This window comes from Trachypithecus francoisi, unplaced genomic scaffold, assembly GCF_009764315.1.
Source record: "Trachypithecus francoisi isolate TF-2019V2 unplaced genomic scaffold, Tfra_2.0 Lachesis_group11, whole genome shotgun sequence".
In the NCBI taxonomy this organism is placed as follows: Eukaryota; Metazoa; Chordata; class Mammalia; order Primates; family Cercopithecidae; genus Trachypithecus; species Trachypithecus francoisi.
In genome coordinates, this window is record NW_022681456.1 from 21,046,502 (window position 1) to 21,333,657 (window position 287,156).

Sequence of the window (287,156 nt, forward strand, 5' to 3'; positions counted from 1 at the left end):
GGAAAGCTTTGTAATTTTGAGTTGGTTTGGTCATAATTTCCAGGCCTTCTCCCTGTAACCGGTTGCAGAAATAAAAACTCGCTTCCTCTCCAGTTCATCTGCATCGCCTTACTGGACCACAAGAAATAGCAGCTCAACCCTCAGTTTGGTCCAGGAACAGGTGGTGGAGGGCTCTCGAGTTTTTTTTTTCTTTGAGACGGAGTCTCGCTCTGTTGCCCAGGCTGCAGTGCAGCAGCGGGATCTTGACTCACTGCAAGCCCCACCTCCTGGGTCCACGCCATTCTCCTGGACTCAGCCTCCCGAGCAGTTGGGACTACAGGCGCCCGCCACCATGCCCAGCTAATTTTTTGTATTTTTAGCAGAGATGGGGTTGCACCGTGTTAGCCAGGATGGTCTGGATCTCCTGACCTTGTGATCCGCCCGCCTGGGCCTACCAAAGTGCTGGTATTACAGACATGAGCCACCGCGCCCGGCTCTCTCGAACTTTTTTGGCAGATTTTTGCTGATCATCAGCCCCACTTCCCCAGCTTTCCCTTGGGTCTCTCTCCGCCAGGAGTTTCTGGTTCCTCTGCAATTAATCACAGCCAAATCTAGCTGGTTCTTCAAGACAAAGAATAAATACGATAAACAGGAGCAGCCGAACCCTAACTTTGAGAGCTTTTTCCCCTCCTTTCCTCACTTCCCAGTCAGTGACTCGGAGGATTTTAACAGCAACAGCTGCCTTCTCTTTGCCAGCTTCATCCCACCTGCGAAGTGAAGGACCAGCGTTTAAAGAAGGGGCAATGGGCAAGGATGAAGGCTTCCTTTTCCGCGCAGGCGCGTTCAGTCGCAGCACCGCGACTATCGCGATAAACAAGCGAGATCGACGCTGGCCCTTTAATAGCCCCTTCCCGGGGTCCTGCCCCGCGCGTGCGCACTGTGGTTCTGCGCTTGTCATCATGGCGACGCGGGGCCATGTGCAGGACCCTAACGACAGGCGCCTCCGGCCGATTTACGGTGAGTGTCTCCGGCCAGCCAGCTCACCAGCCCGACGCGCCGAGGGCTGCCGAGGCTGGGGCGAAAGCCCAGGATGGGTGCTGAGGGCCGGCGCGCGGGCCGGGCAGGCGCAGGGGGCGGGCCGCGCGGGCCACTAGGCCGCAGCCGCGGGCCTCGCGTAGGGGCCGGCCCAGCCTTCCTCAGCTCTGAGGTGGTAGCGGCGCGGTCTGGGCAGCAGCTAGTCGGCAGAGCTGGCCTGCCTGGCAGGCCCCGTGGGACGCGTGGTTCTGCAGACACCTGCGCTACCCGCAGGCTGCGTTGTTACCGCCGCTCCTAGGGAGACCGGAGATCTCCCGGAAGGTGGAAGCCGGCTCCGGCACGCGTGTGGGACGCCCTGCCTGAGGGAAGATTCCCTACCAGACATATATACATACATATATATATATATATATATATATATTTTTTTTTTTTTTTTTTTTTTTTTTTGCGGGAATTGGGCCTGGAGGGTTGTCTGACTAGGTGGGCTTCGGTGCACAGGAGAAACCGAGGTCTAGAGTGGGGAAGGGGCTGACGCAAGGTCACCCACATCGAGTCGGGAGCAGGCCCGAGATTCCAGGCTCCCAATCCAGAGCTGTTTGGTGGAGAAGCAGCTGCTCTGGTCACACGTGGGAGGCGGGGGGAGGGGGTCTTGGGCCCAAAATAGCGGTGAAGAGGTTGTGATAGCTCGTGTCAGAGGGGCATGCAGAGCTACTGGAGGGCTTCTCCTTTCTGCAGCTTCTCTGTGGTTTTCTCTGCAGCTTTCCTTCCCTATTCTAAGCAGATCCCTCTCCACCACTCTTACCTCAACCCGCAGGCTTGAAGACTTTGGTGTCATCCAGTTATCCTGGTAGTGAAAAATCACAGATTTGAGTTTGGGAAACCCTTTTCCAATAACCGAGATGTTGTGTAATTGGATTGGTCCTTCTTGCATTTCCTTTCCTGTTAGATGGTTTTATGGTCTTGGTCTATCGCACTTAATGGTGAGGAAGCTTCAAGGTCAGTGGTTTTTACAAAAGTAGACATCGTGTTTATAGACGTCGTGTGGAGGCTTCTTCCCATGGCGGGAATGGTTTTGGGAGTAGGGAGCGGTGGTTAACTTTGTTTCTGGCCACAGTTACTCCTGCTTTTATTTCATAATTTGTGTGATTTTTTACTCTCACATCTCATTTGATTTTAGCAACAATCCTATAGCTAAAGTTTATAGACGACTCATTATGACAGTCACTGGCCTTGGCCTTTTATATGGGTTATCTAATGTAATCTTCACCCATTCTCAAGAGGTGGGTACTGTTTTTTCATGGCCCTGAACCCTTTAACAACAACAACAACAACAACAAAAACCAGATGAGGAAACTGAGGCTTTATTGATGTTGTATGATTTGTCTAAGGCCACTCAGCTAGTATTTCTTGGAGCTAGAATTTGAACCCCTGTGGACTGTTTCAGGCTCACCTTTTTTTTTTTGAGATGAGTCTCACTCTTTCGCCCAGGTTGGAGTACAGTGACACAGTCTCAGCTCACTGCACCCTCTGGCTCCCGGGTTCAAGTGATTCTGCCTCAGCCTCCTGAGTAGCTAAGATTGTAGGTGCACGCCACCAGGCCCAGCGAACTTTCATGTTTTTAGTAGAGACAGGATTTTACTATGTTGGCCAAACTCTTGACCTCAAGTAATCTGTCCTACTCAGCCTCCCAAAGTGCTGGGATTATAGGTGTGAGCCACCATGCCTGGCTCCAGGCTCACCTTTTTTTTTCTTTTTTGGAGACAGTCTCGTTTTGTCGTCCAGACTAGAGTGCAGTTGCACAATCATAGCGCACTGCAACCAACCTCCGCCTCCTGGGTTCAAGTGATTCTCCTGCCTCAGCCTCCTGAGTAGCTGGGATTACAGGTGCCCACTACTATGCCGGCTAATTTTTGTATATATTGTAGAGAATGGGTTTCTCTGTGTTGCTCAGTCTAGTCTAAAACTCCTGAGCTCAAGCAGTCCTCCTGCCTTGGCCTCCCAGAGTGCTGAGATTACAGGCATAAGCCACTGCGCCTGGTCCAGGCTCACCTTCTTAACCACCGTGCTAGAAACCACATCACTTTGAGCTGAAGACACTAATTTGCCTGAGGTCACGCAGATGGTAAGTGGCAGAGAAAGAACTCTGATTTCCTGTTTCCCCGGGCCTGCATATTCTCATGCCCTTGCCCTCCAGTGTATATTTTCAGAGGGCAGAGGTATGTATACAAGGTGGGTGATGGAAGGTGAGAACTGAGTCCAGAGTTCATAGTTTGTGACTCATTACAGCTTTGTGCAGAGCTGCCTGCAGACTTTTTTTTTTTTTTTTTTTTAACTAAAAAGACTCAGTACTTTCAAGAATAATTTGATTTTTAAAATTGTTCTCGAGGACCACAGAGAATTTCTTTGGTCTCATAGTTATTTATAATTAATAGTGTTTTCACTGTCCAGTGGGAAACACGATGTCCATTTCGTATCACTAAGCATCAGGATATATTAACAAGTTATACTCTCAAAACTGAAGTCAGAGTTATGTAGTTTTTGTTATATGTACATGGGAAGAGGATTAGAAGAGGCTTTCTGCAGGAATTCTAAGGCGATTAGTATAAACTGGCAGGTCTAGGAAAAGAACGGTACAGACTGTCCGTGAATTCAGCACTTTAGCACATTTGACTTTTGAACTCCACACTTTTGTTGTTTAAATACATTAGTACCCCCAAACAACTATGGTTCCTTGAATTCAGACATTCTGACAAATGAACGAACTCATCTATGGTGGTACTTGCCCACCAGCCAAAAAGTCAACAACTATCAGCATTTTTTTTTTTTTTTTTTTTTTTTTTTTTTGTTGAGACGGAGTCTCGCTGTGTCGTCCAGGCTGGAGTGCAGTGGCCGGATCTCAGCTCACTGCAAGCTCCGCCTCCCGGTTTACGCCATTCTCTCGCCTCAGCCTCCCGAGTAGCTGGGACTACAGGCGCCCGCCATCTCGCCCGGCTAATTTTTTGTATTTTTTTAGTAGAGACGGGGTTTCACCGTGTTAGCCAGGATGGTCCGATCTCCTGACCTCGTGATCCGCCCGTCTCGGCCTCCCAAAGTGCTGGATTACAGGCTTGAGCCACCGCGCCCGGCCAACTATCAGCATTAATTAGTGTTTCCTGGTGGGCTGACATCCCTACTAGGTAGGTAAGATTATTGTGATCAAACTGAAGCCTAGAGATTAACTTGCTCAAGGTTGTAGCTACCAAGTTCTAGAGCTGGGATTCGAACATAAGGCATTCTCATTGAGAGCTCAGCTCTTCACCAAGTTCAGATTCAGTAGCACCACTGTCTTTGTACAACAGTATTTGTACTGCCAAGATTTCAGGATTTGTTTTACAACTGTGTTGGAAACCTTGCTTGGGGCCTCAGCTCTTGCTGGAATTCATTGAGGGCTACGTGGACAGGGCTATGAGGTGGTAAATTGTGGGTTTAAATTTTACTGGTGGTGTCTGGGGTTTGAATAGCTTTTCTGTGTACATAGATTTGAAACATCTCCATAGTGCGTCTCACATTACTAATAAGTTTGGGTATTGTATTTTTCGTTTTTGAAAACCTCCACCCATGACCTTACTAGAACCCATACTTGATTATTTGGTCTCCTTTTGCTAAAATTATTCTCTTTTGCTATGTAGTTCTCAGCAGATTTTGTACTCTTGTGTGACATGGTAAGCCCCAGTGCCTTCTTTCATTATTCTTTTTTTGAGACAGGATCTGGCACTGTCACCCAGGCTGGAGTGTCTTGGCTCACTGTAACCTCCACTTCCCAGGCTCAAGTCATCCATCCACCTCAGCCTCCTGAGTACTGGGATTACAGGCGGGTACCACCACACCTGGCTACTTTTTGTATTTTTTGTAGAGACAGTATTTCACCATGTTGTTCAGGCTGGTCTCGAACTCCTGAGCTCAAGCAGTCTGCCTCCTTCAGCCTCCCAAAGTGCTGGGGTTACAGGCGTGAGTCACCGCGCCCTGCCCATTATTTATGTATGTATTTATTTGAGAAGGAGTCTTGCTCTGTCACCCAGGCTGGAGTGCAGTGGCGCAATCTTGGAGCACTGCAACCCCCGCCTCCTGGGTTCAAGCAATTCTCTGCCTCAACCCCCTGAGTAGCTGGGATTACAGGTGCCCACCACCATGCCCGGCTAATTTTTGTAGTTTTTTTTTTTTTTAGATGGAGTCTCACTCTGTCCCCCAGGCTGGAGTGCAGTGGTGCGATCTCCGTTCACTGCAAGCTCCATCTCCCAGGTTCACACCATTTTTCTGCCTCAGCCTCCCGAGTAGCTGGGAATACAGGCACCCGCCACCACGCCTGGCTAATTTTTTTTTTTTTTTTTTTTTTTGAGACGGAGTCTCGCTCTGTCGCCCAGGCTGGAGTGCAGTGGCCGGATCTCAGCTCACTGCAAGCTCCGCCTCCCGGGTTTACGCCATTCTCTCGCCTCAGCCTCCCGAGTAGCTGGGACTACAGGCGCCCGCCGTCTCGTCCGGCTAATTTTTTGTATATTTTAGTAGAGACGGGGTTTCACTGTGTTAGCCAGGATGGTCTCGATCTCCTGACCTTGTGATCCGCCCGTCTCGGCCTCCCAAAGTGCTGGGATTACAGGCTTGAGCCACCGCGCCCGGCCTTTTTTTTTTTTTTGAGACGGAGTCTTGCTCTGCCACCCAGGCTGGAGTGCAGTGGCCGGATCTCAGCTCACTGCAAGCTCCGCCTCCCGGGTTTATGCCATTCTCCTGCCTCAGCCTCCCGAGTAGCTGGAACTACAGGCGCCCGCCTCGTCGCCCGGCTAGTTTTTTGTATTTGTAAGTAGAGACAGGGTTTCACCGTATTAGCCAGGATGGTCCCGATCTCCTGACCTCGTGATCCGCCTGTCTCGGCCTCCCAAAGTGCTGGGATTACAGGCTTGAGCCACCGCGCCCGGCCGCCTGGCTAATTTTTTGTATTTTTAGTAGAGATGAGGTTTCACCATGTTGGCCAGGCTGGTCTTGAACTCCTGACCTCGTGATTCACCCGCCTCAGCCTCCCAAAGTGCTGGGATTACAGGCGTGAGCCACTGCTCCTGGCCCCATTATTCTTAATTTTAAAATGTTTTCAGTGGTTATGGATTAGGGAAGGGAAGGGATGGAGGGAGATAATAAATATTTGACTCTGTTTTGTTATGCAGCCTCCTCTACACCATACTTTATTTATTTATTTATTTATTTATTTTAGTTTCACCCTCATATTTTTAAGTAATTGAAAGTGGAATTGATGGTCAGGTATGGCACTTAATAAATTTGTATAGAATATGGGAATTTCTAGGTCAGCAAATTGCGTAATAGAAATAGAGAAAGTTCAAAGTAGAAAAAATGTTTGCACAGTCTTTAGAATATACACACATACACAGGCATGAGATCCCTTGTTTTAATATGTCGTACTGACCTGCAGTCTTGGATTAGCCTGAATCAGGTGTAAGATATTTTCCAGTGTGCCTCCCCAGTGGCAATGACTTCTTTGCTGAGTTAGAACACTTCTCTTGGGTGCCTGGCTCAGTTAATTATTCTACTACAGTTCATAGTTTAGGAGTTCCTGACCCCGGGATGGTGGACTGATACTGGTCTGTGGCCTGTTAGGAACTGGGACGCACAGCAGGAGGTGAGCAGCAGGGTGTTGTAGGGGAGAGCATTACTGCCTGAGCTCTGCCTCCTGTCAGATCAGCTCTTAGGAGTAGGAGCACAAACCCTATTGTGAACTGTGCATGTGAGGGATCCAGGTTGGCACTCCTTATGAGAATCTAATGCCTGATATCTGAGGTGGAATAGTTTTATCCTGAAACCATCCCTCCCTGCCATCTGTGGAAAAATTGCCTTTCATTAAATCGGTCCCTGGTGCAAGAGGTTGGGGACCACTGCTCTAGTTCATAAATGAAAACTTGTAGGTCCTCAATCAAAAGTGATATTTATTCTGACCTCCCCTTGGACAGTGTGGTAGCTTTGCGAATCTGGTCCTGTTTTGCCTCAGAAGTGACAGGGTACCTTGGTGAGTGAAGACTATCTTGCCTTTCTGTAGAAAAGTCACTTGGCACAATCTATTTTTTTCTGTTCTGAAAATATGACCATTTAAAAAGCCCTGACTTACTAGAACTTGTCTCAATGAATCTAAAACTTCCATTGCCATTGGATGGCTGAGACCACCTCTGAGACTCACCTTGCTCATAACCAAAACAGTCCCTGTTGGTCCTTTGCCCTGGACCTGTGACATTCTGGACTATTTTTGTGTTCAATTTTGGCCAAGTGTAACAAGAATACAAGGCTGGGCACAGTGGTTTGGCTGGGTGAGGTGGCTCATTCTTATAATCCCAGCTCTTTGGGAGGCCGAGGTGGGTGGGTTTCCTGAGGCCAGGAGGTCGAGACTAGTCTGGCCAAAATGGCAAAACCCCATCTCTACTAAAAATACAAAAATTAGCCAGGCGCGGTGGCAGGCGCCTGTAACCCCAGCTACTCAGGAGGCTGAAGCAGGAGAATCACTTGAACCCGGGAGGTGGAGGCTGCAGTGAGCTGAGATTGTGTTACCGTACTCCAGCCTGGGGGACAGAGCGAGACTTCATCTCAAAAAAATAAAAAATAGGGCCGAGCACAGTGGCTCAACGCCTGTAATCCTAGCACTTTGGGAAGCCAAGGTGGGCGGATCATGAGGTCAAGAGTTCGAGACCAGTCTCGCCAACATAGTGAAACTCCATCTCTACTAAAAATATACAAAAAATTAGCCGGGTGTGGTAGCGTGCACCTGTAATCCCAGCTACTTGGAAGGCTGAGGCAAGAGAATTGCGTGAACCCATGAGGTGGAGGTTGCAGTGAGCCAAGATTGCGCTGTTGCACTCCAGCCTGGGCGACAGTGTGAGACTACATCGCGGGGAGGTGGGGGACGAGGGGAGCCAGTGTGGTGGTACATGCTTGAAACCAGGAAGTCCAAGCTGTAGTGAGCTGAGATTGTGCCACTGCACTCCAGCCTGGGCGACAGAGCAAGATGCTGTGTCAAAATACATGAACAAAAAAAAACTCTTCTGCTATCTTAGCTAAAGAATTAAAAACAACAAAAAACCCTGACATTTTAGACTTAAAATGAAGATTTTAATGCACAAAAATACTGTTACATAGATTAGAGGGTAGTTGTTGAAACATAGGGCAAGATGAAGAGATTAGTACATTTCTTTTCTTTCTGTTTTTGGAGACGAGGTCTTGCTGTGTTGTCCAGGCTTCAGTGCAGTGATGTGAACATGGTTCACTGCAGCTTCGACCTCCTGGGCTCAAGCGATCCTCCCATCTCAGCCTCTGGAGTAGCTGGCACTACAGGCACAGGCCACCATGCCTGGCTAGTTTTTTAAATTTTTATTTTATTTTTTTTTTGAGATGGAGTTTCACTCTTGTTGCCCAGGCTGGAGCGCAATGATGCGATCTTGGCTGGCTGCAACCTCTGCCTCCTTGGGGGGATCTCTTGAGGCCAGGAGTTTCAGACCAGCCTGGCCAACATGGTGAAACCCCATCTCTACTAAAAATACAAAAAAATTAGCTGGGCATGGTGATACGCACCAGTAATCCTAGCTACTCAGGAGGCTGAGGCAGGAGAATACCTTGAACCCAGGAGGTGGAGGATGCGATGAGCTGGGATTGCACCACTGCACTGCAGCCTGGGCGACAAAGCTAGACTCTGTCTCAAAAAAAAAAAAAGTTGAAAGGATTTGGAAAAAATCTAATTTAATAGGTGGTAGCCATCACTAGTCATTGATTCTTTGAACTTCCTTTGGTTCTTTGATCACTTTGTATGTATTATCTTTTTTTTTTTTTAAATGGATTTTTTGAGATGCAGTCTCCCTCTGTCACCTGGGCTGGAGTGCAATGGCGTGATCTCCGCTCACTGCAACCTCCATCTCCCAGGTTCAAGTGATTCTCCTGCCTCAACCTCCCAAGTAGTTGGGATTACAGGTGCCTGCCACCATACCCGGCTAATTTTTGTATTGTTAGTGGAGACAGGATTTCACCTAGTTGGTGAGGCTGGTCTTGAACTCATGACCTCAAGCAATCCACCTTCCTTGGCCTCCTAAACTGCTGGGATTATAGGCATGAGCCACCGCATCCGGCCTGTATTATCTTATATATATATATCATATATATATCTTTCATTTTCCTAACAGACTACCCTTTTTTTTCCATACCATTTGTTCGTTTATGCATTCCTTCATTCAACATTTATTCAGGGCCTGATATGTGTTAGACACAATATAGATGCAGGGAATGTACTAAACAATGCAGGGAATGAGTACTAAACAACACAGACATAGTTTCTGCTTTCAAGGAGCTTATCTCCTTGAAATGACAGTACACATCACCATTACAGTTGTGTTAAGGGATTTGAAGGAATAGGACAGTTTGCCATGAGAGCATACAATATGGGCATTTGGGATGTTGGGGTCAGGTCAAGAAAATGTTTCCTGTGGAAATGATATTTTACTTTGGACATGAAAGGAGAACCAGGGTTAGGCAAAGAGATGGGGAGAGGGTGGTGAAGACCCTGAGAAAAGGAGCTTGGTCCACTTGAGGATGTAAACAAAGGCTTGTGTAGTTGGAATGAAGAGATAAGTGAGGAAGTGAGATGAGGCTAGGGGTGGGCAGCGACTCAGCTTTGTAATCCATTTTAAGGATACTGAAATTTGTTTTAAAGACAGAGGAATCATACCTGTGAAAAGAAAGAAAGACAGTGGATGACGTTGAAAGGATTTAACCAGAAGAGTAGAGTGACAAGGTGTGCATGTAAAAAAGATAGCTATGAATACTGTGTGGGAAATAAACCTTTAAACTAAAAGGGAAGCAAGGCCAGGTGCGGTGGCTCACGCCTGTAATCCAAGCACTTTGGGAGGCCGAAGCGGGAGGATCACGAGGTCAGGAGATCGAGACCATCCTGGCCAACATGGTGAAACCCTGTCTCTACTAAAATACAAAAAAATTAGCTGGGTGTGGTGGCGCGTGCCTGTAGTCCCAGCTACTCAGGAGGCTGAGGCAGGAGAATCACTTGAACCCGGGAGGTGGAGGTTGCAGTGAGCAGAGATCGCACTACTGCACTCCAGCCTGGTGATGGAGCAAGACTCCATCATAAGTAAATAAATAAATGGGAGGCAAATGTAGGATGGGTTGGTCATTATTCATTTTTAGGTTCATCCTTGTCCCTTGCAGTCTTGCACGTGGTAGGTATTTAACAAAGGCTTTGCTGACTGAAGGAATGTTTCTTCTGTAATTTGTATTCATGGTAAAAGCAAGGCTCCTATTCTCCAACTTTTAGGGTTTTTAAGTAAAGGATATTGTGTTTAAAGATGGAGCTCTCTTCTATTTTTGTTTTTCTAAGTTGGGGCAATATCTTTAATAGTGTCTGAAATTCTTTTTTTTTTTTTATTATTAAGTTCTAGGGTACATGTGCATAACATGCAGGTTTGTTACATATGTATACTTGTGCCATGTTGGTGTGCTGCACCCATCTGAAATTCTTGTAGTAAGTAGAAACGAGCATATTATTTCAGCTGCTAAGGAGACCATTCATGACAGCTGCAAGAACATGCAGATTAAAAACTTTCCTTTTTATTTGCAAAATTGATACTTTTCCTACTGTCAGTATCCATCCCTCAGTAAGATTGGATGAACAAATCCCAGGACCTCTTCTCCAGGGTATGTGGACAGCAGGCCTGCATGTGTCCAGGCCTGCTGCTGCCTGCATCTTCAAGGACTAGTAACTTCTTTGGGAAGTGTTACCTCCGGAGTGCAGCTTGTGTATTCATTCAACACATTTTGATAGTGTCTTGCCAATGATTTATCCCTGTCCTTCCCAAATTTCTATCGTTCTTTTACTAATCTCATTATTTTAGCTGCATTATAGTATTATCTGTACTATTACTTAATATTTTTCTCCAAGGTGACTTTTACAATTAAATTTATTTTACAATAATCTATATTATTGCTATGAGTGGAAAACCTGTATCACTTGCTCTAGGAAAATAAAACTATAAAAGTAAAGTATAATGAAAACTAAACAATGTTATTAAATTAACCAGATTCTGATACTTGTAAAACTCCAGGACCTATTCCTTCCTTCTGGAAAAAAAAAAAAAGGCCGAGTGCGATGGCTCATGTCTATAATTTCAGCACTTTGGGAGGCCGAGGCGGACAGATTACGAGGTCAAGAGATTGGGACCATCCTGGCCAACATGGTGAAACCCCGTCTCTAGTAAAAATACAAAAAAATTAGCTGGGTGTGGTGGTGCGTGCCTGTAGTCCCAGCTACTCAGGAGGCTGAGGCAGGAGAATCGCTTGAGTCTAGGAGGTGGAGGTTACAGTGAGTCGAGATCACGCCACTGCACTTCAGCCTGGCGACGGAGTGAGACCCCGTCTCCAAAAAAAAAAAGATATTAGCAATTATTAGAGAAATAGTAGGCTAGCACCAAACTGACACTTTCTCCTTAATGTAAAGGAAGTATTAGAAAAGAGATTAGGGCCAGGTGTGGTGACTCACGCCTGTAATCCCAGCACAATCCCAGTTGAACCCAGAGGCGGAGGCTGCAGTGAGCTGAGATGGTGCCACTGCATTCTAGCCTCGGCAACAGAGCGAGACTCCATCTCAAAAAAAAAAAAAAGAGATCGACTCTTCACTGTGAGTGTTATCTAGGGCTGTCTGCAAGGACTAAAAGCATTTCATTTGGAATGACACTCACCCATGCTTTGGAAAATATTGCTTTAACCAGTACATTTTATTGTTTCCATTGCCTGATTTGTGGATGGCTGATTTTGACTGACTCCTGTTATTAAGGGAACAGCACCATTCCTCATGGCCAAACTACAATTCCCCTTGAGTAACTTTTTAAAAAGGCTTACTAAGAAGGCAGACTTAGGATATCGTTTTTATTGGCCTGTTTTCTCCAAGGACTACTTAACTTGTATTACAGATTTAGTAATGTAAAATGAAAATAAACTTTCCCAAGAGACTTAGCAGCCAATTAATCACACTCTCCTAGGTGTCCAGGAAAGGGGAGCCTGATACCTGGCTGAATGCAGTGAAGTGTTTTAAACTCAGGTGAAGAAACAATCTCATTGATACCAGCGCAAGTAAAGAGGGTTACTGTAAATCTTGCCAAGGCAAGAGTGTAGTGCCCCAGGACCTGATGGAAATGAGAAAGTTGTCAGGACCTGAAGTTTCTTTCTCAGTTGCTCATCTCTGCTTTTCTCTGTGTCTGTTTTTTTCTCTTCTTGGTTCTTTTTTGTTGTTGTTGTTTTTTGAGATGGAGTCTTGCTGTGTCGCCCAGGCTGGATTGCAGTGGTGCAATCTCAGCTCACTGCAACCTCCGCCTCCTGGGTTCAAGTGATTCTCATGCCTCAATCTTCCAAGTAGCTGGGATTACAGGCGTGTACCACCACGCCCAGCTAATTTTTGTACTTTTTTTTTTTTTTTGAGACAGAGTCTCGCTCTGTCACCCAGGCTGGAGTGCAGTGGCCGGCTCTCAGCTCACTGCAAGCTCCGCCTCCCGGGTTTACGCCATTCTGCCTCAGCCTCCCGAGTAGCTGGGACTACAGGTGCCCGCCACCTTGCCCAGCTAGTTTTTTGTATTTTTTAGTAGAGATGGGGTTTCACCGTGTTGGCCAGGCTGGTCTTGATCTCCTGACCTCAAGGGATCCGCCCGCCCCTGCCTCCCAAAGTGCTGGAATTACAGGCATGAGCCACTGCGCCCAGACTGCTTGGTTCTTCAGACTGTTTTTTCCTGCTTACTCATCAACTTACCCGAACCCAACATGTTAACTTCTGTAGCCACACCAAGCTGTGGCTGGAGAAGGGAGGGTTCATTAGCCTCACCCCATAAGCTTAATCTCTCTAGATTTCCCAATAAAGGTAATTGACATTTTTCATTTTTATATAAATGCTATGTGAATAAAGAGTCAAGAGGCAACTCTTTTTCTTTGCTCCACATCAGTCAAGTTGCATCCCCGAAAGTGCCTTCAAAATAGAAATTCTGGAGCTGCCACTGGTAAACTCAGACTTAAAATTTTTAAGATTTTCCAACTGAGGTTCCTTGTAGCTTACTGACTCTGGCTTTCAGTGTTATAGTTACAGAGTACCAGGAAGAAACCTGATTTACCCAGCTTGGATCAAATGTCCAACCTGGGGCAGGCTGCAGTTACATGGTCTAGACATGGTCATCTAGTCCTACCCCTTATTAAGCAGGGATACTCAAAACCGTTCCCAGACAAGAGGGCATGGGCAAGTAGGTACATTATATCAGAACCTCGTCAACTACAGAGGGGAAGGGAAAAATACCCTGGTAGTCCTAACCTCTGTTCTGATCCATTTATGGGCAGACCTTCAGAGATGGGTCTCATCAAAGATGTTTACCCTTTGAGAAGGCTTCAGGATAGGTTCTATGAACCTGGAACCTTGCAGGACCACTGAGTCAGCAGTGACTTAGAACTGACTCAGAATGAGGTAGGCATCAAGTTATGAGGAAGAGAGGGTATCGTTTATTGAGCTGGTTTATCTTTGTCAGATAGTTTGTAAGGACATACGATGGCCTGTCAGCTGAGCTAAGGATTTAAGAAAACTGATATTAGATATTTAGGTATTTAGGCCAAGATTATGTTCTTTTAGATTTCGGTGATTTTCCAATGTCTCTCCAGAATATTAGGTCTTTGGCCTTCCTCTCTAAATTGTGGTTCCCTACAGAGTAAGGCTTCTTATCTTTTTACCTAGCATTATTGGTGCTCATCAATATTAAGTGCATTGAACTCATGCATTCATGTGACTAAGTTTTAGGTAAGTGTTCATTGCAGAAAAATTTAAACCATATAGTAAAATGACAGTTTATTTCTGTTCTTTGGGACACTCTGAGCCACCAGGGTCATAGATTATTTTAAGTTGTCTGTGCCTTTGCTGATATGGGACCTTGATGAGCAAAGAGGAACCTGGTAGTGGTGAGGATTGTGAACTGGCCTGTGTTCAGTCATCTTTGTATATTTAGAATTGACAGCTACTGTACTGTTTCCCATTTATAACACTTCTCATTTTTCTTCTCTGGAAATGAATCTTTGCTTTTGTTAGCCTTTTTTTTTTTTCTTTTTTTGACACGGAGTCTTGCTCAGTTGCCTGGACTGGAGTGCAGTGGCGTGATCTCGGCTCACTGCAAGCTCCGTCTCCCCGGTTCATGCCATTCTCCTGCCTCAGCCTCCCGAGTAGCTGGGACTACAGGCACCCACCACCATGCCCAGCTAATTTTTTTTTGTATTTTTTAGTAGAGACGGGGTTTTACCGTGTTAGCCAGGATGGTCTCGATCTCCTGACTTCGTGATTCACCCACCTCAGCCTCCCAAAGTGCTGGGATTACAGGCATGAGCCACTGTGCCCGGCCCTGTTAGACTTTTAAAAATAATTAATAGACTTTTTAGAGCATAAAACTGCTTTATGGTTTACAGAAAAATGAGTAGAAAGTACAGAGTTCCCAACTACTCCCTCTTCCCAACCCCATGGTTTCCCTTGTTGTTAACAACTTGGATTCGTACGCATTTGTTACCATTGCTGAGCCAACATGATACTTAATCGTTAAGTAAAATCCATAAATAGTTTAGGCTTCACTCTTTGTGTTGTGTATTCTGTGGGTTTGACAAATGTATGAAGACATATATCCACCATTACAGTATTATACAGAATGTTTCAATGCCCTAAAAATCCCCTGTGCTCCACCTATCCATCCCAGCCTCCATCCTGTGTCAACCACTGATTATTTTACTATCTCTAGTTTTTCACCTTTTCCAGAATGCCAGGTAGAAGTTATGTGTATATATAACTTTTCAGATTGGCTTATTTTCCCTTAGCAATATGGGTATAAGTTTCCTCCATGTCTTTCTCTTTCTCTCTGTCTTTTGTGCTTGATAGCTCATTCTTTTTTTTTTTTTTTTTTTTTGAGACAAGGTCTTGCTCTGTCACCCAGGCTGGAGTGCAGTAGTGCAGGCATAACTCATTGCAGCCTCTACCTCTTGAGCTCTAGCAAACCTCCCAAGTAGCTGGGACTATAGGCATGCGCCACCATACCTGACATTTTTTTTTTTTCTTTGAGACGGAGTTTTGCTCTGTCACCCATGCTGGAGTGCAGTGGCGCGATCTCAGCTCACTGCAAGCTCCGCCTCCCGGATTCACGCCATTCTCCTTCCTCAGCCTCCCGAGTAGCTGGGACTACAGGCATCTGCCACCACACCCGGCTAATTTTTTGTATTTTTAATAGAGACGGGGTTTCCCCCTATTAACCAGGATGGTCTCGATCTCCTGACCTCGTGATCCGCCCGCCTTGGTCTCCCAAAGTGCTGGGATTACAGATGTGAGCCACTGCGCCTGGCCATACCTGACACATTTTTAAATTTTTTTTTTTTTTTTGCGACGGAGTCTCGTCTGTTACCCGGGCTGGAGTGCAGTGGTGCAATATCGGCTCACTGCAAGCTCCGCCTCCTGGGTTCACGCCATTCTCCTGCCTCAGCCTCCCGAGTAGGTGGGACTACAGGTGCCCGCCACCACATCTGGCTAATTTTTTGTATTTTTAGTAGAGATGGGGTTTCACCATGTTAGCCAGGATGGTCTTGATCTCCTGACCTCGTGATCCGCCTTCCTCGGCCTCCCAAAGTGCTGGGATTACAGGCGTGAACCATCGCACCCGGCCAAATTTTTAAATTTTTTGTAGAGGTGGAGTCTTGCTGTGTTGTCTGGGCTGGTCTTGTACTTCTGGCCTCAAGTGATCCTCCCACTTCAGCCTTCCTAAGTGCTGGGAATGCAAGCGTGAGCCACTGCACTCGGCCTAACACAATTTTGTGATGGGTCTCCATATTCCTTAAAATTAGAAATATATCAGCTGGGCATGGTGGCTCACGCCTGAAATCCCAGCACTTAGGGAGGCTGAGGTGGTAATATCACTTGAGGTCATGAGTTCGAGACTAGCCTGGCCAACATAGTGAAACCTTGTCTCTACTGAAAATATAAAATTTAGCTGGGCATGGTGGTGCACACCTGTGATCCCAGCTACTTGGGAGGCTGAAGCAGGAGAATTGCTTGAACTCGGGAGGCAGAGGTTGCAGTGAGTCAAGATCGCACCATTGTACTCCAGCTTGGGCGACTGAGCAAGACCGTGTCTCAAAAAAAAGTACTATTTTCCCTACATCCTTGCCTACTCCTGCTATTATTGGAATTCATTCCCTACCTCCCAATCTTATGGGTAAAACTTTCTCTTATTTTTTTCTTCAGCAAATTAAACTTAACTCTGTGGCAAAGTCAGTACTCATTAAATATATTTTATTGAAGGAACATAGTCCACTTGGTAGATTTGAGGCTTGAATACTAGAAAGGCTTCTTTTTTGGTTTTTAATTTTAAAAAGATTTTAAGGTTTTGGTGACTAAACTCAATTATCTATAGATAAAAATATTAATGTCATCTTATCTAAATATGTATAGTCTTGAATCTTCCCTAAGGACTATATATTGTGATTATATTACTTGTAGATGAGAGATGACTATAGGCGAGTAAGTTTGTATTCTTTTTTTTGAGACAGAGTCTCACTCTGTTGTCTAGGCTGGAGTGCAGTGGCACCATCTCGGCTCACTGAGCTCCGCCTCCTGGGTTCACGCCATTCTCCTGTCTCAGCCTCCCAAGTAGCTGGGATTACAGGAGCCCGCCACCACGCTTGGCTAATTTTTTGTATTTTTTAGTAGAGATGGGATTTTACCATGTTAGCCAGGATGGTCTCAATCTTCTGACCTCATGATCCACCCGCCTCGGCCTCCCAAAGTGCTGGGATAAGTTTGTATTCTTGACCGTCCTAGCCATTTATAGTTAAAATTAGACCCATAATGTTTTTATTTAAAATTCAAAAAGTTTTTTAAATTAAAAAAAAAAAGTATTTTTGAATCGGGGTCTCACTCTGTTGCCCAAACTGGAGTGCAGTGGCACTCCTGTGGCTCATACTGTAGCCTCAACTTCCCAGGCTCAAATGATCACCCCACCTCAGCCTCCTGAGTAGCTGGGATTACAGGTGCATGGCAACATGCCTGGCTAATTTTTATATTTTTTCTAGAGATAAGGTCTCACTAAGTTGCCAGAGCTGGTCTCGAATTGCTGGGCTCAAGTGATTCACCCGCCTTAGCCTCCCAAAGTACTGGGATTACAGGTGTGAGACACTGCACTGTGCCCATGATGTTTTTATTATTTTGTTTTATTATTATTATTTTATGTTAATGCTTTTTTTCTGAGACAGAGTCTCACTGTTTTGCCCAGGCTGGAGTGCAGTAGCATGATCTCAGGTCACTACAACCTCTACCTCCCAGGTTCAAGCGATTCTCATGCCTCAGCCTCCTGAGTACCTGGGAATATAGGTGTGCATCACCACTGCCTGGCTAATTTTTGTAGTTTTAGTGGAGACAGGGTTTATCCATGTTGGCCAGGCTGGTCTTGAACTCCTGACCTCAAGTGATCCACCTGCCTTGGCCTCCCAAGGTGCTGGGATTACAGGCGTGAGCCACTGTTTCCTGCCTCCATGATGTTTTACATAGCAGATTAAGATACTTTCCAAAACATCTCATACCAGTTGGTGCATTTTTTATGCTTGTTGTTGAAGGAGTGTAATAACTGTCACATAATTTGTTTTTTCATAGATTATCTTGACAATGGTAATAATAAAATGGCAATTCAGCAAGCAGATAAATTGTTGAAGAAACATAAGGATCTTCATTGTGCTAAGGTAACTTCATTTGCCCTTCAGTTACTTACCTGTGGTGGGTTATATTTGTAATTCCTTACCTTAAAGAGAAAGGAGGGCTGGGCACTGTGGCTCACACCTGTAATCCTAGCACTTTGGGAGGCCAAGGCGGGGGCAGATCACGAGGTCAGGAGTTCGAGACCAGCCTGACCAACATGTTGAAAACCCGTCTCTACTAAAAATACAAAAATTAGTCTGGCTTAGTGGCGTGCGCCTGTAATCCCAGCTACTCAGTAGGCTGAGGCAGCAGAATCACTGGAACCCGGGAGGTGGAGGTTGCAGTGAGTGGAGATCGCGCCATTGCATTGCGGCCCGGGCGACAGAGTGAGACTCTGTCTCAAAAAAAAAGAGAATGGATGGCTAGTAGTGTTTTTTGTTTTTGAGACGGAGTTTCACTCTTGTTGCCCAGGCTAGAGTGCAATGGCTTGATCTCAGCTACCATAGCCTCTGCCTCCCAGGTTCAAGCGATTCTCCTGCTTTAGCCTCTCACATAGTTGGGATTACAGGCATGCACCACCACGCCCAGCTAATTTTGTATATTTTTTAGTAGAGATGGGGTTTCCCCATGTTGGTCAGGCTGGTCTCAAACTGCCGACCTCAGGTGATCTGCCTGCCTCAGCCTCCCAGAGTGCTGGGGTTACAGGCGTGAGCCACTGGACCCAGCTGACTATTTGTGTTTTTTCTCAGTACTTTATAGGTCATTTATTTCCATAGTCACTTACATGCCACAAGTGATATTTCTCTCTTTTTTTTTTTTTGTGATGGAGTCTTGCTCTGTCACCCAGGCTGGAGTGCAGTGGCACAATATCAGCTCACTGCAACCTCTGCTTCCTGGGTTCAAACGATTCTCCTGCCTAAGCCTCCCAAGTAGCTGGGACTACAGACGTGTCCTACCACGCCCAGCTAATTTTTTTGTATTTTTAATAGAGACGGTGTTTTACGGTGTTAGCCAGGATGGTCTTGTTCTGCTGACCTCCTGATCTGCCTGCCTCGGCCTCCCAAAGTGCTGGGATTGATTATAGGCGTGAGCCACTGTGCCTGGCTGTGATATTTCAATAAAAGCTAACTGTTTATTTATCCTTTGCATATTGCTTACCTAATTTATTTTATTTTCACAGAATCCTTTTATGCAATATTGTGCACTTTTTTTTTTTTTTTTTTTGAGACAAGGTCTCTATTAGCCAGATGAGTGCAGTAGCACAATCGTGACTCACTACAGCCTTGGTCTTCTGATCTCAAATGATCCTCTCATCTCAGCCTCCTGCATAGCTGGGACTACAGGGTGTACCACCATGCCTGGCTATTTTTTTTTTTTTTTTTGGAGATAGGGTCTCTCTCACTCTGCTGCCTAGGCTGGACTGCAGTGACATGATCACAGCTCATTGCAGCTTTGACATCCCGGACTCAAGTGATCCTCCTACCTCAACCTCTCGAGTAGCCGGGACCACAGATGTGCACCACCACACCTGGCTAATTTTTAAACTTTTTGTAAAAATGGGGTCTCACTATGTTGCCTAGGCCAGTCTTGAACTTGCGGGCTCAAGTAATCCTCCCGCCTCGGCCTTCCAAAGTGCTGGGGTTACATTCCTGAGCCATCGAACCTGGCCTATTGTTTTCCTTCAAATTTTTTCTAGGGATGAGGTCTCATTGTGTTTCCTAGGCTGGTCTCAAAGTCCTGGGCTCAAGTGATCCTCCTGCCTTAGTCTCCCAAAGTGTTATAGACATGAGTGCACCATACCAGTCCTATTGTTCACTTTTTTTTTCTGAGACAGGTTCCCGTTCTGTCGCCCACGCTGGAGTGCCATGACGTGATCAACCTCCCAAGCTCAAGCAGTCCTCCCATCTCAACCAGTCAAGTAGCTGGGTGTACGCCACCACACCCAGCTAATTTTTTATTATTTTTTGTAGAGATGGAGTCTCACCACGTTGCCCAGGCTGGTCTTGAACTCCTGGGCTCCAGTGATGTGCCCGTCTTGGCCTCCCAGAGTGCCGGGATTACAGACATGAGCCACCGCACCCAGCCTGAAACTAATATATCAGCAACTTAGGCATACCTTAATACTTGTTCTTTCAGATCAGCTTTCTTTGGTTCATATTTCCTTTTCTGTCCTTTTAAAAACTGATTTTTCTTTTGTTACTATCAGGTTTTAAAGGCAATTGGTTTACAGAGAACTGGAAAGCAAGAGGAGGCCTTTACTCTTGCACAGGAGGTGGCAGCCCTTGAACCCACAGATGACAACTCACTGCAGGCACTGACTATCCTTTACCGAGAGATGCACCGACGTATGTTTCTTTCTTTTCATTGTTTTTAAACTTGAGCTGAAAATTTTGGATATTTCTAACTATCTGTTTGCCCTTGTCTGATTTGTCATTCATGATTTGAATGGATGACAGTAGGTAGAATAACACATTAACCAGGGTTTGTGAGAACTGTAGATAGAAAGGATAGTTTACATGCATTAGGATCCTTGAATTGGAATGAGGATTAAAGTGACTTCATTTGTAATATTTTGATTTGCTAAATGGAGGCTTCACCCTTATTTTCACTTTTTAATATGGAAAATTTCAAGCAGACAAAAATAGAATAGAATAATAAACCCCGTTGTTCAGCAATTAACACATGGCCCGTTTTATTTTGTTTATACCCTTTCCCCTGGCAGATTATTTCAGAGCATATCCTAAGTAGTCCATCGTTTCTTCTGAAATAAAGGTTTTTATTGTTAATTTCTTTTTTTTTTTTTTTTTTTTTGAGACGGAGTCTCGCTCTGTCGCCCGGGCTGGAGTGCAGTGGCTGGTTCTCAGCTCACTGCACGCTCCGCTTCCCGGGTTCATGCCATTCTCCTGCCTCAGCCTCCTAGTAGCTGGGACTACAGGCGCCCGCCACCTCGCCCGGCTAGTTTTTTGTAATTTTTAGTAGAGACGGGGTTTCACCGTGTTAGCCAGGATGGTCTCGATCTCCTGACCTCGTGATCCGCCCGTCTCGGCCTCCCAAAGTGCTGGGATTACAGGCTTGAGCCACCGCGCCCGGCTAGTCTCAAACTCCTGACCTCAAAGTGATCCACTTGCCTTGGCCTCCGAAAGTGCTGGGATTACAGCCGTGAGCCAAGTGCACCTGGCCTCCTCAATCAATCTTAATTCTCCTTTTACCTATCAAGAGTTACTTGCTATTCTGAATATTTTTTATTCTCTTGCTTTTCTTTAAATGTTTATTACATTTATTTCTCTTAGTAATACATTATTAGTTTTGCTTAATTTTAAACTGTTGTTAGTGTATCTGTACTGTATATGTTCTGTGACTTGCATTTGTCATCTAGTAGCCAAGTGGCTATAGTTAATCCATTTTCACTACCACAAAATATTTCACTGGGTAACTACATTACAATATCTAGGAGTGGAATTTTCAAGTCATGGGGTAAGTGTATGTTTAGCGTAAAGCAAGATAATGTCAACTTCTTTTATAAATAGAATAGCAGTTTTTGAGTTCTGATTGCTTACATGCTTGTCAACACTTGGTATTCTTTTTCTCTTCATTCATTCAAATAGCTCAGATTGTAACATTTGGTATTTGTAACCTTAAACATTTTTGCCAATTTCTTTTGAGACGGGGTTTTGCTGTGTTGCCCAGGCTAGTTTTGAACTCTTTAGGCTCAAGCCATCTGCCTGCCTTAGCCTCCCAAAGTGCTGGGATTATAGGCACAAGGCACTGTGCTCAGCTTCAATTTTGTTTTCAATTTTTACAAAAGATAAAACTTAAAGAGTTGAGGTATTATATCTCAATATTTACAGATTATGTTGATTTAGGGATATGGATTCTTCTCCAGTGTTTTAAAAAAATCATTTACTCCACAGATATTGGTGGCATGTTTCTCTATGACTGCTATTCTATCAGAGTCAAAGATAAAAAATGCACTTTCAGCTGGGCGCGGTGGCTCACACCTATAATCCCAGTACTTTGGGAGGCTGAGATGGGCGGATCACCTGAGGTCGGGAGTTTGAGACCAGCCTGACCAACATGGAGAAACCCTGTCTCTACTAAAAATACAAAATTAGCCGGGCATGGTGATGCATACCTGTAATCCCAGTTACTTGGGAGGCTGAGGCAGGAGAATCACTTGAACCTGAGAGGCGGAGGTTGCGGTGAGCCGAGATTGCGCCATTACACTCCAGCCTGGGTAACGAGCAAAACTCCATCTCAAAAAAAAAAAAAAGCACTTTCTGCTGTCATGTCACTCATTGTCTATAAGGGGAAATAGATCACTAGACAGTATACTACATTATGTGTTAATAAATGCTACAGTACAGCCTGGGAAACATGGCGAAACACTGTCTCTACAAAAAATAAGTCAGTTGTGGTGGTATGTGCCTTCAGAACCAGCTATTGGGAGGCTGAGGTTGGGGAATCACCTGAGCTTCAAAGGTCGAGGCTGCAGTGAGCCGCAATTGTGCCATTGCATTCCAGCCTGGGCAACAGAGTGAGACCCTGTTACCAAAAAAAAAAAAAAAGCTACAATATACTTATTTATATAAGATTCCAAGATGGCAGAGGGAGGCAGTAGTCAAATTGCAGTGGAGGAGCAGAGATGGTGTTCAGAGAGAGTCTTACAGTTCAGCTTACATTTGAATTGGGTCTTGACTGATATTCACTAAAATAAAGGAGGAAAGGAGAATTCAGGCAGAGTGTAGAGGCATAAAGGTATGCATGATACATCCCAGAGAATCTGGTGGAACTACAAATAGTTTGTGGCTACATGATAAAGTGCTGAGGGAAAGAGGAGACAGAGGCCAGATCCTATAAGATCTTATATGTTGTAAATGCTATGAGGAGACTTGACCTATTCCATGCTTCATTTAAACACCACCTAACCAAGAGATGAATGTTGATTGGATGAGGCCAAGCAGATACTTCTATAATGATAGGAGACATCTATTTCTGCCAGATAGGAAGAACATTAAATGCCATTAGAATTTTCTTGAAGTATAACTTAAATCTTATTTCTCTTTATCTTAGCGGAGTTAGTTACAAAACTTTATGAGGCAGCTGTGAAGAAAGTTCCCAATAGTGAGGAGTATCACTCTCACCTCTTCATGGCCTATGCCAGAGTGGGTGAATACAAGAAAATGCAACAGGTAATTTGATCCCCAAACCTACTGGGCTATGGGATTTACTATTAGAAATAAAAGTCTCTTTCGTGTGAGTTAACTGCGCTGGGTGTGTGTGTGTAGAATTGAATTTATGGATTTTTTTTGTGTGGAGGTCAGTCAGTTGTTTTCCTTATGTGTTTAAAGTTGAACTATTTTTCAAGATCTTTAAATGTTTTATTTGGGAATAAGTTGATTGTTCTTTTGTGGCCTGATGTTACATTTTGTTTGGTTTTGGTAATTCAGCTTCAGATTGTCCCACTGCATCAGATTGCTGTTAAATTTTTAGAAAATGGGCAGATATACCAGAGCAAAAAATGAACAACTATGGAAAGAATAAATTTAAAGGTTACATCTACTTTGCAAATTTAAAGTGTTGATAGCCTGCTAAGATTTTTAAATCCACCAGGGGAAAAATCCCTGTTGCCTGACATGTTTCTTTTTAAATTTATTTTTTGTTTTTTTGTTTTTGGTTTAAGGCAGCTTATTTGGCAGCTACCATATTTTAGGTATTCTTTACATACATCTGAAGGAGCCTCATTTGAACACATTTAAATTAGGTTGCGGGTAAAGCTAACATCTCAGAGAAATGAAGTTAGCACTATTAAGTCCATAAATGGCTATGATGTCAGGCTAGTATTTTTCTTTTTCTTTTTTAGAGATGGGATTTTGCTGTTGTTACCCAGGCTGGAGTGCAATGGTGCGATCTTGGCTCACCGCAACCTCTGCCTCCTGGGTTCAAGCGATTCTCCTGCCTCAGCCTCCTCAGTAGCTGGGATTACATGCATGCGACACCACTCCCGGCTAATTTTGTATTTTTAGTAGAGACAGGGTTTCTCCATGTTGGTCAGGCTGGTCTCGAACTCCCAACCTCAGGTGATCTGCCCGCCTTGGCCTCTCAAAGTGGTGGGATTACAGGCGTGAGCCACCACACCCAGCCCAAGCTAGTACTTTTTTAGAAATGCTTTCTTTGTGGGTATAATATCTTCTGAAGGCAAAATGTTTTGTGTTTCCATCTTATTCTTTACATTAAATATTAAGTTGCAACAATAGATAATTTGGGCAGGGTGGCAGATACTATATTAATATAAATATAAATTCTTAAAATCAGTCTCTGTATTTTAAGTTTATGCAAGTTTTAACATTGGAGAATTTTTTTTTTTTCTGTCTTGTGATGGAGTCTTGCTCTGTTGCCCAGGCTGGAGTACAGTGGCACGATCTTGGCTCGCTGCAACTTCTGCCTCCCAGGTTCAAGCGATTCTCCTGCCTGAGCCTCCCAAGTAGCTGGGATTACAGGTGCACACCACCACACCTGGCTAATTTTTGTGTTTTTAGTAGAGGCGAGGTTTCACCATGTTGGCCAGGTTGGTCTCAAACTCCTCACCTCAAGTGATCCGCCCACCTTGGCCTCCCAAAGTGCTGGGATTACAGACATGAGCCAGTGCGCTCAACTGGAGAATTTTTTTGAGAGATCCCAATGTAATTATTAACATTTTATTAATTTATTTATGGAAAGGTATTTAGACATAATTTTAAAAAATGTAAAATGGCTATGGGTGTGTGTGTGTGTGTGTGTATATATATATATATATATTTTTTTTTTTTTTTTTTTTTTTTTTTGAGACAGTCTGGCTCTGTCATCCAGGCTGGAATCCAGTGATACGATCTCGTCTCACTGCAACCTTCATCTCCTGGGTTCAAGCGATTCTTCTGCCTCAGCCTCCCGAGTACGGGGACTACGGGTGCACGTCACCATGCCCGGCTAATTTTTGTATTTTTAATAGAGATGGGGTTTCACCATATTGGCCAGGCTGGTCTCGAACTCATGACCTCATGATCTGCCCAACTCAGCCTCCCAAAGTGCTGGGATTACAGGCGTGAGCCACCATGCCCGGCCATAAAATGGGTATATTTTTTAAAATTGGCAATGCTAACATATATACATATAAATCCTTAATATCATTTTTATTTGTAAGATTATGTTTTAAACAAAGTGTATTAAATATTCATTCAGAAGGACAGAGTAAGAGAAGTTATAGTTCATCCCTGTGGTACATAAAATGCATTCCCCCATCTCTCCAAATAATACTGGGTGTCTTTATATGGTTGACATAGAAAGATGTTCCCAGTATATGTTAATTGAGACAAGCAATGGCCTCTTCCCATTCTTCTCATGTTGTCCTCAGAAAGGATATACTTCTTTCTTTTTCTTTTTTTGAGATAGACTCTCTCTGTCGCCTAGGCTGGAGTGCTGTGGTGTAATCTCAGCTTAACTGCAAACTCTGCCTCCTGGGTTCAAGCGATTCTCCCTCCTCTGCCTCCCAAGTAGCTGGGATTACAGGTGCCTGCCACCACACCTGGCTAATTTTTTTTTTTTTTTTTTTTGAGATGAAGCCTCACTCTCTGTTGCCCAGGCTGGAGTGCAGTGGCGTGATCTTGGCTCACTACAACCTCCGCCTCCCGGGTTCAAGCGATTCTCCTGCCTCACCCTCCTGAGTAGCTGGGATTGCAGGTGCACACCGCCATGCCCAGCTAATTTTTGTATTTTTAGTAGAGACAGAGTTTCACCATATTGGTCAGGCTGGTCTCGAACTCCTGACCTCATGACCCACCTGCCTCAGCCTCCCAAAGTGGTGGGATTACAGGCGTGAGCCACTGCACTCGACTAACTTTTGCATTTTTAACAGAGACGGGCTTTCACCATGTTGGCTGGGCTGGTCTCAAACTCCTGACGTCGAGTGATCTACCTGCCTCGGCTTCCCAAAAGTATTGGGATTACAGGCGTAAGCCACCGCACCCGGCTAAGTTTTATTTATTTATTTACTTACTGAGTCTCGCTCTGTCTCCAGGCTGGAGTGCAGTGGCGCGATCTTGGCTCACTGCAACCTCTGCCTCCTGGGTTCGAGAGATCCTCCTGTCTCAGCTTCCTGAGTAGCTGGGACTACAGGTGCGCGCCACTATGCCCAACTAATTTTTTGTATTTTTAGTAGAGACAGGGTTTCACCATGCTGGCCATCCTGGTCTCCGTCTCTTGACCTCATGATCCGCCCACCTTGGCCTCTCAAAGTGCTGGGATTACAGGCGTGAGCCACTACACCCTGCCTGCGCCTGGCTAATTTTTATACTGTTGCTGCTTAAGGAAGTTACAGTTTCTTAGCTTAAGTATGTTTATTTTGAGTGTGGAATGTCAGTCTGAGGTATTTCACAAATTTAATGTCATGTTTCACATGGATAAAGGTTTTTGTTTGATTTGCTGATTGTTGATTTTCCATTGCCTAGAATAGCATCTGCACATTAATTTGTTAAGCAAATACAGTTTGTATAAACTGGTGGAGGTAGGAGGGAGGGAAACTTAAGAGCTTCTGCTGCCCCAAATAACATTTCTGGCTGGTGATTCTGAAACCACCATAAATGAAGAGTAGCTAGTTTTTCATATGGTGATAAGGTTTTTCTTTTCCTGTAAATGACATTCTCATTCTGCTTCACCAACTTAGATTCATGTTTTTAAACTTGTCTGTCATCAAAAATTTTGTTTTAGCAGATTATCAGAGCCTGCAAGATCATAGGGTATGGACATGAAATTTTTGCCTTGCATTTTATATTAATTCATATTCTAATGTTACATATTTTTATCTCTGTATGTCATTATAAAAATGTTTTCCCATATTCTCAAGTAAAATGGATTTCTTAACTTTTATTTATTTTTAAAAATTTATTTATTTTTTGTAGAGATGAGATTTCACTATGTTTCCCAGACTGGTCTTGAACTGCTGGGTTCAAGCAATCCTCCTGCCCTGGCTTCCCAAAGTGCAGGGATTACAGGCATGAGCCACTGTACCCAGCTAGTTTTCTAACTCAAAGAAAAAATTATTATTTTTTATTTTGATTGTAAAGTCTTCCCAGGGATCAGTTGAATTTCCTAACATTTTTCATTCTATACCTGTGGAGTATATGTACCCCAGTGTTAGAAGCAGGAGCCTCAAGCCATCTTAGACTCTCCTATCCTTTATGTCCTTGTTGTCTCTAGATCATCTTCATTCTACTGCTGCTGTATTTTTTTTTTTTTTTTTTTTAACATGGGGTTTCACTCTTGTCGCCCAAGCTGGAGTGCAGTGGTGCAATTCCGGCCTACTACAACCTCCACCTCCTGGGTTCAAGCGATTCTCCTGCCTCAGCCCCCTGAGCAGCTGAGATTACAGGCACCCACCACCACGCCCAGCTAATTTTCATGTTTTTAGTAGAGACAGAGTTTCACCATCACTTTTATCTTTTACCTTAACTTTATGGGCCAAGCTGGTCTCGAACTCCTGACCTCAGGTAATCCTCCTGCCTTGGCCTCCCAAAGTGTTGGGATTATAGGTGTGAGCTATGGTGCCCGGCCTCTGCTGTATCTTTCCAGGTTTCTTTTCTATTTGATCTACCCCATCCTGGTTTTGTGCCTCATCACCTCACCTTTTCTTTCTTCCTACTTTGTCTCTTCACAGTACTGCTAAGATGCTATTCCTAGAAGAGTATAGATTTATATATATCACTTCTCTATTCTGTATAGGCTCCTTTTTTAACACCTTACAACAAAAGTACCTTGGCCTACCTTTCAACACTTTTCCTACTACTCTGAATTGTTTTAGCCAGATATCCTCCTTGTTTTTATCAGCATATATCCCTTAACTTTCTTGAATGTTTTTTGTTCAGACTCATTTTTCTCCTACTTTGAGTTGATTCATTTATCCATTCACTGCAAATATTTGTAGTTGTATATGTATCGTTACCACACCCCCGCACTGCCCCGCACTCTGCTGCCATGTTCTGTTTGACCTTCAAAGTCATCTGAAAGATGGCTACTTTGGAGAGGCTTTAATTATAACGTTCTCCTCTCTACTTTCCCTTAAGGAAAGAAGAGGTAAGAAAATGAACAACTTTGCCTTCCTTGGAAAAATCATAGCATGGTATTTTATATAGGACATTTATTTTTATATTTAGTTTTATCATTTTGATTTTGAGACAGAGTCTCTGTTGCCCTCGCTGGAGAGCAGTGGTGTGATCACAGCTCACTGTAGCCTCGATGTCCCTGGGCTCAGGTGATCTTCCCACCTTAGCCCCTCACCAGTAGCTGGGACCACAGGTGCTTGCCACCACCCTGGTTAACGTATATATATATATCTGTGTGTGTGTGTGTGTGTATAAGATTTTACAATATTGCCTGGGCTATTCTCAAACTCCTTGAGCTCAAATGATCCTCCTGTCTCAACCTCCCAAAATGTTGAGATTATAGGCATGAGTCATCACGGCTGGCCTAGGACATTTATTTATTATTATTATTTATTTATTTTTTGGAGACAGAGTCTCACTCTGTTGCCCAGGCTAGAGTGTAGTGGCGCAATCTCTGGTCACTGCAACCTCCACCTCCCGAGTTCAAATGATTCTCTGTCTTAGCCTCCCGAGTAGCTTGGATTACAGGTCCCTGCTGCCACATCCAGCTAATTTTTGTATTTTTAGTAGAGATGGAGTTTCTCCATGTTGGCTCGGCTGGTCTCAAACTCCTTACCTCAGGTGATCTGCCAGCCTCGGCCTCCCAAAGTGCTGGGATTACAGGCATGAGCCACTGTGCCTGGCCCAGGACATTTATTTTTATTGCTAAATACATTTCAGTCATTTATGTGTTTGTTTTCTCCCTCGCTTTTAAATGGCTTTGGGACAGGGACTCGATCTTTGAATCTTTGTCGGGAATGGATAGTTTCTTCTACTTCATAGGAGCTCCATTAGATTGGCAGTAATTTTGGAACTAGATTGGCAGTAGGCAAAAGATTAAAAAACATGAAAATTACCTGATGGAGTTTTTAGCATCAATTACTGGTTGGCTAATTATGGATAGAGTCTAAATTATGCTTGAATAGGTCTATTCTTTTTTAAAAGCATGTTCCTGCTTTTAAGTATTTGCATATTATACATTTTATAATGAAAGATTTCAGTTCTAATTATTGGAATCTTGAAGTAACCATATTATTTTCCTAACCTAAGAAGAATTTTTGAATTATCTTTTAGTAATCTTTTCTGATATTGAAGTTTAAGTGTATTCTCTGGGCTTGTTTATTTGTTTTTACTAATAACTGGTTAGTATGGTATCTTCAGTAAAGTTTATTGATGTACACTTACAAGCCAAATATTGTGTTTGCTTTGTAGTTTGCTAGAACTATATTGGATTGCAGTGTATTCTGGAAATATCGGACTTTAATTTTAGAAAATTCTGGTTCAGAAATAGAAGTGTCACTCATAACATGAATACTCACCTTTGTGATTACTACTATTGCTATAGCCATCAAGTCACTAGGCATTTACTAACTGGGATATGTAAATATATTGCTGTTCTCCCAAGAAATTTTTTGTCATGTGTCTAGATCATTAATCCCCCTCCGTATGGTGTTTCTAAATAAAATATTTATGGTTCTCTTTTAGGCTGGCATGGCTCTATATAAGATTGTCCCCAAAAATCCCTACTACTTTTGGTCTGTGATGAGCTTAATTATGCAAGTGAGTATGGCATTCAGAATGGGATTGAGGTTTGGTTTTATTTTTTATATAGTCATTGTCCTCAGTGTGTCTTCCGAACTTTTTTTTTTTTGAGACAGGGTCACGCTGTTACCCAGGCAGGAGTGCAGTGGTGCAATCAATCATAGCTCACTGCTGCCTTGACCTCCTAGGCTCAAACAGTCCCTCTACCTCAACCTCCCAAGTAGCTGGGACTACAGGTGCATACCACCTTGCCTGGCTAATTAAAACAAAATTTTTTTTTGGTCAGGTGTGATGGGTCACGCCTGTAATCCCAGAACTTTGGGAGGCCGAGGTGGGTGGATCACGAGGTCAGGAAATCGAGACCATCCTGACCAACATGGTGAAACCCCATCTCTACTAAAAATATAAAAATTAGCTGGGCGTGGTGGCACATGCCTGTAATCCCAGCTACTCTGGAGGCTGAGGCAGAAGGATCACTTGAACTTGGGAGGTGGAGGTTGCAGTGAGATGAGATTGTACCACTGCATTCCAGCCTGGGCGACAGAGTGAGACTGTTCAAGACCAGGCTGGTCGTGAACTCCTGGCCTCAAGCAATCAATCCTCCTGCCTCAGCCTCCCAAAGTGCTGGGATTACAGGCATCAGCCTCTGCATCTGACTGTGAACATTTTGTGTAATCTGTTGCAGCATGTCAGACAGGGAGTTTGTGTTGTCAGTTGACTTAAGTTAGGGATTTTGAGTATTCTTTATGAGTTGGTGTATCAGTTTATTTGTGGGTAGCATGGACTATATTTCCCCTGAATCTCTGATCTATTGCTGGGTTGCTTGATCAAGCATGAGCCTTGAAATGTTTGATATTACAACTTGGTGTTTGCCTTTAAGACAACATTGCTGGTTAGTTAATGGCTCATTGAACTGGGTGGCCTTCTTTTATCACTTCTCCTTTCTGAGCCTCAGTTTGCTCTTTTGCAGAAAGGAGACACTTCTCTCCCAGGGACCAAAGTGAGATTCTGTATAGGAGAGGATGGGGAGGAAGGATTTAAAAGTAGTGATTAAGAACAGATGTTATGGGGTCAGACAGGTCTGCCTTCATACATTAGCTTTACCACATGTCTGGTAAAGCTGTTTGGGAAATCTCTTAACCTTAATTTTTTTTTTTTTCTGTTGTCCAAACTGGAGTGCAGTGGCACAATGCACCTCCTAGGTTCAAGTGATTCTCATGCCTCAGCCTCCCGAGTAGCTAGGATTACAATCATGCACCACCACACACACCCAGCTAATTTTTTAATGTTTTTTCAGCAGAGATGGGGGTTTCGCCATGTTGGCCAGGCTGATCTCAAAATTTCTGGCCTCAAGGGATCCACCTGTCTCAGCCTCCCAGAGTGTTAAGTTTACAGTCATGAGCCACCACGCCTGGCCTAACCTTAGTTTCTTTGTAAAATAAGCATAACATCTACTTTGAAAGGTTGTTTACAAGGGTTAAGTGAGCTGTGAGCAGATTCTGGCGTTATTAACTTTATGAATTTCATGTGTTAATTTTTGTTACCAATTTAAGGTAACTAGCTACTAGTAAACTGTGTAATGAAAGGAATTGGCATTTCTCTTCCAGTATGTGAACATCTCAAAGATACCTGGAAGACTTTCCTCTTCAAATACCTGATAATACTCATAAATAATAAACAGTATAGGCATGCTGCCTCTTTACGTTCTTTTAGAAAAATGTATAAATAACCGAATTAAATGCTAGGTTGTATTGTGGAAGCTCAGTATTTCAAGAACACATAGGATAATGAATCTTTAGCAGAGAAATCTTTTGTAAAACAAACCACTCTGTAATGTGCCTCCTTGGCAGGGAGTTCATATTAAATAGGTCTGATATTTGACATGATGGATTGATAATTATGTGCCCAATTAACGGTAATGTTACTATCAATAGTGCAAGCAGGGGAGAAATTAGAATGAAACGTTATTTTTCTTCTTTCAGTCTATATCGGCACAGGATGAAAACCTCTCAAAAACAATGTTTCTGCCCCTTGCTGAGAGAATGGTAGAAAAAATGGTGAAAGAGGACAAGATAGAAGCTGAGGCTGAAGTGAGTATTTTAAGCCCACTTTTGTGTTTTCATTTTTTTGCTGGTGCTACAGTATTATGTTATAATACTATAAACTTGTTTTGTTCCAGTTTGATAGCTGAGTCCTCACTCTTGGCCTTTGGGTAAATATGAAGCCCTCAGCTTAGGTCTAATCACTGAGCTGTTTCTAGCAAGTACTCTAGGCTGAGATGTATGTAGATGGAAGAGATATAGATGGAGAAGATCCTGTTACCTTTTTCTTACTGTCAGTTTCATCTCATTTGAAGACATGCTCTATTAAATAACTTTTTAAAAACCTATAAATGACTATCTTTTTATTATTGAAAAGTTTCAGAGGTTGCACTTCTTGTTTTTTTTTCTGTAAGGTTGAACTTTATTATATGATCCTGGAACGTTTGGGAAAGTACCAGGAGGCCTTGGATGTCATCAGAGGGAAATTAGGAGGTAATTTTTTAAAATTTTCTTAAAGCTTTTATTTTTCTATTTAAAAATGAAAAATGTTTATCATAGAAAATTTCCACATAAGGATATAAAGACATAAACACTTCTGATCATTTTGTTATATTCTTCCAGACTTTTCTGTATGTTGTAAATTTCTTTTTTAAAATGTTTTTATTTGAAAATAACAGATTCAGAAACTTCAAGGAATGTGAAAGGTTATGCTTCAGATCTCTAGCCCTCTTCCCTTAGGTTTTCCTCCAGTTATACTTTATATTCTTCGAAAGATTCATCTTCTCCACTTTTTTTTTTTTTCTTAAAACACGAATGAAAACATAGTATGCTTGGCTCATAGAATAATCTTATTCAGTTAGCACAATGTTTTTATTAAAAAATTTTTTTCTTTAAAAATTTTAAATTAATTAATGCCCCTCTAGTTAGGATTTGTACTGTGTAGATACCACAAACATTCCTTCTTTATTTACATTTTTGTCCTATGAAGGCATTTGAGTTTGTGAACTCTGCTCTGCATACTGTTATACGCATTATTTATTTTTATTATTTATTTATTTATTTTAAAGAGATGAGGGCTCACTGTGTTGCCCAGGCTGGACTTGAACTCCTGGGCTCAAGCAATTCTCCCATCTCAGCCTCCCAAGTAGCTAGGACTAGGGGCACACACCACCACACTGGGCTCCATTGTTCTTTTTTTTTTTGGAGGCAGAGTCTCGCTCTGTGGCCAGGCTGGAGTGCAGTGGCGTAATCTTGGGTCACTGCAACCTCCGCCTCCTGGGTTTAAGCGATTCTCCTGTCTCAGCCTCCTGGGTAGCTGGGATTACAGGCATGCACCACCACGCCCAGCTAATTTTTGTATTTTTAGTAGAGACAGGGTTTCACAATGTTGACCAGGCTGGTCTCAAACTCCTGATCTCAAATGATCTGCCTGCCTCGGCCTCCCAAAGTGCTGGGATTATAGGTATGAGCCACCACGCCTGGCCTCCATTATTTTTTTATTATTTTAACTAAATTGTATTTCCTAGAGATAAAAGTTTACTGCCTCACTCTCTTTAATGACTGTCCATTGTTCCACAGTGTGAATATAGAAATTTACTTAACCAGTTTTTGGTGCATATTTAGGCTACTCACAAGAAACTTCTTCTTTTTTTTTTTTTTTTTTGGAGACAGGGCCTTGCTCTGTTAGCCAGGCTAGAATGCAGTAACACCATCACAGCTCACTACAGCCTTGACCTTCAGGGTTTAAGTTATCCTCTCACTACAGCCTCCTAAATTGTTAGGACTCCAGGCGTATGCCACTAAATCTGGCCAATTTTTATATTTTTTGTAGAGGCAGGGTCTCACTATGTTGCCCAGGTTGGTCTTGAACTCCTGGGCTCAAGTGATCTGCCTGCTTCAGCCTCCCAAAGTGCTGCGATTACTACAGGTGTAACCTGTCATGCCTGATCTTTTTTTTTTTCTTTTTTTTAAACTAGATTATAGTTCTATGGATAGTTAAAATTTAGACTCTCAACAGGAAATTCATAATGTAATTTTTGGTATCCTTAATCTACTAAACAGTTGGGCAAATCTAATTTGGTCAGAACTATCATCCTAGTTTTTTTGTTTTCAGTTGTTTGGAAAGAGTTTGATTCATCTCCACTCTTTTTTTGTGTTCTTTCAGCATCTCCTCTTTCCTACCTCACGTCAGCCCAGCCCTATTTGATGTTTTGGAACTGTATGGATGGGCAGCCTGTCTGTGGACTAAATTTACTAGTCCCTAGATGCTGTTGGGATTTTATAACTATATCCCATGTACTATTAATAGATCTTCAACCCAATACATTGTGGAACCTATCATTTTACAAAGAAAATGATTATAAAAATTTACTGTCAGTAATGTACTTTTTTCTTTGAAGTAAAATAATCTTTGATAATCAGATAGTAGTAGTTTGTATGTAATAGTGGTCCCATTTTGTAAGAGAGTGAATTAAAAAATGTGACATTTAGGCTGGGCCCGGTAGCTCACAGCAGTAATCCCAGCACTTTAGGAGGCTGAGATGGGTGGATCACCTGAGGTCAGGAGTTTTTTTTTTTTTTTTTTTTTGAGATGGAGTCTCACTCTGTCATCCAGGCTGGAGTGCAGTAGCCGGATCTCAGCTCGCTGCAAGCTCCGCCTCCCGGGTTTACGCCATTCTCCTGTCTCAGCCTCCCGAGTAGCTGGGACTACAGGCGCCCGCCACCTCGCCCAGCTAGTTTTTTTTTTTTTGTATTTTTTTTAGTAGAGACGGGGTTTCACCATGTTAGCCAGGATGGTCTCGATCTCCTGACCTCGTGATCCGCCCGTCTCGGCCTCCCCAAGTGCTGGGATTACAGGCTTGAGCCACTGCGCCCGGCCGAGGTCAGGAGTTTAAGACCAGCCTGGCCAACATGGTGAAACCCTATCTCTACTAAAAAATACAAAAATTAGCCAGGCATGGTGGCAGGTGCCTGTAATCCCAGCCACTTGGGAGGCTGAGACAGGAGAATCGCTTGAACCCAGGAGGTGGAGGTTGCAGTGAGCCAAGATCATGCCATTGCACTCCAGCCTGGGTGACAAGAGTGAAACTCCATCTCAAAAAAAAAAAAAAAAAGGAAGAAAAGAAAATGTGACATTTTCCTTCTTGTGGTTGGACTCTATCTGATTATTGAGCAGAAATGAAACCAGCTTACCAACTTTTACGACTTTTGATTTTAGAGAAGTTGACAAGTGAGATTCAGAGTCGGGAAAATAAATGCATGGCTATGTACAAGAAGCTGAGCAGGTGGCCAGAGTGCAATGCCCTTTCCCGGCGCCTCTTACTAAAAAAGTAAGTAAAAGCTTTCTTTGTACCATTTGACTGTAGTGAGGCTTTAAGATCTCACTACTGATTTTCTTGGTGTCTTGTGTTTTAAAGTTTCTGGGCATAAAGTTTTCTTATAGTAGTTGTCTCCTGCATGTTTCTAAAAGTTTGTAAGGAGCCTTCATCTTTCCGTAGAGTATTATAATGGTACTTGTAGTCTGGGCGTGGTGGCTCATGCCTATAATCCCAGCACTTTGGGAGGCCAAGGCGGGCAGATCACTTGAGGTCAGGAGTTTGAGACCAGCCTGGCCAACACGGCAAAACCCTGTCTTTACTAAAAGTAAAAAAATTAGCTAGTCGTGGTGGTGCGTGCCTGTAGTCCCAGCTCCTTGGGAGGCTTAGGCGCAAGAATCGCTTGAACCCAGGAGGTGGAGGTTGCAGTGAGCTGAGATCGTGCCACTGCACTCCAGCCTGGGTGACAGAGTAAGACTCCATCTCAAAAAGAAAAAAAAGATACTTGTGACCATGGTGCTGAATTCTAGTTAAGGTTTAAGAATGAACACTGAAAATCATTAATTTCTCAAATTCAATATTCCCCTGAAAGAGAGAGCCTTCATTCTTTGCTACAGCACTTCTCTCCCCTTCCCTCCATTTTGGAAGTGCTTATGTGGAGACTTTTCTGTTATGAATACTAGTTTTCTAGACCTGGTCATTTTATTGAGGGAAAGAGTAGCTTACTAGTCTTTACAAATACAAAGTAGTATTACTTTGAAAATGCCTCTGGAATGCCTTTTAGAGTTGCAAAGGAAACATGGAGTGGGTGGGGGTGAGCCAACCTACTACGTACTAAAATATAACTTACAAAATAAATTGAATATCATGGTTCCTAAAGCAGATCTGTCACAACTTGAGTTTAATCCTGTGTGCATCATTCAATCTGATTTTAGCTCAGATGACTGGCAGTTCTATCTGACTTATTTCGATTCTGTCTTTCGACTGATTGAAGAGGCCTGGACTCCTCCTGCTGAAGGTGAACAGTAAGTTGTCTTCTTTCCTGAATTACAATGGTGCTTTTTAATATAGTGTAGTGAAAGGATTTCATTATAAGCCAATTGAATTCTCTTTTCCTGTCTCAATAAAGTATTCCTTTCAAAGTAAGAGATTTTTTCCTATTTTTTAAAGTATAAAATACACAAGTTCATTCTAAAAATCACGTTAGTGCCGAAATATGTGGTGTGCTAATTTCCACTTATCCTACCATTCCAGAAATAACTATTTTTAACGGTTTGGTGCCTTTCTGCCAGATTTATTTTCATGTTTATGCTAAGATAATTATTCTTTTTCTTTTTCTCTCTTTTTTTTTTGAGATGGAGATTGGCTCTTATCACCCAGGCTGGAGTGCAATGGCATGATCTTGGCGCACTGCAACCTCCGCCTCCCAGATTCAAGTAATTCTCCTGCCTCAGCCTCCCGAATAGCTGGGACTACAGGTGCCTGTCGCCATGCCCAGCGAATTTTTGTATTTTTGGTAGAGATGGGGTTTCACTGTGTTGGCCAGGATGGTCTCGAACTCCTGACCTCAGGTGATCCACCCACCACAGCCTCCCAAACTGCTGGGATTACAGGCGTGAGCCGTTGCGCCCAGTTTAATTATCCTTATATTTAATATAAAAATGGGATTGAGGCCGGGCGCGGTGGCTCAAGCCTGTAATCCCAGCACTTTGGGAGGCCGAGATGGGCGGATCACGAGGTCAGGAGATCGAGACCATCCTGGCTAACACTGTGAAACCCCGTCTCTACTAAAAAATACAGAAAACTAGCCAGGCGAGGTGGCGGGCGCCTGTAGTCCCAGCTACTCCGGAGGCTGAGGCAGGAGAATGGCCTAAACCCGGGAGGCGGAGCTTGCAGTGAGCTGAGATCCGGCCACTGCACTCCAGTCCGGGCGACAGAGCGAGACTCTGTCTCAAAAAAAAAAAAAAGGATTGTATTAGACATGATTTGCAACCTGTTATTTTCCGCCTTAAAATATTTCTTGAACATCTTTCATTTCTGGTGCATGTAGATCTCTTTCATTTTTTTTTTTTTTTCCCCAGCAGTTTAGGAGTACTCCAGATGTACCATAATTCATTTAGCCTTTTCCCTATTGATGATACTTGGATTTTTGAAGATCTCTTTTTTTTTCCTTTGTCCTTTTGTTATTGGCTATTGTAGGCAGTACTGCAATAAAATTTTTTTTCCTTTTTTTTTTTTTTTTTTTTTTGAGACGGAGTCTCGCTCTGTCACCCAGGCTGGAGTGCTGTGGCCAGATCTCAGATCTCAGCTCACTGCAAACTCCACCTCCCGGGTTCACGCCATTCTCCTGCCTCAGCCTCCCGGGTAGCTGGGACTACAGGTGCCGCCACCTCGCCCAGCTAGTTTTTTGTAGTTTTTTTTTTTTTTTTAGTAGAGACAGGGTTTCACTGTGTTAGCCAGGATGGTCTTGATCTCCTGACCTCGTGATCCGCCTGTCTTGGCCTCCCAAAGTGCTGGGATTACAGGCTTGAGCCACCGCGCCCAGCCTTTTTTTTTCCTTTTTATAGGCATCTAGAGGTAAATGAATAAATGATATCTTTTAAAAAATCAATACAGGCCGGGCACGGTGGCTCAAGCCTGTAATCCCAGCACTTTGGGAGGCCGAGACGGGCGGATCACGAGGTCAGGAGATTGAGACCATCCTGGCTAACACGGTGAAACCCCGTCTCTACTAAAAAATACAAAAACTAGCCGGGCGAGGTGGCAGGCGCCTGTAGTCCCAGCTACTCGGGAGGCTGAGGCAGGAGAATGGTGTGAACCTGGGAGGTGGAGCTTGCAGTGAGCTGAGATCCGGCCACAGTACTCTAGCCCAGGCGACAGAGCGAGACTCCATCTCAAAAAAAAAAAAAAAAAAAAAATCAATACAGAAGTAAGATTCAAGATGACAGTTATGAGCTGATGCTTGCTTCATAATATTAACTACATTATGTAATTTTTCTCAGCTTTCATTCTTTTTTTTTTTTTTTTTTGAGACGGAGTCTCTCTCTGTTGCCCAGGCTGGAGTGCAGTGGTGTAGTCTCGGCTCACTGCAACCTCTGCCTGCCAGGTTCAAACAATTCTCCTGCCTTAGCCTCCCAAGTAGCTGGGACTACAGGCGCTCCCCACCACACCCGGCTAATTTTTTTTGTACTTTTAGTAGAGACTGGTTTCACCAAGCTAGCCAGGCTGGTCTTGAACTCCTGACCTCGTGATCCGCCCGCCTCGGCCTCCCAAAGTGCTGGGATTACAGGCGTGAGCCACCGCACCCCACTTCAGCTTTCATTCTTTTTTTTTTTTTTTTTTTTTTTTTTTGAGATGGAGTCTCGCTCTGTCGCCCGGGCTGGAGTGCAGTGGCCGGATCTCAGCTCACTGCAAGCTCCGCCTCCCGGGTTTACACCATTCTCCCGCCTCAGCCTCCCGAGTAGCTGGGACTACAGGCACCCGCCACCATGCCCGGCTAGTTTTTTGTATTTTTTAGTAGAGACGAGGTTTCACCGTGTTAGCCAGGAGGGTCTCGATCTCCTGACCTCGTGATCCACCTGTCTCGGCCTCCCAAAGTGCTGGGATTACAGGCTTGAGCCACCGCGCCCGGCCCAGCTTTCATTCTTAAAGCAGTAAAATGTACAAGACCCCATCTCAAAAATATATATGTGTGTATGTGTGTATTTAATTTTTAATTTTTGTTTTTTTTGAGACAGAGTCTCACTCTGTCACCTAGACTGGAGTGCAGTGGTGTGATCTTGGCTCACTGCAACCTCTGACTCCTGGGCTCAAGTGATCCTTTTGCCTCAGTCCCCAAAGTAGCTGGGACTACAGGCATGAACCACCACACCTGCCTAATTTTTGTATTGTTTTAGAGATGGGGTTTCACCATGTTGCCCAGGCTGATCTTGAACTCGTGAGCTCAAGTGAGCCACCCTCCTTGGCCTCCCATACAGGTGTGAGCCACCATGCCTGGCCTTTTTTTTTTTTTTTTTGAGATGGGATCTTGCTCTGACACCCAGTCTGGAGTGCAGCGGTGTGATATTGCCTTCCACTGTAATCTCTGCCTCCCAGACACAAGTGATCACCCCACAGCAGCCTTCCAAGTAGCTGAGACTGCAGGTGTGCACCACCACAATTGGCTAAGTTTAAAATTTTTTGTAGAGATGGGGTCTCCATGCATTGCCTAGGCTGGTCTCAAACTCATGAGCCCAAGCAGTCTTCCCACCTCAGCATCCCAAAGTGCTGGAATTTCAAGTGTGAGCCACCACACCCAGCCTTATATTTTTATTAGGCAATATTTTTTCTTTTTTCTTTTTTGTTTTGAGAGGGAGTCTTGCTCTATCATCTAGGCTGGAGTGCATTAGCATGATCTTGGCTCACTGCAACTTCTCCCTCCCGGGTTCAAGTGATTCTCCTGCCTCACCCTTCTGAGTAGCTAGGACTACAGGTGCATGCCACCACGCCCGGCTAATTTTTTGTACTTTTAGTAGAGATGGGGTTTCACCATGTTGGCCAGGCTGGTCTCGAACTCCTGACCTCAAGTGATCTGCCCACCTTGGGCTCCCAAAGTGCTGGGATTACAGGTGTGAGCCACCACGCCCGGCCAGGCAGTATTTCATATAGACAAAATTATTCATTCTTTTTTAAAAAAGGTTAAGTTATGCTGCAGTAATCAAATGTCAAAATTGAAAGTAATCTTATAACATGTTATCTGTTAGAATATGTTCGTAGTTCTCTTTTATTCCTTTTTCTATTATTTTATAATTATCAAAGTCTTTTTTTTTTTTTTTAATGAGTTTGGCTTGACTTTAAGCTTTGGGAAGAATGATGGAGGCAATAAAATACCTTTTTCACATGCTTCTCCTCAGCTCTCTAGAAGGAGAAGTACATTATTCTGCAGAAGAAGCTGTGAAGTTTATAGAAGATCGGATAACGGAAGAATCTAAAAGTTCTCGCCATCTCCGAGGACCACATCTAGCTAAATTGGAGCTGATTAGGCGTTTACGAAGTCAAGGTTGTAACGATGAGTACAAACTGGGTAAGAAACCATATGATATCTGGGAAGCCTGGAGAATGCCCTTAATACCCAAGTGCTATATTCGTTATTTGAGATCTACACTGGATAGAGTCATGTTTGGGAAGCAGATGTCTTCATAGCCTGAAAATATTTGCTAATGAATGGATCACTTATAAAATTAGTCCTTTATCATATATTCATCTTGGCTTAACATTAACTTATCTGCCTGTTCTGTCAGAGTCTTTGTCAGGCATTCTGTTGCTGACCCAACAATAAAGTCAAAATCAGCTGGTTGCAGTGGCTCACGCCTATAATCCCAGCACTTTGAGAGGCTGTTGTGGGTGGATTGCTTGAGCTCAGGAGTTGGAGATCAGCTGGGGCAACATGGTGAAACCCCGTCTACAAAAAATACAAAAAAATTAGTTGGGCATAGTGGCGCACATCTGTAGTCCTAGCTACTCAGGAGGCTGAGGCAGGAGAATCTCTTGAGCCCAGGAGGCAGAGGTTATAGTGATCTGAGATCGCGCCTTCACTCCAGCCTGGGTGACACAGCCAGAAACTGTCTCAAAAATTTAGTTACAAAAATTAAAAAATGAAAAAACCTGGCTGGGTGCAGTGGCTCACACCTGTAATCCTAGCACATTGGGAGGCCAAGGTGGGCGGAACACTTGAGCTCAGGAGTTCGAGACCAGCCTGGGCAACATGGCTGTAACCCTGTTTCTGCTAAAAATACAAAAACTTGGCCGGGCGCGGTGGCTCATGCCTGTAATCCCAGCACTTTGGGAGGCCGAGGCGAGTGGATCACCTGAGGTCAGGTGTTCAAGACCAGCCTGGCCAACTTGGTGAAACACTGTCTGTACTAAAAATACAAAAATTAGCCAGGCGTGGTGGCACACGCCTGTAGTTACAGCTACTTGGGAGGCTGAGGCAGGAGAATTGCTTGAACCTGGGAGGTGGAGGTTGTGAGCTGAGATCGTGCTGCTGTGCTCCAGCCTGGGTGACAGTGAGAGTCCGCCTCAAAAAACAAACAAAAAACCAAAAAGTTATCTGGGCGTGTTGGCACGTGCCTGTGTCCCAGCTACTTGGGAGGTTGAGACACGAGAATTGCTTGAACCAAGAGATGGAGGTTGTAGTTAGCCAAGATCGTGCCACTGCACTCCAACTTCAGCCTGGGTGACACAGCGAGACTCTGTCTTAAAACAAAAAAAAAAAAAATTAAAAACCCTCAAAAACAATAAAGTCAAAATCAATTTCAAAGTAAAATTGCCAGTTTTGGAAAAGTTTCGTGAAGTGGATGAAAGATTTCTTGAAAATCTGCTCGAAGCACTCAAAAAACTATTAACAAAAGAATATTTGATCCCAGCACTTTGGGAGGCCGAGACGGGCGGATCACGAGGTCAGGAGATCGAGACCATCCTGGCTAATACGGTGAAACCCTGTCTCTACTTAAAAATACAAAAAACTAGCCGGGCGACGAGGCGGGCGCCTGTAGTCCCAGCTACTCGGGAGGCTGAGGCAGGAGAATGGCGTAAACCGGAGAGGCGGAGCTTGCAGTGAGCTGAGATCCGGCCACTGCACTCCAGCCTGGGTGGCAGAGCAAGACTCCGTCTCAAAAAAAAAAAAAAAAGAATATTTGGTGGAATTAGCAATTTGTAACTGAAGAGAAAATTTACTTGGATAATGACAAGATAGCGGAAAAGAATGATGTGGATAGTAAAGCATTGAGAGAATCCTTCAGGAAATTTGATGAAGCCCTTAGATCTTTTTATAAAATGATTCTTTATGATCTTATTGCTCAATAAGTAAAGGATGTCATCATTGTACTAGTTCACAATTTTGCTGGAAAAATTACCATGTCCCTAAAGGAAAGCAGTAATTTTTTGCTCATACTACGAGTTTGCTTACAGGTTTTTATTTTATAATTTTTTTTTTGAGACAATGTCTCCCTTTGTTGCCCAGGTTGGAGTGTAGTGGTGCAATCTCCACTCACTGCAACCTCTGCCTCCTGAGTTCAAGTGATTCTCCTGCCTCAGCCTCCCAAGTAGCTGGAACTACAGGCAAGCGCCATCACATCTGGCTAATTTTTGTATTTTCAGTAGAGATGGGGTTTTGCCATGTTGCCCAGGCTGGTCTCAAACTCCTGGCCTCAAGTGATCTCCCCACCTTGGCCTCCCAAAGTGCTGGGATTACAGGCATGAGCAACTGCACCCGGCCTAGCTTAGAGTTTTTTTTTTTTTTTTGAGATGGAGTCTGTCTCTGTTGCCCAGGCTGCGGTGCAGTGGTGCAGTCTCGGCTCACTGCAACTTCCGCCTCCCAGGTTCAAACGATTCTCCTGCCTCAGCCTCCCAAGTAGCTGGGATTACAGGTGCGTACCACCACACCCAGCTAATTTTATATTTTTTAGTTGAGACGAGTTTCTCCATGTTGGCCAGGCTGGTCGCAATGATCTGCCCTCAGGTGATCCTGACCTCAGGTGATTTGCCCACCTTGGCCTCCCAAAGTGCTGGGATTATAGGCATGAGCCACTGCGCCCAGCCTATTTTATAATCTTTATTTTAATTTAAATTTTGAATGGAGTCTTGCTCTGTTGCCCAGGCTGGAATGCAGTGGCATGATCTTGGCTCACTGGAATCTCCACCTTCTGGGTTCAGGTGATCCTTTGCCTTATCCTCTCGAGCAGCTGGGATTACAAGCATGCACTATCACACCCGGCCAATTTTTGTACTTTTAGTAGAAATGGGGTTTCACCATGTTGCCAGGCTGGTCTTGAACTCCTGACTTCAAGGGATTGCCCGCCTTGGTCTTCCAAAGTGTGGGATTACATGTGTGAGCCACTGCATCCAGCCCATGTTTTTATTTTTTAAAGACTAGTCAGGTGCAGTGGTGAAAAGGGGGAAAGAGTAGGACAGTGAGTTCAGTCTGTAACTGAACAAGCAGTTGAGATAACCCACTATCTTGGGACCAGCCTCAAGCAAAATTTTGTTTTGATTGAGTGTTTTCAAACTAGATTCTCACTTAAATAGAAATTGCTTCTGTTCATGAGTAATAAAGTGATTTTGTTTCCCGCTCCCCAGGTGATCCAGAAGAATTAATGTTCCAATATTTTAAAAAGTTTGGCGATAAACCTTGTTGTTTTACAGACCTTAAGGTGTTTGTTGACCTCTTACCTGCTACACAGTGTACAAAAGTAAGTACTATACAGTTTAGAAGTTTGTTGGGTGCCTCTATTTGTTGAAACACAGAGGTTAAATATTTGGGTTTCTTTTCTAAAATGTGTGGAACTCATAATCATGAGATACAGTGATAACTGCCCTGTCAAGCTAAGTACTCTATGTGTTACAACATTGAAGGCATAATTTCTGGTTAAGTCACAATGGGAGTAAAGCCCTAACAGATGGTGGATTTTTATTTTGAGATAATTAAGGATTTACATGTAGTTGGAAGAAATAACACTTCTCATATATCCTTTATCTGTTTTGTCCCAATGGCAATATCTTGCACAATTATAGTGTAATATAATTAGGAAATTGACATTGCTCTCTTCTGTTGAACTTACTCAGTTTTTGCCAGTTTTGCATGCACTGATTTTTATGTGTTTGGGTGTTATGTGTGGATTTAGTGCAGTATGTGGTACATATGGGTGTGTGTGACTACTACCATAGTCAAGATACAGAACAGTCCCACCACCACCAGAATCCCATATGCTACAGTTTAATAACAATAGCCACCCCCCCATCTCTGGGCAGCTACTATGTTTTCTGTCTTTATAATTTTGTCATTTTATGAATATAAAGTACAGCCAGGTACGGTGGCACGTGCCTATAGTCCCCAGCTATTTGGGAGACTGAGGCAGCAGGATTGCTTGAGCACAGGAGTTTGAGGCTGCAGTGAGCTGTAGTCATGCCACTGCACTCCAACCTGAGCGACAGAGTGAGACTCTGTCTCTTAAAAAAAGAAAGAAAGAGGCTGGGTGCAGTGGCTTACGCCTGTAATCCCAGCACTTTGGGAGACTGAGGTGTGTGGATCACCTGAGGTCAGGAGTTCGAGACCAGCCTGGCCAATAATGGTGAAACCTTCTCTCTACTAAAAAATACAAAAAATTAGCCAGGTGTGGTGATGAGCACCTGTAGACCCAGCTACTTGGGAGGCTGAGGCAGGAGAATCGCTTGAACCCAGAAGGCAGAGGTTGCAGTGATCTGAGATCACAGCAACCACATGGTTGACTCTCCAGGAATTTATGCTGAGTGAAATAAGCCAATCTCAGAAGTTACTCATAGTATGATTCCGTTTATTTAATTTTTGTTTTTTGTTTTTGAGACAGGGTCTCACTCTGTGGCCCAGGCTCATTGCAACCTCCGCCTCCTGGGTTCCAGTGAATCTCATGCCTCAGCCTCCTAAGTAGCTGGGACTACAGGCACATGCCACCATGCCTGGCTAATTTTTGTAGTTTTAGTTAGAGACAGGGTTTTGCCATGTTTGCCAGGCTGGTCTCAAACTCCCGACCTCAAGTGATCCACCCGCCTCAGCCTTTCAAATTGCTGATAGTATGGATGTGAGCCACTGTGCCTGGATTTTTTTTTTTTTTTTTTTTAACTTTTGAGAATTGGGCAACACTTTATTCTATAAAATAGAACAAGTGTTCCCTACTGTTGAGTTTGCAGAGTTCTTTATATATCCTAGATACAAGTTCTTTGTCGGATATGTGGTTTCAGATGTATTCATCATCTTCATGAAATTCTGCAGCACAGAGTTTGCATTTTGAAGTCTAGTGGGCTCTCCTTTAAATGTCTTCTTTGTTTCTTTCTTTTTTTTTTTTTTTTTTGAGACGGATTCTTGCTCTCACTCTGTCGCCCAGGGTGGAGTGTTGTGGCACGATCTCTGCTCACTGCAACCTCTGCCTCCTGGTTCAAGGGATTCTCCTGCCTCAGCCTTCCAAGTAGCTGGGATTACTGGTGTGCTACCACGCCTGGATGATTTTTGTATTTTTGGTAGAGATGGAGTTTCACCATGTTGGCCAGGCTGGGAAGATTGGAAGTCTTTCTGTGACAGGGCTGCCACCATCAGTTCTCCCAGAAAACTTTCTGTTGTCCCCATGTGGAATGAATGAAGTGCACTGGAAGCACGGTGGATATAATTAGAGTATTTTTTTAGTGACCACATTTTTAGTCCATGAAGGTTCAATCCTTTGGCAGACCTGGGGTTACACATTTGGGGCAGATAGAGCAGTGCATTCCTCAACTGATAAGTAACCAGTGGTCTTGGGTTCTGAAATGACTGCTGCCATTCACATTGGTTTAGTAAAGCTCTGTTTGAGTTGTTGTGGTTGTAGGGCTCAGGCCAAGCCTGGAAGTTTCTGGATAAATTGTAACACATTCGGAAAGGAGAGTTATGGGTTATAGGAGGATTTAAAAGCATATAAGAGGGAAAAAATGGTTGAGTGGAGGAGAGGTTTGGTCTGTCAAGGACAGAGTGATACTGCCGTTCACTTATTTGAAAAGCTGTATTTAGAAGAGGGAGGAGAACAGGGACCAGCAAGAAGTTCTACAGGGAGCTCAGAATTTGGCTCACTGAGAAAAAGTTCTTTCTTAGTAGTGAGAATTCTCTCGAATACTGTGTAGGAGCTTCATGTGACTGGAGGGATTGAAGCGGAATGTAGATAAACCATGTGGGAGGGATTCATTCAGTAAGTGTCGAGCATATTGTGTGATAAGTCCTAAGATAAGGAATAACTGATCTTGTCTTACAGTGCTTATTGTCTTGCTAGTTGAAGCATCAAATGGTGGGGCTGCATTAGAGGAACACTTGCTGCTTTTAGCTGCGATTCATAAAGGTTTGCTACCATGAATCTAGTGCCAGTAACCTTTTCTGTACAGCTCTACTTCATTGGTATGTTTGAGAATCTTAGGTCATCTCATGTGATCCCACATAGTTAGAATCATCTATTCAGATGACCCTTACTAGAATGCTAGCAGTGATAAGCTGTAGTCACTATTCTGTGAGAATAAGGATTTAAAGCTGTTACATTGAGTTTATAGTCCTAGTCTATGTAAATTTTACTTGAGAGGTAATTTTGCTGCCACTTTTTGACTGTAGGATGACTTCAGTAGGTAAATATCCTGCCACTCAGCAAGTATGTTTGTCAGAGGATTACGAACTGTCCAAGTCAAGCTGAGAATTGTTGTCCTAATGAATTATGAACCAAATCTTTTTAAAGTCTGACTAGCCCCTAAGAGTGAGCCAGTGAGTTCAGTTATCCTGAAGTGGCTCACCCTGGATATGTTGTAATCTTTGTTTTGGGGTTTTAGCTAAACAATAAAATGATTCTGGTGTTTTTTTTTTTTTTTTTTTTTTTGAGACAGAGTCTCGCTCTGTTGCCCAGGATGGAGTGCAGTGGCATGATCTTGGCTCACTGCAACCTCCACCTCCTGGGCTCAAGTGATTCTCCTGCCTCAGCCTCCCCAGTAGCTGGAATTATAGATGTCCATCACCATGCCTGGCTAATTTTTTTTTTTTTTTTTTTTTTTTGAGACAGTTTCGCTCTTGTCGCCCAGGCTGGAGTGCAATGGTGCAGTCTTAACTCACTGTAACCTCCGCCTCCTGGGTTCCAGTGATTCTCCTGCCTCAGCCTCCCGAGTAACTGGGATTACAGGCACCCGCCATCATGTCCAGCTAATTTTTTTTGTATTTTTAGTAGAGATGGGCTTTCATCATGTTGGCCAGGCTGGTCTTGAACTCCTGGCCTCAAGTGATTTGCCCGCCTTGGCCTCCCAAAGTGCTGGGATTGCAGACCTGAGCCACTGCACCCAGCCTAATTTTTGTGTTTTTAGTAGCGATGGGGTTTCACCATATTGGCCATACTGGTCTCGAACTCTTGAGCTCAGGTGATCCACCCACCTCGGCCTCCCAAAGTGTTGGGGTTACAGGCATGAGCCACCGCGACCAACTAATTCTAGTTTTTATTTTTTATTTTATTTTATTTTTTGAGACAAGTTTCGCTCTTGTTGCCCAGGCTAGGGTGCAATGGTACCATCTCGGCTCACTGCAAGCTCTGCCTCCCAGGTTCAAGCAGTTCTCCTGCCTAAGCTGCCCGAGTAGCTGGGATTACAGGCATGCACCACCATGCCTGGCTAATTTTGTATTTTTAGTAGAGACGGGGTTTCTCCATGTTGGTGAGGCTGGTCTCGAACGCCCAACCTCAAGTGATCCACCCGCCTTAGCCTCCCAATGCTGGGATTACAGGCGTGAGCCACTGTGCCTGGCCTCAGCGATTCTAGTTTTAAAGGAAATTTTTTGCACAGCAGTAAAACTGTACAGACTAAAGAATGAGCAGATTGTTTTGTAACAAAACCTTGTCAGGAAGATTTTTCTTTAGCATCCACTAAAGAAGGCCACAATAAACCTAACTAATACATAAAATGGCTTGCAAGGTTAGAAGAACTGGCAGTAGAAACTATACAAGCATTTAATCAAAAACATGAAAATAATGGCTAGGCATGGTGGCTCATGTCTGCAATCCCAGCACTTTGGGAGGCTGAGACGGGTGACTTGAGTTCAGGAGTTTGAGACCAGCCTGGCCAACATGGCAAAGCCCCGTGGCTACTAAAAATACAAAAATTAGCCGGGTGTGGTGGTGCATACCTATAGTCCCAGCTACTCTGATGGCTGAAGCAAGAGAATCGCTTGAACCCGGGAGGCAGAGGTTGCAGTGAGCCGGGATTGCACCACTGTACTCCAGCCTGGGCAACAGAGTGAGACTCCATCTCAAAAACAACAACAACAAAAACATGAAAATCAGTGCTGCAGTTTGTTAAAAGTATGGAATATATATATCTGATCATAATGATTAAAATTAATAGAATTATAGGGAAATTGAAGCAAATTCATTACAGATGTGAAACTGCAGGATGAGTGGGATTTTGTTTTAATTTTTTTTTTTTCATTTGTATCAAAAAATTACATGTACTGGAGCTGGGGACAGTGGCACGCACCTATCGTCACAGCTACTCAGGAGGCTGAAGCAGGAGGATTGCTTGAGTCCAGGAATTCGAGTCCAGCCTGGACAACATAGTGAGACCCCTTCCCAAAAAAGGAAGAAGAAATACATGTACTGTATAAAATTGAAAAAGTCAGATAGTATCACAAGGCTTATGTTGAGAGGCAGTAGTCACTCTTTATGTTCCAGCTCAACAGATGCAAATCACTTTCAACTAAATTCTTTTGTTATTTTCCTCCATATTTCGAGATTATTTTCATATTTCCTCCATATTTCTATATTATTTCAATTTATTTTTATAGTTATAGTCTTAACCTATTGGTGCCCTTCTGTGGAAGGTGATTAGTTGTTTATAACAAATCAATTGCCCTCTTATATACTTAGGATAAAACATAAGATTCTGTTCTCTCTACCCTTCTCTTCACCAATGTAAGAAATGCTTTCCATTCCAAAATGCCTGTTTGCTACTATCTGTTTAGGAACTTACATATTTGTCTGATAGCATTCTGGGATATGGTTGGGAGTACGGGGTGGGAGCCTGAAATTATCACTGAATAAGCAAATTTCACTTTATTCCTGTGTTTTCAGCTATGACTGCTGTCTCTGACTCTTTCTCTGGTTCAGCGCATTATGGCTATAAAACCGAGGCTATTCTACTCACACTTAGAAATTCCATCTGTGAACTTTGGGAGGGGCCTAACTTCTTAGAAATTTATATATTCTATTTTAGTCCCATCAGCACTTTAGCCTTTAGGGGCACCTGGTGCCCTTAGTCTCTGAGTCTTCCAAGATTCTGTAACTAGAGTGCGCTTCCTGCTTATTGGGGTCTGCCTCATTGCATGCTGTTAGATTTCGGTATTCTTGGCAACTTAAGTTATTACTTACCACCTGTTCTTGTATCTTTTGAATCTTGATGATTTTTATTTGCTGTCGTCTCTCATTTCTTCACATATTCTTTTTTTCTTCTTTTTTTTGAGACAGGGTCTCGCTGTGTCACCCAGGCTGGAGTGGAATGGTGGGACGATGGCTCACTGGAGGTTCAAACTCCTGGGCTCAAGCCATCCTCTTGCCTCAGCCTCTTGAGTAGGTGGAACTACAGGCGTGCACCACTATGCCTGGCTATGTGTTTTTTTATTTTATATTTTTAGTAGAGATGAGATCTCACTGTGTGCCCAGGCTGATCTTGAACTCTTGAGCTCAAGTGATTCTCCCATCTCTGCCTCCCAAAGTGCTGGGCTTATAGGTGTGAGCCGCAGCTCCCAGCCTCTTCACATATTCTTGATCTTTGTGGGTTTATTCTTTTTTTTTTTTTTTTTTAATATGGAGTTTCACTCTTGTTGCCCAGGCTGGAGTGCAGTGGCGCGATCTTGGCTTACTGCAACCACCGCCTCCTGGGTTCAAGCGATTCTCCTTCCTGCCTCAGCATCCTGAGTAGCAGGGATTACAGGTGTGTGCCAGCATACCATGCCTGGCTAATTGTTTTGTGTATTTTTAGTAGAGATGGGGTTTCACCATGTTAGCCCAGCGGGTCTTGAACTCCTGGCCTGAAGTGATCTGCCCGCCTTCTCCTTCCAAAGTGCTGTGATTACAGACCTGAGCCACTGCACCTGACCTCTTCTTTTTATTCCTTACTGACATCTTAATAGGATTTTAGAATTGAGAGGAAATAAGCATGTATTTAATAAATAAATGACTAGAACTGGTATGTGGGTTTTATTTTGTAATTTTAATCCAAATTTAAAGGATGAAAAACATTTTAAGGCAAGATGTAACCATTGGGAGAAAACTGGATGAATGGTACATGGGATCTCTGTTATTTCTCATAGTTGAGTATGAATCTATAATTATAATAAGTTCAATTAAGAAAAATGTAGGGTCACTGACATGAGGTAAACAGTATCTTTCCATGTATAACCTTTCCTTTCAGAATTTGTCAGCATAATTACAGATTAAAATTTTTAAAATTTTTTGGTAATCTGCTCTTTTCTATAGTCTTCCTAATGTTTTCATTGCTGTAATATATATTATGTTAATATGCTATAAGTTATGGAACATTTTCAGAATTATAAAAATCTTTCACTGCCTGTAGTACATGGTATTGACGAATACTTTTGGCCAGTAATGAATGAGTGTGCCAGTTTCATTGGAGCTTCACCAGTGTTGTGTGCTGTCACAACTTTTTTTCGTTTTAGCTATTTTGGTAGATAGAAAATGGTATATGAAAGGAATTTTAGTTTTTGGTTTTTTTTCTTGATGTCTTTTTCTAGACCATTTCAATTTCTGTTAATTATGGCCTACTGAAGACTAGTTGTGTTTTGAGACCTTTGCTCCTTTTTTCCCCACTTTGCAGTTTATTAATCAGTTACTTGGAGTTGTTCCTTTGTCGACACCAACAGAGGATAAGCTGGCACTGCCTGCTGACATCAGAGCTCTGCAGCAACATTTGTGTGTGGTGCAGCTGACGAGGTTACTTGGCTTGTACCACACCATGGATAAAAATCAGAAATTGAGTGTGGTCAGAGAATTGATGTTAAGGTACCAGCATGGACTGGAATTTGGTGAGCAACCATTCAAAATGTGCAGTAGTTCCCTGATCTACGCTAAGACTTAGAAGTCAGTTTTTTAAGCACCTGTAGCATCCTGTTTTAATGAGTTTTGTAAGGAGACTGTTTTGTCTGGGAAGACCATCTAAGTAATATGATGTAAAGCCTTTCTTAAGCCTGGAGTTTTAAATAATTCGGATTGGCTTTCAGTTGTCTATGTTCTTGATCTGATGAGCTAACTTTTTATTAGATTGGGGCTCATATAGATTGCATAGTTTATGATAATTATGACATTTTCTGCTTGTAGGCCTAAGTATTCTTAATATACAGACTGTAAGTGAACAAAAGGAATATTGTAAATTGTAAGATAAATATTTAGTTTAGAAATAGATGATCTTCAGATAGGTGTGGCCTTTGCTAGACATATGTGATAGACATATAATTGTCTCACTATAAGATGTCAGTATTTATCTGTAATCTAAAGAATTAGATGAAGTCAGGAGCATATTGTGAATTTAGTTATACATGGCACTTGGCTTATGTTCTTTTCTTCACTTCAACCTCCTTCAAATCTTCCTTTTCTCCCTTTGGGAACATCATGGATACCACCTCTGCTCTGGAACCCTACCTTCTGTTCCAGCTGAGTGTGGTCTCACCTTCTTTTGAACCCTTTGATTCATGGTTCATATTTTTCTCCTGATACTTATCTTATTCTTAATTTTCTTTTACTTTTCCTCTTCTCCCCCCTGTCACTTTCCTGCTTTTAAAAACTCCTATGGGGTCAGTAATAGTTGAACAAACGTTAAAATAGATATGATTTTTTTCCCCCGTAGGGAAAACCTGTTTGAAAACAGAATTGCAATTTTCTGACTATTACTGTCTCCTTGCTGTACATGTGCTTATTGATGTATGGAGGGAAACAGGTAAGTAGCAGTGATTTCAGTTCAACTTTACTTTTTGCTTTTATTGATTATAAGTCCTGCATTATTTTGTTAGACTAATTATACAATCCACAAATTTTATTTATGCTTTTAGGTTCTGCTTTTCTTGATATTTCTAGGGTGCTTCCAGAAAAACCTGTTTTGGCCAGGTGCGATGACTCATGCCTATAATCCTAGCACTTTGGGAGGCTGAGGCGGGTGGATCACCTCAGGTCAGGAGTTCAAGACTAGCCTGGCCAACATGACAAAACTTTGTCTCTACCAAAAATGCAAAAATTAGCTGGGCATTTTGGCACATGCCTGTAGTCCCTGCTACTTGGAAGGCTGAGGCAGGAGAATTGCTTGAGCTTGGGAGGCGGAGGTTGCAGTGAGCCGAGACCGTGCTGCTGCATTCCAGCCTGGGAAACAGAGCAAGACACCGTCTCACAACAACAACAACAAAAACTATCTCCAATTTATCCCCTTGTAACCAGGATAATGTTAAATGAATGGATATCTGTTCTGTTTTTAAGTGTTTGTGAATAATAAGTAGTGACTATAAAAAAAAAAACTATGACAAAGCTACAAAAATTAAAATACAATGAAAGTGACTAAGAAATACATGCACAGGCCTGTGGAACAGAATATCTTTCTGGATAAAGAAAGATAAAGAAAAATGCATTCTTTCTGGAATATAGTTTGTCTCATTTAAGATAAAAATATAAGACGTGGTAAAGGAAGCATCGTGAGTGATTGGGGAAGAAAAGAATGATGCAGGAAATGGTATTGGGTTGCCTTTTCTTTAGGTCCCACACCCTGACATATTCTCTTATTAGCAGTTTTGGAGAAAAAATAACTTTAGGTGCTTATTGCATATTATTCATGAGAATTAAACTATAGAAGAAACAAAGGGCTAAAGAGGCAATGGTAAGCAAGATAAACACAACCCCTGCCCTCATGGATCATTTCACAGAGCTCTCAGTTTTGCTTGTTGTTGAGATGGAGTTTTGCTCTTGTTGCCCAGGCTGGAGTGCAGTGGCGTGATCTCAGCTCACTGCAACCTCCGCCTCCTGGGTTCAAGCGATTCTCGTGCCTTAGCCTCAGAGTAGCTGGGATTACAGGCATGTGCCACCACGCCCAGCTAGTTATTGTTTTGTTTGTTTGTTTGTTTTGAGATGAGTCTCGCTCTGTCACCCAGGCTGGAATGCAGTGGTGCCATCTCAGCTCACTGCAAGCTCCGCCTCCTGGGTTCATGCCATTCTCTTGCCTCAGCCTCCCAAGTAGCTGGGACTACAGGTGCCCGCCACCACGCCCGGCTAATTTTTTGTATTTTTAGTAGAGAGGGGGTTTCACCATGTTAGCCAGGATGGTCTCAATCTCCTGACCTCATGATCCGCCCACCTTGGCCTCCCAAAGTGCTGGGATTACAGGCGTGAGCCACCGCGCCCGGCCAGGTTTTGTATTTTAAATAGAGACGAGGTTTTGCCATGTTGGCCAGGCTGGTCTCGAACTCCTGACCTCAGGTGATCCGCCCACCTCAGCCTCCCAGAGTGCTGGGATTCAGGCGTGAGCCACCGCACCCGGCCTTATCATGCCATTCTTAAAATCCTTCAGACCTCAGGAAGCTGAGGCTTGAGCCCAGTAGTTCAAGGCTGCAGTGAGCTATGATCACACCATTACCTGGGTGACACAGCAGGACCCTGTCTCTAAAAAATTTAAAAAGAAAAAAAATCCTTCGGAGGTACCCTGTTTTCCTGAAGATAAACGTCAGATGTTTTAGGATATTTTATAATGCTATTTATAATCTGGCCTGTGTCCACACCTCCAGATTCTTAGGTATTTATGCTCTTGAATATGCTTTAAAATTTTTTTGCAGCTATCACTTAACATCATGTTGCCTGTCTTTGAAATAACTTTCTTACCTCCCTCATCTAACTTTTACTCAAATGGTGCCTTTAACGAAGCCTGTCTTGGTTTTAACTCCTTCACCACTGGGGATTTTATGTTCCTCTGAACTTCTGTAGAACATGGTATGTAACCACATGGTAGTGTTTTGTTTTGTTTTTTTGAGACGGAGTCTCGCTCTGTCGCCCAGGCTGGAGTGCAGTGGCCAGATCTCAGCTCACTGCAAGCTCCACCTCCCGGGTTTATGCCATTCTCCTGCCTCAGCCTCCCGAGTAGCTGGGACTACAGGCGCCCGCCACTACGCCCGGCTAGTTTTTTTTGTATTTTTTAAGTAGAGACGGGATTTCACTGTGTTAGCCGGGATGGTCTTGATCTCCTGACCTCGTGATCCGCCCGTCTCGGCCTCCCACAGTGCTGGGATTACAGGCTTGAGCCACCGCGCCTGGCCGGTAGTGTTTTTTTTTTTTAGTTTGTTTTGAGATGGAGTCTCGCTCTGTTGCCCAGGCTGGAGTGTAATGGCACGATGTTGGCTCACCGCAACATCGTCCTCCCGGGTTCAAGCAATTCTCCTGTCTCAGCCGCCCAAGTAGCTGTGATTATAGCACTTGCCACTATGCCTGGGTAATTTTTGTTTTTGTTTTTTGTTTTTGAGACAAAGTCTCGCTCTGTCACCAGGCTGGAGTGCAGTGGCGCAATCTCGACTCACTGCAACCTCTCCTTCCTGGGTTCAAGTGATTCTCCTGCCTCAGCCTCCCGAGTAGCTGGGACTACAGGCGCCCGTCGCCACACCCGGCTAATTTTTTGTATTTTTAGCAGAGACGGAGTTTCACCGTGTTGGCCAGGATGGCCTCCATCTCTTGACCTCGTGATCCACCCACCTTGGCCTCCCAAAGTGCTGGAATTACAGGCGTGAGCCACTGTGCCTGGCCTGATTTTTGTATTTTTAGTAGAGATGGGGTTTCACCATGTTACTCAGACTGGTCTCAAACTCCTAACTTCAGGTGATCTGTCCGCCTCGCCTCCTAAAATGCTGGGATTACAGGCGTGAACCACCGAGTCCGGCCCATGGTACTTGTTACACTGTATTGTACCAAGGATGACAGTGAAATCCTTGTCGTCAGGTAACTTGTTATTTGAGCCCCTAGATTCATGAGGCTACATAGGGCAGCAAGTCATTTTTTACATGAAAACATTAATGAACTGCTCACGTAGTAATTTGATCCCCACACAGATAGCCTTTCTTACTTATGCCTAGCATCTGTTCTCACCAATAGTGACTATGGCTTTGCTAGTCTCTTATATTAATATTTTGAGCAAGATTATATGGCCATATGATAATAGTAACAACTGACAGTTGATTAGCAGGCATGTGAAAGTACTTTACACAAATTAAACAATTTTAGTTTAGTTTAGTTTAGTTTAGTTTTTTGAGATGGAGTCTCAGTCTGTCGCCTGGGCTAGCGTGCAATGATGCAGTCTTGGGTCACTGCAACCTCCGCCTCCCAGGTTCAAGCGATTCTCCTGCCTCAGCCTCCTGACTAGCTGGGATGACAGGTGCGCACCACCACACTTGGTTAATTTTTGTATTTTTAATAGAGACAGGGTTTCACCATGTTGGACAGGTTGGTCTTGGACTCCTGACCTCGTGATCCGTCTGCCTCGGCCTCCCAAAGTGCTGGCATTACATGCATGAGCCACTGCGCCCGGCCAATTTAAACATTTTAATAATATAGTTACTATCACAGTTTTATAGATGAGAGAAGTGGAGGGCAGAGAGAAAAAAGGTAAATTGTCCAAAATCCTGCAGTGCAGACAAATACATGGGAATCATTTGCAAAATGAAATTGTAGATCTTGTAAAGATGCAGGGCTTCTTAAAGTCAGTGAAACGGATGATGAAAGTACTCCAGTCACAGTCATAATCATTGTTCAAGGTGCACCTGGCAGAACTTAGAAATCAATAGAAAGTTGATTAGAGCATTTAAAGAGATTCATTTGAATTCAAAAGGATTGAGTGCTTCAGGAAGTTGATGTTCTCAAATATTTTTTTCTGAAAGGCTTTTCTTTTTAAGACAGGATTTCACACTGTAATCCAGGCTGGAGTGCAGTGGCACCATAGTAGCGCTCTGTAGCCTCAACCTCCTGGGCTCAAGGGATCCTCCCACTTCAGTCTCCTGGGTAACTGGGAGTATAGGCACATGCCACCATGCCTGACTAGTTTTTGTATTATTTATTTATTTAGTTAATTTTAAATGTTTTTAAATTTATTTTTTATTTATTATTAAATTTTATTTTTATTTTGAGATGGAGTCTTACTCCGTCACCCAGGCTGGAGTGCTGTGGTGTGATCTCGGCTCACTGCAACCTGTGTCTCCTGGGTTCCATCAATTCTCCTGCCTCAGCCTCCTGAGTAGTTGGAATTATCCACCACGCCTGGCTAATTTTTGTATTTTTAGTAGAGAAGAGGTTTTACCATGTTGGCCAGGCTGGTCTCGAATTCCTGACCTGAGGTGATCCGCTTCCCTGCCCTCCCAGAGTCCTGGGATTACAGGTGTGAGCCACTGCGCCCAGCCAGTTTTTGTATTTTTTGTAGAGATGGGGTTTTGCCGTGTTTCCCAGGCTGGTTTGAAACTCCTGGGCTCAAGCCATTTCCCTGCCTTGTCCTCCCAAACTGCTGGGATTACGGGCATGAGCTACTGTGCCCGGCCTATCTTTCTTTTCTTTTGGAAAACAGCATATAGAATATTAACTTAAAATCTTACTGTATGGTGCTTTCATTTTTGCTGTTGTTACTGACTGTAAAAGTAGCTTGTTCAAATTTTGGAAAGCAGTTTACTTAAAATCTCACTTTTTTGGACCTCAAAAGCACTCTATCACTTTTGCATTTTTTCTTTTTTTTCTTTTCTTTTCTTGAGACAAAGTTGCACTCTGCTGCCAAAGTTGGAGTGCGGCGGCATGATCACAGCGCATTGCAGCCTCAACCTCCTAGGGTGAAGCAATCCTCCCAACCTCAGCCTCCTGAGTAGCTGGAACCATAGGCAGTGTGCACCACCACATCTGGCTAATTTTTTCAAAAATGTTTTTAGTAGAGACAAGGTCTAGCTATGTTGTTCAGGCTGATCTCAAACTTGTGGGCTCAAGTGATCCTCCCATCTCAGCTTCCCAAAGTGCTGGGAATATAGGCATGAGCCACCATGTCCAGCTAACATTTTTTTTGTGTGTTTTTCTTCTCTCTCTCTCTGTGCGTATTTTAAGAGTTGAGATCAACTCTTTGTACTAACTTGAATTTTCTCTCTCTATGTGTGTTTTACTGAACATTCTTGCACAAACATTTTCCTTTGTAATTAAAAAGTCTTCATTACTGTCAAGTAGTTATATGATGTTTCCATGTATGGAAGTCACCATAATTTACCTAATCAGCCTCCCATCATTATATCACTAGATAGTACGATAACTATTTTTATATATAAAGCTTTATCTGTAATTCATAGTATTTTCTTTAGATGGATCCTAAAGAATAAGTTACTTAATCTTGAAGCCTACAGATACATGTACCTTTTGAAATTTCATAGACCAAAAAAAAAAATTTAGTTTGATTATTGAGTAAATATTTTCAAACATCCTATTTGCCATTCTGTTAGTAGAGTTACATATGGAAGAAAAATGATGTCTATAGAGAACATCTGTCTGGGGTTTCATAAAGGAAATCCTACAGGGGCAAGATGCTGAGCTCCAGTTTTCCTTCAAAGTCCATCTCTTCCCAGAGTCTGAGATTCTGTAACTTCCCCCCATAAGACCTGGCCACTTAAATTCTGCATCATTTTTGCCGCGGGCATGTTTAAGAATAGACTTGACTATTGAGGGACTCTCTATTTAGGCGAAATTCTCTATTTTGGTTATAGATGTATATCTAAAATTTGTTCTCTGTCATTTAACTTCATTTATAGAGTGGGGGTGATGATGTCAATAAGGTTTTGTTTTTTGTTTTTGGGAAGCTTTCATTTGCTGTCAAGATCAGTGGATAATGTTGTATTTTGGTTCTAGGTGACGAGACTGCTGTGTGGCAGGCCCTGACTTTGCTGGAAGAGGGATTAACCCATAGCCCTTCCAATGCTCAGTTCAAATTGCTGCTTGTTCGAATCTACTGTATGCTGGGTGCATTTGAACCAGTGGTGGATCTTTACTCCAGCCTTGATGCTAAGCATATCCAGCATGATACCATTGGGTTGGTAGTATATACTCTGAATAATGAGCAGCCAGCTACACCAGTGTGGGGTATACAGGACTTTAAATTAGATTTTAAAGTTGATCCTGACATTAAGCCTTTTTGATTAAATAATAATCTGTTATGATTCATTGCAAAGCAGAAAGATTTTTATATTTCCCAGCATTTTGTAGTAATTTGAAAATTTGCACAATTTAGAAATGTAAGAGAGTTTTCCTCAGAGATAGCAAACATATATATATATATATACACACACACACACTTTGAACCCTTATTCTTAGCACACATTATTTTGAAGTGTTCATTTCCGCTTTGCAGTTGAAGTTGACACATATACTTTATTGACCTCAACAAAGTTTGAATTTGTATTTTGGATTTGTATTTAGACTACTCTTTATTATTATGCTATTATCACTTAATGGCATTTTCTCTGTTGTCTATGGTGCTGTTTTAGGAAGACAGCATTATGTTCTCTTAGAACTTTTATGTACCATTAATCATCAGAGTGTAAGAAAGCCTAGTATAGAACTTTAGGTCTCCCACAAAACTGAGTTAACTTTTTGCTTTTTTTTAAATTTTAACTTGTGAATTAGATCATTTCTGTGGGAGTATGTTTTAGTGTTTTCTTATGCCTAGCTATTTTTTTGCCACGTAATTTGAAGTGTAATATTTGTTACTTGAGGTAGGTAAGTAAGTATAACATGTCTTTTTTTTTTCCTTCTTTCCTTCTGATCTAGTTATCTTTTGACCCGATATGCTGAATCTCTAGGTCAGTATGCTGCTGCGTCCCAATCCTGTAACTTCGCACTCAGGTTTTTTCACTCCAACCAGAAAGATGTAAGTGAAAAACTATTTTTTAACGTGATCTTGCCTGCTGACTGTACACTGTTGAGGAGCGCGTCACCTCATGTCACAAGTACACGTGTTAAGGTGCACTATGCTGAACTAGCAAGTACCCTTAGACCACAGCTTACTGTCCAAGGCTGGTAGGGAGAGGTAGAGAGTTATTTATGTTTGTTAGAATGGGTGTGTTTGATAGACTCTTTGGAAAGTTGCATTTAAAACTGATATTTACTGAATGGGAAGTGTTATTCATCTTAGACCTGTCTTTTGATCTCTAAGAGACTTTTCCAAGGGTAAAAGAAACAGCCCATAAGCATTCATAGCCTGGGATGCCATTTAACATTCTGCAGTAGCAGCTGCTCTCTGTTACTTTTATTTAACTCTGAAATGTATGTCCATTGTGCTGTTTGCCAACAGTGAATGTACTTGTATTTTCTTAGAAAATTAAAAGGCATTCCAAGAAACTTAGGTGAATAATATGTTTTTTAAAGTAGAAATAAATAAAATAGAGCTTCTCTGTGCCATAATGAAAGGATGGGATTTGCACCATATTTTTCACTGTAAGCAGACTTGGGCTCTACTTGTTGGTTAAGCAGAAGTTTTTGTAAGAAAACCATATGGTCTGTACTCAGTCGACCAATTGTGAAAGACTGCCCAACAATGAATGTGGAGAAAAGGAATGTCTCCAGGGTGGTCACTGCCTACTTGGTTTTCACAGACTTCTAAGCCTCATCGCTTGAAGTTGGCTGTGCCAGCTATCTGCCCATAGCCTTCCGTTCTCATGGTCTACCAGCAATTAAGGAACTAGCAAGGAAGCTAGTTTCTGGGGTTCTTCTTGGCAAACACTCATGAGGATTTATTTTAAACCCTTTCGTTTTAGTATAATAGGTTGACTAATCTGTCTTCCATCTAATTCTTTAAGGGTGTATTGTATTAAATAGAAGCGTTTCTGAACACGGGATATAGGTTTGTTCTCAGTTTATGATAATTACGTTCTGACCAGTTTCAGGGAATGGCCTAGAGGGCTGGAGTAGCAAAAGGACAGCTCTGAGCAGGTGGAAAGCAGCCTCTTGTGCTTAGATAATGAGCTGTGTACCATCAGTTGGTTCTTAGTCCTGTATCCCCTCCCCAAAGTGGTCCTCCTACCCCCCTCCCAGTGATTGGTATCTCTGTTCAGACCTCATTTTGTGGCATGCCTCTGATCAGGGAGAGAAGAAAATGAGTATTAGTATCTGAGAATGTTGCTCAGAAGGTGTGCTGGCCTGGCTTACTGGTCAGAAGGTCATCTCTAGGATGTTGGGTTTCTAAAATCTAGCATGGATGAACTATAAACCTATGAATTTTCATTGTGTGTTCAATTATCTGTACTTGACCTCCTGTTTTCAAGAAGTTTCATTTAAAAAAAAAATAGAAAGGATTGGTTTCCTCATCTCATTTATGCCCTCATTTCTGTATTTATAAGAGAGATTAAAGAAACATTTGATTTACTGAAGATTCCTTTTCAAAGGTTTGTTTCTCAAATAGCTTTGAGGTAGTGGGAGCAAATAAGGGATTAATTCCAGCCTGGTGGCTTTTCCTCTAGCTTTCAATCATCCAGCATTCTAGAAGAACTGTATTACTTATGAAGATGTGGTCAATAAAGACACATTACTTTATATACATCAGACTTAGGCTTTAATTTTTTTTTCCCACAAATATTGTGTCTGAAGAGTTTTTTTGAAAGACAACTCCAAAAATAAAATTACAGAAGTATTGTAATATAGGCAAAGAAGACCCCTGGGAGCAATTTGTGGGGATGTGTCATCCTCAGTGGTTTTTTTTGTATCTTTGTTTGATGTTTTACTGATGGTTGTGTGTGTGGCAAAAGTGACTAATTCATCTGAATGTATGTGATGTTGAACCTGATAAAATCATAGCATTTTATTGATCAGAGACTAGGACACTTCAAATATATTTTGATTACTGCTAAGAAGATGGAGCTTATTTAATCTGCTGAAAGGAGAAAATCTTGAGGAGTCCTAGAGGCAAAAGAAAAATATGGTACAGGCTGGGCACAGTGGCTCACGCCTGTAATCCAAGCACTGGGAGGCTGAGGCAGGTGAATCACCTGAGGTCAGGAGTTCAAGACCAGCCTGGCCAACGTGGTGAAACCCCATCTCTACTAAAAATACAAAAATTAGCCGGGCATAGTGGCAGGTGCCTGTAATCCCAGCTACTCGGCAGGCTGAGGCAGGAGAATTGCTTGATCTGGGAGGTGGAGGTTGCAGTGAGCTGATACTGTACCATTATACAGGCTGGAGCCTGGGTGACCAGAGAGAGACTCTGCCCCGCCCCCCCCCCCCCCCCCCCCACCAAAAAAGAAAAATATGGTATAGCTAGGAACATGTAGCTTGACCTTAATGTTGAGTGCCAGATAGAGACTGTGGTGTGAGCTGTTTCCTAAAGAAATCTAAGGCTAAGAAAGATTATGATTATAGTGTCTTACTGTGTGTGTTCAACTTTGTGCTTAGAGTATTAGAAATATCTCTCTTCAAATCCAGAGTTCTGTACTCTGCATCTTCTATTCTTGGTAGTTTTTGGGATCCCCGGATGCTTTTTCCTTGGGTGACTGATGCATTTCAATTCCCACCTAGCTCTTTGACAGGACACTTTTACTTAAATGGAAAATCTAGTGTTCTGCTTAGTAACATTTTGTGCTATGGGATTGAAAGTTGTATTTGGAAGGTCTGCACAGGGATTTTCTTTCTAGAAAGGTTATTTTCTGTTGTCATCTTACTTTGGAATTGATTTTTTAAAAAATACGAGAATGAGCACTAGATTTTCATATCTTAAAAGTCACTTATGTGTTTTTACTTCTTTAAAATTTCACTTGAAAATCTCTATTTTACACAAAAATTAGCTGGGTGTGTTGGCAAGTGCCTGTAATTCCAGCTACTTAGGAGGCTGACTCAGGAGACTTGCTTGAATCTGGGAGTTGGAGGTCGCAGTGAGCTGAGATCATGCCACTGCACTCCAGCTGTCACTCTTGGGTGACAGAGTGAGACTCTGTCTCAAAAAAAAAAAAAGTAAATAAAGAAAATCAAATCTCTATTTTAAGTATTCACAAAGATCATTATTCAGGGGTTTTATGTCCATATATTTCACTAATTTTTACAGTGACCAGGGTTCATTTCAGGAATCCATTCGGGATCTAAATAGCCTCATTGGTGCATAAATTAGTAGAAATAGGTACGGACAACATACTGTGATATTCAAAAGTCTTTAAAGTGCCTGTGGCTTTCAGTTTTGCCTGCAGTTCCAGTGCGGGGTTGTTTCTTCACATAGTACTACTTCCATAGCCTTGGTCCTACTGGTTGCATCCCAGGCCCTTGTCTAGCTCTGCAGTGGTACTTTACTGCAGTGTTACAGAAGGACTATCTAAAAAAGATAAGCCAGAGAACTGTGACTACCTTCTTAGTTTGTTAAAGACTATACTCTCTTTGTTACCCCTTATTTTTCTCTTTGAAAAGCCATTGCCTTTTTTTTTTTTTAAATAAAGTGGTGTTCCACAGACCACTTAGAAATTAAAACTGCCTCTACACTTGGTAAGGCTGGGTTGCCTCCTTAAATCGTAGCATACTTTGGAACTGTAATTATAACTTTGATTGGAATTACTAAAGTCATATTTTCTTTTTGATTGCTGAATCATGTGTTCCTAACCAGCTGTTTTTTTTTCCCCCGCCCCAGCTGTAAGTTCCTATTACAAGAGCTGATAGTAAACCTTGCTGTGTTTTCTAAGCCAAGGGGCCATAGGATAGGCACATGTGTTTAGAGTATCCTGGCCTCCTCTTGATAGGGTGTATCACTGTCCTTTAATCAAGCTAGAAGGTATACTCGAGCTTTTTCAGGTAGTCCTTCTTGAAACCTGCAGGATCACAAGTAATCTTTTTAATTTTCTTGTGTCCGTCCGTCTTTAATTTCTCCAGATACTGCAGGCAAACAGCTCGCCGAGGTGTCCCATGGGGGTTTAAAAGCCGCATCGAATGCAGTTGAATTAGCGCCCGTGGCGCAATCCCGCGGCCTGAAATGAACCCTGCAAGGCTGTATATCAGAGGGTATGTTGTTGACTATTGGCCTATTTTCCTACTGGGCAAATTATTCAGACATAATGGAGATGGGGGCAGAGCTGATTAACTGAGGCTGTGTAAAAAGACTGTTTTTTCTAGAAAGGATCTTTTTTTGGGGCAGACATCAGCTTTGAACATAATAGTTTCCTTGGTCCAAAGGGGTAATCTCCTATCTTCTGATCCTGATGGCATAGACCCACACCCATGAAATGTTCTTTCCTGAGATTTTCTTCTATTGTGCCAGAATTTCTGCTTAGAATTCTTTATCTTGCCTCTGTTCTGTAATGTTTAATCTCTGTATATGTATTAAGCTACAATTAAAGCACACGTGGTGAATGTTCCCTTCACATACTTGTTTAAGGAAATTTCCAGCAGAGGTCTTATGTAATGTAGATGGACAAGAAACTTGGTTCTTGAAGTCTTTGTCCTCAGAATACATTATGACATGAATTTTTATAGGTCTTTTGTTTGGTGTCTTCTATCCTGACGTAATGCTCATATGCCCTGTGTTTCTAATACAGTATTCAGAGATAAGCAAAACCAAGGAGTAGCCTGTCTTTTTCTGAAGGAGAGTGGTTTCTATTTGGGCTGGGGGGGCAGGTGTTTCTATTATTCTGGTGCTTTTGGAACCTTTGTATGAAACACAGTTTATCTTAGATGCAGAAAAACATGGGGTAACATCCCTTCCAGAATGGCACTAACCAAATTTTTGACTGATGCGGCAAAACAAAACCTTAGTTCCTATTGAATTGAAAGACATGATTGCCAAGAGAAGGCTTATGTGATGATGGCAGAAGCTAATTATTACAATTAGTAGTATTAGTAAAGGAGACGTTTGTCTAAAGTATAAGAAGGAAGAAAAACAACATTTTAAAAAGCTAATATTCTAGTTGGTGACCAAGACCTTTAAAGATTAGATTTAAAACTTAATTTTAGTTTGAGTGTTTTGTTTTGACTGGCAAGGTTTGCTTACATTGCCTGACTTGTGAACTATTTATACCAAGGTGATATCTTTCCTTCTCAGACCTCAGAATATATTATTCAAGCTTACAAATATGGTGCATTTGAGAAGATCCCAGAGTTTATCGCTTTTAGGAACAGGCTGAATAATTCTCTTCATTTTGCACAAGTCCGTACTGAACGGATGCTGTTAGACCTTCTACTTGAAGCAAATATGTAAGTATTGCATGAGAGCTCTAAAGCAGCTAAGGGATTAGATCAGTTGTTAAGAGCCGTTAATGGGCTCATGGGTGTTATTAGCAGGCTTAAGGTAAAATACAGGGAAAAAAAGGGAGAGAGACAGTGGGGAAACAGAACTTAGTACATGTCACAGGAAATGATAGAATACTGCCAGCAACATCTTGGGACCATTACAGAAGCCATTTAGGTCATGGTCATCAACCCCTGGTCCCTACTGTGCTTACAAAGGTTCCTCCTTCCCTACAAATCAAGAAATTTCAGAAATTAATGCTGATCCCCTTTGTTTTGTGTGGGCTTCCAGAAGCCTTTTTCTTGCCATGTAGCAAGCCAGTTTGATCTGTGCTTGGTTCTATTTCACCTTATATGAGCCCTTCCTTCCTCTTTCCCTTCCTGTCTAGTAAAACAGGAAGTCCTGATTAATAATATTTTCTGGCTATTTTACTATTAAAATAATATATGAATTTTATTATTATTATTATTTTTTGTATCACAGATCAACCAGTTTAGCAGAAAGTATAAAGTCAATGAACCTTAGGCCAGAAGAAGATGACATTCCATGGGAAGATTTGCGAGACAACAGAGACTTAAATGTTTTTTTCAGCTGGGATCCAAAAGACAGGTAACTGGAATTTAACCCCAGTTTTTTGAGACAGAGTCTCGCTCTGTCGCCCAGGCTGGAGTGCAGTGGCCGGATCTCAGCTCACTACAAGCTCCGCCTCCTGGGTTTACGGCATTCTCCTGCCTCAGCCTCCCGAGTAGCTGGGACTACAGGCGCCCGCCACCTCGCCCGGCTAGTTTTTTGTATTTTTTAGTAGAGACGGGGTTTCACCGTATTAGCCAGGATGGTCTCGATCTCCTGACCTCGTGATCCGCCCGTCTCGGCCTCCCAAAGTGCTGGGATTACAGGCTTGAGCCACCACGCCCAGCCAATTTTTAAAGTTTTTTTTCTTTCTTTCTTTTTTTTTTTTTTTTTTTTTAAGAGACAAGGCGTTTAAAGAGACCAAAATAATAGCTCACTGCAGCTTTGAACTCCTGGGTGAAGCAATTTATTTTTAAAGAATTAGGATGGGCCAGGCGTCGTGGCTCAGGCCTTTAATCACAGCACTTTGGGAGGCCGAGGCGGGTGGATCACTTGAGGTCTGGAGTTCGAGACCAGCCTGGCCAACATGGTGAAACCCTGTCTCTACTAAAAATACAAAAATTAGTTGGACATGGTGGCTTGTGCCTGTAATCCCAGCTATTCAGGAGGCTGAGGCAGGAGAATTGCTTGAACCCAGGGAATGGAGGTTGCAGTGAGCCAAGGTAGCACCATTGCACTCCAGCCTGGGCAACAAGAGCAAAACTCCATCTCAAAAAAAAAAAAAAAAAAAAAAAAAAGGTGAATCTAAAGTTAAAAAAAAACAAACTCCACTTTACACAAATATAAAATAATGTGTTTGTTGTAGTGATCAGAAAATATAGGTAAGCCAAATGAAGAAAGTGTAGCTCACCCCTATGCTGGGACTGCCGGATAATCTAAAAGTTAGATCTACTTCACAGCATATATGAGAATTCCAGACGGATTAAAGACTGTGCTAAATTTTAGATTCCTTAGAAATTGTAGAAGAAAATATAGAAAATATTTTTAAATAGGCGAGGAAAGCCTTTCTTAGCATTATACCAAATCTGGAAACATAAAGAATTTAACTTCTGTAAATAGAAATAATAAATTTGTTAAGTTCTAAAAGTTTGTAGTAAATTTCTTCATATAAATATCCTTCATATATAGAGAGAACTCTTAATAGTCAATAAGAAAACACGAAATTGGGCAAAGGGCTTAAGAAGAAGTTCAAAGAAGCACATCTTACAGCAATAAAGATTTTGTTTCTAGCAAAAAAAGATGAATACTTGTGGTCAGCAAGGCTGTGTGGAAAATACTCATTATGCATTTATACAGGGATAAATTTTATACAATCTTCCTATAGGGAATTGTAGTGATCTGTACCAAGATTTAAAATGCCACACACCATTTAATTTGGCAGATCTGCTTGTAGGAAAATAGAACCTACAGAAATAAATGCAGAAACATGCTAAGATGTATATATGAGGTAGTTCTGAAAATTCTGTGATTTGTGGGTTGCCAAGGCCACATTCAGTGATTTAGAATTTTTGAGTCCCAGAAGGACTCACAGGGCTGAGCATATAGTTGCACTCAACGGCTAAGGCTTATTATAGTGAAAGGACACATGACAGAATCTGGAAGGGAAAAAGGAACAGGCAGAGTCTGGAGAACTCAGACTTCCAGTGTTTTCTCCCTCCTCTGAGGGGAAACACTGAATGTGCTCCTTTCTCTAGCAGGGAAAAATGCAGTAACACAGGTGGAATGTTCCTGCCCAGGGAAACCCAGTAGAGACTTGGTGCTTAAGGTTTCATTGTTATGTAGGTACACTCTGTCTATCCTGAGTGGAAAGAAAGCAGGTATTCACCATAAACAACATGGTTTATATAAACAGTCTAGGCACAGGGAGCCACTCTTATTTTAGGGAACAGTTGGAGTGCAGAGTTCCCAGATATCAGCCAAGGGCCAACCTTGCAAGTAGGCCCTTCTAATGATAATAGCTGCAGGCCTGCTATGTTAACTGTTTTCTGCACACACTGTCATAAAAAGATGAAGTTTGCAAAATAGTGTAAATATTCTAACCAGTTTGTTTAAAATTAAGTTGTATACATACTATTTTTAGTTACTTTTTTTTTAGATGGAGCCTGTTGCGTACTGTAACCAATTTGTTTAAAATTATTAAGTTGTATAAGTATTATTTTTAGTTGCTTTTTATTTTTGAGACCTAGTCTCTCTCTGTTGCCCAGGCTAGAATGCAGTGGCGTGATCTCGGCTCACTGCAACCCCCACCTCCTGGGTTCAAGCGATTCTCCTGCCTCAGCCTCCCAGGTAGCTGGGATTACCGGTCCCCACCAGCACACCTGGCTAATTTTTGTATTTTTAGTAGAGACGGGGTTTTGCCATGTTGACCAGGCTGTTCTCAAACTCCTGACCTCAGGCAATCCCCCGATCTGGGCCTCCCAAAGTGCTGGAATTACAGGTGTGAGCTATCTCACGCAGCTCCTATTTTTTTTTGGGACAGAATCTCACTCTGTCATCCAGACTGGAGTGCGGTGGCGTGATATAGGCTCACTGCAGCCTCCACCTCCCGGGCTTAAGCAATTCTCCTGCCTTAGCTTCAGCTGGGACTACAGGCGTGTGCCACCCCAGCTGCCTAATTTTTTTTGTATTTTTAATAGAGATGGGGTTTTACCGTGTTAGCCAGGATGGTCTCGATCTCCTGACCTCATGATCTGCCTGCCTCAGCCTCCCAAAGTGCTGAGATTACAGGTATTAGCCACTGCACCCAGCCACAGCCCCTATTTTTAGTTAGATTTTTATACATCCGCATTACAAAAGTCTAAAAAGATCTATACCAAACTTGATAATACTGTGGATATTGGTTATCAGGGCAGCTTTTCTACCTTTTACATTTTTCTGTCATTTGAATTTTTTATATCATGTATTATTATTTTTATTAGAGACAGGATCTTGCCCAGGCTGGAGTACAGTGGCGTGACCATATCTCACTGCAGCCTTGAACTCCTGGGCTCAAGCAATCCTCCAATCTCAGCCTCCCTAGTATCTGGGACTATAGGTGTGTGCCACCACGTCCAGCTAATTTTTTGTATTTTTTTTGTAGAGACTGGGTCTTTCTATGTTTACCAGGCTGTTCTCCAACTCCTGGCCTCAAGCGATCCCTTACCTTAGCTTCCCAAAGTGCTGAGATTACAGGTGTGAGCCACCACACCTGTCCTCATGTATTATTTTTATAATCAGAGAACAAAGGGTCGTTTATAGGGAAAATGACCTCTTTTTTTTTTGAGACGAAGTCTCTCTCTGTCGCCCAGGCTGGAATGCAGTGGTGCAATCTCGGCTTACTGCAAGTTCCTCCTCCCTGATTCACGTCATTCTCCTGTCTCAGCCTCCCGAGTAGCTGGGACTATAGGTGCCCGCCACCATGCCCAGCTAATGTTTTTGTATTTTTAGTAGAGACGGCGTTTCACCTTATTAGCCAGGATGGTCTCGATCTCCTGACCTTGTGATGCGCCCACCTTGGCCTCCCAAAGTGCTGGGATAACAGGCGTGAGCCACTGCGCCCGGCCGAAAATGACCTGTTGAATAGGTTATCATTCCCATTTTATTGATAAGGAAATGGTGTTTGAGAACATTTTGGCTTGTCTTAGGTCATTCAGCTAGTAAATGAAAGCTGGAACCATTCAAAGGCATCTTAACTGGTGAAAGTTAACTTTTAAAAGATTTGAGGCCAGGCGCGGTGGCTCACGCCTGTAATCGCAGCACTTTGGGAGGCCGAAGTGGGCAGATCATGAGGTCAGGAGATCAAGACCATCTAACACGGTGAAACTTCCAAGCTGTTGGAAGTCTCTACTAAAAATACAAAAAAAAATTAGCTGGGCGTGGTGGCGGGTGCCTGTAGTCCCAGCTACTCGGGAGGCTGAGGCAGGAGAATGGCGTGAACCCAGGAGGCAGAGCTTACAGTGAGCTGAGATGGTGCCACTGCACTCCAGCCTGGGTGACAGAGCAAGACTCCGTCTCAAAAAAAAAAAGATTTGAAAGCAATGAATTGAATAAGTTAGATAATTTGGGGATGTTTCTGTTTAAGGGACGTTTCTGAAGAACATAAGAAACTTTCCTTAGAGGAGGAGACCTTGTGGTTAAGAATCCGATCCTTAACATTGAGGCTGATCAGTGGACTTCCAAGTCTCAACCACCCTGTGGAGCCAAAGAACTCGGAGAAGACTGCCGAGAATGGGGTATCCTCCCGGATTGATATTCTTCGTTTGCTCCTTCAACAGCTGGAGGCAGCCCTGGAGACAGGAAAGCGATTTATTGAGAAGGATATTCAGGTACCATCAATATGTATTTACCATCAAAGTTGCAATAATTACATTTATGACTGTTTTATAAACAGGAGTTTGGGGTGAGTGAGTAGTAAGGAATTGTTTTGTCCCAGTTTATGGCTTCTGTAGGAGAAAGAGGAATATTTTAGACTCAGAGGGAATTGCAGAGGCTTCCTCAATATCCAGACTAGTGAGGGAGAAAGCAAAATAACTTTTTGTGATGGTAAGTTTTTAATAGCTAGCAACAAATTAATATAGATGTTCTGTTTTTACTGTAATGATTCAGTTTATTAGTTTGCTGATTAGTGGCTTTTAGCTGAGACAGGTTTTTATTCACTAGTTACCTGATTTTTTTATTTTGTATGCATTTAGATGGATCTAGAAGAGCATTATTTTTCTCCCTTTTTTCCAGTATCCTTTCCTTGGTCCTGTACCTACCAGAATGGGTGGATTCTTTAATTCTGGCTGTTCTCAGTGCCAGATAAGCTCCTTTTATCTTGTCAGTGATATTTATGAGCTGGATACCAGTGGTTTAGGTAAGTGCACTGTGTGTTTACAGGGTCTTTGTCATAGAAAATGTAGTACACGTAATAAGATGTCTATAACCTCACATTTGGAAAATTTTAGAATATATGGCAGCTGGAAGCTGTTCTGGAAATGTCTGGTTTAGTATACGAGAGGGTACAGTCATAGGTTACAAAGTAATGTTTTAGATGCTTAAGTCCATTCCATATTTAAAATCACTTGTTAGGTCCAGAAGTTGAAGAAATTCTTCATTTATTGAAAGGCTGTTGGATTTTAAAAATGAAGCAGTAGGCTGGGTGCAGTGGCTCACGCCTGTAATCCCAGCACTTTGGGTGGCTGAGGCGGGCTGATCACCTGAGTTCAGGAGTTCGAGACCAGCCTGGCCAGCATGGCAAAACCCCCTGTCTATTAAAAATACAAAAATTAGCCAGGCATGGTGGCGGGTGCCTGTAGTCTCAGCTACTCCGGTGGCTGAGGCAGGAGAATCGCTTGAACCTGGGAGGCAAAGGTTGCAGTGAGCCAAGGTAGCACCACTGTGCTCCAGCCTGGACGATAGAGTGAGACTTTGTCTCAAAACAAAAAAAAAAACAAAAAAAAAAAAGGAAAAGAAGCACTAAACTTTGTAGAGAAGAGATTTTTTTTTGTAAGCTCTCAACCCATGAAAATCACAAATACTCTATAGACTTTTCCTTTTATATATCTGTTTTTTTAAATCATAAGGTTAGTAGATCCTACCATTTAGAGTGTTTGAAGCACATAGATTTTAAGCCCTGTTAAAGAATTTTAGGTAGTACCTTTGGCAGAAAGGTAATTAGTGCCTTTCCTTTTATTCTTCCTTTTCCTTTCATTATCTTTTTCTCGTCTCAAAATAATGAAAAATGCATAAAGGTCTGTAGAGAAAAGAAAATGTCCTTGTCCATGAACTTCTTGCAGGTATTTATCTTGCTTCTTTATCTTACTAAAAATGGAATTGAAAGTTTTTCATTTTTTGTTTTTCAATTTTAGAGGATACGATGGAGATCCAGGAACGAATAGAAAATAGTTTTAAGTCTTTACTAGACCAGTTAAAAGGTAAGTTTTCCTACTGTAGATTCCTGTATTTGTATCTGGTTGTATGGCAATAGCTTGGAAGTTCTTTCCCCCATTCCCAAACCCAATCACCCAGAGAGAAGTAAGTAGTGTTAACACTTTGGAGTCAATACTCGTAGATGCCACCTAAGCACTTATATGTGTGTGAATGAAAATACAGATAAAAAATAATTTTTAAACATAGAAAATGGTGTAATACATGCTTTTTTGACTTTAATTTTTTTTTGTTATTTTGGATACCTTTCCATGTTAGTTATATATACTCCATTTATTTTCAAGACTGCATAATATTCTATAGTATTGTATTAACATTTTTTATGTTCTCCCCAATTGGTGACATCTTATGTATATGAGTTATTTCTTCTACCAGTGCTGAAATGAATATCTTGAGACAAATTGTTAGGGTATTATTTGAGTCCTTCCTTGGGATTAAATTCCCAAGAATTTAATAGAATTATTAAATTGTTAAATTCCCAGTAATTTAATAGAATTGTTAAAGGGCACATATATGCATCTTATATCTATAAGAGTCTTTCTGGCCGGGCGTGGTGCCTCACACCTATAATCCTAGCACTTTGGGAGGCTGAGGTGGGTGGATCACAAGGTCAGGAGATCGAGACCATCCTGGTGAACACGGTGAAAACCCGTCTCTACTAAAAATACAAAAACATTAGCCGGGCATGGTGTAGTCTCAGCTACTCAGGAGGCTGAGGCAGGAAAATGGCGTGAACCCAGGAGGTGGAGCTTGCAGTAAGCCGAGATAGTGCTACTGCACTTCAGCCTAGGTGACAGAGTGAGACTCCGTCTCAAAAAAAAAAAGGAGTCTTTCTTTTTAGGACCCTAAATGATTTTTTTTTTTTTTTTTAAAAGAGATGAGATCTTGTTATGTTGCCCAGGATGGACTCTAACTCCTGGACTGAAGCAGTCCTTCTGCCTTAGCCTCCTGAGTAGCTGGGACTACTGGTGTGCACCACCGAGCCTGTCTTGGTCTTATATTTTATTGCCCAGATGAAGAATGTCTGAAAACTTAATGATTAAGATTGATAATAAAATTTATTATCTGTTATGAAGATGCATTTCTACAATGTACCTTTTTGGTCTTTATGAAGATGCATTTCTACAATGTACCTTTTTGGTTTTTCAGTTCATAATGGCACAAGTCCTCTGAATCATTCACTTAGAGTCTTAGTCTTATTGTGCTCATGATCTGTCTGAAAAGGCTTCGCTGGTGTTTAGACCGTAGAATATATAATTTTTAAGGCTACCTTTTATATTTTGAAGACTATAGAGCAATAGCATGGCTTTTTAAAGAACTTAAAATGGATAGTCTGTTCTTTGGAGTTTGGTTCATTATGGAAAATGAAAGAAAGTTGCTTTCTAAATTAAGTTTTTATTTGCTTATTCTTTATTTGTGTGTTGTGTTCCTTAAAATAGCATTGAAATAAAAGCTGAATAAAACTAAACTGTTTTTTGTTTTCAGATGTCTTCAGTAAATGTAAAGGTGACCTCTTAGAAGTTAAAGACGGTAACTTGAAAACACATCCTACTCTTTTAGAAAATCTAGTTTTCTTTGTTGAGGTAAGTTTTTGTTCTCTTCCTACAAGACATTGTTGTTCTTAATGGTCTACAGGATTCATTTTTCAACAGTGAACAGGTAATAGGCACCTTATACCTGCAACTTAACCCTCCATCCCTGTTTTTGTTAATTGAAAAGCAAATTTAAATCATTTTCTAAACCAATTCCTTCCAAGAATTCTAAGATGATTTCATTCCTAATACTTAGGTAAAACTTCTTGAAATTTGCTATACTCATCTCTAAACCTCTCCAGATTCACCCCAAATCTAGCTGTTTTCGTTCTCCTTTCTGACTCACTCTTTATTATGTAGTTTAATTCTTCCAGCTTCTTTTATTTGTTGTTGTCATTTATTAATTGCTGAGATATGCATTATGACAGCATCCAACAACTGATACAGCAAAACTCCCTCTTCTTTTTTTGCCAGAGAGAAAAGAAGGAGGATTGCAAACACTCATAATCTATTATCTTTTATTCCTGTCACATATTTGTTAACCGTTCTCCCCTTACTGCTCTGTATGGGGAGTGTACACTGTTCTGGTGATTGGCAAATTGTAAGTGCCTAAGAGATTTTTATTAAATGAATAATAAGCGGACATATATGTACATGCACACATTGTAGTATAGATGAAGACATATAAACAGCTAATTTGATACAATGCAGGATATGTGCTGATCAATTGGGTAGATTTCTCCATACATATGTAAGTTAAGATTTGCAGGTAGGGTGGTATCTTACCTGCTTGGAGAGATGTGAGGGGAGAGGCATATTGTAAAGAACCTTTGGATTCCATGCCTAGGAATTTGGACTCTTCCCTGAGTGAAAAGGATGTTAATCAGTTCCCACTTCTCCAGGGAAGTGACAGAAAATTGGAGTGAAGTGGAGGATGGATTTTGAGCTAGGAGAGCCATAAGAAAGGCTGAAGAGTTAGGTCATTGTAGTATTCTGAGCAGGAGATGATGAAGGCTTGTATCAGTAGATCAGTAGAGTGATTGCAGAAACTAGAGTGGAAATTCACATGAGAAATTGAAGGGATTTACATAGAAGAACTGCGTTAGAATTTGTTGAATCCATTGCCTCTAGTTTCCTGATAGATATTTGTAGTGTAATCCTTATTGGTGAATTTGCAATTTTTCCTTTCAGACTATTTCTGTTATCCTTTGGGTATCCAGTTACTGTGAGAGTGTCCTGCGACCATACAAACTAAATTTACAGAAAAAGAAAAGGAAGAAAAAAGAAACCAGCATCATCATGGTAATAACAGTAACACAAGTGATATACAACTAACAATCTGACCACATGCTACTTTTTCTTTTCACTAATTTCCTCCATGTTGAGTCCTTAGGATCCTATATGCCAAGCTTCTCCAACCCGCGGCTTTGAATGCATCCCAAACCCGTAAACTTTCTTAACACGTTTTGAGATTTTTTTAGTTTATTATTATTTTTTTAAGCTCATCAGCTATTGTTAGTGTTTTGTTTTGTTTTGGTTTGAGATGGAGTCTTACTCTATTGCCCAGGCTGGAGTTCAGTGGCACTATCTTGGCTTACTGCAACCTCTGCCTCCTGGGTTCGAGCGATTCTCCTGCCTCAGCTTCCCGAGTAGCTGGGATTACAGGCGCCCGCCACCACACCTGGCTAATTTTTGTATTTTAGTAGAGATGGAATTTCTCCCTGTTGGCCAGGCTGGTCTCGAGCTCCTGACCTTAGGTGATCTGCCCACCTCGGCCTCCCAAAGCGCTGAGATTACAGGTGTGAGCCACTGCGCCTGTCCAACATTAGTGTATTTTATGTGTGGCCCAAGATAGTTCTTCCAGTGTGGCCCAGGGAAGCCAAAAGATTGGACATCCCTGCATATGCATTGTTTTTCTCCCCTAACCTTAAAAAAAATTTAAATTACACACCTACAGAAAAGTTGAAAGATTAATATGACACCCATAAAGATCTTTACCTAGATTATCAACTTTTAACCATTTATCACATTTACTTTATCTCATTTGTTGAACCATGTAAAAGGAAAGTACAGACTTGTGACATGTAACATTAGGATAGAACAAGGACAGGTCTCTGCAAAACCATAATACTCAAGAAAATTTCAAACTCAAGAAACTTAGCATTGATACAATAATATTATCTAATAAAGTCCATATTCAGGCCGGGTGCGGTGGCTCACGCCTGTAATCCCAGCACTTTGGGAGGCCGAGACAGGCAGATCACTTGAGGTCAGGAGTTCAAGATCAGCCTGACCAACATGGTCAAACCCCGTCTCTACTAAAAGTACAAAAATTAGTCGGGCATGGTGGTGAGTGCCTGTAATCCCAGCTACTTGGGAGACTGAGGTACAAGAATTCCTTGAACCCAGGAGGCAGAGGTTGCAGCGAGCCAGGATAGTGCCATTGCACTCCAGTCTAGACGACAGAGCGAGACTCCGTCTGAAAAAAAAACAAAAAGCAAATCAGTATTCAAAGTTTTCCACTTATTCCAGTTATGTCTTTTATATCCTTTTCCAGAATACTAGAATGCCATCAGGGATCTGACATGACCTTTAGTTGTCATGTCTGTTTACCCTTCTTTAATCTAGAACGCTTCCTTAACCTTTTGCTTTTTTTTTTTTATTGTTGAAGACACTAGCTAGCTTTTTGGTAGAATGTCCCACAATCTGGATTTAGATAATTGCTAAATGTAAGCTGATTGCTTATATTGAAGTTAAATATAGACACGTTGTCCGTTTTAGTGAGTTAAATCAGGAGTCACTAATGTTGTTGTGTCCCATTATTAAATAATGAAATCTGAAATCACCAATAACGGGACACTAATGTGATTTCATGTTGTTGTGTCCCATTATTGGTGATTTCAGATTTCATTATATGATTAAGGACATATCTACCAGATTTCTTCATTATAAAGGTGCCTTTTTCTCTCTGTAATAAGTAAGGTATGGGATAATGCTTGAGTCTTTGAAAATCCTATTTCCCAATGGCCCTTCACCCACTGGTTTTAGCATCCATTCTTAGTTCAGTGACTGAATTAGTTATTACGTTGATGTATCCCAAATGATGATTTTTAAAAATTCTGTATTTTATCATTTATCAGCTGCTGTTATTTTGTAAAATAAGAGATGTCCCAACCCCTTCATATGTATTTGAATATATTCCAATTTGAATATATATATATTTTTAAATGTCACTATTTGAGTATCACCATGGACTCTTTTTTAAAAAATTCACTTTATTATAATCCATTATCATCATTTTTGTTTGGATGCTCAAATTGTGCCAAATTTGTTTAGCTCCTTTAATCTAGTTTCTGTCCTTTAACATTCCTCATCAGTTTTGGGGCCCTTTCTGGAACAGCATAAATGCTCCACATACTTGGTATTTTCTCACTGAACTGAAATCAGACATTTTTTCAAGAGCACTGGTTCCTTTATGGGCAATGAATTTCAAAACCAAGATCTAGGTGTTAGTGTGCTCGTTGCTATTGCGGTTTCATTGCTTCTAGTTTATTTCTGTGATGAGACCTTAGGCGGTGTTTTTATGCACGTGCGTACACACACACACACACACATGCACACACACAGTTTTACGTAATTTTTTTTTTTTTTGAGATGGAGTCTTGTTCTGTTGCCCGGGCTGGAGTGCAATGGCCTGATCACTGCAACCTCCACTTTCCGGGTTCAAGTGCTTCTCCTGCCTCAGCCTCCTGAGTAGCTGGGATTACAGGCAGGTGCCACTTTCCCAGTTAATATTTGTATTTTTAGTAAAGATGGGGTTTCACTATGTTGCCCAGGCTGGTCTTGAACTCCTGACCTCAGGTGATCCACCTGCCTTGGCCTCTCAAAGTGCTGGGATTATAGGCATGAGCCACCATGCCCGGCCTACAAAAATAATTTTTAGTGATACTTTTAAGCCAGCATTTTAGTGATACTTTCAGTTTCAAGAGTTCTTTCCACTCTTTCCCTCATTCCCTTTTTGTAGCTTCCTTTTCTCAGAGTGAGAACCCTGCATCCAAATATCATCAATATATTTATTTGTTGTTTCACAATAAATACTAAATAGTTTTGGGAATTCATACATCAGTTCCACTACTAGTTCCAGTAAACTCATTAAAGTTCAAATGTTTTGCCATTCTTTTTGTCCTTAGAATATGTTCCAGTGAGTGTAGATAGTTAAGATACTCTGTAAAAACACTGGAATTAAAAACTGAGATTACTTTTTATTAATATGATATAAAGTTTATTTCCATTTGTATTCAGTTTAAGGGTTCCCCTATCTTTATTGATTTAATTTTTGAATGTGAAAAACAGTAACATAATTTTTTTCCATTTCACAGGAAAATAATTTAGTGCTCATTACAGCTCATGATGTGCTGTTTTATTAAAGTTTGAGTTTATGTTGGATTTTTGTTCACTATAGCATTATAATAATCATTATCATTTGAAAATGTTGGTTGGGTGCTGTGGTTCACACCTATAATCCCAGCACTTGGGGAGGCCAAGGTGGGGAGATTGCTTGAGCCCAGGAGTTTTGAGACCAGTCTGGGCAGCATAATGAGACCCCATCTAAACAAAAAAAATTTTTTTAATTAGGTGGGCATGGTGGCACATGCTCATAGTCAGTCTTAGCTACTCAGGAGGCTGAGGCAGGAGGATCACTAGAGCCTGGGAAATTGAGGCTGCTATGAGCTGTGATCGCACCACTGCATAAGGCTGGATGACAAAGCAAGACACTGTCTCAAAAAAAAAAAGAAAAGAAAGTTGATGTTTCAGTTGTAAATTGACTTTCTGAACAATTCAGTTAAATCCAGGAGTTCCTTAGAGTGGATGCGCTGCTGAGTGTTGCTGTTCATTCAAAAACAAAGGATATTTAGATATGAATGAGGGCGCTTCGAAACTTTACTGTATTCACGAGAATTAAACAACAAGAACAGAGACAAAGATAATTTAACTGATCAAGAGTACAAAGTTCCAGGCTGGGCACTGGTAATCCCATGCTTGTAATCCCAACACTTAAGGAGGCAGAGGCGAGAGAATAGCTTGAGCTCAGGAGTTCAAGACCAGGCTGGGCAACATAGCAACACCTCGTTCTCAACAAAAAGGAAAAAAAAAAAGAGGGCAAAGTTTGAAAGTATAGGTCAGACTGGCTTTGTTGCTCTCCTTCTAATGAAAGCTTACAACCCTAGAACATGTCAGATAGCTTTTTGGGAATTGCCTTTTGTAGCGTTTTTTTGTTGTTTTTCTGGTTTTTAAAAGTGAGAATGGTTTTTCTGATATCAGAGTAACCCATAAAGGTGTGATTAAAGTGAAGATCATTTATATACCCACCAGTCAGTAATACCCACTGCGAAAATTTTCATGGTAAACAAACCTGCTATCCAGAAGTTTCTGTAACTTGCCTTTTTGTTTTCATATAACAGGATATCTGGGACATCTTTTCATGTTAGTAAATATAGATACATCTCATTACTTTTAATGGTTATATATTGTCCTGTTATATTAATATGCTATAACTTATATTGATGAATTGTTGGTTCTAATTTTTTGACTATTATAAATATGCTGCTATTGAGATACAGACAGAGCCACAAAGATACATTTATAATATAATTTTTCTTTTTTGAGACAGAATCTCGCTCTGTCACCCAGACTGAAGTCCAATGGTGTGGTCTTGGCTCACTGCAACTTCCACCTCCCAGGTTCAAGTGATTCTCCTGCCTCAGCCTCAGGAGTAAGCTGGGATTGCAGGCGCCTGCCACCATACCCAGCTAGCTTTTGTATTTTTAGTAGAGATAGGGTTTTACCATGTTGGCCAGGGTGGTCTCGAACTCCTGACCTCAGGTGATCCGCCCGCCTTAGCCTCCCAAAGTGCTGGGATTACAGGCATGAACCACTGTGCCTGGCCATATTTTTAGTAGAGATGGTGTTTCACTATGTTGGCCAGTCTGGTCTTGAACTCCTGACCTCAAGTGATCCACCCACCTCAGCCTCCCAAAGTGCTGGCATTACAGGCGTGAGCCACCACGCCTGGCATATAATATAGTTTCTTTAGGGTAGCTCTTAGATCTGAAATTAACTGTATATATATATTTATACAGTTAATAAATGTATATACATATATACATTTGTACTAATCCCCAACAGTGCTGAATGTGTCTGTATCCTTAACCATCTGGTAGGTGAATATTGGTATCTCCTTTTTCTAATACTGATTTTTAAATTTTTGTTGATATTGAACTGTCCAAGAATACTTTGAGTGAAAAGCTAGCCTTATTGATGGATTGGCTAGGTTTTTTAGTTGTATCACATGTTTCTTGGATTTCTTTGATATGTTTTCTATTCTTTGTCCAAGTTTCTTATTGTAGTAGTAATATTTTTCCTATTATGTGTTGAGCTACTGGGTTCTTAACATAATAATGTTACTAATCCCCTGTCATAGGTGATGCAGTTTTTTTTGTTTGCTATTTGTCTTTTAACTTGAGTGATTTTTTTTGTCAATGTAGTAATATTTTTAAAAACAAGGATAATCTTTTTAATGGTTTTTAGCTTACTCTGATGTTTAGAAAGGTTTTTTCATCAGCAGTGTCATGATTGCAGAAGTTGTTACCTAATTTTCTTCCAGTGCTTTGTTGGATTTTTTAATTTAAGTATTTAAGTATTTAATCTATCTGAAATTTATTTTAATATACTGTGTGTTATTTTGTATCTCCCAATGTCTGTCTAGCTGGTTATTTTAGTACCATTCATTCACTCGAAACCACTGGTTTGAAATGCCACTATTTAAATTCCCTCATATCTTTCAGTAGCTTTTGTGATGTAGATATGGGTAATACGTTTGATAATGTTTCAACTCTTTTTTAATCTTTTTCCCAGCCACCTGTCTTTACCAGTTTCCAAGACTATGTTACTGGGCTCCAGATTTTAATTTCCAATGTTGTGGATCATATTAAAGGGCTTGAAACACATCTAATTGCACTTAAACTTGAAGAACTTATTTTAGAAGACACTTCTCTCTCACTGGTAAGAGATTGTAGGCAATCAACAATGTTTTCTACACAACACACACACAGACACACTCTCTCTCTCTCTCTCTCTCATCTTTATCACAAGGATAAGTTAAAGTTCAGTTTATCATTTCCCTCTTTATAAGACTTATGACTAGAAGGTGCTTGGCAGTAGTTTCTTGTTGTGTTCGTGGTGGTAGGTTTTTTTCCCCTCTTCATTTTTTCCCATACCTCCTCCTTTCTATACATTTTTGGGGTTGTTCTTTTACTATGAAAACTAATGCCAGCATTTTGAGGAACCAGCCATATTTTGAAATCCAGGGACAATCTTGTTGAGTAGAATTTACCTGCTGCTGAGTTAGCTGTCTTCCTTGCCACCCAGTTATCACCTAAGAAAGGAGAAATGCTGGACATCAGAGGTAATTATGTCAGTAATAATTAGGCTAGAGCAAGCCAACCAAAAAGGGAATGAAACCAAGTATGGAATCAAACGTACCACCATCAAATGTCTTCTGATATTATTTTAGGTCTTTTCAAATTCTAGTAGTTAGCAAAATCTTCATAAAGCCTTTTGCCTTAAAATAACAATTCTTTTTTGTAAATGTGAATTCATCGGCCTGGAGTAGATTTAGGATTTTGATAGGGGCCAGAAGGACAGTGGTGGAGTCATCTGATGTTTCTAGTCTGTTGCTCCAGGCTGATTTTTAAATTTTTGTTGATATTGAAACTGATATTAAGAAAATGCTTCCCTCCAGGAGTTCGTCTGAGCTAAACTGCTGAGCTAAACTGCTGATGAGGGAATTCATCCAGTAACCTGAGGGCAGCCATCATCATAGCCCCAGACCTTCATAGGAAAGGGAATGAATAGAATTTTCCTTCTTAGCACACCAGCCTTAAGAGATTGTAAGCCCCTCTTTTGTAAAGCTTAAAAACGTTAGACTTTGAACAAGGTGTTTACTGTGGGAAAGAGCTCAGAGCAGTTCATATTACCAAAGATTGATTTAAAAAAGCAGACATGGGTTGGGCGCGGTGGCTCACGCCTATAATCCCAGCACTTTGGGAGGCTTAGGCAGGCGGATCATGAGGTCAGGTGAAACCCTGTCTCTACTAAAAAAATACAAAAAAATTAGCCAGGCGTGGTGGTGGGCGCCTCTAGTCCCAGCTACTCGGGAGGCTGAGGCAGGGGAATGGCATGAACCCCAGAGGCAGAGCTTGCAGTGAGCTGAGATCGCGCCACTGCACTCCAGTCTGGGTGACAGAGTGAGACTCCATCCCCCCTACCCAAAAAAAAAGCAGACATGTTCATATTGAACTGGATGAGTGAAAAAAATCACTCCTTTCAAAATGAACATGTCTGCTTTCTTTAATCAAGAGTGGGGACATTTGAGAAAGATTAATTGGTTTTCACCAGGTAGAAAGAAATGTAGGAAAAGGATCCCAAGCTGAAGGAGGCACAGATAAAAGCACAGGGCCAGGAAAGTGAATTCTGTGGTGCAGTGTGACACAGTTGGCAGGGCCAGAGCTTATGGTGTACGGGAAGGATACCATAGATATACTGTTAGATATGAAGGTGACAGGCACAATAGCCCTGTTTTGACTATCAAGTGGTTGTTTATGTTAAAAGATCTTTCTGCATCCTGAAATGATGAGCAAGAGTTATTTTCAGAGTTCTAGAGATTATCCTTAACTTGGCCATGCTCTACATTTTTTAAGCCCTAGCTTCTGTTCTTGTCTTTTGACCTTGGGAAAGTTATTTAACCTCTCTAGGCTTCAATCTCTTTACCTGTAAATGGGAATGATAATAATGCCTACTTCATAGGATTATAGCAAGGATTAAACAAAGCAGTAATCGGCCTTATATTGCCTGCTAGCAGTACCAAATACCTGATGCATATGGTGCTGGCTACTTGTCTTTTAAAGGTAAAAATCTCTTCAATTCAGTTTCCATTAGGCTCCTCTGCTTTCTTTCCTCCCTTTCTTTCTAAACTTGAAACACTGTGAATAAGGCCTCTGGACTATGACCTCTAGTCCTGATTCCCTTTCTTCCTATGGGGTATCCCAGTGAAACTGGTTGTGTGTTAGGACCTTTTTGTGTGTATTTATATTCATAGAGAAAATATACAGTATTTTATTATTTTGTACTTTAAAAAATGTAAATTTGGCCAGGTGTAGTGGCTCATGCCTGTAATCCCAGCACTTTGGGAGGCCCAAGGCTGGAGGATTATTTGAGCTCAGGAGTTCAAGACCAGCCTGGGCAACTTAGTGAGTCCTGCCTCTTGAAAAAAAAAGTTTTTTAAAATCAGTTTTATATTCAAGAGATCTGTTCAAGCTAATGCCTATGGATCAATCTTGTTCATTAAACAGCTGCAGAATATAAATGTACCACTGCTGCTGGATATTTTAGGTTGTTTCTTTATATTTGCTTTTACATATGTTACCGAGTGAAATGTGCACACCCTTCTATGCACATTTGTATTTCTAAGGAAAATTAGACCTGAAGTACTAGTATTGCTGGGTCAGAAAGTATGTTCCCTGTTTCTTCTACAGTTCTGGGCTCTGCAGCACTCAAGTTCATGTAAACCTAATCAGTCTTCAGCCAGCCTCCTTTCTCTGTGAGAACTCACTCCTTCCCCTTTGTTTTTTGTGATCTCCCCAAACATTTGTCAGCCAATAATAACTCATATTGAAGAATATATATTTAGTCTCTTGAACTCAGGGGCTTTGTCAATATGGAGGGAGTTTTTTTTTTTTTTTTTGGAGACGGAGTCTCGCTCTGTCACCCAGGCTGGAGTGCAGTGGCCGGATCTCAGCTCACTGCAAGCTCTGCCTCCTGGGTTCACGCCATTCTCCTGCCTCAGCCTCCCGAGTAGCTGGGACTACAGGCGCCGCCACGTCGCCCGGCTAGTTTTTTGTAGTTTTTTTAGTAGAGACGGGGTTTCACCGTGTTAGCCAGGATGGTCTCGATCTCCTGACCTCGTGATTCGCCCGTCTCGGCCTCCCAAAGTGCTGGGATTACAGGCTTGAGCCACTGCGCCCGGCTGGGAGATTTGTTAATATTGTAACTGGAAATGATGGAGTTGGTAAAGTTGAGGCCATTATTAAAAGTGGCTGTGATGATGTACAAATTAGTAATAAATTTCTACTTTTTTCTGATGAAAACAATCAGAAATCTCAAATTTTCCACTTTGTACAGCTTATAACAAAATAGCAGGGATTTTATGTCCAAACTAGTCATAATTTTCTGTTTTTATTGATTAAAAAGTAGTAATCAGAAAACTCAGTTTTTCATCTTTTTTTTTTTTTTGAGACAGCTTCACTCTGTCGCCCAGGCTGGTGTGTAGTGGCACGATCTCAGCTCACTAATACCTCTACCTCTCGAGTTCAGGCAATTCTCGTGCCTCAGCTTTCCGAGTAGCTGGGATTACAGGTGTGTACCACCATGCCTGGCTAATTTTTGTATTTTTAGTAGAGATGGGGTTTCACCATGTTGACCAGGCCGATTTCAGACTCCTGGGCTCAAGTGATCCACCTGCCTGGGCCTCCCAAAGTGTTGGGATTACAAGCGTGAGCCAGTATGCCTGGCCCAGTTTTTCTACCTTATATAATTTACAACAAAGGGTACTTGAAAGAGTAATGATGCTAAAGCAATAGGGTTTCCATGAAGAATCACATGGAAAAATACCCATTTGTGATGGCCTTTTGCCTTCTTTGCATTTTATGCAATTGAAAATGACCCACTGTGTTCTGATGGAGCTTGCGATGAGACCAAAGGTAATGGCAGCTTTAACTTTTATCTGAGAAGTAGAATCTGGGGGGATGGTTTTTAAACAAGATTAATTATTCCTGTCTCCTCCTTTATAGGAAGAGAGAAAATTTTCAAAGACTGTGCAAGGGAAGGTGCAGAGCAGTTATCTGCACTCACTTCTGGAAATGGGGGAGCTGCTGAAAAAAAGACTTGAGACCACAAAGAAACTAAAAATTTAAGAAAGTATCAACCACGGGCACTGATGACTCTGCAACAGAAAATGACACCATCTTCCCAGGCAAAAGCAACATCTGGTTGACCATGATTTTAATCCAGAACTTCCTCATAAAATGCATGAAGGACTTTGATCGTGAATTTTTTTAGGTGTTAAATATATACAACTGATTAAATTATTGTATATAAACCAGAAGCAGGACCCTCATCTGGGTTTGACCACTTTTTATACATGTTCATATGCATATGGCAGCAACAAGAGAACCCTACTTTTCTTCTTCCCATCACCAGAAACATCTTTTCAGGAAAGCGGGGGGTCTATAAAAACAGCAATAGAAATTAAACATAAAGCATCAACCTCGTAGCAACTGAGTAGCCCTTCCATTATAAATAACCATGAGAGTATTTGGTCTGGTCCTTGAGCCACAAGTCATGGAAAGGAGACCATGCCTGCGAACAGGACCCCTTTCCACAGCAGTAAGTTTGTTTTGAGGTTTGCTCAGCTACTTGGCTCCCACAGAACCCAAGGCAGTTACACAAAGGACCTTAGATGAGATCTGGCATATGCACCCGTCATAGAAGGACACCACTTGGATGACCACAGGCACTCACTTTTTGGCTTAGTTTTTGTCTGATAGTTAAGACATCCCCATCCTAGCTTCTGTGAGAGTTAAAATCTCAGGTAGGAAGGCAAGGAAGGCTCTGTTAATTTATAGCTGTTTAGAGGGGAAAGCAGTGCAGACCACTTATTAAGCCCGCTGAGGACTAGCTTTCTGTCTTTCATACATTTGGGAAAGATGGGAATGACTGTTTCAAAGAAGAGAGGTGTACATAATTTATGCAGGCAAGTCTGATACTTATTTCATTGGTTTTGTGAATCATATATATGATGAAAATTAAGATTTAATACTTTAAGTGGGGGGTTTGGGAAGGAAGGACTGTAATATTATGGATTTAACCTTAGACTTTAAGTTTTAGGCTGGCAAAAGAAATGTTATTCAGTGGGTTTGAGGTTTGAACTACTTTCTTCAAACTTAGAGAATTGTTAACAGGATGGTGTTTACTTTGTTCGCCTGGATGTCCCCAAGACTATAGCTTCTTCTATCAGAGGTTGGTCTGATAGAAGAGGTAAAAGTTGCTCTTGAAAATGTCATACAATTTATACAGTTTCTTTGATAATATTTTTCTGCTTGAATCCCTGCTTCTGTTTTTGTTCTGTTACCTAAATATAGTTAAAGTTTAATTCTGTAAGAGCAAAGAAATGAATTTGATGAGGAAATTAAGCATCCAATGGAGGATTGGTCTTGAAGACCTTAAAGGTGCTTTCCAACCTGCACTGCTCCAGTGAAGTGTGATACTTTTTTCTTTTAAAAGCAATCAAGACAGCTGGCAATATCTGTGTATTCATAGTAATTGCATTTTGTCCCTTCATTTTGACTTTCTTAGATTCATAATTTGATATAGTGCTTAAACTTCCAAGGAAAATTTAAACAGTTACTGCATTACCTGTTCAAAATAAGGCTTGTTGGAAATCCTAGTCCATCAAGTAATTTCAAAAATTTATTTTTGATATGAGTAGCCACAGCTGTCATATACCCCATCCCAAAAGGAAGAACTGTCTTAAACAAGATGAATGGAAAAGTCTGGTTAATTCTGAATTTCATGTAATGACAACATATTCTTTCATAAAACTGTGGCCTGTTTAAGATGGAACTTTGCGTGTGTCTGCTGGGGAGGGTGGGGTACGTGTGTATGGCACGTGTTCTTGAAATGATGTCTCTCTGAATATCCAAACAAGTACTGTACTGTAGAAATGCTCTTTGAAAAAGTCTGTCAACTGACCATGATCATTCTAGCATATATATATATGTTCAGTGGGCTGGCCTTGGTCCTCAGGGACAGTGTGTGACTCTAGTGGTCTTCCTAACCAGTCTCTTGCCTGAAGATATCTGGGACCTCTACTGGCTTTAATGACGAGTAATGTTATGTTGAGGTTATGCTTCCTTTGTTATTTGCTGATTTTCCTACTAAATGTAGCATTTCAATTAGATCCAGCTTTCACATTTTGAGATAATTGTAAAAAGAATGAAATTATGCAGAAATGGCCAATATCTCTTATCAATTTGTTCTTTTGGAAACCCTCATGCACTATAAATTGTGTACAGTTAAAAAAAATATATATATACATATATATATTCTTACATGAGTAAAAAGCACCCTCTCCCAGCCAATCGTATGTCATTGGTATTTGAAGAGAATTCCCAAATAACTCATTGCTGCTGCTGCTGTTTTTGATTTGTATGGGTTTTTTTGTTTTGTTTGTTTTTGTGTGGTAAATTGATATTTAAAAAAGGAAAGGAGAAAAGTCACGACTACTGTTTACAGACTGAAAAATTATTGCTTTTTATACTACTGAGATACTAAGTTAAGACTCTCCAAAGCAAACATTTGGTTTAAATCATTTATCTGATGTGGATAAAAGGTAGAGAAACTTGTAGTGTTCTCCACATAACGGAAAATGTAAAAATGCCTAGTTGTGTTGCCCATCAATTTTGTATATTTTCATAATTTCAATTGTTCAAAATTGCATTATATTTTGCAATCACTATGTTCAATCTGGATTTGTCTTTCATTTTAACTTTTAATATAAAAAGGGGTTTCAATGTATCTACAGGCTTGTTATTGAAACTTCCTACTTATTTGATGTGATTTATTAATATGGGAAGTATATATTCTTCCTTCTTAAGTAAGTGAAGCATAGCAAATCTACTTTAAACTGGATGGGTTAATTTATATAAACATTTTCATTTTAAGTTGGCATTTCTGCCTGGTTCCTTTTTGTTCAGATTCTTAGAAGCCACAACCTTCTAAATGGTGTAATTCATCTCAATTGTGAATTTTGTGCTATATCCCAGCATATTTTTAGTATTTGAGAATGTAGAATTTTTATTTGAAGTCAACTAGTCCTTTTGGTTCAAAAGTTAGTACCTTCTGCCGGGCGCGGTGGCTCAAGCCTGTAATCCCAGCACTTTGGGAGGCCGAGACGGGCGGATCACGAGGTCAGGAGATCGAGACCATCCTGGCTAACACGGTGAAACCCCGTCTCTACTAAAAAATACAAAAAACTAGCCGGGCGAGGTGGCAGGCGCATGTAGTCCCAGCTACTTGGGAGGCTGAGGCAGGAGAATGGCGTGAACCCGGGAGGCGGAGCTTGCAGTGAGCCGAGATCCGGCCACAGCACTCCAGCCTGGGCGACAGAGCAAGACTCCGTCTCAAAAAAAAAAAAAGTACCTTCTATACTTGCAGTTATTAATTCAACATATATGTATTGAACACTTAATTAGCATATAGCAGATTCCACTTTAGGCTCTGCTGAGATGCTGTGTCCTAGTTAGTAAATGAGTAACGTATATCCTAGTTAGTGGCTGTGAGATGAGGAAGAGGCAATAAAAATAATAGTTTGTAATTACGTTTTGCTTAATAATGTAAATCACAGTATGTGAACTGAGTGTGTCTAGATGGTCACTTCAGACTGGATCACAGGAGGACCTCCCAAGTGGTGACCTCTGATTTGAATGATGGAAGTCTCAGGAAAAAAGCAACACATATGCAAATGCCCCAAGGCAGGAGACTGCTGAGCCAGTTCCAGGAAGTGAAAAAATGTTCAAGTGGCTGGGACTTAATGAAAGGGGTAGGATTGAGATAGAAAGTTGAGCAGGGATGAGATCCGTCAGGACTTTGTAGTCTGGGGAAGGAATGAGATTTTATTCTAAATTTAGTGGGAAGTTACCGGAGGATATCAGGCAGGCTGATGACATGATTTATCCAAGGGTACTCAAACCCACAAGCTGGAATTCAGAACTTAATTCAGGTACATTGACAACACAGTAGAAGTAGGAACTTTTTCTCTTTTTTACTTTCTGTCTTGTGATATTGTCCCCTTGTATGAGCCCCAAAGAGTCAGTGTTTGCCTCTTTCTTCAGTTATGAATTAACTCCATCCCAAGGTTTTTCTTTTTTTTTTTTTGAGACAGAGTCTTGCTCTGTCACCAGGCTAGAGTGCAGTGGGGAGTCTTGCTCTGTCACCAGGCTAGAGTGCAGTGGCATGATCTTGGTTCACCACAGTCTCCACCTCCCAGGTCCAAGTGATTCTCCTGCCTCAGCCTCCTGAGTAGCTGGGATTATAGGCGTGTGCCACCACACCCAGCTAATTTTTGTATTTTTAGTAGAGACGGGGTTTCACCATGTTGGCCAGGCTGGTCTTGAACTCCTGACCTCAAGTGATTAACCCGCCTTGGCCTCCCAAAGTGCTGGGATCACAGGCGTGAGCCACCACACCGGCCCAGACACTGTACTATTTTACAAATCAGAGTAATAGTTGTCGCAGGTAAGACTACTATTTAATATTGAAATTATTGAATTCTCCTGCAAACGATTCAAACTCCCTTAAGCTTTGAGGAAATGAGCTAAAATCCAGATCCCCCTCACCATCTCTCTCACATTCTTTTTTTTTTTTTTTTTTTTTTTTTGAGACGGAGTCTCGCTCTGTCACCCAGGCTGGAGTGCTGTGGCCGGATCTCAGCTCACTGCAAGCTCCGCCTCCCGGGTTTAGGCCATTCTCCTGCCTCAGCCTCCCGAGTAGCTGGGACTACAGGCGCCCGCCACCTCACCCGGCTAATTTTTTGTATTTTTAGTAGAGACGGGGTTTCACCGTGTTAGCCAGGATGGTCTCGATCTCCTGACCTCGTGATCCGCCCGTCTCGGCCTCCCAAAGTGCTGGGATTACAGGCTTGAGCCACCGCGCCCGGCCCTCTCTCACATTCTTAAGTCTTGTTGGCCATGTTCATATTCCCAGATTAGTTCCCTATGTATAATCTCTGCTGATGCAATTCCAACTCCAACATTTTTTTTGTGGTGCCAATTACCAAGAACTATTTGTAAATTACTCTTGGCACCATTTGAGATAACCTGTAAGTTCCTTAAACACAATTCATGTTGGATCCAGTGTCTGCTTTGCTTCAGGTTATCAGGAAATTCCCTTAAAATTGAAAATACTTAACCAGGTGTGGTGGCATGCACCTGTACTCCCCAGTACTCAGCAGGCTGAGGTGGGAGGATCGCTTTAGCCTAGGAATTCAAGTCTAGCCTGGGCAACATAGTAAGATGCCCATCTCTTTTTAAAAAAAAAAAAAACTATAAATAGTTGATTGATTCTGGGATTCCAGTCCATAGTCTTCATTAGAATCTGAATAGCAGTACTTGAGCCACAGGATTAGTAAATGCTAACAGGTAGAGGAAGAAAGGAATCCATTTGACTTGGGTCAGGGAAGACTGGATTTTATGCGACATATGCAAATCACAACACTCTAGAAAGAGGGCTCATCTTTAATGAAAACTATTGGCTAACAAACAAAGGGCCTCTGACATACGATAATGTAGTTCTGCCCAATAGCTCGGGTTTCTTCAACTCAAGGCCCTGGGGTTGTAAAGAACCATACCCAGCCAGAACGCATCCAGTGCTGTGCCCATGGAGGTACTGTCACATTCCTGCTTCTTACAATTGAGAATCAAGATTAGTCTTTATTCATGGACTCTGGATGCATTTAATATTAGAGTCCTAATTTCCATAAAACAGTGAATACTTTGCTCTTTGGAAGTGATCCTGTTTACGTGGTACACACTAGAACAGCCAAAGCAAATTTACCAGTTAGAAGTGTCCAAAAAGATCTTCCAAAAGTTTCAGTGAGAACTAAAGTGATGAGAAGGGAAAATGTAGAAATTATTACTCTTTCATAATATGTAGAGTACGTAAGCTGTCAGCAGGTGGATGTTTAGGTTTAAACATCTTTTACCTACTTGGTTTGAAGTTAGCCTAAGCTATCACAATTTTTTGCCCCATCCAATTCAACACATGGAATTTCCTCTATTTTTTGTTTCCAGTAACTAAATATACCAACCTGGATAAAATGGAGGAAAATAATTCAAGGTCTTATTTGCCAACTCCATTCTTTGTGTGGGTGCAATTAGACATACTTCAGGAGCTGTGGTCTGATAAATAGTTAAATATGAAAGTAGGGCTGTCGTGAAGCTCACTATTGCAGATAACTGCTTCTGAGTCTGAGGAAAAGATGTGAATGTTGGCACAAGTGCTCTTTAGTCTGCTTTCTAGAAGTTAGTATTTATTTAGTGACAGTAATTTAGATGGAAAATATTTTTTAATTTTCAGATTGGACTGGGCTATATCATTTAGCTGTGTAAATCCAAGTCACAGAATATATCAGTAAAACTAAGAATTTGCTATGTGTACCTCACAGAGCATGGAAAATAATCACACCATGGTCCATCAATGTTGGTTCAATGTATTCATCAATACTGCTATTGAGTTTTAAGGACTGGAAAATGGACAACACACTTTACCATTAACAGTCAATCCACGTCAGTCTGAATATCACTGGAAAATAACAAAGGTATGCCAGTTTTCGCAGTGTTACGAGGATAGTTTATTACCCTGGGAAAGTGGAGTCCATACCAGCTTAGATTCAAAGAGGAAAGCAGGTCATAGACCAAAGTATAATTTGAAAAGACAACAGAATGGCTTCAGGTCCACTTAACCAAAACACTGAAACTTTAATTGAATGAGAATTACACCTGTCAAAGAACTGGGCGGTACACTCCTCTCTCCTCTATAGCACTAATTCCTTCTGAGGGGTCATTTCACCAGCCACCTGAGTAAGTGCTCCAGCTATCCCCAGACCAGCTAGAGACATCCCAAGCATGGTCACATCAGCATCAATGTCCAGGCATACTCAGGGCTCGGAATCGTGGGTTAGTACCACTTTTCCCACTATCCCCTTATATTCCACAAGGGACTCACAGCCAGCAGGTTAACTCTCCCCTCCCTACCCCCACCAAACCCTGGAAAACCACAGACAGCCTTTTAAAGCTCCTCTTTCTCGGCCCCCTTCTTCTGGAAGGCAGTCAGGATGTTTAAGCTCTTCTGGAGCTCCTCCTTCTTCCCATCACTCATCTTGTTCTTCTCAATCAGCCTGGCAATCCGTGTCATCTCTGATGCTGGGAAGTCCTCCCCTTGGTCTAAGATCTTCCCCATGATTTTCAGGTATTGCTCGGCCCACTTCTTCTCAGTCTCCTTCACACTTGAGAGGTTGTCCTGCCCCTGCTTCAAGAGGGCCTGGCGGGCTTCCACACCAGAGGCCCTGATGAACTCCCCAGCGAGAGCGTCGTATACAGGCAGGCAACCAGGCATACCTAGGTAGACCCCTTGCCCCTTCAGCCAGCGCTGGATGGCTCCAACCTTAACTGCCCCAGTGTATGGGACTGGGTTCTCAAAGTCCCCATCCCGGAAGAGGTAGAAGACTGGGTAGCTCTCTTTGTCCAGCTTGTATTTCTCACTCAGTTCCATGTTCAGTTTGTCACCATAATCTGTGAGCAGAAACCAGACACAAAAAGCAAGACCATGAGGAACTCAGGGCAGAAAATTGCTATGGGACCTAGCTGCACTGAGGGGAAGAAGAATTTTCTTGGCCATGTAATGGTTCAAAGTGAGGAGCAACCATACAGACCTGGGTTTGAATTCCTCTTCTGCCACTTCCTAGCCATGTAGCACTAGGCAAATAATTAAACTCTGAACTGTTAGATGAAAAAATGGAGATTCTTCTGAATATTTATTATATGCCCACTATGTGTCAGATGCTGTTCTAGGTGCTGAGGGTCTAGTTGTGATTAAGGGTATTAAGCTCGGCCGGATGCGGTGGCTCATGCCTGTAATCCCAGCACTTTGGGAGGCCAAGGCGGGCAGATCACAAGGTCAGAAGTTAAAGACAAGCCTGGCCAACATAGTGAAACCACCATCTCTGCTAAAAATACAAAAAAAATAGCAGGGCATGGTGGCACGTGCCTGTAGTCCCAGCTACTCGGGAGACTGAGGCAGGAGAATCGCTTGAACCCAGGAGGTGGAGGTTGCAGTGATCTGAGATCGCATCACTGCACTCCAGCTTGGGCAACAGAGTGAGACTTTGTCTCAAAAAAAAAAAAAAAAAAAAAAAAGAAAAAAGACTATTAAGCTCATATTCTTCTAAGCGAGAGAAGAGACATAACAAACACATAAACATAGGTGATGAGTGGCATAGGGAAAACAAAACAGTGTGATGTGACAAAGTGACTGGGTAAGAAAGCCCACTTTGGGTGGTCATGGAAGGCCTCCCTGTGAAGGTGACATCCGCTAAAGGACCTGAATGTCCTGGAGCCAGCCACGCGAAGATCTGGGAAGAGTATCTCAGGCAGAAAGGACTGCAAGTGCAAAAGCTCTGAGGCAGGACTAAGCTCAGGAAATTTCAGGATTACAAAGGCCAGTCTGGCTGGAGTTGGGTGAGAAAGGGGAGCATGTGGAAGGGAAGGAACACAGTCCCTGCCACATGGGGGCTGTTGGGAGGACCGGATGAGGGAATATGTGCATACTTGGCCGGGTTAAATGCTTAATATGTGGTAGCTGCTGTTAGTATCTGCAAAACATCCTTCCTAACGGGCAGTAGCAGCCCCAAGGGCTGATGCTGTGACAACTGGTTTCTTACACTTTGCCAAGAAACGGCTAAGACCAACTACTAGTAGTGGTAGTATTGGATGCCTAGGGTTCCAAACCTAGTTCTGCCACTTAACAATTCCACATTCTTGAGCAAGTTACTCTAAGCATCCATTTCTTCATTTGAAACAATGGAGGTAATAGTACCACATGGGACCTCCTTCATAGAGCTCTTGCAAAGATGAAACACATGTAAAACACTCAACACAGTGGCCTGGCACACAGTAAACATCTGATAAATGTTAACTATTATTATTTTTCTAATAAAAGCACCAAGGGAGTTACCTAAAGTTGAGTCAAATCTGACTGACTGTCCTGGAGAGGTGTGCCAGCTATCTCTATCTACCCAGGACCAGACTCTACTAAGTTCCCAGCTTACTACGGAATGGAGGCATCCATGCTGGGAGGGAAGTGAGACAAGTAAGTCCCTGCATGGGACTAAACACTTAGGTGGAGCTCTGGATGAGCCACTCCATAGCCCACAGTCCTTTAAGCTTTGAGCTTCCGTTTTTTTTCTTGAAGTATAACATGGAGATAATACATCTTGCTTCTCAGGCAGAGTTCAAGTGAAGATTTAAAATGCAATGGGGGGGCGCAGATCTTTACCCTGTCGACCACTAAATGCTGGCGACTACTGAAGCTATCACTGTGGTTGGGAGGTGCCCTTGGATTAGTGATGGCATCAGTGCATTTGAGCTAAAGCCAAAACCAAACAGTTTTGGTACAGAAGCTGAAATGAAGACAGAACTGACTATGCAGTCCCCTAGGGGACACAGCACCCCCTCTGCCCAGTGTTCCCTGCAAGGAGAGCTCAAAGTTCTCACAGTTTAATGTCAGAGAGGGGTGGAATATGAAGGAAGAGGGGTTCCCTTCCCTTCAGGCACCTGCACGGCTGAGCTGAGATTCCATGGTCCCAGAATCTGCTCAGGTTAAGCCTGCTATGGGCACCAGATTCCTTTAGAGGCCATGAACCTGTTTACTTATACTCCTTGAGGGTGGCTCAGAAGGAAAGATGCTGGGTCGATTTCTAGCTTCCTCCCTCTCTGCCCTCCCCAGCCATCCTGGACTTGTCCATACCTGAGATCCCCACCTCTGCCACCAAGAGATCATCGCTGGAAGCCGAGTTTTCAGCAAGACGCTTGAACTCATCCTGCTTCTCACCGTAGGGGTACTGGGTGTCGAACTTCACCAAGACGAACTTGCTTTTGGTAATGACCTGAGGGCGTATAGAGCTGAGCAAGTGGGTGTTCCAGGGACTTTTGGGGCTAATTCCCCTTCCCAAGGGGCCCCTGTTTAAGAAATAGAATGGAAACAAGCCCACAAGGGAGGCAAGCTCTCACAAATTAATATTTCTTCGTTCACCCATTGACTCATTTAACAATTTAGTGAGTGCCAGCAATGTGCAGGGCACCCCATTAGTCCCTGTTCACACTAATCAAAGATATACACAACCCTGTCCAGAATAAACAAGGCTGCAGACATAATAAGGCCTTCTCCTGCAGGGTTCCTTTCAGTTAGGTGAAGCAGACCCTTTGCACACTACATCAGCCCCTGTCATGCTCATCATCCCAGGAGGCCTTTCTCAGTAAACCTTGAACAAGAAATCTGACAAAAATAAACAAAACTACCTACAAAGGAGTTGGCATCATGGAGGACACTTTGGCTAGACAGGCCGGAGTCTGAACCCAGCAATTTCAGGGCAGTTAAGTTAGTAAGAGGCCAGGCTTGGGACAATGTGCTCTCCCTAGACTACACTTCTCTCTGGCTAGATCTCTGGGTTTTAAACTGTCGGGGTGAGACATTTAATTGCAGTAAAATTCACATAATATTTGCCATTGTAACCATTTAAAAGTGTACATTCTGTGTGATTCAGTGCATTAAGAATGTGCAACCATCACTACTATCCAGTGCCAGAACATTTTCATCATCCCAAAAGGAAACCCCATACTCATTATGCAGTCACTCCCCAGTCTTCCTCCTCCCAGCCCCAGCAACCACTAATGTATTTTCTGTCTCTATAGATTTGTCTATTCTGATGGAAATGTACAGTATGTGGCCTTTTGTGTCTGGCTTTTTTCATTTAGCATGTTTTCTTTTTTTTTTTTTTAAGACGGAGTTTCACTCTTGTTGCCCAGGCTGGAGTGCAATGGTGCGATCTCAGCTCACCGCAACCTCTGCCTCCCAGGTTCAAGCGATTCTCCTGCCTCAGCCTTCCCAAGTAGCTGGGATTATAGGCATGCGCCACCAAGCCTGGCTAATTCTGTATTTTTAGTAGAAATGGGGTTTCTCCATGTGGGTCAGGCTGGTCTCAAACTCCCGACCTCAGGTGATCCACCCACCTTGGCCTCCCAAAGTGCTGGGATTACAGGCGTGAGCCACCGCGCCTGGCCAAGCATGTTTTCAGTGTATCCATGTTGTACCATGTATTGCTACATTGTTACTTTTTACAGCCAAATAAATTATATTGTACAGATAGACCACATTTTATTTATTCACTCATCAGCTGAATGTTTGGGTTGTTTCCACCTTTTGGCCACTGTCAATAGTGCTGCTATGAACATTCACATAACGTAACATGTTTTGTTTGAACACTTGTATTCCACTTTTTTTTTTTTTTTGAGACAGAGTCTTGTTCTTTCGCCCAGGCTGGAGTGCCGTGGCGCCATCTCAGCTCACTGCAAGCTCCGCCTCCCTGGTTCTGGCTATTCTCCTGCCTCAGCCTCCCAAGTAGCTGGGACTACAGGCGCCCACCACCACGCCCAGCTAATTTTTTGTATTTTTAGTAGAGACGGGGTTTCACCATGTTAGCCAGGATGGTCTCGATCTCCTGACCTCGTGATCCACCCGCCTTGGCCTCCCAAAGTGCTAGGATTAGAGACGTGAGCCACTGTGCCTGGCAACCTGTATTCCACTCTTTTGGGTATATACCTACAAGTGGAACTGTGGAGGTCATATGCTAAGTCTACATTTAACTTACTGAGGAAGTCAAGGACTTCTTTTGATGGTTTCTCCCAATGCACAAGTTTTATCTAACCAGCCACTTTAGCATAACACTGCCTTCCTCACTTCCATCAACTTTTTGTTTTCCTAATCCAAGTGATCCGTATCATCGAGTTTTTTCATCACAAGCAATCACTGTAAATAATCATGTCACGGCTGGGCATGGTGGCTCACACCTGTAATCTCAACATTTTGTGGGCCTGAAGTGGGAGGATCACATGAGGCCAGAAGTTCAAGACCAGCCTGGACAACACAGCTGGCTTAAAAAAAAAAAAAAAAATTGGCCAGGCACGGTGGCACACACCTGTATTCCCAGCTAAACTACTCAGGAGGCTGAGGTGGAAAATCACTTGAGCCTAGGAGTCAGACGTTACAGTGAGCTACAACTGTACCATTGTAATCCAACCTGTTTAACAGAGTGAGACCCCATCTCTCTCTCTCTCTCAAAAGAAAAAAAAAATTATGTCAAGCTGACATAATTCTGGCTGAAGGCAAAGATACAATGTTCTGAGCTGGGCGCAGTGGTTCACTTCTGTAATTCCAGCACTTTGGGAGGCTGAGGCTGGTGGATCACCTGAGGTCAGGAGGTGGAGACCAGCCTGGCCAACATGGCGAAACCCCGTCTTTACTAAAAACACAAAAATTAGCTGAGCATGGTGGCGGTCACCTGTAATCCCACCTACTCAGGAAGCTGAGGCAGGAGAATTGCTTAAACCTGGGAGGTGGAGGTTGCAGTGAGCCGAGATCGTGCCATTGAACTCTGGCTTGGGTGACAAGAGTGAAACTCCATCTCAAAAAAAAAAAAGATACAATGTTCTTGTTAGTCTTTGTCCTTTACCCTGTACTGATGTCCTCTTGGTTTTTAAAAATATTTAACACTGTTTAGGGACACAAAGGAGGGAGGAGAAGACACCAGAACAGGTCATCTTTAAATGCCAAAAAGCCTGAGCTCTAGAGGCCTAAAAGCAGGAAAGACTTAAAATACAAATGAGATCACATCCCTCTGGCCCAACTGGCCTTATTTCAGTTCAGCATATGAAACTTACTCCCACTCCGAGCTTTTTCATTTGCTCTCCACTGGCTGGAATGTCCTTTCCCCGGTTCTTTTCATGGTCATGTCTTTATCATTGAAGGCTCAGTTCAAATGTCCCCTGCTACTGGGGACTCCTCCAATCAGACTGTCTAATATGGCTTCATTTTCATCATACCCTGGTATCATTACCCCGCTGTATTTTCTTCAGTGCATTACTCACTCTCTGAAATCCTTATTTGCTTGTTTTCCATCCTCTCCACTAGAATATACATTTATGAGAATAAGAACCTTGTCTGACCTGTTTTCTGCTGTATCCCTAGTGCCCAACAGTGTCTGGAATGTGGCAGATGTTCTGAAAATATCTGATGAATGAACAATACTCTGACAGGTTTTGTAGCAGATGCTACATGTTGGGGAAGGGGAGAAGTACTTGTTTAAAAAGCACAACACGGGATACCTACTTTCAAGGGCCTGCATTTGTATTATGGAATAATGTTAATAATTATACGGTGGTCTAACATTAAAATATAATTCAGAGATCTCCACCTTTTACTTCCACCATTCTTAGTTACAAGGGTAAGGCGGAATGGTTTTGAATGGCAAACATTCGCATAAAGGATTTTCTCGTTATCTTAGTCTGTTATGTATTTATTTATTTATTTTTTTGAAAGAGTCTCACTCTGTCGCCCAGGTTGAAGTGCAGTGGCGCCATCTTGGCTCCCTGCAAGCTCCGCCTCCCGTATTCATGCCATTCTCCTGCCTCAGCCTCCCAAGTAGCTGGGACTAGAGGCACCTGCCACCACGCCCAGCTAATTTTTTTGTATTTTTAGTAGAGACAGGGTTTCACTGTGTTAGCTAGGATGGTCTCGATCTCCTGACCTCGTGATCCACCCGCCTTGGCCTCCCAAAGTGGTCTGTTATCTCTTAATGATAGCTTTAGAAATCTATTTTCCTCATCTACTTCCTACCAGCCCTTGGTGTCCAGTGGGCTGGTAGGAATCAGCTCTACCATTACCTATAATCAGGCAACTCACTTCTTTAAAGTATAGATAAGTTCATTATTCATTCATTCGTTCACTGAATAAAAAGTTACTAAGGGCCTATCATGTGCCAGGCACCATACTAAGTGAACACAGCAGGGAACAAAATGGGATCTCTTAGATCATGAAGCTAACATTCTAGTGATGGTGAAGGGAAAGAAACAACAACAAAAAAAGATACTGGAAATCACCGAAAGGCAAAGTGTGGAACAAGGCTGCCAGACAAAACACTAGTACATTTCCCTTTGGTTCAATGGTGATGAAGAAAAGATTTGAAAAGACACTGGAGAAAACGTTTTGTTCATTCATGCAACAAATTTGTTATTGTGCACATTCTATGAGACAGGTAATCTGCTATGCAGTGCAGATGATCAGGAACAAAACAGACAAGGAGCTTCTTCATGAGCACATAATATTCCAGTGAGAGAGAAAGATAGCAAAATGGATTTTAAAAAAATCACTGACGAGTGCTGTATGGAGAAATAAAACAGATTAACGTGACTGGCACTTTAGACTGGGGGGAAGATAAATTAAGGAAGAATTCTAAGAAAAAAACACTTAACCTAAGTCTGAATGATGACAAGTAACCAACTAGCCTTTCAAACTTTGGGCAGAGAATATTCCAGTCACAAGGAACAACTAGTGCAACACATCCTAAGGCAGTAAAGAGCAAGGAATATTCAAAAGACAGAAGGAGAATGGTTGGGAGATGAAAGGGAAGCCAGGAGTCAGGTCATGTAGGACATAAGCTACTGTGTGGAGACTCAAGAGTAGAAGCAGGGAGACCAGAGAAGAGGCTATTGTAATGTTGACCTAGATTAGGGTGATAATAGTAGAAAACACTGTTAGCTTTATGGTGCAAAGTTTCCCTTTAGGTTACACTTGTTCTGTGATATTATCTCATTCCCATGGAGCAGGGTAGGGTAGGGGTGTCACTTTGCCAATAAAGGCCCCCAAAGCACAGGGTGCTGCAGGGTGTGTCTGAGTGTGCCTGACAACCAACCAGCCATACCTACACTTCTTTTTTTTGAGACAGAGTTTTGCTCTTGTTGCAGTGCAATGGCATGATCACAGCTTACTGCAACCTCTGCCTCCCGGGTTCAAGTGATTCTCCTGCCCCACCTCCCCAGTAGCTGGGATTACAGGCGCCCACCACCACGCCCAGCTAATCTTTGTATTTTTAGTAGAGACAGGGTTTCACCATGTTGGCCAGGCTGGTCTCCAACTCCTGACCTCAGGTGATCCACCCACCTCCACCTCCCAAAGTGCCAGGATTATAGGCATGAGCCACCGCACCTGGCCCACACTTTTTTTTTTTTTTGAGATGGAGTCTCGCTCTGTCGCCCAGGCTGGAGTGCAGTGGTGCAATCTTGGCTTACTGTAACCTCTGCCTTCCAGGTTCAAGCAATTGTCCTGTCTCAGCTTTCTGAGGAGCTGAGACTATAGGTGCCTGCCACGACGCCCAGCTAATTTTTGTATTTTTAGTAGGGACAGGGTTTCACCTTTTTAGTCAGGCTGGTCTCGCCTGACCTCAGGAGATCCACCCACCTCAGCCTCCCAAAGTGCTGGGATTATAGGCGTGAGCCACTATGCCCGGCCTACACTTTTAAAAAAACTTTGCCTTGAATGAGCTACAAGTGCCAAGTCCATGACAGGGAATGCTCGAAAATAGGGAAGACTTCAACCACTGGAGAAAACTACTTCTTGGTTTCACTTCCCCATAATGAGTACAAAACCTAAAAATGAAATGACTGGCTCTCTCACAACACTAAGCTTGCCCATCTTCTAGAGGAAGTTAAAAGCTGCTCGTGGGTGAAGACAGGTGCAAGAGGAGGGGACTGGGACTGCGGTATTGCATTCTGCCACCATTTCCAACCATCCATTTACCCAGGCCAGGATCCCTAATTCTGCAAAAATGGAAGGGGGAGGGGCAGAGGTAGTGGCAAATTCTTCCATGCCTTGACCCAATTTTATTCATTTTGTTGCCAAACCCAAGATGTTTTCTACAACAGCTATCCCCAACCTTTTTGGCACCAAGGACTGGTTTCATGGAAGACAATTTTTCCATGTGGGTGGGGGGTTGGGTGGTTTCAACATGAACCTGTTTCACCTCAGATCATCAGGCATTAGATTCTCATAAGAAGCACACAACCTGGATCCCTCACATGCGCAGTTCACAATAAAGGTCGTGCTCCTATGAGAATCTAATGCCGCAGCTGATGTGACAGGAGGTGGAGTTCAGGATGTAATGCTCGGTCACGCGCTGCTCACCTCCTGCTGTGCGGCCCGGTTTCTAACAGGCCACCGACAGGCCTGGTGGTTGGGGGCCCCTGCTTTTCAGGGTGGCTGAACTGAAGCTTATTCTTCACGCTTGCACTATTCAAGATATATGATATCTGATCATTGTTTGCATATGCAAAGCAGGCTGCAATCCATCCCTGGGGAAGAGGGGCGCGAACATGCAGGCTAACGCGCCTGCATTTCTCCCCGCCAACCCCTCCCCGCTACCACAGCCGGGAGCCCGGTGGCGTCGACCTCGCACCGCCCTCCGGTTCTCCCACTTGGGACTCGAGGGTTGGATCTCTCCACGCACCACCCTCTCCCCCTAGGTGAAGGGAAGGGGAACCCAGTTCCCTCGGCTGCATCTTTGCAAGGGAGGATGCAAGTATAAATGCTGCAAAAGCACGGGTGCGCCAGGGCCCTGAAGCGTGCATGCCCGGTGGTCATAACATTCCCCCGGCTCAGAGTCCACTAGGCCTGTAGGACGCCGGGAAGCCCTGGGACCATTGCTACAGACCATCTCCCGTCAGCTCCCGGTGTTCAGCGTCTATCCACGGGCGCGCGCTCTTCCAGGCGGCCCAACAGCACCTGCGCGCGACGTCCCACGCCCCTGTTACCTTGTAGAAAGTGACCGTATCCAGGGGAAGGGCGCCCTTAGTGTGCAGGCCGCTGCCGCCATGCGGAGCGGAGAGGAGCAGGAAGCCCAAGAGAAGGGGAAGCAGCGGGGAGAGAGGCGCGGCGCGGGGCACAGCGGCAGCCATATCGCCGGGTTCTGGGCGAGGGAGGTAGGTAAGCCGTAGTGGAGAATGCCGGGAGTCAGCGATCACGTGACTTGGGGGGGGGCGGGCTCACGCGCGCTCACGTGGACACCCCAGGAGGCTCCCGTCTGTCTAGGGTGAGGGGCGGGGCGGGAGGGAGAAAGCTGCCGCGCACGCGTACTCGGCGAAGCTCGCGTAGGGCCTGGGTAAAAGGGCGGGCCGCTTTGGGGGCGGGAAAATGGGCTGCTGCGCGCGCGCACTCGGCGAGTCTCCCGGCGGGTTCGTCCACTTCCTTTCCTGCTCCGCATGAGAAGAGGCGCGAAGCGCGCGTAGGAACGCTACAGGAATTCTTTTGCTGCCCTTCCTCTCCTTCGAAGATGACAAGGCCTGTCATCCCTTCTTACTAACTTTGGGCCGTCAGGCAGTTGGTTGGGACCCGCTCCAACCCTAGGTCAGTCTATTAGTTAAGTTCAGCTGTTATTATCAGTCAGGCTTCGTCACCGCCCTGACGCAGGCGGGCAGTGGCTACGCGGCTTCCCCGAGCTTCTTGACCAGGCTTGGCGGTTAGTGTGGCAGGCAGGGCCCTCTTAGACCCACTCTGAGGTGAGCGCCTCCCCTGGGAGACGCCAGGCTTCTGGGATCCGCCCAGCCAAGGCCCACCCTCCAGGAACCCCAGACGCAATTCTATTAATTATGTTCCGCAGGTAGTCACTCGGTCCTTGGCTTGTGCCAGACCCTGGCTTTGCCTGAGAGGCTACGGAATAGACAGAAACAAGACAGTTCTGTGTTGAAGGCACGCACCTTGTTGGGGGAGGAGGCGGCATAGGAATAATGATCTAAGCAGTGCAGTGTAATTGCTGTAAAATATTATTCTGGCTGGACGCGTTGACTCACGCCTGTAATCCCAGCACTTTGGGAGGCCGAGGCAGGTGGATTGCTTGAGGTCAGCAGTTCGAGACCAGCCTGGCCAACATGGTGAAACCCCGTCTGTACTAAAAACACAAAAATCAGGCGAGTGTGGTGGCGCGTGCCTATAATCCCAGCTACTCAGGAGGCTGAGGCAGGAGAATTGCATGAACCCAAGGGGCAGAGGTTTGGGTGAGCCAAGATTGCACCATTGTACTTCAGCCTAGGTGACAGAGCGAGACAAGGTCTCAGAAAAAAAAAAAAAAAAGAAATAAAAAAAAGACTGTATTTGCTTATTGTAAAGAGGCAGGGATTCAGCCAGCCCTGCTCAGGAGCATCAGAGGAAGTTGTAGACAGGAGGTGACTTTTGAGCTGGACCTTGAAATAAGAGGGAGCGTGCATATGGCAAAGAGAAATAGGGCATTTCTAGCAATGGGAAAATTATGCACAGGCATATTGGGGAACTGGTTGAGATCAATCTGTGTAAAGGCGAACTGGGGCAGCAGCTGCTGCCACTCTTTTATTTTGGTTGATTATTACTGAGCTTCCATGGGGCGGATTTGAAAGGGTCTCACCAAGCTAAAGGGTTTGGAGTCACCAGAAGTTTTAACCAGGAGAATAAGGTTAGATTTGTGTGTAGACACAGCACTCAGGTCAGCCTGGGCAATGTAATGAAACCTCATCTCTACGATAAGTAGAAAAATTAGCCATGTGTGGTACTGTGTGCCTGTGGTCCCAGGTACTTGGGAGACTGAGGCAGCAGGATCACTTGGACCTGAGAGGTCGAGGCTGCAGTCAGCACTAATTGCTGCCACTGCACTCCAGTCTGGTCAACAGAGCAAGACTGTCTCAAAACAAAAACATTACTCAGGAATGAAGGGAATGGACTGGAAGTGAGAAGATTGGACTGAAGCCAATTAATGGGGTATGGCAATAGTCTAGTTGGAAGAGGTTAACGTCATACAGTAGAACATAATGCTGAAGAAGTGTGTATGGAATTGACGAACTTTTAAAGGGTAGAATTCACAAGATTTGATGAACAAATGCATGTAAGGGTAAGAGAACATATACAATGCATTGTAAGGGACTTACTGCTATAATTAACCATTGTATGTATCCAAAATTTATGTGTATAAATAGTCATCAGTGATAACAGGATCCAATCATGGACAACCAGTTTGATTATATATAAATTTTGAAAGAGTCGCGTGTGTGTGTATGTGTTTGGGGAAGTTCAGAAAAATTTGAGTTTGCCCTATTGATGGCAGCCAGCTGCAGCAGGGAGGTATGACTAGGGCTGCACACTCCATGAAGCCTGTGGGAGCCCCGCCCCTTCTGAGTTGACGCAGGAGCCCCTGGTGCCATTGTGGCTGCCCTTCCAGGTGTAGGACCTGTGGGCATCTCTGCAGCCTGCATCCTTGGGGGACCAGCTAGACACCCTACCGCAATCCCTGCAAGCTCAGGAGGGTCTGCTCCCACCGCCTGGCCTCTCTCCACTCTCATGCCCTGCTCCAATGTCAGAGCGGGCTTGGGGCCAAGAATGGCAGCAGGAGGCAGATTGATTCCTGGGTAGAAGAGGGTGAGTCCCCAGTAAGACCCCCACCTTCAGGTCAGGGAGGGCCTGAAGACAGGGGTCCAGGCTGCCAGTCCTGCAGACTGGAGTAGGGACTCGTGGTGCATCTTCTGGCCTGCCATGGCTGCCCATGGACCAATTGGCATGTACTTCCCTCTGAGGTCCATAAAAGCCCTGGGTTCACCCAGAGCAGGGCAGAGGACTGCCAGAGGACCAAGAGGACAGAGACCTATGGGTCAACCAGCCTAAGAGAGAAGCTACCCTCTCTGCTGATAGTTGGAGATGACGGAACAACCAGTTGCAGAAAGGACTTACCCTCCCTGCGGAGAGCTGCAGAGACAACCTGTGGGCAGAGAAGAGCCACCCTCTCCAGGGCCTCTTCTATTCTGAGAGCTGCAGACATCAGGACGATCAGTTGCAGAGAGGAGCCACCCTCTCCAGGGCCTCCTCTCTACTGAGAACTGAATACTTGATGGACGACCTGCCTACAGAGAGGAACTACCGACTGCAGGTCTCTGAGCTGCTGTAACACTCAATAAAGCTCATCTTTGTCTTTTTCACCCTTCATTGTCCACATACCTCATTCTTCCTGGATGCAGGACAAGAACTCGGGCAAAGGCACTGTGGCCACAGAGGTTTCTGGCCAGAAAATGGACACCCCAAGGATCCCGTAACACTATGAGCTACAAGACAAGTGATAGAAGTTAGAAGAGGGGAAAACTATGAACTGAGGTGGTGAAACAAGGCTTTATGTAGTTGGTGGACATAGAGTTAAGCCTTGGAAGAAAGAACATTTTAGAGAACAAGTGGAAAAGGAGCAGATGTGGGAATGAACATGATGCTTTGGGAGAATGACTGGCTTGGTTGGAGGGAGTTCTCAAAACAGGAGATAGTAAAACAGTTTTAAGCCCAGGTAGGGGAGAATCTTGAAGTCAAACTAAGAATTTTCTGTTCTGTAGTCTATATGGAGCTATTAAGAGTTTTAAAATTTCTTTATAAAACATTTAAACTTCTAAAATTAGTCACTTCTCAGTATAAATAACTTTGGTTATACCTAGTTAGTAGAATTGATCAGCAGTGACTATCTAGTCGTGGTTAGTTTAGAAGTAGGTTTTTATTTTTTATTTTTTAATTTTTTTCGAGACAGAGTCACTTGGTCACTCAGGCTGGAGTTCAGAGGCCTGACCTCAGCTCACTGCAGCCTCCACCTCCTGGGTTCAAGTGATTTTCCTACCTCAGCCTCCTGAGTAGCTGGGATTACAGACGTCTGCCACCACACCTGGCTAATTTTTTTTTTTTTTTGTTTGTTTTGTATTTTTAGTAGAGATGGGGTTTCACCATGTTGGCCAGGCTCATCTTGAACTCCTGACCTCAAATGATCCACCCGCCTCGGCCTCCCAAAGTGCTGGGATTACAGGCGTGAGCCACCATGCCTGGCCTAAAAGTAGGTTTTGTAGAAGTGAGGGAAGTGGATTGGTTGGATAGGGAAAGGAAAAATTGGCACTTTTGCTATAAACTGCAAAAGTAATTGTTCCAGTCCTTCCTTTGAATAGCACTCTGGTCCTAGTCAGTTGTGTTAAGATATAATTAGATTTTTGGGCTGGGCATGGTAGCTCACACCTGTAATCCTAGCGCTTTGGGAGGCCAAGGCGGGTGGATCACCTGAGGTCAGAAGTTCGAGACCAGACTGGCCAACATGGTGAAACCCTGTCTTTACTAAAAATACAAAAATTAGCCGGGTACAGTGGCGGGCATCTGTAATCCTAGCTACTCAGGAGGCTGAGGTAGGAGAATTGCTTGAATCTGGGAGGTGGAGGTTGCAGTGAGCTGAGATTGCACCATTTCACTCCAGCCTGGGCAATAAGAGTGAAACTCCGTCTAAAAATAATATAATAATAATAATAATAATTAGATTTTTGGCCTCAGGACCTTGATGATGATCTAAAAAAATAAACTGAGTATAGTTCCGGCATATTTTGGAAGTCATAAAATCCCACAGTTGACACTGATGTGGAAAATCAAAAGAGTTACCCTGGGTGTTATATGGAGGTGAAGAGGAGGGGGCATGTTGCATGAATGTCCACAAGACTCAGCATAGCAACTGAAGTGAAGAGGAAGAAAAATAGCATGATTGGCTAAGGCAATTAATATATAAACTCCCATTTTTCTGTCCTTAAGCCAGTGAGGCCCCAGTTTCACTGACCTCTTTGCTATTCCTGGTATACACAGTGCATGTCCCTTACCTCAAGACCTTTGTATTTTCTCCCTCTGAAACGCTTTCTTTTAGGATATCCACATGGCTGACTACTTGACTTCCCTCAAGTCTTTGCTGAAACCTCAACCTCCTACTGAGACCTATCCTGACCATCTTTTAAAAATTGCTTCTCCCTGACTGCCCTGCTTTCCATCTCCTTTCCCCTCATTATTTTTTTCCATAGTACTTTCAACTTGTAACAGACTATATAATTTGCTTAGTTTGATTTTGCTTATTATATTCCCTATAAGGCCTAAATTTTTTTTTTTTTTTTTTTTTTTTTTTTGTCTGAAGGAGAAACTATTCCATGTCTGTGTCTCAAAATACTTTTGGCTCTTTTTACATTCCCTTCTTGGACTACATGCAAGCGGACTTCAAAAAGTTCATGGAAAAAATGAGATTAAGGCCAAATGCAGTGCCTCACACCTGTAATCCCAGCACTTTAGGAGCCTGAGGCAAGAAGATGCTTGAACCCAGGAGGTCAAGACCAGCGTGGGCAACATAGGGAGACCCCATCTCTACAAGCAATTTAAACAACTTTTAGCTAGACGTGGTGGCACATACCTGTGGTCCCAGCTACTCAGGAGGCTGAGGTGGGAGGACCCTTGAGCCCAGGAATTCGAGACCAGCCTGGGCAACATAATGAGACCTTGCCTCTAACAACAACAACAAATCAGCGTAGAAGGAGGTTATATGTGTTGGGATGTTTATTGCAGCATTGTTTGCAGAAAACAAAAATAATCTACATGTCCATCATTAGAAGAATTGCTGGATAAATGATTTTATGTGGAATATTATGTAGCAATCAAGATGGATTATAACTATTTCTATTAAAGCAGAAAGGTATCTGTGAAATAGTGTGAAGAGCAGTGTGTAGAGAAACATATGATCCCATTTTTAAAAACCCTGCCACCTCAGCAATACCTCTTGCCATATATGTGTGTATATATTTGGATGTGTATTGCTGAGCAAAGAGAAGAAATACAGAGAAATACACTAGGATTTAACATTGGGTACAGTCTGAGGGAGTGGAGAGAAAGCACATAAGACTCCAATAAAAGGAAAAAATTATGGCATAATGCTGAGAAAAAAGAGTAGAATGTAAAATACTAGCTGCAGTTACTGCAAATTTGTAAAAATGGAATATGCATATAGGCAAGAATTAAATCATTGTTTTAGTGAGATAATAGGACTACAGGAAACTTTTTACTTTGAATTTCTATTATGTTAATATTGTTTTTGCAGTAAAATAACATTTAAAAACTCAGAGTTTAACATTCAGGAATCAAGTCACATCAGCAGAAATGTTCCTTGGCCGGGCGCAGTGGCTCAAGCCTGTAATCCCAGCACTTTGGGAGGCCGAGACGGGCGGATCACAAGGTCAGGAGATCGAGACCATCCTGGCTAATACGGTGAAACACCGTCTCTACTAAAAAGTACAAAAAACTAGCCGGGCGAGGTGGTAGGCGCCTGTAGTCCCAGCTACTTGGGAGGCTGAGGCAGGAGAATGGTGTAAACCCGGGAGGCGGAGCTTGCAGTGAGCTGAGATCCAGCCACTGCACTCCAGCCTGGGCGACAGAGCGAGACTCCGTCTCAAAAAAAAAAAAAAAAAAAAGAAATGTTCCTTCTTTTGTCCCACTTTCACTCATGTTATTTTGTCTTATTTATGTAGTTTTGTAAATGACCTGAAATATTATCTAAGTCAAAAAGGGACATAAGTAAGTAAATAAAAATAACCTAACTCTTGTCAGTCTCATCTTTTAGTCCCGTATATTGCCATTGTGTTAATACTCACAATTTTATCATGTAAAATTAGGATAGTAATTCATAGGATTGTGAGTAGATGAAATTAGTTAATGCATATGAAGCATTGAGAGTGGTGCCTGGCATAAAGTATGTACTCACTAAAGCCTTTATAATGCTCAGGAATTTATAATGGCACTTCTGCAGGATAAAATCCAAATGCAACAGCCTCCATAACGTAGTTGTAAAAGCTGTCTAAATAGAAATGCATTTATAATAATACATGTAGCGACTGAACTTTTGAAATGTACCCAATCCAAGTTGAGACATGGAAGTGTAACTATCCACTGAATTTTAAAGTACAAAATTAAAGATGTAAAATATCTCAATGACATACTTACATTGATTACACATTGCAGTGATAAGAATTGGGATACTTCAGTTAAATGTGTTGTTATTATTTTTTGAGACAGGATCTCACTGTCACCCAGGTTGGCATGCAGTGGCCCGATCTTGACTCACTGCAACCTCTGCCTCACCCCAATCCCCCACCTCTGGGGTCAAGCGAACCTCCTGCCTCCACCTCCTGAGTAGCTGGGACTGAAGGCGCTTGCCACCAAGCCCAGCTCATTTTTGTATTTTTTTGTAGAAATGGGGTTTCATCATGTTGTCTGGTCTTGAACTCCTGAGCTCAAGCGATTCGCTTACCTTGGCCTCCCAAAGTTCTGGGACTACAGGTGTGAGCCACCCCACCCAGCCAATAAGTGTATTATTAAAATTAATTTCAGTCAGGTGCAGTGGCTCACGCCTATAATCCCAACACTTTGGGAGGCCAAGGCTAGAGGATAACTTGAGACCAGCCTGGTCAACACAGCAATACCTCATCTCTACAACAAATTTAAAAATCAGCCAGGCATGATAGGAGGCATGCATTCCTAGCTACTTGGGAGGCAGAGGTGGGAGGATCTCTGGGCCCAGAAGTTTGATGCTGCAGTGAGCTATGATTGTACCATTATAATTAAGCAAGAGTGACAAAGTGAGACCCTGTCTCAAAAAAAAAGAAAAGTCACCTATTTTTTCTTGCTTTTTTATGTTGCTTTTAGAAAATTTAAGATTACATATGTGACTCATGTTATGTTTCTATTGGATAGTACCACTTAAGATCTTAAAAATAAGGTAATTGTTATATTCTTCATCTTAATCTCTGCCCTGTTGGTTTTTTAGACCCGAATACAGTATACTTACATTTATTTCTATTAACTTTTATTTAATAAAACTCATTCTGAAGTGTTTAGATCTTTTTAGATCTTAAGTCTGTCATTCCTCACAAGTTTGGTACATTGTTGAGTGAATATTCAACAAATACTGAGTGCCTCTTCTAAGCACTGTTTTAGGTACTGGAGATATTGTATCTCCAGATATCCAGAATAATCTTGTGTAATAATTTAGATAATAGGCCGGGCGCGGTGGCTCATGCCTGTAATCCCAGCACTTTGGGAGGCCGAGGCAGGTGGATCACTTGAGATCAGGAGTTTGAGACCAGCCTGGCCAACATGGTAAAACCCTGTCTCTACTAAAAATGCAAAAATTAGCCAGGCGTGGTGGCTGGCGCCTATAGTCCCAGCTACTTAGGAGGCTGACACAGGAGAATTGCTTGAACCCGGGAGGTGGGGGTTGCAGTGAGCTGAGATTGCACCACTGCACTCCAGCCTGGACAACAGAGCGAGACTCTGTCTCAAAAAAAAGAAAAAAAGTTAGATAATATCCCAAATATCCTTGCAACATACAATCAATATAAATATGTCATTGAGATATTTTACACCCTTTCTTTTATACTTTGAAATTCAGTGGATATTTACACTTACAACATGTCTCAACTTGGATTGGCCACATTTCAAAACCTCGACAACTACAGGTATTATAAATAGCATTTTATTTAGAACGCAACAGATAAGTTACCTGCCCTCAAGGAAGTTATAGTCTATTGGGGGAATCTGACAACAAACATATAACCAAGATACTTGGAAATTTGATAAACGCTACATTTCAGAGATGATATTTGAGCTGATACTTGAAGGATGAGAAGGACCCCATTGTGATTATCTGGAGGAAGGGGCACTCAAGACAGAGGAAACAACTATTGCAAATGATGTGAAGTGGAAAAATGCTTGACGTGTTGGAGGAATACACAGTGGTAGGCAGACTCTTAAGATGACCTCCAGTGATCCCTGCCTCTGGATATTCGTGTTCTTGTATAATCCCTCAGTAAGATCTATGACCAAAGCAATATGGGAAAGGTGATGGGATCTTGCTTCAGTGATTTGTTTACATAAGATTGTACCTTCCATCTTTCTGGGAGAAGATCTTGCAGAAGTCCACATGGCAAGGAACTGAGTGAAGCCTTTTGGTAACAGCTAGGAACTGAGGCTCTCAGTCTAACAGCCCTCATAGAACTGAATTACAACAATGACGTGAGCTTGGAGCCAGATTCTTCCCTATTTGAGCCGTCAAATGAGGGAGGCTCTACCTGTGGCCCATATCTTGATTATAGCCTTTTGAGAGACCCTGAAGCAGAGGACCCAGTTAAGCCATGCTATGGACTGCTGACCCACAGAAGCTGTGAGATAATAAATGTATATTTTAAGCCACCAAATTTGTAGAAAATTGTTATGCAACATTAGATACGTAATACTCATTTGATAGATATGCTCACTATGTTTTATTTCAGGTCATTGATGAAAGTGTTTTACAGAACAATGCCAAGTCAGTATGCTGGTTCATATCAATAGAAGTCATTGCTAGGTTAATATTGATCAATTACTTAGCATTCCCTTAGGTTTATTTGTGCAGTGAATGACCTTAATTATGCTTCTACTTTGTCTACTTTGTTTTTCTTTTTTCTTTTTAAGAGACAGGGTCTCATTATGTGGTGTGATGATAATTCTTTGTAACCTCAAACTCAAGTTATCCTCCCACCTCAGCCTCCCGAGTTGCTAGGACTACAGGCATGTGCCACCATACCTGGGTAATTTTTTACTTTATTTTTTGTAGAGACAGGATCTTACCATGTCATCCAGGCTGAAGTGCAGTGGTGTGATCGTAACTCACTGAAGCCTCAAACTCCTGGGCTCAAGGGACCCTTCCACCTCAGTCTCCTGAGTAACTGTGATTACAGCATGAGTCATTGCATCCAGCCTGTATTTTCTAATTTTTTTTTTTTTTTTTTTTTTTAGATGGAGTCGCTCTGTCACCCAAGCTGGAGCGTAGTGGCGCTATCTTGGCTCGCTGCAACCTCCCGGGTCCAAGCAATTCTTCTGCCTCAGCCTCCCTGGTAGCTGGGATTACAGGTGTGTGCCACCACACCTGGCTAATTTTTGTATTTTTAGTAAAGATGGGGTTTGTCCATGTTGGCCAGGCTGATCTTGAACTCCTGACCTCAGATGATCTGCCTGTCTCAGCCTCCCAAAGTGCTGGGATTACAGGCATGAGCCACCGCACCTGGCCTGTTTTCTAATTTTTATTGCATGAAATGTCTCACCAAATGCTTTGTCAGAATTTCAGATATATGTCTAGTAATTCTATCCAAAAAGAGAATGGATTAATCTGGCATTATTATTATTATTATTATTACTATTACTATTTTGAGACAGGTTCTCCCTCTGTTGCCCAGGCTGGAGTGCAGTGATGCAATCATGATTCACTGCAGCCTCAAACTCCTGGGCTCAAACAGTTCTCCTATCTCAGCCTTTATAGTAGCTAGGACTATAGGCATGTGCCACCATGCCTGACTGATTTTTGTATTTTTTGTAGAGACGGGGTTTTATTATGTTGTCTGGGCTGATCTTGACCTCCTAGTCTCAAGTGATCCTTCCTGCCTTGACATCCAGTGTTGAGATTATAGGTGTGACCCACTGCACCCAGCCTTTTTTTTTTTTTTTTTTTTTAAGTAAACCCATGCCAACTTAGCAGTTACTTTTTTTTTCCTAATTGTTTGCAAACACATCTTTTGGACAATTCATTCTAGATTCTTATTTGGGATCAGTACTAAGATCCTTGATGTATGGTTTGGTTTGCAGATTTCACCATCTTTTTGCCTTTAATTTAGTTATCACCAGGTTTCTAGCAAGTTTCCCATTTTTACGTGAACTCTCAAATTTTTCTCAAATGGTTTATTAGGTTAACTGGCAAGTTTTATCAAAATTCTGGAGTGTAATTTGTTCAGTCCAGGAGTGGTGGATTTATTTAGAGTAGTCAAGTGCTCTCTTACAATCTTTATCTTCAGTTCCCTCTTACAATGTTTGTTTTATACTTTATATTCTGAGTATTATCCATTTTAGTCAGATAGAAACGTATCCATTAATCATTACACCATGAATTCTAGCACTGGCCATTTCCTTCCTTGCTTTTGTTCCAAACTTCATTTTATTGGCAATAATGTTACTAAGATACAACTCAAAAGCACTTCATAATTGGTAGCTGTTGTTACTAGAAATCTTTTTTTTTTTTTTTTTTGAGATGGAGTTTCGCTCTTGTTGCCCAGGCTGGAGTGCAATGGTACAATCTTGGCTCACTGCAACCTCCACCTCCTGGGTTCAAGCAATTCTCCTGCCTCAGCCTCCTGAGTAGCTAGCTGGCATTACAGGCACCCGCCACCATGCCCAGCTAATTATTTGTATTTAGTAGAGATGGGATTTCACCATGTTAAGTCAGGCTGATCTTGAATTCCTGACCTCAGGTGATCCACCCACCTCAGCCTCCCAAAGTGGTGGGATTACAGGCATGCTCCACCATGCCTGGCCTTAGAAATCTTTACATGTTATTTTTATTTTTTTTATTTTTTATTTTTATTTTTATTTATTTATTTTTTGAGATGGAGTCTCGCTCTGTCGCCCAGGCTGGAGTGCAGTGGCCGGATCTCAGCTCACTGCAAGCTCCACCTCCCGGGTTCATGCCATTCTCCTGCCTCAGCCTCCCAAGTGGCTGGGATTACAGGCGCCCGTCAGCCTAGCCTGGCTAGTTTTTTTTGTATTTTTTAGTAGAGACGGGGTTTCACTGTGTTAGCCAGGATGGTCTCGATCTCCTGACCTCGTGATCCGCCCGTCTCGGCCTCCCAAAGTGCTGGGATTACAGGCTTGAGCCACCGCGCCCGGCCTACATGTTATTTTTAGAAAACTTTTTGGTTAAATAAAAATATTTTACAAAGGCAAGTGTCTTTCTTGACTTTGAGTAACTTGTTCATGATAGCAATTTTATGAATATGTGTTAACTTCAGTTGATATGTAATATATAGTACCCCAATAAGTTAAGAATTGGGATAGGTTTGAACTTACTAAGGAGCTTTTATTTATTTTTTTATTTTTGAGATGAAGTCTCGTTCTGTCATCCAGGCTGGAGTGCAATGGCATGATCTTGGCTCACTGCAACTTCTGCCTTCCGAGTTCAAGCAATTCTCTGTTTCAGCCTCCCTAGTAGCTGGGATTCCAGGCGCCCGCCACCATACCCAGCTAATTTTTGGATTTTTAGTAGAGATGGGGTTTTACCATCTTGGCCAGGCTAGTCTTGAACTCCTGACCTTGTGATCCACCCACCTTGGCCTCCGAAAGTATTGGGATTATAGGTGTGAGCCACCACACCTAGCCTTTTTTTTTTTTTTTTTTTTGTTATAAACACAGGGTTTCACTCTGTCACCCAGGCTGGAGTGTGAGTGCAATGGTGCAAACACAGCTCACTGCAGCCTGGACCTCTCGACCTCAAGAGATCCTCCTGCCTCAGCCTGCTGAATAGTTGGGACTGCAGGCATGCAAGGAGCTTTTTGCTAAAAAGAGATAAAGGAAAACTGAAAGTAAATATCACCTACTTCCATCATTTGAGCTTGGGTTAGCCTTTTTAGAAAAGGAAGATGGCAAGATTGTTTCCAAAGATACTTCAAAGGGACCAAGTACTGAATATACAGCAAGCAGGGGATTGATTCTGATAGAAAAACTGGAAAGTAAATCCCCAAATGTTGTTAGATGGTATAGATGTTTTAGAAGAGAATGCCAAAGAGAAAAGTTATTCATCATTGATTGTCCTGACAAGAGCAGCAGACTAATTTGGCATGGCTGTTCTCTGAACAACATGAGATTTGTTCTTGACTGAAACAACAGTCCTTTGTCTCAAAGCATTTTCTTATCACTTGGTGAAACTGTCAGTAGTCTCTTCACCTTTATGAGGTAAGATGTGTGAGTAGAGGCCTTAAAATACTTCCTAAGACCTTATGCTGGGGTTTTCTGATCTAGAAATTTCCTGGTATTTTTATTTATTTGTTTGCCTAACAATTTAAGCAAAGTGATTAGAACGTAACCTTTATTTAACAATGTCTGGTCTTCCACTATAGACTATAATCTTTTTGTTTGGTTTGGTTTGGTTTCTGTTTTGTTTTGTTTTTATTTATTTATTTATTTTGAGATGGAGTCTCACTCTATCATCCAGGCTGGAGTGCAGTGTCATGATCTTGGCTCACTGCAGCCTCCACCTCCTGGGTTCAAGTGATTCTCATGCCTCAGCCTCCTGAGTAGCTGGGATTACAGGTGCATGCCACCCTGCCTGGCTAATATTGGTATTTTTATTAGAGACAAGGTTTTGTCATGTTGGCCAGGCTGGTCTCACATTCCTAACCTCAAGTGATCCACCCGACTTGACCTCCCAAAGTGCTGGGATTACAGGCGTGGGCCAGCACAGCTGGCCGTGTTTTATTTTGTTTTAGAAATGGTGTTTTGCTGTGCTGCCCAGGTTGGAGTGCAATGACTGTTCACAGGAACAGTCATAGCACACTGCAGCTTCAAACTCCTGGCCTCAAGAGACCCTCTGCCTCCACCTCCCAAGTAGCCAGGACAACAGGTGCATGACATTGCATCTGGCTGTGTTTTGTTTTGCTTTGGACTGTAATTTTAACCTGATATGAATAAATTAGTCATGTGTTTAAATTACTCTAGTCATGCAAGTGATTTAATTTGTTATCAATAAGGATTTGTAGACTATATGCAATTATGGCTAGATGAAAGATAAATTACACAAATGAATGGTCTTCCTTCTGCTCTCTTTTTTCCTCCAGTCTTTGACCAAATTTTATCAGTTCTTCCAAATCCTCTTTGAATACTACTCTGTGTAGGTATATTCTTGCTGTGTGCAGATCATTTGAATTTTTGATATTCAGGCCATTTTTCCTACTATATTATAAGCTGTTAGAAGGCTGGGTCTGTATCTTATTTATCTTTATATCTTCCATAACACACTGCTTTGCACAAAGTTGATATTTAAGCATCAGTGTATTAATGAATAATGTAATTTATGACAAACATTAATAACCACCTCAGCTTTCCACTAGTATTACTAAAACTTAAATTGAGTGAATATGCAATCTCTCTTTTCCATCACAGGCTTCTGTCTCTAAACAAGGGCAAATTTTAGGGAGACTTCCTTTCTATCCCATTTATTTCTCCCCCCACCCCTTTTTTTAGTTCCATTTCTCTATTGCAGCTCTATTTATCTTTTCACTATGACTCATTCTTTTTTTCTCAATCCTGCCCCTTCTGTATCTGTCTGTTTTTTATTACTCTGCCTCTTGCTCCTTTTAATTCCTAATGCCACTTACAACTTTGTTTTCCTGTCACCTGGTCTTTCTGTTTTCGTTCTTTCTGCTTGGCTTTCTCCTGCACTTGTCAGTACCTCTCTCCTTGCCCTCAAGGTACAGGGCAGGATTAGGTATAGGAGGAGCCCAACTGGGGTAGAGGTGGAGCCACCTGTTCACTGCTTCAGGATTCAGAACCTGACTAGGAAGGATCGGCTGCTCAAGGGTAGCTGGGACTGAAGTCCCTATGACCTTTCCACTAGAGGTGAGCATTCTGGAGGACAGTTGGGACCTGGTAAGGTCAGAAGCTCTCCCTGTCTTCCTTTGTGTTCTCCCTTTCTTCTTTCCTGTTCTGCATTTTTCACTTACAGTCTCTCTCTCCATACTACTAACTTTTCTTCAGTTTCTCTGTTTTACTATTATTCTCTTTCCTCTTTCTTCCTATCAGTGAACCTCTAGTATTTGTCTTTTCTCTTACCTATTCTTTCCATACATCTCTGTATTCTCTCTCAACATTTTTCCTACCCCCTCTCCATTTTGTTCTTCCTTTTATTAGTTTTCTCACCCAGGTTTCTTTTTTCTTAAACTTCTGGCCTCAAGTGATCCTTTTACCTCAGCCTCTCAAAGTATCGGGATTACAGGTATGAGCCACAGCCTGGCTAGCTTACTTTTTTCATTTAGTCATTTTTAATCCACATCTCTATTTTTTAAAAAATCATACTATTTCACAGAGAAACAGAAATAAGAGAGGAAAAAAGGAGCACCTTGACTTTCCAGGGGCCTGTTCAGCCTTTTGACTCATTCTCAGGCTTGTAGTATGTGTTGAGATTAGGCTTTGAAGAAAATTTATGCTGTACAGATAGTTAATAATGAACATAGAGTTAGGTTGAATATTCAATGTAAAAGGTTTAATTTTATTCTTTTTTCCTTGTTTTATTTAGGTTTTTCCTGCAATACAGTGGATACAGTTTGTCATGGCTACTCTGAGGTATGTTTATTTAATCTCATATAACTAAACTAGTATAAGCACAATTGGTCAGTTCTGTAGTTTTCCACATTTCCCCCTCAGGGTTTGCTTTTACTCTTTAGTTAAAGAGAAATGATATTCTTTATCTTTTTTTTCTTTTTTTTTTTTTTTTTTTTGAGACGGAGTCTCGCTCTGTCGCCCGGCTGGAGTGCAGTGGCCGGATCTCAGCTCACTGCAAGCTCCGCCTTCCGGGTTCACGCCATTCTCCTGCCTCAGCCTCCCGAGTAGCTGGGACTACAGGCGCCCGCCACGTCGCCCGGCTAGTTTTTTGTATTTTTTAGTAGAGACGGGGTTTCACCGTGTTAGCCAGGATGGTCTCGATCTCCTGACCTCGTGATCCGCCCGTCTCGGCCTCCCAAAGTGCTGGGATTACAGGCTTGAGCCACCGCGCCCGGCCGATATTCTTTATCATGTTGATATCTTCTTACTAATAAAATGACAACATTAACAACAATAATAACAAAAAACTGATTAAAGGATAACATCTGAACATCAGTGGACAACCTGGTCAACAGGATCAATTGCAAAATCAATAGCAAAGTGCTTACTTAAGCAGTATCTATACTAAAAATTGGAATGACACAGAGAAAATGGGTGGGGCTGAGCTCACACCTGTAATCCCAACACTTTGGGAGACTGAGGTAGGCAGATCGCTTGAGCTCAGGAATTTGAGACCATCCTGGGCAACATGGTGAAACCCTGGCCCTACAAAAAACAAAACAAAACAAAACAAAAAACAAAAAACCATAAAAATAGCTGGACATGGTGGTATGTGCCTGTAGTTCCAGCTACTCAAGAGGAGCTGTGATTGTGCCACTGCACTCCAGCCTGGTTGACAGAGCAAGACCCTATCTCAAAACAAATTAAAAAAAAAAAAAAGCCGGGCGCGGTGGCTCAAGCCTGTAATCCCAGCACTTTGGGAGGCCGAGACGGGCGGTTCACGAGGTCAGGAGATCGAGACCATCCTGGCTAATACGGTGAAACCCTGTCTCTACTTAAAAATACAAAAAACTAGCCGGGTGACGAGGCGGGTGCCTGTAGTCCCAGCTACTCAGGAGGCTGAGGCAGGAGAATGGCATAAACCCGGGAGGCGGAGATTGCAGTGAGCTGAGATCCGGCCACTGCACTCCAGCCTGGGTGGCAGAGCAAGACTCCGTCTCAAAAAAAAAAAAAAAAAGATTGACATGGCCTCTGGATAAGGAGAACATGCAAATTTGTGAAGCATTCTATATTTGTTTAAAAATATTGGCTGGATATGGTGACCCATGCCTGTAATCCCAGCATTTTTAGAAGCCAAGGCAGGAGGATGATCTGAGCCCAGGAGTTTGAGACCAGCCTGGGCAACATAGTGAGACCCTGTCTCTACAAAAAAACTTTAAAAAATGAGCTGGGCATGGTAGCAGACACCCGTAGTTCCAGCTACTCAGGAGACTGAGGTGGGAAGATCACTTTAGCCCAGGAGTTGGAGGCTGCAGTGAGCTGTGATTATACCACTGTACTCTAATCTGGATGACAGAAGGAGACCCTGTCTCTAAAAATAAAAATAAAAATAAAAATAAAAAAATATGTGCAGGGCTGGGCATGGTGGTTCACACCTGCAGTCTCAGTGGTTGAGAGGCCAAAGTGGGAAGATCCCATGAGGCCAGGAGTTTGAGACCAGCCTGGGCAACATAGCAAGATCCTGCCTCTACAAAAAAATAAAATAATTAGCCAGTTATGGTGATGCACACCTCTAGTCCTAGCTATTAAGGAGGCTGAGACAGAAGGATCACTGGGGCCCAGGAGTTCAAGGTTACGTTGAGCTATAATGGCACCACTGCACTCCATCCTGGCTGACGTAGCAAGACCCCGTGTCTAAAAAATTTTTTTAATGCAGTTTATTTTATATCAATCATGCCAATAAAACTGTAAAAAAAATCCCAAAATTAATAACAAAAACTATGGCACTCCATTGTCCTGCTTTAATGATCAATCATCTTCTAAATCTCTCAGTGTTATAGGTTCAAGTTCACTTATTGCCTATGCTGTATTCCAGAATATACAGAAATCTCCAGAGGTGAGTGATTTCTCTTTGTGTTGGATTTGAACTTTTTAGTGACTTAGTCTCCAAAACAAATAACAGATGTTACCTATAAATGGTGAAATAATTCTATGAATTACTTTTAAATTTGTCATGATGATACAATGAGATATTTTTGGCTTGGTCAATAGAGCTCCCTTTTCTTCTAGGTAATTATTTTAGCTATAACTTCGAATTCTGAGAGATTAACTTTTTTTTTTTTTTTTTTTTTGAGACAGAGTCTTGCTCTGTCACCCAGGTTGGAGTGCAGTGGCGCAATCTTGGCTCACTGCAAGCTCCACCTCCCAGGTTCATGCCACTCTCCTGCCTCAGCCTCCTGAGTAGCTGGGACTACAGGCACCTGCCACCATGCCCGGCTAATTTTCTGTATTTTTAGTAGAGATGGGGTTTCACCATGTTAGCCAGGATGGTCTCGATCTTCTGATCTTGTGATCCGCCCACTTAGGCCTCCCAAAGTGCTGGGATTACAGGCGTGAGCCACCACACCTGGCCCCAAGATTAACTATTAAATGTGGATTTCTTTGGTATGCGTTAATTGCTAAGGCTAAGGAAACAGAATGTTGTCTGAATCCAATATTCACTCTAAGCATAGCAGGAGCTTGCCTAGAGGTGAGTTCTCGGATTTTGATACTTAGTAAAATTGCTACTGGGACTAGGAGATAGTTTAAAAATTTTAGTATATGAAACATACTTATTTTGCTTCTCTGGCCTTCTAGGCAATTGCAATTTTATGGTGAAAACAGAGTAAAAATACATCTTAAACTATTCATACCAAAAAGATCAGATTAAAAACCTTCCTGATTAACAAAGTACTAGGGAGAGTGATGTATTTTCTAGCTTAGTAAACAGATTTTAAGAGAAATATAACAGCTATTTTCTAACCAGACCAAATAGCACAAAATTAGACAAAGCATAGGTCAGGACGTGTATGGGAGAGCTTTTATATGTGGGAAATGCCATTGGGCTTTATTGGGCCCACTTTAATAATAAAAATAACTTCTGTATGTTAAACGCTTACTATTTTCCAACTATGCTCAGTGCTTTACATACTTTATCTTGTTGGTCCTCATCAATCTATAAGAGGGATAGTATTAGGCCCACTTCACAAAAGAGGAAATTGTGGTTCAAGGTCAGGAAATAAGTTATTCAAGTTACATAGTAAGTAGAAGAGCAGAGTTGTTTTTTTTTTTTTCTTTTTTCTTGAGACGGAGTCTCACCCTGTAACCCAGGCTGGAGTGCAGTGGCATGATCTTGGCTCACTACAACCTCTGCCGCCCAGTTTCAAGTGATTCTTCTGCCTCAACCTCCTGAGTAGCTGGAATTACAGGTGACTGCCACTGTGTCCAACTAATTTCTTTTTTTTTTTTTTTTTTGAGACAGAGTTTCACTCTTGGTGCCCAGGCTGGAGTGCAGTGGTGCAATCTCGGCTCACTGCAACCTTCGCCTCCTGGATTCAAGCAATTCTCCTGCCTCAGCCAGGGTTTCACCATCTTGGCCTGATTGATCTTGAATTCCTGACCTCCTGATCCACCTGCCTGGGCCTCCCAAAGTACTGGGATTACAGGTGTGAGCCCGGCCAAGAGCGAGGATTTTTTAAAGTCCATACTCTTAACTAATTGCTCTCCAAATTAAAAAAAAATTAGTATTTATTATATTCTAGATACATTTGCTCAGTGCTTTCAATGTATTTTTCATTTAATCCTTAAAAAGCTTTGAGATGGATATTATTAGTCTGATATTGTAGACAAGGAAACTGAATCCTGGTAAGGTTAGGGGACTTTCCTCAGTTCTTACAGCTAGTAAGTGTTGGAGCTGGAATTTGAATGCAGCCTTGTCTTGTTCCAGAGCCTCTCCCCCACACACTTTTAAATCACCAAAATATAATGTCCAATGAAAATGGATTTTGGAGTTTCAGAGGTAGATTGTGACTATGTAAGTCAAACTGGAAAGTAAAAGTCTTGATACTGTATTGTCATTGCCTGCTAAAGTAATTTTAAGTCAAACATCTTCTGATTCAGATTTTCCGAATGTTTATTTCCTTTGCTGGAATTTGAGTTCAGATGTGATTAAGTTAATGAAGTATGAGTTACACAATAGAGAGAGCTAAGCTTTATCTCTGAAAGCAGGGTTTCTCAACCTCAGCTTTATTGAGGTTTAGGGCTAGATAATTATTTGTAGTCCTGTACATTAGGATGTTTGGCAGCCTTTATCAGCTAGATACTAGTAGTAAACCCTCTGTTCTTCAGTTGTGACAACCAAAAATTTCTTCAAACAACGCCAAATGGTCCAGGTGTAGTGGCAGGTGCCTATAGTTCTAGCTACCCAGGAGGCCAAGGTGGGAGGATTGCTTGAGCACAGGAGTTCAAGGCTGCAATGAGCTATGATCATATCACTGCACTCCAGCCTGGGTGACAGAGCAGGACCTTATCTCTTAAAAAGAAAAAAATTGCTGAATGTCCCTGTGAGGGTGAGATTGGGGCGAAATTGTTCTTGTTTGGGAACTACTGTCCAAGGTGACTTTCTGGCATAACAGTGGGTTGGGACTGTATAAAGATATAAGGTGTTAACGTCTAATTTGGCTTAGTACGTGACTTTTTTTCTTATTATTTATAATTAAAACAAAATAGAGATGCTCTTGAGTAGGGAGAGCTCTTGGTTTATTCTGCCCATGGTTTAAATTAAAGACAAATAGAGAGGAAAGCACCAGCCATGGTGGCGACAAGTCCCTTGTGGCAACAGAGAAGAATCAGTTGGACCTCAGGGGAGCTTGGATGGTCATGACCTTTACCTTGTACTCACTGCTGCAGGCAGCCCTGCTCTGTGTCAGCGCCATCACCATGCTGCACAAGGAGAGATTCCTCAAGAACATTGGCTGGAGAATAGACCAGAGATTTGGTGGATTCGGGGAGGAGCCAGGAATTAAATCTCAGCTAATGAACCATATTCAATCTGTAACAACTGTAATGAGAATGCCATTGATAATAGTAAACTCAATTGCAACTGTGTTACTTTTATTATTTGGATGAACATCAGTGGAGGAAATAGAGACTCAGAAGAGATGCTAGCAGAAGTTATTATTTAGGGACGTGAGGATCACTTGAGCCTGGAAGGCTCAGTAAGTAAGTAAGTAAGTAAGTAAGAAAGAAAGACTGCAGTAAGTAAGACTGCAGTAAGTCGAGATCGGGCCACTGCACTGCAACCTGGGTGACAAAGTGAGACCCTATTTCAAAAAAAAAAAAAAAAGAAAAAAAAATCAGATCATGAGAGGCAGTAACTCTCCAGGACTGGAATATTTGCTCACTCTTAACAGTAGCTCACTCTGTGCTGAGATTGTTAAAAGAGCACGTAAGTCTGTTGCTTCTGTTTTTAAAGGTATTTTTCTATCTCTCCTTTCTCAGGGATGAATTTTTTAAAAATGTTTTGAAGTTCTTTGGGACTTAGCCACGATGTGAGTGCTTATCCCTAGATAAAATTTAAAGGATTTTAAAAAAGTAATTGCTGGCCGGGCGCGGTGGCTCAAGCCTGTAATCCCAGCACTTTGGGAGGCCGAGACGGGCGGATCACGAGGTCAGGAGATCGAGACCATCCTGGCTAACATGGTGAAACCCCGTCTCTACTAAAAAAAATACAAAAAACTAGCCGGGCGAGGTGGTGCGCACCTGTAGTCCCAGCTACTCGGGAGGCTGAGGCAGGAGAATGGCGTAAACCCAGGAGGCGGAGCTTGCAGTGAGCTGAGATCCGACCACTGCACTCCAGCCCGGGCGACAGAGCGAGACTCCGTCTCAAAAAAAAAAAAAAAAAAGTAATTGCTACATGTAAAATGATAAATAGGTAATTTGAGTAATTTTCTTTTGAACCACTTGATTATTTTGTTTGTATATTGTTTCAGCTATGAATAATTCAAATTTATAGACACTATTGAGGAGTAATACTCTCTGATATATCAAGGAGAATTATGTTAGTCACATGATGATTTTGTTTTACTTTTTTAATGCATTTATTATTTTATTAATTGGCCTAAATGATGAGACCAGACCAGTATCTACATATTTTCATTTTTAGAAAAATCTACAAAGGTCTACCCTTTTTACAATGATGACTTAAAAAAAAAAAGCAGCATAAATATTAGCCTGCAAGAGCAGTTCTAAACAACCACAATTAAACTATACTACACAAGAAGACTGTTGTGAAGCATTTACCTCCACCAAAATCATTCCAGTTCCATTTCTTGGTAAAGTGGCACACTGTGGGTTGTGATTCTTAATTCTTCATTGTGTTTGTCAATAGGATATTCATGCTGGATAGGTTGTCTTTTGCTTATTTTTTTATGTCTCAAATCATCTTGTGGGATTGTTTGCTCATCTCATAATACAGTTTTAAGCAGAAAGGTTGAAACAATGTAGTTTTTGTGAAAATTATTAGTTGCTATATATATGTGTATATATAATACATACGTGTATATAATATACATACACGTGTGTATATAACATACACATGTGTGTATATAATACACGTGTGTGTATATATAATATACACATATACGTGCGTGTATATAATATACACACATACACATGTGTGTATATGTGTGAATGTGTGTATATGTGTATGTGTGTGTATGTGTGTATATATAATACACATGTGTGTATATATAATACACGTGTGTGTATATAATATACACACATACACACATATACACACACGTGTGTGTGTATATATATATATAACTTTTTTTTTGAGATAGAGTCTTGCTCTGTAGCCCAGGCTGGAGTGCAGTGGCACAATCTCGGCTCACTGCAACTTCCATCTCCCGGGTTCAAGCTGTTCTCCTGCCTCAGCCTCCTGAGTAGCTGGGACTACAGGCATGTGCCACCATGCCTCGCTAATTTTTTTGTATTTTTAGTAGAGACAGAGTTTCACCATATTGGTCAGGTTGGTCTCGAACTCCTGACCTCAGGTGATCTGCTCACCTCAGCCTCCCAAAGTGCTGGGGATTACAGGTATGAGCCACTGCGCCCGGCCTCATAGGGCTATTTCTTGAATTAATGATCAGAATTATGTTCTTGCTCACAAAAGCTGCATGGCTGCTTTTCTTCTCCAGGGATTATTTATGTGAAAGTTGATTATATATATTGGATCATTCTTGTCATACCCAACTAAATCAGTCGAGAAGCCGGGGGGAACAGGCTCTCAGAGCACACAGCACCTGCTCCGATAATTAATATTTTCACAAGCCCAGCTACTGAAATGCCTCAATATAACCCTGAGACCAGTTTGACCTTGTAGTTGCCGAAATGACTTGCCTGACTCTTAGGACCAGTTTTACATACCATGGTCACTCACTAATCAGAGTTTGCCAACTCCCAAAACTTTCTCTGGTGCCAGTGAGGTTGCTTTCAAAATAACATGTACTATTTCCCTTTCTAATAAAACTCAGTCATCTCTTTGTTCTTCGAACATGTCCAAGACCGCCCAGTCTGTGTGTATGCCCTGAAACACAATTCTTGCTTCCCAGATAAAACATTTTAAATTTAGAGATTTGTCTCTATATATTTCTGGACGTCACCATTTCATATTTAGTCTTAGTTTTTTAAATCTCTTAACAATTATAAACTTGTGATAGGTCGTAAGCCAGTAGAATCTGTGGCTGTGCCATCCAGCTGGAATTTTAGCAAGCTTACCCAGAGAAAAGGCCATATGTGGTTAACATAATAGCTGATATTTATTAAATATTTTATACTTTTAAATGTTTTATTACATATTAGTTCACTTGTTTATGTTTCTGTTAGCCAAGGCAACGTGACCGTCTAACCCTATTAACAAGATATTAATTAGCATCTTACCTCTTTTTCTGGTTTGGGAGAAATATATGAGAAAAATCCTCTTGTACAGGTGGGCTTGGGAGAAAGAGATGAGAAAAATTATCTTTTGTATATATAGGGAGATTAGTTCTCGTATTAGGTAATATCTGTTTTGTTTTTTGTTTTTTTTTTTTTTTTTTAGATAACAGGATTTTGCAGTGTCACTCAGGCCATAGTACATAGCCTACTGTAGCCTCAAACTGCTAGACCCAAGCGATCCTGCCACCTCAGCTTCCTGAATAGCTGGGACTACAGGTGCATGCCACCATAGCCAGCTAATTTTTTTAATTTTTAATTTTGTAGAGACAGGGGTCTCGTTATGTTGCCAAGGTTGGCCTGGAACTCCTGGCTTCGTTCAGTCTTCCCGCCTCAGCCTCACAAAGTGCTGGGATTACAGGCTTGAGCCACAATGGTTGGCCAGGACGTTAAAATTTGTAAATGTATTTTTTTATTGTGAGATATATCAGACATGAACTAGAATGCATGAAACATATATGTACTGTTTAAAGAATGATTATAAACAAACACTAGTGACAAGAAATGGAACATTACCTGTACCTCCAGACATATACCTGTTGAGGTCCTTCCCAATCACAGCTTTCCCTCTCACCTTTAGAGATAATCAGTATCCAGATTTTTGTGATAAGCATTTTTTAATCTTATGTACAGTTTACCAGAAATGTATGTATGTTTAAACAATTTAGTTTTGCTCGTTTTTGAACTCGATATAAATGGAATAATGCTATATGTATTTTTGTATGTATTGTTTTGTGAGTTGCTTTTATCCCTCAATATTATTTGTGAGATGTATCCATGTTGTATAGAGCACGAGGTTATTTCATTTTCATTGATGTTTGGTATTCTGTAGTATGAATATACTAGAATTTATTTACCTGCTTATGCTGCTATAAGCATTCTTGTACATGTTTTCTTGCACATAATAAGCATTCTCGTATAAGCATTCTTGTACATTATGCTGCTATAAGCATTCTTGTACATGTTTTCTGGTGCACAAATGCACAAGTTTATCTAGTGTATTTGCCCATATCAGAATTGTCGTAGGATTTCTACTGCCCCTAAATGCCAAACTCTTTTCCAACTGGTTGTGCCAGCAGTGTATAAAGGGTCCTGTTGCTTTTTGTTCCTTTTTTTTTTTTTTTTTTTGAGATGGAGTCTCGCTCTGTCGCCCAGGCTGGAGTGCAGTGGCCGGATCTCAGCTCACTGAAAGCTCCGCCTCCCAGGTCTACGCCATTCTCCTGCCTCAGCCTCCCGAGTAGCTGGGACTACAGGCGCCCGCCACCTCGCCCGGCTAGTTTTTTGTATTTTTTAGTAGAGACGGGGTTTCACCGTGTTAGCCAGGATGGTCTCGATCTTCTGACCTCGTGATCCGCCCGTCTCGGCCTCCCAAAGTGCTGGGATTACAGGCTTGAGCCACCGCGCCCGGCCTTTTGTTCCCATTAATACTCTCTGTTATCAGACTTAAATTTTTTGCCATGGGTGTATAATTATTTTCTTATTGTAGTTTTAATTTTTCATTTCCTTTATTACTAATAAGGTAGGGCATATTTTCATATGTTTATGGCCATTTGGACTCTCAGGAAAGGGAAAGGGGGAAAGAGGAAAAGGAAAGGAAAGGACCCTATGTATAGGGAGATGTTAAAACATATCAGAAGTCTTTGGCAGGGCAAAGGAGGACAAAACGAGGTGAGGTTTGCTTGCACTTCTCTCTAGGTCTATGTTAGTCTTTGTACTAACATAGGAGACCCCCTGAAACTATTGCTATGGAATAAAATGACATAGAATGTAAAAAAAAGGTTTATAGTTTTTGCCCTTTCACATTTTGGTCTTTAAACCACTTGGAACGGATTTTTTTTTTTTTTTGAGACAGGGTCTTGTTCTGTTGCCCTGGCTGAAGTACAGTGATGCATTAATGGCTCACTGCAGCCTCAACCTCCTGGGCTCAAGTGATCCTCCTGCCTCAGACTCCCAAGTAGCTGGGACCACAAGTGTATGTCACCATGCCCAGCTAATTTTTTTGTCTTTTATTTTATTTGTAGAGATGGAGTCTCACCATGTTGCCCAGTCTGGTCTTGAACTCCTGGGCTCAAGCAGATCTCCTCCCTCGGCCTCCCAAAGTGTTAGGATTATAGTCATAATCCACTGAGCCTGGCCTAGAACTGATTAGATGGAGTCTCACTCTGTTGCTCAGGCTGGAGTGCAGTGGCGCAATCTCGGCTCACTGCAACCTCCGCCTCCTGGGTTCAAATGATTCTCCTGCCTCAGCCTCCTGAGTAGGTGGGATTACAGACGCCCACCACCATGCCCAGCTAATTTTTGTATTTTTAGTAGAGATGGGGTTTCGCCATGTTGGCCAGGCTGGTTTTGAACTGCTGACCTCAGGTGATCTGCCCACCTCCCAAAGTGCAGGGATTACAGACGTGAGCCACCATGCCCGTCCTAGAACTGATTTTTTGAGTGTAGTGTGATACAAAGTAGGGGCCTAATTTCATTTTTTTTTCCCTGTATGGATACCCAATTGTTCTAGGTTCATATTTTGAAAAGACTGTCTCTTCTCCACTGATTGAAAAAGCCACTTGTATCATACATCAGAGATCTATATATATATTGCTGGGCTTAATTTGGGATATTTTCATTCTATTCACCTATTTGTCCATCCCTGTACTAGTACCACAGTATCTTCTCTCTAGGTCTATGTTAGTATTTGTAGGGAGACCCCCTAAAACTATTGCTACGGAATAAAAGATGAAATGCTCCTGATTATTGTAAATACAAAATTGCATGCAGGACTGTGTAAAGACAATGTCAGGTTGGACTGCCAAAATGAGCCAACAGCACGTGATGTGCTTCCCCCTGCAGAGAGCCTATAAACGGATGTGCAGTCAGGGAGGTTTCACATCACCAAGATTCCTATCCCAGAAAAGCAGATGTTCATAGCTCTGGGAATGGAATGAGACCCTTGTGGAGAGCCTATAAACGGACACATGAGGGGCACCTGTTCATATGGATAAGATAGGGTTATAAACGCCCTTATCTTGCCACGGCTCTTCTAGGTCTTTTTAGCGTTAAGGCATACTCCCTTCTGAGAATTTGTGGTCTAACTGGTTGTTTCACGTCCTGTTGCTATTGATTGTTTGCAACCAGCTTTTGCTGCAGTTATTATTGCTGATTAGTATCTTACTAAACATAGGTTATGGATAGACTGTGTTTCTGTTTCAAGGCTCTGTTAGAAATTGCTGATGCACACACTATATTGTAAATTCTTATCTCTGTATACTGCACTTCTGCATACCGATGTTATGTTAAAGAATTATTTCATCTCCATGTGATCATCTCACCTCATAATCAAACGACCCTAAATCCCTCACTAACCTACCCCCGCCCTCACTAAACTTATAAATGCTGGTATATCTAGTGCATTGGCGGCATCGCAGGACCAGAAGGTGGTGACCTCCCTGGACCCAGCTTTCACTATTTTGTGTTTGTCTTTTATTTCTCGACCTGCCAATCTGTCTGGCAACAAAGAAAGAGTCCCGTCGCATTGCAGGCTATCGGCCAGATCCTGCAATAAGTCTTAAGATGAGGTGGGGCAAGTTCTCCTTTCTAAGAGTGTCTTGGTTATCTTAATAGTATATATATTTTTTTCCCTGAAGAATTGGGTTTATTTCAATAGTAAATTTGAAATTCTTGACTTAAGCGAGAGTACTATAGTAATAATATCAGGAATAGACAATTTCCTACACTGTCAAATATATGAAAGTTCCTTTTGTACTTTCTTCAGCACTGATCAGCAAGCAGATTCAGTCCACATTTACTTTGATCTATCTGCTGAGTTAACCCAAGCCGCTTCTTCAGAGATTCTGGCATTTAGAATCATAGATAAACTACTGTAGTGCAGTCAGAGTACCAGTCATAATGATACAGGCAAACAGTCCCTTCCATACACCTTTAAATCCAAGTCTCTGGAGAACTTGAGAAGCACTGCTACCTTTTTCTTTATTCAACACAAATACCACAGAATCATCAGGGTGAGAAACAATTGCACAAAACACTCCAGGTATGTAACCTGCTACAAATGTTACAACCAGCTCCTCTGCCTTTGAACATTCACTGCAGGGCTTCTGAACCACAAACTTAACTTGTACAATGCTTCAACAGTACCTTAAAAGCAGGCAAACTTATCATGGCATATGCTATTTGTCTCATCCAGAGAGGAGCAACCCCTCTGTAGAATGTTTTTAGGCCTTCTTCCTTATACATCTTGGAAGCTGCATCCGTCAAAGTCTTGGTCTAACCTGGTTGGGTTTGAATTTGAACCTTAGCAGCTTCCATAGGGCAATTACAGCAAATAATTCAGCACTGGCAGAGGCAGCCAAATATAGTGATGTGCACCAGAGATAACATGCTCTGGGAGTATGTTGCTATACAAGACTTTAAAGACTTCATAAAAGCCAAACTTGCAGAGCCCCTGCATGGAGTGACCAATGAAAGTTAGAGCCCGTCCTTTAGCCAAACAATGAACACCATCCTCCTTAAGTGTAACTGAGAATCCATTAAATATGCCCTTGTACTTTTAGGGGTCCACCTGCATACAGCATTTCACTGAACCTAGGGGAATGACCACAGTGTGTGTCAGACCACAACCTAAGACCCCACGAGAGCCACACAGTGCATAATACTTCATGGAGTCAAAATCACAACTGTACTTTTATAAGGCAGCAGCTGCCAGGTTAAGAGAGCAGTGAGGGGGGCCTGTGGGTCCTGTGGGGCTGCTGTGGAGGTCTGTGAGGCCATTGTCCACAAGCTGCAGGTCTGGTCCATTAAAGGGGTTTGCCTATGCCAGGTGTGCCATGGATGAGAGCTTCTCCCTAAGATGGCAAACACCCAACCGTTACTCCCTTGGATTGCGGCTCACAGGGTGATATTTTGTATTTCTACATCAGATTTAGAGTCAGCTTGTCAAGTTCCACAGGAAAGTAGGTTGAGATTTCATTGAGATTGCATTTAATCTATAGAACAATGTAGGCAGAATTGAAATTTTTGTAGTATTGCGTCTTATAATCTATAAGCATATGACATATTTCTTCACTTTAGACTTCCTTTAGGAGTCCCTCAATAAATGTTTTATAATTTTCTCCACAGAAGGACCAAAACTATTTTTAGATAAGTGGGAATGGGGATGCCAAAAGGAGAAGGATAAGCAGACAAATTTCACCAGTGTGGTCAGAAATTGAAAGGCAACATGTACAGTTCATTCTGACATTCTTCAGTATTACTGACTTTTTACCCTGACTTTTTATTACTGTAAACATGTTTTCATTTTCTTTAAGTCTTCAGCCACATCCCTAAACACTTAGCAGATTACCTCATTTTTTGTATTTAGAAGATGTTGCCACCGGGCGCAGTGGCTCACACCTGTAATCCTAGCACTTTGGGAGGCCGAGGCGGGTGGATCATGAGGTCAGGAGATCGAGACCATCCTGGCTAGCATGATGGAGCCCCGTCTCTACTAAAAATACAAAAAATTAGCCGGGCGCAGTGGCAGGCGCCTATAGTCCCAGCTACTTGGGAGGCTGAGGCAGGAGAATGGTGTGAACCTGGGAGGCGGAGCTTGCATTGAGCCGAGATCATGCCACTGCACTCTAGCCTGGGTGACAGAGCAAAACTCTGTCTCAAAAAAAAAAAAAAAAAAAAAAAAAGTAGAAGATGTTGCCTGTGCCACTAAAGCACTCTCAATTGTCTCCTTGTGGTACATGTCCACTGCAAAATTTCTCATCTTTCCGCTCTTTTTTTAACCCTATACCTAAGAAAGGAGTGTCCCTGTGAGTAAGAAGTTTCAGTACTAATCTATCCATGAGTACTCTGATTCCAGAACAGTTGGGATAACTGTAGTTATAGTGGTTATAGATTCCTTCCTATCTGTAGTCTTCATTTGCATTCCCCACAATCAGCCAATGGCAGAGGCCCCAGAAAAATGATGCCAGTTTCCTACTAGAAACATAAAATGTAAGAATTGTTACATTGTTAACATTCTCCTAGCTACATCATGTATGAAATGAGGATTTCATTACTTTGACAGATAAGACCACTTTTTTATCTGAGCTTCTGTGACCTGCTCCTGGGACTTTGCTGGCTCACAGAGATACTTCTCTATGGAGCTTCCGTAGCAAATAAGGACATCATCTGCTATAACCTACAAGCAGTGGGACAGGTAAGTGCTACAAGACTGTCACTGCACCTTGCAAGAAAGGCACACTCAGATCCAAATAGAAACAAAGATGAGTCACCTTGGGAAGTGGAGACCCATTTATTTATTGTTACATTTTGAAACAATAGCTTTTATCTTTTTTCATATAAAAATACTATTTATTTATTATAGAAAATTTTGAAAATTCAGAGAAGCAAAAAGATAAATAATATTATCTTTACTCTTTAATTTTTTTTTTTTTTTTTTTTTTTGAGACAGAGTCTCGCTCCCTCTCCCAGGCTGGAGTACAGTGGCGTGATCTCGGCTCACTGCAAGCTCCACCTCCCGGGTTCACGCCATTCTCCTGCCTCAGCCTCCCGAGTAGCTGGGACTACAGGCGCCAGCCACCTCGCCCGGCTAGCTTTTTTTGTATTTTTTAGTAGAGACGGGGTTTCACCGTGTTAGCCAGGATGGTCTCGAACTCCTGACCTCGTGATCCGCCCGTCTCGGCCTCCCAAAGTGCTGGGATTACAGGCTTGAGCCACCGTGCCCGGCCTTTTTTGTATTTTTGATAGAGACGGGGTTTCACTGTGTTTGCCAGGATGGTCTCTATTTCCTGACCTCGTGATCCGCCCATCTCGGCCTCCCAAAGTGCTGGGATTATTTTTTTTTTTGTTTTTTGAGACTGAGACTCAGTCTGTCACCAGGCTGGAGTACAATGGAGCAATTTTGGCTCACTGCGAGCTCCGCCTCCTAGGTTCAAGTGATTCTCCTGCCTCAGCCTCCCGAGTAGCTGGGACTACAGGCGTGCACCACCAGGCCCAGCTAGTTTTTGTACTTTTAGTAGAGACTAGGTTTCACCATGTTGGCCAGGATGGTCTTGATCTCTTGACCTCATGATCTGCCAGCCTCAGGCTGGGATTACAGGTGTGAGCCACCGTCCCCAGCCAATGAATACTTTTTTATAACCTGTTTTTATTATTCAACATACTGTGACCATACTTCCAGGTAATGAAATACTTTTCTATAACATAATTTGAAATGATTGGATGGTTTTGTGTTACAAGAATGAAATAAACATTGGATTTTGAAAATACTACAGATAATCATATATGGATCGTATATCTTTCATGAATTTTACCAATGGATTAATTCACATAGCGCCATCAGTATATAATACTGCTATTTTTCTGAGACATGTGGTGTGAAAAAAGTAAAGGTTAAAATGCAGCCTATGCTCACTGCTAGATATTTCCTTTGGAATTTGTTACTAGAGGGGTAATTTCTTTCAATTTAGTAAGAAATTAATGATATATAATTGGTGGTATAAAATCTGTGCACTAATATATTCCCAATCTCATATTAGTTTAAAAAGTTTTAGGGTCATACTTTGCTCAGTCCCGCTAATAACCTCATGAATTAAATAGAATTAAGACTGTATTGTTTACTCAGATAATTATAGTCTTTGATCAGAAAAGTCTATATTAGAATCCTGGACCTGATTAACTTTGTAATGTTTGGCCAGTACCTAATCTTTCTGAACTTCAGTCTCCTAATCTGTAAAATGTTCATTAATAATATTTACTTTGTGCTTGGTACAGATGTGGTTAATGTTACTTTCTTTTTTTTTTTTTTTTGACACAGAGTCTTGCTCTGTCATCTAGGCTGGAGTGCACTGGCGCCATCCAGGCTCCACCTCCCGGGTTCATACCATTCTCCTGCCTCAGCCTCCCAAGTAGCTGGGACTACAGGTGCCTGCCACCATGCCCAGCTAATTTTTTGTATTTTTAGTAGAGACGGGGTTTCACCATGTTAACCAGGATGGTCTCAATCTCCTGACCTCATGATCTGCCCGTCTTGGCCCCCCAAAGTGCTGGGATTATAGGTGTGAGCCACGGCACCCAGCCTGTTACTTTGTTTTTTTTTACAACTTTATTGAGCTGTATCTATAGTAAACTATATGTATTTATGGTGTATAATTTAATCAGTTTTTACATATGTATTCCCCTGTGAAATCATCACCACAATCAAGATAACAAACATTCCTGTTTCCATCACCCTCCAAATCATTTCAGATATATTTTCCTTTACCTCGTTGAGCTATGTAGTATAATAACTGCTTTTAAAAATATTTGTTGGATATTTCCAATGTCTGGCTCATTTCTAGGCCGGTGTCTGTTGATTATCTTCTCCCATGAGAATGGGTCACATTTTCCTATTCTTTGTATGTCAGGTAATTTAGGATTGCATCTTAGATGTTATGAATACTGTGTTGCATAGAATCTGGGTCCTTTTGTAACTCTCTAGAGACAATACTTTTAGCAGGCAACCTGATTAGGTTTAGAATGTAAATTTGGTCTCATCATCTGTGGACAATGGTTCAAATCTCAGTTTAGTTCTATAAGCAAGCCTTAGCTATGTTGGTTTGAGACTGTCATGCACATGCATAGTAGACAGGTTAGACTGAGACTTGTTTGGATTAATACACAGAATTAAAGCATCCCTTTTCCTGGCTGCCTTTCTTCTAGGATTCCCTCCATACTTTCCTGCCCAAAGGGAGCCCTTTTCTGATCTCTGTTTCCTTAAGATAGATTTCTATTAGAGTTGTAGGTGCCTTCATTGAGCAGCATCATGACTGAGGTACATGCTTGAGCAAAACTAAGAGAAAAGAGAGGAAAAAGTTTGGGAAACTCACTTCTTCTGTTCAGTTTACTTCTCCAAGTTTGACTCCTTTCCACAATCTACCTGTTTTTGTTTACTTTTCAGAGTCTTCAAGTGGTTGTTTTTTATATTTTTCCTAGGATTCTTACTTGTTATCAGGGATGAGCTGGAGAGGGCTTACACACACTAGTTTGTTTGTGTTTTGTTTTTGTTTTTGAGACAGAGTCTCACACTATTGCCCGGGCTGGAGTGCAGTGGCATAATCTCGGCTCACTGCAACCTCTGCCTCCCAGGTTCAAGCGATTCTCCTGCCTCAGCCTCCCGAGCGGCTGGGACTACAGGCAAATGCCACCATGCCTGGCTAATTTTTTTTTTTGTATTTTACTAGAGATGGGGTTTCACTGTGTTAGCCAGGATGGTCTTAATCTGGAATCACATAATATTTGTCCTTTTGTATCTGGCTTATTTCACTTAGCATGTCTTTAAGGTTTACCTTGTTGTAGCATGTGTCAGAATTTCCTGTGTTTTGAAGGCTGAGTAATATTCCATTGTATGGATAGACCACATTTGGTTTATCTGTTTATCTGTCAGTGGACACTTGGGTTACTTCCACCTTTTAGATGTTGTGAATATTGATGTACAAATACGTTTGAGCCTCTACTTTCAGTTCTTTTGTACATATACTCAGGAGTAGAATTACTGGATCAGGTGGAAATTCTGTGTTTGATTTTTTGAGGAAACACCATATTTTCTATAACAGCAGTGCACAGTGCCCCGGTTTCCACATTCATGCCAACATTTGTTGCTGTTTTTTTTTTTGTTTTTTAAGTAATAGCCATCCTAATGGGTACAAAGTGGTATCTCATTGTGGTTTTGATTTGCATTTCTCTAATCATTAGTAATGTTGGATAACATTTCATGTGCTTATTGGCCATTTATATATCTTCTGAAGAAATGTCTCTTCAAGTCCTTTCCCTTATTTTTTTATTTTTTATTTTTTTTAGGGGGCATGAAGTCTCGCTTTCTTACCCAGGCTGGAGTGCAGTGGCGCTATCTTGGCCCACTGCAACCTCCACCTCCTGGGTTCTAGTGATTCTCCTGCGTCAGACTCCTGAGTAGCTGGGATTACAGGTGTGTGCCACCACACCTGGCTAATCTTTGTAGTTTTAGTAGAGATGAGGTTTCACCATGTTGGCCAGGCTGGTCTTGAACTCCTGACTTCAAGCAATCTGCCTGCCTTGGCCTCCCAAAGTGCTGGGATTACAGGTGTGAGCCACCATGCCCAGCCCCTTCCCCGTTTTTTAATCAGATTGTTTGCTTTTTTGTTACTGAGCTGTAAGAGTTCTTTATAAAGTATTTATATTAATCCCCTGTCAGACATACAATGTGCAAATATTGTCTCCCATTCTGTAGTCTGCCTTTTTATTCTGTTGTGTCCTCTGATGCACATAAGTTTTATAAATTTTGTTACAGTTCATTTTCTCTTTTGTTGCTTATGTTTTTGATGTCTTACCCAAGAAATCATTTTCAAATCCAACATTATGAAGCTTTTACACTATGTTTTCTTTTAAGAGTTTTATAGTTTTAGTCTTACATTTAAGTCTTTGATCTATTTGTAGATTTTCGTATGTGGTGTAAAGTAAGGGTCCAACTTCATTCTCATGCATGTGGATGTTCAGTTTTCCTGGTACCATTTATTTATTTGAGACAGAGTCTTGGTCTGTCTGTACCCAGGCTGGAGTGCAGTGACATCATCATGCCTCACTGTAGCCTCGACCTTCTGGGCTCAATTGATCTTCCCACCTCAGCCTCCTAAGTAGCTGGGACTACAGGTGCATGCCACCACACCTGGATAATTTTTGTATTTTTGGTAGAGATGGGGTCTCCTATGTTGCTCACACTAGTCTTGAACTCCTGGGCTCAAGCGGTCTTCCTGCCTCAGCCTTCCGTAGTGCTGGGATTACAGGCATGAACCACCATGCCTGGCCCCATTTGTTGAAAAGAATGTCCTTTCCCCATTGAATGATTGTGGCACCCTTGTCAAAATCATTTGATTATATATGTAGGATTTATTTCTGGGCTTTAAATTCTGATCCATTCGGTCTATATGAAACCAGAAAGTGTGAGTCTTCCAACTTTTTATTCTTTTTACTTTTTGAGACAGGGTCTTGCTCTGTCACCCAGGCTGGAGTGCAGTGGCATGATCTTGGCTCACTGCAGCCTCGACCTTCTGGGCTGAAGTAATCCTCCTGTCTCAGCCTCCTGAGTAGCTAGGACCACAGGTACATGTCACCACACCTGGCTAATTTTGTTTGTTTGTTTGTTTGTTTGTTTTTGTTTTTATCTGTAGAGATAGGATCTTGCCATGTTGCTCAGGCTGGTCTCAAACCTCTGGGCTCAAGTGATCCTCCTACCTCAAACTCCCAAAGTGCTGGGAATACAGGCGTGAGCCATCATGCCCCGGCCTCTTCTTTTTCAAGATTGTTTTAGCTATTCAGGGTCCCTTGAGATTCCATATGAACTTTAGTATGGTATATTTTATTTCTGCAAAAAAAAAAAAGTTATTGTGATTTTGATAGGGATTGCATTGAATCTGTAGGTCACTTAGGGTAGTATTGAACATCTTAACAACAGTAAGTGTTTCAACCAGGTGTGGTGGCTCATGCCTACAATCCCAACGCTTTGGGAAGCTGAGGCAGGCAAATCGTTTGAGTCCAGGAGTTTGAGAACAGCCTGGGAAACATGGCAAGGCCCTGTCTCTACAAAAAATACAAAAATTAGCTGGGTGTGGTGGTGTGCGCCTGTAATTCCAGCTACTCTGGAGGCTGGGATGGGAGAATTGCTTGAACTCAAGAGGTTGAGGCTGCAGTGAGCCATGATTCCGCCACGACACTCCAGCCTGAGCAACAGAGCGAGACCGTGTCTCAAAAAAACAAAAAACAAAAAACTACAGTAGTAACTCTTCCAGTCCATAAACATTGGTATCTTTCTATTTATTGGTGTCTTCTCTAATTTCTTTTAGCAAGGTTTCATACTTTTTAGTGTACAAGTCTTTTGCCTCCTTGGTTAAGTTTATTCCTAAGTATTTTATTGTTTTTAATGATATTGTAAGTGGAATTATTTTCATAATTTCTTTTTTGGATTGTTCATGTTGATACATAGAAGTGCATCTGATTTTTGCATGTTGTTTTGTATCTGGCTACTTGACTGAATTCTATTATTTGTTTGAACAGTTGCATGTGTATGTGTGTGTGTGTGCGTGTGTAATCTTTAGAGTTTTCTACATATAAGATCGTGTTATCTGCAAACAAATATGATTTTATATCTTCCTTTTCAATTTCATTATCTTGTATTTCTTCTTGTTTTATTGACCTAGCTAGGACTTCCAAACCTATACTGAATAGAAGTGGTAAAAGCAGGCATCCTCACCTTGTTCTGAACTTAGAAGAAAAGCTTTGTCTTTCGTCATTGAGTATGATGTTTTCTCTGGGCTTTTCATTTATGGCCTTTATTTTTTTTTTATTTTGTTTTTGCTTTTTTGTTTATGAAATGATTTAATATTGGTAAATGTATAATAAAATGGGAATTGTTATATACCTCTGGTGGAGGAAGACTATAAATTGGTAACATTTAAAACAATTTTTTTTTAATTTTGTGGGTACATAGTAGGTATATATATTTATGGGAGTACATGAAATATTTTGATACAGGCATGCAGTGTAAAATAATCACATGATGGAGAATGGGGTTATCCATCCCTTCAAGCATTTTTCCTTTGTGTTATAAGCAATATAATTATACTGTTTCAATTATTTTAAAATGTACAATTAAGTTATTGTTGACTATAGTCACCTTGTTGTGCTATCAAATAGTAGGTCTTATTCTTTCTAACTATATATGTTTTTGTACCCATTATTATATATATGTTTTGTACCCATTACTATATATATTTTTTGTACCCATTAACCATTTCCACCTCCTTCCTACCTTCCCACTACCCTTCCCAGCTTCTGGTACCATCCTTCTACTCTTTATGTCTATGAGTTCAATTGTTTTGATTTTTAGATTCCACAAATAACTGCAAATATACGATGGTTGCCTTTCTGTGCCTGGCTTGTTTCACTTAATATAATGATCTCCAGTTCCATCTATGTTGTTGCAAATGACAGATCTCATTTTTTTAATTGCTGAATAATACTCCAGTGTGTATATGTACTGGCCTTTATTTTGAGATAGTTTCCTTCTGTTCCTAGTTTGGGGTTTTTGTTGGTGGCTTTTTTTTTTTTTTTTAATCATGAAAGGGTATTGAATTTTGTCAGATGCTTTTCTGCATTAATTGAAATAGTCATATAGTTTTTTCCTTACTTCTATTACTGTGATATGTTAATTGATTTTTGTGTGTTGAACCATTCTTGCATTCCAGGAATAGCTCCTATTTCGTCGTGGTGTATAATCCTTTTAATGTGCTGTTGAATTTTGTTTGCTACTATTTTGTTGAGGATTTTTACAACAGTTTTCATCAGGGATATTGGTCTGTTGTTTTCTTGTAGTGTCATTGTCTGGCTTTGCTATCAGGGTTTTACTGGCTTCATAGAATGAGTTGGGAAGCATTGCATCCTATTCAACTTTTTGGAATAACTTGACAGATTTTGATGGTAATTATTCTCTAAGTGTTTGATAGAATTTACCAGTAAAGCCATTTGGTTCTAGGCTTTGTGTTTGGGGAAATTTTTTGATTACTGATTAAATCTCCTTACTAGTTAGTGATAGGTCTGTTCCAATTTTCTATTTCTAAACTATTATTATTATTACTATTATTATTGTTTGAGACAGGGTCTTGCTCTGTCTCCCAGGCTGGAATGCAGTGGTTCAATCACAGCTCATTGCAGCTTCGACCTCCTGGGCTCAAGCAATCCTCCCACCTCAGACCCCCAAGTAGCTGGGACCACAGGTGCATGCCACCATGCCCAGCTAATTTTGTGGTTTTTATTTTTTTGAGACAGAGTCTTGTCTCGTTGCCCAGGTTGGAGTACAGTGGCATGATCTCAGCTCACTGCAACCTCTGCCTCCCAGACTCAAGCGAATCTCCTGCCTCAGCCTCCCAAGTGACAGGGATTACAGGCACATGCCACCATGCCTAGCTAATTTTTGTATTTCTAGTAGAGATGGGGTCTCACCATATTGGTCAGGCTGGTCTCAGACTCCTCACCTCAGATGATCTGCCTGCCTCGGCCTCTCAAAGTGCTGGGATTACAGGCGTGAGCCACCATGCCTGGCCCCAGCTATTTTTTTTTTTTTTTTTAAGAGAGATAGACAAGGTCTCACTATGTTGCCCAGGCTAGTTTTGAACTCCTGTGCTCAAGTGGTCTTCCCACCTCAACCTCCCAAAGTATAATCCCAAAGTGGGATTACAGGCATGAATCACTGTGCCCAGCCTAAACTATTGTTTTTAAAGACTGTATTCTTTGCTTTATGTAGTCACTGAAGTATCTTTACATTACCTTAGTGGTGAGCTTGTGATTGGTCAGAAATTTCCTTAGATTCCTTATACAAAAACAAAGAAAAGCCTTTCATGGTCTTTGCAGATTGGTTCTGTATTGGGGCATTGTTTCAGTGCTTAGCTAGGTCATTTACACCTCTGCCTTAGCCTTTGCTTCCTACTTGCATGAAGCCTGAATGTCCATAGGAGTTGGAAATGTAGATTTTTTTCTGAGTATGTGTCCCACTCTGGACATGCATATGGCCTTCTAGATTCCCCAGTATCTGCATGGACTTTTCTTACTGATTGATTGATTGATTGATTTTCTAAATTGACAAATAAAAATTGTATGCGTTGGCCAGGCGCGGTGGTTCACGCCTGTAATTCCAGCATTTTGGGAGGCCAAGGAGGGCAGATTGCCAGAGCTCAGGAGTCTGCGACCAGCCTGGGCAACACAGTGAAACCCCGTCTCTACTAAAATACAAAAAATTAGCCGGGTGTGGTGCTGTGCACCTGTGGTTTCAACTACTCAGGAGGCTGAGGCAGGAAAATTGCTTGAACCCGGGAGGCAGAGGTTGCAGTGAGCTGAGATTATCCCACTGCACTCCAGTCTGGGCAACAGAGCGAGACTGTCTCAAAAAAAAAAAAAAAAATTGTATGCCTTTATGATGTAAAGCATAATGTTTTGATATATGTGTACATTTTGGAATGGCTAAATCATGTTAGTCAACATATCCATTACTTCACATCTTTTTTTCTTTTTTTTTTTTTGGAGACAGAGTCTCACTCTGTCGCCGGGGCTGTAGTGCAGTGGCCGGATCTCAGCTCACTGCAAGCTCCGCCTCCCGAGTTCACGCCATTCTCCTGCCTCAGCCTCCCGAGTAGCTGGGACTACAGGCGCCCGCCACCTCGCCCGGCTAGTTTTTTGTATTTTTTTTTTAGTAGAGACGGGGTTTCACCGTGTTAGCCAGGATGGTCTCGATCTCCTGACCTCGTGATCCACCCGTCTCGGCCTCCCAAAGTGCTGGGATTACAGGCTTGAGCCACCACGCCCGGCCTACTTCACATCTTAACATTTTGTGGTGAGAACATTTAAAATCTACTCTGTTGGCAATTTTCAAGTATATAATATTATTAACTATAGTCACCATGTTGTACAATAGATGTCCTGAACTTTTTAATCCTAACTGAAATTTTATATACTGTGACTAATGGATCCCCAGTATGCCTCCTCCCCACCTCCTAGCTCCTGGTAATCACCATTCTACGATCTACTTTTATGAATTCAACTTTTTATAATTTCACACATAAGTGAAATTATGCAGTATTTGTCTTTCTGTGCCTGGCTTATTTCAGTTAGGATAATATACTCCAAGTTTATCCTGTTGCTACAAATGACAAAATTTTCTTCCTTTTAAAGGCTGAATAGTATTCCATTATGTATATAAAGCATATTTTCTTTATCCATTCATCTATTGATGGACACTTAGGTTGATTCCATATCTTGGCTATTATGAATACTAAATATAGGATTTTTTTCAGAGTTCTTATTTCCCCATGTATTTCCTTCCCCAGCCTCTTTCCCAGGCTTTTGGTTCTCTCTGCTGTTTGATCTGTTATCCCTTGCCCCAGAAGGCTGTGGCTAATATATTTGCCTCTAAGTACTTTTGACATATGCTGTCTTTGAGGCCACTCCTGCTCTGAGAAAATTTCAAGGTGGATGAAATAAAAGCAAGCCCCTATGTTGATCCTGCAGGGAAGGACCAGACACACCAAAACACATAGCTACAATTATTTGAGAATAAGGTCCATATTGATCCCTGTGGCACTAACAACCTGCAAGAGGAATGCAGACTGCTGTCCCCACAGTTATCATTGAATTAGTGTGTTGGGAGTGGTAAGGGGGGTAAATTAAAATGCCATAATACTCTCTTACCAAAATTTACCATGTCTTCCTTCACTAAGCATTCCCCTGGGTTTTGTAAACTTTTAATTAGATTCTAGAGCTCAAAAGTTGGTTTTGACTGGTTTTTATCCAGCTTAATTGTTGCTTTAGTGGAAGGATAGATTTTTAGAGTTCTGTACTCCATCATTTTCTGTGATGTTACTCTATTTGTTTATTTTTTAAACAGATTAATTGAGGTATAATTGCAAACATTTAAAATATACAATTTGATAAGTTTCTTTTCTTTTTTCTTTTTTTTTTTTTTGAGATAGTGTCTCACTCTGTTATCCAGCAGTGGCACAACCACCGCTCACTGCGGCCTCAACCTGCTGGGCTCAAGTGATCCTACCACTTCAGCCTCCAGAGTAGCTGGAAGCACAGGTGCACGCTACCATGCCAAGTTAATTTTGTACTTTTTGTAGAGAGGAGGTTTCACCATGTTGCCCAGGCTGGTCTCGAACCCCTAGGCTCCTGCAATCTGCCCACCTCAGCCTTCCAAAGTGCTGAGATTACAGGCATGAGCCACTGTGCCAGGCTGATATATATATATATATATATTTTTTTTTTTTTTTTTTTTTTTGAGACGGAGTCTTGCTCTGTCGCCCGGTCTGGAGTGCAGTGGCCGGATCTCGGCTCACTGCAAGCTCCGCCTCCCGGGTTTACGCCATTCTCCTGCCTCAGCCTCCCGAGTAGCTGGGACCACAGGCGCCCGCCACCTCGCCCGGCTAGTTTTTCGTATTTTTAGTAGAGACGGGGTTTCACCGTGTTAGCCAGGATGGTCTCGATCTCCTGACCTCGTGATCTGCCCGTCTTGGCCTCCCAAAGTGCTGGGATTACAGGCTTGAGCCACCGCGCCCGGCCTGCTGATATATTTTTTATCTCTATGTAAATATCATGCTGGTTTTAAAAATAGACTTTATTTTTAGAACAGTTTTAGATTTACAGAAAAATTGGGCAAATACCACAGAGTTCCCAGGTACCTACCATACCCTCCCTAGTTCCCCAAGTTTCCCCTATAATCATTTTGCCTTAGTGTGGTACATTTATTACAATTAATGAGCCCATATTGGTACACTATTATTCACTAAAGTCAGTAGTTTAAGTTTCAGTCTTTGTGTTGTGCAGTTCCGTGGCTTTTGATAAATTCATACTGTCATGTGTCCACTATTACAGTATCATCCAGAATAGTTTCATGGTCCTAAAATTTTTTATTCACCTATTCATCTTTCTCACACTCTTCCTTTCCTTGGCAACTCATTGATATTTTTATGCTTTCTATAGTTTTGCCTTTTCTAGAATGTCATATAGTTGGAATCATGCAGCATATAATCTTGTCAGATTGACTTCTTTTCACTTAGCAATATGTATTTAAGGTTCTTCCAGGTCTTTTAGTGTCTTAATAGCTCATTTCTTTTTGTTTGTTGTATGGGTTTATCACAGTTTTTAAAAATTCTTTCACCATTGTAGGACATCTTGGTTGCTTCTAGTTTGGGGCAATTATAAATAATGCTTCTATAAACATCAGTATTCAGGTTTTTGTGTGGACGTAAGTTTTCAGTTCAACTGCGGAAATAGCTAGGAGGATGATTGCTGGATTATATAGTAAGCCTATGTTTGGCTTTGTAAGAAATTGCCAGACTGTCTTCCGAAGTGGCTGTATCCTCTTTCATTCCCACCAGCAATAAATGAGAGTTTCTACTGCTTGGCATCCTCACCAGCACTTGGTTTCAGTGTTTTGGATGTTTGCCATTCTAGTAGGTATGTGTTGGTGTCTTATAATTTTCAGCTCTCTAGTGACATATAATGTTGAACTTTTTTTTTATATGCTCATTACCTATCTTCTTTGGTGAGATATCCAAATATTTTGCTTTCTTAATGTTGAGTTTATGAGTTATTTGTGTATTATGGATACAGTTCCTCAATCAAATGTATTTTGGAAATGTTTTTTTCCAGTCTGTGGCTTGTCTCTTCATTCTTTTAACAGAGTCTTCTGCAGAACAGATTTCAAAAATTTTTTTGAATGAGGCAAAATTTATGTAACAGCTTTTTAAGTGAACAACTGAGCAGCATGTAGCATATTCACAGTGATGTTCAACCACCAGCTTTATGTAGTTCCAAAACACTTTCATTACACTAAAAGGAAACCCTGTACCCATTAAGAGATTACTCTTCATCCGCCACCAGTCTGCTTTCTGTTTTCTTTCTGTTTCTATATTCTAGCTAATTACTGTAAGTGGAATCATACAATATGTGTAACATTTTGTGTCTGGCTTCTTTCACTTAGCACAATGTTTTGAAGGTTCATCCACATTGTAGGATATATCAGTACTTCATTCCCTTGTATAAATAATATTCCATTGTGTATATATATATGTATATGCAATTTATTCATCCATTCATAAACATGAGGGTTGTTTTCACCTTTTGGCTAGTGTAAATAGTGCTTCTGTCAACATGTGTACATGTATTAACTTGAATACCTATTTTCCAATGAAGTTCCACTCATCCATTTTTTCTTTCATGGGTCATGGATCTGGGTGACCCAAGGTCATCTAGATTTTCTCCTATGTTATCTTCTAGACATTTTATAGAACTTTTGTGTTTTACATTTAGATCTGCAATCCATCTTGAGTTAAGTTTTGTGACAGGTATAAGGTCTTATTTTTGCATGTGGATATCTATATGTCTAACACTATTTGGTGAAAAGACTATATATACTTTTTCCAATGAATTGCTTTTGATCCTTTATCAAAGATTAGTTGACTATATTAGCGTCTGCTTGGTGTCTTAGTTCAGGCAGCTATAACAAATTACAAATTACAATACAGTGTGTGACTTAAACAACAGACATTTATTTCTCACAGTTCTGGAAGCTGGAAAATCCAAGATTAAGATAATCAGCAGATCTGGTGTCTGTTAAGAGCCCACTTCCTGGTTTGCAGATGGCTATTTTCTTGTTGTATCCAAACATGGTAGAGACGAGAGAGAGAGCAAGCCCTCTCACATCTTTTTATAAGGGCACTACTCTCATTTGTGAAGGCTCCACCCTTAGGAGCTAATTGCCTCCCAAATTCCCTACCTTCTAAATAACTCACCTTTTGGGGTTAGGATTTCAACATATGAATTTTGAGGGACACAAACATTCAGTCCATAACACGTGGTATATCTCTGTACATCCTCTTTTAATCTATCTGTGACTTTGTATTAAAGTGAGTTTTTTGTAGACAACATATAGATGGGCCTTTTTTTTTTTTTTTGAGGTGAAGTCTCACTCTGTCGCCGAAGCTGGAGTGCAGTGCTATGATCTTGGCTCACTGCAACCTCCACCTCCCGGGTTCAAGTGATTCTTCTGCCTCAGCCTCCCGAGTAGCTGGGATTACAGGCATGCATGTCTGGCTAACTTTTGTATTTTTAGTAGAGACGGGGTTTTACCATGTTGGTCAGGCTGGTCTCAAACTCCTGACCTCATGATCTGCCCGCCTCAGCCTCCCGAAGTGCTGGGATTACAGGTGTGAGCCACCGTGCTAGCTAGGCCTTGTTTTTTTTAATCAACTCTAACAGTCACTATGTTTTTATGGGTTTATTTAGATCATATTGAAAGCAATTACTGATATAGTTGGATTAATATCTGTTTCCTATTTGTTGTATCTGTTCTTTATCTTCCTCTTTTTTTCTTTTTCTGGTTTTGAGCATTTTAAAAATTATTCTATCTTCTCTCGTTTCTTAGCATATCAATTATACTTAATTTTTAAGTATAATTTTTAGTTACTCCCCGAGAGTTTGCCTTACACATTTACTAATCTAAGTTTACTTTCAAATAATACTATATTGTTTCATGGGTAGTGCAGGTACCTTGTAACAGAGTATTCCTAATTGTCCTTTCCCGTCTCTTATAACATTGCTGTTGTTTATTTTACTTACCCTTATGATATAATCACTCAATACATTTTTCTATTATTACTATTATATCAGTTAAGAATAAGAAAAATGAAATATTTTATTTGAGCTTTATTTATTCCTTCTCTGATTTTTTTCTTCATGTAGATTTGAATTTACTGACATACAATTTTCATTCTTTCTGAAGAACTTCTTTAACTTTTCTAGGAAAACAGGTCTACTTGGTGACAGTTTTTGTTTGTCTGAATTTCTCCACTTATTTTATTAGGGTGAAATTCACATAACATAAAACTAACCATCTTAAAGTATACAATTCAGTGGCATTTAGCACATTAACAAAGTGCAACCATCTCTCCTTCATTTTTATAAAATAATTTCACTGGATACTAGAAATAGAATTCTAGGTTAGTGGCTCTTTCTTTCAACAGTTTAAATATTTCACTGTACTTCTTGTTTATGTAGTTTAATAAGAAATACAGTATAGTTCTTATCCTTGTTCCTCTATTAAAAAGGTGGTTTTAAAACTGGCTGCTTTCCAGATTTTTCTCTTGTCTTTGGTTTTCTGCAGTTTGAATATGATAGTGCTAGGTGCAGATTTTTTGGTATTTATCTTGCTTGATGTTCTGTAAGCTTCCTGCATATGTGATTTCGTGTCTGTTGTTAATTTTGAAAAATCCTGAGTCATTATTACTTCAGATATTTCTTATGTTTCTTTTGCTCTTCTCCTTCTGGTAATTCCATTATACCTATGTTACACCTTTTATAACTATTCCACTGTTGTTCTGTTCCTTTTGATATTCTATTCCTTTTATAATTCCTTTTTTCTTTGCATTTTATTTTGGGAAGTTTCTATTTACATATCAAGCTTACTGATGATTCCATTCATGGCTGTATTCAGTTAATTGATATGCCCTTTCTTTTTGTGTACTACAGTATTTTTGGTGTTTAATGTTTCCTTTTGGTTCTTTTTAAGAGTTTCCATTTTTACATTAACTATCTGTTATTACATGTTGTCTGTTTTTTCCGTCAGAGTCCTTAACGTATTAATTGTTATCGTTTTAGATTCCCTATCAAATAATTTCAAAATCTGATTCATATCTGAATCTGGTCTAATGCTTATCTTGTCAGACTGTGTTTGTTTTTCTTGCCTTTATGTGCCCTGTAATTTTTTGTTGAAAGTTGTGAGGTATTAGGTAATAGGAACTGAGATAATTAAACTTTTAATGCAAGGTTTTATGTTTTGTTTTGTTTGAGACAGAGTTTTGCTGTTGTTGCCCAGGCTAGAGTGCAGTGGCGCAATCTCAGCTCACTGCAACCTCCGCCTTCCGGTTTCAAGCGATTCTGCTGCCTCAGGTTTTATGTTTATATGACCAGGAGCTGGGCTGTATTTAATGTATGCTATAGCTTTTGGTGCCAGAGGCCTCAGTTTCCTACAGTTTACTGGGTTCTCCCTTACCCCGTTGTCTGTGGGTTTCTCGGGCAGATCATGAGGTCAGGATGTCAGACCAGCCTGACCAATATGGTGAAACCCTGTCTCTACTAAAAGTACAAAATTAGCCGGGTGTTGTGGCATGCGCCTGTAATCCCGGCTACTCAGGAAGCTGAGACAGGAGAATCCCTTGAACCTGGGAGGCGGAGGTTGCAGTGAGCCAACATCGCACCACTGCACTCCAGCACTCCAGCCTAGGCGACAGAGTGAGACTCCGTCTTAAAACAAAAACAAAAACAAAACAAAACAAAAAAAACTTCTCAAATGGAGTTAACGGTTTGAACTTCCCTCAGTTATAATTACACTGAAGCCCCTTTGACGTAATGGTAAGGTGTTGGAGAGGGGAAACATTCTATAATCTTATAATTAAATCTTAAGAGTTTATTTTTGTGGGCCTGAGCTCCTGGGCTGTGACCTTCAGAACTTTTTCTCAGTGTTTTTTTTTTTTTTTTTTTTTTAAGTATTCCTTTACATCAGACAAGAAGGCTAGAGGGGCCGAACTTGACTAATTGTCCTTCCCCCATGTCAGATAAGACTCTGAGGAAGTAGTTTCTCTGGAAGGCAAGTTTATGTAGCTTTCTTCTTGCTATAAGGATGGGAGTGGTGACTTCTAAGCTCTTTCCTCGTTGGAACTGAAACCAGAAGTCCCTAACATGGTATTTTGATTATTTTAGCTGTAAACCATTTCTTGAAATTAGGCAGTGTTAGCTCTCCAATTGTGTTCTTCTTATCAGAGTTGATTTGGTTATTCTATGTTCTTTACCTTTTTCGTATGAATTCTAGAATATGCTTGTTAGCCAGGGGCTGTGGCTCATGCCTGTAATCCCAGTACTTTCTTTGGGAGGCTGAGGCAGGAGGACTGCTTGAGCCCACGAGTTTAAGACCAGACTGAATAACATAGGGAGACCCCGCCTCTACCAAAAAAAAAAAAAAGTGTGTGTATATATATATATGTATATATAAAAGCTGGGCTTGCGGGCACATGCCTGTGGTCCCAACTACTCAAGAGGCTGAGGTGGGAGGATTGTGTAAGCCCAGGAGGTTGAGGCTACAATGAACCCTGATCATGCCACTGCACTCCAGCCTGGGTGGGAGAGCAAGACTCTGTCTCAAAAAAAGATTTCGCTTGTCAGTTCCTACAGAAATGTCTGCTGAGATTTTAATTGGGATTGTGTTGAATCTATATATCAGTTTGGAGAGATGTGACATCTTAACAATATTTAGTCTTCTGACCCATGAACAAGGTATATTTGGCAAATTGCTTAGTTCTTCTTCAGTATCTGCAATATTTTGTAGTTTTCAAGTGTATAGGACTTTCACATCCTTTGTCATATTTATCCGTAAGAATTTGATATTTTTATGCTATTGAAATAACATTTTTTGAATTTCAAATTCCAGTTGTTTATTATTAGTATATAGAAATAACATACATTTTTATATATTGGTCTTGTATCCTGCCACCTTGCTAAAGTCGTTCATTAGTCTGAATAGCTCTTTTGTAGACATCATTGGCTTTTCTACATGGATGATCATGTTGTCTACAAATAAAAATGTTACTTTTTCCTTTCCAGTCTGGATGCCGTTTATTTCTTTTCTTTTCTTTCTTTCTTTTTTTTTTCTTTTTTTGAGATAGGTCTCACTGTGTCATCTAGGCTGGAGTGCAGTGGTGCAATCTCAGCTCGCTGCAACCTTCTTCTGGGTTCAAGTGATTCTCCCACCTCATCCTCCCTAGTAGGTGGGATTATAGGCATGTACCACCATGCCCAGTTAATTTTTGTTTTTTGTATTTTTAGTAGAGACAGAGTTTTACCATGTTGGCCAGGCTGGTCTCGAACCCCTAACCTCAAACCTCAAATTATCCACCCACCCTGGCCTCCCAAAGTGTTAGAATTACAGGCGTGAGCCACCGCTCCTGGCCTATTTCTTTCTTTCCCCTGCCTGATTGCAGTGACTAGAACTTCCAGTACAATGTTGAATAAAAGTTGTGAAAGTGGATGGTCCTATCTTTTTCCTGATCTTAGAAGGAAAGCATTCCATCTTTCACATTAAGTATAATGCTAGCTATAGATTTTTCATAAATATCCTTAATCAAGTTGAGAAAATTTTTCTAGTTTAGTGAGAGTTTTCTTTTTTTTTCTCTCTTTTTAAAATTGAGAATGGATGTTGTATTTTTCCAGATACTATTTTCTGTACCTATTTAGATGATCACTGGTTTTTATTTTTTTAGTATTTTAATAGGGTGACTTAAATTAATTTACTTTTGAATGTTGAAACAACTTTGTAGGCCTGAGATAAACCCCACTTGGTTGTGATGTATTATTTTTATATATTGTAGGGTTTTGGGGTTTTGGTTTGGTTTGGTTTGGTTTGGTTTTTTTGACAAAGTCTCACTTTGTTGCCCAGGTTGGAGTACAGGCCACGATCTGCAACCTCCACCTCCTGGGTTCAAGTGATTCTCCTGCCTCAGCCACCCAAGTAGCTGGGATTACAGGTGTGCGCCACCACACCCAGCTAATTTTATATGTTGGCCAGGCTGGTCTCAAACTCCTGGACTCAAGTGATCTGCTTGCCTCGGGCTCCCAATGTGCTGGGATTACAGATGGGCACCACCACTTCTGGCCTTGATTTCCACTTTAATAATTTCCTGACTTTTTACTATAGGTTTAATTTGCTTTTCCTTAAAATGGAAGTTGATGTCATTGATTTGAGATATTTCTAATATAAGCATTTAATGCTACAAATTGTTACCTAATTACTGCTTTAGTAGCATCTCATAAATTCTCTTTACTTATGTATATTTTTAGAGATGGAGTCTTGTTATGTTGCCTAGGCTGGACTCACACTCCTGGACTCAAGTGATCCTCCTGAGTAGCTGGGACTATGGGCATCTGCCGTGGTAGATGGTGCATTGCATAAATTCTAATATGTTGTTTTAAAATTTTTATGTAGTTAAAATACTTTCTAATTGTCCTTTTGATCTTTAATCCATGAATTATTTAGTTATTTAGAAGTGTATAATTTAGTTTCCAAATATTTGGGGATTTTCCATGGATCATGCTGTTATTGATAATGTAATTTAATTTCATTGTGTGATTTGAGTGCTTTTGAAATTATTATTTTTAATTTATTTTTTATTTTTTTGAGACAGAGTCCCACCCTGTCGGCCAGGCTGGAGTGCAGTGGCGTGATCTTGGCTCACTGCAGCCACCACCTCCTGGGTTCAAGCAATTCTCCTGCCTCAGCCTCCTGAGTAGCTGAGACTACAGGAGCATGCCACCACGCCTGGCTAATTTTCGTATTTTTAGTAGAGACGAGGTTTCACCATGTTGGCCAGGATAATCTCTATCTCCTGACTTCATGATCCACCTGCCTCGGCCTTTTTTTTTTTTTTGAGACAAAGTCTCGCTGTTACCACCCAGGCTAGAACGCAATGGAGCAATCTTGACTCACTGCAACCTCTGCCTCCTGGGTTCCAGCAATTCTCCTGCCTCAACCTTCCAAGTAGCTGGGATTACAGGTGCACGCCACCAAACCTGGCTAATCTTTGTATTTTTAGTAGAGATGGGGTTTCACCATGTTGGTCAGGGTGGTCTTGAACTCCTGACCTCAAGTGATTTGCCTGTCTTGGCCTCCCAAAGTGCTGGGATTACAGACATGAGCCACCACAGCCAGCAAGACTTATTTTACGGTCCAGAATATGTTCCATCTTGGTAGATGTTCTGTATGCATTTGAAAAAAATTAACATTCTGCTGTTATTGGCTGGAATATTCTATAAATATCAATTCTGTCAAGTTGGTTGATAGTATTGTTTAAGTTTACTAAATCTTTGCTAATTTTCTATTTATTTTATTCATTAGTGAGTGAGGAGTATTGATATCTGACTATAATTGTGGATTTGTATATTTCTCTTTGTAGTTCTATTTTGCTTCATATATTTTGAATCTCTTTTATTAGGTACATAAACAGGATTTTTATGACCTTTTGATTAAGTGACACCATTATTGTTATGAAATGGCCTTCTTTATTTTGAAGTCTACATTTTCTGTTACTTGTATAGCCATTTCATCTTTCTTTTGATTACTGTTGCCATGGTATATATTTTAATATCTTTATTTTTTCTTCTCTAACCTGCTTCAGAGGAAGAGTTGGGTTTTGTTTTTTTTTTGTTTGTTTTTGGTGGTGTGTTTTGTTTTTTTTTTTTCACAGATAGGGTGTCACTCTGTCACCTAGGCTGGAGTGTAGTGGCATGATAATAACTCACATGACCTCAGACTCCTGGACTCAAGCAATCCTACCACCTCAGTTTCCTTAGTTGGTAGGACTACAAAAACCACTATGCCTGGCTAATTAAAAGAGTTTTTTTTGTAGAGATGGGGTTTCACTATGTTGCCCAGGCTTGTCTCAGATTTCTGGCCTCAAGCAATCCTTACACAAGTGAGCCTTTCAAAGTGCTGGGATTACAGGCATAAGCCACTGAGCCCACTTATCTTTCTAAAACTTAATTTGTTTGTGTTTTATATATAAAGTACACTTCTTGTGGGAAATATTTAGTTAGGTCTTACTATTCCAGTCTGACAATCTTTAATATCTTACATTTAATTTGATTATGTACTTACACTTGAATCTTACATTTTGCTGTTTGTTTTCTATTTGTTACATCTGTTTTTTGTTCCCTTTTCCTTCTGCCTTTTTTGGATTAATCTAATACATTTTGTTATTACATATTGTGTTTTTTGTTGGCTTATTAGCTAAAATTATTTAGTTTTTTTTTTTTTTAAGTTACTGGTTGTGTTACAGGGTTTACAGTATACATTTTAACACCACAGTTAAACTTTAAGTGAAATTATGCCACTTCACATATAGGATAAGAATCTTACAATAGTGTACTTTCATTTCTCTTCTCCCAATCTTTATGCTATTGTCATGCATTTTTCTTTTCCATGTTTTGAAACCCACAATCCATTATTGTTATTTTTGCCTAAATAGGTTATTATTAATGGTATTTAAGTAGTAAGAAAAAACGAACTTTATACTTACCTTTTCTAGTGCTCTTCATTTTTTTGTGTAGATCCCTGATTTACAATCAATATTATATTTAATCTGCCTAAAGGGCACCCTTTGACATTTCTTGTAGGGTGAGTCTGGTTTCATGTGTTTGAAAATGTTTTTATTGACCGGGCGCAGTGGCTCAAGCCTGTAATCCCAGCACTTTGGGAGGCCGAGACGGGCGGATCACGAGGTCAGGAGATCGAAACCATCCTGGCTAACACGGTGAAACCCCGTCTCTACTAAAAATACAAAAAACTAGCCGGGCGAGGTGGCGGCGCCTGTAGTCCCAGCTACTCAGGAGGCTGAGGCAGGAGAATGGCGTGAACCCGGGAGGCGGAGCTTGCAGTGAGCTGAGATCTGGCCACTGCACTCCAGCCTGGGTGACAGAGCGAGACTCCGTCTCAAAAAAAAAAAAAAAAAAAAAAGAAAATGTTTTTACTGCACCTTTGTTTTTGAAAGTATATTTGCTAGGTATAGAATTCTAGGTTGACAGAAGTTCAGTATTATAAACATGTTACTACACTTTTTGCTTGCATTGTTTTCAACAGGAAATCTGATATTATCCTTATCGTTATTCCTCTGTATATAACATGTCATTTTTTTCTCTGGTTGCTTTTATGTTTTTTTCTTTTTCTTTTTTTTTTTTTTTTTTGAGACGGAGTCTCGCTCTGTCGCCCAGGCTGGAGTGCAGTGGCCGGATCTCAGCTCACTGCAAGCTCCGCCTCCTGGGTTCATGCCATTCTCCTGCCTCAGCCTCCCAAGTAGCTGGGACTACAGGCGCCCGCCACCTCGCCCGGCTAGTTTTTTGTATTTTTTTTTTTTTTTTTTTTTTTTTGAGGCGGAGTCTCGCTCTGTCGCCCGGGCTGGAGTGCAGTGGCGGATCTCAGCTCACTGCAAGCTCCGCCTCCCGGGTTTACGCCATTCTCCTGCCTCAGCCTCCCGAGTAGCTGGGACTACAGGCGCCCGCCACCTCGCCCGGCTAGTTTTTGTATTTTTTAGTAGAGACGGGGTTTCACCGTGTTAGGCAGGATGGTCTTGATCTCCTGACCTCGTGATCCGCCCGTCTCGGCCTCCCAAAGTGCTGGGATTACAGGCTTGAGCCACCGCGCCCGGCCAAGTTTTTTGTATTTTTTAGTAGAGATGGGGTTTCACCGGGTTAGCCAAGATGGTCTTGATCTCCTGACCTCGTGATCCGCCCATCTTGGCCTCCCAAAGTGCTAGGATTACAGGCTTGAGCCACCGCACCCGGCCTTATGTTTTTTTCTTAAAAAATGAACCATTTGATTATGATGTACTTTGATGCTATTTTCTTTATATTTCTTGTTCTTTTGATTCATTGGGTTTTTGAATCTGTGGGGTTATAGTCTTCATCAGATTTGAAAAGCTTGGGGCCACTATTTCTTCAAATATTTTTGAAGAAATGTTTTTCTCATACCTACCACCTAAACTGCTTTCAGGCCTTTTATTACCCAGGTATTAGGATTTCTAACAATTTACCGATGCTCTTTTGCAGTTTTGTATGCTTTTTTCCCCCCATGTTTTCCATTTTGGATATTTTCGTTCTTGTTTTTTGGAGATGGAGTTATGCTCTGTCGCCCAGGCCATAGGGCAGTGGCATGGCATGATCTTGGCTTACTGCAACCTCTGCCTCCCAGGTTTAAATGATTCTTATGCCTCAACCTTCCAAGTAGCTGGGATTACAGGCACCTGCCACCAAACCCAGCTAATTTTTCTATTTTTAGTGGAGATGGGGTTTCACCATGTTGGCCAGGCTGGTCTTGAACTCCTGACCTCAAGTGATCTGCCTGCCCTGGCCTCCCAAAGTCCTGGGATTACAGGCATGAGCCACCACATCCAACCTACCATTTGGATATTTTCTGTTGCTACACTTTCAAGTTCATTAATTTTTCTTCTGCAATGTCTTATCTGTTCTTAATCTCATTTAGAGATTTAAAAAAATCTCAGGCCAGGCGCAGTGTCTCATGCCTGTAATCCCCGCACTTTGGGAGGCTGAGGTGACTGGATCACTTGAGGTTAGCAGTTTGAGACCAGCCTAACCAACATGGTGAAACTCTGTCTCTACTAAAAATATAAAAATCAGCCAGGCATGGTGGTGCACACCTGTGGTGTGCCCAGGTAGTCCCAACTACTTGGGAGGCTGAGGCAGGAGAATCACTTGAACCCAGGAGACGGAGATTGCTGTGAGCTGAGATTGTGCCACTGTGCTCCAGCCTGGGCAAGAGCGTGAAACTCTGTCTCAAAAAAAAAAAAAAATCTCATCCATTGTAGTTCCACTGTAGTTTTTGTCTCTAGCAGTTTAATATAGATTTTTTTTTTTTTTTTTTTTTTAAGATGGAGTGTCGCTCTTGTTGACCAGCCTGGAGTACAATGGTGCAATCTTAGCTCACTGCAACCTCCACCTCCTAGGTTCAAGTGATTCTCCTGCCTCAGCCTCCCAAGTAGCTGGGATTATAGGCATGTGCCACCATGCCCGGCTAATTTTGTGTTTTTACTAGAGACGGGATTTCTCCATCTTGGTCAGGCTGGTCTTGAACTCCAGACCTCAGGTGATCCACCTGCCTTGGCCTCCCAAAGTGCTGGGATTACAGGCGTGAGCCACCGTGCCTGGCCATTTTCTTTCTTTCTTTCTCCTTCCTTCCTTCCTTCCTTCCTTCCTTCCTTCCTTCCTTCCCTCCCTCCCTCCCTCCCTCCCTCCCTCCCTTCTTTCTCTCTCTCTTTCTTTCTTTCGTTTTCTTTCTTTCTTTCTTTCTCCTTCCTTCCTTCCTTCCTTCCTTCCTTCCTTCCTTCCTTCCTTCCTTCCCTCCCTCCCTCCCTCCCTCCCTCCCTTCTTTCTCTCTCTCTCTCTTTCTTTCTTTCTTTCGTTTTCTTTCTTTCTTTTTCTTTTCTTTCTCTTTTTTTTTTTTTTTTGAGATAGAATCTTGCTCTGTTGCCCAGGTTGGAGTGCAGCGGCACGATGTTGGCTCACTGCAACCGCCTCCCGGGCTCAAGCGATTCTCCTCTCTCAGCCTCCTGAGTAGCTGGGATTACAGGTGCCTGCCACCACCCCCGGCTAATTTTTGTATTTTTAGTAGAGACGGAGTGTCACCATATTGGTCAGGCTAGTCTTGAACTCCTGACCTCAGGTGATCCACCCGCCTCGGCCTCCCAAAGTGCTGGGATTACAGGCGTGAACTACTGCGCCTGGCCTAATATAGATGTTTTTTAAAAGTATTTATCCAATGTCTTAACTTACTGAAAAGATGGAATATAGTTATCATGACTATTTTATTGTCCTTTACTGCTAGTTCTAATATATGTTTCAGTCCTGGGTAGATTTCAGTCAATTTAGTATTCTCCTTAGAGAATACTAATTTTTCCTTTTATTCCTATTCTTTGTATGACTGGTAATCTTCTACTGAATGCCAGACATTCCGAATTTTATCTTTTTGGGTGCTAGATATTTCTGTATTACCATAACTATTCTTGAATTGTATTCTTGGATACAGTTAAATTACTTGGAAATAGTTTGAATCATCCAGGTCTTGCTTTTATAATTTGTTAGGTGGGTATGGTATAATGCTCATTCTCAGAATAATTATTTCTCACTAATGAGACAAGACCTTCCTGAGTACTCTACCCTATACCTTGTTGAATTATCAGTTTTTCTAGTCTTGGTCGTGAGAACAGGCACTATTGTTGGCACCATGTGGACTCTAGATACTGTTCTATATAATCTTTTCAATGGTTCTTTCTTCGGCTTTGAGACATATTTATTTAGACACATATGCCAATCAGTAGATCTTGCAAATCCTCTGCAAATCTACGAGGTTCTCTGTGAAGCCTTTTTTTTTTTTTTTCCTTCAGCACCCTTTCCAGTGAATTCTAGCTACCTTGGTCTCCTTGGACTCTCGGTTCTGTCTCCTCAATGCAGGGAGTCCACAGGCCTCCCTCAGTTTCCATTTCCTGTATTGCGGCATAAAAACTTTTTCTAGGAGGTAAAATAGGGCAGTTCAAAGAGTTCACTTTATTCTTTTCTCTTTTCCCTGAGATTATTGCCCTTTGTTGTCTGGTGTCTGGTGTCTTGAAAACCATTGTTTCAGATGTTTTGTCTAATTTTTGTTTGCTTGCTAGGAGAGTAAATATAGTTCTGTTCACTCCATCTTGGCCAGAAGTGGAAGTCCCAGTTTGTTTTTGTAAAGTGTATTTTTTTCCCCCACATATGTAAGGACCATTAGGCCTTGTATCATTGTGTCATTACTGTGATATCAAGTGTTTATTATTATAGTTGTTAGGTACAAATTTTATACTAAAACTCAAGGACAGATAATTTGCTAAAAATATTTCAGCATTTGGATATTCAGGGAAATTGGGAGGCCTCAGAGATTCATATTATTTAAACAATTTAAAATATGTATCTAAATTATTCTTTAGAAAAAAATATCCAGATGCTTCCAGACTTAGGTAAAAGTTTCAGTATTCCTTATTGTCTTTTCTTCTCATAAGCCTGCCAGGTTGGAGGAAAAAAATATGCTATTTTACTTGGCTCCCTCCTTTAAATTGAGGTCCACAATTCAAATGAAATAGTACAGCTTGTCCATTTATTCACCTTTGGGAGAGCAATGGTAAAGAAAGAACCACAGTTAGACTTAGGAGACCTAGATCCTCAATTTAGTTTTGTTGTTTAGAGTCTGTATGACTTCGAGGAAGTTGTTTTTATATTTATCTAGTTTTTTTGTCTAAAAATGAAAATCATTGCGATTCTAATCTACATCAGATTTAAAAAGTGTTAAATAAGATGTCTGTACACATGTTTTGTAAAATTAAAGGTTCTCTATGAGTGTAGGTGTTTTTATGGATTTCTCTGAGCAAGGGAATCAAGATCATTAAACTAAGTACTATACCAATAGTGATTGTTTCTTCCTAGTCTTGAAGGTGAATCCAGTTTATTGCATAGTTTGGAAAGGCTTCAGACAGTTTCCTATGGAGAGATCTGTTTGATTAGGCATAAGCTTCTGTCTGACAAGATAGGCAGACCAAGCTGGTCTGTTAAGGCATTAGAGCGTCTTTCTCCCAAAATTAGTTTGGAAATGTCCTTAATGTTTTGACTAGATGTAGGAAACTTAGAGCTGGTCATGGAGGAGAAATGGCTCGATACAGCTGGAGCACTCTTAGTTTACAAGCCCAAGAGAGGCTAAGAGAAGAGAAAATATACTCCAACTGTATAAGCCATCAGAAGAGAAATAGTAAGAAGTGCCCTGAACAAGAGGTTAGGAGATCTGGGTCAATACCAAACCAGAGCCCCATTTTATGTGGTCTAACACCTCTTTTAAGAGTTACGATGCTAAGAAGCTGGCATTTCTCTTTTAGAAACTGAGTAGTTCTAAATCCTGAAACTATTCCAAGTATAGTTTAAATATAATTTTCCACAAACCTTAGGAAATCATTTTCTTGTCTAGACTGTCTTAATTTTCTGATTTATCCTGTTACTATTGACCTGTTTAAGTTGACAGTACACTCAGGCATCAGTTTTACAGAATTGGAGTTTCCTGTAATAGTTTTTAAGTAGTTGAAGAGATCGCCTTAAGTCTGGTACCATAGTTAAATTTCATCTTTTTTTTTTTTTTTGAGATGGAGTCTTGCTGTGTCACCCAGGCTGGAGTGCAGTGGTGCAATCTCTGCTCACTGCAACCTCTGCCTTCTGGGTTCAAGCAATTTTCCTGCCTCAGCCTCCCGAGTAGCTGGGATTACAGACACACGCCATCACACCCAGCTAATTTTTGTATTTTTAGTGGAGATGGGGTTTCGCCACATTGGCCAGACTGGTCTCAAACTGCTCACCTCAGTCTCCCAAAGTGCTGGGATTACAGGCGTGAGCCACCATGACCGGCCTCAAATTTCTTCTTAGACAAATAAGGATGAGAATGTTTTAAATGGATCTTTATCTTAATTTTTTGTTGTTGTTTATTTATTTTGAGACAAAGTCTCACTCTTTCACCCAGGCTGGAGTGCAGTGGCATGATCTCAGCTCATTGCAACCTCTGCCTCCCAAGTTCAAGTGAGTTTCCTGCCTCAGCCTCCAGAGTGCTTGGGACTACAGGCATACACCACCATGCCTGGCTAAGGCTAATTTTTATATATATATTTTTAGGAGAGAGATGGGGTTTCGTCATGTTTGCCAGGCTGGTCCTGAACTCCTGACCTCAAGTGATTCACCGCTTGGGCCTCCCAAAGCCCTGGGATTACAGGTGTGAATCACTGCGCCTGGCCTCCTTAAATGTATCTTTATAGGCTAATTTTTACCTTTACACCCAGTTAGTAAGAAGTGTTTAAAAATACTTCCTATTTCCTTCCACTTTAGAGCTGGGAGTTAGATGTTGTAATTGCTTATTTTGTTATTCCAATGAAAAACCCAAACTTGACTCTCTCCTCTCTGTCCATGTTACTGGAGCATTCTGGTAGCTAGTTTAATACTCTTTAGAGATCTGGAGACCAAGACGGAAATATGTACTCTCCTTATAAATGGATGATTTTTACTTTTTCTGTATTAAAAAATTTGGTGTGTTGTTCACTATGTAAGTTAAAATACCAAAGAGGGATATACAAGTGAAACGTTAAAGTTCCTTTCTCCTACTTCTATAATTTGATCAGTTTAGCTAAAATATCTCTACTTTTTAAAATTCCTCTCTAGGTGGTTCTTGAGGAAAAAAAAAATGGGGATAGGAGGAGCTGGGCCTTCCCTTGTTTATACAAGCAGAGGAAGAGGTCCTGGACTTTTGGAGAGTCATAGTAAAGAAAGAGAACCAGTCACCTGATTTAAACAAACAATATATTCAGGTTTCTGACTCTAGATTTCTAGTTCCAGTCTTTGAACATAAAAACCCTTTTAGAAAAACTCTTTACTCTTTAGTTGGGCATGGTAGCTTCATGCCTATAATCTCAGCACTTTGGGAGGCTGAGGTGGGAGGATCTCTTGAGTCCAGGAGGTCCAGACCAGCCTGGCTGACATAGTGAGAGCCCTGTCTCTACAAAACAATTTTTAAAAAATTAGCTGGGCATGGTGGTGCACACCTGTGGTCCTAGCTACTCAGGAGGCTGAAGTGAGAGGATCACTTGCACCTAGGAGGTCGAGGCTGCAGTGAGTTGTGATCACACCACTACACTTCAGCTTGGGTAACATAGCAAGACCCTGCCTCAAAATAAAATAAAATAAATATTTGTCCTTACTGTAAACTGTTGCCACACTTTGGAATATGGTTAGCAGTTGTTAATTGATCATTTTCACTGAAGCAGAATTAAGAGAAAGGGCTTAAGAAGTAGCAGGAAAAAAAATTTGGTTTGTGTAGAAACCTTGAGGATTGTTGATGACAATAAATTCTTGGGTTACTTTGGTGTTTCCTTATCACGTTTGTTCATAATTGTCATCTGTGTGAAACTGATTTACTTTTTTTTCTTTTTTTTTTGTTTGTTCTTTTTTTTTGAGATGGAGTCTCTGTCTTTTGCCAGGCTGGAGTGCAGTGGCACGATCTCAGCTCACTGCAACCTCCATCTCCCAGATTCAAGTGATTCTCTTGCCTCAGCCTCCCGAGTAGTATGGTGATACCCAGCTAATTTTTGTATTTTTAGTAGAGACGGCGTTTCACCATGTTGGCCAGGATGGTCTTGATTTCTTGACCTTGTGATCCGCCCACCTCGGCCTCCCAAAGTGAGGGGATTACAGGCGTGAACCACCCCGTGCCCAGCCTTTACTTTTTCTTTTACCTGAAATTCAGGTGATATAGTAGAGAAGTAGTTCAGTGGGTCCTAGACTTCAGAATTTTAGAAATGAGAAAAACTAAAAAGAAGAAAAATGGGCGTTGTTTTAATGTTGCCAGGTTTATATTTTGCTAACTGAAGAACATTTAAATACAACTACCATAACTACCATCTAATTTCATAAAAGAAATAACATTTGAGACAAAAAACTTGGCAAAAAAAATCAGAATAATTGGTGGTTCTTTAAATTAGTAAATTTAATCATATGAAAAACTCATTTCATTGCCTCTATTTTCCTCAGCCTTTCTTTTAAAAAAAAAATACTTTAAGTTCTGGTGTATTTGTGCAGAATGTGCAGGTTTGCTACATAGGTATACATGTGCCATAGTGGTTTGCTGCACCCATCAACCCATCATCTCCATTAGGTATTTCTCCTAATGCTATCCCTCCCCTGGTCCCCCACCCCCTGACAGGCCCTGGTATGTGATGTTCCCCTCCCTGTGTCCATGTGTTCTCATTGTTTAGCTCCCACTTATGAGTGAGAACATGTGGTGTTTGGTTTTCTGTTCCTGTGTTAGTTTGCTGGGAATGATGGTTTCCAACTTCATCCATGTCCCTGCAAAGGACATGAACTCATCCCTTTTTATAGCTGCATGTATTCCATAGTGTGTATGTGCTACATTTTCTTTATGCAGTCTATCATTGACAGGCATTTGGTTTGGTTCCAAGCCTTTGCTATTGTGAATAGTGCCACAATAAACATACATGTGCATGTGTCTTTATAGTATAATGATTGTAATCCTTTGGGTATATACCCAGTAATGGGATTGCTAGGTCAAATGTATTTCTGGTTCTAGATCCTTGAGGAGTTGCCACACTATCTTCCACGATGGTTGAACTAATTTACACTCCCACCAGCAGTGTAAAAGTGTTCCTATTTCCGTTCCTATTTCGCCACATCCTCTCCAGTACCTGTTGTTTCCTGACTTTTTGATGATCCCCATTCTAACTGGGGTGAGATGGTATCTCATTGTGGTTGTGATTTGCATTTCTCTAATGACCAATGATGATGAGCTTTTTTTCATATGTTTGTTGGCTGCATAAATGTATTCTTTTGAGAAGTGTCTGTTTATATCCTTTGCCCACTTTTTGATGGGGCTGTTTGTTTTGTTCTTATAAATTTGATTAAGTTCTTTGTAGATCGTGGATATTAGCCCTTTGTCAAATAGATAGATTGCAGAATTTTTCTCCCATTCTGTAAGTTGCCTGTTCATTCTGATGATAGTTTCTTTTGCTGTGCAGAAGTTCTTTAATTTAGTTAGATCCCATTTGTCAATTTTGGCTTTTGTTGCCATTGCTTTTGGTGTTTTAGTCATGATGTCTTTGCCCATGCCTATGTTGTGAATGGTATTACCTAGGTTTTCTTCTAGGGTTTTTATGGCTTTAAGTCTTATGCTTAAGTCTTTAATCCATCTTGAGTTAATTTTTGTATAAACTGTAAGGAAGGAGTCCAGTTTCAGTTTTCTGCACATGGCTAGCCAGTTTTTCCAACACCATTTATTAAATAGGGAATCCTTTCCCCATTGCTTGTTTTTGTCAGGTTTGTCAAAGATCAGATGGTTGTAGATGTGTGGTGTTATTTCTGAGGCTTCTGTTCTGTTCCATTGATATATATATCTGTTTTGGTACCAGTACCATGCTGTTTTGGTTACTGTAGCCTTGTAGTATAGTTTGAAGTTAGGTGGCGTGATGCCTCTAGCTGTGTTCTTTTTGCTTAGGATAGTCTTGGCTATGTGGGCTCTCTTTTGGTTCCATACGAAATTTAAAGTAGTTTTTTCTAATTTTGTGAAGAAAGTCAATGGTAGCTTGATGGGGATAGCATTGAATCTATAATTGCTTTGGGCAGTATGGCCATTTTCACAGTATTGATTCTTCCTATCCATGAACATGGAATGTTTTTCCATTTGTTTATGTCCTCTCTTATTTTCTTCAGCAGTGATTTGTAGTTCTTCTTGAAGAGGTCCTTCACATCCCTTGGAAGTTGTATTCCTAGGTATTTAATTCCTTTTGTAGCAATTGTGAATAGGAGTTCACTCGTGATTTGACTCTCTGTTATTGGTATATGGGAATGCTTGCAATTTTTGCACATTGATTTTGTATCCTGAGACTTTGCTGAAGTTGATTATCAGCTTAAGGAGATTTTGGGCTGAGACAGTGGGGTTTTCTAAATATACAATCATGTCATCTGCAAACAGAGACAATTTGACTTCATCTTTTCCTGTTTGAATATGCTTTCTTTCTCTTGCCTGATTGCCCTAACCAGAACTTCCAATACTATGTTGAATACGAGTGGTGAGAGAGGGCATCCTTATCTTGTGCCAGTTCTTCCCAAAGGGAATGCTTCCAGTTTTTGCCCAATCAGTATGATATTGGCTGTGGGTTTGCCATAAATAGCTCTTATTATTTTTAGATATGTTCCATCAATACCTAGTTTATTGAGAGTTTTTAGCATGAAGGGGTGTTGCATTTTGTGAAAGGCCTTTTCTGCATTTATTAATCATGTGGTTTTTGTCATTGGTTCTGTTTATGTGATGGATTACGTTTATTGATTTGGGTATGTTGATCCAGCCTTGCATCCCAGGGATGAAGCCCACTTGATCATGGTGGATAAGCTTTTTAATGTGCTGCTGGATTCAGTTTGACGTTTTTTTTTTTTTTTTATACTTTAAGTTCTAGGGTACATGTGCATAACGTGCAGGTTTGTTATATATGTATACTTATGCCATGTTGGTGTGCTGCACCCATCAACTCGTCAGCACCCATCAATTCATCATTTATATCATGTATAACTCCCCAATGCAATCCCTCTCCCCAAGTTTGACGTATTATATTGAGGATTTTCACATCAATGTTCATCAGGGATATTGGCCTGGAATTTTCTTTTTTTATTGTTGTGTCTCTGACAGGTTTTTGGCATCAGGATGATGCTGGCCTCATAAAATGAGTTAAGGAGGATTCTCTCTTTTTCTATTGTTTGGAATAGTTTCAGAAGAAATGGTACCAGCCCCTCTTTGTATCTCTGGTAGAATTTGTCTGTGAATCTCTCTGGTCCTGGACTTTTTTTGGTTGATAGGCTATTAATTACTGTCTCAATTTCAGAATTTCTTATTGGTCTATTCAGGGATTCAACTTCTTCCTTCTTGGAAGGGTGTATGTGTCCAAGAATTTATCCATTTCTTCTAGATTTTCTAGTTTATTTGCATAGAGGTGTTTATAATATTCTCTGATGATAGTTTGTATTTCTGTGGGATCAGTGGTGATATCCCCTTTATCATTTTTTGTGTCTATTTGATTCTTCTCTCTTTTCTTCTTTGTTAGTCTGGCTGGCAGTCTATCTGTTTTGTTAGTCTTTTTAAAAAACCAGGTCTTGGATTCATTTATTTTTTGAAGGGTTTTTCGTGTCTCTATCTCCTTCAGTTCTGCTCTGATCTTAGTTATTTCTTGTCTTCTGCTAGCTTTTGAATGTGTTTGCTCTTGCTTCTCTAGTTCTTTTCATTGTGATGTTAGGGTGTCGATTTAAATCTTTCCTGCTTTCTCCTGTGGACATTTAGTGCTTTAAATTTCCCTCTAAACACTGCTTTAGCTGTGTCCCAGAGATTCTGGCACATTGTATCTTTGTTCTCATTAGTTTCAAAGAACTTATGTATTTCTGCCTTAATTTTGTTATTTACCCAGTAGTCATTCAGGAGCAGGTTGTTCAGTTTCCATGTACGGTTTTGAGTGATTTTTTTTTTTCCTTTTTCTTTTTTTTTTTTTTTTTTGAGACAGAGTCTCCCTCTGTCACCCAGGCTGGAGTACAGTGACGCAATCTCGCCTCACTGCAAGCTCCGCCTCCCGGGTTCACGCCATTCTCCTGCCTCAGCCTTCCAAGTAGCTGGGACTACAGGCGCCTGCCACCACCCCCAGCTAATTTTTTTTGTATTTTTAGTAGAGACGGGGTTTCACCATGTTAGCCAGGGTGGTCTCGATCTCCTGACCTTGTGATCCGCCTGCCTCAGCCTCCCGAAGTGCTGGGATTACAGCCGTGAGCCACTGCACCTGGCTGGTTCTGAGTGAGTTTCTTAATCCTGAGTTCTAATTTGATTGCACTGTGGTCTGAGAGACTATTTGTTATGATTTCCATTCTTTTGCATTTGCAGAGGAGTGTTTTACTTCCAATTATATGGTCAATTTTAGAATAAGTGCGATGTGGTCCAGAGAAGAATGTATATTCTGTTGTTTTGGGGCGGAGAGTTCTGTAGATGTCTATTAGGTCTGCTTGGTGCAGAGTTGAGTTCAATTCCTGGATATCCTTGTTAACTTTCTGTCTCGTTGATCTAATATTGACATTGGGGTGTTAAAGTCTCACACTATTATTGTGTGGCAGTCTAAGTCTCTTTGTAGGTCTCTAAGAACTTGCTTTATGAGTCTAGGTCCTCCTGTATTGGATGCGTATATATTTAGGATAGTTAGCTCTTCTTGTTACATTGATCCCTTTGCCATTATGTAATGCCCTTCTTTATCTCTTTGGATCTTTGTTGGTTTGGTTTAAAGTCTGTTTTATCAGAGACTAGGATTGCAACCCCTGCCTTTTTTTTTTTTTTGCCTTGCATTTGCTTGATAAATATTCCTCCATCCCTTTATTTTGAGCCTAGGAGGTGTGTCTTTGCATGTGAGATGGGTCTCCTGGATACAGTATACCAATGGGTCTTGACTGTTTATCCAATTTGCCAGTCTGTGCCTTTTAATTGGGGCATTTAGCCCATTTACATTTAAGGTTAATATTGTTATGTGTGAATTTGATCCTGTCATTATTATGCTAGCTGGTTATTTTACCTATTAGTTGATACAGTGTATTCGTAGTGTTGATGTTCTTTACAATTTGGTATGTTTTTGCAGTGGCTGGTACCAGTTGTTCCTTTCCATGTTAAGTGCTTCCTTCAGGAGCTCTTGTAAATCAGGCCTGGTGGTGACAAAATCTCTCAGCGTTTGCTTGTCTGTAAATGGTTTTATTTCTCCTTTGTTTATGAAGCTTAATTTGGCTGGATATGAAATTCTGGGTTGAAAATTCTTTTCTTTTAAGAATGTTGAATATTGGCCCTCACTCTCTTCTGACTCGTAGGGTTTCTGCAGAGAGATCCGCTGTTAGTCTGATGGGCTTCCCTTTGTGGGTAACCCAACCTTTCTCTCTGGCCCTTAACATTTTTTCTTTCATTTCAACCTTGGCAAATCTGACGATTTTGTGTCTTGGGGTTGCTCTTCTCGAGGAGTATCTTTGTGTTGGTCTCTGTATTTCCTGAATTTGAATGTTGGCCTGTCTTGCTAGGTTGGGGAAGTTCTCCTGGATAATATCCTGAAGAGTGTTTTCCAACTTGGTTCCATTCTCCCTATCACTTTCAGGTACACCAGTCAAACATAGATTTGGTCTTTTCACATAGTCCCATATTTCTTGGAGGCCTTGTTCATTCCTTTTCATTCTTTTTTCTCTAATCTTGTCTTCTCACTTTATTTCATTAAGTTGATCTTCAATCTCTGATATCTTTTCTTCCACTTGATTGATTCAGCTATTGATACTTGTGTATGTTTCACGAAGTTCTCATGCTGTGTTTTTCAGCTCCATCAGGTCATTTATGTTCTTTTCTAAACTGGTTATTCTGGTCAGCAATTTGTCTAACCTTTTTTCAAGGTCCTTAGCTTTCTTGCATTGGGTTAGAACATGCTCCTTTAGCTCGGAGGAGTTTGGTATTACCCACCTTCTGAAGCCTACTTCTGTCAGTTCATCAAATTCATTCTCCATCCAGTTTTGTTCCCTTGCTGGCAAGTTGTGATCCTTTGGAGGAGAAGAGGTGTTTTGGTTTTTGGAATTTTCAGCCTTTTTGCGCTGGTTTCTCCCCATCTTTGTGGATTTATCTACCTTTGGTCTTTGATGTTGGTGACCTTTGGATGGGGTCTGTGAGTGGGCGTCCTTTTTTTTTTTATGTTGATGCTATTCCTTTCTGTTTGTTAGTTCTTAGACCAATGTCAGGGATCAGCATTAATTTCTGAACTGGCATTGGGAAATTATTACACTAAATGGCTTTTTAATGTACTTTCCAGGTTTAGGATGCTAAATCTTCGGGACACATGAATATTTTTGTTTTGAGCTTTCCATCCTCTGCTGGGGTAGACATGGGATACAAATTAAGACCAGGTTTGTTCACTTCTTTTTTTTTTTTTTTTTTTTTTTTTTGAGACGGAGTCTCGCTGTGTCGCCCAGGCTGGAGTGCAGTGGCGCGATCTCGGCTCACTGCAAGCTCCGCCTCCCGGGTTCCCGCCATTCTCCCGCCTCAGCCTCCGAGTAGCTGGGACTACAGGCGCCCGCCACCGCGCCCGGCTAGTTTTTTGTATTTTTAGTAGAGACGGGGTTTCACCGTGTTAGCCAGGAGGGTCTCGATCTCCTGACCTCGTGATCCGCCCGCCTCGGCCTCCCAAAGTGCTGGGATTACAGGCTTGAGCCACCGCGCCCGGCCTGTTCACTTCTTATATTGTAACCTTAGTATGTGGCTGCAGTTACTGAGTTCCTGCTTGATTCAGATAATGAAAAGAGTTTTATAGGAAACTCATAGCTGATCAGAGCAAACTGTATCAGTACAGCTGGAGCACCCTTATGCCACTTCACTGAACTGGAACAGAAGAAATCAATCATTTGCCCAGAGCTAGTTTTTAATTCTGGAACTTAACTGAGAAGCAAAGTGAATTTGACAACTAAGCCATCAAAAATACAGTCATGCATCATTTAACAACAGCGATACATTCTGAAAATGCATCATTAGGCAATTTCATCATTGTGTGAACATCATAGAGTGCATTTACACAAACCTAGATGAGATAGCCAACTACACACACCTAAGCTGTATGGTATAGCCTACAGCTCCTAGGCTACAAACCTAAACAACATGTTACTGTATTGAATACTATAGGCCATTGTAACACAATGGTAAGCATTTGTGTATCTAAACATAGAAAATGTTTGGTAAAAAATACAGTATTATAATCTTATGTGGCCACTGTCTTATACGTGGTCTGCTGTTGACTGAAATGTTGTTATGCAGTGCATGACTGTAATTTCAGTTTTTGATTAACAGGCTGAGATGTGGTGTTTTCCAAGTACTATTTCTTTTGTGAACTCAGCCAACCAGTAAAAAGATATTGCAATGCCAGGATAACATTTGGATCAGAAGGCTTTGTCTGCACTACAGCATCTGCCTCTGAAAGATGGAATCTGATCCATGGTCAAACCTCCTGAGATTTTTTTATTCCATTAGATGACTAGCTCTGCACTGAGAGGATTAATTTGGATGTATATGATTGTCCTCCAGAATTTTTGGATCGAGAACAAATTCCATGCTTTCTCCGAAAGCATCTGAGAGGGTTGTTGAACTAAGATTTCTGTTTACCTGATGGGTTTTCACCATGTTAGCCAGGATGGTCTTGATCTCCTGACCTCAGGTGATCTGCCCACCTCGGCCTCCCAAAGTGCTGGGATTACAGGCATGAGCCATCATGCCCGGTCTATTTGGTTTTGGTTTACAGGGTTTTAGGAACAGAGCAGTTCCTGGTTTTAGTAATTTTATGGAAGAAGGTTGGATTGGAGGAACCTAGAAGATTTTAGGATCTAGTTCACTCTGTAGGTACATAATAAAAACTTGAAAACAATCCTCAGGGCTACAGTCTAATAACAGGTGAATTACAGATTTTTTAGAAACAAAAGTTTTTCTTTACCATAATTGCGATTTTTACCAAAGAGAGTAGAATAAAACTAAATTGTTTGTGAAATAAGTTTAATCAAATATTACCTCATCATTTATATAAGTGCAGCAGGAATAGCAACTGACCACGTTGTAATTTCAGATTTAAAAACTTCTTAAGTCTAGGAAGCCAAATGAAGGCAGACTTTAGACTTTGTCCATAGTATCTATAAACAATTTAAATATGACATTCTAGGCAAAAACCTTGCTAATATATATAAGCAATGTTTTAAATTGTATTCCATTATAAAAATAGCATATTTTTATTGAACTTATGGAATCAACTATATTGTTATAAGAATAAGAATACTTATAAGTAGTTTTTTAATTCTGAAGGTATCAAGTAGGGAGAAAAAGTAAACGATTTTACTTTTGTTTATAAAATCATATTTTATCAAATCAGTGTAAACTGTAGATAGCTTAAGAGAAAAATATTTTGGTTTTGCTTTTGTTTTCTTTCTTTTTTTGAGGTGGGGATCGGGGGAGAGGGCCTTGCCCTATTACCCAGGTTGGAGCACAGTGATGCAATCATAGTTCACTGCAGCCTCTAACTCCTAGGCTCAAGCAACGCCCCCACCTCAGCCTCCTGAGTAGCTCTGAGTAGCTGGGACTGCAGGTGTGCACCACCATGCCCAGCTAATTTTATTTTATTTTTTGTAGAGATGAGATTTTGCTATATTGTCCAGGCTGGTCCCAAACTCCTAACCTCAAGTGATCCTCTTGGCTAGGCCTACCAAAGTATTGGGATTATGGTGTGAGTTACCATGCCCAGCCATTTTTAAAAAAGAATTGATTGGAACTTTGCAATTTACAAAGCCCCCCATATAATCACATATGATGTATAAAATTAGAATAAATATATGCATGAATATATTTGCTTTAAATTTTTTAAAGTTTTAGTTTACTTACTAGTAAATCTGGTAAAATTGTTGCCATTTTTGTTTTGGTGCTTCGGATATTCCCCAAGGTACTGCCACTTGTTTTCTGTACCAAGTTTGAGATGCTCTAGGTATGCAGGTGGCCTGAATATCTTTTAGCCATCCAACGAAATATTTACTGACTACCTACTATTGATCAGCATATTTACTGAGTACCTACTATTGATTGGCACTGTATGAAGCACTGAGTTCCTGTGGGGAACTAGACATCCTTATTCCTGTCTCTGCCCCTTTTCTTATTCCAGCCCTTTGTTTAGAATGCCCAACCCTCTTCCCCCTAACCTATTCAGATTCTATCTGTAAGTCTATCTCATCTCACTCATACTCTAATTTATCAGAAGACTTGAACTGTTTCTTCCCTGGATGGACACGATAGCCCTCCCTCAACAGGAGCAGCAAGGTGGCTGAGCAGGGAGGAATATAAGTTTCAAGGCTTCTAGCTGAACTCAGTGCTTATATGCAAAATAACCTCTGAGAAAAGGATGGTTTTTTTCTTGTATCTGCTAGGCTGAATCTTCCAAATCAGATGAGTGATCCTTGGCCCGACCGGTTTTTAAAATTTGGAGAACAAAACATTTAAGTAAAGAACCAACAGTGTATTTTCTTTTTCTTTTTATCCTGAGTCCCAACAGGAAACAAAAAACAACAATGTTTTTTAAAATGTATTTATTTTAGCCAGCCAAATACTTTAACTCCAAATAAACTTTTAAATAAAAGTCATGGGCCAGGCGCGGTGGCTCAAGCCTGTAATCCCAGCACTTTGGGAGGCCGAGACGGGTGGATCACGAGGTCAGGAGATCGAGACCATCCTGGCGAACATGGTGAAACCCCGTCTCTACTAAAAAATACAAAAACTAGCCGGGCAAGGTGGCAGGCGCCTGTAGTCCCAGCTACTCGGGAGGCTGAGGCAGGAGAATGGCGTAAACCCGGGAGGCGGAGCTTGCAGTGAGCTGAGATCCGGCCACTGCACTCCAGCCTGGGCGACAGAGCGAGACTCCGTCTCAAAAAAAAAAAAAAAGTCATAAAAATATTACTTTTATGTTATTTACTTTCATGTAACTAATTTGTTGGTTTTATCTTGATTAGCAGTTTTGCAGATTTACTTTTGTATTGGAGTTTTGGAAAATTTGTATTTAGTCCATTAATACTGAAGTTATTAGAAATTTATATTTAAGAGTATTTATTAGTCTTTTTCATGAATCTGACTGCAGATACCTTTAGAGAAGAATCAAAACAATAACTGAGGATGACATAACCTTTGAATAACCATGTAAAATCTGGTGAAAGTTCACCATAACCAGACATTCACAATGAAATGTGGTTATTTCTGTGGTTATAACATAGTAATCAGAATTATGACTGACAGTGTGTTCGTAATTGGTGGATTCTTGGTCTCGCTGACTTCAAGAATGAAGCCGCGGACCCTTGCGGTGAGTGTTACAGTTCTTAAAGATGGTGTGTCCAGAGTCTGTTCCTTCAGATGTTCAGATGTGTCCACAGTTTCTTCTGGTGGGTTCATGGTCTCGTTGACTTCAGGAGTGAAGCAGCAGACCTTTGCGGTGAGTGTTACAGTTCTTAAAGGCAGTGTGTCTGGAGTTTGTTCCTCCCGGTGGGTGGGTTCATGGTCTCGCTGGCCTCAGGAGTGAAGCTGCAGACCTTCGCAGTGAGTGTTACAGCTCATAAAGGTGGCATGGACCCAAAGAGTGAACAGCAGCAATACTTATTGTAAAGAAGAAAGCTTCCATGGAGACCAGAACAGGTTGCAACTAGGCAGCCCAGGCAGCCTGCTTTTATTCCCGTATCTGGCCCCACCCACATCCTGCTGATTGGTCAATTTTTTTTTTTTTTTTTTTTTTTGAGACGGAGTCTCGCTTGGCCGCCCAGGCTGGAGTGCAATGGCCGGATCTCAGCTCACTGCAAGCCCCGCCTCCTGGGTTTACGCCATTCTCCTGCCTCAGCCTCCCAAGTACCTGGGACTACAGGCGCCCCCCACGTCGCCTGGCTAGTTTTTTTGTATTTTTTAGTAGAGACGGGATGTCACCGTGTTAGCCAGGATGGTCTCAATCTCCTGACCTTGCCATCCGCCCGTCTCGGCCTCCCAAAGTGCTGGGATTACAGGCCTGAGCCACCACGCCTGGCCTGATTGGTCAGTTTTACAGAGAGTTGATTGGACTGTTTTGACAGGGTGCTGATTGTTGTGTTTATAATCCCTGAGTTAGACACAGAGTGCTATGCAGAAAAGTTCTCGAAGTCCGCACTAGGTTAGCTAGATGTAGAGTACCAATTGGCGTATTTACAAACCTTGAGCTAGACACAGAGTACTGATTAGTGTACTTAAAACCCTGAGCTAGACACAGAGCGCTGATTGGTGTATTTACAAACCCTGAGCTAGACATAAATGTTCTCCAAGTCCCAGCTAGACTCAGGAGCCCAGCTGGCTTCACCTAGTGGATCCCGCACTAGGGCTGCAGGCGGAGCTGCCCCTGCACTCCTCAGCCCTTGGGCGTTGGATGGGACCCGGTGCCACGCAGCAGGGGGCAGCGCCCTTCCGCGAGGCTCTGGCCTTGCCAGAGCCCACCATGGAGGGGGTGCGCAGACATGGCGGGCTATAGGTCCCAAGCTCTGCCCTGCGGTGAGGTGGCTAAGGCTGGGGGAGAATTCCAGAGAGGTGCCTGCGGGCCAGCAGTGTTGGGGAACCTGACACAACCTCTGCAGCTGCTGGTGCGTGTGCTAAGCCCCTCACTGCCTTGGACCTGCGGCGCCTGCCAGTCGCTCCTAGTGCCGGGCCACCTAGCGCGCTCAGCGGGAACTCCTGCTGGCCTGTGAGGCTGGGGCAGCCCTAGTTCCCGCCAGCGCCTCTCCCTCCACACCTTCCCGCAAGCTAAGGGAGCCGGCTCCGGCCTCGGCCAGCCCAGGGAGGGGCTCCCTGAGTGCAGTGGCAGGCTGAAGGGTTCCTCAAGCGCCGCCAGAGTGGACACCCAGGCCGAGGAAGCGCTGAGTGAGAGCTGGTAGTGATTTGTTTTAATGCGACCCCCAGAGCAAATGCCAGAGAAAAGGCAAGTAGGCAAGGCAAAAAAAAACTTTATTTACAAACCAATGTGAGGGAGGGGCGAGGTTCACCGGCCTCCGGCGATGGAGGCCAACAAAGTCGCTCCGGCGTTCTCGGGCGAGGTTCCCGGGTCCCGCGCAGGAGGAGGGGCCGAGGAAGTTCGCTCCGGCGCTCTCAGACGAGGTTCCTGGGTCCCACGCAGGAGGAGGGGCCGAGGAAGTTCGCTCCAGCGGCTCTCGGACTAGGTTCCTGGGTCCCGCGCAGGAGGAGGGGCCGAGGAAGTTAGCTCCGCGCGCCCGCAGGAGAGGCTTTTATGTCCTGGGCCCTGGAGTGGGAGGGCAGTGGGCGGGAGATAGGCGGGTCGGCGGGTCCATAGGCGTGGCTAGGCGGGTTCCGGTTTCTCTCCGTCAGAGGTCGGGTTGCGCCTGCACAGTCGACCCGACCGGTGTCTTTCCCGGGCGTGGGAAAGTTGACAGTGAAGAACCCGGAACTGCGCCATCTTGCCTCCGTTTGTCCAAACAGGTAGCACATTGTCACCTCTCAGTGACATATTAGATTTTAAGAGTTTTGTACAATTTTGGAACATTTGTATCAATAGCATACCCATAAAAGTAACTGAAAGTAAACCTAACATCACTTACCATTTGACAATGTTTTCCATATAATTTGACATCTCAAGTAAGCCTGATTTTGCTTAATATTTCTCTTTTATAAACTTTTGAGAAGTTCTGAGGCCAAATGGAATCTCCCAAAGTTAGTTTGAAGTCAAAAACGACTTAATTTAGACTGTGATTCTGGGGAAGCCTGTCAAAGATATTAAAAGGTTTAAGGGCCGGGCACGGTGGCTCAAGCCTGTAATCCCAGCACTTTGGGAGGCCGAGACGGGCGGATCATGAGGTCAGGAGATCGAGACCATCCTGGCTAACACGGTGAAACCCCGTCTCTACTAAAAAATACAAAAAACTAGCGGGGCGAGGTGGCAGGCGCCTGTAGTCCCAGCTACTCAGGAGGCTGAGGCAGGAGAATGGCGTAAACCCGGGAGGCGGAGCTTGCAGTGAGCTGAGATCTGGCCACTGCACTCCAGCCTGGGCGACAGAGCCAGACTCCGTCTCAAAAAAAAAAATAAAAATAAATAAATAAATAAATAAATAAATAAATAAAAGGTTTAAAACACTTGCTCAAAACAGGAGCACATGTCACTATGAAATCATAGTCATTTATTTAACCAAAGTGACCATCAAAAGTCGTTAAAAGCAAGAAAAAAAAAGTATTTAAAAAGTCTTTAAAAGCAAGTACAGAAAGTTATGTGGGTATAAATTTTTTAACATTTTAATTAAAAACCCGATATAACAATATGAAACACAGGAAATTATTTTGATTAAATGTAAAATCTTTGAATTTTTAGGCCAGTTATCAAGAATGTAAAGAAAAACCTGCAATGTGATTTTTTTTTTTTATGGAAAGTTCATTTAGATGACCTGGGAGTCAAATCTGATGAAAAGGTACTTGACTTTAACTCATTTATGCCGGAGGTTGCAGCTTTTTTGAATTGCAGATGTGTGAAAAAATCAGACCTTGGGGATGATCTTGAGCAATAGGATGTAACTGCTACATGCTTAGCTTTCCAGTAATGGAACACTAGGCTTAAATGGTTTTTAATCAGATACTGGAAGAGTATGTGTTCAAGATTATGAGCGTGTACACAGTTTTATAGGAAAAGTAAACAAAAGTAGTATTTTAAGCAGGGGTGTTGGGAACAGACCCCCAAATCTGACCATAAACTGGCCATAAACAAAATCTCTGCAGCACTGTGACATGTTCGTGATGGCCATGAACGCCCACCCTGAAAGTTGTGGGTTTACCGGAATGAGTGCAACGAACACCTGGCCCACCCAGGGTGGAAAACCGCTTAAAGGCGTTCCTAAACCACAAACAGTATCCTGAGCGATCTGTGCCTTAAGGACATGTTCCTGCTGCAGATAACTAGCCAGAGCCCACCCCTTGGTTTCCCTTAAGGAATACTTTTAGTTAATCTATAATCTATAGAAGTAATGCTTATCACTGGCTCACTGTCAATAAATATGTGGGTCAAGCTCTGTTCAGGGCTCTCAGCTCTGAAGGCTGTCAGCCCCCTTATCCCACTCCACACTCTATATTTCTGTGTGTGTGTCTTTAATTCCTCTAGCACCGCTGAGTTAGGGTCTCAGTCTCCTGGTCTTGGCAAGGGGAATGTATGGAGTTTAGAAAAAGTAAAAGCATGTGAAATTGTCACAAATCAAGAAAATCGAGGAGTAAAGAATCAAGTTATACTAGAGGAAAACATTGTTCTAAACATGAAGCTTCAGTTTAGGAGATGGTTGAAAATTTACAGAAACAGATTGTGGAATTAAAACATCATAGCTTTGCCTAGCCTAACTTAAACATGCTCAGAACACTTGCATTAGCCTACGGTTGGGCAAAACACAAAGCCTATTTTATAATAAAGTGTTGAGTATCTCACATAATTTATTGAATACTATACTGAAAATGAAAAACAGAATGGGTGTATGGGTACATAAAGAAGTACAGTTTCTACTGAATGCATATCTCTTTTATACCATAATAAAGTTGAAAAATTGTAAGTTTTACAATCATAAAGTTAGGGACTATCTGTATGAGATTAAGCAGAAGGTTCTCATTTGTCTTCCCTATCATAGATTCTTCTTTACACAAGGCAGCCATTCAATGAATATTTGTGTGTCTGGGAGTTTAACAAAATAAAGATGAGTCCTGAGTTTTTCAAAATAATACAAAGTAGTTAAGATGATACATTAATAATTAATCATTTATCTTTGCTATTGAATAATGTTAACATTAATTACAGTTCTTGAGGTTTTTAACAATATCACTTTTAACAATATCACTGTTACAAAATTTTAAACCTGGAAATTTCAAGAAGAGTCAAATTTAGAATGCTTATGTTTCTGCTCTGAGGGTTGAAAAAAAATCTATCAGATATAATGACATCCTGGTTCCCTCTACTGGGCTTAAATGAAATTACATAATTTTTCTTTTTTTTTTTTTTTTTGAGATGGAGTCTAGCTCTGTTGCCCAGGCTGGAGTGCAAATGGCTCGGTCTCAGCTCACTGCAACCTTCGCCTCCCGGGTTCAAATGATTCTCCTGCCTCAGCCTCCCAAGTAGCTGGGACTACAGGCACACACCACCACGTCCAGCTAATTTTTGTATTTTTAGTAGAGATGGGGGTTTCGTCATATTGGCCAGGCTGGTCTTTAACTCTTGACTTCGTGATCCACCCACCATGGCCTCCCAGAATGCTGAGATTACAGGTGTGAGCCACTGTATCCAGCTTATATTTCTTTTTAAAAATTAAAAAAATTTTTTTTTTGCGGGGGGGACTTTCTGGCAAAAACTGGAAAGCCTGCTAGACAAATTCTGAAAGAGCTGTAATACTACCTGTTGCTTCTTAAAGCATCTGTTTCCTTAGCATAGAATGGTTGGTCTCTCCTGCTTCAGCCTTCCGGAGTAGCAGGGACTACTGGCGCATGCCATCATGCCTGGCTAAAAAAAAATTATTTTCTGTAGAGATGATATTGCTATGTTGCAGGCAGGTCCCAAACTCCTGGCCTCAAGTGATCCTCCCTCCCTGGCCTCCTAAAATGTTGGGATTGTAGGTGTGAACCACTGCACCTGGTCAGCAATTTCTTTTGAAGAAAAAAGTTTTTAATATTGATGAAATTCAGTTATGAAAAGTTATAAAAAATAATTCACCCTTTATAGTATTTAAGAAATCTTTGTGAAACCTAATGTCACTAAGATTTTCACCTATGTTTTCTTCTACAAGGTATATAGTTACTTAGGTTATTTATTTTCTTCCCCATTGCCTTCAGTGTACTTACATTATTCATTAACGGTCAGTTTTATTTGTTTCTGTTTGTATTTCATCCCTACATATGTATATATACATATACACACACACATATATACACATGCATATAACATATATATTAGTATGTAATCATTAACATTGTTATAAAAGTCAAAACTACATGGAAAGCTATACTCAAAAGAAGTCTCACTTTCCCCTCATCCCATCTAAAATGGGGAAATTTTTATTTCCCCATTATTTCTACTTTTCATTCTTATGCTTTATAGATGTCTAGTAATTTTTATTGGATCCTGGATATTGTGAATATCATGTTTTTTGAGGGTTTGGATTTCGTTGTCTTCCTTTAGAAACTGTAGAAGTTTGTTTTCTCAGAGTTAAATTATTTTTGGATCAGCTCAATCCTTTGAAACTTTGCTATTAAGTGTAAATCTAGAGTAGCCTCTAGCATTAATTTTAGCTCTACTACTCTGCTACTGAGGCCCCCCTCCCTTTTTTTTTTTTTTTTTTTTTTTTGAGAGTTCTCTCTTTAACTCCTGAGTGTTCAAATGAGAAATTCAGCGGAGCATGGGAGCACTTTAGGAGACTGAGACAGGAGGTCCACTTGAGCCCAGGAGTTTAAGACCAGCCTGGGCAACATGGTGAGACCCCATCTTAAATAATAATAATAATAATAAAGAAAACAAATTTCTATCTGGTATCATCTGTTTTCTGCCTGAAGGACTTCCTTTAATATTTCTTGTAATAGTGCTCAGTTTCACTGTATTATCTCAGTTTTTGTTTGTCTGAAAAAGTGTTTAGTTTTGCCTTTTTTTCTGAAAGGCATTTTGGCTGTGTTGACAGGGTTTATTTGTTTTTTCTTTCAGAGCTTTAAAGATAGTACTCCCATTTTCTGGATTGCATTCTTTCTGATAATAAGTCTGTTGACACTCTTTATCTTCATTCCTGTGTATGTAATGTATGTTGTTACACTAGTTGCTTTGGGGATTTTCTGTTTATCACTGGTTTTTTATAGTTTGGTTACAATGTACTTTGGGGTGTTTTCTTTATGTTTCTTGTGCTTGAATTAGTTAAACTTCTTGGATATGGTGGTTTCTAGTTTTCATCAAATTTGGAAACATTTTGGCCATTATTTTTTCAAACTTTTTTTCTCCCTCCCTCTTAACTGCTGGAATTCCAATTTGATGTATATTATTAACTTTGATATTATTCCACAGTTCACTGAGTGTTCATTTTTTAAAGTTTTTTTTTCCTCTGTGTGATCCTATTTAGATTGTTTATATTTCTATATCTTCAAGTTTATTAATCTTTCCCAGTTTCTAATATGCCATGTTTTTCATTTCATGTATTATATTTTTCATCCCTAGAAGTTCGGTTTGGATCTTTTTTATATTTTTCATTTTTCTACTTTCCTCTACCTTTTTATTTTATTATTATTATTATTATTTTTTGAGATGGAGTCTCGCTCTGTCGCCCAGGCTGGAGTGCAGTGGCCAGATCTCAGCTCACTGCAAGCTCCGCCTCCCGGGTTTACGCCATTCTCCTGCCCCAGCCTCCCGAGTAGCTGGGACTACAGGCGCCCGCCACCTCGCCCCGCTAGTTTTTTGTATTTTTTAGTAGAGACGGGGTTTCACTGGGTTAGCCAGGATGGTCTTGATCTCCTGACCTTGTGATCGGCCCATCTCGGCCTCCCAAAGTGCTGGGATTACAGGCTTGAGCCACCGCGCCTGGCCACTACTCTCCTCTACCTTTTTAAGCATAAGAAGTATATTTGTAATAGTTCCTCAAACGTATTTCTCTACTAATTTTTATAATCTGTGTTGTTTCTGAGGCCACTTATATTGATGAACTTTTCTCTTGGTTATAGCTCAGATTTTCCTGTTTCTTTGCATGTCTTATATTTTATTAGATACCAGACATTGTGGATTTTACATTGTTTGGCATTAGATTTTTAAATATATTCCTTTAAATGGGCGAGGGGGTTGTCTTGGATAAAGTTAACTCTGAATCTGTTTGATCTGTTAGATCTGTTAGATCTTTTCGAGGCTTGCCTGTTTTTTTAAGGCTTGCTTTTTTTTTTTTTTTTTTTTTAGATGGAGTCTCACTCTGTCGTCCAGGCTGGAGCGCAGTGGCGCAATCTTGTCTCACTGCAACCTCCAGGGCTCAAGTGATTTGCCTGCCTCAGCCTCCAGAGTAGCTGGGATTACAGGCGTGCCCCACCACACCCTGCTAATTAGAAGGCTTGCTTTTAAGCATTGTGAGGGCAGCTTTTTATGTATGGCTAATTTGGTCCCATTACAGAAGCAATATTCTTCTTATGATTATGCCCTGTGTATTTTTCCACTCTGGTTGATGAGAAAGCAAACAAACTATTCCTGGCCCTGTGTGAGCTTTAGGGATTGTCCCATCTACTCCTTTCTGATGATTCTTTCTCTGGTTTTCATGGTTTTCTCTCCCATATACATTGATTAATACTTAACCAAAGACTTGGGGTGACCTCTGCAGCTCTCCTGAGAATCGTCTCACTAAATAGCTTCCCCTGCTCTGATACTGTACTTGACAAATTTTAGCTGCCTTGGCCTCCCAAACTCTAAATTTTGTCTTCTCAACTCACCAAGACAGTGGTCTGTTTGGATTCCCCCTCCTGTACTCACTCTTTTTCTTTTCTTTCTTTTTCTTTTCTTTTTCTTTTTTATTTATTTATTTATTTTTTTTTTGAGATGGAGTCTCGCTCTGTCGCCAGGCTGGAGTGCAGTGTTGCGGTATCAGCTCACTGCAACCTCTGCCTCCTGGGTTCAAGTGATTCTCCTGCCTCAGTCTCCCAAGTAGCTGAGACTACAGGCATGCACCACCACGCCCAGCTAATTTTTGTATTTATAGTAGAGATGGGGTTTCACCATGTTGGCCAGGATGGTCTCGATCTCAACCTCGTGATCTGCCCACCTCGGCCTCACAAAGTGCTGAGATTACAGGGTGAGCTACCATGCCTAGCCCTCCTGTACTCACTCTTACCAGCTGGTGAGCTGGGGCACTTGATGGACTCACCTTGCTTTTCAGGGATTGCTGTTCTCTTCTGCTTGTTGCCTACTGTTTGAAAACTGGATGTTTTCATATATTTTATTTTGAAATGTATGAAATATATTGCTGGAGGGTAAATTCTATTCCTGTTATCTCATCAAAGCTGGAAGTAGAAATTCCTTCCCTTAGATTTTATCCTACTAGTTCCTTGATATCATCTCAGTTCTTAGGTTCATTTAAGGATTTTTTAAAAAATATCTTATTCATCGTATTTAGTTCTTTTGAATGGAACGTTGATTCAAATAGCTTAGCCTGTCATTATTAGAAGTAGAAATTCTTATTGCCTTTTCAATTAAAAAATAAAATAGAAAATGATTATATGATATCTTCATAAAAGTGGGACTGTTGGGCAGGTAGAGGTAGATAATGCTGTGGTTCTTCTGAACAGTCCAAAGGATAAAATAAAGCAGGGCATGTTTTAGGTAGGCCTGTTAGAATTTCAGACTTGGGACCAGATGCGATGGCTCACACCTGTAATCCCAGCACTTAGGGAAGCCAAGGCGAGTGGATCACCTGAGGTCAGGAGTTCAAGACCAGCCTGGCCAACATGGTGAAACCCCATCTCTACCAAAAATACAATAAAATTTAGCGGGGCATTGTAACATGTGCCTGTAATCCCAGCTACTCCGGAGGCTGAGGCAGGAGAACTGCTTGAACCTGGGAGGCAGAGGTTGCAGTGAGCCGAGATTGTGCCACTGCACTCAGCCTAGGTAACAAGAGTGAAAACTCTGTCACACACACACAAAAAAGAATTTCAGACTTGGTATGGTTTTGCCTGGTACAGACACTAGATGGTACATTACTAATAGACTAGTAGGTAGGATTCCCATAATAGAAAATAATGGAGTATGTTGAAAGAACTTCACAGTGTCAGAGTGAGATAGTTATGATGGGTTGTTTTGATTTTAACCTAGATATTCTACATTTCCTCATTTCTCTACACCATCAGTTACATCTGGTATTTGTACACAGAACTGAGGATGAAACACACCCAGAGTGGACAGAGCACATCTCCACTGGTAAGTTTTATTCAGAGCTGATAGTTAATAATAGTATGCTAAGCCAGGTGTGGTGACTCCTACCTGTAATCCCAGCAGTTAGGGAGGCTGAGGGGGGCAGATTGCTTACGCCCAGGAATTCGAGGCCAGTCTGGGCAAAGTGGTGAAAGCCCATCTCTACAAAAGATACCAGAAAAATTAGCCAGGCATTGTAGCACATGCCTGGAGTCCTAGCAACTTGGGGGGCTGCAGCAGGAGGATCACTTGAGCCACTGTACCCCAGCCTGGGTGACAGAGACAGACCCTGTCTCGAAAAAAAAAAAAAAAATAGTATGTAAAAACAATCCCCATATATCCCTGATAAACAGTGTAAGCCTGTAGCCCTAGCTAGGTGCATTTATGGAGATTAATCGAAGGAAAAACGTGTTCCCACAGAGTTTCCATTCTTTTCACATCACTTCCTCCTCTCCCTTTCTCTCTCTCTCTCTCTCCTCTCTCTCTCTCTCTCTCTCTCTCTCTCTCTCTCTCCCCCTCCCTCCCTCCCTCCCTCCCTCTCCCTCTCCCTCTCCCTCTCTCCCTCTCCCTCTCCCTCTTCCCCCCCCACACACACACAGGTTTGATTATAGGAATATTATTTACAGTGCTGGCATGCCTGCCTGGTTTGATTCAGCAAGGGAAATTCTTCTTGACTCCATGCCAACCCTGGGAGACCCAGTTCTGTTATTTATCTCCTGTTGTGACCTTAGACATATCATCTCCCTTTCTTGCACCTCCAATTTTTCATTGTAAAATGAAGTGTTGGCCAGGTGCAGTGGCTCACGCCTGTAATCCCAACACTTTGGGAGGCTGAGGCGGGCAGATCACGAGGAGATTGAGACCATCCTGGCTAACATGGTGAAACCCAGTCTCTACTAAAAATACAAAAAATTAGCCGGACATGGTGGCGGTTGCCTGTAGTCCCAGCTACTTGGGAGGCTGAGGCAGGAGAATGGCGTGAACCCGGGCGGCAGAGCTTGCAGTGAGCCGAGATCAAGCCACACTGTACTCCAGCCTGGGCGACAGACTCCATCTCAAAAATAAAACAAAACAAAAGCAAACAAACAAACAGAATGAAGTGTTGGCCGGGCATGGTGGCTCACACCTGTAATCCCAGCACTCTGGGAGGCAGAAGCGGGTGGGTCACCTGAGGTTGGGAGTTCGAGACCAGCCTGACCAATATGGAGAAACCCCATCTCTACTAAAAATACAAAATTAACTGGGCATGGTGGCGCATGCCTGTAATCCCAGCTACTTGGGAGGCTGAGGCAGGAGAATGGCATGAACCTGGGAGGTGGAGCTTGCAGTGAGCCAAGATTGTGCCATTGCACTCCAGCCTGGGCAACGAGAACAAAACTCTGTCTAAAAAAATAAATAAATAAAATAAAATGTTAGTCTGTGTGATCTTTAATGTCCCTTCCACCTCCAAGATGCTATGATTCTATGAACTCTTCATCTGATTGATTTTTTTTTTTTTTTTAGACGGAGTCTTGCTCTGTCGCGCAGGCTGAAGTACAGTGGTGCAATCTTGGCTCACTGCAAGCTCCACCTCCCAGGTTCATGCCATTCTCCTGCCTCAGCCTCCCAAGTAGCTGGGACTACAGGCACCCACCACCACGCCCGGCTCATTTTTTGTATTTTTAGTAGAGACAGCGTTTCACCGTGTTAGCCAGGATGATCTCCATCTCCTGACCTCGTGATCCACCCGCCTCGGCCTCCTAAAGTGTTGGAATTACAGGCATGAGCCACCACACTTGGCCCTGATTGACTTCTTAAGGAGATACTCTTCTTACTTTTTTCTGTTGTTCTAGATGTTCATGTTTGAAGAAGGGCAGGGGCAGAGATTGCTTTTAAAATTTCTTCTCGGCCGGGCGCGGTGGCTAAAGCCTGTAATCCCAGCACTTTGGGAGGCCGAGACGGGCGGATCACGAGGTCAGGAGATGGAGACCATCCTGGCTAACACGGTGAAACCCCATCTCTACTAAAAACTATAAAAAACTAGCCGGGCGACGTGGCGGCGCCTGTAGTCCCAGCTACCCGGGAGGCTGAGACAGGAGAATGGCGTGAACCCGAGAGGCGGAGCTTGCAGTGAGCTGAGATCCGGCCACAGCACTCCAGCCTGGGTGACAGAGCGAGACTCCGTCTCAAAAAAAGAAAAAAAAAAAAAAAATTTATTCTCTCACTCTCTCTTGCTGTAAGGAGAAAGGGCACTGAGGAAATAACTGAAAAAGTAACATGAAGAGGCCCTTCAGCAGTATCCTAAACAAGATATCATAGTTTACATAAGAGCTGTTCAACTTTTTTCAATAATAAAAATTTTTAATTCACAGTCTAGTTCAGTAGCTACTAGTTATATGTGGATACCAAACACCTATAATGTGGCTAGTGTGATTGAGGAATTGAATTTTAAATTTTATTTAATTTTAATTAATTTTAATTTAATTAGCCACATGCAGCTATAGCTACTGTATTGTGCAACACAGGATTATACTCTGTGCCCTTTTCTTTAGTTTACCTCTGGATATTTATTCCATACTAATAATTACTCTTCTTTTTTGTTTGTTTGTTTGTTTTGAGATAGAGTCTCGCTCTATCGCCGGCTGGAGTGCAGTGGCGCGATCTTGACTCACTGCAGCCTCTGACTCCCTGGTTCAAACGATTCTCCTGTCTCAGCCCCCCAAGTAGCTGGGATTACAGGCATGTGCCACCATGCCCAGCTAATTTTTGTATTTATCGTAGAGATGGGGTTTCACCATGTTGGCCAGGATGGTCTCGATCTTCTGACCTCGTGATTTGCCCTCCTTGGCCCTCCAGAGTGCCGGGATTACAGGCATGAGCCATCGTGCCTGGCCTACACTTCCATATTTTAAACTCACATAGTTTCTTAGCTCCCTACAAGTTAGTAAGGACCCGTGGCTATATATCCTTTAGTATTCTGTAACTGAAAGATACTGTAAAGAAATAATGGCTGGGCACGGTGGCTCACGCCTGTAATCCCAGCACTTTGGGAGGCCAAGGTGGGCGGATCACGAGGTCAGGAGATCGAGACCATCCTGGATACCACGGTGAAACCCCATCTCTACTAAAAATACAAAAAATTAGCTGGACGTGGTGGCGGGCGCCTGTGGTCCCAGCTACTCGGGAGGCTGAGGCAGGAGAATGGCGTGAACCCAGGAGGCAGAGCTTGCAGTGAGCCGAGATTGTGCTACTGCACTCCAGCCTGGATAAGAGTGAGACTATGCCGTCTCAAAAAAAAAAAAAAGAATTATTCAATATCTTTCCCTTTAGGTAAGTGAATGTCTTAAAAAGTCCAACAGCCTTACAGGGATAGCATTTCAAGTTTTTATTTATTCATTCATTCACTCAAAAGCCAATAGACTGACTGTAACTTGTGAGACTTGTTCAGCCACAAGTCATTCCCTAAAGAAGTTGCCATGATTAGACTGGAAGCCAAGAATGGAGAAAACATGGGGCAATAATTTTCTGAGGCTTGAGCTCCTGGTAGCAGAACAAAAAAATATTTGAAAGAAAAATGGGAAGGACATGAGATTAGTTCTTAAATATGGTATCCTACTGCTTTCTATGCATACAGATGCATATACTATATTTCTCTTTATAACCCATACTCTGTCACTAGTTTCAAGAAGAAAAGCTTGGCCGGGCACGGGGGCTCAAGCCTGTAATCCCAGCACTTTGGGAGGCCGAGACGGGCGGATCACGAGGTCAGGAGTTCGAGACCATCCTGGCTAACACGGTGAAACCCCGTCTCTACTAAAAAATACAAAAAAGCTAGCCGGGCGAGGTGGCTGGCACCTGTAGTCCCAGCTACTTGGGAGGCTGAGGCAGGAGAATGGTGTAAACCCGGGAGGCGGAGCTTGCAGTGAGCTGAGATCCGGCCACTGCACTCCAGTCCGGGTGACAGAGCGAGACTCCGTCTCAAAAAAAAAGAAGAAAAGCTTTAGCCTAAGAGTTATATATATATATATGTATATATATATATGTTTTTTTTGGTAGGGGACAGGAGATTGAGGGCACAGTGAGCTGTGATCATACCACTGCCCTCCAGCCTGAGTAACACCCTGTCTCAAAAGAAATGAAAAGAAAACCCAAAGAGAAAAAAGTATTTATATGTGTGTATATATATGTGTGTGTATATATGTGTGTGTGTGTATATATATATATTTGGGGGCAGAGTCTCACTCTGTTGTCCAGGCTGGAGTGCAGTGGTGCAATCTTGACTCACTGCAACCTCCGCCTCCCAGGTTCAAGCCATCTCCTGCCTCAGCCTCCTGAGTAGCTGGGACTACAGGTGCATGCCACCATACCCGGCTAATTTTTGTATTTTCAGTAGAGACATGGCCAGGCTGGTCTTGAACTCCTGACCTCAGGTGATTCACCCACCTTGGCTTCCCATAGTGCTGGGACTATAGGCATGAGCCACCGTGCCCAACCGTAGCCTGATATATTAACTCTACTACCTATTAGTCTGCTGTTATAGCTATATACACACACACACACACACACACACACACACACAAAGCTTTGAAGATACTTTTTCTTCTTTGGGTTTTCTTTTCTTTTTGTTTTTTTGATACAAGATTTCACTCTGTCAGGCTGGAGTGCAGTGGTATGATCACAGCTCACTGCTGCCTCAGTCTCCTGGGTCCAAGGGATCCTCCCATCTCAGCCTCCCAAGTTGCTGGGACCACAGGTGTGTGCCACCATGCCTGGCTAATTTTTTCTTTTCTCTTTTTTTAATTGTAGTTTTGTAGAGATGGAAGGGTCATACTGTGTTGCCTAGGCTAGTCTCAAACTCCTGGGCTCAAGTGAACCTTCTGCCTTGGCCTCCCAAAGTGCTGGGATTACAGATGTGAGCCACCGTGTTCAACCTGAGTTCTCTTTGAATACCCTAGCAAGACTTCTGCCATAAACGCAAGACTTCTGCCATAAACTTTTTTTTTTTTTGAGACGGATTCTCATTCTGTTATCAGGCTGGAGTGCAGAGTGCAGTGCCGTGATCTCTGCTCACTGCAACCTCCACCTCCCGGGTTCAAACGATTCTCCTGCCTCAGCCTCCAGAGTATCTGGGACTACAAGTGCATGCCACCACACCCAGCTAATTTTTGTATTTTTAGTAGAGACAAGGTTTCACCATGTTGGCCCAGATGGTCTTGATCACTTGACCTCGTGATCCATCTGCCTCGGCCTCCTATAGAGCTAGGATTATAGGCGTGAGCCACGGCACCCAGCCAACAATAAGATTTTTATCAGAGATTCATTGGTACCCAGGTAAAAATAAGAGTTAAACACAGGATAACCACCTGACAGAGGAAAGAATAAAAAGTGAAGAAAGGAAGTGAAAAACAAAAAACAATTTTACTTGTTTTCCTAAAGTCAACACTAGCTGTCCTATTCCTGATCCAAACTGTTTGGGGCAGATTAATTACCAATATCTGATTATTTATTAATTGCTCACTTAATGCTTATTGATCCCTAACAATGCCATTCCAAATATATTGTTTTCTATCTTAAACTAGAAAAAAGCTTATTTTCAATTCTATTATTTCTTTAGATGTTCTATTCAAAGTCTTACATCATAAAGTCCTAGAGGGTAGGAATAATTCTTCTATAAGTTGTTTTACAGTGTCTAACACAAGTCAAGATTTTGAAAATGTTCTATCATCTAGTGTCCAACAGTCTTACATCCAAAGGGCATATTTGACCCTGCCCTATTATACTAATCCTGGCCTATTACACTTTTTACTGGTCATCTTATAAGAAGGGTTTCATTCCACTCATAAAGTCTGAAAAAGTCCACACCTCTCTGGGTCTAAGAGAAAAGAGCTGAACTGTTATTAGAAGATGGAGGATTACTATATGATTTCATATATGCCTATCTTTTTAAGAGAATCTGTTTAAGTACCCAAATTCCATATTAGGCTACTTCCTGCAGTCTTTCTTTGTGGCTTTGTTGTTGTTGTACTTTTTAGAATATAGTAATAGAGATAAAATTCTATTATATACAGTGCTAATAAGGAACTATCTATTTGATGAATTTTATAGCAAATATTGCTTGACAGAAGCAAACTGGCTTTTGGAAATCTTTTTGTTCTATTGAGTGTTAACTGATGACTTGGTATTTATTATTATATGATTGACAATGTCTTAAGACATTTCTCACATTTGTTCTTTTCACAGGTGATAGATTATACTTGTCGAGTTGGTCAAATGGCCTTTGTTTTCTCAAGGTAAGATTTTTTCTTTACTTCTTAGCAAGGTGTAGACTCTCATTATTCTGGTGTTCAGGTGGGAACAAATAGGACAATGCCCTTTATTTCCATTGTCACTCCTAAATCCTCACAGAGCCTAACTTAGAAACAACAAATATGTGTTCATTGGTTCCATTTTTCCACATTGAATAGGGAAGTAGCTTGATGTTACAGATTTGGGTTTTAGCTCCAATTCTACCATCAACTCTACTTAACCTTGAAAAATTTATTTGAGTCTTTGGATCACTTATTCCTTTTCCTGTATAATAAAGAGTTGTAATAGACGGTCTTCAGGATATCATCTATTTTATAACATTGGGTAAGACTCTTAGGATTACAGAGTCCAGAAAGGGTTTGGATCTCGCCTAAAGTGGTGGCCGTATCAGAGTTGGTTTTAGACTTTGTGACTTTTGCTCCTGGATCTTTTCCTCTTACAGGAAGCTGGCTATATTTAGTTGGATAAATAACTGGCTATTTAAAGCTACATTTTGGAAAAGCTCCCAAGAAGGGGCTGATGAGAATGAGATTATCCCTAGTCACCACAGAAAGTAAAAGAGACTGCACACAAAACTCCTTAGTAGATTTTCCTTTCACTTTGACCCACTTGCATTTTTATCTGACCATACAGCTCCCAGAGATTCTCTGTGAAACTATGGTAGGGTTCATTAACCTAGGTATAAAATTAACTCCCCACTGCATTGTACTTCCCTAGGAACTGGAAAAGAAGGAATACCTAAGGTCTTTGAGGTATTTTTCTTGAAGAAATGAAATGTGTTATTTGTGGAGATTGGTGGGATGATAGAGTTGAGGGAAGAGCAGGAGACTATTCTCCAAAGGAGGAAGGGCATGAAAAAGACTGGATATTAGGGTGATACTTTTTTTCCCTCCCAGCTTGATACCTCTACTATTGATGACACCTGTATTCTGTCTGGGCAATACTAGCAAATGTTTCCAAAACTTCAGTCAGAGCCACAAGTAAGTAAGAACTAAATGTATCATTTTCATGGCAGACTACACCTATTTGTTTCTATAAATAGAGCTGGAAAAAGACTTTCTACATACATTCTGACCAAAGTGCTAATATTAGAAATGGGCTAGGGAATAAGATGTAGTAAAGGCTAAAAATACGTTAAGTAAAAGTGTAACACAAAGTGACTACAAGATAATGTGTCTGTGGGGGAGAGACAAAGTTTTACGGGCAAGAGTTAGCAAAATGGTAAGTAAAGTAACATGCTTATTAACTTTTGTTGAGCAGCTCTTTTCTTACATCTGTAGTGGTACTCCTGTTTATTGATTTTCTTCCTAGGTGTATCCTGATGCACCCACCACCATCAGCCGTGGCTGAACTCCCACCTTCTGCCAACACATCTGTCTGTAGCACACTTTATTTTTATAGTATCACCATTTTCCTGGGCAGCTTTGTACTCAGCCTCCTTACCATTATGGTATGGTACCACCCTACCTTCCTTTGTGGAGAGATGGGGAAATGAGGGGGATGGGCCAGTATTCCCAGGACTTGGGAAAGATGGGGCAGAGAGGCACTTCTTGTGGTCCTAGAACTAAGAAAGTAGCTAGGAGATCTTGACAATATAATTACTGCCTCAGACTTTTGCACTTCCCCAAATCAAATGATAAGAGAGAGAAAACAGCTTGTATTCATTAGGTGAAAATTATACTCACTCTACAACTAATATAGGCTTCATCAATCCCCCATGGCCAGAAAACTCATGTGTCAAATATATCCTTTACATAGTTAGGATGACACTGTGAAACACAGAACATATGCTTTGATTTAATTTTCCAAATAAGAAAATAATTTTCTTTTTAAAATTCTTCATTTGGTCATTAAATTTACATTTATGCTGTGTCTAACTGGGGCTAAAGTGTTAAGTGGCTCATGAAGTTTTCAGATACTCATTTGATGTCATCAGGATGATGTACAATTATAATAATTAGCCAGGGGATAATAAGTTACATAACTGTTTCATACAAAAGCAGTAAATGAGCAAATATGCCTTTGTATTTCCCATATCTATTTTTCTGTATCATTTTCTCTTTTTATATTTCAGTTCAAGAATTACAAGGTATCTACCTGCAGATCAAATGTATCTCACTAGTACCTATGAGCTAGATACAGTTATGGGGAATTTCCTTTGGCAATTCAAACATAAGTTATAGAGATGGCTCAATCTGGCTGGGCACAGTGGCTCATACCTGTAAGACCAGGACTTTGGGAGGCCAAGGCAGGTAGATCACTTGAGGCCAGGAATTTGAAACTAGCCTGGCCAACATGGCTAAACCCCATCTCTACTAAAAATACAAAAATTAGCCAGGCATGGTGGCATGTGCATATAGTCCCAGCTACTCAGGAGGCAGAGGCATGAGAATCACTTGAACCCAGGAGACGGAGGTCACAGTGAGCCGAGATCATGCCCCTCCAACCTGGGCAACAGAGAATACTCTGTCTTAAAACAGACACACACACACGAGATGGCTCAGTTCAAATCATCAGGTTGTAAAGAGTTCACAATGACTAGTTCATATTAAAATGGGTTTGATGGTTTACGTTTGGAACTGACTAACAAGAGAGACAGGTCCCAAATCCTGGCACCTTGAGGATTCCTGATTGCTTCTTTAGAATAGCCCAGGTTTCAATATATATTCAGAATTAGCATTCTAGATTCTTTAAAAATCAGCAGATAATGGCCAGGCATAGTGGCTCATGCCTGTAATCCTAGCACTTTGGGAGGCCGAGGTGGGCAGATTGCCTGAGCTCAGGAGTTCAAGACTAGCCTGGGCAACACAGTGAAACAGCGTCTCTACTAAAATACAAAAAAAATTAGCAGGGCATGGCAGCATGCACCTGTAGTCCCAGCTACTTGGGAGGCTGAGACAGGAGAATTTGTTGAACCTGGGAGGCGGAGGTTGCAGTGAGCTGAGATCATGCCACCGCACTCCAGCCTGGGTGACAGAACAAGACTCCATCTCTAAAAAAAAAAAAAAAAAAAATCAGCAGATGGTGAACTGATTCTTTTAAATGTAAGTATTCTCAAAATCAAGTCTCCTTTTGTTGCTTATATAGGGAAAAGAGACTATGTACATGGCTGAACTTGATTAAGTAATAAGGTTATTAACTTAGAGAGTAGATCTGGATTAGGGAAAATACTCAGATTTGTTACCAAGAGTGTTATCTAATTTATTTTTTGCAAAAAACCACATTGAACTTTTGAACTGATTTATATTTGTTTCATGAGCTAAACCTTATTCAGACAGCTGAAGTAGGGAAAAAGCAATTTGTTTTCCATCTAAAGGCAAGAAGTGACTTTCTTTTTTTTTCTTTTTTTTCTTTTCTTTTTTTTCTTGAGACGGAGTCTTGGTCTGTTGCCCAGGCTGGAGTGCAATGGCGCATCTCAGCTCACCCTCTGCCTCCCAGGTTCAAGCGACTCTCCTGCCTTAGCCTCCTGAGTAGCTGGAATTAACAGGCACACGCCACCACAACTGGCTAATTTTTGTATTTTTAGTGGAGACAGTTTTCACCATGGTGGTCAGGCTGGTCTTGAACTCCTGACCTCGTGATCTGCCAGCCTTGGCCTCCCAAAGTGTTGGGATTACAGGCGTGAGCCACCGCGCCCGGCAAGAAGTAACTTTCTAAAACTTGTGTTGCTTAGAGTTGAGAATTTAAGCTCAGCCATGGTGCTGAAGTGTTTAAGTGTGTTAAGCATAGAATACTTTTTAACAGAATCTCTAATAAAGTGTTTTAAGAGGAACTAGTTAGAGCTTACTTTTAACTTCCTGTGTAAACTGTGATTAGCCTCAGAGGGGGAAATGCCCAGAGGCTGATGTAAGGTTCATGTGTTAAACATGGTACATAAGTTTGGCTAGTATCTGTCCATTTCCCTAACCTAGTAAAAGTTCACTCTGAAGGTAATTTTCTCTCAGAAAAAGCCTGATCTCAGAAAGTAAAGACAAGAGAATGGGGTCATTCCTGTTGTGAGATTCTAAGAGAATAATCTTTTTTAAATGATAGGAGGATAGATTTAAATGATAGGAGGATAGAGGGGCGTTTTACTAAGGTTTAAGCAAACTGCTCACTGCTGTACTCATATTTAGGTCTTACTTATCCGGGCCCAGACAGTGTATAAGAAGTTTGTGAAGTCATCTGGCTTTCTGGGGAGTGAACAGTGGGCAGTGATTCACATTGTGGACCAGCGGGTACGCTTATACCCAGTGGCCTTCTTTTGCTGCTGGGGCCCAGGTAGGTATCTTAACGAGAAGAGATGGGCAGTGAAGAGGGCAGTTATTAGGTTCTGATCAAGCAAAGTGGACTCACTAAGAAGGATGGCTGTGGCCAGGTGCGGTGGCTCACACCTGTAATCCCAACACTTTGGGAGGCTGAGGCAGGCGGATCACGAGGTCGGGAGATCGAGACCATCCTGGCTAACGCAGTGACACACCGTCTCTACTAAAAATACCAAAAAAAAAAAAAAAAAAAATTAGCCAGGTGTGGTGGCGGGCGCCTGTAGTCCCAGCTACTTGGGAGGCTGAGGCAGGAGAATGGCGTGAACCCAGGAGGCAGAGCTTGCAGTGAGCCGAGATCGCACCACTGCACTCCAGCCTGGGCGACAGGGTGAGACTTTGTCTCAAAAAAAAAAAGGAAGGATGGCTGCAAATTCCTATTCAGCTTATAAAATTTGTATGGGCCCTACCCATATTTCCAGTTTTTACTAACCTCCTTAACTCCTTTTGCTTCTTATGTTTTAGAAATTAAGATAATTAGACATGAGATGCACCATGATATAAGAGGAAAAAACATCATGACAGACTTGGAGATATTAACAACTGCCCTTCCTACTACATAAGGTTATAGTGAGGATCAGGTTGGATTTTTTTTTTTTTTTTTTTTTTTTTGAGATAAGAGTCTTACCTCTGTTGCCCAGGCTAGAGTGCAGGGGTGCCATCTCACCTCACTACAACCTCCGCCTCACAGGTTCAAGCAGTTCTCCTGCCTCAGTCTCCCAAGTAGCTGGGATTACAGGCACATGCCACCATGCCCAGCTAATTTTTGTGTTTTTAATAGAGACGGTTTCACCATGTTGGGCAGGCTGGTCTCAAACTCCTGCCCTCAGGTGATCTGCCCACCTTGGCCTCCCAAAGTACTGGGATTATAGGCATGAGCCACTGTGCCCGCCCAGATTGGATAATTTTTATGAAAGAGCTTGGGAAAATCTGAATTGATAGGAAATATAAATTATTACCTTCCTATAGTATATCCTGCTACCATTACTACACTAATAATCTACAAAGTTTCATCAATAAAGACTAGAAGTTGGAGGCCTAAGACTCATTGGTTTGCATAACATGTTAACCTCACTGATGGATTTTATTATGCCTATTGTTTCCATTCTGATAATGCTCAGGCATGTGTGTGGAGGAACCTGATACTTTAGATAGTCAGGACTGAAAAGAAGGTTTACACTTTGTGTATTCACAGCTGTCATTCTGATGATCATAAAGCTGACTAAGCCACAGGACACCAAGCTTCACATGGCCCTTTATGTTCTCCAGGTAACACCTTCAACATCTAGTATCTCTGTTCTTACACCCACCCGCTCAGCCTATTTTCTTATACTACCTTTACTCGGTCAGCACAATTTTTCCCTCAGGGTATTTCTACATTGCAAAATAGAAAATGTATTATTTACACTCAGTTATGAATAATGTGAAAATCTTCTCAAAGTCGAGGTAGATGATGTTGTGAAAGTACCCCCATGCATTCCAGAGCATATATATCCCTGGTCAACTTCATTTTACTGATGTGTTTTTAAGGAATGGACAGTAACAATAAACCAGATCTGCCAGGCATGTTCTTATGAAACATTGATAGTGACATGGTTCTCTCCCATCCAGAGTGAATCGAATGGGATAAATGAGCTATTCTTGGTGAATGATGAGGAGAGGATGGAATGATCATCTCTCTTTTTTTTCTTTATTGGGTTTAAGAAGATTTTTGGGCTATCTGACTATTCTGATGAGAGTTTTCTCAAGGATACCCTGGGAAATGAGGTAATAAGGAGGGACATTGAAGCTACTTCATTGTCCCTATGTATATACTAAGAAATATGACCAACTCTTAGTCATGCGTAACAGTGTAGTGTAGAGAGTGAGTTCAGGACAAACCAGAAAAATATAAAAAACTGAAGTCAGATCTTCATGTTTGAGATAGGGAAAATGTAACAATGCTTTATGAATAAGGGGAGTGGGAATTATTCCCTGGATCCCTGAAAACCTGAAGCATGGGCTGCATCACCCCTTCATCTCCTCCAGGCTCTGACGGCAACATCTCAGGGTCTACTCAACTGTGGAGTATATGGCTGGACGCAGCACAAATTCCACCAACTAAAGCAGGAGACTCGGCGTGATGCAGATACCCAGACACCATTATTATGCTCACAGAAGAGATTCTATAGCAGGGGCTTAAATTCACTGGAATCCGCCCTTACTTTTCCTACCAGTACTTCCACCATTCTTTGAAACTACAATACTGGAACATCCAGGAACTGGAGTTATTCTGCGCTAATGGATTGAAAAGAATGTTGGGAAAGGACATCTTAAATCTTTTCTAACTATGCCCTAAACTGCAGAACTCAAACGAAATACAGTGCCATTGGTTAGTAGTCATTCTAAGTGAATTGGGAGTATCTCTGCGGTTATTCCCAGATTCACTAGTGATCCTTAAATTCTAGAGGTTCAGGGAGAGGAAGACACTTTCCATCTCAGAGATACCTTGTTACCTTGATGGATATTAGATTTGTCTAAGTCTTTTCTAGAAAAAGTAAATTCTAGATTATTATTTATATGTGTCATTTCAAGGCTGTCTACTCCATGGTTGCAGGGGAAGTGGGGGTAGGGGACATGCAACAACTTGCTCAGGTCTTGCTATTGCTATTACTGTCTCTAAAGTTGGACACAGAAAATCCTGGGTTTCTATTCTGTGAAGAGTTTTGGAAACTCATAAGGAAAACTACTATAAAAAAGTGACAGTGGGATCTTTAGACACACCACATCTTAGTCTCATATGTTCAATTCTGTTCTAGGACTTGAACAATAGGGATCACCCCATTCTAGAATACTAAGACTAATTTTTGAAGTTACAGGGACAATAAGATTTAAGAGAAATAGAGACTAAAAAAACCTCTAGTAATCAATAACTGTTAACTTGCATTTATAAGCAGAAGTACAAGGTTGGTTTCATTGTGTTCATTTATCAAAGTGTAAAGTTAGGTTGAACAGTATGAACAACTTGCCATTTTTATAGGTGAAAATGGTCTAATATCATCAATTTCACATGGTTCAGCCTAATAGTAAGTGCTAAATATATGTTTATAGGATAAATGAGTGAACAAGCAAATTAGTGACTTACAGGTAAAATTTAAATCTTTTGGGAAAGAAAAGATTCTCAGACTTCAGAGCTTCATTACGGGGCAGGAATATCTATCTAATCTGTTTCTTCCTCTTGAATCATGTAACAGTGATATTTGGTTTCTCCAGCTAAGTTATGAACGCCAGTCTGAGGCCAGAGCATCATATACTATGATGCCGAAACAAAGGGAAAGCCAAATGGACAGGGTGACTGGAATGATAAGTAATCAAAAGATCTAGACCTAATAATCTGATGATCACAAAGGTGGTTTTATTCTCACTTGATACATATCTTGGCATGTCCAAGGCAAAATCTTTAAGATTAGAGAAATTGACTGAGAGGATTATAATGGAAGATTAGACAGGATATTCTGATAAGTAAGTTACAGAGATCTTTCCAAAAGAGCTCTCTGGCCCGGTGCGGTGGCTCAAGCCTGTAATCCCAGCACTTTGGGAGGCCGAGACGGGCGGATCACGAGGTCAGGAGATGGAGACCATCCTGGCTAACACGGTGAAACCCCGTCTCTACTAAAAAATACAAAAAACTAGCCTGGCGAGGTGGCGGGCGCCTGTAGTCCCGGCTACTCGGGAGGCTGAGGCAGGAGAATGGCGTGAACCCAGGAGGCGGAGCTTGCAGTGAGCTGAGATCCGGCCACTGCACTCCAGCCTGGGCAACATAGCAAGACTCCATCTCAAAAAAAAAAAAAAAAAAATACTAACAGTCGCCGGGCGCGGTGGCTCACGCCTGTAATCCCAGCACTTTGGGAGGCCGAGGCGGGCGGATCACAAGGTCAGGAGATCGAGACCACGGTGAAACCCCGTCTCTACTAAAAATACAAAAAAAAAAAATGAGCCGGGCACGGTGGTGGGCGCCTGTAGTCCCAGCTACTCAGGAGGCTGAGGCAGGAGAATGGCGTGAACCCAGGAGGCAGAGCTTGCAGTGAGCCGAGATCGCGCCACTGCACTCCAGCCCGGGGGATAGAGCAAGACTCCGTCTCAAAAAAAAAAAAAAAAAAAATACTAACAGTCGCATTCCCTAGCGGTAGAAAATGGGTGAAAATGTGGAGAAACAGCCCCCTTGAGGCTAAGCCGCAAAGGCACATGTGTGTCTGTGAGTTGGACACAGGTAAACAGGACCTTCTAGTCTAGCCTTAGTAGAAAGCAACAGAGATGATTCCAGTTTTTAAACTCAGCCAATTTTTTGAGGCAAGCAGGGAGGCCAAGGCTTGTCTGGATTTAATTCCCACATGGGCATTAGCCCAAACAGAGAAAGTTGTGTGCTTTGGTCCGACCAACATTGACAGGCTGCTTCTGGGAATTCTGCAAAAGGAAACACTGCATTGTTAGCCTTAAGGAAGAGACTCAAGGCTACGCCAGGCAAAAATAGTCCTGCCTGTCCACCCTCATACGGTTCTGAATCTCACAGACACTGTAAGCTTCTCGGCAGCTTTTAATTACCCTCCAATGCAATAATTGTGGATTCTTGAGTACCTCTGCTTTTTTATTTATTTATTTTTTTTTTTTAGACAGTGTCTCACTCTGTCGCCCAGGCTGGAGTGCAGTGGCATAATCTCAGCTCACTGCAACATCCGCCTCCCGGGTTCAAGGGATTCTCCTGCCTCAGCCTCCCAAGTAGCTGGTATTATAGGCACCCACCATGACACCCAGCTAGTTTTCCTATTTTTAGTAGAGACGGGGTTTTGCCACTTTCGTCAGGCTGATCTTGAACTCCTGACCTCAGGTGATCCGTTGGTCAGGCTGATCTTGAACTCCTGACCTCAGGTGATCCGCCTACCTTGGCCTCCCAAAGTGCTGGGATGACAGGCATGAGCCACTGTGTCTAGCCTTATGCTTTCTTAATATGACCAAGTGAGCTAAGCAGCTGAGGAAGGATGATCAATGCTAAATGTACTTTTATTTTGGAGGGGCAAACTGCAGGAGGAGGGGAGGCTTTACTTAAGGAAATAATCCGTCTATTGAGTATAGTGCATTTTAATTTCAAAATGTTTAAAGCTGGCTGTTGGATAAGAAGCCTCTTTAAGACTGGGTGCAGTGGCTTATGCCTGTAATCCCAGCACTTCAGGAGGCTGAGGTGGTGGATCACAAAGTTAGGAGTTCCAGACCAGCCTGGCCAATATGATAAAACGCCGTCTCTACTAAAAATGCAAAAATTAGCCAGGCTTGGTGGTGGGTGCTTGTAGTCCCAGCTACTCAGTGATTTGTTTTTCTAAGACCACCAGAGCGAACACAAAAGAACCAGCGAGTAGGCAAGGGTAGGAGCAAAACTGCAAATTTATTTTGGTCACCTAGCTTCAGGGAAGTAGGTGGGTAGGGAGAGGTCTGTCGGCCTCCGGCAAAGGAGGCCAAGAGAGTCGCCCAGTGAGCTCTCGGGTGGAGTTCCTGATACAGTCCCGACTGGGGGCTGGGAAGTCCGCACGGGGCGTCTGCCGGGAGCGGCTTTTCTAGGAGTGGGAGGGCAATAGGCGGGACACGGGTGTGTCGGGGGGCGTTCCGTAGGTGCCACCAAGTAAATCTTAGTCTCTTTGGATTGACGTCACCTGGCGCATGCCCGGTTGGTCTGCACCTTCCCGGGCGCCGGCTGCATTTTCGCGCGCGCGGGAAAAGTTGGTGATGAAGAACCCGGAATTGCGCCATCTTACCTCCGTTCGTCCAAACAGTCCAACCTTTTATTGATAATAGTGATAAGGGGCGCCGTGGTCTGTCTGGCTACTTCCTGCTGTTAAGGGGCGTCGTTAAGGTCGGGGCCCATGGTTGGCATTTGGACGTACGGATGAAGAAGCACCTGGTTGAAGATGACGCAAGTGACCTCCCGAATCCCGGCACGGAGAAATTTGATCAAAATGGGGACAAAACATAAAATAAGGCACAGTATTAGTATAAGAATGAGGAATGGAAGCATTCGTTGGAACATGGACAAAACCCAGAAGGATAGTCCTAGCAAGGCTGGGGAGTGTGAGATAGTTAAGAAAATTTAGTAAGTTTGAGGCGAGTGGGGGAAAGCCAAACTGATTTCTTGGCCTAGTAAGGGGGTAGGGCATGAGGGTATAATGAGGAACGAGTGCGCAAAGTAGTTGTTGTCCAGGCAGCAATTAAGGAGTGGAGTTTTTCTTGGAGTGGATGGCTTTCCGCTTACTCCTACTACAGAGATATTGGATGGAAGGCTAGGTCCAGAGAAGGACGGCAAAACAGAATAGGTAGCCTCGCTGTTGATTAAAAAATTAATTGTCTTACCTGCTACCAGGAGAGTTACCCGCGGCTCAGTGAGGGTGATGGGGGTCCCCGAGTCTCGGCACCTTCAGTTGTCGTCGTCCAGATGTAGGAGCTGGAAGGAGCTCCCAGGATCCTGGGAGAGGGGGGTCATATAGAGACGCGGCACCTGTTCTCAGGGTGGGGCAATCAGACTTCCAGTGTCCTCCCTGCTGGCAAGCAGGGCAGGGGGTTGCTGGTGGACGAGGGTTAGGACATTCACTGGCCCAATGTCCTGATGCCTTGCACTTATAGCAAGGCTGCGTTGGGGCTTGGGGACCTTGCGGACACCTGTTGGCATAGTGTCCTGCCTTGCCGCACTTATAGCAGGCTCCTTTTGTAGCCTTGGAGTCTGCGGGGTGTGTGCTCTCTGGTCTGGGGTTACGACTGGGCTGTAAAGCCGCTGCTAGGAGCTGAACCTTCTGTTCAAGGCGAGCCTGTTGCTGTGCTTCAGCCGTCTCCTCTCTGGAGTTATAGACCTTAAAGGCTAATTTAACCAGGTCTTGTATTGGTGTCTGAGGACCATCCTCTACCTTTTGAAGTTTTTTATGAATGTCAGGAGCTGATTGAGAAATGAAATAAGACGCCAAAATGGTGGCCCCTGTGGGGGAGGCCGGATCTAACCGGGTATACTGGGTTAGAACCTCAGTCAGTTTAGGGTAGAGGTTAGGATAACCTGGAGGTCATGCCAAGTTAAGTCATAGGCCTGACAAAGGTATCTACATTCCTTTATGTATAAGGTAGGATTAGCTGAGAAATCACCTAAACACTTCTCAATTTTGGAAAGATCGGCCAGTGAAAAAGGGACATGTACTCTGACTACCCCCTCCGCCCCAGCCACCTCTCACAAAGGTGCTAACACTGTAGGAGGGTGTGGGCAGAGATAGGGAACTCAAGACAGCCAGTTGGGGGCCCCGAAGGAGGCACGAGACCGAGTGGATTACTAGTAGATAAGGAGCAGGAAGGAGGAGTCTGGGCAGGAAGGGAGGGGGTGGAGAGAGCAGGGAGAGAAGGAGGAGTATAGGGTAGATCGGGACGAGAGCGTAAGGCCCAAAAGCCTTGTATGTAATTAATTTCAGACCACTTGCCTAGCCGCTGGCAGAAATTGCTGAGGTCGATCACGCCACAGTGGAAAGGAAAATTAACCGCTTCCTCCTAAGGTCTTGTTCGAGCTGTAGGTTTTTAAATTGGCTAGGAGGCACCCTAAGGGGGTGCTCTTTGGAAATTTGGACTGGGGGTTTCCCATCTGTTTCCTCTTTACTTACACAATGGACACAATGGAAATGGAAGTGGATCTCTGCCTGGCTTCAAAGCGTCCTTTGGAACCAGCAGAGACAGACTGGAGGCTCTTGGAGCCAAGGTGGAGATTACCTTCAGGCAGACGTCTCCGTCCTGAACGGGTCTCCCAAGCCACATGGTGGCTCAAAAGTGGGCCTCAGACCTGTGCAGGATTTTTGGCCGAGAGAGGTAAAGAGGAGACAAGGGCACTTACCCCAGAGAGGCTGTGAGAGTGAGGGAAGCGGGTCTCAGGTCCTGGTCCGTCTGCGGCGTGGGAGCAGGAGGAGGTTCCTCAACCCTTAGAGGCCTGAGGAGGGGTCTCCTCCCGGGTCTTCGGCACCAACTGATTTGTTTTTCTAAGACCACCAGAGCGAGCACAAAAGAACCAGCGAGTAGGCAAGGGTAGGAGCAAAACTGCAAATTTATTTTGGTCACCTAGCTTCAGAGAAGTAGGTGGGTAGGGAGAGGTCTGTCGGCCTCCGGCAAAGGAAGCCAAGAGAGTCGCCCGGTGGGCGGAGTTCCTGATACATCCCGACTAGGGGCTGGGAAGTCCGCGCGGGGTGTCTGCCACGAGCGGCTTTTCTAGGAGTGGGAGGGCAATAGGCGGGACACGGGCGTGTCGGGGGGCGTTCCGTAGGTGCCACCAGGTAAATCTTAGTCTCTTCGGATTGACGTCACCTGGCGCATGCCTGGTTGGTCTGCACCTTCCCGGGCGCCGGCTGCATTTTCGCGCACGCGGGAAAAGTTGGTGATGAAGAACCCGGAAATGCGCCATCTTACCCCCGTTTGTCCAAATACTCAGGAGGCTGAGGCAGAAGAATTGCTTGAACCCAGGAGGCGGAGGTTGCAGTGAGGTGAGAACAAGATCGTGCCACTGCACCCCAACCTGAGTAACAGAGCGAGACTCCCTCTCAACAACAACAAAAGCCTCTGTAATACTAAGAGGTTACAACCTAAGATGGCTTCCCCCATTCTTCAGGAGTAACGGCTTCTTCTTGAAATGCTTTTGGCTGAGTAAGCAGCAAAGTCAGCACATGGATTCACCAGGAGAAAACTGACTGTCTGAAAGTCAGGGCCTCTGCTCATCTCTTCAGAGCCTCAGGCACCACCAGGGGCTGGCAGAGCCCTCCTGGGGTCTAGAGCTCTGCAAATGCTCACTAAGTAACCAGGCCTCCTCAGAGGAAAGGACAAGGTATGTGACCAAATCCATTCAATGAATTATTTCTTTCTGCTACCTGAGCCCAGGAGTTTGAGACCAGCCTGGGCAACCTGGCGAAACCCCGTATCTACAAAAAAAAAAATACGAAAATGAGCTGGACTTGGGGACAGAAGCCTATAGTCCTAGCTATTTGGGAGGCTGAGATGGGAGGATCGCTTGAGCCCTGGAGGTGAAGGTTGCAGTGAGCTGAGGTCGTGCCACTGTACTCCAGCCTGTGCAGCAGAGCGAGACCTTGTCTCCAAAAAAATAAAATAAAATAAAAAAGGAGAAGAGGCATCCAGGTGAGTTATGATGGTGACCTAAACTAGAATGATTGCAGCAAAAAAAATTTTTTTTAAATGTACTTTTTTGGCCGGGCGCGGTGGCTCAAGCCTGTAATCCCAACACTTTGGGAGGCCGAGACGGGCGGATCACGAGGTCAGGAGATCGAGACCATCCTGGCTAATACGATGAAACCCTGTCTCTACTTAAAAATACAAAAAACCAGCCGGGCGACGAGGCGGGCGCCTGTAGTCCCAGCTACTCGGGAGGCTGAGGCAGGAGAATGGCGTAAACCCGGGAGGCGGAGCTTGCAGTGAGCTGAGATCCGGCCACTGCACTCCAGCCTGGGTGGCAGAGCAAGACTCCGTCTCAAAAAAAAAAAAAATGTACTTTTTTGAAATGACAACATCACTGAATGGTTCAGATTTCCCAGTTAACATATTGGTCTTTTCTTTAAAACCTTTTTTTTTTTTTTTTTTTGAGATGGAGTCTCGTTCTGTCACCCAGGCTGGATTGCAATGGCACAATCTTGGCTCACTGCAACCTGCGCCTCCCGGGTTCAAGCAATTCTCTTCCCTCAGCTCCCTGAGTAGCTGGGATTACAGATGTGTGCCACCACACCCAGCTAATTTTTGTATTTTTAGTAGGAATAGGGGTTGATCAGGCTGGTCGGAAACTCCTGACCTCATGATCCACCCACCTCAGCTTTCCAAACTGCTGGGATTACAGGTGTGAGCCAATGCGTCCAGCCTAAAATCTTGGTATTAGAAATGCACCTTCGTCTGTTCACATATTTTCTGAGCATTCAGTATGTGCCAGGCACTGTGCTATGAACTAGGTTGAGAGTAGGGAACAAAATTCACATGGTTTCTACTTCAACTCACCATCTAAATGCACTAAACAAAAGCCTGAAGCTAACTGCAAAGAACATAGAAGAAACAGCTTTTATTGAAAATGTTTGCATTGTATGGACCCATAACTTTAAAGAAACCTGGCTTGTGTTTCCTTCTAGTCCTTTGGTTTTATTGTTCTCTTCTGAGGATGAACTCAGAAAAAGACAAATCCATTATGATCAAGGTCCTTCACAGGAATCAACTACAGAGTTGAGAACATACCTCTACTTCTCCAAGGAGGCATCTGCTAAGGCTGTGATAACTAAGCATGCATGTGAAAAGGAGCCAACATACTCTATTAAGTGGTCATCTGTCCTTTTCTGCCCCCAAGAACAACAAAATTGAACTTCCTTCTGCTTTTCATATGTCCTGAAGAACTGTAAATTCTTTACCCAAAGACCAAGTTTCCTGGGTGTGACACTACAAGTTTGTAAGCACAACCTTTTTTTTTTTCTTTTTGATCTTTTAAAACTTTTTTTTTTTTTTTGGAAACCAAGTTTCACTCTTGTCACCCAGGCTGGAGTGCAGTGGCATGATCTCAGCTCACTGCCACCTCCGCCTCCCGGGTTAAAGTGATTTTCCCACCTCAGCTTCCTGAGTAGCTGGGATTACAGGCACCTGCCACCATGCCCAGCTAATTTTTTTTTTTTTTTTTTTTTTTTTTTAGACAGAGTCTTGCTCAGTCGCCCAGTCTGGAGTGCAGTGGAGGGATCTCGGCTCACTGCAAGCTCCGCCTCCCGGGTTCCCGCCATTCTCCTGACTCAGCCTCCCAAGTAGCTGGGACTACAGGTGCCCGCCACCATGCCCAGCTAATTTTTTGCATTTTTAGTAGAGACGGGGTTTCACCGTGTTAGCCAGGATGGTCTTGATCTCCTGACCTCGTGATTCGCCCACCTCGGCCTCCCAAAGTGCTGGGATTACAGGCGTGAGCCACCGCGCCTGGCCTAATTTTTTTGTATTTTTAGTAGAGATGAGGTTTCACCATGTTGGCCAGGTTGGTCTTGAACTCCTGACCTCAGGTGATCCGCCTGCCTCGGCCTCCCAAAGTGCTGGGATTACACGCCTGAGTCACTGTGTCTGGCCTAAAAAAATTTTTTAAGACACAGGGTCTCGCCATGTTGCCCAGGCTGGTCTTAAACACCTGGCTTTAAGCCATCCTCCTGCCTTCGCCTCCCAAAGAGTTGGGATTACAGGCAGGAGCCACCATGCCTGGCCTCACAACTCATTTTTATAAGACCTCCCGCATACAGCTAAGGCCAACAGAAAATCAAAAAATTATCAAAGAGAAGGTTCATGAGTCCTTATTTTAAAATCTGTGGTGAGGAAAATAAAAATGTAGTTAGCTGCCCAGGCTATGGAGTCAGGCTGCCTAGGTTTGAACCCTAACTCTGACACCTATTAGCTCTCTAGCTGCAGGCAAGTGACATATCTGTGCCTGTTTCCTTAACTGTAAAATACATGGCCTTTTTTTTTTTATTTTTTTGGAGACAGAGTCTTGCTCTGTCCCCCAAGCTGGAGTGCAGTGGAGTGATCTTGGCTCACTGCAACCTCTGCCTCCCAGATTCAAGTGATTCTTCTCCTCAGCCTCCCAAGTGGCTGGGATTACAGGCGCCAACAGTCAAAGTAAATTTTGTATTTTTAGTAGACATGGGCTTTTGCCATGTTGGCCAGGCTGATCTCGAACTCCTGCCCTCAAGTGTTCCACCCACCTCAGTCTTCCAAAGTGCTGGGACTAAAGGCATGAGCCACTGCACCCAGCCAACATGGCATCATTGAGAGAATTCAAGGAGACAATGCATGGAAAGCACTTGGCACAGGATCCGGTCTCTAGTAAGTGCTTCATAGTTGGTAGCTACTGAGCCCATTATTCTCATTACAGTCGATATTAGTTTAACTTCCAGTCTTACACCAAGAGAGTACTATTAGGTCTTAGAAAATCCTTGATGGGATGATAGGGATCAGCCCCTAAGATCCAGAGTTAGCAATAAACAACACAACTCATGATACCAAGATAAAGGGTTCTAGCCCCATGGGGAAGAACGTGCAGCAGCCTATTTCACAGTCGCAGAAAAACATCTGTCAACTTGAGCAACCTTCACTTGATCAAAAGACAGAAGAGGAAGGACAGTGCAGAAGTATAAGGAAAATCCATTCACAGTAAATATTCACAGTATTACCTGCACATTACGAAGGACAGTACTTGTTATAGGGAACTGTGTAGGTTTATTAAACAGGTGAGTGTGGTGGGTTTATAAGACTTAAGACTATTTTAAAAGCCTAAATGTTCTTGAACATTTTTTCCCAATCTAATTCTGGGTCTTTTCCTTTGTTATTTGCTTATTGCCGTAGTTGTTAAGTAGAAACTGTAACAATACTGCTGTCATAGAATGTCTCACAACCAACTGCCTCCCTTCCCCACACCTTCATCCCACTCCTACTAGAAGAGTAACGCGTCCCTGGAATTAAAAGTGAGGATGCCACTCTTGCTTGTCGTTTATGTCTAGCTGTGTAACCCTGGGCAAACCACTTATCTCCCTCTGCAGTCACCCTCCTCATCTCTAAAACAAGGATAACAACACTATTCGTCTCCTCAAAGGTTGTAGTGAGGATTAAATGAGGTAAAGTGTGTTGAACACTTAGCACAGTGAGTGATATAGAAGCCATCGATAAACGTTGGATATTATCATCGTTATCCTTACTATTACATGTGCTACCAGACTGAAATGGCTTAAGGCATGATTTTCCCATGGTTTGCAAAGCTCCTTGGCAACCTTGGAAGGCTTTCTGATGGTCAGTGAAAGGAGCTGTTTAAGTGCTTTTCTGTTCTTAATGTCAACTTGTAAACTCTAAATCCACCGGATAATTGAAATGTGTTTTAAATGTCTCCCTATAATTGTCCCTGTTTTACAGAGGAGTAACCTGAGGCTTAGAGAAAGAGTAACGGCTGTAGATGTGTGGTATTATTTCTGAGGACTCTGTTCTGTTCCATTGGTCTATATCTCTGTTGTGGTACCAGTACCATGCTGTTTTGGTTACTGTAGCCTTGTAGTATAGTTTGAAGTCAGGTAGCGTGACGCCTCCAGCTTTGTCCTTTTGACTTAGGATTGTCTTGGCAATGCGGGCTCTTTTTTGGTTCCATATGAACTTTAAAGCCGTTTTTTCCAATTCTGTGAAGAAAGTCATTAGTAGCTTGATGGGGATGGCATTGAATCTATAAATAACCTTGGGCAGTATGGCCATTTTCACGATATTGATTCTTCCTATCCATGAGCATGGTATGTTCTCCCATTTGTTTGTGTCCTCTTTGATTTCACTGAGCAGTGGTTTGTAGTTCTCCTTGAAGAGGTCCTTTACATCCCTTGTAAGCTGGATTCCTAGGTATTTTATTCTCTTTGAAGCAATTGTGAATGGAAGTTCATTCCTGATTTGGCTCTCTGCTTGTCTGTTACTGGTGTATAAGAATGCTTGTGATTTTTGCACATTAATTTTGTATCCTGAGACTTTGCTGAAGTTGCTTATCAGCTTAAGGAGATTTTGGGCTGAGACAATGGGGTTTTCTAAATATACAATCATGTCATCTGCAAACAGGGACAATTTGACTTCTTCTTTTCCTAACTGGATACCCTTGATTTCTTTCTCTTGCCTGATTGCCCTAGCCAGAACTTCCAACACTATGTTGAATAGGAGTGGTGAGAGAGGGCATCCCTGTCTTGTGCCAGTTTTCAAAGGGAATTTTTCCAGTTTTTGCCCATTCAGTATGATATTAGCTGTGGGTTTGTCATAAATAGCTCTTATTATTTTGAGGTATGTTCCATCAATACCGAATTTATTGAGCGTTTTTAGCATAAAGGGCTGTTGAATTTTGTCAAAAGCCTTTTCTGCATCTATTGAGATAATCATGTGGTTCTTGTCTTTGGTTCTGTTTATATGCTGGATTACGTTTATTGATTTGCGAATGTTGAACCAGCCTTGCATCCCAGGGATGAAGCCCACTTGATCATGGTGGATAAGCTTTTTGATGTGCTGCTGAATCCGGTTTGCCAGTATTTTATTGAGGATTTTTGCATCGATGTTCATCAGGGATATTGATCTAAAATTCTCTTTTTTTGTTGTGTCTCTGCCAGGCTTTGGTATCAGGATGATGTTGGCCTCATAAAAAGAGTTAGGAAGGATTCCCTCTTTTTCTGTTGATTGGAATAGTTTCAGAAGGAATGGTACCAGCTCCTCCTTGTACCTCTGGTAGAATTCGGCTGTGAATCCATCTGGTCCTGGACTTTTTTTGGTGGGTAGGCTATTAATTGTTGTCTCAATTTCAGAGCCTGCTATTGGTCTATTCAGGGATTCAACTTCTTCCTGGTTTAGTCTTGGGAGAGTGTAAGTGTCCAGGAAATTATCCATTTCTTCTAGATTTTCTAGTTGATTTGCGTAGAGGCATTTATAGTATTCTCTGATGGTTGTTTGTATTTCTGTGGGGTCGGTGGTGATATCCCCTTTATCATTTTTTATTGCGTCTATTTGATTCCTCTCTCTTTTCTACCACACATCTACAGCCATCTGATCTTTGACAAACCTGAGAGAAACAAGAAATGGGGAAAGGATTCCCTATTTAATAAATGGTGCTGGGAAAATTGGCTAGCCATAAGTAGAAAGCTGAAACTGGATCCTTTCCTTACCCCTTATACGAAAATTAATTCAAGATGGATTAGAGACTTAAATGTTAGACCTAATACCATAAAAACCCTAGAAGAAAACCTAGGTAGTACCATTCAGGACATAGGCATGGGCAAGGACTTCATGTCTAAAACACCAAAAGCAACGGCAGCAAAAGCAAAAATTGACACATGGGATCTAATTAAACTAAAGAGCTTTTGCACAGCTAAAGAAACTACCATCAGAGTGAACAGGCAACCTACAGAATGGGAGAAAATTTTTGCAACCTATTCATCTGACAAAGGGCTAATATCCAGAATCTACAAAGAACTCAAACAAATATACAAGAAAAAAACAAACAACCCCATCAAAAAGTGGGGAAAGGATATGAACAGACATTTCTCAAAAGAAGACATCCATACAGACACATGAAAAAATGCTCATCATCACTGGCCATCAGAGAAATGCAAATCAAAACCACAATGAGATACCATCTCACACCAGTTAGAATGGCAATCATTAAGAAGTCAGGAAACAACAGGTGTTGGAGAGGATGTGGAGAAATAGGAACACTTTTACACTGTTGGTGGGATTGTAAACTAGTTCAACCATTATGGAAAACAGCATGGCGATTCCTCAAGGATCTAGAACTAGATGTACCATATGACCCAGCCATCCCACTACTGGGTATATACCCAAAGGATTATAAATTACTCTACTACAAAGACACATGCACACGTATGTTTATTGCGGCACTATTCACAATAGCAAAGACTTGGAATCAACCCAAATGTCCATCTGTGACAGACTGGATTAAGAAAATGTGGCACATATACACCATGGAATACTATGCAGCCATAAAAAAGGATGAGTTTGCGTCCTTTGTAGGGACATGGATGCAGCTGGAAACCATCATTCTTAGCAAACTATCACAAGAAGAGAAAACCAAACACCGCATGTTCTCACTCATAGGTGGGAACTGAACAATGAGATCACTTGGACTCGGGAAGGGGAACATCACACACTGGGGCCTATCATGGGGAGGGGGGAGGAGGGAGGGATTGCATTGGGGAGTTATACATGATATAAACGTCATGCACATGTACCCTAGAACTTAAAGTATAATAAAAAAAAAAATTAAAAAAATGTTTCCTTCCTGACTTCTCAAAAAAAAAAAAAAAAAAGAGTAACGGCTCAGGATTTCACACGTAGTAAGTGGCAGAGCCACTGAATCCAGAGACAACACTCTTTATCTCTTTACCAAACAAACCATCTTCTTAATGTATGACAACACACACTGTGTGTGCATATTTATGAGAGCATCGTTTAGGTAGCAAATCTGCGTTATCATGCTAATCCCATTCTGAGTGTCAGCAAGAAGACATATCTTTATGGTAGATGTCAGTAACAGACAGCTGTTAGCCAGAGTTGGGCAGGTTGGGAATGTTTCAGCTCTTTGTGGCTCTTTGTGGCTCCCAAGGACTAAACCGGTCCCCAGCTTTTCCCTATTTTCTGATATCTCCAATTTATGCATCCTTCCAACTCATATGGAGCACCTGCTATGTGTCTAAAAATTGTACTAAAGGCCGGGCGCGGTGGTTCACACCTGTAACCCCAGCACTTTGGGAAGCCAAGACGGGCGGATCGCAAGGTCAGGAGACCAGCCTGGCCAACATGGCGAAACCCCGTCTCTACTAAAAATACAAAAATTACGGCCGGGCGCGGTGGCTCAAGCCTGTAATCCCAGCACTTTGGGAGGCCGAGACGGGCGGATCATGAGGTCAGGAGATCGAGACTATCCTGGCTAATACGGTGAAACCCCGTCTCTACTAAAAAATACAAAAAACTAGCCGGGCGACGAGGCGGGCGCCTGTAGTCCCAGCTACTCGGGAGGCTGAGACAGGAGAATGGCGTGAACCCGGGAGGCGGAGCTTGCAGTGAGCTGAGAGCCGGCCACTGCACTCCAGCCTGGGCGGCAGAGCAAGACTCCGTCTCAAAAAAAAAAAAAAATTAGCCGGGCATGGTAGTGGGTGCCTGTAATCCCAGCTACTTGGGAGGCTGAAGCAGGAGAATTGCTTGAACCCGGGAGGTGGCGGTTGCAGTGAGCTGAGATGGTGCCACTTCACTCCAGCCTGGGCAACAGAGCAAGACTCCATCTCGGGGAGAAAAAAAAACAAACACAAAAAACTGTACTAAGTCTCATGGGATGTATACCAAGATGACTAAGATACTCCTTGTCTTAAGGAGTTTATGACTATAGAAACACATAGATGTGAAAACAGGCTGGGCGCAGTGGTTCTCACCTGTAATCCCAGCACTTTGGGAAGCTGAGACAGGAGGATCACTTGAGGTTAGGAGTTCAAGACCAGCCTGGGCAACATGGTTAAATCCCAGCTACTAAAAAAATAAAAAAGTTAGCCGGGCATGGTGGTGCACACCTGCAGTCCCAGCTACTCAGGAGGCTGAGGCAGGAGAATTGCTTCAACCTGGGAGGTGGAGGTTACAGTGAGCCGAGATTGCACCACTGTGCTCCAGCCTGGGTAATAGAGCAAGACTCTGTCAAGAAAGAGAGAGAGAAAGAGAGAAAGGGAGGAAGGGAAGAAGGAAAAAAGGCAGGAAAGAAGGAAGGAAGGACAGAGAAAGAGAAAGAAAGAAGAAAAAGAGTAGCTCGCTGCCAGCGCAATATTCTTAGGGTAAATGGGTATGAGTTAAGTAATCTCTAAATTACTTATAATACCTAGTACAGGGTAAATACTGTGTAAATAGTTGTTAAACTGTATTTTTTATTTGTATTTTTGATTGTTGTACTATTACTTTTATTGGGGTTTTTTTGTTTGTTTTTGAGACAGAGTCCCACTCTATCACCCAGGCTGGAATGTGGAGTGCAGTAGCGGGATCTCGGTTCACTGCAAACTCCACCTCCCGGGTTCCAGCGATTCCTGTGCCTCTCAGCCTCCCGAGTAGCTGGGATTATAGGCATACGCCACCATGCCTCGCTAATTTGTGTGTGTGTGTGTGTGTGTGTGTGTGTGTATTTTTAGTAGAAACAGGATTTCACCATGTTGGACAGGTTGGTCTTGAACTAGGCCTCCATCCTGGAGTTCAGAGGGGCCAGCCAGACATCTCTAACCCATCTCCAACAGGCACTTCGAATCACACCCACAACTGACCTCAGTGTCTCCTCCCTCCCTGATTAAATTCTAATCACCTAGGTAGGGCACAGTGACACAGGCCTGTAATCCCAGCACTTTGGGAGGCCGAGGTGGGAGGGTCATTTGAGCCCAGGAGTTCAAGACTAGCCTTAGCAACATAATGAGACCCCGAATCTGCAGAAATTTAAAAATTATCCGGGCACAGCCAGGCTCAGTGGCTCACGCCTGTAATCCCAGCACTTTGGGAGGCCGAGGCAGATGGATCACTTGAGGTCAGGAGTTCAAGACCATCCTGGCCAACATGGTGAAACCCTGTCTCTACTAAAAATATAAAAAAATTAGCCAGGCATGGTGGCACGTGCCTGTAATCACAGCTACTCAGGAGGCTGAGGCAGAAGAATCACTTGAACCTGGGAGACGGAAGTTGCAGTGAGCCAAGATCGTGCCATTGCACTCCAGCCTGGGCAACAAACGTGAAACTCCGTCTCAAAAAAAAAAATTATCTGGGCACAATCACACGCACCTGTAGTTCTAGCTACTCGGGAGGCTGAGGTGGGAGGATCACATGAGTCCAGGTGGCTGAGGCTGCAGTGAGCCATGATCACACCACTGCACTCCAGCCTGGGCAACAGAGCAAGACCCTGTCTAAACAAAACAAAACCAAAAAAAAGCCAGGCGCAGTGGCTCACACCTATAATCCCAGCACTTTGGGAGACCAAGGTGGGCAGATCACAAGATCAGGAGATTGAGACCATCCTGGCTAACATGGTAAAACCCCATCTCTACTAAAAATACGCGAAATTAGCCAGAGGTCGAGACCAGCGTGACCAACATGGTGAAACCCTGTCTCCACTGAAAATACAAAAAAAATTAGCCAGACGTGGTGACGCACACCTGTAATCCTGGCTACTCAGGAGGCTGAGACAAGAGAATCGCTTGAACCCAGGAGGCGGAGGTTGCAGTGAGCAGAGATCGTGCCACTGCACTCCAGCCTAGGCAACAGAGTGAGAGTCCATCTCAAAAAAACAAGGTCAGGCATGGTGGCTCACGCCTGTAATCCCAGCACTTTGGGAGGCTGAGGCGGGTGGATTGCTTGAGGTCAGGAGTTCAAGACCAGTCTGGCCAACATGGTAAAATCCCATCTCTACTAAAAACACAAAAATCAGCTGGGCATGGTGGTGCACGTCTATAATCCCAGCTACTCAGGAGGCTGAGGCAAGAGAATCACTTGAACCCGGGAGGCAGAGGTTGTAGAGAGCCGAGATTGTGCCACTGCCCTTCAGCCTGGGCAACAAAGCGAGACTTTGTCTCAAAATAACAACAACAAAAATGAAAAACAAAGAATTTAACCACTTTTCCTTGGGAACTGTGCTACTTCTGAAATCTACAATGCTGAAATTCCCCCTTTGATTACAGCCTTCCTCTGTTCTACCCCACTCCCTCTAAACCTGCTTCTGGACCAACAGGGTAAGAGTCAGCCTTCTGGTCTCTGGTCTTCTCTTTACTAGCCCCTTCCTGGTTTTACTTCTTTTCTACTCAGTTCAGCTTTTATTAGAGTCGTTTTGGCTTCAAGCAGTAGAAACCCTCAAAAAAAACAAGCTGGAAGTTTCCTTCTCTTGCACATAAAAGCCCAGGTATGTGGTCTGGGGCACTGTGTGATGCGACTCTGTGGTATCAGGGACTCCAGCTCTTTCTAGAATGTTGCTCTGCTGTGACTTTTCATTTCCACTCTCACCTCGTGGTCCGTCTTGGCTGCCTCACCCCCTGTTATCACATTCTCATGCCAGCCAGGAGGAAGGACAAAGGGCTGGACAGACAGCCATCCCTCTCCTTTTGACCTTCTGCGGTGGCCAGTTGGCCAGTTCTCCATCCTAAATCTACCCAGGCACAGGTTTTCTATGCCTGCATGTTTAGGCTTTCCAGCACTGCTGACCAAATTACTCAGCCGTGCAAACTGGCTGCACAAGCTAGTTTCTGAGCTCCAGCCTCAGGTGGGCCCTTGGTGCTACACCTGAGCCTCTGTTCCTTCACTCATATCTCTCTCAGGTTTAGGATTGCACCACTGCACCCCTGCCTAGGCAACAGGCTTTTTTAGAGAACCTGCTCAAAAAAAAAAAAAGGCAGTGGAGAAGAACATACTGGATGGAAAGTTTCTTAACTTTCTCCAGAATATCTTAAAAATCAGTTCACTTCTCTCCATTCCCACTGCCTCCACCTTTGCCTTCTCTCACTTGAATGGTCATCATCCTCCTAACTCTTCCCCTGCCTCTGGCTCTCTGGGTTTTACAAAATCCCCTCCCAGCTCCACAATTACTTTTCTAAAACACAGATCTTGTGGCTGGGCGTGGTAGTTCACACCTGTAATCCCAGCACTTTGGGAGGCCGAGGCAGGCAGATCGCTTGAGCACAGGAGTTCAAGACCAGCCTGGCCAACATGGTGAAATCTCGTCTCTACGAAAAATATGAAAAAGTAACAATTCATGTGAGAGTTTATAAATATATCCAATTTCCTAACATCGTCTGAGAACATCTATTCAAATACCTGTTTTGGGCAAGGCACGGTGGCTTATACCTGTAATCCCAGCACTTTGGGAGGCCAAGATAGGAGGATCACTTGAGGCCAGGAGTTTGAGACCAGCCTGTGTTACATACTGAGATCTGCATGTCTAAGAATTTTTTTTTTTTTTTGAGATGGAGTCTCGTTCTGTCACCCAGACTGGAGTGCAGTGGCATGATTTCGGCTCATTGCAACTTTTGCCTCCCGGGTTCAAGTGATTCTCCTGCCTCAGCCTCCTGAGTAGCTAGGATTACAGGCATGCACCACCATACCTGGCTAATTCTTTATATTTTTGATAGAGACAGGGTTTCACCATGTTGGCCAGACTGGTCTAGAACTCCTGACCTCAAGTGATCCACCTGCCTCGGCCTCCCAAAGTGCTGGGATTACAGGCATAAACCACCGTGCCCGGCCCTAAGAAGAATTTTTTAAAAAAATTGCCCAGGTTGGCCGGGCGCGGTGGCTCAAGCCTGTAATCCCAGCACTTTGGGAGGCTGAGACGGGCGGATCATGAGGTCAGGAGATGGAGACCATCCTGGCTAACACAGTGAAACCCCGTCTCTACTAAAAATACAAAAAAACTAGCCGGGCAAGGTGGCGGGCGCCTGTAGTCCCAGCTACTCGGGAGGCTGAGGCAGGAGAATGGCGTGAACCCGGGAGGCGGAGCTTGCAGTGAGCTGAGATCCGGCCACTGCACTCCAGTCCGGGCGGGCGACAGAGCGAGACTCCGCCTCAAAAAAAAAAAGGCCGGGCGCGGTGGCTCAAGCCTGTAATCCCAGCACTTTGGGAGGCCGAGACGGGCGGATCACGAGGTCAGGAGATCGAGACCATCCTGGCTAACACGGTGAAACCCCGTCTCTACTAAAAATTACAAAAAACTAGCCGGGCGAGGTGGCGGGCGCCTGTAGTCCCAGCTACTCGGGAGGCTGAGGCAGGAGAATGGCGTAAACCCGGGAGGCGGAGCTTGCAGTGAGCTGAGATCCGGCCACTGCACTCCAGCCCGGGCGACAGAGCAAGACTCCGTGTCAAAAAAAAAAAAAATTGCCCAGGCATGGTGGCATGTGCCTGTAGTCCTAGCTGTTTGAGAAACTCCAGCAGGAGGATTGCTTGAGCCCAGGAGTTTGAGGCTGCAGTGAGTCATGATCATGCCACTGCACTCCAGCCTGGGCAACAGAACTAGACCCTGTCTCGAAAGAATAAAAACCAAACACTTGTTCTTATCTCGGTTTCTCATCTTCAACATGGTCTTGTAACCCTGAAGCTCAAATCAGTCACAAAGATAAGCAACTAAAATCCTAAAAGTCTATTACAAAAAAACTCCTTCTTTGCCAAATTTCTTAACTTCTTTGTCCAATGCTGTGAAATCCTGTTGGCCTTATGTGTTGATTCCCAATTATCTACTTGCCTTTTGGTCCTTAAAGAGTTCTATTAAATCAGCCAAGAATAATCATCCTATGTATAAATCATGATTTATGTCATGATTCCCTTATCCTTGATGCTTTAAATATGTGATGCTCATTCTTTTATTACAGTCACCATCAGCATGCCCACCATGAGGGTTACCCCTTCTGTAACTCCCCAGTTCTCTGTACAGGTGCTTTTCAGCAGACATCTTCACATCTTTTGCAGAAGCCTCTAATACAAGTTTACATTTGGAGACCTTTAGTTACACAGTTTCACTTTCGTCCTCAAAACTCTCAAGTGCCTACCGACTGATAGCATGGGTTCTTGCTTTTTTATTTTGAACCAGAATCTCACTCTGTTGCCCAGGCTGGAGTGTAGTGGTGCGATTGTGGTCTGCTACAGCCTCTAACTCCTAGGCTCAAGGGAGCTTCTCGCCTCAGCCTCTGAAGTAGCTGGGCCTACAGGTGCACACCAGCATGCCCAGCTAATTTTTTTTAATTTTTTTGGTAAATTTTTTTATGTTGCTCAGACAGGTCTCAAAGTCCTGGATTCAAGCCATCCTCTCACCTTGGCCTTCCAAAGTGCACTATAGATTACAGGCGTGAGTTCCCACGCCCAGCCTGATATCATGGTCTCTCACTGTGAATTTTGATCTTTTGGCATAAAATTCATCCTGGATTTGATTATCAGAATCAGACCTGAGAACCTGTGACCTGGTTTTCCTGTTTTCCTTGTATCATGTATCCACAACTGAAGACTTTGTTTCGGATTTTGCTTTGAAGTTTTTATTCCACTTAGAGTAACTAACAAGCTTCTTGAAAGCAGACAGCAGGTGTTATCCTTTGGTTTGCTCTGTTATCGCGCATAGAGTAGGCAGTTAGAAGAGAGGCTCGGCAAGTGTATGCTTGGGGACTGATGCTCAGGACCTTCCCTGAGACAGAACATTTGCTCAGTCTGTAGCTCTATTGTACCTGAGAAAGATTTTGCAAGTGCCATGCCTAGAGACTAGCAATCCCCCATATTCTGAGGTTGGCTCTGGTTAAGTCATTGACTTGGCCAACACTTATTGAGCACCTACCATGAGCCGGACCCTCAGAGCTAAATAAGATGCCAACCTTATTGCCAGCCATCTGTCAGGATGTAGTAGGGGAAAAGACACTTTAGTCCGTAATGACTACACAATGCCATAGGTTCATGATAGGATCGACATTTATTTGTACGGCTTTGGTTTCATTAGAGTCACTGAAGATAAAAGTCATGTTCTGGGAAGTTAAGGACATGTCTTCCTTTTTTTTTTTTTAGACAAAGTCTTGCTCTTGTACCCCAGGCTGGAGTGTGATGGCGCAATCTCTGCTCACTGCAACGCTGGCCTCCTGGGTTCAAGCGATTCTCTTGCCTCATCTGGGATTACAGGCACCTGCCACCATGCCTGACTAATTTTTGTATTTTTAGTAGAGAGGGGGTTTCACCATGTTGGCCAGGCTGGTCTTGAACTCTTGACCTCAGGTGATCTGCCCGTCTTGGCCTCCTAAAAAGTGCTGGGATTAGAGGTGTGAGCCACTGTGCCCGGCCTTTTTTTTTTTTTTTTTTTTTTTAACCGAAGGAAAAGGCTCATGAGGCAATAGATTCACTCATTCCTGGGGAGGGATGCAGGTCCCACCACTTACTGGCTAGCACTAGAGCAAACTCTTCAGTCTCTTGTTTCCTCATGTACAAGTTGGAGGTTTCACAGGGCAGTTTGGAGGATTAAATGAAGACAGTGAATGTAAGGTGTTTAGCACAGGGCCTGGCACAGAATGGAGAATGTTACTGTTATACTTACTATATCCTTACTTCACAGAGAAATGACTACCACACTGAAAGTTCTGTTACTGGCCAGGCGCAGTGGCTCATGCCTGTAATCCCAGCGCTTTGGGAGGCTGAGGTGGGCGGATCACAAGGTCAGGAGATCAAGACCATCCTGGCTAACACAGTGAAACCCCACCTCTACTAAAAATACAAAAAGAAATTAGCCGGGCATGGTGGCAGGCACCTGTAGTCCCAGCTACTCGGGAGGCGGAGGCAGGAGAATGGCGTGAACCGGGAGGTGGAGCTTGCAGTGAGCCAAGATCGCGCCACTGCACTGCAGACTGGGCAACAGAGTGGGAATCTGTCTCAAAGGGAAAAAAAAAAAGTTCTGTTACTTGTAATTCGAGATGTTCCTATGAATTGTCAATAAAGGAAAAAGGAACTTCAGTAGAATCATTAAGACAAAAAAAAATGAATAAATAAATACTTCAAATGTGAACTCAGCACTTTACACTTTACAACTTACTTTACATACTGCCTAGGTTGCCTTCCCTCCCTCCATACACCCAGACAGAGTGTGTGAGATATCCCTGGATCAGGTTTAGCTCCTTTCATAGAGCCCCAAAATAAAGGATCCCAAGCACTAGGCTGCTTGGAGTCTGGAGTGATGATTCATGTGGAAAAAAACTTTTTATTTATTTAAAATCACCTATATTTATTGAATAGAAGCAGACAGGGCTTATTAGAACATTCAATCATTATAATAACATTTGTAACATAATGGGTCACTATTATGTTGTGACTGGGATGAATAACCCAGTCACAGCAATGCAGGCATGGATAATTGATAAAACATTATGTCAGATCATGTGAATGAAAGTTTATATGCCCTGAAAAGCAATTTGGGTGACTCAGAAACTGGCCCAACTGAAACAAGACATTGATAGCAGTGACCCATGAGAAGAGCTAAAATTATTTCATGAAACATGAAAAAACAGAAATAAAGAATATTTTATATATGATTTTATGTATGAAAATATAATGAGTTTACAATGAATACTGTAAGTCGGGAAATCCCTCTTCGTACATTAGTATGTTTCTACAGATTACATAGTCCAGTCACAGCCTCTGTAGACACCAATTCTCACTTCACATTTGGTTCTATGAGCTTCTTATTTCCACTCAATGCCTGACATGTTTGAGATATTTGGCTTCATCCTTCGCTCTTCTCTTTTAGCCTTCCCTGTCTTTTACCTGCTTCCTCTTTTGGTGTTGGCTCTTTCTGGGCCTCTGGTGGAGGGGCCTACTGTGCTGGTGGGGCCTCTGGTGGCGGCGCCTGTGGTGGGGCAGCAGCCTCTGGTGCTGGCGCAGCCTCAGGTGCTGGGGCAGCCTCTGGTGGTGGGGCAGCCTCTGGTGGTGGGGCAGCTTCTGCTGGTGGGGCCTCTGCTGCTGGTGGGGCCTCTGCTGCTGGTGGGGCCTCTCCTGGTGGTATAGTTTCCTCTCCTGATGGTACAGTTTCCTCTCCTAGTGGTACAGTTTCCTCTCCTGGTGGTACAGTTTCCTCTCCTGGTTGTGGAGCTTCCTCTCCTGGTGGTGGAGCCTCCTCATCTGGTGGTAGGATTTCTTCTGCTATTGGGACCAGATCTGCTGAAGTCAACTCTGATTCCAGTGTTGTCTCCGTTGATGACTCCTCTACTTCAGCCACTGCTGTCTGAACTTCAGAGCAGAGGTAGGATATTGTAAGTAGAGTGCACAATAATAATACAAGAAACAAAGGGACTAGCAACACTACCAGTTTATAGTCTACGTCTTGTCTCTGATGTTGAACACGAGCAATACTTTCACTACCACTTTCACTGTTGTTGGTAATTTGCATTCCCGGGGGGCCACTGTCCACACTGCCTCCATTTCCTGGATTTTTGCAGTCAGGAGGAGCAAAACCAGGCTCACAATGGCAGTGCCTTAAATTGTTGCAAACTCCTTTCCCATGACACAATTCCTCTGGTCTGCAGTCATACAGGAGTATGGAGTGATGAACGCAGGAGTAATCCGTGCAGACTTTGTTTGGGGCACAAGAAGTGCCGACGTGCACATCTCCATCATCAGGGATATCAGTAATGTTATCGGCATCCATGCTCCAGCACCAGTCATTGTCATGAGGGACCTGGATCACCGTATGTTGAGCTTTGACTCGTGGTAAGGATTGAACACCTGTACATACAAGTTTCCCACAAAATACATTATCATCTGAACATGTAACATATGTTTGCTGATCCTCAGCGGGACGGCCACAGTTTCCAAACCGGTCTCCTCTGGTATTCATTGAAATGTAACAGTCTTCCGGGGCAGATCTTGCAGGGTACCCATATATATTCACACATTGGTTATCAGGGTTCTTACACTGACCCTCAGAGCAATAGTGAATTCTATCACACAACGTGCCATCTTGCTTGTAGCTGTCTGCAGGGCATTCTGCAGAGCTACCGTCACAATATTCTGGGAGGTCACACTCATCCTGAGTAGGACGGCATAAAAACCCCTTCCTTCTGAAAGTGCAGTCCAGACAGCAGAGGCCATGGCTGCACTCAGCATGCTCCTTCAGAGTACATGTGGGATCACAGCATGGGTCGAGATGACAGGCAGAACCACAGTCACACTGCTCCGTGTCCTCCACCACGCCATTTCCACAGGCAGAATCCCTACGCTTGCGGCCCCTGGGCCATGGCTTGTTAAATAGGCAGGCCCCTTTGTGTTCTCGAAGGAACTGGTGGAAGTAGTCAGAGCTGCAGTTGCTGAAGCCACTTTCTTTTGTGATATTTTCATGCATGAGGCAAAAGTGCTTCTCTTTGCAAAAGCAGGCTGAGTGGTCATGCTGAATACCCAGGTTGTGCCCGAGCTCATGGACCATCAGGGCTGCAAACAACAGCACATCTTCATGATGGAAGGATTCAACAGCTGCCGCAAAACCGCTTGAGCAGGCACCACTGAGAAAGGCCTGGCCCACATTCTGTCCAGGATGATGCCCGACGATCATGTGGGCAACATCGTGCTTCGCACGACGGAAGAGCATCGCTTGTCTCCAGCGATTGAAATTCCTGAGTGTGATTTGCAAGTCCACTGCGACATCTATTAGGTCCCCCTCGGTCCAAATCTCCATTCCGGCCAGCACCACCTCTGTGTTTATTCCCCTAGTGAAGCTGTCGGCCAGAGCAATGACATCCACTACTCTCTGGACCGTCTCATTGATGTTACTGCCCCACATCTGGAACCGCTGGTTGTTGACCACGACAAACATCTCCACGTACTTGGTGTGTGACCACAAGTAGGACAGCGCCTGTAGATCATGAGGCTTCCTGCTCCCTTGTTGCCAGCTAGTGGACACCACATGGCTGTCTCCGGAAGTGACACCACAGGAGACTCGTGCTTCATGTGCCATGGTGTATAACACATGTTCAAACCGTCTTGAAGAGTCCACGGGCTCAATGCTGTAAGATTTTTCCTCCTTAATCAGGATGCCCCTGAGACCTGCACAGGTGTTGACAGAAACAAAAGAACCTGACACTCCTTCTATGTAGCCTTCATAGTGGCAGTCATGTGAGATGAAAGGCGATTCTTGCCCCAGGATGCCATTGTGGTAACTGTAGACTGGAAAGTTATTCACAAAATGGTTTCTCTTCACCTTCAGGTGAACCAGCTGCTTCTGGCCTTGCATAAATAGCAAGTAGGACAGTCCTTCCACTGGGCTATCTCCTCCCTGGACTGTCAGCCTCTTTGGAATAATTATTTCATAGAAAGAGTAATAGGTTGATCCCAGGTGACAGTACATGCTTGGCACAAAAATCACCAAAAGCATCAAAATCTCTAACCTGATACATGAAGGTCCGGGTACTAGCCCCAGTCTCAAGTTCCACTTCTGTGGAGCCCAAGTTTGGAACTTTATCTTAACCTCTTCCAAGGCCACTTGGCTTTTCCACAGATAAAGCAGGATGTTGGCAGAGTCTTTTAATAATGCCACCACTGACATGGCCCAAATAAATCAGTTAATGATTCTGGGCCTATGTCCATCAGCAGAGCTCCCTCTCGCACACAAACCTTTGGAGACTCAGGTGTTAGTCTCAGATCTGCACTGGCTCCCTTACTGGCAGTCTTGCCCAATTCTGAGTCTTATAGATAACTTCAAGCTGTGTTTCTCTTCCTGCTTCTCCCCTGGCCTTCGGCAGTTTCTTTAGTATGTCTTCCTTCCAACGGCAACAACTGTAATCTTCCTTAGTTATATTCCTTTTACTTTCATGGAGAGATATTCCAAGCAGAAGGCCTGTAATGATCCAGCCAGTACTGTAACTCAGGCAAATTATTCTTTATCCTCAGCTCAGGCCACACAACTTGATATCCGTTAATCTGCTCATTCTTTGAAACCCAACATTCCGGCAGGAGGTTGGGGGGAAGGGGACAGGGCTTCTCTGGGGAGCTCTGAAAAGGACAAAGTTCTTTGTGGCCCACTGCCTCTTTCCCTCATTTCTGCAGTTTTCAGGGTACTGCTTCTCAGTTCAACTCTCCTTTGTCAGTGTCTGGGTTTTTTTTTCTTTAATTCAAGAAAATCCGTATGTGTATGTCCAAGTTTTCCCTCATTATCACTGGTTCGTAACAAATGAGTTTAGATATTTTATATCTGCATATAATCTTCTCTATCAAGTTTTCCTAAAGCACAGATATATTACATGTTAAGTAAAATGGGCTCAATTTCACCATGGGGGTATATAAAGGATCAGGATCAAAGTTCAGTTCCTCCAACTGCCCTAATATAAAAACTGTGGGGTCCGAGCACAGTGGCTCACCCCTGTAATCCCAGCATTTTGGGAGGCTGAGGCAGCTGGATCACCTGAGGTCGGGAGTTCAAGACCAGCCTGGCCAGCATGGTGAAACCCCGTCTCTACTAAAAATGCAAAAAGTAGCAGGGCATGGTGGAGCGGGCCTGTAATCTCAGCTACTCAGGAAGCTAAGGCAGGAGAATTGCTTGAACCCAGGAGGCGTAGGCTGCAGTAAGCCGAGATCATGCCATTGTACTCCAACTTGGGCAACAGAGTGAGACCCTGTCTCAAAAAATACTGTGGGGTCAAAATAAAAGCTGACTAACCAGATGTCTAGTTAACATTTCATCAAGAAAAGAAAACTGGGCTACAGAAGAACTTTTAAAAGATTTCTTCGGTTTGGAAATAAAATCGACCTGAAATGTCTGTGGAAGTCCTTGAATTTGGTTTTCATGTCAGTTTCCTGGGTGTATTTAGCAGTACAAATTTAAAAGGAAAAGAAGCCCTATGCACCCATTCCTTATGCAGTTATTCTGTGCATTCTAGATGAAGAAAAATAAAGCTCTACATTTTTTATCTTGCATAATTTTACAGCAAGTCAAATATTTACAACATGAGACCTTTCAAATATGAGATATGACTACAGAAAGGAATGTAATGGTACCATAATATCTTAGGTAACAGCATGAGAACAGATCAATTTATTCATTATTCCTTAATTCCTAATACAGATAATACAATGTATCATTAGCATCTAGCAAGAAAATTTATACTGTCACAAACCCACTAAAAAAATTTACAGCAAGAAAAGTGAAATGATTTCCAGCTGTACTTCTTGTGATTTATGTAAGCACAAAGCTTCTTAAAATTATATTTTGAAAATTATCACAGATTTTAGGGTGTTTCCCTGTGTCTTAACCAAAATAGGCAGGGCAAATTAGGTTAAGCCATTTGGTGGGATAAAAGAAGATTCAAGAATGGAAGAACATTCTACTTTAAATAAACAATTAAAATGAAGTATCCAATTTTCTGATTCTCAAATTGAAACATATTTTCTTCAATAAATACATGCACACACACATACCCACACACAAGACCTGATTTAAATCTTTTAGCTTCTTTGACCAACAATTACCATTTCTTCAACTCTTTTTTTCTCAAATGAATACAAGCAACATAAACTCTTTTTAAAGAGTAATTCCTGCCAGGCACAGTGGTTTGCTCCTGTAGTCCCAGCTACTTAGAAGGCTGAGGCAAGAGGATTGCTTGAGCCCAGGAACTTGAGTCTAACCTGGGCAACATAGCAGGATCACATCTTTTTAAATTTTTATTTATTTATTTGTGAGACGGAGTCTCGCTCTGTCACCCAGGCTGGAGTGCAGTGGGGCGATCTCCACTCACTGCAACCTCTGCCTCCCGGGTTCAAGCAATTCTCCTGCCTCCGCCTCTCAAGCAGCTGGGATTACAGGCATGTGCCACCACACCTGGCTAATTTTTGTATTTTTAGTAGAGACGGCGTTTCGCCATGTTGGCCAGGCTGGTCTTGAACTCCTGACCTAAGGTGATCCGCCCACCTCGGCTTCCCAAAGTGCTGGGATTACATGCATGAGCCACCATGCTGAGCCTTATCTATGTTTCAGACAACAATACAGACTGGCATTCTCCTATGTTCATACATTAGAGAGATACAAATGTTTTTTACTACATCAAGCCGACTTTTATAACTGTGGTAAAGTCTAAAAGTATTTGATTGACCAGTAATGGCTTTAATAAGCAGAAGGTTAATAAATCATGTAGGCAAACAGGAGAGCATAACCTGCTGCTTTATAAGAATTGTTTTTACAGTGTTGTTTCCACAGGTGTAGGTGTTAGGCCAAAAAATATGAGAAAGATACCGTTTCACTTCCAGTTACGTGCATATTTCGAGTAGCAAACCTGACGGTTACGTTAAAACAGAATTTACTGCTGGACTAGGAATACACAAACAAAACTCCACTTCAAAGACCAAGCCATGCTGAGTCCCTTAGGAGCTACTGTTTTTTTTTCAAGGCATGCTGTTGTGTTACAACAGCTGGGACATCCTCCAGAGTGTTCACAAACTTCCAGCTTGGTGCTCATTTGGATGTGTCTGGACACAGCACTTATATTAAGGGTCACATGAATTCAGCTTGAAGTAACTGAAACAGGGGCAACAGATGCTCAGAGTCAAAGGAAGGATCACTTTGGATACCTTTTCCATCGCACCTAAAATTCAGCATACACTGAAGGAAAAAAAAATAATCCTGAGCCTTTTTAGAAGACACCCAAGTCACAATTTTAAGAAGTTGCGGATATACTGGATATGCTAGAAGATTCTTCTAAAGAAAAAGAAGAGTAACAAAGGTAATTACTACTGTTTTTTTCTCCCCATGGAATACTGAACCTCTGCCCTAAGACAGGAAAACTACAGTTGTTCTAATATTACACAAACAAGTGCAGTTTTCCTAACTGTAAGAAGCGATCTGTAAGATTTGCATTTCCTTGAAAAACACAACAGGCACTTAATTCAACTCTCAGCCAAGTTTTCTGGTCAGTAAATTAAAAAACGTTGGGTTTTTTTCTGTTGCCTGTTAGATTTTGCCATCATGAAAAGTATTCAGGTCGGGCGCGGTGGCTCATGCCTGTAATCCCAGCACTTTGGGAGGCTGAGGTGGGCGGATCACGAGGTTGGGAGGCCGGCGGGGGGGCGGGGGGCGCAGATCACAAGGTCAGGAGTTCGAGACCAGCCTGGCCAATATGGTGAAACCCCGTCTCTACTAAAAACTCAAAAATTAGCTGGGTGTGGTGGTGCCTGCCTGTAGTCCCAGCTACTCGGAAGGCTGAGGCAGCAGAATCGCTTGAACCCGGGAGGTGGAGGTTGCAGTGAGCCATGATCAAGCCACTGCACTCCAGCCTGGGTGACAGAGCGAGACTCTGTCTTGGTGGTGGGGGGTGGGGAGGTGGGGAGACATATTCAATTCTCCTTAAAGGAAATCCATTTATACGTTACCAGTCACCTAAGATTAGTGAACTTTACCTCAAAAAATCTTTTAATTACAAATTCTCCAAGATAAAAAGGAACCAATGTAGGCCGGGCACAGTGGCTGATGCCTGTAATCCCAGCACTTTGGGAGGCCCAGGCGGGTAGATCACGAGGTCAGGAAATCAAGACCATCCTGGCTAACACAGTGAAAATCCGTCTCCACTAAAAATACAAAGAGAAATTAGCTGGGTGTGGTGGCAGGCACCTGTAGCCCCAGCTACTCGGGAGACTGAGGCAGGAGAATGGCGTGAACCCAGAAGGCGGAGCTTGCAGTGAGGTGACATTGCGCCACTGCACTCCAGCCTGGGCGACAGAGCGAGACTCCATCTCAAAAAAAATAAAAAGGAACCAATGTAGGCCGGGCACAGTGGCTGATGCCTGTAATCCCAGCACTTTGGGAGGCCCAGGCGGGTAGATCACGAGGTCAGGAAATCAAGACCATCCTGGCTAACACAGTGAAAATCCGTCTCCACTAAAAATACAAAGAGAAATTAGCTGGGTGTGGTGGCAGGCACCTGTAGCCCCAGCTACTCGGGAGACTGAGGCAGGAGAATGGCGTGAACCCAGAAGGCGGAGCTTGCAGTGAGGTGACATTGCGCCACTGCACTCCAGCCTGGGCGACAGAGCGAGACTCCATCTCAAAAAAAATAAAAAGGAACCAATGTAGTAAGGTAATTCTTTTTTTTTTTTTTTTTTTATTTTATTTATTTATTTTATTTATTTTTTGAGACGGAGTCTCGCTCTGTCGCCCGGGCTGGAGTGCAGTGGCCGGATCTCAGCTCACTGCAAGCTCCGCCTCCCGGGTTTACGCCATCCTCCTGCCTCAGCCTCCCGAGTAGCTGGGACTACAGGCGCCCGCCAGCTCGCCCGGCTTGTTTTTTTGTATTTTTTAGTAGAGACGGGGTTTCACTCTTAGCCAGGATGGTCTTGATCTCCTGACCTCGTGATCTGCCCGTCTCGGCCTCCCAAAGTGCTGGGATTACAGGCTTGAGCCACCGCGCCCGGCCAAGGTAATTCTTAAGACACTTTGTGTTTTTATCATCTATTCCCACAGGCAGTCACACACATACAAGGCATACTAACCGAATGTCATCCTGAAGACTCAGGGTGGAGGAATTACTCAGCACAGTGGAGGAGTTAGAAAATAAATTGCTGGTAAGATCAATTCTGATCGAAGAGAATGCGATGAGAAAAAACTGAATAACAGATGACTATCCTCTCCCTCTGGTCTGGGAGGTGGAGCCTACCTGCCAGCTTTTCTATGTACCAAAGTAAGTATCTACCAAAAACTGCTTCTCACACACACACACACACACACACACACACACACGAAAACTGATTTGTTATGGAAACCCATACGCACAACAGAAAACTGAAAAAGGACCTAGCCTTATTTTTCCTTCAAACAGCTGCTCTCTGGGCCAAAATCGTGCTTCCTGAAAATGAAGGGTAATAAACAAGATAAACAAACAAAGCCCAGAGAATGCCAACACAAAACCCAGGCAGACATATTACAGAGAAACAAGGCAGCCTTATGAAAAAAAAAACCAAAACTGGATCATCTTACATGATAATCCAATAGTCCCACTTCAATTATATGTACATTTCTCAGACAAATTATTCCAAAAACAGGACCAGAGGAACAGGGAACGGAAGTAAGGAGTGATGGAGCTGGTGAAGGCTGCAGGGAAGGGGAAAGGACAAAGCAGGACCTCCTGGAAGGGGAAAGGGAAGCTCCGGTTCAACATATGAAGAATAGGCCAGGCTTGGTGGCTCACGCCTGTAACCCCAGCACTTTGAGAGGCTGAGGCAGATGGTCAGGAGTTCGAGACCAGCCTGGCCAACATGGCGAAACCTTCTCTACTAAAAATACAAAAATTAGCCGGGCATGGTGGCGGGCGCCTGTAATCCCAGCTACTTGGGAGGCTGAGGCAAGAGAATCACTTGAACCTGGGAGACAGAGGTTGCAGTGAGCCGAGATTGTGCCATTGCACTCCACCCTGGGTGACAAGAGCAAGACTCCATCCCAAAACAAACAAAGAATAAACCCAAGGCTGGGCACAGTGCCTCATGCCTGTAATCCCAGCACTTTGGGAGGCCAAGGCAGACAGATCACCTGAGGCCAGGAGTTCAAGACCAGCCTGACCAACGTGATGAAACCCTGTCTCTACTAAAAATACAAAAAATTAGCCAGGCATGGTGGTGGGCACCTGTAATCCCACCTACTCAGGAGGCTGAGAGAAAATTGCTGGAACCTGGGAGACGGAGGTTGCAGTGAGCGGACACAGTGCCACTGCACTCCAGCCTCCACGACAACAGCGAGACTCTGTCTCAAAAAAAAAAAAAAAAAGAATAAATCCAAAAGAAAACCCTGTTAGATTTAAGAAACACACCAGTACCTTTTAAAAAATATGACAAAAAGGAAATGATCCTGCTTTTCTCTAGGGAATTAGGTGCAGGAGAAATGAGGGCTCAGCTCCCTCTTCTTCCATCATGGGAGTTGGCTCCCCAAGCTCAAGTGTGCTTCCTGTGAGTTCCAGCAGGCAGTCTGCAATGACTGAGCCACAAAAATGTCTTGGCAGTAGAGCTCATCTAGCAATGGTGTGGAAAATAAATACACAGGGCAATTGAAACCAGAATCCAGAGTCCTTAATTCAACTGTTTACTAATCAGAAAGGTCAGTATAGTCGGTCCTTTATCTACTGCTGGCAAGTGATTTTTGTGTATTTTATTACAAATAATATTGCTTGACAGCATCATCTGTCATCTTACAAATATACAACTACACAGTCCTAAAGTAATAGTGTATCTCTAGACGTGAGCTTTCCTTAAAAACAAACAATAACTATACTATTATTAAGTCCTGCACCCTAAATCTATACAGCAACTTTAATCAATGTGGAAATGAAATTATGATTTATTAATTTACATAAAATTACTTTATACATTTAAGAATAATTTTTCAAATTATTAAAAAAACACAAAGTTTGAAGCTGTCATTATTGGGATTCATGGGACGTGGTTTGCTCTTCTATCACCTGCTTCACAATTTCTGCCAGTTTTAGTCGATCTACTTTATCTGTGAATCCACGACCTGAAAACCAAAAAAGAACAAGATCAGCCCTCAAATTCTTTGAGAGGTGGCAGACTCTTGACAGAGACCCAATAAGGTCCACCTTACCAGTATCAAAATTCACCCTCACCAGTGGAGGAACCACCCCCACCACTGATCAAAAGCAGTTCAGATCCCCCATTTTTCAGGTAGCAATTGTACCATTCCACTAACCTGACAGTAAAAATCCAAAGCTCACAACACACAAGCAAACCACAAAGAGAGAGAAGATCTTTTTAATACCTACAGCTGACAAATGACTCATATCCGAAAATATAAAGAATTCCTATATATCTATAAGAAAGACACAATTCAGTGAAAAAAAAATGGGCAAAAGACTTAATAGGTACTTCACAAAACAGGAAATCTAACTGGCCCATAGACATTTAAAACGTACATCAGGCCGGGCGCGGTGGCTCAAGCCTGTAATCCCAGCACTTTGGGAGGCCGAGACGGGCGGATCACGAGGTCAGGAGATCGAGACCATCCTGGCTAACACGGTGAAACCCTGTCTCTACTAAAAAAATACAAAAAACTAGCCGGGCGAGGTGGCGGGCGCCTGTAGTCCCAGCTACTTGGAGGCTGAGGCAGGAGAATGGCGGGAACCCGGGAGGCGGAGCTTGCAGTGAGCTGAGATCCGGCCACTGCACTCCAGCCTGGGCGACAGAGCGAGACTCCGTCTCAAAAAAAAAAAAAAAAAACCTACATCAGTACGTTTTAAGGGTAATGCAAACTAAAACCACATTGCAATACCACCTACAAACTAACAGGATAACGAAGATTTTTTTTAAAAGACAATAGCAAGAGCTGGTGTGGATGTGAAGTAACCAGAATCCCCAAACACTGCTAGTGGGAGTTCATAAATTCATACAACCACTTTGAAAAACTGGTAGCAGTACCCACTAAAGCCAGACAGATGAAGACCTCCATGAACCAGCAATTCTAATCCTATACACGTAAGATAAATGAGCTCATCAAAAGACATTCACAAGAGTATTCACCACAGCCCTTTTCTTAATTCCCCAAATCTGGAAATAATCCTAAAGTCCATTCAACAGTACAATGGACAAATATGGCACACATTCATACAGTGAAAATGAATGATCTGCTGCTACACACAACATGGATGGATGCCACAAATATAATGACTAAAATATAACTAACTAAAAGAAGCCAGACATAAAAGAACGCAGACTTGTCTGACTCCATTCACAAAGAATACAAAACCAGGCAAAATAAGGCTACAGTGCTAGAAATCAGGACTGTGATTACCCTTGAATGGAGGGGAGGGAGGGACTGGAAGAGGACGTATGTTCTACTACATGATCTAGGTGCTGGTTACAGAGGAGTGTTTACTTTGTGAGAATTCACTGAAGTTCATATTTCATATGTGATCACTTTTCTAAAATGACATGTTTCAAATTTTTCTTCTTTTTTTTGAGATGGAGTCTCGCTCTGTTGCCCAGGCTGGAGTGCAGTGGTGTGATCTCAGCTCCCTGCAACCTCTACCTCCCAGGTTCAAGTGATTCTCCTGCCTCAGGCTCCCAAGTAGCTGGGACTACAGGCGCATGCCACCACGCCCGGCTAATTTTTTTTTTTTTTTTGTATTTTTAGTAGAGGTGGGGTTTCACCGTGTTAGCCAGGATGGTCTCGATCTCCTGACCTCATGGTCCACCCACCTCGGCCTCCCAAAGTGTTGGGATTAGATGCATGACCCACCGTGCCTGGCCCTCAAATTTTTCTTTAAAAAAATCCCAGGAAAGTGAATCTCCTCCAAGAATGGGAATGGCCAGACTAGCACTTTAGATTTCTTATGGCATGTCTAAGAAACAAGTCAGGCAGGCTGGGTGCCGTCGTTCACACCCGTAATCCCAGTACTTTGGGAGGCCAAGGTGGGTGGATCACTTGAGGTCAGGAGTTCCAGACCAGCCTGGCCAACATGGTGAAACCCCGTCTCCCCTAAAAAAAAAAAAAAAAAAATACAGGTGCATGCCTGTAGTCCCAGCTCCTTGGGTGGCTGAGGCAGAATCACATGAGTGCAGGAGGGGGAGGTTGCAGTAAGCCAAGATCGTACCACTGCACTCCAGCCTGGTGACAGAGGGAGACTCCGTCTCAAAAAAAAAAAAAAAAGGAAACAAGTGAGGCATTGAAATCTTAAGTTTGCTCCCTTCCCTGAGCATCCTGGAGCATAAGTCTAGTACAGTTTGCTCAACTGGAAAGACAATATTAAAATCAGTTCAAGCCAGGCACAGAGGCTCACGCCTGTAATCCCAGCACTTTGGGAGGCTGAGGCAGGTGGATCACTTGAGGCCAGGAGCTCAAGACTAGCCTGGCCAACATGGTGAAACTCCATCTCTACTAAAAATACAAAAATTAGCTGGGCACGGTGGCACTCGCCTGTAGTCCCAGCTATTCGGGAGGCTACAGCAGGAGAATCACTTCAACCCGGGAGGCAGAGGTTGCAATAAGCCAAGACTGCGCCACTGCACTGCAGCCTGGGGGATAGAATGAAACTCCGCCTCAATGAAAAAAAAAAAAAAAAAGGCAGTTCAAGAAATACATCTCTACCTTATTTGCTTTGGGAAAAAAAACTTAACCAGCAATAGATTTGGCAAACTTTCTCCTCTTTCGTGAAACAGCTCTTCTCTAAGCTAAGCAGATCAGCGGGGTCAGCAGGGTGGACTTGCTGGCACTTTGTCCTCTCTCTCCCCTTCATCATCTGTTGCTTCTTAATGACCTGGTGAATAGTCCTGGTATCTGAGAGGAGTTCTGAAATATGGGTTTTTTTTTTTTTATCCAAGTGGTGTGTGATGGGGGCTTTCCAGTGTTGAATCTGCAACACACAATTCACTTGAACTCTGGAAAATAAATGAAAGGGCCAGATATCCAGGTATGCCGGGGCAGTTAATATAGAGCTAACCCCCATTCCACAATGCTCCACTCACTCTCCAGCCACTCCACTCACTTCATTTCAAAACAGCCGCAGCTCAGGCGCCAAAGAGATCCTATGTGTTCTAAACATAATCACTTGTCTGTATTCCTGGGGAAGGGAGTGATGAAGGCTCCTACCATTCCAACTGAAGCTCTGCAGAGTATCTCTTAGGAGTTTGCATTCTCGGTTATACTTCCAAGCCTCCTGCATTACTTCATTCAGCTTCTCATCTTCATTCTCTCCTATTGGTAAGGATGAAGAGGAATTTGCATTTTTCCTGCAGCATCATGGGGTTTTAGTGTGAGAGATGGAAGAACGTGATGTCCAACTGGTTGAAAAATGATGACTGAATGTGCAAAACTTCACCAGACACGGGCTTTACTGCTAGTCCCTACATTATGTAGACCGCATCTGGTATTTGGACTCTTTTTTACTCTGACATCTTCATACAAATCCACTGATGGCCCCAGAGTCTCAGCACCGGGGGATGGGAAATAGGCTGTGGCAGACTCTATTGCTGAACAAGACACCTGGTCAACCAAAGACCAAAAGTGGGAGAGTGGCCTACTTTCTCTCTCCTAAGCTCATTTCTTACTTTAGAAAGCTATCTGAGGTACACTATATGAGTTCTCTTAAAACCCAAGGAATCTAGGGAGATATCCATTTTCTGGCCTAGTACTTGCAGCATCTATCTGCTGAGAACAGCCCCTCACCCGCCAATGAGAGGAGAGAGAACATAACGAAAGAAAGCTCTCACTCCAAAGGACCCACGTATAAGTCTCACTCCAAAGACCCACTCATATCATGCTGCCCATGATATGAGTAACAGCAGGAGCCGCTTCTGAACTAGGGAGGTGTTCTCATATTTATGAGCTAATGGCAGCCTTGCACTCAAAAGGCTCTGGAAATGGTGAACAGCCTGCAATGAGATTCAGACCCTACCCACATTTTCCATTCTCCATCCCCCAATCTGTGCCCTTGTTGTCAAACTAAGAAATCACAAAATTGCATGCTTGCACCTGACACTACCAATTAAGTCTAAACTAGAAATTTCACAGAAAACCAAAGGAGGGGTAGAACTTAACTGCATTTCTAACTCCCACTGTCCCATCTTTTTAGTGGGCACAGACTACCTTATATAATATACTTTTCTTATAATACATGATGAAACAGACAACCCAAAATTAAGCCATTCCTTTTGCCATGTACATGCATACACCCACCCACCCCTGCACACACACACTCACACACACACAAAGGATTAGTAAATGGTGTGACCTTTACCAGCCTGGGGGAGAATACACTGAGCAATCACATCTCGGAGTTTTTCCAAGGCAACATTGGAATCCTCGGCTCCATTCTCATGGTCGTGGATATAGACACTGTCCTTTGGCTTGGTGCTTTAAGAGTTTGAGGGAGGGGTAATGACAACGTGAGACCCCAAAAACCAACTCTGGACAGATATTAACTCTAAATATAAGGCAACAGATATATCAGAAAAGTAACAACAGAAAAATAACAATAGTGTCCAACTCCTGATACTATTTAAAGAGCTTATCCTCTCCACCCTCTTCAGAGGCCAAATAAAGATCCCTAGCTGAGCAAGTTAAATTTCTTAAATTTGAGAACCCAGTCCTCAGCCATTCCAGCCATGAAGAAGAATCGAAGAAATAAGCTCACTTACCCAAGTAACTTCCTCTTCCGCAGAATGGGGTTGTTCACTGAGTGCAGGGGTTTGAGGCTGACTTTCAGATCCTGAATTCTCATGTTGGCCAACTGTTCCGCGTGAGCCTGCTGGATTCCTGCAACCACTGCCTGAATGCAAACACTGCCGTCAGTTTTTCATATTCATTGCTGGGCACCTAAAAAGCCAGTCTAAGAAAGTGGAAAGGAAAAGCTCAAAGTACTAAGAAGGCAATTGCACTCTTATGTTGAAGGAATATAAATATTTTGATAAGGCAGAGGACCCTTCCCCATGGATCAGCAGGAACTAGGGAACACCAGGCCAACCAAAGGTCATACAACAGCTAGCCCATCTTCCCTGGTGGGGCGACAGAAAAGCAAGTAAGAAAAACCAGCAGGATCCCCACTCAGAGCCATTACTGAGGGGAAGTGTAAAGAGAGGCACATATGGACATCAGCGGAAGGACTGGCAGGCTACTGCCCAAGAAGCCTCACAGATGGTATTGATTCACCTCAGCCCTGACAGCTCAGAGCCCTGACCATCTCACATGGAGGGCATGGCCAAGCCTAAGGCCACATGACAGAGGCCACAACCAGTCAAGTAATTTACAGTGAGAAACAGCTGTCATGGAGTCTGGAACTCTTGAAGTTTGTGCTTTTATGAACAGTATATGATCTCACTACAGGCAGACCAAATCATCAGAAGACTTCACAGGAATATGATCCCATTTTTGTATTTTTTTTTCAATTTCTTTTTCCATTTTTGTATTTTAAAAGGACAAAATGTGTGTATCTGTGTGCATATCCCAGAAAACGATCAGGAAGTATACATCAAGCCATAGATTACCTCACCTCTGAGGGGTGTGACTGTGGCAGGGGAATGAAAGGGAACTTTTACTTTTTAACACTGCTGTACCATCTGAGTTTTCACAACAAAAGTTTTTTTTTCAGACAGAGTCTTGCTCTGTCTCCCAGGCTGGAGTGTAGTGGTGCAATCTTGACTCACTGCAACCTCTGCCCCTGCTGAGTTCAAGCAATTCTCCTGCCTCCGAGTAGCTGGGGATTACAGGTGTCTGCCACCACGCCTGGCTAATTTTTGTATATTTAGTAGAGACAGGGTTTCACTATGTTGGCCAGGCTGGTCTCGAATTCCTGACCTCAAATGATCCGCCCACCTCAGCCTCCCAAAGTGCTGGGATTACAGGTGTGAGCCAGTGCACCCAGTCAAAATTTGACTATTTTAAAAAGTAGTTCCATGGTGAGCATGAAATTAGATCAGGAAAAGTTGGAACTCATTTAAGGGCTCTGTATACTTCTATCTAGCCCTGGCTATGCCTTTCTGCACCTTTGCATCCACCTCATCAGTAACGACCCGACAGAAGGAGGAAACAGCTCAAAGTCATGAGCTTAGGCTCCTAAACAGGGCTTGGGTGGACAGTGTTCTACATTTCCAAAGTTGATCACTCACATCCTGACCACTTTTTTTTGAAACAGTCTCACTCTGTCACCCCAGCTAGAGTGCAGTGGTGGATCTCAGCTCAATGCAACCCCCACCTCCTGTCAGTGTTATCACAAGATATGCCATTCCTGTCCCCTTATATCTAGTCTTATCACAAAAAACTGGAGAAATTTTTCTTCAAAAATATTGAGCCTATTCACCTCTACTTCTCTGCTCCCATAGCCACCCCTGACTTCTAGATTACTGCAGAAGTATTAGGTTGGCAAGTCCGTGAGTTGCCAAGTCTGACTGACTATCTCTAAATACCTTCCTAGTGGCAAATCTCTTCTCAAAAAGCTACCATGGCCTCTCAGTTACATCCCACTAAGACTTAAACCCCTCTGTCCACTTGCAAAGCCTGGCCCTGACACACCCGTCTCATTAACTTCCCATTAGTGAGGCCAAGTTATTTTTCCTGACGATGCCCATGTGTGGTGAACAGCAAAAGCAACAAAACAGATGTAAATACATCATCGTTACATTAACTGTCTACTGAGTTCTCATGTTTGGGCATGTGCTGTCCTTGAAGAATTTGAGTAGATAGTTAATACATGTGAGGGGTTCTGCCTTCTCTGGGCAAATTACATCCCTTCAAAGACGTGCTCTTTTTCTGAATTCCCACAGAATTCACAGAATAGTTAACATGCAAAGCTCTGATGTTTGAAATGTTCCCTCTGTTTCATGGTTTTTTTTGTTTTGTTTTGAGACGGAGTCTCGCTCTGTTGCCTAGGCTGGAGTGCAGTGGTGCCATCTCCACTCACTGCAAGCTCCGCCTCCCAGGTGCCTGCCTCAGCCTCCGGTATAGCTGGGACTTCAGGCCCTCGCCACTGCACCTGGCTAATTTTTGTATTTTTTTAGTAGAGAGGGGGTTTCACCATGTTAGCCAGGATGGTCTCGATCTCCTGACCTTGTGATCCGCCCGTCTCCGCCTCCCAGAGTGCTGGGATTACAGGCGTGAGCCACCGCGCCCGGCCTGTTTCATGTTTATTGGCCTTGCCTTCTCAGCCAGTCTTGTTTAAACCCCTTGGGGAAAGGGAGGGTATCTTAAACTGCTCTGTGCTCCCAGCCCTGTAGCAGAAATATGGAGGCTATTCCTTTGAGTGCTCCCTTAGTGTATATTCACCAGGCCTTGATTTGGTCTTTTACCAAAAGAAGTTCCTTATTTTGGATCCTGACTCTGAGGAAACCAGAGATGTTTCTCTGGGAAGGATCGTGTACTCTGCACTGTTTTGCCTTTAACCCCTCACTGAGCCAAGCCCCAGCATTCCTTCCCAACAGTCTTTTCAGTCAACAAAGTAAACATTATTCAAAACCTTGTCCATCATCAGCTGAGCAGAAGGCAGCACATTATCCAGGGCCTCGGTGGAATTGAGCCAGGGGTGGTCCAGCACTCCCTCAATGGTGAGTCTCTCCTCTGGTTTGACCTTCAGGAGCCTGTGGAGAAAACGCCAACAGGGCTGCCATGCACAGTTGCTACTAAAAGGCCATAGGAAGTTCCTGGACCTGGCTCTAAACAACTCTGGTTGCTTCTGACTTCTGTAAGTCTGGGCTTTCCACCTGCAGAGCACAGGTGGAATTCTAGTCTCCAACCACTGGTAGGGGTACTATGGCTTGAGGCAATCTTTTCTATACTGGAAAAAGTGAGATTACAATGGTAGAAAAAGGCTTAATCCAGTGATACTTTTGAGTTCTAGGGTTTAATAAGGTAATCCTACATATGGTTTATAGTTCCTAAGACCTTGAATCTCCATACTGAGGTTTCTAGGACAATGGGCTTTAACTTCCAAAAGGAACTCAGAGTGCTCTTTTTGGCTGATAGTGGTGCAGAATTAGTTGAAGGGTCATGAGGCTCTGGAGAAGCAAGTTGCTACCCAAGATAAAACTCTTAGATGCCACCATAGGGCAGGACATGAGCCCATTATTCCAGACATTCAAAAGCTGAAAACCTAGAGTCTCTGAGACATGGATGGCATTTCCTTCTAAGCCCAGGGCGTTGCTTCTGTGCTGTCTGCCTTCAGATCATGTTTCTTTCCCTCTTGTTCACTCCCACTGACGTGGTTCCTAGCTCATCTCAGCCCGTTCCCTCCTTCCAACTCCATCTCTCATTACAAATGTCAGGACAACATGCCTGACTGCTCCTTCAGCTTGTCTGCCACCTTCCTCTGTATCATTCTGAACGGATGGCTTCAGATTCTAAAGTAAGGATTATTTGGAAGATCCCAAAACCAAAAAGATAATCAGTGTTGCTCTAGAGACAGGAAATGTATTTTATAGAAAGCTGGCAAAGAACTACTTCCAGGACATTGAGATTTTGGTCAAATAGTTGGGATTACAGCAAGGAAATAGCATGTGAAGACAGATGGTGATTTAATCATTGCACCCACGTTCCTAAAAACTTGTACTTGTCTATTTTAGAAAACAGTCCCTCTTTACAGCACACAGAACCTGCCCCCAACCCCCACCCTCCAATCAACAGGACAAGCTCACTTTTGAAAGGGAGTAATTTCCATGGAGAAATGGCTGCACTGTCGGGAGACAGTTCCCAGGTATTGCCCCTAAACACGTACCTTCATCCCATTACAGAGGAAGAAACAGATTAACAAGGGAAACACTGCTCAGTGAAGACCCAGCGGTGGGAAGACAGGAGCAGTGCCTAAGTCCACCGGCACCCAGCCTCCCACACAGGTGGGCAGAAAAAACAAACATTCAAATTTAGGTCTGACTTCTTACCTAGTCCTCCAGCTACCAAAAGACTCTGAATATCAACTCTCCCTATTCCACTCCCTAGCCCTAATTCTTACTAAATCTTCTCATCTTAAGATATGTCAGAGCGGCTGGGTGTGGTAGCTCACGCCTGTAATCCCAGCACTTGGGAAGGTGGGCAGATCACTTGAGATCAGTAGTTTGAGACCAGCCTGGCCAACATGGTCAAATCCCATCTCTACTTAAAATACAAAAATGAGCTGGGCATGGTAGTGGGCGCCTGTAATCCCAGCTACTGCCGAGGCTGGGGCAGAAGAATCACTTGAACCTAGGAGGCAGAGGTTGCAATGAGTCAAGATTGCACCACTACACTCCAGCCTGGACAATGTAGCGAGACTCCATCTCAAAAAAAATAAAAAATAAAAAATAAAAGATATGTCAGAGCAACTAACTGGCAGTGTCAAGGTGGAGGGTGAGGTCCAGGCCTGACAAACCCACATGCCCACAGCATCCAAGGATGCTGTTTGTCATCTCAGCACCTAGTTCACCTCCTGGCATTGTATCTGCCCCAAATGACATGTTGGCTCACATGTAAGAAGGACAGTACGCCAGGTTTATAATTTAGGGTCCTGAATTAATGTGCAGAGACTGGCTATGGAGGGACCTGGGTTCACACCCTGGGGACAAAGTCTAGGGATGCAACAGGAGGGAGGAAAGCTTCATTCGCACCCAGGTGTGGACACTGAGAACAGTCACCTCAGGTTCCAGAGAGATTTCTGTGATATTAAAACGGGGAGGAGCCTGCCTAGGAAACCAATGACTTTTCTCTACCCACATTCCCTTGAGCTCCACCACCTGGAGGCCTCCTTGGCCTCCCTGCCCAGCAGCCCATGAACTCACTTCCTCACAACATCTTTGGCCATCTCTGAGATCTGACTCCACTCTTCCTCTGGGAACTCAAAACTGCCTGTCATGATCTTTCTTCGCATATCCTTTGGGATAGTCCGGCTGTGGTGTTTGGAGTAAAAAGGAGGGTATCCGCACAGCATCACATAGATAATCACCCCTAGGGACCACAAATCACAGCTCTGAAACCAAAAAAAGAAAATGGTCACTCACAGCAGAAGCAGAGCCCCCAAAGAAACACCCCGTGACAGACAGACTCAGGAATAGCCCCTGCAACATATAGGCTGCTATAAACTAGAGTCACTTAACAGAGACTAGGAAAGCTGAAGGAAATCTTAGGGGAACTAGTCTTTATCTCCGTATTTTCCTTTTTTTTTTTTTTTTTTTTTTTGAGACAGAGTCTTTCTCTGTTGCCTGGGCTGGAGTGCAGTGGCGTAATCTCAGCTCACTACAATCTCCGCCTCTCAGGTTCAAGTGCTTCTCCTCCCTCAGCCTCCTGAGCAGCTGGGATTACAGGTGTGCCACCATGCCACCCGGCTAATTTTTGTATTTTTTTTTTTTGAGACGGAGTCTCGCTCTGTCACCCAGGCTGGAGTGCAGTGGCACAATCTCGGCTCACTGCAAGCTCCGCCTCCTGGGTTTAAGCCATTCTCCTGCCTCAGCCTCCCGAGTAGCTGGGACTACAGGAGCCCGCCACCACACCCGGCTGATTTTTTGTATTTTTAGTAGAGATGGAGTTTGACTGTGTTAGCCAGGATGGTCTCGATCTCCTGACCTTGTGATCCGCCTGCCTCGGCCTCCCAAAGTGCTGGGATTACAGGCGTGAGCCACTGTGCCTGGCCTGTATTTTTTTTTAGTAGAGACAGGCTTTCACCATGTTGGTCAGGTTGGTCTCAAACTCCTGACCTTGTGATCCTCCTGCCTTGGCCTCCCAAAGTGCTGGATTACAGGCGTGAGCCACCACACTCAGCCTCTCTCCATATTTTCTTTCTTTTTTTTGAGATGGAGTCTCACTCTGTCGCCCGGGCTGGAGTGCAGTGGCCGGATCTCAGCTCACTGCAAGCTCCGCCTCCCGGGTTCACGCCATTCTCCTGCCTAAGCCTCCCAAGTAGCTGGGACTCCAGGCGCCCACCACCTTGCCCGGCTAGTTTTTTGTATTTTTTAGTAGAGACGGAGTTTCACCGGGTTAGCCAGGACGGTCTCGATCTCCTGACCTCGTGATCCGCCCGTCTCGGCCTCCCAAAGTGCTGGGATTACAGGCTTGAGCCACCGCGCCCGGCCTCTCCATATTTTCAATAAGCTACCAATACTACATACATGCATCCCATCATACAAAGCCAGTCTGGGATAAAATGTACAGGTACTTTCACTCTCACTCTTTAGGCCCAAGCACCTATCTGATCCCTGTGTACAGGCACAGGATGCTTTGCCCCAGCCAGAAGAGAAATAGATATAAACCAGCTGGTTGTGAAACCTCTGTGTAGAAACAAAGCAACTAAGACACAGGTAGGCTCACCTACAATACAGCACAGGCCACTTCGTAAAGGCCCAAAGCAGTACACAGATCATGGAGAGGACTGGAGGGAAGAACAGAAAGTCTAAATGCATTCCTTTGACCATGAAGGACTCACTAGGTCCATTTGCAAGCTCTTACACCATTCTGGGGGAAGATACTGTGAAAAAAAGAAAACTGCTACCAACTACCATGTCTGTAGGAAGTAAGGTGACTCCATGGCCTATTATAATCACTGCATAAAGAAAGGACTCCTATTTTAGTTAAATGCAGCTCCATTTGCTTTGAAAACTGGGTTTGCAGAGGCTTCAATTCAAACCTTTCCTGAATGGCGAGATAAAAGAGGTATCTGCCTAAGATGGCAGCCCAGTGAGCCTGCCACTGTGGCCCCACACTCCCCCTCACACCACAGCTATGTGGTGCTCTGCGCAAAGGCTGAATAATGGGGTGTCTCAGGTACTCTCGCTCATGTTTTTCTTTTGAGATGGAGTCTCACTCTGTTGCCAGGCTGGAGTGCAGTGGCGCGATCTCAGCTCACTGTAGCCACTGCCTCCTGAGTTCAAGTGATTCTCATGCCTCAGTCTCCCAAGTAGCTGCGATTACAGGTGCCCGCCACCACGCCCGGCTAATTTTTTGTATTTTTAGTAGAGACGGGGTTTCACCATGTTGGCCAGGATGGTCTTGATCTCCTGATCTTGTGATCCGCCTGCCTCGGCCTCCCAAAGTGCTGGGATTATAGGCGTGAGCCGCTGCGCCCGGCCTGCCCATGTTTTCACATTATACTAGTAGATATTTGTGGATGACACAGCCCATGCTGTAGAACAGAATAAAATTACAGGGGTGGAAAGGGACCTTCAATCCCTTACTTTCCAGAAAGGAAACTAATACTACAGAGATCATGTCTTCTCTCAGGTCCTCTGTCAAGAGTGAAACCAAGTGACCTCACCAATGTCACAGATTAAGAGTAGTGGAGCCACAGCAAGTGTCCCAGCCTACTGCCTTTTTACCATTCTCAGCCCCTTCTGTCATCTATATCTAGCCTCAAGTCCCCAAGTAGCATCTTTTTTCTGATCTACTTACTCAGTGACTCTGGGGTCTATTTGAAGAGGCCCTAAACCTCTTGTGCTTTAGATTAGACAGGATCGGCCAGGCGCAGTGGCTCGCGCCTGTAATCCCAGCTCTTTGGGAGGCCGAGTTGAGTGGATCACCTGAGGTCAGGAATTCAGGACCAACCTGGCCAACATGGTAAAACCTCATATCTACTAAAAATACAAAACATTAGCCAGGCGTGGTGGCAGGCGCCTGTAATCCCAGCTACTTGGGAGGCTGAGGCAAGATAATTGCTTGGGGAGGCAGAGGTTGCAGTGAGCCGAGATTGTGCCACTGTACTCCAGCCGGGGCAACAGGGTGAGACTCTGTCTCAAAAAAAAAAAAAAAAAAAAAAAAGAGCAGACAGGATCAATATGGGGGCTACAGGCTGGGTGCGGTGGCTCACACCCGTAATCCCAGCACTTTGGGAGGCTGAGGCAGGCAGATCACTTGAGGTCAGGAGTTTGAGATCAGCTTGGCCAACAGAGAGAAACCCCAACTCTACTAAAAATACAAAAATTAGCCGAGTGTGGTGGCATGCACCTATCATCTCAGCTACCTGGGAGGCTGAGGCAGGAGAATCATTTGAGTACAGGAGGTGGAGTGAGCTGAGATCACGCCACTGTACTCCAGGCTGGGCAACAGAGCAAGACTCTGTCTCAAAAAACAACAACAACAAAAATGTGGGCTACAGATTAAGAACCATAATAGTACCAAGTAACATTTAGGAGCCCATGCTATGTGTATCAGATACTGTTCTAAGTTGGGTATTTTATGGGGTAAGAAAGAATGGTGCCATAAATGACCACAAATTGTTCTCTAGCGTCTGTGTCTCAGAAATGGTCTCCCCCTCAAAACCACAAGCCAACCGTATCTTTTCAGTGTGGCCAGTGGACCATATGGACAGTCAAAAAAATAACCTGAATGATGATCACAGCCCCTAATTACTGCTGCAAAAGCTAAATGGGTACAAACTTTATTTGATATTTCATTAAACAAAAACCTGAATTCCAAATACTTTTCTGCGAGTCCGGTTGAACCTTATCTGATATTTCATCAAACAAAAATTTGAATTCCAAATACTTTTTTATGAGTCTGGCTGCTTCTTCGGGGCAGGAGTATGAAGGGGTGAGAAAGGAATTGGCCAAACTCCCAGAGGGCCACAAACACCTCACTAAAGGAGAGGGGCTGCATCTGCCAAACGAAGAGAAATATCTCTTCCTGTACCTTGTTGTAAGTGTAGGGCGTCGGTGAGGTAGGTATGATGCCAGATTTCTCCTTCTGATGCCTTCTTTGCGCCTCCAGTACCTGTTAAGAGTCAGACCAAAGGGGACCATTTACTGAAAATCACACCCCCGATAACCTGCCTTCAGTCAGGCTACTGTAAGACTGAAGGAGGTAAACAACTGGCAATCAGCCATCAAAAAAACTCCACATAAACACTACACTTCCAAAAACGTTTTTTTCTTACAACCAGTAATTTACCCATCAGCCAAGGAAATACTCAGGTCAAGGACATGAAGATGAAGTTCCTAGAGGAGACTCTCTCTTCTTCCTGCCCATCAAGGAATCTGAGATCACTGACTTTTTCCTGGGGATAGCCCTTATGCCTATGCAAAAGCAGACCTGTCCAGCAGATGAGCTTCAAGCCATCTGTTACCATCAGGGACTACAACAGTCATGTCTGTCTAGGTGTTAAATGCTCCAAGGAGATAGCCACTGCCACTGTGAGACCATTATCCTGGCCAACCTCTCTAATGTCCCATGAGGAGGGCCTCCAGAGGGGGACACAACATTAGCAGCCCCACACTGTTCCTAGAAAAGTGACAGGACGCTGAGGCTCTATGCTAGGGGACTTTATCCCACAGCCAGACCTACTTGATACTGTCTCAGCCCCTGTGCCCATGAAGCTGGGGCGGATGGGATACAACTGCTACCCCTTGGCCAGGGGCTGCACTGCCATCTCGGGCAACTTTGCAAAGGCCATCTTCAATGCCATCTCTAAGACCTGCAGCTATCTCATCTAATAGAAATTCACTGACCATCTTATAAAAACCTATACTAGGCCAGGCGCGGTGGCTCAAGCCTGTAATCCCAGCACTTTGGGAGGCCGAGACGGGCGGATCACGAGGTCAGGAGATCGAGACCATCCTGGCTAATACGGTGAAACTCCGTCTCTACTAAAAAAATACAAAAAACTAGCCAGGCGAGGTGATGGGCGCCTGTAGTCCCAGCTACTCGGGAGGCTGAGGCAGGAGAACGGCAGGAACCCGGGAGGCGGAGCTTGCAGTGAGCTAAGATCCGGCCACTGCACTCCAGCCTGGGCGACAGAGCCAGACTCCGTCTCAAAAAAAAAAAAAAAAAACCTACACTAGGCTGGGCACGGTGGCTCACACCTGTAATCCCAGCACTTTGGGAAGCCAAGGCAGGCAGATGAGGTCAAGAGTTCGAGACCAGCATGGCCAACGTGGTAAAACCCCATCTCTACTAAAAATACAAAAATTAGATGGGCATGTTGGTGGATTCCTGTAATCCCAACTACTCGGGAAGCTGAGGCAGAAGAATCACGTGAACCCAGGAGGTGGAGGTTGCGGTGAGCCGAGATGGCACCACTGCACTCCAGCCTGGGCAACAACAGCAAAATCCCATCTCAAAAAAAAAAAAAAACCTACTCCAAAGTCTCCATGCAGAGGACCTGGGCTCCAACCATGACCACCACATAGAGTTTTTACACAAGAACAACAAAGTGAGTTAATTAAACCTGAAAAATAAAACACCATTCACAACAGCAGAAAAAATATTAAACATTAAGAATAAATCTCGGCCGGGCGCGGTGGCTCAAGCCTGTAATCCCAGCACTTTGGGAGGCCGAGACGGGCGGATCACGAGGTCAGGAGATCGAGACCATCCTGGCTAATATGGTGAAACCCCGTCTCTACTAAAAATACAAAAAACTAGCCGGGCGAGGTGGCGGGCGCCTGTAGTCCCAGCTACTCGGGAGGCTGAGGCAGGAGAATGGCGGTAAACCCGGGAGGCGGAGCTTGCAGTGAGCTGAGATCCGGCCACTGCACTCCAGCCTGGGTGACAGAGCAAGACTCCGTCTCAATAAAAAAAAAAAAAAAAAAAAAGAATAAATCTCACAAAGATGTGAGAGACTATAAACTGACTACATCATACTGCTGAGCAAAATTATGAGACAAACATGAATGGAGTGATACAGCTTGCTCATAGGTCAGAAATCTCAGCACCCCCCACACTGAATGATAGCTCTAAAACAACCCCAGTCAAATCTCCCAGTAGGCTTTTTTATAGAAATCAACAGCTGACTGTAAAGTTCACATGGAAATGCAAGGAAGTTAGAATAGCAAAAACAACTTTGAAAACGAAGAACAAAGGTGGAGGGGCCAATGCTACCTGATTTCAAGAATTATTATAAAGCTACAGTAATCAAGACAGTGTGGTATTGGAGTAAAGGCAGAAAAAGAAATCAATGGAATAGAATAAAAGAAATCAATGGAATAGAATAAAGAGTCCAAAAGTAAATTCACACATATATGTTCAATGATTTTTGACAAAGGCTCAAAAGCAATGCTGCAGAGAAAAGATAGCCTTTTTCATGAACGGTTGCTTCTGAGGGTGGGGCTTAAAAGATAAAAATGGCAGCTGGGCGCGGTGGCTCACACCTGTAATCTCAGCACCTTGGGAGGCCGAGGTGGGCAGATCACGAGGTCAGGAGATCAAGACCAGCCTGGCTAACACGGTGAGGCAGGAGAATGGCCTAAGATAAACCTGGGAGGCAGAGCGTTCAGTGAGTCTAGATTGCGCCACTGCGCTCCAGCCTGGGCGACAAGAGCGAGATTCTGTCTCAAAACAAAAAAAAAAAGAAAAAAATATATATATATACACACATACACAGATATATGTAAAAACAGAACAACAGGCCGGGCACAGTGGCTCACACCTGTAATCCCAGCACTTTGGGAGGCCGAGGCGGGCGGATCACGAGGTCAGGAGATCGAGACCATCCTGGCTAACACTGTGAAATCCTGTCTCTACTAAAAAATACAAAAAAATTAGCCGTGCGTGGTGGCAGCGCCTGTAGTCACAGCTACTCAGGAGGCTGAGGCAGGAGAATGGCGTGAACCCGGGAGGTGGAGCTTGCAGTGAGCCGAGATCAGGCCACTGCACTCCAGCCTGGGTGACAGAGCGAGACTCCGTCTCAAAAAAAAAAAAAAAAAAAAAAAAAAAACAGAACAACAGGGCCAGGCACGGTGGCTCACGCCTGTAATCGCAGCACTTTGGGAGGGCCAAGGCGGGCAGATCACAAGGTCAAGAGATCGAGACCATCCTGGAAAACATGGTAAAATCCCGTCTCTACTAAAAATACAAAAATTAGCTGGGTTTGGTGGCATACGCCTGTAGTCCTAGCTACTTGGGAGGCTGAGGCAGACAAATCGCTTGAACCCTGGAGGCAGAGGTTGCAGTGAGCCAAGATCCGCCACTGCACTCTAGCTTGGTGACACAGCGAGACTCCACTTCTAAATAAATAAACAAATAAATAATAAATAAATAAACATAACAACAAATGGTGCTGGAACAACTGGATATCCAAATGCTAATAAGTGAACTTGGATCCATACCTCATGCATTATATAAAAATTGACTCAACATGGATCACAGACCTAAATGTAAAACCTAACATTATATAAAACTTCTAGAAGAAAACACAGGAGACTGATCCTGGGTTAGACAAAGATTTTCAACATGGGAAACCAAAAGCACAGGCCCTAAAAATGTTTTCTGATAAACTGGCATTCATGAGAATTAGAATTTTCTGCTCTTCAAAAAGACACTTGTTAAAAGAATGAAAAGATAAGCCACACACTGGGAGAAAATCTTTGCAAAGCACAGATCTAGTATAAGATTCGTATCCATCTCCTGACAATCTGGGAGAGTTTAAAAAAAAAAAAAGGCCAGGCGCGGTGGCTCAAGCCTGTAATCCCAGCACTTTAGGAGGCCGAGACGGGTGGATCACGAGGTCAGGAGATCGAGACCATCCTGGCTAACACGGTGAAACCTCGTCTCTACTAAAAATACAAAAAAAATTAGCCGGGTGAGGTGGCGGGCGCCTGTAGTCCCAGCTACTCGGGAGGCTGAGGCAGGAGAATGGCGTAAACCCGGGAGGCGGAGCTTGCAGTGAGCTGAGATCCGGCCACTGCACTCCAGCCTGGGCGACAGAGCGAGACTCCGCCTCAAAAAAAAAAAAAAAAAAAAACCAGTCAGTTGGATGTGGTAGATCATGCCTGTAATCCCAGCAAGTTAGGGGGCTGAGGCAGGAGGATCACTTGAGCCCAGAAGTTCAAGACCAGCCTGGACAATGTGGTCAGGCCCCATATCTTAATTTAAGAAAAAAAAAAAAGAAAATCTTAATTAGCCAGGTGTGGTGGCATATGCCTATGGTCCCAGTTCCTAAGGAGGCTGAGGTGGGAGGATCGCTTGAACCCAGGAGGTTGAAGCTAAAGTGAGTCGTGATTGTGCCACTGCACTCCAGCCTGGGTGGCAGAGCAATACCCTGTCTCTAACAAAAAAAAGAAAGAAAGGAATTCATATCCAAAATATACAAAGAACTCTTAAATTCAATAATAAGAAAATAACCCAATTTTGTAGATACAGAAAAGGTCTGAACAGGCACTTCCCAAAGAAAATATACAGAAGGCAGGTGCACACACAAATGTGTACACAAAAGAAAAGATGGCAGACATCATTACTCATTAGGGAATGCAAATTAAAACTACAAAGAAATACCACTACATATCCACTAAAATGGCCAAAATTAAAAAGACTGACCACACCAAATGCAAGTGAAAACGTAGAAGACCTGAAACGTTCATACACTGCATGAAAAAAATGAGCTAATGGAATTATTTGTAGGCCAGAAATATTAAGGAAAAAAATAGGCCGGACACAGTGGCTCACACCTGTAATCCCAGCACTTTGGGAGGTTAAGGTGAGTGGATGACCTGAGGTCAGGAGTTTGAGACCAACCTGAACAACATGGCGAAACCCTATGTCTACTAAAAATACAAAAATTCTCCGGGCGTGGTGGCGCATGCCTTTAATCCCAGCTACTCGGGAGGCTGAGGAAGTAGAATTGCTTGAACCCAGGAGGTGGAGGTTGCAGTGAGCCAAGATCGTGCTACTGAACTCCAGCTTGCATGACGGGAGCAAGACTCCATCTCAAAAAAATAAATAAATTAATTAAAACCACAACGAAATATTACCTCACACCTTTTACAATGGCTATCATAAAAAAAGATAAAAAATAAGGGTTGACAATGATGTGGAAAAAAGGGAACCTTTGTACACTGTTTATAAGAATGGGTATTAGTATGACCGCTATGGAAAACAGTGGGAAGGTTCCTAAAAAAATTAAAACTAGAAATACCTTATCATCCAGCAGTGCCACTACTGAGTATGTATCAGAAGGGAAGAAGGGAAGGGAAAGCCGAAAGAGAAAAAAGGATGAAAGAAAAGGAAAGGAGGATGAAAATACAAAAGATCAGAACTCCAGTTCCCTGTACAGTCTAACATACATGTAATTGACTGGAAGTCTCAGAAATCAAGTAGAGGAGTAGAAAAATTGTTGAAGAGATGATGTCTGAAAAATTTCCTCATTTTTATTTGGATCCAAGGAGCTCAAGAGATCCCTGGCAGGAAAAACAAAGGAACAAGGGTGCACACATAATCAAATTGTTGGGCCGTTATTTTTAACTTTTATTGTAGGTTCAGGGGTATATGTGCATTACACATGTAATTATACAGGTGAATTGTAGTGGTTTCACAGGGGTCTGGTATACAGATTATTTCGTCACGCAGGTTATAAGCATAGAACCTGGTAGGTAGTTCCCTCCTTCCACCCAAATTGTTGGACTTCTATTTCTACTAGGATATAGAAAGCTGGAAAGTGTCAAAGATAAATTATAAAATCATCACTCTTTTTTTTTTTTTTTTTTTGAGACAGAGTCTTGCTCTGTCACCCAGGCTGGAGTGCAAAGGCTGAATCTTTGCTTGCTCACTCAAACCTCCACCTCCTGGGTTCAAGCAATTCTCCTGCCTCAGCCTCCTGAGAAGCTGGGATTACAGGTGGCTGCCACCACGCCCGACTAATATTTTGTATTTTTAGTAGAGACGGGGTTTCACCATGTTCGCCAGGCTAGTCTTGAACCCCTGACCTCAAGTGATCCACCCCCCCGCTCAGCCTCCCAAAGTGCTGGGATTACAGGCATGAGCCACAGCGCCTGGCCCATCACTTTTTTTGAACCCATCAAGGATCAGGTCTCAGGGCAACCAATTATTCTGAAATCTTTAAGTCAGGCCCTTCCAAGGAGAGATGGGGAGTGAACGCTGGCTCACCTATGGCAGAGCCCAGGAGGAAGTGATATCACATGCTATTTGGGTAAAAAGAATTAAGCGAGGTTTTTAACCAACTGCTAAAGGCAAAATGTGGGCTAGGATAAGAGTCCAGACCCCGTAGGAGCCATAGAAAACAAGGAAGACTCATGCTGCTCCCATGCTCTTCTGCACAGACTTCCACCAGATGTTAATGAGACTCAAAAACACAGGTCCTGCCCAACAGCAGAGAAACAGAGATACCTCTCGGTCCCCTATTGCCATCACTCTTTCTGCAGGCTTGCAGGGACCAAGCGGTAACTGACAGCAATCTACTGCAAAGGGGGGGCCAAGACTGTAAAGAGAGATCCCCTCTGAGGTATAGGTGCATTAGCAAGGCCAAGGCTGAGGGTAGAAGTGGAATATTTAAATAAATAAATAAATAATGGCATTTCAGACCTCACCTAACCAGAAGGTAACAAACAGGATCCCATGCCAGTGGGGCACTGAAGACAACGATAGCAACAACAAAACTCACACTCAGCTCAGCTTTTGAGTAGACTGATTTAACCCTCAAACCTAACACTTGGGACGAGCAACAGAAGAGGCATGCCCACTTTTAGGCTCTCAAAAAAAAAAAAAAAAAAAAAAAGAAAATCCTAATAAATCTACAAAAGATGTACTAGACTTAATAAATGAATTAGCAAGGTCCCAAGATACAAAGTCAATATACAAAAATCACTAGTATGGGCTGGGTATAGTAGCTCACGCCTGTAATCCCAGCACTTTGGGAGGCCGAGGCTGGCGGATCAGGTCAGGAGACAGAGATCATCCTGGCTAACACAGTGAAAGCCTGCCTCTACTAAAAATACAAAAAAAATTAGCCAGGTGTGGTGGTGGGCACCTGTAGTCCCAGCTACTCAGGAGGCTGAGGAAGGAGAATCACTTGAACCCGGGAGGTGGAAACTGCAGTGAGCAGAGATCATGCCACACTGCACTCCAGACAGGGCAACAGAGTGAGACTCCATGTCAAAAAAAAAAAAAAAGTCACTAGTACGGCCAGGGGTGGTGGCTCACACCTGTAATCCCAACACTTTGGGAGGCCAAAGTGGGTGGATCACCTGAGGTCAGGAGTTCAAGACCAGCCTGGCCAACATGGTGAAAACCTGTCTCTACTAAAAATATAGCATTTTTATTTTTTGTATTTAGAACAAAAAATACATTGGCCTTACCTGGATAATTCCCCATTTTAAGATTCTTAAGTATTCTGCAATACAAGGTAACATAATCCCAGGGATTATAACATGGACATCTTGGGGGGCCCAAGGTGGCGTGGTGGCGGGCGCCTGTCATTCCAGAGGCTGAGACAGAATTGCTTGAACCCGGGAGGCAGAGGTTGCAGTGAGCTGAGATTACGCCACTGCACTCCAGCCTGGGCAACAAAGAGCGAAATTCCATCTCAAAAAAAAACAAAACAAAACCAAAAAATAACTAGTATTTCTATAAACTAGTTAAAATTAGAAAATGGCCGGGCGCGGTGGCTCACGCCTGTAATCCCAGCACTTTGGGAGGCCGAGGCAGGCGGATCATGAGGTCAGGAAATCGAGACCATCCTGGCTAACACTGTGAAACCCCGTCTCTACTAAAAATACAAAAAATTAGCTGGGCGTGGTGGCGGCCACCTATAGTCCCAGTTACTCGGGAGGCTGAGGCAGGAGAATGGCGTGAACCTGGGAGGCGGAGCTTGCAGTGAGCCGAGATCGCACCACTGCACTCCAGCCTAGGCGACAGAACGAGACTCCTTCTCCAAAAAAAAAAAAAAAAAGTTAGAAAATGAATTTTTTGGCCGGGCGCGGTGGCTCAAGCCTGTAATCCCAGCACTTTGGGAGGCCGAGACGGGCGGATCACGAGGTCAGGAGATCGAGACCATCCTGGCTAACACGGTGAAACCCCGTCTCTACTAAAAAAAATACAAAAAAATTTAGCTGGGCGAGGTGGCGGGCGCCTGTAGTCCCAGCTACTCGGGAGGCTGAGGCAGGAGAATGGCGTGAACCGGGAGGCGGAGCTTGCAGTGAGCTGAGATCCGGCCACAGCACTCCAGCCTGGGCGGCAGAGCGAGACTCCGTCTCAAAAAAAAAAAAAAAAAAAAAAAAAAAGAAAATGAATTTTTTTTTTTTTTTTTGAGACGCAGTTTCACTCTAGTTGTCCAGGCTGGAGTGCAATGGCACGATCTCACCTCACTGCAGCCTCCACTTCTCGGGTTCAAGAGAGTCTCCTGCCTCAGCCTCTCAAGTAGCTGAGATTACAGGCACCGGCCACCACACCTGGCGAATTTTTGTATTTTTAGTAAAGATGGGGTTTTACCATGCCGGCCAGGCTGGTCTCAAACTCCTGACCTCAGGTGATCTGCCTGCCTCAGCCTCCCAAAGTGCTGGGATTACAGGCATGAGCCACCACGCCCAGCTGAAATGTTTTAAAACATCATTTCCAATAGCATCCAAAAACAAAATTTAAGGATACATTTAAGAAAATATGTGCAAGACCTGTAACATTAAGAAGTATAAACATTTTTGAGAAAAATTAAAGACCTAAATAAATGGAGAGATATATACCTTGTTCATCGATTGGGAGACTTTTATATTGTTAAGGTATCAATTCTCTCCAAATTCATCTATAGATTAAATACAATCCCAGTCAAATCCCAGGAGGCTTTTCTGTTATACAGAAGTGAATTCTAAAATGTAGAGAAATGCAAAGGATCTAGAATAGCCAAAACAATTTTGAAAAAGAATGAATCTTAAGTCAAGACTTAATATAAAGCTACAATAATCCAGATGCTCTTGCTATAAACACATACATATATTAAACAAACACAATAGAATCCAGAAAAGACCTGCAATTCAGGCCAGGCACAGTGGCTGACGCCTGTAATCCCAGCACTTTGGGAGGCCAAGGCGGGTGGATCACGAGGTCAAGAGATCAAGGCCATCCTGGCCAACATAGTGAAACCCCATCTCTACTAAAAACACAAAAAATTAGCAGGATGTGGTGGCGGGCTCCTATAATCCCAGCTACTTGGGAGCCTGAGGCAGGAGAATTGCTTGAACCCGGGAGGCAGAGCTTGCAGTGAGCCGAGATTGCACCACTCCCGCCCCGGCAAAAAGAGCCTTTTACAAATCCTTTTACAAATGATGATTTGTAAAAAACAAATGATGCTGCAACAACTTGACACCCTGAAGGGGGAAAAAAAGAACCTTGTCTCTCATTTCATACACACACAAACTCAAATGAATTACAGACCCAAATATAAAAGCTAAACCTATAACATCTTATGAAAACATCAGAGAAAGTATTTATGCTTGTGGATCTCAGGAACAAAAAGTACTAAGCATTTAAAAAAAAAAATGGTGAAATAGACTTCATTAAATTCAAAACTTCTGCTATTCAAACGCCATTAAGAAAATTAAGGCCGGGCGCGGTGGCTCAAGCCTGTAATCCTAGCACTTTGGGAGGCCGAGACGGGCGGATCACGAGGTCAGGAGATCGAGACCATCCTGGCTAACACGGTGAAACCCTGTGTCTACTAAAAATACAAAAAAACTAGCTGGGCGAGGTGGCGGACGCCTGTAGTCCCAGCGACTCCGGAGGCTGAGGCAGGAGAATGGCATAAACCCGGGAGGCGGAGCTTGCGGTGAGCTGAGATCCGGCCACTGCACTCTAGCCCGGGCTCAAGCCTGTAATCCCAGCACTTTGGGAGGCCGAGACGGGCGGATCACGAGGTCAGGAGATCGAGACCATCCTGGCTAACACGGTGAAACCCCGTCTCTACTAAAAATACAAAAAGTAGCCGGGCGAGGTGGCAGGCGCCTGTAGTCCCAGCTACTCGGGAGGCTGAGGCAGGAGAATGGCGTAAACCCGGGAGGCGGAGCTTGCAGTGAGCTGAGATCTGGCCACTGCACTCCAGTCTGGGCCACAGAGCGAGACACTGCCTCAAAAAAAAAAAAAAAGAAAAAATTAAAAGGCAAGTCATAGACTGAGATAAATATTCATGATATATATATGGAAGGCAGAATAATGGGCCCTCAAAGACGTCCATGTTATAATCCCTGGGATTATGTTACCTTGTATTGCAGAATAATTAAGTTAAGAATCTTAAAATGGGGAGTTATCCAGGTAAGGCCAATGTGATCAGCAGGGTCCTTATAAGAGGCAGGCAAGAGAGTCAAAGTCATAGAGAGAGACATTCATTGGAAGATGCTGCGCTACTGGCTTTGATGATGAAGGAAGAGGCTCCAAGCCAAATGATGTAGGCAGCCTCTAGAAGCTGGAAAAGGCAAGAAATGCCTCCAGAAGGAACACAGCCCTGCTGACAACCTTGATTATAGCACTGAGTACCATTTCAGACTTCTCATTTCCAGAAGTATAATACATTTCTGTTGTTTTTATCTACTAAGTTTGTGACAATATGTTACAGTAGCAGTAAGAATACAACATACATATGGCAAAGAACCTGTGTCCAGAATATTTTGAAATTCTTATACCTCAATTCTTTAACAAGAAACCAACAATAACAAAAGGGCAAAAGATGAATGCCCATACTTCACAACAGAATGGCCAATAAACTTGTACAAAAAGTGCTCCAAAACAGTGGCCATCAGGACAATGTCGTGATTAAAACCGTAATGAAGTAACACTCTGCCCCCTACTAAAATGACTAAGATGACAAATGCTGACAAGCAACAAGCATGAGGCGTTAGTAAAAATGTGAAACGACTAAAACTCTACACATTGCAGGTAGAAGCATAAAATGGTATAACCATTTTGGAAAAAAGATACGGGCATGCGGGAACATGTCCCTGAAAACCTTAAATGAAGTGTTCCTAGCAGCTTTCTTCATAATAGCCAAAAATGAGAAACAACCCAAAATCCTGTCAGTGAATGGAAAAAACAAATGCAGCTTAGGTATATAATGAAATACTACTTGGCAATGCAAAGGAAGTAACAAGTGATAAATGCAGGAAGATGGACGAATCTCAAAAACATGCTAAGCAAAAGAAATGAAGCTTGGAGCCGAGTGGTGCCATCTCGGCTCATGAAATTTGGAGGGGGTTCAAGTGATTCTCCCAACTCAGATTCCTGAGTAGCAGGGATTACAGGTATGCGCCACCAAGTCCGGCTAATTTTTTGTATTTTTTTTAGTAGAGACGGGGTTTCACCGTGTTAGCCAGGATGGTCTCCATCTCCTGAACTTGTGATCCGCCCGCCTCAGCCTCCCAAAGTGCTGGGATTACAGGCATGAGCCACCATGCCTGGCTAAAGTTGATTTTAAAAGAATAAAAGATCTACACCAAATAAAGCAATCTGTAGGTTTCTAAAGTTAAGTTCTCCCTCTCACATCTGTAATATATGCCTACTTGTGCTGTAGAATAGAAGGAACACAAGTCTATTGGCAGCTTGGTGACAGATCTTAGGACAGAAACAGCACATGCTTACCTGGGGTGCTACATAATAAGGGGTGAACTGGGGTGTCATCAAGTCACCTTGGTCAATCTTGGCAAATCCAAAGTCACACAACTTCACTGGGGCATCCTGAAATTTTAAAAAAAAGGAATCACTGCTCGAGAGTGCTCAGTAAAAATTAAAGGAAAATCCAGGTGCAAGACATGTTACTCTGAGCTCTAACAAGTTTCTTTCTGGCTGAGATGCGAGCTTATGAAAATAACATGTCCCCGGGTCTAGAGACAATGATTCACACTGAGGAACTGTTCTTAGTAATGCAGAAGTAAGGAATTCCTACCCACTCACACAGCTATTTTTGCTTTAGAACTTGTAAGGGCAGCACTAACGTCAAGGTCTTGGCCTAGGGCCCCTTCACTCTATAAGCCCATCACCTCTCATCAGTCTGGGCTACTTCACTCTTAATATCTGCCATTAAGCTTTGTGACAGCCAGAGCAACTTATGTGGTGGGACATGGGGCAGGGGACAGGGCTGAAAGGGAAAACACAAATGAAACCATCAAGTTTCAAGATAATACATAACAGCATATAGATTCCTGCCCCTTCCCAAAGGTCCTCCAAATAATATCCAAAATCATAAGTACCACAAACACGTATCAGTATCATCCAAAATTATCAATGCCGGGAGTACAGTAGTACAGCTTCTCTGAGTCTCTAGCAAGGGAACGAGTAGAAGAAACAAGCTGTTTGAAGCACTTTGGCCTAAAGCTTCTTCACCATGAATTCAGAGCACTCCAAACACACCCACTCCTGAACTATGTTAAGAGCAGCAGCACTAAAATGCAGAAAAACAAGTCTTCTCACCAAAGAGTTATCCTTAAAAAGCAGATTTTCGGGCTTGAGGTCTCTGTGCGCAATGTTTAACAAGTGGCAGTGCTGCAGAGCCAAAGCTATCTGAAAAAAGACACAATGGAACAGCCACTTCTTAGAAAAGATCGCTCTTTAATACACCTGGTGTAGAGAACTCAGGATGTTAAAAAACAAGCCTTCGTTAAGACTGCGTTCAGTTTCAATTTTAAAGGAGAAATTAAGAAAAACTTGGAATACCAAGAAACAGAATGGATTAAGCTTAGTTTAACTGCAACTTGTATTTTATCAAACAGAAAGAAAAATATGATGGTACAGCAATTCTTTGTCAGAATAAACTGATGGGTAAATTCTGTAAGGAATGGGAAAAATGAAATGCTCCCACTTTCATTCATCTGAGGTATGACAGGCACTGCAGAAGAAACACCTAAGCTGAGCAATGGTCAGCAGGCGCGGTCCCCATAGCAGGGCTACCGGCAGGGGCAGGACAGCAGGATCGCCTGGCTCAGACAAGAATGGCACTCTCCAGGGAGCTGAGAGTCAAGAAATCAGCTGACTGGGTTTTTCCAACTAATACTGGAAACTCATTTTGCTCATCATGCTTGTTGAAAATGTTGCCTGTTTATGTGGATTTGAAGGGGTTTTATTTTATAGAAGATTATCAGAGCTCATCCTTTAATCCTAATATTTGAAAAAATTAAAGGTATAATTTTAAAAATCAAACAGAAAGAATAGATTCTACTTGTTCTTTAACTCTCAATATGGAATTTTCTCAGCAATCCAAGTATCAGTTCCTCCCTACCAGAAAGAAGGCATCCAGAAATGCTTAAGGTTCATGGGAAACTTGGAAGAACTTTTTATTAAGAAGCAATTGGGGGCCGGGTGCGGTGGCTCAAGCCTGTAATCCCAGCACTTTGGGAGGCCGAGACGGGCGGATCACGAGGTCAGGAGATCGAGACCATCCTGGCTAATACGGTGAAACCCTGTCTCTACTTAAAAATACAAAAAACTAGCCGGGCGACGAGGCGGGCGCCTGTAGTCCCAGCTACTCGGGAGGCTGAGGCAGGAGAATGGCATAAACCCGGGAGGCGGAGCTTGCAGTGAGCTGAGATCCGGCCACTGCACTCCAGCCTGGGTGGCAGAGCAAGACTCCGTCTCAAAAAAAAAAAAAAAAAAAAAAAAAAAGAAGCAATTGGGCTGTGCTTCCTAATTCTCTTTGCTTTGCTTGCTTGGTATTCTGAAAATAATTCTTGAGGGTTTAGCTTTTCACCTCTGCAGGAAGTGATTATCAGTTGGATTCCTCGTATTGTTCGTGACATAAATCATTTCTATAGCAATAAAATGTGATGTCAAAATAGAATATAACCAGGCATAATCCAGAATTACAAAGATCTTAGGATATTATTAAATCTGAAGAAATCACAGAAAGGTGGCTCACATGCAAGAAGCATCTTATGTACAATTCTCTTAGAATATGTTTTTATACCATACAATCTTTCAGGTGGTATCAGCAGCATTTTATTGCAAAGTCCAATAACAGTACTTGGTAGCTACATGCCTAAAGATACCTGCAGTCTACAAAGGAGTTAAGGTCGCCTTCCTTCCAGAATTTATTGAAATCTCACAGCAGCCTCAGGAAACAGTTGACAACCAATTAAGAACACAGTACCCCCACCCCCAAGTATAAAAGGGGTCACATTTCTCCTGTCAAAACATCTTTTCTGATTACATAACAAAGCAGGCAATGAGAAGTCAAATAGAGCTTTTCTTTAAGTTTTCTTTTCTTCCCCCCAATGAAATTGCGCTTGTTAACCAACTTTGTTGGCAGTTTGATTGGTACCTGGGGTTAACTTGCCTGCTTTGTTACTTGGCTGGCTTGCTTCTCTGTAAAGTGCCGGTGCTGGCTGATTCTGTGAAATAGCTCTCCCCCTTCCATCATCTCCATTACAATTAAGAGTCGGGCCCTGTTTGAAAGCATTTGATTTTGTTAAGTTAAAAAAAAAGAAAAAAAAAAGAAAAAGAAACAAAAAAACCCTGAAACATTAAGAAGCTGACCTAAAGATACTGCATCTACAAAGTGTGTAACAACTTCCTAAATCCAGGGTAACACAGTTACTAAGAACAAAAATTCTCATGTTCTGAAAAAAAATTTTTAATGTGATTTTTGGCTACCATTCTTTCATATATGCTTCCAGCTTCCATCCAAATGCTTTCACCAACAGAGCACAGTTGTGAAAAATAATCGTTTGATTTCCCATTTAATTTTAAAATTCTATCTTCTTTTTCCATCTGGAAAATTCCTACCCTTCCTTCAAGTCCTAGCTTCCACACAGCCTCTGTGAGACACCTCTCCTCCCAGACTATAGTTAGCAGTTCCTCTCCTTTGTAAGCTTAGAATATTTTAGGGATGCCTGTCTTTAGTGCCTATTGCACTGCTATGATGATGGGTTTACATCTCAGTCTTCCCCAAAAAAACCATACCTTATTTAATTTTGAATTTCATCAAAGAGACTTAGAATGCCACCCAATATGCTTGCCAAACATTTGTTAACTAAAAGAATAATGTTGATTTCTTTCTTTAAAAGGAAAGTCAGACTAAGCAATAATAAAAGCTTTTTGTTTTATCAGCCTCTAAGACTTTGCCTAGAATAATATTTGGGTCCCTTTCACTGATTTGAAATAGAATCTGTTTAAATTCCACATTAAATGCTTTCTTGAAATGAGAAAGTAATCAGAATAATCAGGTGACCTGAAGAGTGGTAGGGGCATAGATGAAATTAGACTGGCCACAAGAGGATTACTGTTGAGGATGGATCATGAGAACTCGGGGATTCATTACATAATTCTGTCTGCTTTTACAAATGCTTCACATTTTCCAAATTACAAAAAGGGAGATGGAGGGGGAGGGGGAGAAGGAAGGGCACAGGAAGGGAGGGTAGGAGGAGGAAGGAGAGGGAAGGGGAGAGAGCACATAAAAGAGAGGATGACTCCACTACACATTGGCCTACATATGGGCATATGATGATGACACTGTGTAGTCTTACCTAGGGCTGGACTCATGAGGAAACTGGACACTGTTGGCAAACACTTCAATAATCTGAACTATGTTTGGGTGTGTGGCACACATCATGTGCAGACGTACCTTAAAGAGAACAGAGGAAATGTTTCCATAGGTAGGCGATACCAACATTTTCTCTCCAAAAACTGACCACACTAGATACAAGCCAATTACAATAAAAACTTAATCACCCAGAATGATGTAAAAAGCCAGTGTTTTCAAAGATTATCTCCTTAAGAAGGCTTTCTCCATGAATAAAACCTCACCAACAGATTTACTTCCTACTGTTCCATTTATTTGCAAATGAAAATCCGGCAAACAACTCATTTCATTTTAGAAATTATTCACATCTCTTTATGCAAAAGAAGTCCTTCATTGCACATGTTATTAGAATGTCATTACCATATCCAGATAACTTAAAAGCAGTGTATAGCCAGAGTCAGTGGCTCACACCTGTAATCCCAACACTTTGGGAGGCCAAAGTGGGCAGATCACTTGACCCCAGGAGTTTCACACCAGCCTGGGCAACATGGCAAAACCCCATGTCTACAAAAAATACCAAAAAAATTAGCCTGGCATGGTGGCAAATGCCTGTGGTCCCAGCTACTCAGGAGGCTGAAGTAGGAGGATCACTTGAGCCTAGCGAGGTCAAGGCTGCAGTGAGCCGTGATTGTGCCACTGCATTCTGGCCTGGGTGACAGAGTAAGACCCTGTTTCAAACAGAAACAAAAACCCAATGTATATTTTTAAAAACTAAAGGCCGGGCACAGTGGCTCACGCCTGTAATCCCAGCACTTCGAGAGGCCGAGGCGGATGGATCACCTGAGGTCAGGAGTTTGTCAAGGCCAGCCTGATCAACATGGAGAAACCCTGCCTCTACTAAAAATACAAAAAATGCATGGTGGCGCATGCCTGTAATCCCAGCTACTCAGGAGGCTGAGGCAGGAGAAGCTTGAACCCAGGAGGCGGAGGTTGCACTGAGCCGAGACTGCGTCATCGCACTCCAGCCTGGGCAACAAGAGCGAAACTGTCTCAAAAAGAAGAAACAAACTAGAAACATCCTCAGAGTCCTCCTGTAGCATCACTTTTATACACCATTCACCTGACCCTTCCTCGTGCTATTTTATCTCCACCTTTAAGTATCTTTTTCAATAAGCAAAACTGAGGTAAATCTGAATACATGTGGGTACAAGAATCACATTAATTTTATTTTTTTTTTTTTTTTTTTTTTTTTTTTTTTTTTTTTTTTTTTTTTGAGGCGGAGTCTCGCTCTGTCGCCCGGACTGGAGTGCAGTGGCCGGATCTCAGCTCACTGCAAGCTCCGCCTCCTGGGTTTACGCCATTCTCCTGCCTCAGCCTCCCGAGTAGCTGGGACTACAGGCGCCCGCCACCTCGCCCGGCTAGTTTTTGTATTTTTAGTAGAGACGGGGTTTCACCGTGTTAGCCAGGATGGTCTCGATCTCCTGACCTCGTGATCCGCCCGTCTCGGCCTCCCAAAGTGCTGGGATTACAGGCTTGAGCCACCGCGCCCGGCCAAGAATCACATTAATTTTAAAAGAACAAGAGGTGGCTGAAAGGAAATGACTCAATGGCCTTTGACAGATCTAGGCCTACTTTACAATGCTAGCATGAATGGGGAAGAGAAGTAAACTTTGGACATAAAACTTTTTATGCATCACTGTATTCTCTTTAGGAAGCCGCCTTACTTGCAAAAGAACAATTCTTAGGCACTTCAAGTATTTAAGTTGAGGCAATAAAGCATACCTCATTTCTAGCTTTTGGACGATCAAGAAGAATTTTCAGTGCAAACCGTTCTTGAGTAGATTTCTTTACACAGACTCTAGATTTGGAGGGAAAAAATCAATCAGAGATCATATATGTTAGAATGAAAATTAATTTAACACATTTTTTCTTTGAGATTTGTACTTCTCATCAAGGATATGGCCAGGTGCATCAGAACAAACTTGCCCCCAAGGATAGCAGGTGAGGGCGAAGAAGCATCTCACCCCTCTGCCCAGCAGCCAATGCTCAGGCCTCAGCTTCTAAGTCACACAACAGCAACTTGCTGCTGTGGGTCAATGAAAAAATAATGGCCTCAGCTGGCTACAGGTGACTCTCACAATGGCCCCACAGTCTCGACATCTTTTTTTTTTTTTTTTTTTTGGAGACAGAATCTCGCTCTGTGACCAGGCTAGAGTGCAGTGGCATGATCTCAGCTCACTGCAATCTCTGCCTCCCTGGTTCAAGCGATTCTCCTGCCTCAGCCTCCCGAGTAGCTGGGATTACAGGTATGTACCACCACACCTAGCTAATTTTTGTATTTTCAGTAGAGATGGGGTTTCACCATGTTAGCCAGGATGGTATCAATCTCCTGACCTCATCATGATCCGCCTGACTCGACCTCCCAAAGTGCTGGGATCACAGGCATGAGCCACCACGCCTGGCCAGACATCTTAAATGACTCTATAAAAAGACCATGGCAACTCAGTTACTCTTAACTAATTTCTAAATACATGAGAAAAAGCCTAACATAAAAACCTGTACTTGTTAAATTCAGCCAGTTTCTCAAACCTGGCACATTTGATGTGTCTAATTCAAGATGTATTTCAAATGGCCCTTCTCAGAGTTTGCACATGCCAACATTTTGCCATAGTTTCTCATATGGATTGCTTACCTAACTGGACCACTAATTCCAGCTCCCAGCTTCTGAGTCCAATTTATACTGTATTCTTCTAAAATGGAAGTTTCCTATTAATATAAAAAAAGGGAGAGGACAGAGAATGATTCCCCAGTTAACAAGCTGAATAAGCAGAGATGGGACAACAGATGACCTGTTGCTCAACAGCTCACCTTCTAAAAGAATTTGATAAGCAGAACTTTGTGTTCTACAGGGCTTTATAACTAGACATTTTGTCTAAATGACAGTGACTCAGTTAGACATTGTTTTCCAATTTTCCAACAAGAAAGCAAAGACTTCAGGATAAAAGGAAATTATTCAGCTCATCTACAAGGTACATTTCCATAGACAATCAACGCTTTTGGGGGAATCTGAGAGGAAGATATTCTTTCAAAATGCTTCAATTACTAAATGCCTCTTTGCTACAATGGTCAAGTATATTTTATGAAATTATACAAAGACTAGTCAGATATATGCTGCCAAGCTATAAAGGCCTATATACCTGAACAAGTTGATTACATTATTGGAATAACTGAATAAATTGAGACTTAAAAGTTCAAAAAAAATAGCAATTAATCAATACCATAGTAACCACCTAATTTCCAACAGCACCATTTTGTGTACAGATATATCGTGTCATATTCATTATGTAAGTATATTTCTGATATAAATAACTCAACAGTTTAGGATAGAGCCTCTACAGTTTAATGAAAGTTGTAATGGAATTCCTGGCTAACTATTGTATGTTAGCTTCTGTTGCCATATGCTTTTAGATAAAAAAGAATGTAATTAATTCATTCATTCACTCACTTATTTATTATAAGAGACAGGGTCTCAGCCAGGCTCACGCCTGTAATCCCAGCACTTTGGGAGGCCGAGGCAGGCAGATCATGAGGTCAAGAGATCGAAACCATCCTGGCCAACATGGTGAAACACCATGTCTACTAAAAAATATAAAAATTAGCTGGGCATGGTGGCACGCGCCTGCAGTCCCAGCTACTCGGGAGGCTGAGGTAGGAGAACTGCTTGAACTCAGGAGGCGGAGACTGCAGTGAGCTGAGATTGTGCCACTGCACTCCAGCCTGGCAACAGAGCAAGACTCCATCTCAAAAAAAAAAAAAAAAAGACGGCCTCACTCTGTCACCCAGGCTGGAGAGCAGCGGTGTGATCATTTCTCACTGCAGCCTTGAACTCCTGGGCTCAAATGATCCTACCACCTCAGCCTCCCAAGTAGCTAGGAAAACAGGCACACACCACAACATGTGGCTAATTTTTTTCTTTTTTCCTTTTTTAGAGACAGGGTCTCCCTATGTTGCCCAGGTTGGTTTCAAACTCCTGACTTCAAGCAATCCTCCTGCCTCAGCCTCCCGAATAGCTGGGGTTATAGGCAAGAAAGTCATATATTTATTTTTTATTTGTTGTTTTTTGTGTGTGTGTGAGATGGAGTCTCGCTCTGTCACCCAGGCTGGAGTGCAGTGGTGCAATCTCGGCTCACTGCAAGCTCCACCTCCAGGTTCCCACCATTCTCCTGCCTCAGCTTCCCGAGTAGCTGGGACTATAGGTGCCTGCCACCACGCCCGGCTAATTTTTTTTTTTTTTTCCTTTTTTAGAGACAGGGTCTCCCTATGTTGCCCAGGTTGGTTTCAAACTCCTGACTTCAAGCAATCCTCCTGCCTCAGCCTCCCGAATAGCTGGGGTTATAGGCAAGAAAGTCATATATTTATTTTTTATTTGTTGTTTTTTGTGTGTGTGTGAGATGGAGTCTCGCTCTGTCACCCAGGCTGGAGTGCAGTGGTGCAATCTCGGCTCACTGCAAGCTCCACCTCCAGGTTCCCACCATTCTCCTGCCTCAGCTTCCCGAGTAGCTGGGACTATAGGTGCCTGCCACCACGCCCGGCTAATTTTTTTTATTTTTAGTAGAGATGGGGTTTCACCGTGTTAGGCAAGATGGTCTCGATCTCCTGACCTCATGATCCACCCACCTCGGCCTCCCAAAGTGCTGGGATTACAGGCATGAGCCACTGCGCCTGGCCGAAAGTCATATATTTAAATTTTGATAGTCTAAAATTCATTTTTGCAGGGTTCCACAGGTAAAATAGGAAACCAGCTGCAGACCTTAAGAAAGTCAAAATCCTGCCAGGCGCAGTGGCTCATGCCTGTAATCATAGCACTTTGGGAGGCCAAGGTGGGAGGATCACCTGAGGTGGGAGTTCAAAACCAGCCTGACCAACATGGAGAAACCCCATCTCCACTAAAAATACAAAATTAGCCAGGCGTGGTGGCGCATGCCTGTAATCCCAGCTACTCAGGAGGCTGAGGCAGGAGAGTCGCTTGAACCCAGGAGGCGGAGGTTGCTGTGGGCCAAGATCACGCCATTGCACTCCAGCGTGGGCAACAAGAGCGAAACTCCGTCTCAAAAAAAAAAAAAAAAATCAAAATCCATAAGACTTTTACATTGTTTTGTTGCAATGAAAATCTGATAGATCATATGTAGCACAAGAATCCTGCTTGCTAGTATATAGGAATAGGATATTTGCTCATGTAATACATACTCATTGCTCATGTAATACATACTCACTGAGCAGCTAGTATATCAGGCTAAGTTCAGACATGAAAACAAGGCCTCTACCCAGTGAATGTGCTAGGCTTGGAAAGTCTTCATGTCTACCCCTTTCTGTGTCCAATTCTTGGTAAAGGTTCTCAACATACAGTAAATAACTATGGAATAAATGACTAGAAAGGAATTAATCCCTAGGAGGGCAGACTAAAGCCCTATGATGAAGGGATATTGAGTTAGGAGGACCCAGCAAGATCGCTACACAAACTCCCTTCTGAAAAACTGTGCATCAGGGTTATGGAGCTTGTCAAGCTCACACAGTGAGTTATGGGCACTATCAAGGTTATAATCTATGGATCTGGTATCCTCTACCATCCCCTATCCCAAGCACCTTTCCATCTATTAAGGGTAACTGCCCAGGCCCTAGCATAAAGATTAGGAACAAGGACTGCCCAATCAGAGAGGTCCTAGGCTCCATCTTCACTCACCACCTCCTAAACAGAACTCAAACCTACCCACTTAACCTGCCTACTTCCTTCACTTATCTGCTACATGACCTGTTTGACTTAGGAGTGTCTGACGAGACCCAGGGGAATAGAGTAGTGGGAAGGAGGGAATTGAAGCAGAATTTAAGCATCGTGGTGAAAACTGTTCCACTCAACTAATGGAATCATACACTCACAGGAGACTATGGAAAATAAGATTTGTTCTACTGAATTATTCATTACAATCAGAGTTTATATGCCCAACCCCTTGGATGTAAAAATAAGTTGACCAAATTCTCCATTGTACTTATTTTTTTATTTTTTTAGACAGAGTCTTGCTCTGTTGTCCAGGCTGGAGTGCAATGGCGTGATCTGGTCTCACCACCTCCAGAGTTCAAGCAATTCTCCTGCCTCAGCCTACCAAGTAGCTGGGATTACAGGCTTGCACCACCACACCCAACTCATTTTTGTATTTTTAGTAGAGATGGGGTTTCACCATGTTGGCCAGGCTGGTCTTGAACTCCTGACCTCAGGTGATCCGCCCACCTAGGCCTCCCAAAGTGCTGGGATTACAAGCATGAGCCACCATGCCTGGCCCTCCACTGTACTTATTAAGTTAGTACCCTACCTGATGGACAGCCAAGAAAGTTGAACTTGTAGAGACTCTGATTGGAGTTTTGACACTGAACTTTGCAGAAGGTAGGAGAAGCACTATCAGGCTCCCCTATAGCTGAATTTCTGGACCCCATTTTTATACTTCCTGTCCTTTTTCCCAGGCTTAATTCTTCCATCTTTGTTGATGGTGCCATAAACACTAGCCAGAGCTAAGGCTTCAATGAGCCCAACTGGGCCAAAGAAGTTAACACACACCTTTCAACTAGACTGTCCACAGCTGGCACATTTTCTCACATATTTTAATGACAAAGGAGAAGGTAGGAAAGCATGGTCAATTAAAACAGTTTTACTGAAGGAAATTATGGACTACTTCAAAGACATCAATGACAAACGCAAAGGCTGGGTTGTGCTAAGAAATATATACACTACCTTAAATTAATAATGATACAAACATTTGGAATAAAATCATTTTTGAGAATTCTCCAAGACAAGGGGTCAACAAATTTAGCCACTGCCTGTTTTTGCAAATAAAGTGTATTGGAATATAGCCACACCTACTGGCTTTCATACTGTTTTTGGCTGCTTTCACACTACAACAGAGTTAAGGGGTTGCAACCACAGGGACCACAAGACCTAAAATATTTCCTATATCACCCTTTACAGAGAAAGCTTGCTTTTCTAAGCACTGTTCTAGACCACTGGATCTCAACAATAACTGCACATCAAAATCACCTGAGATTTTTTTAAAGCTACCTGATGCAGGCTGGACATGGTGGCTCATGCCCATAATCCCAGCATTTTGGGAGGCTGAAGCAGGCGGATCAGAGGTCAGGAGTTCAAGACCAGCCTGACCAACATGGTGAAACCACATCTCTACTAAAAATTAAAAAATCAGCCGGGCATGGTGGTGGCACCTATAATCCCAGGTACTTAGGAGGCTGAGGCAGGAGAATCGCTTGAGCCTGGGAGGCAGAAGTTGAAGTGAGCCCAGATCACACCATTGCACTCTAGCCTGGGCGACAGAGCGAGACTCCATTTCAAAAAACAAACAAAGCAACAACAACAACCAAAACAAAAAAAAAACTACCTGACACAAAGAGGATTCCAATACGACTTCTTTGAGAAGTGGCCTGGGCATTAGTTCTCTATTCCTACTTACACCTTTACCTCTAGTAAGGCAGACTCTAGTCATTCTCTGAAGCTCAAAAACTAAGAAAAAAATGGAAATTCTTCCACCACCACCCCCCCCAAGATGGAGTCTCGCTCTTGTTGCCCAGGCTGGAGTGCAGTGGCGCAATCTCAGCTCACTGCAACCTCCGCCTCGTGGGTTCAAGCTTCTCCTGCCTCAGCCTCCTGAGTAGCTGGGATTACAGGCGCCCACCATCGCACCCAGCTAATTTTTGTACTTTTAGTAGAGACAGGGTTTCACCATGTTGGCCAGGATGGTCTCCAACTCCTGACCTAAGGTGATCTGCCCACCTCGGCCTCCCAAAGTGCTGGGATTACAGGCGTGGAAATTCTTGTATTCACAGCATGAAGTGGTAGGCAATTTCTCACCACAATGGAAAAGTTAAAAATTAAAATAGTCAGAAAGAACTATTTTAATACAGTGTAAATCAAACAAACTGAGAAGTACAGATTCTTGAAAAATCTGCCAGAGATTCACGTAAAAATAGTAAGCTTTCTAGCCTAGGATCCTGCCATCCTTCTACCCCTCTATTCCCACTGCTTACAGCATAGTCAGGTGGTGACAGTGCTAGTTTTCCCAGCATGGGGCCAGCTATGGAAATCAGCAGTTCTGCTGCTCTAGGGGGTGGACTCAATTTGGGGTGAGGAAGAAAATTCATGGATCTGCCAGCTAAAAGTTGTGAATGTGGATGGAAATGAATAGCTTTGGCAGTGGTCCTTGTTAGATGGGCAGAACATCCAGAGATTTAATGGGAAAATCCTGAAACAGAGCCATAGAAAGGCTGAGTTAAGCTCTTCACATGACCATCACTGACTAGGAAATTATACCTAAGAGAACCAGGAAAAACTGAAAACCAAAGGAGACTTTAGAGCCAGTTGCAATTTTTTAGAGTTTCTCCAAACCCACATACAAATTGACGGGGGGGAGGGGGGTATAGCTCAGCAGTAGAGCATTTGACTGTAAGTTGATCAGGATAGGGTAAAAGCCTCAGGGGGGCCGGGCGCGGTGGCTCAAGCCTGTAATCCCAGCACTTTGGGAGGCCGAGACGGGCGGATCACCAGGTCAGGAGATCGAGACCATCCTGGCTAACATGGTGAAACCCCGTCTCTACTAAAAAATACAAAAAAAACTAGCCGGGCGAGGTGGCGGGCGCCTGTAGCCCCAGCTACTCGGGAGGCTGAGGCAGGAGAATGGCGTAAACCCGGGAGGCGGAGCTTGCAGTGAGCTGAGATCCGGCCACTGCACTCCAGCCTGGGCGACATAGCGAGACTCCGTCTCAAAAAAAAAAAAAAAAAAAGCCTCAGGGGCTGCAAGTATTTGAGAACCTCTGCCCAAATCACTGGCTGACAACTAAGTTAAACAGATACAGGGACAACCCACCAAAAGCCAGGCTAGGAAGAAAATAATGAAATTTTTTTTTTTTCTTTTGAGATGGAGTTTCACTCTCGTTGCCCAGGCTACAGTGCAATGGCGCCACCTTGGCTCACTGCAACCTCCACCTCCCGTGTTTAAGCGATTCTCCTGCCTCAGCCTCCCAAGTAGCTGGGATTTGCTGGGCCCAGTGACTCACGCCTGTAATCCCAGCACTTTAAGAGGCTGAGGCGGGTGGATCACCCGAGGTCAGGAGTTCGAGACCAGCCTGACCAACATGGTGAAACCCCGTCTCTACTAAAAATACAAAATTAGCCAGGCATGGTGGTGTGTGCCTATAATCTCAGCTACTCGGGAGGCTGAGGCAGGAGAATCGCTTGAACCAGGGAGGCAGAGGTTGCAGTGAGCTGAGATCATGCCATTGCACTCTAGCCTGGGCAACAAGAGTGAAACTCAATCTCAAAAAAAAAAAAAAAAAGAAAAAGAAAAAAGACAGTGCTGGAATAACAGGCGTAGGACACTGAGTCCAGCTGAAAATAAAAATTTTTAAATTGACCGGGTACAGTGGCTCACACTTGTAATCCCAGCACTTGGGAGGCCAAGGCGGGAGGATCATGAGGTCAAGAGTTTGAGACCAGCTTGAAAACCCATCTCTACTGAGAATACAAAAAAGCTGGGCGTGGTGGCGGGCGCCTGTAATCCCAGCTATGTGGGAGGCTGAGGCAAGAGAATCACTTGAACTTGGGAAGCAGAGGTTGCAGTGAGCCAAGATTGTGCCACTGCACTCCAGCCTGGTGACAAAAAAATAATAATAATTTAAAACTAGGCAGAGACATTAGCACACCAAAGGAAAAATAGATTCTGGTTTAATTCTAAGCAATTAACTATAAACGTAACAAGCCACAAGGGGGGAAACTCAGAATCCAGAGTTGCTACAATATATTATCTAAATGTCCAGTTTTCAACCAAAATCAGTAGACTTGTAAAAACCAGCAAAGTGTCACCCAAGTTCAGGAAAAGAGAAATCAATAGCATCCGTCTCTGATTGGATGCAGATACTACATTGAGCAAACAGTTGCGCTTAAAAGCAACTATTTTAAATGTCCACAGAATTAAAGAAAACTGATGACAAAGGGAAAAAAAATAATGGAGATTTTCAGCAGAGAAACAGAAAAAATGAGGAGGAACCACATGGAAATTCTAGAGTTAAAAATTACAATGACTGGCATGAAAAACTGATTAGAGGTGCTCAACAGGCTGAGCGTGGTGGCTCACGCCTGTAATCCCAGCACTTTAGGAGGCCAAGGCAGGTGGATCACGACATCAGGAGTTTGAGACTAGCCTGGCCAACACAGTGAAACCCCGTCTCTACTAAAAATACAAAAATTAGACAGGCGCAGTAGCAGGTGCCGTAATCCCAGCTACTCAGGAGGCTGGGGCAGGAGAATTGCTTGAACCCAGGAGGTGGAGGTTGCGTGAGCTGTGATCACACCACTGCACTCCAGCCTGGGTGACAGAACAAGACTCTGTCTTGGAAAAAAAAAAAAAAGAGGTGCTCAACAAATTTTCAGGTGACAGAATAATTAGTGAACATGAAAATACATAGAAATAAATTATCAAATCCAAAGAATAGACAGAAAAAAGATTAAAGAAAAATGAGACCTGTAGAATAATGTCAAGCATTCCAACATATGGGTAACGGGAGAGCCAAAGAGTGGTGAAGATGGGGGAGGTGGGAATATTTGAAGAACAGGCAAAAGCTTCCCCAACTTGATGAACGGTAATAACCTACAGTCTCCAAGAAGCTCAACAAACTCTAAATAAGATAAACACAAAAAGAACCACACCTGGACATATCACATTTAAAACACTGAAAGACAAGACTGGGTGCAGTGCCTCATGCCTGTAATCCCAGCACTTTGGGAGGCTATGGCACGAGGGTCGCTTAAAAGTCAGGAGTTTGAGAACAGCCTGGGCAACATGGCAAAACCCCGTCTCTATAAAAAATACAAAAATTAGCCTGGTGTAGTGGTGCATGCTTGTGCCTGTGGTCCCAGCTACTGGGGAGACTGAGGTGGGAGGGTTGCTTGAGCCCAGAAGATCGAGGTTGCAGTGAGCTGAGATCACGCCACTGCACTCCAGCCTGGGCAACAGAGCGAGACCCTGTCTCTCTCTCTCTCTCTCTCTCTCTCTCTCTCTCTCACACACACACACACACACACACATACATAAAACCACTGAAAGAGAAAGAGAAAATAACGTAAGCATGACGGAAAAAATGGCATATCATGGACAGCAATATAAATAATGGCTGACTTTTCATCAGAAACAATGGAAGCCAGAAGACAGTAGAATCACATAATGAAAGTATTGAAAGAAAAAACTGTCAAGCATAAATTCTACATTGAACAAAATTATCCTTCAAAAATTAACAGTGAAATAAAGGCATTATCAAATAAATAAACACTGAAAGAATTCACTGCTAGTAGAATTGGCCTACAAGAACTACCAAAGGAAGTCCTTTGGCGAGAATGGCAACGCTACTGTATGAAAACTTGGATCAGGCCGGGCACAGTGGCTCACGTCTGTAATCCTAGCACTTTGGTAGGTCAAGGTGGGGGGGATCACATTAGGTCATGAGTTCAAGACCAGCCTGGCCAACATGGCGAAACCCCATCTCTACTAAAAATACAAAAAAAAAAAGGCATGGTGGCACACATCTGTAATCCCGGCTACTACGGAGGGTGAGGAAGGAGAATTGCTTGAACCCGGGAGGTGGAGGTTGCAGTGAGCCAAGATCATACCACTGAACTTTAGCTTAAGCGACGGGAGCGAGGCTCCATCTCAAAAAAGAAAAGAAAAAAGAAAACTCGGATAGACAAGAAGGAACAGAAAGTACTAGAACAAGTAAACATGGAAAAAAATTATTTTCTTCTCTTAATTTCATAAATAGACATAAGATAGGTTACAACATATAAAGATACACATGACAATAAGAACACAAGGGACAGCTACCTTGGAGCAAAGGCGCTGTATCTTACCAGACTTTAGTCAATTTTAACCCAAAGTAAGACTGTGATAAATTAAAGATGCATATTATAATCCTCATAAAAGGCCGGGCGCGGTGGCTCAAGCCTGTAATCCCAGCACTTTGGGAGGCCGAGACGGGCGGATCACAAGGTCAGGAGATCGAGACCATCCTGGCGAACACAGTGAAACCCCGTCTCTACTAAAAATACAAAAAACTAGCCGGGCGAGTGGCGGGCGCCTGTAGTCCCAGTTACTTGGGAGGCTGAGGCAGGAGAATGGCGGGAACCCGGGAGGCGGAGCTTGCAGTGAGCTGAGATCCGGCCACTGCACTCCAGCCTGGGCGACAGAGCAAGACTCCGCCTCAAAAAAAAAAAAATAATAATAATAATAATAATCCTCATAAAAGCATTTCAAAAATACATATCTAGAAAATCAACAGAGAAATTACATCAGATAGTAACTTGGATCAAGAGGGAAAAAATGAAGAATAACAAAAATGGTAAATATACTGTAGGTCCACATAAAAGGCTAGAAATATATTTTACTCCTTTCTCTTATTTAAAACAGGTAAGATTTAACTGCATAAACAAATAACTACAACACTGTATTTTCTGGTTTGTAATATCTACATACATAATACATAGAAAACAGCAACACAAAAGAAGAGGGAGAAGGCTGAGCGCAGTGGCTCACGACTGTAAGTCCAGCACTTTGGGAGGCCAAGCAGTTGGATCACCTGAGGTCAGGAGTTTGAGACCAGCCTGGCCAACATGGTGAAATTCCATCTCTACTAAAAACACAAAAATTAGCTGGGCATGGTGGTGCACACTTGTAATTCCAGTTACTCAGGAGGCTGAGGTGGGAGAATCACTTGAACCTGGGAGGTGGAGGTTGCAGTGAGCCGAGATCGTGCCACTGCACTCCAGCCTCCAGAGTGAGACTCTCCAGAGTGAGACTCGGTCTCAGAAAAAAAAAAAAGAGGCCGGGCACGGTGGCTCAAGCCTGTAATCCCAGCCCTTGGGAGGCCGAGGCGGGCGGATCACAAGGTCAGGAGATCGAGACCATCCTGGCTAACATGGTGAAACCCCATCTCTACTAAAAAAAAATACAAAAAACTAGCCGGGCGAGGTGGCGGGCGCCTGTAGTCCCAGCTACTCGGGAGGCTGAGGCAGGAGAATGGCGTAAACCTGGGAGGCGGAGCTTGCAGTGAGCTGAGATCCGGCCACTGCATTCCAGCCTGGGCAACAGAGCTAGACTCCGTCTCAAAAAAAAAAAAAAAAGAAAAGAAAAAAAAAGAGGGAGACAATGGAGCTAAACTGGAGCATTTTCTATAAAACTGAAACTATTAGTATTAATTTAAAGTTAGTCTTCATCTGAAATGGCTTATGATAGGCCATATTCTAGATCATAAAAGAAATCTAAATGAATTGAAAATAAATTATATGAAGTTTCCCAACAACCATGGAATTAAGCTAGAAATGAATAGAAGGAAACTTGGGAAATCCATACATATTTAGAAATTAAACAACATGACTGGACACGGTGGCTCATGCCTGTAATCCTAGCACTTTGGGAGGCGGAGGCGGGCAGATCACCTGAGGTTGGGAGTTCGAGACCAGCCTGATCAACATGGAGAAACCCAGTCTCATACTAAAAGTACAAAATTAGCCGGGCATGGTGGCGTATGCCTGTAATCCCAGCTACTCGGGAGGTTGAGGTAGGAGAATCGCTTGAACCTGGGAGGCAGAGGTTGCGGTGAACCAAGATCACGCCATTGCACTCCAGCCTGGGCAACAAGAGTGAAACTGCATCTCAAGAAAAAAAAAAAAAAAAAAAAAAAGAAAGAAATTAAAACAATGCTTTTTCTTTTTTTTTCTTTTGAGATGGAGTCTTGCTTTGTTTCCAGGCTAGAGTACAGTGGCACGATCTCAGCTCACCATAATCTCCACCTCCCAGGTTCAAGCGATTCTTCTGCCTCAGCCTCCCAAGTAGCTGGGACTACAGGTGCACACCACCACACCCAGCTAATTTTTGTATTTTTAGTAGAGACAGGGTTTCACCATATTGGCCAGGCTGGTCTCAAACTCCTGACCTCATGATCTGCCTGCCTCGGCCTCCCAAAGTGCTGGGATTACAGGCGTGAGCCACTGCACCCAGCCTAAACAACACACTTTTAAATAACCAGGAGGTCAAAGAAGATTTAACATGAGATATCAGAAAATATTTTATCTCAATGAAAATGCAAAAGCAATTTGCCAAAAATACTGAGATGAAGTTGGCCGGGCGCGGTGGCTCAAGCCTGTAATCCCAGCACTTTGGGAGGCCGAGACGGGCGGATCACGAGGTCAGGAGATCGAGACCATCCTGGCTAACACTGTGAAACCCCGTCTCTACTAAAAAATAGAAAAAAATAGCCGGGCGAGGTGGCGGGCGCCTGTAGTCCCAGCTACTCGGGAGGTTGAGGCAGGAGAATGGCGGTAAACCCGGGAGGCGGAGCTTGCAGTGAGCTGAGATCCGGCCACTGCACTCCAGGCCGGGCGACAGAGCGAGACTCCGTCTCAAAAAAAAAAAAAAAAAAAAAAAAGAGATGAAGTTGAAGTGGTGCTGAAACAGAAATTTTTTTTTTTTTGAGACGGAGTGTCGCTCTGTCGCCCAGGCTGGAGTGCAGTGGCCGGATCTCAGCTCACTGCAAGCTCCGCCTCCCGGGTTTATGCCATTCTCCTGCCTCAGCCTCCGGAGTAGCTGGGACTACAGGCGCCCGCCACCTCGCCCGGCTAGATTTTGTATTTTTTAGTAGAAGAGACGGAGTTTCACAGTGTTAGCCAGGATGGTCTCGATCTCCTGACCTCGTGATCCGCCCGTCTCGGCCTCCCAAAGTGCTGGGATTATAGGCTTGAGCCACCGCGTCCGGCCTGAAACAGAAATTTATAGCTGTAAATGCCTACATTAGAAAAGATCACAATCACTAACCTAACCTTCTACCTTTAAAATATAGAAAAAGAGCAGACTATACTCAAAGCAAGCAGAAAGAAGAAAATAATAAAGATTTGAGGCCGGGCGCGGTGGCTCAAGCCTGTAATCCCAGCACTTTGGGAGGCCGAGGCCGGTGGATCACGAGGTCAGGAGATCGAAACCCTCCTGGCTAACATGGTGAAACCCTGTCTCTACTAAAAATACAAAAAACTAGCCGGGCGCGGTGGCGGGCGCCTGTAGTCCCAGCTACTCGGAGGCTGAGGCGGGAGAATGGCTGGAACCCAGGAGGCGGAGCTTGCAGTGAGCCGAGATCGCGCCACTGCACTCCAGCCTGGGCGACACAGCAAGACTCCGCTCTCAAAAAAAAAAAAAAAAAAAGATTTGAGCAGAAAGCCATAAAACAGAATACAGAAAAATAGAGAAAATCAATGAAAACCAAAAGTTGATTATTTGAAAAGATCAACAAAGTTAACAAACCTTTAGCTGAACTGACCAATTAAAAAAAAGGGGAGGACACAAATTATTAATATTAGAAATGAAAGCGGGAATATCACAATTGACTTTATAGAAATCAAAGTATTAAAAGGGAAAACCATGAACAACTTTATGCCAGCAAATTAGAGCACTAGATAAAATGGACAAACTTCTAGAAAGACAGAAATTACCAAAACTCACTCAAGAAGAAAAAGAAAACCTGAATAGACCCATAAAAAAACTGAATTAATAACTGAGTATCTTCCCATGAAACAAAGTCTAAGCCTATGGGTTTCAGTGGTAAATACTACACATTTGTAGGGTTTCTCAACCTCAGCACCACTGACATCTTGAGCCAGAGAGTTCTCTGTTGTGGGGTTGCCTTTGCCTTTTAGGATGTTCAGCAGCATTCCTTCCCTCTACCCACTAGGTGCCAGAAGCACTCGCTACCAGCTGTGATAACCAAAAATTTCTCCAGATGTTACCAAATGTCTTCCAAGAGGTAAAATCCCTGCCCCTTCCATTGAGAACCACATATTTAAAGAAATAATGTATTCCAAACTTTGGCCTCCCAAAGTACTGGGATTACAGACATGAGCCACCACACCTGGCTGTAAAACACCCTTTTATTTCATATTGAAAATCATTACTGGCTGGGCGTGGTGGCTCATGCCTGTAATCCCGGCACTTTGGGAGGCTGAGACAGGTGGAGCACGAGGTCAAGAGACGAGACCATCTGGCCAACATGGTAAAATCCCATCTTCACTAAAAATACAAAAACTAGCTGGGCATGGTGGCACGTGCCTGTAGTCCCAGTTACTTGAGAGGCCAAGACAGAAGAATCACTTGAACCAGGGAGGCAGAGGTTGTAGTGAGCCAAGATCGTGCCACTGCACTCCACTCCAGCCTGGCAGCAGAGTGAGACTCTGTCTCAAAAAAAAAAAAAAAAAAGAAAGAAAGAAAGAAAATCTTTTCTACGTTCATAGTAATGATCCAATAGAGCAGGATATACTTTCTAACTTATTCTATAAAGCTAGCATTACATTCATACCAAAACCAGAAAAAGGCATCACAAGAAAATATCTATCATGAATATAGATTTAACGATCCTCAACAAAATATTAACAAACTGAAACCAGCAACATGTAAAAATGATTCTACACCAGATAAGGGGGTCTAAGTGGGTCTAAGTGGGGTTTATACCAGGAATGCAAGATTGGCTTAATATCTGAAAATCAAGTATTATTACTCTATACTACATTAAGAATACAAAACAAAAACCACATAATTAACTCAATAGATGAAGGAAAAATATTTAACAGAAACTCAACACCCATTCCTGATAAAAACTGTCAGCCAGGCCAGGCATAGTGGCTCAAGCACGTAATCCCAGCACTTTGGAGGCCGAGGCGGGTGGATCACCTGAGGTCAGGAATTTGAGACCAGCCTGACCAACAAGGTGAAACCCCATCTCTACTAAACAGGTGAAAAATTAGCTGAGCATGGTGGTAGGCACCTGTAGTCCCAGCTACTCAGGAGGCTGAGACAGAAGAATTGCTTGAACTTGGGAGGCGGAGGGTGCAGTAAGCTGAGATCACGCCACTGCACTCCAGCCTGGGCAACAGAGAGAGACTCCATCTCAAAACAAAAAAATTTTGTTTTATACGTAGAAAATCCTAAGGGATCTATAAGAACTGGTATGCAAATGTACTAAGGATACAAAACACAAAATCAATGTATAGAAATCAACTGTATTTCCATACACTAGCGACAAACAATCCAAAAATGAAATGAAGAAAACAATTCCATTCTTTTTGTTTTTTTGTTGTTTTTTTTTTGAGACAGAGTCTTGCTCTGTTGCCCAGGCCGGAGTACAGTGGCACGATCTCGGCTCAATGTAAGCTCCGCCTCCCAGTTTCGCACCATTCTCCTGCCTGAGCCTCCTGAATAAAAGGGACTACAGGCACCCGCCACCACGCCCGGCTAATTATTTGTACTTTTTTTAGTAGAGACAGGATTTCACCATGTTAGCCAGGATGTTCTCGATCTGCTGACCTCGTGATCTGACCGCCTCAGCCTCCCAAAGTGCTGGGATTACAGGCATAAATAAGAAAATAGGAATAAATTTATCAGGCTGGGCGCGGTGGCTCTCGCCTGTAATCCCAGCACTTTGGGAGGCCAAGTCAGGTGGATTGCCTCAGGTCAGGAGTTCAAGATCAGCCTGGCCAACACGGTGAAACCCTGTCTCTACTGAAAATACAAAAATTAGCCAGGCATGGTGGAGCGAGCCTGTAATCCCAAATACTCAGGAGGCTGAGGCAGGAGAATCACTTGAACTCGGGAGACAAAGGTTGACATGAGCCAAGACTGTACCACTGCACTTAAGTCTGCGAGACAGAGTGCGACTCTGTCTCAAAAAAAAAAAAAAAAAGGAATAAATTTATCAAAGGGCAAGATTTATAGATTTATATACACTGGAAACTAGAAAACACTGCTTAGAGAAACTGAAGAAGCCCTAAAGAAACGGGGAGCTCGGCTGGGCGCGGTGGCTCAAGACTGTAATCCCAGCACTTTGGGAGGCCGAGACGGGCGGATCACGAGGTCAGGAGTTCGAGACCATCCTGGCTAACACTGTGAAACCTCGTCTCTACTAAAAAATACAAAAAAAAGCTAGCCGGGCGAGGTGGCTGGCGCCTGTAGTCCCAGCTACTCGGGAGGCTGAGGCAGGAGAATGGCGTAAACCCGGGAGGCGGAGCTTGCCGTGAGCTGAGATCCGGCCACTGCACTCCAGCCTGGGCGACAGAGCGAGACTCCGTCTCAAAAAAAAAAAAAAAAAAAAAAAAAGAAACGGGGAGCTTGGCCGGGCGCGGTGGCTCAAGCCTGTAATCCCAGCACTTTGGGAGGCCGAGACGGGTGGATCACGAGGTCAGGAGATCGAGACCATCCTGGCTAATACGGTGAAACCCTGTCTCTACTTAAAAATACAAAAAACTAGCCGGGCGACGAGGCGGGCGCCTGTAGTCCCAGCTACTCGGGAGGCTGAGGCAGGAGAATGGCGTGAACCCGGGAGGCAGAGCTTGCAGTGAGCTGAGATCCGGCCACTGCACTCCAGCCTGGGTGGAAGAGCGAGACTCCGTCACAAAAAAAAAAAAAAAGAAAGAAACGGGGAGCTCTACTACATTCATAGACAAGATAATATACTTGACCCTTGAACAACGTGAAGGTTAAGGGCACTGACACCATGGGCAGTCAAAAATCTACATATAACTTCTGACTCCCCCAAAATTTAACTATTAATAACCTGTTAACCATATTGACAACAGAAAGTCAATTAACACATATTTTATATATGTACTGCTACTCTATTGTTACAATAGAGTAAGAGAGAAAAAATGTTAAGAAAATCATAAGAGAAAACATATTTGCTGCTCATTAAGTAGAAGTGCATCATCATAAAGGTCTTCACCCATCTTCAGGATGAGCAGACTGAGGGAAAGGAAGGAGTTGGTTGGTCTTGCTGTCTCGGAGTAGCAGAGGTAGAAGAGGTGAAGGGCATGGAAAGGAAGGCCGGAGAGGCAGGCACATCTGGTGTAACATTACAAAAATACATCCTCATTTCTGTCTGACTTTTTTGTTTTTCCATTTCTCTAAGAACATTTCTATACAATACTAATCCTTCTTCCACCATTTGCTTTCAATTCAGTGTCAGTATCATAGAAGGGTCCATTCCATAGTCCATAAACAAAGCCAAAGGAAGTCTTGAATAATTGGAACCCTTCTGGCAAATTGTCTAATGGCAATTTTTCCCTGCCCCTGTTTCTTGTACCTCTTATTCCTTACTGTCTGGCTAGAAGCACTCATCTCCATCAAGTCATCTTCTATTAATTCCTCAGGTGTGGTGTCTATTAGCTCTTGAATTTCTCCAAGATCTGTACCTTAAAACTCTTCACCCTTCACCTTTTTTGCCATATCCACAATCTCTTTCATGAATTCCTTAACCAGTTGTCACAAATCCTATGAAGTCATGCACAACTGGACAGAGTTTTCTCCACCAGGAATTTATTGTTTCAGGCTTGATGGCTTCCACAGCTTTTTCTATAACAATGGCATCTTCCGTGGTGTAATCCCTCTAGACTTTCATGACGTACTATCAGGATTCTCTTCCTTGGTGTTAAGAGTCTTTTCCAGAGTATCCCATGTAATGAGTCTTGAAAGTCCTGTACCAGGTACAGTGGCTCAAGCCTGTAATCCCAGCACTTTGGGAGGCCAAGGCGGGCAGATCACTTGAGGCCAGGAGTTCGAGACCAACCTGGGCAAAATGGTGAAACTCCATCTCTGCTAAAATACAAAAATTAGCCAGGCATCGTGGTGCGTGCCTGTAATTCCAGCTGCTCGAGAGGCTGAGGCATGATAATTGCTTGAACCTGGGAGGCAGAGGTTGCAACGAGCCGAGATCACCCCACTGCACTCCAGCCTGGGAGACAGAGCCAGACTCTTTCTAAAAAAAAAAAGTCCTGGCCGGGCGCGGTGGCTCAAGCCTGTAATCCCAGCACTTTGGGAGGCCGAGGCGGGCGGATCACGAGGTCAGGAGATCGAGACCATCCCGGCTAACCTGGTGAAACCCCGTCTCTACTAAAAAATACAAAAAACTAGCCGGGCGACGTGGCGGGCGCCTGTAGTCCCAGCTACTCGGGAGGCTGAGGCAGGAGAATGGCGTAAACCCGGGAGACGGAGCTTGCAGTGAGCTGAGATCCGGCCACTGCACTCCAGCCTGGGTGACAGAGCGAGACTCCGTCTCAAAAAAAAAAAAAGTCCTTACAACCTCCTGATCTAGAGGCTGAATTAGAGACACTGTTTCTGGACAAGCGGACCACTTCAAAGCCTAGTGTTGAACTCATGGGATTCTGGGTGGCCAGAGGCATTGTATCAAAAGAACTTTAAAAGGCAGTCCTGGCTGGGAATGGTGGCTCATGCCTGTAATCCCAGCACTTTGAGAGGCCGAGGCAGGTGGATCACTTTAGGTCACGAGTTCAAGACCAGCCTGGCGAACATGCTGAAACCCTGTCTCTACTAAAATACAAAAATTAGCTGGGTCTGGTGGCAGGCACCTATAATCCCAGCTACTCGGGAGGCTGAGGCAGGAGAATCGGTTGAACCCGGGAAGCAGAGGTTGCAGTGAGCCAAGATCATGACACTGCACTCCAGCCTGGGGGACAAAGCGAGACTCTGTCTTAAAAAAAAAAAAAAAAAAAAAGTAGTCCTTTACTAGCATGGTACTTCCTCATTTCAGGGACAAAGCATCAATGGAACTGAATCAGAAAATGGGTTCTCGGCCGGGCTCAGTGGCTCACGCCTGTAATCCCAACACTTTGGGAGACCGAAGCGGGCAGGTCACAAGGTCAGGAGATCAAGACCACCCTGGTTACCACAGTGCAACCCCATCTCTACTAAAAATATAAAAAATTAGCCGGGTGTGGTGGCGGACGCCTGTAATCCCAGCTATTCGGGAGGCTGAGGCAGGAGAATGGCGTGAACCCAGGAGGCAGAGCTTGCAGAGAGCCGAGATCACGTCACTGCACTCCAACCTGGGCCACAGAGCGAGACTCCATCTCAAAAAAAAAAAAAAAAAGAGAAAATGCATTCTCATTATCCAGGCTTTCTATTGATACAAACAGACTGGCAGCTGGTGTTTTATCTTCTCCCTTCAAGGCTCAGAGGTTAGCAGCTTTATAGACAAGGGTAGTCCTGATCATAAACTTGACTGCATTTACACAAAACAGAAGTTAACCTAGCTCTTCCTGACTTAAATCTCGGCACTCACTGCTGTTCCTTACTAAAAAATGTCCTTTGTGGCATTGTGTTCCCCAGAATAGGGCTTTTTTGTCTGCATTAAAAACCCATTCAAGCAGATATCCTTTTTCCTCAATGATTTTCTTAATGGCATCTGGGAACTTGTTTGCCGCCTCCTGGCCAGCAGAAGCTGCTTCTCCTGTTACTCTGACATTTTTTAAGCCAAACTTCTCTACAATTATCAAACCATCCTTTGCTGGCATTAAATTCTCCAACTTTAGATCCTTTACCTTCCTTTTGCTTTAAGACACAATGACTGATTTTTCTCAAAAAATATTAGAGGCTATAGGTATGCCTTTCTTATAGCACTCTTGCACCCACATAAAAGCTGCATCTTCAATATGAAATAAAAGGTTATTTTGGCCAGGCACAGTTGCTCATGCCTGTAATCCCAGCACTTTGGGATGCAGGCAGATCACAAGGTCAAGAGTTCGAGACCAGACTGGCCAACATGGTGAAACCCCGTCTCTACTAAAAATACAAAAATTAGCCAGGCATGCTGGCACACACCAGTAATCCCAGTTACTTGGGAGGCTAAGGCAGGAGAACTGCTTGAACCTGGGAGGCGGAGGTTGCAGTGAGCTGAGATTATGCCACTGCACTCCAGCCTGGTCAACAGAGCAAGACTCCATCTCAGAAAAAAAAAAAAAAAGGATATTTCACAACCAGTCGTGGTGACTCATGCCTATAATTCCAGCACTTCAGAAGGCCAAAGTGGGACAACTGCTTGAGCTCTAGAGCTGGAGACCAGCTTGGGCAATATAGTGGGACCCATGTCTCTATGGCTAATTTTTATGTTTTTTAGTAGAGACGGGGTTTCACCTTGCTGGTCAGGCTGGTCTCAAATTCCTGACCTCAGGTGATCCACCCACCTCAGCCTCCAAAGTGCTGGGATTACAGGCTTGAGCCACTGTGCCTGGCTTGGCTGACAGTTTTTATCAGGAATGGGTGTTGAGTTTCTGTTAAATATTTTTCCTTCATCTATTGAGTTAATTATGTGGTTTTTGTTTTGTATTCCTAATGTAGTATATGGTAACATGACTTGATTTTCAGATATTTAGCCAATCTTGCATTCCTGGTATAAACTCCACTTAGACCCACTTAGACCCACTTATCTGGTGTAGAATCATTTTTACAATCCCAGCACTTTGGGAGGCCGAGACGGGCGGATCACGAGGTCAGGAGATCGAGACCATCCTGGCTAACATGGTGAAACCCCATCTCTACTAAAAAATACAAAAAACTAGCCGGGCGACATGGCGGGCGCCTGTAGTCCCAGCTGCTTGGGAGGCTGAGGCAGGAGAATGGCGTAAACCCAGGAGGCGGAGCTTGCAGTGAGCTGAGACCGGGCCACTGCACTCCAGCCTGGGCGGCAGAGCGAGACTCCGTCTCAAAAAAAAAAAAAAAAAAAAGAATCATTTTTACATGTTGCTGGTTTCAGTTTGTTAATATTTTGTTGAGGATTGTTAAATCTATATTCATGATAGATATTTTTTTTGTGATGCCTTTTTCTGGTTTTGGTATGAATGTAATGCTAGCTTTACAGAATAAATAAGAAAGTATACCCTCCTCTATTGGATCATTACTATGAACGTAGAAAAGATTTTTCTTTTTTTTTTTTTTTTGAGACAGAGTCTCGCTCTGCTGCCAGGCTGGAGTGGAGTGCAGTGGCACTATCTATGGATAGTGGTGAACCCTATATATACTGTTCGTTCTGATAACCAAGATGACTACTAAGTAATTACAGGATAGGAAGCATATACAGTGTGAACATGTTGGACAAAGGGATGATTCATGTCCCAGGCAATATGGTAAGAGATTTCATTACATTACAAAGAATAATGCATAATCTGAAACTTACGAGGGCCAGGCGCAGTGACTCATGCCTGTAACTACAGCACTTTGGAAGGCCGAGGAGGGTGGATCATGAGGTCAGGAGTTCAAGACAAGCCTGGTCAACATACTAAAAATACAAAAATTAGCCAGGCGTGGTGCTGCACACCTGTAATCCCAGCTACTCAGGAGGCTGAGGCAGGAGAATTGCCTGAACCCAGGAGGCAGAGGTTGCAGTGAGCCAAGATCGCACCACTGCACTCCAGCCTGGGCATCAAAGCAAGACTCTGTCTCAAAAAAAAAAAAAAAGAAAGAAACTTATGAATTATTGATTTCTGGGTTTTTCCACTTAATATTTTCAGACTGCAGTTGACCATATGTACCTGAAACTGTGGAAAGCAAAACCATGGATAAGGAAGGATGAGATCTTAAAGTCCAATCAGTCCACTCTCAGGTAGCCTGGCAGCAAGAGTTCAAGTGCTATGGCTGGAGGCCAGGAAAATAGCTTTCCAGCTGAACACTACAGGTTTGTCTCAGTGCTCACCATCTGCTGAACACCTCAAAAAAACCAAAACAATGAATACAACACAATGCCACAGACCAAATGTTTTTTATTTGATATAATGCTGGCTTGCTTCCAAAGCAGTACATCCTAATCAGTACTGATTTTCAGCTCCACCAATAGGTATTGGTTGGACATGCCCAAATTAGTGTAGATTCACCATGACCTATTGAGTACTTCTGAGTAAAGAAAAGCTAAAAAAATTTTAAGAAAATTGGGCTGGGTATCTGTACAATACCAACAGCAGTGGCTCACGCCTGTAATCCCAACACTTTGGGAGGCCGAGGCGGGTGGATCACAAGGTCAGGAGATCAAGACCATCCTAAGCCGGGCGCGGTGGCTCAAGCCTGTAATCCCAGCACTTTGGGAGGCCGAGACGGGCGGATCACGAGGTCAGGAGATCGAGACCATCCTGGCTAATACGGTGAAACCCCGTCTCTACTAAAAAATACAAAAAACTAGCCGGGCGACGAGGCGGGCGCCTGTAGTCCCAGCTACTCGGGAGGCTGAGACAGGAGAATGGCCTGAACCGGGAGGCGGAGCTTGCAGTGAGCTGAGAGCCGGCCACTGCACTCCAGCCTGGGCGGCAGAGCAAGACTCCGTCTCAAAAAAAAAAAAAAAAAAAAAAAAAAAGACCATCCTAACACTGTGAAACCCTGTCTCTACTAAAAATACAAAAAATTAGCCAGGCGTGGTGGCGGGCACCTGTAGTCCCAGCTACTCAGGAGGCTGAGGCAGGAAAATGGCGTGAACCCAGGAAGGTGGAGCTTGCAGTGAGCCAAGATCGCGCCACTGCACTCCAGCCTGGGGGACAGAGCAAGATTCCGTCTCAAAAAAAAAGAAAAGAAAAAAAATTGGGCTGGGCAAGAGTCAAGTGAAAAAACAACTCTTTGTAAAGCACCTTTAAATTGCTATCAGCTAATATTCATTGAGCTCTTGCTGTTAGGTATTATTACTTTTTTGAGAAGGAGTCTCACTGTCGCCCAGGCTGGAGTGCAGTGGCACGATCTCAGCTCACTGCAACTTCCGCCCCCCAGGTTCAAGCGATTTTCCTGCCTCAGCCTTCTGAGTAGCTGGGATTACAGATGTGTGCCACCACACTTGGCTAATTTTTCTACTTTTAGTAGAGATGGGGGTCTCACCATGTTGGCCAGAGTGTTCTCCAACTCCTGAACTCAGGTGATCTGCCCACCTCGGCCTCCCAAAGTACTGGGGTTACAGATGTGAGCCACGGTGCCTGGTCTAGGTATTATTAAAAGCACATTTAGGTATATCTGCTCATTTAATCCTCAAAAACTAACAAACAAACGAAAAACCCTATGAGCTGGGGAGTGCTTTTATCCCGTCTACAGATGAGGAAACTAACAAGACAGAAGTGAAGTGACATCGTACTCGGACATACAGCTAATAAAATAGAAAGGGTAGGCTGGGCGTGGTGGCTCATGCCTGTAGTCCTAACACTTTGGGAGGCTGAGGCAGGAAGATTACCTGAGACCAGGAGACCAGCCTGGCCAACATGGTGAAACCCCATCTTTTCTAGCAATACAAAAATTTTAGCCGGGTGTGGTGGTGTGCACCTGTAGTCCCAGCTACTCAGAGGGCCAAGGCACAAGAACTGCTTGAACCCGGGAGGAGGCTGCAGTGAGCCGAGATCACACCACTGCACTCCAGCCTGAGTGACAGAGTGAGACTCTGTCTCAAAAAAAAACGTAGGCTGAGATTTCAACTGAGTCTACCTGGAGAAACTATAACAACCACTAAGCGACATTGCTGCCCTATTTGTATACTTATCCCGTGGAACTATGTTTCTCTTCTGCTCAAAACTCTTCTATAGTTCCCCTTTTAATCAGGGTCAAAGCCAAAGGTCTTACGATGGCCTACAAGGCCCTAAGTGACTTGCTTCCCATTGCTACTCTACATTATTTCCACTGACCCACTGCATTCTAGCAACCTTGCTCTTCCTACATCACACTACACCTGCTTCTACCTCAAGGTCTGTCCTTGCTGTTCCCACTGCCTGTTATACTCTTCCCTGAGACAGTGGTGGCTTGCTCTATCATTTCCGTCAGAACTCTACAAAGTGTCACCTCCTTGGACTACCCTATTTAACATAGTACTCCTCACCCTTTCCACACTTAAAACCACCTAGCAGTAACACCACCCTCTAGAATACAAGCTACATGACAACAGGGACATCTAGGAGTCTGGCTTGTACCATTTGTGTCTAGGACACCACCTGGCACACACGAGATAATGCTTAAAAATTGGCCACATACGCTTTGACAACCCAATTAAATAACTTCAGGCAGCAAATCATGCCTCTGTGCCAATAAAACCCAAACCAAGGCTGGGCGCGGTGGCTCACACCTGTAATCTCAGAACTTTGGGAGGCCGAGGCGGGCAGATCACAATGTCAGGAGATGGAGACCACCCTGGCTAACACAGTGAAACATCACTTCTACTAAAAACAAAAAAAAATTAGCTGGGTGTGGTGGCACAAGCCTGTAGTCCCAGCTACTCAGGAGGCCGAGGCAGGAGAATCACTTGAACCTGGGAGGCGGAGGTTGCAGTGAGCCAAGAGTGTGTCACTGCACTCCAGCCTGGGCGACAGAGCAAGACTCCGACTCAGAAAAAAAAAAAAAGAAGAAGAAGAAAAGGATATATCAAAGCAGTCTTATAGAATCTTTATTTTTATGATTAAAAACCTGGTCTTCCTTGGGCCAGGCACGGTGGCTCACGCCTGTAATCCCACCACTTTGGGAGGCCGAGGCAGGTGGATCACGAGGTCAGAAGATCGAGCCCATCCTGGCTATTACCGTGAAACCCCGTCTCTACTAAAAATACAAAAAAAAAAAAAAAATTGCAGGGCGTGGTGGGCGGGCACCTGTAATCCCAGCTACTCAGTAGACTGAGGCAGGAGAATGGTGTGAACCCAGGAGGCGGAACTTGCAGTGAGCCGAGATCGCGCCACTGCACTCCAGCCTGGGGGACAGAGTGAGACTTTGTCTCCAAAAAAAAAAAAAAAAAAAACCTGGTCTTCCTTAATGTATATATGTTGGTATCTCCTTTAAAGGGTTAAGTTTCTTTGGAATGACTTGATGATTTTGAGCAACTATATACACCACCTAAAGAATTGGTAGAAGCGTAAATTCTTAATCAGTTACTAGCTATAGTCATTGTCTTGAAGGGGAAAATAACCCCAAGTTGACAACAGATGCCTGTCCTTACAGATAAAATGAAATTATTCAATGCACTGGGTTGACTTAACACTGCAAGTAAATAAATAACACATCAAACTTTAAGCTTGTTTAATTTTCATGAGACTAATTTCTTAGCTACAGCTGTCAAAACAGGTACCTGGCCCTAAGTGGGCAAAATGTGCCTTAAAAAAAAAAAATTAAGAACAGGTTTTAGAAAACTTATTTTATTTGTGTAATTTTCGGATACACATTTGCTTTTCTTTGGGTTTAAGCGCAGTTAAGTCACAGGAACTGTTAACTTGTAAATTCAATGCTTCCTAGGAGAGAGAAGAGGAAAGAGAAAAGGGGGAGAACACACGGAAAAGTAAGGACAAACTATTCGACAAAGGACAGGTTTTGGATCTGCAGATTTCCAGAAGGTTGATTTCAAACAAATCGGGAGGGATGGATACATTCCAACTCTCCAAGTGCTGTAGACCATCCGGAAGCAAATGCCGGCGGCCCTTGGGGAATGATCGAAACGTGTAGTAGTAGCAGGGCTCTCTTCGTCCCATTCATTGACACTTGATAGTGTCTCCAGAACACTCACCTCCGTTCTAGTTGAGCACAAGTCACTCACCAAGGAAGCTGGTGGGAGTCGGACACACACCCACACGTACACCCACACCCTTGGCCCCAGGGCTGTAAAGCGCGATCCACGGAATCCAGAGGAGACCGAAACCCAGGAGTCGATGGAACCTCTCACTGCAAAATCTCCCCGCTTTCTGAGGCTGAAGCCGAGAACGCCACAGGACAACGCGTGGGAAGAGGGAGCACCTCCCCATTACCTTGATGGCTTTCTCCATGTCGCTCTCCTCCGACATACTCAGTGGGGCCCCCACAGCCGGGAGAGGCAGAGGCTGCGCAGCCGCCCTGTCCCCGCGCGGCCGAGGAAGCAAAGGGCTCGGCACTCGGGCCCCTGGGCCTCGTGGCGATGGGAGGCAGCAGCCCCTCGGGACCGGTAGGGATGAGGACCCCGGAGCCGGCTCTGCTTCGGCGGGCGGCTCTAGGCTGGCGGCAGCAGCAGCGGCCGAGGCGGCGGCCCCTGGGGACAAGTCTTTGTGCTGGGCCCCGCGCGGCCGCCTCCTAGCCTCATCCCCGGCTGGGGAGTCAGGCTCCCGGGGTAGGGCGAGGCGGGGAGGGCCTCCACCCGGGGCGCTGTGCAGGGGCCTCGTGGGGCCGCCGCTTAGACCCGGGCTCGCCAGGTCCTAAAGAGTAGCCTGCGCCTCCGCCTCCGCCGCCTGCACCGCCGCGAAGCCGAAGCCGAAGCAGAGCTCGGCGCCGCTGCTCCCGCCGCCGCCTCAGCGCCACACATCGCCGGGACACCCGCGCCGGGCAGCCCCGCCGGCTGCCCTCACGCACGCGCTGTGCTCCACGGGAGCTCCGGGCCGCCCCTTTTGCCGCCCAGCTTCGTGACTCCACTGCCCCGCGCGCCCCTTGCTGCCTTCCGCTGGGGTTTCCAAGCCGCCCCCGAGCCGCGCACCCGACTTGCAGGCGACCGCCTGGGCCTCCCTAAGTCGCGCCGCTTACAGAACAGGCCCCTGGACCTTCCGCGGCGATGGCGCTGCGCTAATGACGTCATGGGTCCGGACTCGCGTGAGTGCGCGTGCGTTGGAGCCTCAGCCTTTATCTCCACTCTGCGGAGATTCACGCCTGGGAAACGCTTTTCTGAGAGGAGCTGTGGAGGTCAACCCGGGAGAGAGAAGAGAGGACTGAAGCACCTAAAGGGTCCTGCTTTAAGGGAGCAGGATTGTGTAGAATATGTAATAGCAGTAGCAGCTCTGTTTACGGAGCATTAACCTTACATGGAGTTCTTTCCTACGTTACCTCCTTTCATCTTTACAAGGGAGCTATTTGGTGGTGTGAGGTACGGATGTTCCCATCCCTAATTTGTAGAATAGGCAACTGAGGCTCAAGAGAGCTAGTTTGCGTACAGCCGAGAAGTGGTCAAGTTAGAATGGGACCCCAGATTTGTGCTGCCTACTCTCCACCAATAACCTATCAAAGGGCTTTGAAAGAGCTTTTGACTAATCGCCTCTCAGTGGTTCTTCGTTAACTTATTAATTGGCACATCAGTATGTGCCGAATCTACTAGACATTGGAGAAACAGTAGGAACAAGACACGGTACCGGCACATGGATCTTTCAGGAAAAGGAAGTAGGTAATAAACAGGAAAAAGCCCGAGTCTGATGCCGAGAAGAACATAAACAGGATGCTGAGGTAAGAGAATAACGGGATGTGGGGACTGCTTCGTATTAGATTATTAAGGAAGGAATCTCAGGAGGTAACATTTAAGCTGAGACCCCTGAGGAATGAGAAAGGGCTGGCTATTGGAAATCCAAGGAAAGATTTCTGGGCAGATGGGTAAAAAATTTAAGGTGGAAATACGCTAAATATGTTCAAGGATCAGCAAGAAGGTCATTGTAGCTGGAGTAGATCGAGTAGGAGGAGACTGATAAAGGATGAGGTTGGAGGCCGGGCGTGGTGGGTCATGCCTGTAATCCCAGCACTTCAGGAGGCCAAGGTGGGCAGATCACTTGAAGTCAGGAGTTCAAGATCAGCCTGGCCAACATGGTGAAACCCCGTCTCTATTTCAAAAAAAGTTTTTTTTTAAGTATAAAAAGGATGAGGTTGGAGATGTAGGCAGTGGCTTCATCATATGTGGCCTTTGGGGGTCATAATCAGGACTTTGGATTTTATTCTAAGCTATTGTAAGGTTTTAAACTAAAGAGTGGTGTGATCAAATTTGTTTTAAAATATCACTCTGCTTTGTAAAGAATGGAATATAGGAAAGCAAGAATGGAAACAGAGCTATTGAGCTATTAGGCTATTGGAGAATAATGCAGTTGAGAGATTATTACACTGTCTGAACTAAAGAGGTGGCAGTAAAGGTGTAGAGAAGATGGATTTTTTTTTTTTTTAAATAGGGTGCCACTGGCTAGAGTGCAGTGGCATGATCACAGCTCACTGCAACTTAGACCTCCTGGGCTCAGGCAATTCTCCCACCTCAGCATCCTGAGTAGCTGGAACTACAGGGGCATACCACCACGCCTGGCTAATTTTTCGTATTTTTTTGTAGAGATGGGGTCTCTCCACATTGTCCAGTCTGCTCTCCAACTCCTGAGTTAAAGTGATCCACCTCCCTTGGCCTCCCAAAGTGCTGGGATTACAGGCGTGAGCCACTGGGCCTGGCTGAGAAGATGGATTTAAGACATGTTCCGGAGGTAACATTGTCAGGACTTCTGAAGGATTAGATGTGGAAGGGGAGGATAAGAAACAGACCAAGGATAACTTTCACATGTATGCTTAAGCAACTGGATGGATAATGATGCCACTGAATGAGTGAAAAACTTGATGGAGGTGGAAGATTCAGAGTTCGTTTCTATCTAGGTTAATTTGAGACATACCAGAGCGTAAGTAATTGAATATTGGAGTGGAGACTTAGTTGTCTACCGAATTATTTTCTTTGTTGGACATACACCTACACTGCATTCTCAAAGTAAAATAAGTGTGGCTCTGTGCCTATGCTCTCCCCAGCAGAAAGTGAGCAGAAGAGGTGTGCACAGTTTCCAGGCCTGGCCCATACGGACCTCCAACAGGTGCTTCCCTGTGCTCTTACTCCTTCTGCCAACTGGAAGCAGATGGTGACTAGGCTCTGGAGAAGGCAAGGCCTGAAGATGGGAGATTCCTGAGTGGAGGAGAACTGTGCCTTACTGACCTAAATATCCACTCAGTATTGTTATGTGAGAATAAATAAACTTGGGTTGACCTTTTACTTACTTTGAGTCTTTTGTTCTAGCAGCTTTGCCTATGCTACCTAATATGAATAAGAGCAATCATCCGGCAGTTAACTTCGGGAGAAAATTTTTAAATGACTTGAATTGACATATGTAATAGGAAATATTCGTGCAAAAGTAATTATGGTTTTTGCCATTTAAAAGTAATGGCAAAAACTGCAATCATTTTTGCACCAACCTATATAGAAGATGCCCGGGATTCATTCATTTCCTCCAGTAACAATTTCTCTCTGCCAGGCTCTGTGTCTTGTAATAGAGATGCAGAGATGATGTCGTGTAATAGAGATGCAGCGATGAAGAGACAAGATCCCTGCCCCCAGGCAGCTTTTAGTCTAGCTGCTCAACTTATTTGCACATGCTTTCCCACTACCTAGAAACTCTTCCCTCCTAACACACACAAATACACACAAACACACACACACGCACAGCCTAGTTTCTACTCATTCTTCAACCTTATTCTTCTTTGAGGTGGAGCCTCGCTGTGTCCCCTAGGCTGGAGTACAGTGGCGCGATCTCGGCTCACTGCAACTTCCGCCTCCTGAGTTCAAGTGATTCTCCTGCCTCAGCCTCCCAAGTAGCTGAGATTACAGGCGCCTGCCACCACACCCGACTAATTTTTGTATTTTTAGTAGAGACAGGGTTTCACCATGTTGGCCAGGCTGGTCTCGAACTGCTGACCTTAGGTGATCCGCCCACCTCGGCCTCCCAAAGTGCTGGGATTACAGGCGTGAGCCACCACACCTGGTCAATTCTTGATAATGTTTTTTCAGAAAGACATGCCTTGCCCATACCCTCCTTTCCTAATCTAAATCAGATGTTCCTATTATCCTGTAACTAAATAGTCCCAACAAGGGAAAGAATCTTTTTTGTCTTAGGAGTCATATATCCCTAATACCCAATCCATTGTAGGTACTTAATAAATTTATCCGTTGAAGGAAGCAATGAATGGAGAAGGCAGAACCCTGAAGAAAGCGGTTTCTTCCAATGAAATTCCTCTGTTGTTTGCTGGTGAGGCCACCCTGGTTCACAGCCTTCAGTGATGCTCACCTCCTGGTACTTATGATCTTATGTAGTCCTCTCACCCTGCATGTGGGCTGGATCAAGTGGTTTGCTTCCCGTGAACGGATGTCATGTTCAAGATTAGGTTACAGAAACACTCTGGCTTCCATTGGGGCCCTCTCTGACTCATTTGCTCTTAGGGAAGCCGGCTCACTTGGTTCCTAAAGCTGCTGTAATAAAGTATCACAAGGCCGAGACGGGCGGATCACAAGGTCAGGAGATCGAGACCATCCTGGCTAACACAGTGAAACCCCCGTCTCTACTAAAAATACAAAAAATAGCCGGGCGAGGTGGCGGCGCCTGTAGTCCCAGCTACTCGGGAGGCTGAGGCAGGAGGAGAATGGCGTGAACCCGGGAGGCGGAGCTTGCAGTGAGCTGAGATCCGGCCACTGCACTCCAGCCCGGGCTAGAGCGAGACTCCGTCTCAAAAAAAAAAAAAAAAAAGTATCACAAATTGGGTGGCTTAAAACAACAGAATTTGATCCTCACAGCTCCAGATGCTAGAAGTCTGTAATGAATGTGTCAGCAGAGGCCAGGCACTGTGGCTCACTCCTGTACTCCCAGCACTTTGGGAGGCCAAAGCAGGCAGATCACTTGATGTCAGGAGTTCGAGACCAGCCTGGCCAACATGGAGAAACCCCGTCTCTACTAAAAATACAAAAAAAAATTTGCCGGTAGTGGTGGTGGTGGTCACCTGTAATCCCAGCTACTCTGGAGTCTGAGCCAGCAGAATCACCTGAACCAGGAAGGCAGAGAGGTTGCAGTGAACTGAGATTGTACCTCTGCACTCCAGTCTGGGCAACAGAGCAAGACTCTATCTCAAAAAAAAAAAAGTGGCCAGGCACAGTGGCTCATGGCCAAGGTGGGCAGATCAAGAGGACAGGAGATTGAGACCATCTCGGCTAACACGGTGAAACCCCGTTTCTACCAAAAATAGAAAAAAGTAGCCAGGCGTAGTGGCGGGCACCTGTAGTCTCAGCTACTCAGGAGGCTGAGGCAGGAGAATGGCGTGTACCCAGGAGGCAGAGCTTGCAGTGAGTCAAGATCACGCCACTGCACTCCAGCCTGGGTGACAGTGCGAGACTCTCAAAAAAAAAAAGTCAACAAAGCCATGTTCCTTCTGAAGGTTACAGGGAAGGCTCCTTCCTTCTGGTGGCTTTGGACAGTCCTTGGCCGCCTTTGGCTGTATCACTCCAGGCTGTGCCTCTGTCTTCACATAGCCTTCCCTGTGTGTCTCTCTGTGTCCTCTCTTATTAAAAGTCGTTGGATTTATGGTCCAACATCATCCAGCATGATCTTATCTTAATTACATCTGCAAAGACCCTATTTCCAAATAAGGTCACATTCTGAGCTTCTGTGCAAACATGAATTTGGGGGCAATATACTATTCAGTCCATTAGAGACATGTTGAGGAACTAACGTCTCTTACCAGCTGCAAGTGAGTACCTAAGGACTACCAACACATACATGAGCTTGGACAGGATACTCACCAAATTGAGCCTTTACCTGACAGCATCCTCAGCCCGCAACATGATCATGTCCCTGTGAGAGTCTCTATGCCAGTCGCACCCAGCCAAGCCATACATTTTTTTTTTGGTATGGCGTCTCGCTCTGTCACCCAGGCCAGAGTGCAGTGGCCGGATCTCAGCTCACTGCAAGCTCCGCCTCCCGGGTTCACGCCATTCTCCTGCCTCAGCCTCCCGAGTAGCTGGGACTACAGGCTCCGTCACCTCACCCGGCTAGTTTTTTGTATTTTTTAGTAGAGACAGGGTTTCACTGTGTTAGCCAGGATGGTCTTGATCTCCTGACCTCGTGATCCGCCCGTCTCGGCCTCCCAAAGTGCTGGGATTACAGGCTTGAGCCACCGCGCCCTGCCAGAAACAGATTTTTTAATGTTATTTTAAAGTACTAAATTTGGGCCGGGCACGGTGGCTCAAGCCTATAATCCCAGCACTTTGGGAGGCCGAGACGGGCAGATCACGAGGTCAGGAGATCGAGACCATCCTGGCTAACACGGTGAAATCCCGTCTCTACTAAAAATACAAAAAATCAGCCGGGTGAGGTGGCGGGCGCCTGTAGTCCCAGCTACTCGGGAGGCTGAGGCAGGAGAATGGCCTAAACCCGGGAGGCGGAGCTTGCAGTGAGCTGAGATCCGGCCACAGCACTCCAGCCTGGGCGACAGAGCGAGACTCCGTCTCAAAAATAAATAAATAAATAAATAAATAATAAAGTACTAAATTTGGCCGGGCATGGTCATTCACGCCTGTAATCCCAGCACTTTGGGAGGCTGAGGCGGGTGGATCACTTGAGGCCAGGAGTTCAAGACCAGCCTGACCAACATGGTGAAACCCCATCTCTACTAAAAGTACAAAAATTAGCCGGGTATGATGGCACCTGCCTGTAATCTCAGCTACTCAGGAGGCTGAGGCAGGAGAATCACTTGAACCCGGGAAGCAGAGGTTGCAGTGAGCCAAGATCGTACCACTGCACTCCAGTCTGGGCGACAGAGCAAGACTATCTCCAAAAAAATTTTTTAAATTAAAAATATGGCCAGGCGCGGTGGCTCAAGCCTGTAATCCCAGCACTTTGGGAGGCCGAGACGGGCGGATCACGAGGTCAGGAGATCGAGACCATCCTGGCTAACACGGTGAAACACCGTCTCTACTAAAAAAATACAAAACACTAGCCGGGCGAGGGTAGCGGGCGCCTGTAGTCCCGGCTACTCGGGAGGCTGAGGCAGGAGAATGGTGTGAACCCGAGAGGCGGAGCTTGCAGTGAGCCGAGATCAAGCCACTGCACTCCAGCCTGGGCGACAGAGCGAGACTCTGTCTCAAAAAAATAAATAAATAAATAAATAAGGTTGGGCATGGTGGCTCACGCCTGTAATCCTAGTACTTTGGGAGGCCAAGATGGGCGGATCACGAGGTCAGGAATTCAAGACCCGCCTGGCCAACATGGTGAAACCCCGTCTCTATTAAAAATACAAAAAATTATTCAGGCATGGTAGTGCATGCCTGTAATCCCAGCTACTGGGGAGGCTGAGGCAGGAGAATTGCTTGAACTCGGGAGGCGGAGGTTGCAGTGAGCCGAGATCGTGCCATTGCACTCCAGCCTAGGTGACAGGGCAAGACTCTGTCTCAAAAAAAAAAAAAAAAGAGCAGACAGGATCAATATGTGGGCTACAGGCTGGGTGCGGTGGCTCATGCCTGTAATCCCAGCACTTTTGGGAGGCTGAGGCGGGCGGATCACTTGAGGTCAGGAGTTTGAGATCAGCTTGGCCAACATGGAGAAATCCCAACTCTACTAGAAATACAAAAATGAGCCGAGTGTGGTGCCATGCACCTATCATCAAAATAAATAAGCAGATTCTGATGCCTTAGCTGTGGGGTGGTGCCTGGGTTTCTGCATTGCTAAGAAGCTGCCCAGTGATGTAGATGATGCTGCTCGGTCCAGGACCATACTTTGAGGAGCGGGTGTCGACACCTCCACAGTGCCTGTCACTCAACAGCCCCTACTTACGGAATGGGCCTTGCTTCATGTGGGTGCCATGTAACCCCATCCCCTGACCACAGCTGACTGGCCCAGGAATGGCCATCTGACCCAAGCTGGGCCCTTCAGAGGATCCTGGGAAGTGAGACTGGAATATTAAGCCAACTGTGGGTGGCTGTGGACACGGAGAGGTCGTTTTGTCCCAGGCTGAGGCAGTCCTTGTCTGCCTCAGGAAATGGAAGCGGTGAGGCTGTGGAGAGGCCAGAAGGCGCAGCCTCCCAGCTCAAAGAGATTTGGCCCTGCCTCCCATTCCTCACTACACTAACTGTCCCATGTCCTTTCCAGGTGTACCCCTATTGCCTGATGGTTGTGTTACCAGTGGAGGGTGTCCAGGTTCTTGGCGTCTTGAACAAAAAATTGGACAAAACGCACAAAGGAAAGAAATGAAGAAAATTATTGAAAATGAAAATATACCCCACAGTGTGGGAACAGGCTGAGCATAGGGGCTCAAAGACCCCATTATAGAATTTTGGGGGGTTTAAATACCCTCTAGAAGTTTCCATCAGTTCCTTGGTGTATGTCCTACGTAAATGAAGAGGATGAAGTAAAGCTACAAAGTCATTTACTTGGTGTACGCCATATGTAAATAAAGGATGAAGTAAAGTTACAAAGTCATTTACTCGGTGTACGCCCTATGTAAAAGAAGAGAACAGGCCGGGCGCGGTGGCTCACGCATGTCATCTCAGCACTTTGGGAGGCCAAGGCAGGTGGATCACAAGGTCAGGAGATCAAGACCATCCTGGTTAACGTGGTGAAAACCCATCTACTAAAAATACAAAAAGAAATTAGCCGGGCGTGGTGGCGGGTGCCTGTAGTCCCAGCTACTCAGGAGGCTGAGGCAGGAGAATGGCGTGAACCCATGAGGCAGAGCTTGCAGTGAGCCGAGATCGTGCCACTG

At 43.2% G+C, this 287,156-nt stretch overlaps 7 protein-coding genes, 1 non-coding gene and 1 pseudogene across 28 annotated transcripts; 4 read left to right on the forward strand and 5 right to left on the reverse strand.

The window, feature by feature from the left end:
• The first annotated feature begins 694 nt into the window (after positions 1-694).
• On the forward strand, positions 695-85,389 carry NAA25 (N-alpha-acetyltransferase 25, NatB auxiliary subunit). Of its 3 annotated transcripts, XM_033220543.1 has the most exons (25): positions 941-996; positions 1,829-2,010; positions 17,735-17,820; positions 19,983-20,121; positions 22,847-22,965; positions 29,431-29,505; positions 31,470-31,577; positions 31,943-32,021; positions 34,747-34,858; positions 35,779-35,868; positions 39,736-39,905; positions 42,959-43,071; positions 50,228-50,435; positions 51,254-51,343; positions 57,289-57,469; positions 58,207-58,306; positions 63,443-63,594; positions 64,112-64,237; positions 68,319-68,562; positions 68,969-69,092; positions 70,087-70,152; positions 71,651-71,748; positions 72,889-72,999; positions 78,613-78,759; positions 82,605-85,389. In XM_033220543.1, the coding sequence occupies exons 2-25, from the start codon at positions 1,914-1,916 to the stop codon at positions 82,725-82,727; spliced, it is 2,958 nt and encodes a 985-aa protein (XP_033076434.1). In that variant the 5' UTR covers positions 941-996; positions 1,829-1,913; the 3' UTR covers positions 82,728-85,389. The 3 variants fall into 3 exon arrangements, with proteins under 3 accessions (XP_033076433.1, XP_033076435.1, XP_033076434.1); XM_033220542.1 differs by lacking the exon at positions 1,829-2,010 and having other exon boundaries at positions 695-996; XM_033220544.1 differs by lacking the exons at positions 1,829-2,010; positions 22,847-22,965 and having other exon boundaries at positions 916-996.
• Positions 85,390-89,323: 3,934 nt separating this feature from the next.
• ERP29 (endoplasmic reticulum protein 29) lies at positions 89,324-99,579 on the reverse strand. Of its 2 annotated transcripts, XM_033220545.1 has the most exons (3): positions 99,288-99,579; positions 92,395-92,533; positions 89,324-90,161 (listed from the first exon to the last, which is right to left on the reverse strand). In XM_033220545.1, exons 1-3 carry the CDS (start codon positions 99,429-99,431, stop codon positions 89,659-89,661), a joined length of 786 nt encoding a protein of 261 aa, XP_033076436.1. In that variant the 5' UTR covers positions 99,432-99,579; the 3' UTR covers positions 89,324-89,658. The 2 variants fall into 2 exon arrangements, with proteins under 2 accessions (XP_033076436.1, XP_033076437.1); XM_033220546.1 differs by lacking the exon at positions 92,395-92,533 and having other exon boundaries at positions 99,288-99,547.
• A 68-nt stretch (positions 99,580-99,647) lies between these two features.
• On the forward strand, positions 99,648-189,888 carry TMEM116 (transmembrane protein 116). 8 transcript variants are annotated; one of them, XM_033220548.1, is made up of 11 exons: positions 99,648-99,879; positions 114,455-114,501; positions 116,533-116,596; positions 128,576-128,707; positions 176,646-176,750; positions 182,964-183,013; positions 183,926-184,009; positions 184,341-184,479; positions 187,145-187,289; positions 188,526-188,599; positions 189,359-189,888. In XM_033220548.1, exons 2-11 carry the CDS (start codon positions 114,488-114,490, stop codon positions 189,563-189,565), a joined length of 1,014 nt encoding a protein of 337 aa, XP_033076439.1. In that variant the 5' UTR covers positions 99,648-99,879; positions 114,455-114,487; the 3' UTR covers positions 189,566-189,888. The 8 variants fall into 8 exon arrangements, with proteins under 8 accessions (XP_033076439.1, XP_033076443.1, XP_033076440.1 ...); XM_033220549.1 differs by lacking the exon at positions 99,648-99,879 and adding an exon at positions 109,197-109,251; XM_033220547.1 differs by lacking the exon at positions 99,648-99,879 and adding an exon at positions 113,722-113,808.
• On the forward strand, positions 118,104-119,777 carry LOC117089386 (immediate early response 3-interacting protein 1-like). Its single transcript, XM_033220555.1, has one exon. The coding sequence runs from the start codon at positions 119,392-119,394 to the stop codon at positions 119,644-119,646; it is 255 nt and encodes an 84-aa protein (XP_033076446.1). The 5' UTR covers positions 118,104-119,391; the 3' UTR covers positions 119,647-119,777.
• LOC117090747 lies at positions 126,348-128,272 on the reverse strand (annotated as a pseudogene).
• Positions 172,161-172,222, reverse strand: LOC117091201. The gene has a single exon (XR_004440310.1). It is a non-coding gene; the product is annotated as a U7 small nuclear RNA (small nuclear RNA).
• Positions 189,889-211,260: 21,372 nt separating the features above from the next.
• On the reverse strand, positions 211,261-220,716 carry LOC117089387 (disintegrin and metalloproteinase domain-containing protein 1-like). 2 transcript variants are annotated; one of them, XM_033220557.1, is made up of 2 exons: positions 212,468-218,491; positions 211,261-212,404 (listed from the first exon to the last, which is right to left on the reverse strand). In XM_033220557.1, exons 1-2 carry the CDS (start codon positions 214,944-214,946, stop codon positions 212,226-212,228), a joined length of 2,658 nt encoding a protein of 885 aa, XP_033076448.1. In that variant the 5' UTR covers positions 214,947-218,491; the 3' UTR covers positions 211,261-212,225. The 2 variants fall into 2 exon arrangements, with proteins under 2 accessions (XP_033076448.1, XP_033076447.1); XM_033220556.1 differs by adding an exon at positions 219,875-220,716 and having other exon boundaries at positions 211,263-215,620.
• A 566-nt stretch (positions 220,717-221,282) lies between these two features.
• MAPKAPK5 (MAPK activated protein kinase 5) lies at positions 221,283-279,427 on the reverse strand. Of its 10 annotated transcripts, none has more exons than XM_033220563.1 (15): positions 278,642-279,112; positions 253,673-253,746; positions 252,763-252,838; positions 250,985-251,082; positions 249,796-249,904; positions 247,938-248,027; positions 247,110-247,205; positions 235,455-235,535; positions 231,620-231,807; positions 229,330-229,450; positions 226,520-226,650; positions 226,120-226,235; positions 224,973-225,077; positions 221,830-221,885; positions 221,283-221,339 (listed from the first exon to the last, which is right to left on the reverse strand). In XM_033220563.1, exons 1-15 carry the CDS (start codon positions 278,675-278,677, stop codon positions 221,283-221,285), a joined length of 1,434 nt encoding a protein of 477 aa, XP_033076454.1. In that variant the 5' UTR covers positions 278,678-279,112. The 10 variants fall into 10 exon arrangements, 6 of the variants coding, with proteins under 6 accessions (XP_033076454.1, XP_033076451.1, XP_033076450.1 ...); XR_004439571.1 differs by lacking the exon at positions 221,283-221,339 and adding an exon at positions 224,472-224,761 and having other exon boundaries at positions 221,781-221,885; positions 224,869-225,077; XR_004439570.1 differs by lacking the exon at positions 221,283-221,339 and adding an exon at positions 224,472-224,761 and having other exon boundaries at positions 221,781-221,885; positions 224,869-225,077; positions 226,114-226,235.
• On the forward strand, positions 278,788-281,628 carry LOC117090821. The gene is made up of 3 exons (XM_033223468.1): positions 278,788-278,814; positions 279,044-280,073; positions 280,933-281,628. The coding sequence occupies exons 1-2, from the start codon at positions 278,788-278,790 to the stop codon at positions 279,650-279,652; spliced, it is 636 nt and encodes a 211-aa protein (XP_033079359.1). The 3' UTR covers positions 279,653-280,073; positions 280,933-281,628.
• Positions 281,629-287,156: the final 5,528 nt, after the last annotated feature.

Coding starts and splice junctions, on each gene's coding strand:
- ERP29 (XM_033220545.1), bottom strand. CDS start 99,431: ATGGCTGCCGCTGTGCCCCGCGCCGCGCCTCTCTCCCCGCTGCTTCCC. Junction 92,534..99,287: donor ATACGGTCACTTTCTACAAG/GTAACAGGGGCG, acceptor ATACGCCCTCAG/GTCATTACCAAAAGCAAGTT. Junction 90,162..92,394: donor GGCAGAGGTGGGGATCTCAG/GTATGGACAAGT, acceptor TTCTGCTCACAG/ATTATGGTGACAAACTGAAC.
- LOC117090821 (XM_033223468.1), top strand. CDS start 278,788: ATGGGAGGCAGCAGCCCCTCGGGACCG. Junction 278,815..279,043: donor GCAGCAGCCCCTCGGGACCG/GTAGGGATGAGG, acceptor GCCGCCGCTTAG/ACCCGGGCTCGCCAGGTCCT.
- LOC117089386 (XM_033220555.1), top strand. CDS start 119,392: ATGGTCATGACCTTTACCTTGTACTCACTGCTGCAGGCAGCCCTGCTC.
- TMEM116 (XM_033220547.1), top strand. CDS start 113,761: ATGACCTTTCCACTAGAGGTGAGCATTCTGGAGGACAGTTGGGACCTG. Junction 176,751..182,963: donor GACAGAGCACATCTCCACTG/GTAAGTTTTATT, acceptor TTCTTTTCACAG/GTGATAGATTATACTTGTCG. Junction 188,600..189,358: donor TGGCCCTTTATGTTCTCCAG/GTAACACCTTCA, acceptor CATCTCCTCCAG/GCTCTGACGGCAACATCTCA.
- LOC117089387 (XM_033220556.1), bottom strand. CDS start 214,946: ATGTCAGTGGTGGCATTATTAAAAGACTCTGCCAACATCCTGCTTTAT.
- NAA25 (XM_033220542.1), top strand. CDS start 783: ATGGGCAAGGATGAAGGCTTCCTTTTCCGCGCAGGCGCGTTCAGTCGC. Junction 20,122..22,846: donor TTACCGAGAGATGCACCGAC/GTATGTTTCTTT, acceptor TCTTTATCTTAG/CGGAGTTAGTTACAAAACTT. Junction 58,307..63,442: donor TTCACTCCAACCAGAAAGAT/GTAAGTGAAAAA, acceptor TTTCCTTCTCAG/ACCTCAGAATATATTATTCA.
- MAPKAPK5 (XM_033220563.1), bottom strand. CDS start 278,677: ATGTCGGAGGAGAGCGACATGGAGAAAGCCATCAAG. Junction 252,839..253,672: donor GGAATTAGTGGTCCAGTTAG/GTAAGCAATCCA, acceptor CTCCAAATCTAG/AGTCTGTGTAAAGAAATCTA. Junction 251,083..252,762: donor GTCCAAAAGCTAGAAATGAG/GTATGCTTTATT, acceptor GTTCTCTTTAAG/GTACGTCTGCACATGATGTG.